The sequence below is a fragment of the Gobius niger genome, assembly GCF_951799975.1.
Source record: "Gobius niger genome assembly, chromosome: 6".
In the NCBI taxonomy this organism is placed as follows: Eukaryota; Metazoa; Chordata; class Actinopteri; order Gobiiformes; family Gobiidae; genus Gobius; species Gobius niger.
Window position 1 is genome coordinate 14,584,864 of NC_136857.1, and position 288,358 is coordinate 14,873,221.

The following is a 288,358-nucleotide window of genomic DNA, read 5'->3' on the forward strand; positions in this document are numbered from 1 at the left end:
ATCTGCATCGGTCCTTAATGCTCTCAGGTTTTACCATTGATGAGGTTAAATGGTATTTGCGCTAATACTGAATGAGTTTATTTTACGTGTGACTGATGCGTTTTGGTCGCTATTTGCTTTGATGCAATGAACTTTTTTTTTCCTTCTCCCCTACAATTCTGAGTGTGATTTGGGACAATTTTGACAACTATTTTAGTTTCACCTCAAGTTTTGTTTTGTGAAGTTTTATATTGAATCATGGAGAGTACTCCTGTTGGAAGAGGGAGGGGGCTTCCAGTCTACACCTCTAAGCCTTTAGCTAGTATAGGCAGAGGTGCTCTTTTATTTTATCCAGAAGCATCCACACCAAAGCTGAGCTATGGTTTAAAACAACCTGGCAATGTTTCTTCTGTGAACCCAAACTGTAATGTGCGCCCTGATGCACAGGGAAATGAGGGTGTAAATGAACAACTGCTATCTGATATAGCATCACACATTGGGCTTTCAATTGGTGAGAGTATTGCATCCTGCATTGAGTCACGTCTGAGCACTGCGCCTAGTGCAGTTGGGGCATCGTTAAATGACCCTTCCCTATTGAATGTCATTGTGCGCCAGGACGTTAAAGAGCCTGTGAGTTTTAAAGGGGATGGTAATGACACATGTTCTGTTCAGGAGTGGGAGGTTATGATGCTGTCATATATGAAGAAAAGGGGCATCCCTGTGTCAGATCAAGCTGATGAGGTGCTGTTGAAGCTCACGGGGAGGGCGCGTGAAGTGGTTAAAGTGGGCATACGTTGTAAGCGTGTGTTGACCCTGACTGACGGCCCAGAGCCCATTTTTGAGATGTTAAAGCAGCACTTCAGTGACACACTGACCTCTAGTTTACCACTAGCTGACTTTTATGCGACAAAACCCCACTCTGGTGAACAGCCCCTTGACTACTGGCTAAGACTAAACAGAGCCCTAGAGGTGACTGAGGACTCTTTGAAAAGACAAAGCAAAACTTTTGACTATCTATCACGTGATTTGGCTGCCATGTTCATTCAGAACTGTCCTGATACTGAACTGTCACTCATTTTCAAGTGCAGACCACTGCAAGAATGGACTGTTGCTGATATTCATGACAAGTTGGTTGAGCACTGCAGAGACCATAAGCAGGCATCTAAGCAGAAAATAAACACTGTCTTGTGTTCGCAGCGCCAGGAGGTTGCTGCTCCTGCCCAGAGTGTGAATCCCAGTAATGCAAAACCATCACAAGCTGCTGTTGTGTCGCCGCCGTCTGCACAGCAGGCAGAGGGTTCACCTGACCGCCTGGACAGAGTACTTGCCCTGCTCGAACGTGTACTTGCTCAACAATCACAGCAGCCCAGATATGTCAGTAAGTACAATGCACGCGGCCAGCCCTCCAAAGTCAAGCCCCTAGCGCCCTGTGCCGTGTGCAGTGATAATGGCCACACTACTCAGTATCACTGCAGGTCCGAACGTCTGTGCTTCACCTGTTTTGCACCTGACCACACGCGCGCGGAGTGCCCAAATGCTGTCAGTAAGCCCGGTGTTGTTAAGTCCACAGCGCAGCAACAGGAAAACTAGCTGGCCTGCATGTGGGAGGGGCAAGTGTTAGGCCTAAAAATGATTCCCCTAATGTTAATGTGAGTGATGAAGAGGAGTTTATCTATCAAAGTATTTGCCAAGAAAGAGAAATGGGACGCACACCTGTAGTTCAAAATGTTCAGAGACTTCAGCAGCATGATCAACTATTCTATGAGAATGTAACACTGAGCGGGAAAGTAAAAGTCTCTGCTTTACTAGACAGTGGTTCGATGGCCTGTACTCTAAGTGCTAGTCTAGTCCCCCAGTTGCTGCAGCAAGGTGTTATAGACCCCACCCTTGGTGAAACGGACGCTGTACTAATTGGGTGTGGCGGGTCCAGAACTCTACCGGTGGGTGTGTGTGATCTCACAATGGAAATGTATGGCTGCAGTGTAATTGTCCCGACTCTTGTTGTCAATGGCCAGAGCGAAGATCTGATTGTTGGCAGTAACCTGTTACGGTACGTGATCAGTAGACTGAAAAGGGATTCCCAGAGCCAATGCCCTTCAGTGCTCACCTGCGGGAGTGATGCAGAACGGAGTCTGTTGAGTTTAATGGCAGGAGTGGAAACTGAGGATGTCTCGGATGTGATCGGAACTCTCAAACTCAGGAAAGCTGTCACTCTGGAGCCTATGACAGAGCACCTAGTGTGGGCAAAGCTGCAGTACGTGGACAAACAGTTGGCTGGTAGTGAAGTTATTGTTGAACCAACAAGTGCTAAATCCAGTCCGAGAACAGTCATAGTCGGTAGAGCTGTTGCACTTTTAAGAGCTGATGGCTGGCTGCCTCTCAAAGTAATAAACCCGTCCCACAAATATGTCACTCTCAAACGTAATGCTAAGATAGCTGACGTCTCTTTGTGTGAATCAGTGGAGAAGTTTGGTGCTCAGTCTGTTCAGCAACAGGTACAGGTTCAAAGTGCTAGATCAAATGTGCCCAGTCTTGTTTCTGATACCTCCACTTTACCGGACTGTCCCCAATTTAAGTCGCCGTGTCCTGACTCTAGTTCTCTCCAGTCTAAGTTAAGTGAGCTGGGTCTGTCAGACATTGATGTTGAGTCATGTCAAGTTTCCCCTGAGTACAAAGCTAAGCTTGCTGAGCTCATTGTGGAGTACGAGTCAATTTTCTCCAGAGACAAACTAGACTGTGGCAAGGCTACTGGTTATCTGCACCGTATCAGAGTCCTAGATGAAAAGCCTTTTCGGCTCCCATGCAGGCGCATACCACCAACGCAGTATGAAAAACTAAGACAGGCCTTGGATGAAATGGAGGAGCGTGAGATTATAAGAAAGTCCAGCAGTGAATTCGCGTCACCCCTCGTGCTAGTCTCAAAGAGATCAGGAGACTTGAGAATATGCAATGATTTCCGCTGGCTCAATGCGCGCACAGTAAAGGATGCGCATCCGCTCCCTCACCCCGCCGACGCCCTAGCTGCTCTAGGTGGTAATGCTTTCTTCTCAACTATGGACTTGACCTCAGGATACTACAATGTGGAAGTGCATGAGGAGGACAAGAAATATACAGCTTTTTCATCACCATTCGGATTGTACGAGTACAATAGGATGCCGCAGGGCCTTTGCAATAGTCCGGCAACGTTCATGAGGATGATGTTAAGCATCTTTGGCGACCAGAACTTTATGAGTCTTTTATGCTATCTGGATGATGTTTTAGTGTTCGCCCCAAATGAAGATCTGGCCCTCGAACGTTTGCAAATGGTGTTTGATAGGCTCCAGTGCCACAACCTTAAACTCGCACCAAAGAAATGCAACTTCCTGCGACGCTCAGTTAAGTTCCTTGGTCATATCATTAGTGCCAATGGTATCCAGTCTGACCATGATAAAGTTGCTGCCATAACCTCCTTAAAAGAGTCAGACCTTATGGAGGATGGCACTTCAGTCCCCTCACAGCGTAAAGTCCGCTCCTTTCTCGGTATGGTTGTATATTACCAGCAGTTTATTGAGAATTGTTCAGCCATAGCCAAGCCGCTGTTCCGACTCACGTCAGGGTCCAAAGGTCCACGTGGAGCTGGTAGAAAACGCCACCAGACTCGTAAAAAGTTAAGAACTGACGACTGGACTGATGAATGTAAGCTGGCTTTTCACAAACTGAAACAGGCCTTATTAGACCAAGTCGTTCTGGCCCATCCGAACTTTAACGACCACTTTTTGCTCTCAGTTGACGCCTCCACAGATGGTTTAGGTGCTGTCTTGTCGCAAGTTCCTCCTGGTGGCACAACAGCAAGGCCAATTGCATTCGCAAGTAAATCCCTCACTTACGCCCAGTCAAAGTATCCTGCGCACAGATTAGAGTTTTTTGCATTAAAGTGGGCAGTGTGCGATAAATTCCACCACTGGCTGAGAGGTCATAAGTTTACCGTGTGGACGGACAATAATCCATTGACATACATTTTGTCCAAAGCTCGTCTAGATGCGTGTGAGCAGCGGTGGATTGCTAAACTTGCGCCTTTCCAGTTCGATATAAAATACATCCCTGGTCCCCGGAATGTAGTAGCTGACGCCTTAAGCAGAGAGCCGTTCGTACAGTCCAGTGCATCCCACCGTTTAACAAGGGTACCGTATAATGAGTTACTTGCTGAGGCTGCTGCTGTTGGTGCTAATGGCGTTCAAGATGCTTTTCGGTGGTCTGCTAACCCACCTGACATGACATCCGAGTGTGGCCAACCTGTTGTTCAAGGTGTGGCAGTTGCTAGGTCTGGCTCGTTATCATCGCTAGAGGTCGCTGCTGTGCTTAATGAACTTAAAAGCCGCGATTCAGACTTGTGCCCACACGCGTTGCTCCTGCCCCAGTTCACGCAGTCAGTCCTGTTGCCACAAATTGACTCTCAGGTTCTCTCCCACAATGAATTAAAGGACAAACAGAGAAATGATACAGATCTGAGCAAAGTCATTTTCTATGTGGAAAGAGGAAGGAGACCATCAAGGAGGGAACGTGCAAAGGAATCTGCTGGTGCAAACAAAATATTGCGGGACTGGGAGAAACTAACTATGAGAGATGGAGTACTATACCGTGTGACAAAGGATCCAGTCAATAAAAGAAAAACATACCTGTTTGTTGTCCCCCTCTCATTACGCCACAAAGTGCTAAAAGGTGTTCATGATGAGGCTGGCCACCAGGGGCAGCAAAGGACTTTGTACTTAACAAGACAGAGGTTTCACTGGCTAGGGCTCTCTCGGGACGTTATGGACTATGTTAAACACTGCAGGCGCTGTGTAGTAAGCAAAACCCCTGAGCCTGAAGCCAGAGCGCCTTTAGAAAATATTAGAACCTCTGAGCCTCTTGAACTTGTCAGTATTGATTTCTGGACAGCTGAAGATTCTGCTAATAGGTCCCTTGATGTGCTTGTTGCAACAGACCATTTCACTAAAATGGCGCACGCCTTCTTGTGTCCTAACCAGTCAGCCAAAGCAGTCGCCCATCAGCTGTGGAACAACTACTTCAGTGTCTATGGATTTCCAAAACGTTTGCATTCTGATCAGGGAGCCAATTTCGAGAGTGCTCTGATAGCGGAATTGCTACATGTTGCAGGCGTGCAAAAATCGCACACTACTCCCTATCATCCAATGGGTAACGGCTCGTGTGAAAGGATGAACCGTACTATTGGCAACATGATTCGAGCACTTCCACCAAGAGCAAAACATCGTTGGCCCCAAGCTCTAAAATCACTGACGTTTGCATTAGGGATGGTCCGATATGAAAATTTTCTGCCGATACCGATATCCGATATTTGCCTCACTGGTGTGGCCGATATCCGATATTTGCCGATATTTATTTCAACGTTAAAAATCAATAGAAAGGCTTACTCAAATGTGGTAAAGTTTGTAAATTGTTCCATTATTGGAATGTCTTATGCTTATGCCTGGGACACATCTCACACACCAGGATGAAACAATCCTTTTTATTAGAAAAATATTAAAAAGACCAATTGCAATGCTGGAGTGAAATGTCATTTTGTTTTTGGCTAAATATTTACTCAGACCTACTTATTATTATACTTTCACCCATGTCCTCTATTAATGGGAAACACTGACACTGGGAATATGCTAGGCTACTATTTATTGCATTTTTTATTAAAATATGTAGCCTACCATGTTATTTAAGCTACATGTTTTAACTTTAAACAAATCTGATAAAGGACACATTGCTCTGTATGAAGCTTTGGAGTTGGAAATATCATAATGTCACTTTAACAGCACCTTATATGAACTTATGAGGCCAGACTGAATATTTAGAGTTGGTTTAGAGCTGGCAAAAAGCAAACAGTAGATTTACAAGATTAGCATGAGCTTTGAACTGCACCGTTTTCAATGATAAATGCGCGAACGATCGCAAATGCGTCTAATTAAATATGCGCGAAAATGCGACATGACATAACGCCTCGTTTTCACAGGTCATTAACATGACAGAAGTGGGCAGAGTAAACATGAATACAGACATTATCATTACTGTAGTTAGATGACAGAAAGGTCATGTTTACGTGTCGTAGCCTTTAGCCTGTTAGCAGCTATGCTAGCGCTAACAAACAAAGTTATAAATCTGGCGTCAGGACGGAGAAACTTTTGCAAAACTCACCTCAGATGTAGCGACAAATAATCCATCAGAAAATGATTCCTGTTAATCCTGACTCAGAATCATGTCCATGGAGGCAGTTTTAGTCCAGTTTGTTGCAGCAGTAACTTGTGGCTCTGCATCTCTGTGGTGTCCAAGTGTCCGCTCCAGTTTGTTTAAACTTAGTAAAAACATACTTTCTTTTGGAGACGTGTGAATTTATGCTGGAGGTTCTTTATTTTTAGGAGCCACTGTTTATTTGAGATATTTTGAATAAATTGTTGCCCCAGTCAGGTCAGTGCAGCCCGTCTACACTGCTGCTGCTTTCAGGTGCGCTATGACATTACGGTGTAGTAAATAATTCAAAGAAGAAAAAAAAAATCGGCCGATATTTTCCCATATCGGACCGATACCGATATGGGAAAAAAGGACAAATATCGGCCGATAATATCGGCGGCACCGATATATCGGCCATCCCTAGTTTGCATACAACTGTACAATACACGAGACAACTGGCTATGCCCCATTCCTGCTCATGTTTGGGAGAGTTCCGCGCCTGCCAGTGGACGTTATGTTTGGCTCTGTGCTCAAGGATCCGGAGGTTGTGGACTATGACTGCTATGTTGAATCCTTGCGTCAAAACATGAGAGAGGCTATGGCAGTAGCACAGTCCACAGCAACAAAACAACTTCAGCGCCACACTGAACTGTACAATAAGAAAGTGCGCGGTGCTCCTGTTGAAGTGGATGATCGTGTGTTATTGGCCAACAAAGGTGAACGTGGCAAAAGAAAGCTCGCTGATCGCTGGGAGAATGAAATCTATGTGGTGGTGGAGAAAAATGATGAGAGCCACACATTTAAGATTCAAAACCCAACAAATGGACAGATGAAAGTCGTACATCGCAATCTGATAATGCCAGTGAACTTTTTGCCCTTACCTGAAACCGAACTAAATAACCAAGAGGAACAAATATTGTCCCCCGTGTCGAGTACAGTGGACCTCAGTAGGTCTACAGTCACTGATGCATCCTCAGAATCGGCAGAGTTTAGAACCAGAGCATGGGTGTCGGAGTTGCCATCAAATACGGGCAGTGTGACAAATGTGGAGGATGCTGTCCCGGACAATGTCCCTTTGAATGAGCCAGAGAGTGGTTCTGTGGACTCTAGCCTCGCACAAACCCCTGTCCCACACCCTAAGCCAGAGACTACTGTGAACCCTGACTCTGACATGCCTATCGTCCCCACTGTGACTTCAGTTATCGCAGTAACTGACCATAGATCTAGAGCTGGACGTTTACTGAGACCAGTGACTCGACTTATTCAGATGATGCACCAAAAATCTGTTTCAGTCCTGTAAATTTTTTTACGGACTTCAGTACCCATTTCTTTGGGGAGAGTTTTGCAACATTTTGGTGATGTTGTCATTTTGAGTTTGTACTGTTTGTTGTACAAGCGTGATTTTTGTTTTATGTACTTTGAGGTGTACCTGCAGTTACATTTACAGAATATGTAAGTGGGCATATTCTATTTACCCTATGTGTGTAGATGGGTTTTGGCCATTCCGGTCTCGCACTGATCCCTCGGGGATAGTTTTTCGCTGGGTTTTGTAGCTGTGTCAGGTGCTCGACATAACCTCGCTAGTACGGTTGGGAACTAGAGTGCTTTATATGTTCCCTGTACACATAAGTATGGATTTTACACGCTGTTTGTTTTTTTGTTTTTTTGTACCCTGTGCAGTGCTGGTCTATTTTGTTTTTTTGTTATGGGTCAAGTGGAATTCAGCAGAGGGGAATGTAACAGATAATTATTGTATTCCACTTGATACTGGTGTTAATCGTGGGGCAGCGCCCTCTAGTGGCGGCAAACTCTATAAATAGTGGGGACGGCGTGAGCCCGGCACCATTCTGTCAATGCGCAGCCGAGGTAAGGTCACGGTTGTTGGGGTGTCTGTTTAAGTTTTATTTCTACATTTAATTATCATTTGTATAAATGTCGTATGATTGTAGAATTATTAAGGACATGTTTTAGTTATATAATTTCTACATTTTTATTTGATTACTTGTTAAACCACCACTAACGGTTTCTAACGTGTACCCCCCCCCACTAGCTGCTATGAGTGTTGGTGTTCCAGGTTCAAGGCTGACCAGCCGTTTTTGTCTGTTGCACAGGTACATTTATTAATTTTTACATTTATTGTATTTATTTTGACCATTCTGTCAATGCGCAGCCGAGCTGCTATGAGTGTTGGTGTTCCAGGTTCAAGGCTGACCAGCCGTTTTTGTCTGTTGCACAGATAAAGAACCCTTGTAAAACAACCCCGTCTCCTGACCGTTACTAAATAACACAACGCAGAGTCATCCACGTTACACTGGTATTAATCAGGGGCATATTTATGTTGCTTTTCTAAGAAAAATAGAATACGTGTGAAATAACAGCAGACATTCTCCCACATCAGGGCTGTACAATTTTGGAAAAAATAAGTGAAATAAGTTTTTTTCCTGTATTGCATTTAGATTTGCATTTATAGTTTAAATTCAATAGAGGGTATGCAGATGATAACGTTCTGCAGTGAGTGGCAACATTTGTTTGAGTGGCACTACTCAAGTAAGTTTAAAAGTGTTATTATTATACATTTGGAATAATTTGGAATGATGATGCACATTTTAAACATGAAATAAATTATCTCAATTTATATTCAAGCTCTTTTCCACTTACACAAAGCGTGTTACATCAAGGAACCACTGCCCGATTCACACTCTCATTCATACAGCAGTGTATGCAGACAAGGTCAGCAACAGAATCCATCAGCAGGAGCCAGCATTTAACCAACGACCTTCCAGTTATAAGACAACCTGCTCTACCCTCTGAGCCATGGCCACCTGCCGAACTGCTAAACTCATGCATTTCAGGACAAATTCATAGAGGTCAAAAATCACATGGTTAATAGGTTTTAAACATAACATTTAAACATTTAGAGTTCGGCACGGTGGTGCAGCGGTTTGTGCTCGTGCCTCACAGCAAGAAGGTCCCGGGTTCATTTCCCACCCGGACAGGGCCTTTCTGTGTGGAGTTTGCATGTTCTCCCCTCTAAAAATATGCACAATAGGTGAGGTCTTGTCATAAAAATGACAAGACCTCACCTAAGAGACAAGACCTAAGAGACAATATATGTGATAATGTACTGGAAAATAATGGCAGATTTTGTTATTTGCTAATTACAACCATTCAGAGAATGATTTCTATAAGATTGTACAATTGTACAGCCCAAAGGTATTACTAAAATCGTAGGAGACAATGCTAAAAATTAGTTATAGTGGAACCGGCTTATGCACATCTGACTGCTCATGTTTTGCAGCCATATCCAATTATCCATCCATCTTCTTCCGCTTTATCCGGGGCCGGGTCGCGGGGGCAGCAGTCTCAGCAGAGATGCCCAGACTTCCCGATCCACACACACTTCCTCCAGCTGTTCTGGGGGGACCCCGAGGCGACACCAGGCCAGCTCGGAGACAAAGTCCCACCAGCATGTCCTGGGCCTTCCACAAGGCCTTGTCCCACTAGGACATGCCACGGTACACATATCCAATTACTGTATGGAAAATAACATACTGCAGGCCTCAAAATGTTGTTAATAACTGATCAAACAACTTACATCACCACACTCATTGCACAATTGCTGCATCAAGTCAAGGGTTTGTTGCTTTGACTCCTTTGATCATGTTACACATTACCTATTTTCCAACAGCACTAGCATTTACAGTCATGATTTTGAGCTCAAAGGTTATGACCTTATTTGACCATTCAGTTAAACAGATAAAATATACTCTTACGCTGCATTTGAGGCTTTTTAGCAAGTAAGAAAAACTATTTAAACGCATATTTTGGAAGACATGAGACTTACTTGTGGACATCATTGACAAACAAATGTTACTTTCACCTGTGTAATATGCAGAGTCCCCCTAATCTCTCATTACCCTCAGTTAGTATATACTACCCTATGTACAACAGCGTTCCCATTGTATCTGTGATGCTTCTAATTGTCCACAGGGTGGCAGCATTGCTCACAAATAATATTTGAGTTATTCTATCTGTTGGCTACTGGGGTGGTGGAGGGGAGTTTCTGACAAAAAAAACGTTTGCTATATATAGCCATTATCCAAAGCCAAATGAATATTGGAATAGGTATTGTGGAATATTCTGTGCTCTTTTTCTGTCTCTCTCAGCAAATTAAGAGTAAAATGTTTTTTTTTCATTAATATGCAACAATGGTTTGCAATCTCTATGACAGCCTTTACAATTAATATTTTACTTTCACCCCCGTCAACCCCAAACTGCTTAAGTGGATCCACTTTTGGCACTTTGAGGTGGTCACCACAAAAAACACTCACATTGTCTATATTTTTGAGAGTGCGGTTAACAACGAGTTTCTTCTGGACATCATCCTGCTCTCAGTCTGGGCTCGTCCAAGGACCCGCATCAGTCGAGTCCTGAGGATGACAAAGACAAAATGCTGCATCTGTGAAAGCTGAGATGAGATGGCATCATTGCTCCCTCTGACACACAGCCAGCACTGAGACACAATATGGGAGACGCTGCTACTGTGTAACTCCCAAATTTGACACAGATTGTAGCCTTTGTTGCAGGGTATCCTATAGTTGGGAGCTTAAAGCAAAAGACTAAGTTGTTACTTAGAATTGCACGAAGTGAGGAGGCTAAATTGCTCTACACTCACAACTTCTAAGTTCCTTTTGGGGATTTAATTAGCTGCAGAAACAAGGTCTATGCAAATGGTATAGCTTATGACTAAAATAGGCTACGCTAAATAAAAACATAGAATAAAATATTTAATAATGAGGGGAAGTTGCAACAAATCTGGCAGTGAGTGTATTCAGTAGCCTACTTTCCTTATATTAACGGGACCAGCCGCGATTGGAGAATATATAGACTATGACATATAGACTCTCGATTGTAAATCCACGGTCAAACTCACAAATGCATCCGCATGCTCTTCTTCAAATCCAAAATAGCCGACCGCCATGAGTCCGCAGAGACCCCGGAGCGACAGACAAGGCTGAAAAGTGCAAGTCCTGCATAATTTATCGCAAAAGCTGTAATCCACGCCATGTGTCCGCGCGCATGGCTTTGCGTGCACTCATTGATCAAGCGGTGCGTCTGAAAACAGCACATTTTCACTGTGCACTTCGCTCCACTTCTCCCAGTCGGAGTCCACGTGGTTTGCAATTGAGAAAACTGTTTGGATGAGGCGCGAAGATTCGTCTCCAGCTGATAGGCTACATTTTGATCCAACTCGAGGCTATTTTTATCCTAGTTTGGCTCCGGCGACCAAAATTTCAGGAAGCCACGGATGTCCCTGACCAATTCCAGCGCCCTCCTGCTCAACGAGGTGGGTCCGTCCGCAGGTTTCGTTTGCTTTCTCTGGTGGTCGAGGTACTGTATGTACTGTCCTCATCGCATGCCCCATAGACATAGTGGGATTGATTGGCATGTTTCATTGTGAACAAGTGAAAGTGAAAATAGTGAAACAGTGATCTATGCTTGAAAGGACAAAGCCGAGATAGTTGAACATCCTGATTTTGTTATTGAATGGACCGAGCGGACACATATGTAAAGAGCTTTTTATGCTGCCGAGTGTGTCTTAAATACTATATCCAGATGGCACCTTTATAGATACAAATAGTCAACGCGGCATCTCCTCCTTGTCTTTCTGTTTACATCAAACTTCAAACTGGGCTTAACACATGCTGTACTTTCGTGTCTCACTCAACTCATCACAGCTCAGCTCTCATGAGGGAAAGATTCGGCATCAGTCAGGTGCCATCTCGCCCCACTCACAAATCAAAACGCACCATCCCCAAAGCCTTAAAATAGCCTCATCCATAATGCACCAGCGGCAGCAGCAGCAGCAGCACAGCCCAGAGCAGTGCCTCGCGTGGGACAAACTGACAGACAGATGCTCTCAATGCTTGGGTGCCGCGTCCTAAAAAGTCGCTCTTTCCATTTTTATAGCTTAAGTTTGAAGTCACCATTCTTTCATTCATGTTTTATTCAACTCCATAGTTTAAACGGAATTCAAACAGCAGCATTTTTTTTTATGTCTCGGTTCTCTTCTTTGCTGCACCATTTCCTGCTGCCTCAGATATGAATAATGTATCCAAAGTTTGATGGGGATTTTTCTGAGCAGTCACAATCCTGGTTACTTACACTCTGTGATGGCATAGAGTAAATTCATTGTCTGTGTTCACTAGTTGTTTCTTTATGTGGTTTGCCCTCGAGTTGCATCCCAACACTTAGAGTTCTGAAGCTTGCCCAATTAATACTAAATTTGTGATTGTTTTCTAGGTGCTGTTGCTTTGTCATACACACATACAGATGGTAAACATGGTGTTGTAGCCTATTGTATGTAATGGTGTATTGGTTCTCAACATTTCAAAAGAAAAAAATGAACCGCTTATATTACAGTTATTAACCCCATAATCTCACTTTCTGTAGTCTCTCTGGAGGTAATACAAGTGTTGATGGGATGATTGGGGGGTCTTTCATCTCTCCCTGGTGTCTCTGGCCAGAAAACCACAATTTCAACTTTCCTGCCTCCGAGTCAGAGGCTCATTACACACTAATAGAATCACGAAGAGGAAGCTAACGGGCAAGGGGTCGGCCCATTAGTCCCATTAGTCCGACATCGACTCCAAAATTGTCCCATTGAGTAGGGGTGCCATTAGTCCGACATCTCTTTTGTAAGAAAGGGACCCACTGGTCCGAAGTCCCCTTGGTCCCACCATAAACAGCGGAGATGTTCTCGGAGTTTAGGGTTAGCATTAATTAACTGTTTAAATGTATTAATAATGATCATAAAATTGATTATTTTAACGGTAAATCAGTTCATATTATTTATTTCTTAACTTTGTAATTTAAATTAATGTCATGTGAAATAGCTGTTCTCTTCAGCGGACTTGGAGCGTGTGTGTGGTAAACCGTGCACATCCCTGTTGTTTACGGTTAGCTAACTGTGGGCTAGTGCCACTGGCTACAGTATTTATAGCCAAGTTTGAGTGAAAAAAATGTATCTCCATTGTTTAATTGGATGTACAATATCCCTCTCTCTCTTTGTCTTTTCTGTCAGCGTAGTATTTACTCTCACGGACACTTAATGAGTAAAAAACCACAACATGCTACGACTCCTGCAGTGGCGCTTATGGCTCATGTGTTACTTGGTTCTGTTTATAAAAAAATGGTAAAATGAAAATCTAAAAATCTTGGACATTAGTGCCTGCCCCATCTTGAAAATGATAGATGTCATGTCATATGAAACACGTCAAAATCCAGTAAAAGCTTGTTGCTGTTCTGAAGCCAAGGCATGAACATCCATCACAGTGAGAAATGATTGTAATATCAATACAGGGTGTGGTGATTTGATGATAAATATCGAATGGTAAGGTTACAATCTGCTGTTTGGGGGAGATTGTTGTTTCGTGATTCTGTGTGTTTTTTATGTGTAATGCAGTTCTGTGCACCATATCATACTCTGAGTGAGAGACAGGGGGATTCAACCAATCACAGGGAAGTGTGAACGTTCAGAAGCAGCGGACGGATTTAGAAACCGCTTAACGAAAGACACTGTTCAGGAGTTGTGATCTATCTTAGCCCCTAAGAAAACGGTGATTAGAATGTTGTGGGATATCTAACCTGTAATTGTCCTTATGAGGAAATGTTTCAAGCTTAAACCAGTGACTCAAATAAAAAAAAAACAGTCTGCCATGTACATATTGTTTTGTAGTTTTTGTTCATGTTATACCAGTTTCATGTAAAATATGCACTCTATCAAAACCAGTGAGACAAAGACACCCCGAAGGCTTTTCATTCTTGGTATACAATTTCCTCGGCTATATTTATACTAGAAATATCTCCTGATCATAATGTAACTATTGACATTGTGTCTTGCAAGATTCCTGTAGAAACCTAATCTCCCATTCCGCAGGACGGGGTGGCGATGAGGAGGAGAAGGAGGAGGAGAGTATATAGATGCGCCGAGCTGAGAGAGCCTCTGTGACGTCGCTGGGCTTGTGTTCGGGGAGAGGTGGAGGAAGGAGCGGAGGGTGGGGGCGAAGGGAGAGAGGGGGTATAGAAAGAAGACTGCCTATAAGCACGCTACACTTCACTTTAGTGTTACCCCACAGAGGGCACACCATGAGCGACTAGAAGAAGGCACGAGCCACTGCCTTACCTCCAACTGAGTAAGTACACTGCAGCATCTTCCGCACCTCAAAGCTTAACATCGCAAGGCACATTTAACGCCATCGATCAATCTTCACTCATCAATACTTTCTTGCCGTTTTTTAAGAAGTTTACAGACTGGCTCAAAGTGAGAGCCTCAGACGCTGTCACTGCTTTATCCCTGCTGTCATTTGAAATCTCTAAATCAATCCAATGTTTTTGATGCAGCTGTGATGTACTTGCTGCTTGTGTATTGTCGGAGGGGGGGAAGAGGCAGTGCATTTGGGACCGCTAGGCTTCCTGTGCAGGGTCAATTAAATACTGCATGAGACAGAGCACTAAAAGCCTGTCCCGTGAGGAGCCGAGTGCTTTGTGTGAGTGCCTTTCCTTTACGTGTGTGTTGGAGCGTCAGCGAGCAGTGGCTTGATTAAATCTGATGAACCAGCAATGTGTAGAAAAACCAACGATCCCGGTTCTAGGTTCCTTATTATCAGCCTCAACGTCCATAAGTGCCACAGTGGGGAAAAGATGTGCTTCTGGTAAAATATTGCAGTTCATTTGATCGCTTTTTTATCATTATGTAAAGTGTCATTGTGCTGAGGGGTATGGCAAAAATTCTTAGACCCTTGATTTTGTCATGCATGTGTACTTACTAGCTTTATTTTGCTTTTAAGAGGTAATTATCAGCTTCTGGTTGGTTAAATCCAGGTGTCAGTCACTCACATCTGTCTCAGAGGACGACCCACTAGGAAGAGTGTGTTGGAAAAAGTATACAGCTGTGATTGCCAAACTTTTCACACCGTGTATCGTCTCATAAAATACCTAATTTGACCTTGTAATACCACCAGGCCTAGATCAGAATCAAAATATCAAGTCTGACGGGTTTAAAAGAGGCCTAAATTGGACTAACTGTGTCATGTCTAAACCAGAAAAACCCTTTATGTAAATGCATTACTTATTACTGTAAAAATGCGTAAAGTCTAAAAGTGCATAGAAAGAAGCCCGAGTAATAATGATAGCAACACATTTTAAAAGGAAACACATTAAAAGTCTAATACACAAACATTAAAGAACAATAAAAAAGACAATGCAAAGTTCAGGCAAATTAGGTATCCAGGCAAACATAATGTCGATATAAACGTCTGCAGCAGGTGGTGACGAGCTGTGTGGGTGTCCCATGTCCTTAGACCAGTGGAGTTTGGAGTTTGCATTATTCTCCCGTGTCGAGGTTTCCTCTGGGTACTCCGGTTTCCCCTCAGATTTAACGTGTTGTACATAAGACATTAGTTTGTGCAAGCTCTCTGTAGTACAGGAATTTCTGTCATAGAAAAGAGATTGCAATACGTTAGGAGTGGTTTGATTTACCCCGCCTTTATTCTAAAAACCTACTCTCAAGTAATTCAAAAATATTCCTTATTGTTTGGTGAGTCATTAGAGAGGCAGTACTGGCCCTGCTTCCCTGGACCTGATTACTGCTTGTTAATTGTCTATTGACCTGCCCTGGGCCGTGTCTCGGATTCATTAGCATAACTGTCTAACCCCTCCCACTTCAGGTTTATGTCCCGCCTACTGCCAAAACTAAGATCATTAGTGCTGCTGACGAAGCTTCCCGAATGAGAAACAAAATGTCCAGCATGTAAACTACAGAGAACAGATGACTTAAAGAAACTATACCTGATTTTTTTTTAATACAAACAATAACAGTCACTCAATTAAAACGTTAGTTGTGGTATAAACTCATTCCTAAGTAAGTGTATGTTCATGAAATGTATACAAATGCTTTATATAAGATGAACAGTGTCTTTCTTTTCCACAAATGTCCTGGTTTGCAATATACTGAAGGACTAAAGGAGGACAATTTTCTTTTTTCTTTCCCCTAAAAGAAAAAAAGAATCAGGAAGTGCCTTTAAGAACCTCTCTCTACATCTGACAAGATTAGATAGATTAGTTTAGATGAAAGGGGGCAGTGCAATTTCATAGAACACATGACCAAGCATTGTTAAAAAAAAAAAGAATTCAAATACATGTCCTTGATTTAAAAAAGTACATGTTCAAAAAGTGACAGTACAAATACATATTTACACGACATTAGCTTTACATTTAACGGCAAGCCAGCCTACACGCGAGCCATTGTAAGGCTTGCATATAGGCCAGCATTACATATTGATAAGTCTGACATTTTCTCTGTTTTTCTTGAGCAACTACCTCCATATTCAGAACACCAAATGAGGCCTTATTCAAACCCAGAGCCCAAATCAGGTCAGCCTGGTAGAAAAAGAAAACATCCCGTTTACAGTTCGTGCTGCGCCGCGTGTTAGCGCTGGTACACAGTTTATGTGGGTTAGCAGCTCCGACACTTCCCGCACTTTGAAGCAGTTTAGTCAAGTCAGGTTTGACAGTTCTCCGGGGAAATAAAGGCCGGAGTGTGCTCACTGCAGTCAGCAAGGCCGAGTCCATTGCATGGGTCAAAAAATGAAGATTGTTTCAATTACTGGGCATTGCGAAACTACTGTTATTCTGGGTTGACTCTTTTATTGTGTTGTGTCTACCTTTTCTATTTATTATCAGACGTTACAACTGAGTGTGGGTTACATTGTGGCATAGTGATTAACTCAATAGAAAACCATTAACAATCAGCAAGAACAAATAAACTTAACATTTCTAGAGTGGGGAAAGTGTAAGAGCAACATATATTTTACATGGTTATTTTGCACTCAAAGTCCCCTGATAACCTCTCACATGCCATTTCTGTACATATAGCAATTAAACACTTTGCTGTATGTTTATATTGGCTAGTATAGCTTTGAGAGCTATCTTATTCTTTTGAGGGTTCACACCTCATTGCAATTTGTGAAATGCACCTGTCACTCAGAGCGTGCAAGAGGTGACCAAAAGGAGGAATGGGTGGAGTAGATAGATACCATTAAACAATATAACGATCTCTCCAAATTGGCAAATCGTCACAAAGTCGGTTCACGATTCACATTTAAATGCCACAAAGGCCCACTCCGGTTACAATAAAAACTCTTCTTCAAAGTTATTGTCTTTGACAAGAAAAGATGGATAATGTTTCAGAAAGCCTATTTATAAACAGTGAGGTCTGACAGAAGGTTATTATAGGCAGCAGGAGACACAGTATCCTGAGGTCATTTGATGGGGAGGAGGGTGGTGCTGCCCCGTACAGGATACAGAGGATACAGAGGATGGAGTTTATCTGCGTGCATGGCGCTCTGATCGATCCACCCGGCTGCTCTGGTTGCACTGTCAGGAGTCTGTAGGTCCACATGTAACTCAACTGCAGCTCGCCGCACAGAGAGCAGCCAGGGAGGCCTGTTGTAGAGATTTTTTACCTCGGAAGTCCACCATTTTAGAGGATACAGGCAAACGCGCAATCTTTGCAGTTTTGACAACACAATCGCAAGCTCTACACTCAAGAACATATGCTCACGTTGGTGACCCAAACAATCCTGAATGGAAGATTCAAGACCGGTAAAACAATCTCTATTGTTGCTCATTACTGGGTGGGTTTTCTGGCACTAATTGTTAGTTGGTGCTGTCTAAATATATCTCAGTACTATTTTTTAAACTGGTTTATATGATTTCCTTCTTTGTTTTAATGGATGCGGTTGAGTGCAGGCATTCACAAATAGACACAAATTTTACTGAATGCATTTTGCCCCAAATATGCAATGCAAGCTGTTTCTACTGCAGCTGGACAACCCATAGCAGCTAAATATAGCAAACAAAAACCTTGATACAGTGAGTAAATATAGATAAAACAGCACTGATTGACAATAGAAAGATTCACAAAGTCTGAGTGTGGGATTTAAAAAAACAAAAACACTCCTAACTTTAAAGGAGCTGCAGACGGAGGCCCAGTGTCCCTCAGATGTGCCTCAGTGCATACGGCACAGACAGGCTCACAACCTGCTCCTCTCTCACTGTAGGGAATTCATCAGAAGTCAGTGAACTTTGACAATCTCCTCTTGCCTCTCTCTCTCTACACTGCACCCGCGGCCGGTCAGGGAGGTGTGAGAGCAGAGCTATATTTAGACCAAAAAAAGTCCTAGGTGTATTTGTTCTTGAAAATTCTCTTTCACACTCGTCCAGCTTCACAATAAAAAAAGGGCAATAACTAAGCCAGCGCATATTGCATTACAGAACAGCAAGGAAGAAATGTATGGAGTTAGGTTATAGCACGTACAAAGGCAGCAGATATGAGCTCTCTTCTAAACAAAACCATTAAACTTGCATATTATGATGATCTACTCAACTCTTTTCTTGATATTTATAATAGCCATCATTAATGTATTGATAACCTTTCAACAGAATCAGAAATACAATATAAATGGCTAACATGCTAAAACATTGTTCAGTACACTTTTACCTTGGTTCATTTCCTCTCATTCGGTCATTGTGTGCAATTGCCATGTTTGCAATAGTCGTCTGGACTGGGTTGTTCATAGGGCTGTCCTAATAATAACTTTATCGACTTATCGTTCATTGAATGACAGATAAACAATACATTTTTAGGCTCAATATTTATCGTCTGTACATTTTTTTTTTTTACCCAAAGTAATTTCTTATGTTTATTGTGGGATATTTTCAGATAAAACACTTTTCGAACAGAGCCTAAGCTTTAGAGTGGCATTTCTGTGGCATTAAAAGGTCCTCACTAATATGGTTTCCTGCCTCATTATATCAAACTTTAGATTTTGTTATCGTGGCAGGCCTAGTTGTTCATGCGTGAAGCTTTTTAAGCTCTGACTTTTCTTCAGTCTCTCTACCTGTTATGTACAGAGGAGTTAGACATGCCATTCACTCTTCCCGTTTGTTTAATCTGCACCTCATTTTGGATCAGTAATTGGCCTATTGTCCTGACCTGGGGTGTTGTTGGGTCACCTAAGGCTCATTAGCATGACTGGCCATGGTGTGGTTGGAGAATGCTGCTATAGATTGAAGGATGGATGATCCTATCATTATTTTACTGCACACTGTGTTTCTAAGCTTGTTTTTTGAAAGTCCAGCAGATGTAGCCCCAAGTCATTTTTACAAAAACCTCCACTGAAGTGCACTTAATCCTGTGGCAGTCAAAGTTGAATAAGGTTGACCGAGAGTGTGCGTTATAATGGAGGGCAGTGCAGGGTCTTGATGCCCCGGAGCAGTGTGCTGAGAGAGTGAGTGTGGACAGGGGCAGGCTAGCTCTTACTGTACAGTTATATCCACAGTCTGATTAAGACTTCTGTTCTGATGGACTGGGACTGCTGCTGCTGACTCACTGTGCTTCTCTGCAGGACACCACAGCTGACTGGAAGAGGGGCATGGTCCATAATGTGCAGTGGATACATTTGCAGCTGATTTTTGAATTAAAACGTACAAATAATTTAAAGACTCGTATTGAGTTTTATTAAGCAGCTTTGCAGAAGATTGTTGCCAGCTGCTGCTACAACAAAATTTGAAACTATAGCATTTCGAACACACAAGTGGCATAAATGTTTTCCAACACCACTCAAGTATTATATCATATCACAGTCCATATTGTTCCTCCAAACACCCAACAATGAGTTGTTGCTGCCACAGAATTGACTGTTGATAAAAAAAAAAGGCCCACACTACCAATAGAGACCTTAGTTACCGTTCCTTTAAAACTCCTAGTACTGTTGCTATAAGAATTGTATTATTTTCTCAACCGTCCTTTACCTGACCCCTCTTATGCATCCTTATGGTTCACTGTCCCTCAGTCTGTAATTGGAACTGGAATAACATTCCCTTACTCCACTGTTTACTTGTTGTTATTACCACTAAGCATTAGGATTACATAACAGCAGACTCTTTGTTTTATCTTATTTAGATGTGTCTTAGTGAAGATTTTAAAGGTAGTGTTTCCACAGGCAGGCCCTATCCAGCCTAGTGCCTGGTCAACCCTGTTTGGCGGGCGTCTCCACTGCCCAGGCCAAGACTAACCCGGGCTGACCAGGCATAGGTTTTGGGACCTACCTCGGGCTGTGGCCAAAGTGCACTGAACCGAGATTAATGTGACATGAACAGACTGCTGGCCTCTGATTGGTAAACAAGAAAGAGAACCGCCCTCACTAAAACATGCAGGTCGTACGGATTTAATATTTCACAACGTCATACCACTGTTAGAGAAGAAGGTGATTTTGCCAATGATAGCATTTAGCCGCTATTAGCATAACTTAAGCTAGTATTAGCATAGCATTAGTTTAGTTTATTGAATTTATTTTCACAGGGACCTTGTCCAGGAGCATTAACCAGCATTTAAAAAGATGCTTTGTACCAGACTTTAGCTCTTGGAGCTCATTTCAATCTGCAGTCCCCTAGACAGATAATTACAGAACACTGAACAAAACGAATAAAACAATACAGTTCATATTATTTACAGACAGTGCTATTATACATTGCATAAAAAGTACATTTCATCATCGGGAAAACTTGTTCCTCTATACCCACCCACTACCTTTCTAAGTTTAGTTCTGGTTGTTTTGTGTTTGTTATCTTTAAAAAAAAATCTCATCCCCCTACATGTCCTAATGTGTAGAATGAGCCCAGACCAATTCACTACAACTGCCTCTAAAATCCTGCACTGTCACTCAAAAGGTTGTTACTTCAGGTCCGAAGTGCCGTCATGCACAAGCATAAGACCCGAAGTGGCAGTAGTGAGCGTAAAATGACCAACTTTAATCTAGTCTCTTTAATGCTGACATTTATGAGATCCCAGAAAATCCAGGCAAAAATCATTTAAAGCTTTTGCATAGTTTTAGTGCAGTTGGAAGTTTGCTCCACTCTGAGATTGTTAAAGCAAAATACCGATTGCCCTAGTATTGACTGCTGACCTTGTTGTTCTGACCATCTGATAGAAGTTCATTGGACAAATCTTTTCAGTGGTGGAGGGGCCACATTATTAATAATCTTGAATAGTAACGTAAGATTGACTGACCTAATTATATATTCAAAGTTGAGCATTATATGTTTGGTTAATATTTGACAGTGATGATACTGTTGTGATTTCCTGTCTAGAATCCTCAGTGCTTGCAACATGATACACCATAGAGTGAGTGAGGTAATATAGCATTTAAGTAGGCTTTGGCTCCTTGTATTGTCAATTAATTTCTTATAGATTTAAATGCCAACAGTTTATATTTTATTGTGTGACATACCATGTTGATGTGTTTCTTAAAGCTTAGTCTAGGATCAAAATGATGCTATGGTATCTAAACTCATTAACATTTTGATTTTTACTGTAAACAACAGTTTTTTTGGTTTTGCTGAGAAAAACTTTGTGTCCATTTTATCACATTCAGTGTCAGATGGGAAAGATTCAAACATATAGCAATTTTGTCCATTGCCATTGATAGTTGGGTTGCCACTTGTTCATGGTCCTTCCTTCCCATCTGTGTAGATAGTGGTGTCGTCAGTATACATTTGGACATCAACATCATCACACATGGATCGGAGGTCATTTAAAACTGAACAACGTGGCCGCAAGATCGATCCCTGTGGTACTCCTTTTGTGAACGCTCTCAGTTGGTTCCCCGGCTCTGCCATACTATTCCCTGTCCATTCCACGCAGGGAAGTGAGTCTGGGAACAGAGCAATTGGAGCAGTTTGAACGGGTGGGCCTAACCCGCACAGATTGTCAGTGAAATAAACCAGCAATCAGCAGACGTGACGACAGTTGTAGTCCAATTCAGAAAACATGAACTCAATATATAAACGACGAGAGCACGAAGGCAAAATCCTTGACTACTTCATCCATGATTAGTTTTGGCCAACTTCTGCATGTGTCACTGTTGATTGAACTACAACATACTGATAAACACTAATCACGGCTCTCAAAACACAACAACTGCGGGCTTTGTGTGTAGTGGGAAAACCTGTACTGCGTAGAGTACGTGACAAAGCAAGTACTTAGACTAACGCATGCGGGATACAAGCGTGTTATGTGGAACCGTAGCTTTAGTGGTTGTAAAAGGGCACTATCACTACAATTTACCTTCAAGGCCCTATACCTGATTTGAAAGAGTAACAAAGAAAGAGAAAACCACTAAATTAGTATGTTAGTTGTAGTGTAAACTCATTTCTAACTTTTCTAACATATTTTTAATATCCTGATTCTTCACAGGGACGAGTTTATAGGTACATTTCACAACTTGCAGGTTCACTTTACAGGGTCATTGCCACAGAAAGGCTACAAAACTATCCTGAGAGTTCATAAAATTGATACAAATGCTTAGTTATTCGATGGACTGTATTTTTCCCACAAATGTCTGAGTTTACAACATACTAAAGAAGGACAAAATAAAATGTGTTTCACTTGTGGGAAGAAAAAAAAAAAAAAATCAGGTATAGTGCCTTTAAGCTGCATATGAGAACAGGACACACAAGCACAGATTTCACTGTGGACATGGCTTTTTTCTTTTGAAAGCGAGACCCTCCGGAGTTCTGGCCCTGAGCCTTATCTACTGAAGGCTGCACGAGCACTAATTAAGACGTGGTTGGGGACAGGTGTTGAGATTGTGGTGAAGCAGAAGTCCCTTTATGTTCATTTCCAAATTGGTTCAAGCCATATCTGGTGTGTGTAGGCGTCATTCTATCATTATGCCCAATAAATAAAATTCAAAGACAATTTATTTTATGAAAGACATTTTCATCATTGAAAAATACCTCATAAATATACAAACAAACATGTGCCTTTGCTGTGAGCGGCTCAGCTCTCCTAAGATATGACTGTAACTTTATCGGGAGTGGGTACGTCTCCAGCTCGTCTCCATGGAGATGTGACTAAAGTCAGCAGAATATGAGATTCAAACAGGTTCGGTCCTCATCTAAATCCATACTTTGATTGCCCACAGCAAAAATAGTATTTTCTTTGTCGAGCTGGTCATTGGGGACATGTTTTGTACTGATGACATTAGTCCAAAATGTTACGCAGTGTGCCTTTAATGACCTTATATCTGGGAACACAGATAGGTCATGTTTATTAAATAGTTTCTAAATTTTGCCAACTTATTCAAAGCCTGTATCATAGTGAGTCTTAAATGTTGTCAACTGGACGGGGTTGATTGAGTTGTGTACCATGGATAATTCCTGGATGACTGAGAGCCTTCATTAAAAGTCTGCATTGAGTGAAAAACCGCGGGGTAAATGAGGGGGTATCTCGCCATGTTGTTAACAGAGTTGTTTGCTCTTACATCGCTATATCACCGGTGTTGGGATGTGATGACATGTTTGAAATCCTGCTTTAAAACTGAATCGACAGCACACTGTTACGGGCGTGTACACAGGCCACACAGCAGTCAGGGCCGGGGCATCAATTTTGTATAGGAAATGGCTGTTGGAGCACGCAGCAACGTCAGCCGTGGAGCACTTAGCATCTCTCCCGTTCACCCCCTTGTAACCACAGTGGGCTGACGGGAGGAGGATGGTCCGCGTTTCTCCGAGCAAAGGGAGAGGGAGGGGGTGAGCAGGCTGCATAACAATGTCAGCCTCGGATTCGAGCGCTACGGGACTGATCTGCAACAAGGTATACGCTCCCGATCACATTTTTGTCTTTGCATGCGTGTGTCCATAGTGTAGTGTGCTCTCCCCCCCCCTCCCCTCGACGTGGAAGTCCCATCCTCTTGCACTTTGCGCGTCTCTCCACTTCGCAGCATCTCACCCTGTGGCTTTACAGACATAGGCTATACACTACTGTCGCCGGATTCAACTTTGGGGGGGGGCTGGTTCTGAACTTACCTCTGATTGGGTCCTGTTGACTTGTAGCAGCATTTAATGTCTTAACAGTGTTAGGCTACTTGTGCAGAAATATGGTAGTAGGCTATCATTTCAGCTTTTGGGTTCAGCATTGATTTAGATTTAGTTGCATTTTTAGCATTTTTTTTTTTTTGGTCTTTTTTTTTTTTTGAGACATTACCTGTCATGGCAATCTTGTTATCTAACTTGTGCGCGTGGCTTGGAACTGTACCGTCCAATTGTTTACATCGCTATAATGCTGCCCTCTTCTGTTAGCCCTCCACTGCTGCAACACCGGGCTTTTATCTCACGTTACACTTAATGGGGACTGACAGTATGGCATTATGTGGATAACTTCCTCTGTTTTATTTTCATGTTCTGCCTGTCACAAAGGCATTCACAACTCTCTGCATGATGTTTGTATTTATGCAGGCATGAGATTTACGAAGCAGCGTATTTGTAGGCTGAATGAATGAATAAAAATGCAAATGATAGAAATGCATATTCGACTCTCTGTCTAGATCTGCCAGTGATTGCATGCCTAGCAAAGGCACCATCTCCAAATTCACTTTTTCAAATACTGAAAAAGCTGTTGGCGTTCACATACTACTTATCAGTGTATGGTGCTGTACTTTTCTTCCTGATTTGTACAGAATACACATAAGAGTCAATGCTTTGTAGCTACGTTAAGATAGGACAACAAGAACACAAGGCACAGTGTATCAAGTAAGATTTAAAAAGTTGTTGGTTTACACTCAACTTGAGCTGGAAGCGCTATTTTTTTTGCTCAATTTTTCACAGTTGCTCCATTTACTGTAGATTGCACCTCATAATCCTATTCAACATTAGCACAGTCAATGCAGCGTTTCCGTATGAGAATGAGGCTTTTACACTGAAGCCTGTGTAATTATCCACTGAGAAGTTTCATTTCAGCCCACACTGGCCTCTCCAAATATTACAATGTGTATGGCAGACCAGTTTCCTCCATCTGCAGCACCAAAGGGCTCTGTGCTCCAGTGCTTTAATTAGACTTTGTTTCTTCGGGAGGAGACTTCTCACACTGTGTTTCACCTCCATTGCTTTGATATTCAAATGATATCAACAGACTCGGCATGTGGCTCATAATATTTGGGGGAAAGAGTGTGAAAATGGGATCTGGAGTGCAGGGACAGCAGGTGGGGACAGGTAGAGCAGATGACACTGCAGTGGGATATATTTAGAGCTTGTGGGTGTCCTGTCGCTTTGAGACGTCTCCATTGCACCTCTATGGGACTGCAGCCTCAGACAGACATGCTGCTATAAGTGTGGATTTATGGTGTTTACATGGAGAGGTCTGTGTATGCTCTCAGTCGTACAGGAGTTGGTTATGATGGTTCTTGAGTCATTGTCTGTACTCCGTAGTTACAGTGTAGGACGCTTCGCCCCTCGCACCAAAAGGCTTTCTCAGCGACACTAAATCTTTTAGCTCACAGGCAGACTACATATAGACCACTGGGAGAGCTTAGCTTGTCCTAGTCCCACCCCTCTCTGTTCATAGGCTACTCTCAACCTGTTTGTAAACAACCTTTCAATCTCAGTGACCCTACCCTCACCTGAGTTTCAGTCTGAGTGACAAGCAGAAGTTCACATGGAGGTTTCAGTTTGTAGGTTTGTGTTGATATGCTTCTTTGTCATTCAAGAGCTTTGAAATAAAAATAATTTCCTTCTATTTATGTGGAAATCCAATTTATTATTATTGTACAGTCCCAAGTCTAGATATGGAAAGATTTTTGCCACATAATTAAGGTTTTTTTAAAAAAGACTGTTCCACTCTATAAAGGTGTACATTGCCTTAAAGAGGTAACGTAGGGTAAAGTTATTTGATACTTTATTTCGTTACTGAAAGTTCACACTTCACTATGACTGGTTAGAATGACCTGTCACTCACTCAGTGCATTTCAGAGACTAACCAATAGAAGTGGGGTGTGTCTGAGTTTCTAAGTATAGATTAAACAGATGCACTGAATCACAATATGACGATTATTGTTGTACCTTCCAATACAATATTTGCAGCTGAAATGTGGTATAGAGTGGCATGTTTTAAACAGTGATGTTTGTGACAATAGGTGAACCAGCTTGTGCAGTTATATTGTTAATCATAAGCTTCATGTGCTCTCTTCCCTCCATGCTCCAGGGTTCAGCCGATTCCTGTAGTCGTCCTTCGGATTCAGACCTGTCCCTGGAGGAGGACAAGGAGGCGTCTCGGCGCGAAGCCGAGCGCCAGGCTCAGCTGCAGCTCGAGAGAGCCAAGGTGAGTCCAGAGTCATACTCACAGAGGTCAGTGACGATCACTCAGGAGAAATAACCCCTCAAAATAGGAAATATTTGGCTGATAGCATATACCAAAATACCGGTGGTCATACCGCCTTTGTGTGGTCATACCGCCTTTGCTCTGTCCAATCCCGTCAGACCTTGGAAGCTAAGCAGGGAAGGGCCTGGTCGGTACTTGGATGGGAGACCGTTTGGTAACACCAGGAAGCCTAGCGAATGTAGTCAGTGAGTGAGTGGTTGGTGGTGGTTGGAGGGGCCGATGGCGCAGACTGGTTGCCTCGCTTCTGTCAGTCTACCCCAGGGCAGCTGTGGCTACAATAGTAGCTTACCACCACCAAGTATGGAATGAATGAATAATGCAATGTAAAGCGTCTTTGAGTGTCCAGAAAAACGCTATATAAAACCGATGCATTATTATTATTATTAAAATACAGTTGTCTTTATCAGCACAGCTTGAATAAGGCAGGTGTGAGTCTGTCAGGTGTAGTGTTTACCGCATGTTGTACTCTCTGTGTTCAGTACAAACCTGTAGCGTTTGCTGTAAAAACAAATGTGAGTTACTGTGGTGCCACTGACGAGGAGTGTCCTGTCCAAGGAGCCGCTGTGAACTTTGATGCCAAAGAATTTCTGCACATAAAAGAGGTGAGGGCCACTGAAGCTCCCGATTTTTGCCTTAAAAGGACTTATTAAAAGTAATTATTGCACATATATTTTATCTTTTTGTTTTTCCACTTTAGAAGTTTAACAACGACTGGTGGATCGGTCGACTAGTGAAAGAAGGCGCAGACATCACATTCATCCCCAGTCCTGTCAGATTAGAGGCCCGAAGGTGAGGCTCATCCAAAGTCCATACGAGCGATCGCTGTTATTATTTACTTCCGCAATTTTCGCCGGATGTTTTGGTGAATGGTAGGCAACAGCTGACGCATACAGGCCTCTAACTCGGTTTTATAAAATTATAGATATGTTACAGCGCAAGCAGTGCCCTGTTTATGGACATTGTTTTTGCTGATTATAGGATTTTAATAAAATGTTTATCAAATATGAAAATGTAAAATTCACGGCCAACAGATGTGACGACATCGCGATCGCTCGTATTGCCTGACTGTAATCTGGTGATTGGACACACATTGTTTTAACTCAATCATTTGTTTCCATTATATGTTGTTATTGATAGTTTTTCTGCACCGTCGTACTCGTTTTTTTTCTGACTGCCGGGTTTGTGTTGCAGAAAAAACGCGTCCACAGGCTGGAGGTCCACGCCGCCCTCATCTGCAGGTGAGTCCCTGCCTGTGCTCCTCCCCTCACTCTATATGCATGAAGCAATCTGCATATACTTTCTATTGCATACTCAGGATGATCATTTCTTTGAGACTGACTCAACTTTCTTCACTTATGTCTATTTTGTTGTTTAAAAAGCAAAACAGAAGCAAAAACAGGTATGTGTGTCTAGGCAATGATTTGAATATTTATTCCTATATATGGTGCGACAATGCTAATAAAACTGTAAAAGTAATCTACTACTTACCTACATATATCTAAACATTATTTCACCAATTTAAAGTCTACAATCTTGTAAACTAAACACTTCTATGGAGGGTTTTAATTTCAGAAATGTTTCTGGTTCCGTTTACTTTATAAATCCACATTGGCAAAAAAAAACCATCATGAACTCAACGTGCATTGTCAAATATAAAACAAACAAATATAGGACAAAAGTTTGAAAACAAAAATGCACAGATGCACAAACAAAACAAGGCAAGAAACAATGAAACACTGTGGAAAAGTAGTGATAAAAAGAACAAGATAATTTAACGCGCTTTGTTATTATTCAAACTATTTTCTATTGAATGTTATATGGTTTGAATTGGTACATAACTTAATATTTAGTTTCTGTTATGGCCCATAAATTGAACTTTGAATGTTTTATTCCATTTACCAAACGGTTCTGCACCTCATTAGCCTTATGTCTGTGTCTTGTGCAGACTGAGCAGGTCCCTCCTTATGATGTGGTCCCATCCATGCGGCCGGTCGTGCTGGTGGGGCCTTCACTTAAAGGTTATGAGGTGAGTGCAATTACATAAATTACATTTAACTTACAGAACGAGGACTCCAGCTTGATCTGCTCTACATTGGTATCGGCTTGCTCACTTCGATCTAAAGGGAATCTCACAGGCCTCCATTATTCCATTAACACTGATACTAAACACCACAGCTACATCCTTATGAAATTATAGCACACAAAACACAAATCTCCCACCACTGTGAGGTCTTGGGAAAGCAGCAAAGGAGTTACTCTGCAGATACTATTGGTGGATCATGTATTTTATTTGAGGAAATTCTAATATGGACCAGTTTTATGGTATATTCTTCACAAAGCTTGAGCCTAAACTGCCTTTTTGTGTAAAATTCTTGATGTGCTGTATGCATGGTCAATCATCTGACATAATAATAATAATTGCTCATATAGACACTGTGTGGCTCTAAGTCAAATAGAGCTGAACAGAAGTATGTTTGCTGCACTGAGTCTCCTCTGTGGCTGTGAGGGCCGTGTGCCAAGCCGCTTGTTTTTGTCCGCCTCTAAAATATTAATGAATACTCTGGTGATGTGCTGCGCTTTGGAGATGCTCTTCCTCTTTCTGTCCTTCCTCTATTGTTTCTCACATTGCACATTGCTGTTTGACATTGAGCTTAACAGAAATTATGGACTTCAGTTTAGAAAATGGTGGATACATGTTACTATTTTTCTGCAGTTCAAGTCATTTAAATGATTGTATAATTTTCCACTAACTCCTGTATATCTTCGCCCCCATATGTTAATGTTTTGTGTGTTCTGTTCTATTGTGAAAGTGAACACCGATCATTTAGTTTAAGTTATTTGCTATTTTGTATGGTTCAAGAAACAATGTCCAAAATTGATCTTGATGGTGACCAATACTAAATGTAGTATCTTAGATTATCAGCTGAACAGATGCTTCAACACTCTTCCTCTGAATGGCACACAAAGAGCAGTTTCTCCCCTCCGCTTACACACGAGTAGAGAAGAGGAATCGAGTATCAAGCCATGTGAAAATTATATTTGAAAAATCAAATAAACTCCTGTTGTTTTATCATTGTGTCCTAGGTAACGGACATGATGCAGAAAGCCCTGTTTGACTTCCTGAAGCACAGATTTGATGGCAGGTTTGTTTTATTTGAATATACTTATGTCTTGCATGAGGTGCGTAAATTGTGATCAGGCATTTTCTCCCTCCTGTCATATTTTGCACTGGATGGGGCGATTGTTATATATTTTAGACGAGTTCATCATCTTGGTAAAGTTTGTCAGGATAATGTGGCTGGTCTTGTGTATATAGGATAACTATCACACGGGTGACTGCCGATCTGTCGCTAGCAAAACGCTCAGTGCTCAACAAGAAGACCATCATGGAAAGATCCAACGCACGTTCTACTCTGGGTGAGGGACAAAATTTTCTCTTTTTTTTTTGTGGAGCTAAATAAAGATGAATGCCTTCCGAGAATAGGCACTGTTTTATGTTTCTCTCACTGTGTTATTTCCTCGCAGCAGAAGTTCAGAGTGAAATTGAAAGGATTTTCGAGTTGGCTAAGACACTGCAGCTTGTCGTCCTAGATGCAGACACCATCAACCATCCCGCACAGCTTCTCAAGACCTCCCTGGCACCAATCATCGTCTATGTCAAAGTGTCCTCACCCAAGGTAACGTGTGAATTGCACTGAAGGCTATATAGATGGAACAATCAAATCAGATCTTTTGAACATCCCTGCATTTTTAATTCAAAAACATGCCTGAAGTAACATTTGCCCTTTAGCTGAAAGTGAAAGCTTGTTTTCATTGTTTTATATATAATGTGCCATGTACTACTTCCTGCAGAGGTCGCCCAAGACCATCTCGACCAGTCCAGTCTCTCTCTCTCTCTCTCTCTCTCTCTCTCTCTCCTTACTGTCTTACATAGACAACATTTCACATTTTAAAATGTAAAATGTCAATGCTGAAGTACCCAAAAGAACGTCTTTAAAGTTATGGGTGATATCTAATCTTTAGCATAAACATATTAAACGGAATTTTTAACAACAACAACTGAATGAACACAAGAAACCGCAAAACAGAAAAGCAGGCCACACGACTGAAAGCTTTCTATTCCAAAAATGATTTGGCAGGAAAACAACAAGATTGTATTTTAAATGTGTCCCTCTGTGTTTAGCAAGTATTTTCAACATCTCTTAGAAATGAACAATCTCTGATAAGGGCATCCCGTCACGACTGTGGGCACTTTGTGAATTGGAGTTAGCACTTTCTCTTCATCACTTTCAGTCATATGGAGTGTCACAATTTCAACTAAGTCACAAACTCCTTTGCAACTTAACAAGCTGTTATTGAGCCACAATGTATTTGTCTTTTACACAAGCAGGGCACAAGGGGAAGCATGTAAGATGTTATAAGGCGCATTGAGTTGCCTTGTGTATGAAATGCGCGGTATAAATAAATATGCCTTGCCTAATGTCATTTAAAGTGTTTTTTTTTTTTTTTTCTTGAATGAACACTGGATCTTCATTATCTATAGCAACTAATAGGGAATAATTACTGTTTTGGATAGAACTTACAAAAACACACGTTGTCACACATGTCATTAATTGTTTTTTAATGTTGCTTATCTAAATCACTTCATAACAATTTGGGCTGTCGATGTCCCACAGTTCATGCTCTTTAGTCAAAGGTCTGTTTTTTATTAGGTCCATAGTTTTTATTGAGGGCGCAACACAAGAGACGATCAGCAAATCATCTGAGCAGAAACTCGGACGAATGAGGACAGAAATGTTGAATTTAGTTTAGTTTATTTTGAGCAATTTGACATTCTTTTTTACATTTACAGTCTTCAAAATTCATATAGTGTGGATGCTCAAAATGGAGTAGGCTGATGCAATAAGCTTATAAGTGCCTACCCCATATTCAATTCCATATATATTTACATAACATAATAAATGATAAGGTCGAGGTTACATTCACTTTAGATACAAGCAAGTCCTTCCTGAGCTAAACATACAGATTTTTACCGATTCAATCATCAGTTTCAAGCGTCAAAATTTGTCATGAAGAGTATTTAAATGCATAACACAGCAGCTTGATACATTTGTTACAGATATTTGTAGCATGAACCAAAAGAAACATGTGTTCCACCAAGCACTTGTTTTTAATGATATAATACCATGGGAGCTATAGCATGAAAAAGATCATCCTCACATATAATATTTGTAAATATTTATATGAATCTTCTGAGTCCTTTAAAGTTCCATGATACACTTTTTGTCCTAAGGCAGACTGGCCAGACACTAAAGGTCATTGCATGGAAATTCACTAATTAAAGTTGATATATGGGACACATCCTGTACACAGTATGCTTTCACCTTACTTTTAGCCTAAGTCTAAGAAGTATAAGTACTGTTGTATGCTCACAAAATACATCTGCCTTGTCAGGTTCTTCAGAGATTGATCAAATCTCGAGGGAAGTCTCAGAGCAAACATCTAAATGTCCAGATGATGGCAGGAGACAAACTGGCCCAGTGTCCACCGGTACGATCCTCTACTTTTGACCAAAAAATATAGTTTCTCTGGTAACTACACCTACCCATTCATTTGCCAGGACATGTTTGATGTGATCCTGGATGAGAACCAGTTGGAGGATGCTTGTGAACACCTGGCTGAATACTTAGATGCATATTGGAGAGCCACACACCTGCCCTCTGCTGTCCCACCCGTGAATAACCCTGTAGTGGACCAAAGTGTCATCACCCCGCCCTCGGCTAACTCCAGCCAACAGGTAAAACCGACTGTTAGTCATTATGTTGTGTGTGTGTTTTCCCCCACACCAGGGGTCTCCAGCCTGCAGTTCAGGGGCTCCATCTCTTTCCAAGTAGCTCCTCTGGGGCTTTCTACATTTCTAATCAAGCTTGATGAGTGAAATCTGATTACTCTATGGGGAAAAAACTCTTCTTTTTCAGTTCATATTTTTTAGTTCAAAACTCTTATTATTATTTTTCACTTTATATTTCAGTTCAAAAGTCTTTTTATTTTGCTGTTCATTTTTCACTTCATATTTTTCCGTTCAAAACTCTTACTATTATTTTTCACTTTATATTTCAGTTCAAAACTGTTTTTATTTTTCAGTTCATATTTCAGTTCATATTTTTCAGTTCAAAACTCTTCTTTTTATTTTTCAGTTCATATTTTTTACGTGTTTTCTTGTCTCCAAATGACAGAGTTATGAACAGGTGGAACACTCAGGTTGGCGATCCCTGAAATAAAACATTATCGCTACATAAATAAGACTGCCCTGCATATTTCTTTGTCTAAAATTGTTTTATTACATGTCAGCTTCTCTCCGAGCAGTATTCTGAGACTCAAGAGTTGATAGAATGAGCTGCACTACAGACCAAGGTAACATGGTGTTTCCGTCCTTCCTCTTTTGTAAAGCCAGTTCCTTGTTTTTGTCATGATTTATGCTGCCCAAGCAGGAGACGCCAAAGCTGTTGGCTGGAGTCTGACAGGAGGTCTACGCGCACGGGGTCCAGTGTGCCACAAGGGGGCAGCAGCACGCCTTCATCTCTCCTGCCAGGACACACAGGAGAGAGACAGCCTGATGACAGTGTGCTGTAGTGGTAGGACACAGCCAACAGGAGGTGCTGCCCCGCGACCTTCTCTTCCCTGCTCCCACCAGACGACTCAGGGCCAGTATCTACAACTGCAGGGATTCAGGCAGAGCAGTCAACCCCACCACCTCCTATACGGGACATCCCAACGGGTCATAACACTGAGTGAGCTCCTGTGTGATTGGATACAAATAGACTGGCATTAGCGATCTTCCCCGTAGCTTCAAATTGATTACATATTCTAAAAACCTGTCGCCAAAGAGTGCTGTAAGTCTTCCATCGTCAACTTGAACCAAATGCTTCCTAAAGGCGCAATTGTATCAGATTGTGCCCTTCTGTATGTTTTATTATTTCCTTGGTTTTTGTTTAGTTGTTTAGCTGCAAACAATATTATTTATACCTATGGGTTTACACTTAAGCTGATCACATATCCGGCGCAGTAATGCAAAGCAATGCATGACAAGCACAGATTGCACATCGACATTTACTCTATATGCATCTTGGTCACAGCTGTGAATGCAGGCTACACTGGTATCTTTTATGCTAACATAAAATTTAAACATAAATTTGACCAGTCAAAAAGAGATCTTTCCCAGGGTAATTCACTGAAAACAGTGATCAAGCGACCTCTTTTGGCAAATCTCGACATTAATGCGGGGTACATAGTCTACATACTGTATTTATTAACATGCCTCCAAATAAGTATTAACTCTTTTTATGATATTGGCTTTTTTTTATTTAATTTTTTGCAACATATCAGCGTTAACAAATCATGCTTACCTTTATCAACAAGCATTTGCAGCAGCAGACTCTCCTTATCAGTGTAAATAACCAGTGCATGGCATTATAACCACAGTTGATCCGAAGGGCCTCAGGAGCTTCCTCACATGAGCCGTTCACTCTGCAGACTCACAGTGTGACCTACATACATTATATATGCATACTCAAGCTGTACATATGTATAATCAGCAGGTACTGTTGGTTTAAGACTCTATTTATTATCTTTATTTATGAGCACAGATGCTGTAAGTTCTGTTTTCTACTCACAATCCTATATCCTCGGCTACTTTAAAGCTGTTCGCAGATATCAATAACCCTGTTTATTTCTGAAGGAACATGCTGAAGTAACCTACTAAACACAGAGTACAGTATGTTCTAGGGTGCACTCATCCTAGTATAGGTCAAATACTGAAACATGTACAAAAATAAACTGTCCTCTTGACATTAGAAGCACAATTTTGTACAACTCTAATCTCCAATTCCTTCTCACTCGCCTAAATTCTTCATGCAATACAAAGTCTAGCATTACCAGACACTAGCTGAGACTATCAGTGTATCCCCTCACTTCTGAAGGGTATGAATGATTGCACTAATATCATTTCTGCTATATGAGGCAATAAATGCACCAAGTGTTATGCCGTTGTGTAGCCACCTCTGATACTGAACAACCATCTGGTCGAAAGAAGATGTCAGTGTTTCCAAAAGTCTATTATTTTAATGTCATAAACAGGGTGCATCTGTTTTCAGTGCCACACTGGACAAAAGGGGGTGAATAAAGAAACAATGTTTAAGTAGTGTCTTTGTGTATGGTGATTTTATTAAAGCCTATATACTTCCAGCAGAGGGCAGCATTGACTGTCATAGAAACACATAGACAAGGCATAGGGCCATGTAGACAGAAACGCATACTGAGAAAGATGGTTAAGGCACTTACCTTGCCTCGAAATTCACTACAACTTTTTTTTAAAAGCCTATATTTCACAAAACTATTTTTTTTTCAGAGCTTACTCATTGATAGCCAGCTCTAAGGTACCGACACATATATTGTAGCTGAAATCTGTATTTCGGCTCCTCTGACTATACCTGTATTATATGTCACTCTTCACTACGGCACCCTCATGTGTTGTTTTTGTGCCTGTGTGTGGATTGTGGCGTCCCGACAGAGAGAGGCGCGAGGGCTGGAGGTGTCATTGGCCTCACACACACCTCATACTGGGAGGTGTCACTATTTGTTTTAGATGATTATTCAGAGCCACCTGTTTTTCTGTCCCAACAGCTCCCTGTGGGATTTACACCACTGACATCATGTGCATCTGGGCATTTCTTATTTTCAAGAACGGATGCACGGCATGTAAGCTACAGTAAGACAACCATATTAGAGTCTGTGGTTGCAGCCGGTAGATCAGAAGGTTGGGATTTGAAATCCCGGCTCCTGCAGGTGCACACTGTGTGTCCTTGGGCAAGACACTTCACTCACCTTGCTCCCAGTGTCTGCATACATTAGTGTATGTTCCTTGATGTAAAGTTGAGACCATTTTTACCATTTACCAAACCACTGCGATTTCTAGTCAAAGAAAAAGTTGGTCATTCATTTTATATAACCTTCTAGATACTGTAACACACAAAGAAACAAAAAACATGTTTTGAGATTTCACTTCACATAGCCCATATGCAATACATGATTTTAGAGTCACATCCAGCTCCGATGGTTCTTTGGTTTTCAAAGAAGTACTGGTTTATCCCTGGTTCCATCCACCAATTTACCACAAACCTGCAATTACAGTTAGTTGTGGCTCTTTTGGGAAGAGTTTGCTCGTTGGATCATAAAGGTCCCGATCATATGGTGCTTGGATCATCCGGTTGAAAGAGGAACATGTCAACCTGTGCCTATATTTGTCTTATTTTCTTGAGTTATTCCATTATATTATAGTGGGGCGACAGTGGCGCAGATGGTAGAGCGGGCTGTCTCATAGTCGGAAGATAGATGTGCATTGCCGTTGTGTCCTTGGGCAAGACACTTCACCCACCTTGCCTCCAGTGTCTGCGCACATTGGTGTTTGAATGAGAGTGTGAATAGGTGACTAGTTCCTTTCCTCTAAAGCGCTTTGGGCAGGTAGAAGGTAGAAGGTAGAAAAGCGCTATATAATTCACTTGTTTGTGTGGGCTTGGGGCATGTAGCTGTGAACGGATGCAGATGGATACATTAACATTAACTCCTCATATATATTTAGAGTAAGATCTATTCAACATAATTTACTTTGGTGATTCAGTCTGGCATTTGCACCACACAAACCATCTGACCAAAATGACAAAGACCTTTCATTACGGGGGAAGAGAAATGTAAAACATGCAGTTTATCAGTTTTACAACAGTGCCCATAAACAGTAAACTATGAGACGAGGAGGCACTAGTGTGTGGGACATCTCAGTGTCTTACAGTACACGGTCGTAAAACTGAGACAGGCCCCAGTGGGAGGGAAGGGGCCATGACTGATATGTCCCGTTTGAGGAGATGGGCCAAATTGCTTTGACCCACTGGGATGAAGCTGCCGGGACACTAATTGGCAACACTAAGTAAATTAGACTGCGGAGTCGCCAGACACAGAGGAACGATGCCTAATGGACTTTTATCTTTTAATACTGGGTTCTTTGCTTAACAGTGACATGTCATTTCCCCACTGTAACAGCCTACGGGGTGTGAAAAGGTTTGTCCACTGCAGGCTTGACCCGGGACAGACCCTCCAAAAGAAACAGGCGACATTCACAGCATGCCTTCCAAATGTCAACATGAGATACACAAACCACACTGGCCTTTGATCAGAGAGCATTTAGAGAGGCATTACTGTCTTATCTGTCGGCGTGAGCAGGGCCAGGAAGAGACGTGACGAGGGCAGTCATGTTGAAATGAATCTTATCAATAGAAAAAGAGGTTGAGTTAAAAATAATAATAATAATAAGTGTGATATGATGTAGATCCAAAGGAATTAACTACAGACACTACAGGCAAAACTCATTTTGGGCCAAATTGGTCTCTGAACATACAAGCTTTCCCCTGGAAACAAAAAAGGTACCTAATCTTCAATAATATGTTTAAATATTGCACTGATTCAATGTTCCCCCATAGATTTACATGGGAAAACATAATTTCAAGGGCCTTTTTCTCAAAATGCATTTTCCTCTCACTGTGGTGAGAGTTTTTCAGAGGGATTTTTTAATATCTGATTCTTAGGATGATTTATTGAGTTTTGACTGTCAAAAATAAGACAACATTTTTACAGATGTTTTCACTAAAAAGAACAGGTTATTTTAAAACTAAGCACGAAATCCAAAATTCCCTCCGAAAAAGTCTTGGTAACTCATTTATCAACAAAATAAAACCATAGATTTGAATGTAGCTCAATCCGTTATTCAGATTTTGTCGCTGAAAAGAAGGGAAATTTGAGGCATTGTTAGGCATCAATGCAATGTATTTTTTCCCCTCACATTTATGCCTGTAATGAACAGCAAAAGTTTCAAACTGATATCTGTACATTAAAAATGTTTCCCTATTCACCTGCAGTGTCTCGCCTTAAAACAATGACCTGACAAATAGATAAATGAAGGCAGCACTTTGGCCGAGTAGAGCCGTTGCCTCACAGTGAGATGTTTTCTATGTGGGGTGTTCATGTTCTTTCTGTGTCTGGGTGGGTTTTACTCCAGGTGCTCCGTTTCCTGTAATCAACCTAAAACATGCACAATAGGTTCTCCTCATCAAAAACCTAGCACAAGGTGGGTCCAGCTCTTTACAGGGTTTGGATGGGTCAATTTGCAAAGAAGAAGTAAACTCGGACCTTATGACATGGTATTGTTTTCGGGAGTTTTTAAGCTAAAATGTTTTGATGGAGCAACATTTATTCATTAATTTATGCCATTAATCCCCTCTAAAGCAAACATTAAGATTGAAATATCCTGTGTTTTTTAACGATGCAGAGAAAAGCCTGTCCTTCTTGCTCTGTGAGATTGATTGTGTGTTGTGAGATTAGAGTAAACTCATTAGCCCACAGTGGAGTGGTCTATCAGGCCCATTGTTCTGGGCATTGGAGGTATGCCATTGATCCAGACCCAGTCAATCTAATCAAATAATCTGAAAACCACTAACGACAGACCACCAGCCAAATACATGCCACATCTCCGAGAACATGGTGTCATTGTCAGGTAACCCAGACAGATGATTTTTATTCATTTTAAATCTGAAGTCAACAGATTCTTCAATGATTGACAGAAAACTTGGTCGATATGGGCACATTGGTGTAGTTGATATAAATCGCTGATATCAATTGCTTTTTTGCTTAAGGTACATTTGAAGTTGGTCACTTTTAAACATAAACTTAAATAAACGTTTAATCTAGTACTTTTGCATATGACACATTTTTGCTTAAACATATTAACACAATTATATTTAGGATTTTGCCACAGATTGAACGCAGCTTTCTTTAGTTTGGCCATTTTTGTGATGTTTATAGTTTCACTTTCTTATTGAATGGACACTGACAGGAAGTGACATAGATGAAGGTAAACGATTTTAAATTGTTGCCGTGCCGACCATGTTAAGTCAATGGGAAATGAGTCAAACTGCTATTGAATTTTACCTTTATCCATGTCACTTTCTCTCAGCAGCTTGAAAATTCTAAATAAAAATAACTTTTCTGCACAATATTCCTCAATAAAATTTCTGCTTCACTGAAATAAAATAATAATTAAGCAACTGATGGACTTGCAGCTGTTATCCTTCTAAATAAGAACATATTTACAAAAGCATTCAAACCTGTATATGCACTTTAAGTAAAGTCGATTTCCAAAATGCCACCACTGTTGCTACATTGTAATATTTTGGCCAACATGATTGAGGAAACTGTCCTAAATTTAATATTTTCTGTCAGAACAATTAATGTTAGAACATTTTCCTATAATGCAGCGGTTTGAACCTTTTTTGTTTCGCGTCCCCCTTGAGTCTATCACAGGGGTGTCAAACATACGCCCCGCGGGCCGCATGATTTAATCCGGCCCTGCCCTGTAGAGCATAAATTCCAGAGTAAGTCTCTAGCCCATTCCTGTGCGGAGTTATGAATTTTTAAAGAATAACCAGAATGCTCATTCTAGCCACTAGGGGGCATTAAAAAAAAAAAAGGATAGAGTTCCACACGTGTCCAGCAGAGGGCACTGACATAATAAGAGCTCAGGATATGAACAACACATTATAAAGCCATGTGGTAAATGGACAGTCTGCGCCAGGGCGGCTGTGGCTTCAATAACAGTTTACCACCACCAAGTGAATGAATAATGACTACTGCACTTTGAGGAACTTGGGACACAGGCTTGTAAAGTGCAGTACAAGTGTAAGCCGTTGTCATTAATGAAGCTACAGTCAAGTTGGGGCTTTGATCAAATCACAGCTTATTATCATTCATTTATTGGAAACATTTTCTCTATTATATGTGGCCCGCGACACGCTGTGGGAGCTGAATTTCGGCCCGCGACCCAAAATGAGTTTGACACCCCTGGTCTATCATTTCTACTCAAAGTAGTATCCCAAGAGGTGCCGCCGGTTACATAGAAAATTATCCGCTAAAATCTGATTTGTTGTGCATTTATTTAAAATAAAGCAAAAACATTCTGAAATTCAAACCTTTTATCATTGAAATAATATTTATTTTAAAATATTATTGAAATAATGCTCAATTTCACCTTTTGTCCTAATGTACATTTTTAAATTCGTTATTTGCTTGTATGTCAGTCACTGTTTAGCTACAGGGCTGTTACCTAATCAGGCAGTCGGCTACTTTGAAGATAGACTATTTCTTGCAGCCTAGTAGCAATAAACCTTCTGCTTTACTTTTCAACGTGAGTCATCTTATTCGAAAAGGGCACTTGCTTTATATTTCAATCCAGATTTGTGCCACTGTCTGTCACTTTCCTGTGTGCAGCAGCAGCAGCAGCAGCAGCAGCGGCGGCGCAGTGTTTTGGCTCTGTGGGGACACAACACGGTGCAGTAATGTGATGTTATAAAGCCTGGGGAACGGCGCGCTCCCATTGGCTGCCGGGCCCCTGTATAAAGCGCCGCAGTGGCAAATTCAATCAGTTCAACTGCGGCTTCTGCGTGGGCAAGCGGCGCACACACTCACGGGGACGCACACGCTCTGCACTGGAAACAATCCGCGGATCTTTGGTGCGTTTTCCCCCCTTGACATTACACTGCACCTGCGTTGGACTCTGTACTCGCCGAAATGAAGGAAAGGAGGAGTACGCAGCCGCTCGTGGTGAGATGTAAACTGGTGCTGGTTGGAGACGTTCAATGCGGGAAAACTGCGATGTTGCAAGTCCTCGCCAAAGACTGTTATCCGGAGGTATGTGGATACACATGGGCAGTATGACACGCGGGAAAACACTTGCACGTGCACTGCGCCGTTTATATCGATGCTTTAGCCTCGCGAAATGGTGAAAATTGCCTGTAAACGCGTGTTGCGTTTGTTGCAGATGAGACACTTTCCTGCGCATTTTCCCCCATCAAGTCACCTCCGCCAAACCTGTGATAAAACACGCTTTATAGAAAATGGTTATTGCATTCACAGTTTTTTTTTTTTAAATATAGGCTGTACAGGTTTAGTGGACACTGCGTGCAATGCGTAAAGCTTCATATATTAGTAGGACACGCTGTTCCTGTCATTTCAATGAGCTGATGGCCGCACGTTTTCGATCCCCCCGCTAATTCAGCCGGACAAATGTGAAATCGCTGAATTCGAGGAGCATGTGACTGACACGGTCCCACTAACAGCATGTCGCTTAATTGCCCCCCCCCCCAGACGTACGTGCCCACGGTGTTCGAGAACTACACAGCCTGTCTGGAGCTGGAGGAGCAGCGCGTGGAGCTCAGCCTCTGGGACACCTCAGGTAAACGACCCCAGGCTACTTTCCCTTTTTACGCCTTGTTGTGCCTTCATTCTTTGTGTGTCTCGGTCGTCTATTGTCTGCGTGTGCCATTGAGGTGAAGAAGACGCGTCTGCCCGAGTTTGTGTTACAGGCCAGAGGTGGTCAATGAACTCTGAGAATTTACTCAGTCTGTCCTACCTGTCTTTTTGTTCGGAACTTATTACTTTTAGTTGTATGGCCTACATTTCTTTTTACTCTCATGTTTTTGTTGGGGCTGTAGTTGTGGTTTCAATCACCTTACTGTGATTGAAACAAACCTTGAACATTTAGATAGAATCCAGTAAATAACACTGCTATGGGTGCCTAATGACGCTACTGCAAATCATGATTTTAAAGCCAGATATATAACAGAAAGTCTTCCCCTCTTTTGTTTCCCAAATCGAGTTTGTGATCAAATGTTATAGATGAATAATGACATAGAACCAGCAAACACAGACAAACGTGAGCTCAAAAACATTCAAAAGTAGACTAATAGTAAATGAATAGACTACGTTTAAACACTTCAAAATCTCCATTGGTTTATTTTTGTGGAAAGCCAGAAATGTAGCGTCTTGGTGACACTACCCTGAGCTCTATTCTCACTTTAACAAATTTTTCCCCATGGCTTCTTTGAATATAGGTAGAGATACTTGAATCCTAATGCAGACTTTTGTTTACAATACTCTGCATGCACCTGTTGAGCCGCAATCGACCCTGTTTCAAATCTCTAAATCCTTTTCATTACTAGATGTTTTTCCTCTGCCTCAGTTTCATATCCATACGAGTAGACACAGTGGAAAGTAGGTTGAGAGACTGTGATTCTTTCTGCCTGGCTTGTCCTTCTTGTGCATCATATGTTCATTTACACTCTAAGCTTTAAAAAACAGGGTCAATGTGTCAGTGCAGATCTCCCATGGGCTGTGGTGTTAAGCGAGATGACCTGGATCTTTGCATCACCTGTTAGATTCTCTCTCACTCTCCCTCCCTCCTGTCTGCACTCTCTGGGTCACAGTTTCCCTCGCACGTTTTGCGCATCAAATCCTTTACATAACAGCTCCAATTGTGTCAAACGCCGCCGCATGTGTTTACCGTATTACTCGTTTATTCGTGCCCCCTCATTATCTGCCAGGCAGGAAGAGGAAAGTGTAATTCCCCAGTCGGGCCAAATAAATCCTTTTCCTTTTAATCCCACGCTTTGGACCTCATGCGGGAGTATAGGCCCTGGCGGGAGTATTGGGCCGGGATCCCGAGGTTTTTCTGGAGCAGACAGACATGAGGCTGGTCACCAAAGTTTGGTGACCTGCATTCCCCCCCATATGCTCACACCAGGACGGCACCATGCCGCAGATTAGGTCTTTCAATCAGACTGCTCCAGCCCCCGCCTGTGCGCCCCACTGACCCAACAAGTCTGAGATGGCAGATTTCACTTTTTTCCCCTTTATACTCTTGGCTCGTGTCATTTGGCACATGCTCTCCTTTGTTTTTCTAGACCAGCACAATAGCAACAGATAGCTCTAGGCCAATATGCATATGTTTCTCCTCCAAACATGGAACAAAAGGTACAGCTGATGTCAAACCAATTGCTCTGTTGACAGTCAACTCCAATACGACTAGTGTTGTTACTGTATATTTTAGTTGTTAATATAAACATGCTAGAAAGGTTTAGGGAAATATAAAAGCTCTGATAACGTGAAGTAATGAGATACCAAACAAGATGGTTATAGTTGTTTCAGCTTCCTGACAGCCATGGTGGATGAAGCTTTCCTTCATTCAGTAGTGATGTTTTTAACCTAAATCTGTAGATTTAGGTTTAGGTTAAGGTTGCGGTTTGAGGTTTAGGTTACCACCTGGGGAACCTTGTTTTAGTTAGTTTCTAAATAAACACGATCTAATTGCAACTGCAATGCTTGTCAGAAAAATCACAATTGGATATTTTCTCCAAAATCGTTGGACAAACCAACAACAGCGTAGTTCTGTTTATAGTCAACACATCATCTGCATACAGCACTGTTTATAGCTACAGAAATAATATTACAATTCACTCGCCTTCACTTTGATTTAAAACTCTCTCTCTTTTGTTGTGATGAGAAATGCTCTCTCCTCGCCCTCCTCCCCCTCGCTGACAGCAGGCCATAGGCCACCGATGACGTCGTACAGTTTCATCACTGTAATTTTGTTTAATTGCGCGGAGTAGCACTACTGGGCTGGCGGTGCGTCCCAGGATCTGAGCGGGGGCCTCTCATTATCCGAACTCCCCCTGAATTGATCCTCTGACCTCATCACTGGACGGGCGCTCCTTCCTCCCCCGGCCCACCTCGGATTTATACAAACTCAAATCGATGGGTCGGTTTTAATCAGCCTGAGCCAGTCGCATTCGGGGGAGGAGGACCGGGGAAGCCCTGCAAGCAGCTCATAAAAACAGAATAATGTATTTTGCTATAGTGTTAGCGGGTGATTTATATGGGCTTCAATGGCCTCGCTCGACACCTCTTTGAGTTTAATGTATATTTAGTATGTCTCTTTATTTAAGGAGGTTGATCATGATTGAGGGAGCGTTCAATTTAGAAAGATCAATGAATGAATTAAGTACTTTACAGTTTTACTTTTGGTTATTTTAGGTACCACACAAAAATAAACATTGCTGCTTTAAATGAACCTCAAACAAATAAGTGAAAAATAAATGATAAATAATGTGATTTTTGGTTAACATGCCAAATTTTGGTGGGTTTTGCAGTCCCAAACTTCAGAAATGAAAACTACAAACGACAGACTGTACTAGCATGAGCAGATTAATTAGATTTTGTAGGCTGAGTGATCTAATATGGGATTTAATAGGGCTGGCCAGACAATTTGACAAAACACGTAATCCCTTTTTCCTCACTTTGATCAAATTAGAATTAAATACTAAATAGATCATTACAAAAAAAAAAGAAGTATGTTTTACCAATATGGTTAATGTGTTCCCTACAGTTACATTTAACAGAAAATCGTTTCCATTTTATTCTTGTTACTGATTAAATGCGGGTCTATCAATTCAAATGAATCACTATACAATCATTAAATAATGAATTGCACAGCTCCAGTATTTCACATCCCAGTGCGATGAGGGAAAAAAAAGAAAGGGTAGTTCACTTAATACGCAAACCACATTTTCTCTGAACCGGGCCCAAGCTTCAGTGAGTTCTTCAAAAGGCATCCTCTTCTCTCTCTCCACAGGGGGCCTGTCTTCTGACTCTGACCGGCTCTGGCATGTGAACGCCACGCTCTGACGCAATAAGCCGCGTTGTTCTTGAGGCCTTTATCCTCAGCAGTTCCAATAGCCCCCCAATAGCATCCAGACAAAGGCGTTACAAATTGTTGTCATTGTATTGATAGGTATTCCCCTTTGCGATCCTTACATTGCTACTATCATGGAAAAGCATCTGTGTGTCGGTCTCAGTCTGGTCAGAATGTGCTACACTTCATAAACGCTGTAATGTTGACTAGAGAGAGAGGTCTTCAAACACAACACAGTGCTGATAGCAAAGGAAAACAATGCAGGACCAATCAGAAACAGACATAACAATAAAAATAATCATTATAACACTAAATTAAAGCCGCGCGCGGCGATAAAGGCCCTTGCGACCGCCCCGCTCGCTCTCGCCCCTTGCGAAATATCTTTCTCAGCACGCCACAGGAGGAGAGAGGTTATTTCAGGTCATGTCGCCCTCACATGTTTTCTACATGGTCCCCAGTGTTTGCCTCAATTGTTTCCCTACTATCTCCCCATTTCTTTCTCTTTAGTTTTGCATATTGTGAAAGCGTTCTTTTTCATGAGGGTGGGACCATAGTTTTCCAATTCATGTTCTTCCGAGTAGGTGCCGAGTTAAAAAAAAAAAAAAAAAAAAAAAGAGGCAAGGTCAGAATTGATCCAGCAGTCCCATGGTTGGGAGCCCAACGCTCTATCTATGATGCTACACAGGTATAGGACATGTGACAGCCGAACTGACAAATATCTTATGAAATGCCCTACGGTCATGTGTTTTAGGCTCGGATGATGTGTGCAGCAGCCCATCTAAAAGGAGAAAGCAATAGAAAAGTGTCAACGCTGTGTTTGGACTAGCAACTGCCTTCACCTGAGACGAACACGCTATCACTGAGAGATAAAATTCCAGACAAACATGGGCCTGATGAGAGCGAGACTTCTCTAAATTCCCAGGCCGAAATTAGGTTACAGCACCCCACTGGAGAAGAGGGGTCATTTCCTCGTTTCTAGTGAGGGTGGGACCATAGGCGGTGATTCATGTTCTTCCCAGTAAGTGCCAAGTCCAAAAAGTGTCAATTTTGGAATCGATCCAGTCATCGTATGGATGGTAACCCAGCTCTCTACCAATGGAGCTACACAGGCTGTGAAAAACACAGCTGATTTTACATTAATCTTCTGAAAGACCGCACTGGTGTAGAAAACAGAGCTACAGTTTGGGCAATAGTATATTGAATCATTTTGTAATTAGGGTAAATTCCCCTGGCCGCCCAAAGATTTGTTGAGAGTGTGCTCAAGCCCCAAAGCACCCTCGATATACAGTATGAAGCACTATTTTGGTGAGTCCCATATAGTACGAGGAACACACAGAGAGACGGACAGGAAACAGCCTAACTGAACTTCCTGGAATTGTACTGTCCAGAAAAAGCTGAATTTGGAGGCAAAAAAATCCAAATTAAAACATCTTTTGGTGACAGAGGGGTAGTATAAATACGTATGAGTCTAAACTGTGGCTTTTGTGAATAAAGGGGGAAATTTGGGAAATTGACGAATTTCAGGAGAAACTCTGACAGAGTGCAACATGCTGCCAGGCAAAGAACTCTGGCTATTTTCAGGGAGGATGGGCGGGCCACTTACAAGCCAATTTAAAGGCAATTTAAAGGCATCGTTGGCGATAGCGGCTGCGTTTGCTCACCATTAGGTCCAGGTCGAGAATGTGCACGTGCGCCGGATTGGGTCCGTTCCAATCCAACAAAGTCTGTGAAAGATATGAGGCTTTGAAATTTGCTGAAAATGGTCTCTCAGTTGCGGCCTTGTCATGACCACGCCCAATAATTTAAAAAAGATTGAAATGATGATTTTGAAAGCCACATGGGTTTGGGACATGTTGGCAAAAATTGGAGGCTTTCCTTGGAGGCTTTCCATTGAAAACTCTGGGATCAGGGGCCAGAAGTTCAAGAGGTACGATTTTGAAGGTTTGAGGTTCGGGGCAAGATGGCCGCCTTCCTGTAGCATTTAGGGTGGGGTCATAGTATAATTTTTTACATGTCCTGATGTGGTCTATGTCCCTGGCCAGTGTCACTTTTGTACAATGATTTTTTTTGCGACCGGTCTTCCATTGACCCAATGTAAACTTCCTGTTTGAGGGGGCGCCACAGAGCCAGGTTTTATTATTTTCTCTCGCCAACCCCGCCCAAAATTTGAGCTTGCGGAGCACTAAGTTTTGACCCCTGTTGCCTGCATATCGCTTCACGTTTGCTACGTGAATTCTTGCGTTTTCGTCCCCCGTTAACGATATTAATTAGTCCCTCACGGGACACTGCGTGTCCGTTGCTCGGGCCTAAATATATCCACCCCTTGTAATGAAATCTGTTTAACCCATATTGTAAAAGACCACTGAGTGCACTGTTCATATAATTTTTTTTTTTTTTAAGTGAGGCTAGTTGCGCTTCCTTTACAGTAAAGCTCCCTGGCAGTTGTAAACTTCATCTCTACAAAGAAGTGGGATTTAAGAAATATGCGATAGGAATGAGTTTGGACTGCGACCAACAGTTGAAACTTTACCTTCATTTGTTTGGAAATAAAAATCCAGGTAGAGGGATTTTAATGGTGCCAAAACACCATTGTGGCTAGAAGATAATGATACAGTGCCCTTTGACCATAACTGTTTCTAGTGGCAGATACTACACATAACGCTGCATTGCTAGTGTCATCCCATGCTGTCCCCGTTTTCACTTTGCTGTGGGCATCACACCATCCAGACTCAACCCTCCCTCAGCCTCCGGACCTTCGAGATGCTTTTATAGCGTTTCTCTGTTCATCTGCCTTTCGCTGCTACTCTTATGCATCAGATACCCCATCTGTTGTAAAGACGAGGCGTAATGTCGAGAAAGAGGAGGTGAAGCTCGCATGTTTAGGCCATACAGTATTTGCTGCATGTGCATTGATCTTTGCAGGGGAAGCGATGGGGGATCTTGTGCGGTCGCAGGCTGCAGGAAGGATTAATGGCACGGGAGCTTCTTTGTGGTCCCTTCAGAGGGTGAACACTGCTCTGCCATCTCCCTGCTATTGGCGTTTCCCTGCTGTTTCATCCACTTAATAACTTGGTTAGAGTGTCAGGAGAGCACGGCTAAACCTCTTTTTACACATGGGTGGTATGATTTACAGCAGCCATGTCAGAGTTAAGGCTCAAGGCATGTTAACCAAGGCATTGTAGCAAACAAGAGTAGAGACTATAGACAGACAGACAGACAGACAGACAGACAGACAGACAGACAGATAGCAACCAAGTCCAGTCTAGGATATTCTAAAACCTGTGATGCATCCACAAGTCCTTAGATCTAATATAACTAATTTCATTTTCCATTACAGTTACCACATAATCTACCCACTTTCTCCAAAGGCTTTTAGCCAATTTGCTATGTGTACTACTATAATTCTAAGAGGAGCCCTGCTACAATTAATACCACCATTATTTATTCTGATTTAATCAAAGCCATTACTCACTCACAGAGTAATTACAACTTTGTTTGCTCTCATTACGATTCCCATTCATCAGCATTTCCCTCTGAAATGGAGACCATTACATGTACCACTATTCCTGCTTTAAACATTTAAACATGCAAGCTCTACTAATGAATCACCGTGTCTAGAAGGTCAAAGTCATTTCTCTTTAGCCTTGACAAGATGTTAAAAAACACTTCGGACACATCTCCCGTCCCTGTTTTCTTCCTGGCAGGACAACTCATCTGTCAGCTTTAATTGCACTGTCTCCTGGACATCCTGCACAGCACTCCTATTGATCGCTGCATTTAGATCAGCGGCCGTTTAATGCGCCCTCACACCCAGGGCAGGGCGAGATAACCCTCGGGAGATGGGGGAGATTTAGGACGCGTCTTTGGCTCTGCACAGACACAACATGCCACAACAGAACGGCTAATTGTTCCTATTTCAATGAAGGCTGATGGCCTCAGACCCTGCTTTTGTTTGGTGGCTCAAGGTGTAACTGTTGATAAGGGACAAGCAGTACTTTGCATTTAGGGGGTTAACGATTACTCTGTTTACGAGGAGTGTTTGCTAGTTGTAAGCTAAACTTTGAGTAAAAAGCATCTAAAGTAGTGTGGTCATTCAACCGATTTTGCAAACAAGTGTGCTCCTTTCTCGCTGACACCTATGCTGACTTATCTGGCCTTGGTTTTCCACCTATCTCACTATGGCCTGCATTGTTTAATCCCAGAGTGCGAAGTGCTTTTTAATAGTTAGGTCTACAGGCAATTCTGTGGTAAGAACAGTGCCTGGTTTGGAGTTTGAAGAAGTGCATAATTTCATTGGTGCTTGAGTGGAAAGTATTCTTATTTTGTTTAAGCTCAGGTTCAAGGAGGTTATACAGTATGTTGCTATATCATCAACAAATAAATATGCTCTCAATGATTAGCCGGACACTGACAACACTATTTTATAGTAATTTATTTTTATAAAGCAGTTGGAAAGGGACTTAATGCGAATGTAAAAGAAATAACGTTTGGCTTCCTGTAGTTAATACAAAAAGTCTCCATGGAGACGTTATGGCAAAGTCCCGCCCCCAGCAAAATCAGGTGTGAGGAGAGGTCCCTGCACGTAGTGAAGATGTTTTGTGAAATATGTTAAGTTATATTTGTGCTAGTATCTCATGACAGTTGATGTGGTGTAAGATGAAATGTTAAGCAGTATGGCTTTAAAACGTCTATCCTGGTATTAGTAAATGTTATTTGTTTTTAATGTGAATAGAATTCAGATGAATCAACAGAAGGTGATTGTCTCATAGTGCCCAACCCAAATGTAGTTGCACAAATAATCTTTGGTCGTGTCCAGTTTGTGACCCCTTGATAAAGCCAGTATCCATAACATTTAAAATCAACATGGTGTTTATAACCTCAACCTTCTATTGAGCGTATTATTGCCACATCCTTGCCCTATTGTTTGCTGTAGCCACCGCTCTGTTTATTAGTTGAAAGAACCCAGTGGAATGTGAGAGCAGCTTGTCATTATTCCGCTCACAGCACCCGGCAGCTGGCAAAATTTGGTTTTACCCTTTGATAATGTGCAAAAGCATTAAGTATTCATGAAGTTGATCTATATGCACACGGCCATGTTGCAGGCTACTGTTTGATTCGCTCCTCTTTTTTTTTTGCCCTGATACCTTGTTGTTGTTCCTTTGCTGTAAATCAATTAACTTGGCGTTGTGTAATAGCTAATTAGTCACCGCTTTTGTTATCTGTTGCTCTAAAAGGGTACACATTTGGGGATTCGCAAACATGCTAATCCCATTGAGCGGCTTCCTCTGTTGCGGGAGATAGCAGAGTGTTGCGCACCCCTGGCAAAACCCAAACTTTAAATCTTGTTATAAGTGAGGTTTTTGTTTGGTGAGGGTCCTTATCAGGGCGCAGAGCTGAGGGATGTCCCCAGCGGTGTGTGGGTGGGTGGGCAGTGGCTGGTGTGCGCTGATTGATAGGCATTTAAGTCTTTATGGAGCCAGCGGTGGGTGGAATGCATGATGTTGTCGTCAGTGGATTCCAAGGCTGTTGCTGTGGTAACAGAGAGTGGAGGTATGGCATGGCGCGCCTCTGGATCTTTTCTTTTTAGGAGAGGGGGGATGGCATGCACACACTCGCAGCACCACTCGATTTGACGACCCCACCCCTTACCAGCAACAGTATAGATATTTTTCTGCTTTTATAAAGTGTAGCTAAAATAGAAATGCTTCCTCAAAATACTGTTTTAGCTGCTCATAAGGCAACAGTAATTATCAATACCTTTTTCCACCTCTTTCTTGCACAGTTAAAATTAGATCCCATGCTCTTCTGTGGTTCTAGTCGTTGTTTGATTAAGAGCAGAGGAACCTGAAGTCCAAAGGGCTTCTTGCTGAATCGGTGCACATCACCAGAGATTATCCATTTTTTTTCAAGTTCAATAATTCTACACAATTCTAACCTCAACAACTGACATTGTATTGTGACAATTGTGACATTGTATTGTGACAATAAAATACATACATTAAGGTTTTAAGCATAAATAAAGGTGTGGGGCGCGGTTTAAAAATACACTCAGTCAAAGATGTCACGGCACTGACCACCGATCTGTGGCCCTTCACTCCGGGTGTGCTTCAATATGCTGCCTTTAACACCTCTGATTAAGAGCCTATTCTATTTCGTTATATATTAGTTTATTGGTCATGGATTTGTCATATTTACGGCCCGTTTCAGACAAAGTTTTGACCTGGTAGTCCTCAACTATTAGTGGTGGGAACCTCTGGGTACCTCACGATTTGATATGATATGCGATACATGGCTTACGATAATCTCACGATTTGTCTCACATTTTATCCATCGTGTATATTTGTGCTTTGTACCCCTTTTTCTTAAAAAAAAAAAAAAAAAGAAATGAATAACTGATCCCTTACTTATTCTATTGATCTGTCAGTGACATCAATTATATAAACTATCATTGAGTCATTAAAAGTAATTTTGGCGTCAATGTTAATATTTGCGTGACAGTGTTTGGTCAAAGTGCTGCCCTCTACTGTTCTGACTGAATTCTTGATCAATATTGGCCTATTGACTGTGAAATCAGTAGAGCCTTGCTACCTCATTAACATGCATGAAGTCATTTATTAACATGCGTTAATAACATGCGTTATCATTAACGTCATCAAAAGTATCGATATTGGAATAAAAAGCATCGTCCCACAAAATATCGCAATATATCGAAAAATGTATATATTGTCACACATCAACTATAGACCTTTTTTAGTATTTACATAAAAGGTTTCTTTGACCCATGGGTTTTGGGGATGGAGAGAGGAGAGAGACATTCAGCAAACTGTCAGAGCTGGAACCTGAACCCCACGCAAGTGTCCCATATGTACAGAAGCTTTAACCACTAGACTATCAGCTGCACATTTGTAAACCTGTTGTTCTTTCAAACGTGGTACTTGGTGTACAGTTTTTGTGAGCTCACATAATTCTTGTTACAATAAACCGTTCCCTATCGTTCAGCGGTGTAAGAACATTTCCATCTAGAATTCTGAGCATGTTTTTTTTTTACTACTCCAAGGAAAGATCAATAAGGATTTGAAGGAGCGCTTGTCATCTTTTCCTTTAGCCAATGGGAGGAGCCGGTAAAGGAGCAGCTCCAGGTACAGGGAAGAGGGTCTCAGCAGGGAAAAGCTGATCTGATAGCCCCTAATCCCAGCCGCTGGATTCACTGCATGCTCTGCTCCGCCACAGTCGGTTCATCAAACACTCATTCATCTCTGTGAAATTAGACTTGGTTTAAAACATTGTTTTGATTGTGAGCCAAAAGTGATATCTTACATTGCAAGCAATTCAGTGACAAGGGAAATTATTTAAACTAGCCTTTAACAGTCGATTCAAAAGTTTACAGCTTTCTTAGTGATGCAAAGATCCCTTAGGGGCCCCTCAATAATTTACATTTACTGTATTTAAATAGGCAGTGTACAGCTTAAAATTACATATACAATAAGAGATATTAATGACTGTTGGTTAAATTATGATTATGAATTCCCAGAGTTGGTGCACAGGTCAATAACAGGTCAATAACAGGCTGTCTGTCACGCTTTACTCCTAGCTAGACAGTTAGGATTGTTATTGTGAGTCTTACCATAGATTGCTTTGTTTTGCAGGTTCTCCTTACTATGACAATGTGAGGCCCCTCTGTTATAGTGATTCGGATGCAGTGCTGTTGTGTTTTGACATCGGTCGCCCGGACACTGTGGATGGAAGTCTCAAAAAGGTAACTCATCTTCAAATCCAAATTATGCATCGCTAAAAGCAAAGGATCTCTTGGTCACATAGATTAACCAAAACAACTCATTGGTTTCACAGCTTTCTAGAAGTATAACCAGTATAACCCATTAACAAATGTGTGACTGAAAAAAGACACCTCTTTATCCTATAGTGAAGAGGAAAAGAAATGTACCTTACTTTATGTTTGTAGACATGTAACTACACACAGTTTTTGTTTGGCAGTAATTACTGAGATGATAAAAAACAGGTCAAAACAAATGCACTTTGGCCGTTTTAAAAGGCCTCTGCTTTGCTTTAGGTTGAATGTTTTGATGTCATGAACTCCCATGTTTTTGTTTGTGCAGTGGAAGACTGAGATCCTGGACTTCTGCCCGAGCACACGGATCCTTCTAATTGGCTGCAAGACTGACCTTCGCACGGACGTCTGCACTCTGATGGAACTATCTAACCAGAAACAGACACCTCTCACCTATGAGCAGGTGAGACTCTGAACATAGGACTTATAAGGAAGTTCATTTTTCACAATGATCTATTTGTGGAAGACGGGACAGCACATAATCAACATGAGACATTCAAAGTCCACATGTAAATATGTAAATATGTAAATACCTTTCAGGTAGATTGAGATCGATCTTTTCTTGTAGAGAATAACTTTAATAATAACTTTGAGAAATAAGCTTTGGAGAGTGATGCGTATAAAATGACTTGTACGTTTGCTTTTGTCCTATAGGGTGCTGCTATGGCCAAACAGTTGGGTTGCGAGGCTTACCTGGAGTGCTCCGCCTTTACCTCAGAGAAGAGCATCCACAGTGTCTTCCGGACGGCCGCATTGGCCTGCATCAACAAACTCCAGGCCGTCGCAAAGCCCAGCCCCACGCGCCGCCTCTCCAAAAGACTGCTGCACCTGCCCAGCAAGTCCGACCTGCTCTCCTCCACCTTCAAGAAGGAGAAGACCAAGAGCTGCTCCGTCATGTGAGTGGATGCCATCTCTGGTTTCCGACAGGTCTCTTCTCCCAGCCCTTGCCTCTTTTGGTCTTGGGGAAGGGGGGGTGGGCACGATTTATCAGGACATCCTGCTGAATCCTTCCCCTAACCCCCCCAGTAAACCTAAATGCCGCATCAGAAGAGGTGGACACTGCGCTGTCCACTTGCTCCTGAACTTTCAAATGCACATCTGTCTATTTCCACTTGCTGTTTGAAGAAAATGTTTTATTCAAGGTTCCTGACATGAGCCGTCATTTGTTGCCAGTAAAAGAAAGACACCACAATATATACAATACTACATCATTTGTTGAGTTTGTCCAAAATTGGAAATGTGCAACGCTATCGATGTATAAAAAAAAAAAACCTCTCAATTAATTCAGTCAGTATTTACTATTAAGCTAAATCCAGCATGACCCCATCAGGAGCTAGCGAACGTCCTCCCTCCTCGACTGAAACAAGTAGCAGTGCAAACAGAGGGGGAAAACAGTTTATATCGGTGGTCCTAAGAACAGTGAGACGATGAGGAGGGATGGCTGCGATACAGGCTGCAGGTACAGAGATGGCCTGGTGGCGGCGCTCTGGACAGCTCCTCCCGTTTTAAGGCGGACAAATAAGAGCAAACCAAATCAAAAGGGAAGTTTATTCGGGCTTCCAGAATTGCTGTGGCTTGAAAGTACATGATGAAGGAGAACATTTATAAGACCTAAAAGCCTTGCCGTGGCTTATATCAGTCACTGTGCGCGAAACGCTTGGATCTGGCTGCTAATGCAACTCTCCGTAGGTTTAGATTATCATTTGGATTTGTAGCATTGTTTGAGCTGTTCTTTGACGGTATGCAGTTTTTGAAAATGCCTTTCATATCACAATTCCACAATCTTTGGATTTATATGTGCCTGTGAGTTTTCTCATTTGTAAAATATAATTCAATGTAGCACTCCCAATGACTTCCAAGACTTGTGTGTTTTTTTCCTTAAAATCCTGATATCCAATAAGCAGCACTTCACTGTATAGGGCACCAATAGCTATGGAGCAAAGCAGGGCCCTGATCAGTGCTTAAATCATCAGCCCCATGGTTGGGTTGACCGTAAAGCAGCGATGATTTAAGCACGTGTGAAACAAGGGCGACCCGTGTGGCAATAAAATGCAGCTTTGTGATTACTGTGATATGCTACAAAGCTCCATAGACCATCTCCTGCTGTACAAAAAGGCTGTTGATATTTGTGTGCTATCAACAAAATAACAAACCGGAGATCAGGATGACAAACCCCACAAGATGCGGTCAGTGTTTGGTAGACAAAGTGCTTTAAAAACATTTTGCATTGGGAAACTGCATAATGCAAAAGTCTAACCATTGTGAAAGGGCTTAGAAGTACTGGGGGTTTGTAGTTTGAATCAAATGCACAGGCTGGCCCTGTCCAAAGAATGCTATTATTTTTACTTAATGATTTTTTGATTTCAGTCTTTCAAAGCATGTTGTGAGCCTTCATGTTGTTTTTGAGGAAGTGTCTATGAAGCCGTGGACAGCTGCAAAATGGTGATTTGCACATAAACCTTTAGTTCACGGTCGCACCAAAATTTGCAGCATCGCCTAGCAACGATTAAGCCAGGAAGCAGCGTGGACCGAGACAGAGACGGGGAGGATCAGTGGCACAGATCCCCACATCCAGACAGTAACAACGTCTACCAACACACGTCATCAGCCTCATGAGAATCAAATGGGCTGCATAATAGTGACATTCTGTTATGTTGATATTTAAAGCCCCGACATAGCATTTCACACAAGAAACTGAATAAAAAAGCATTTATTTCATTATGGGTTATTGGTGAAAAATACCTCAAAAACACACGTCTTCATGTGAGGGGGCTCGCCTCTTGTTTATTTGCTTGGTGCGGGACATCACCAGCTAATCTCCATGGAGGTGGTGCCACTTTGCTTTCACTTCAGGTTAAAAGAACATGATGATAACCAAAATGGTTTATTTCAATAACCAAGAGTTTTGTTTCTTAATTTGTTTAACAAAAAAAAAAAGTTTAGTCTTTTCCACCTACAGTATATTTGAATTGAGGTCATGTTTCATTCAATTGGCTGGAACTCTATTAAGTCTATTTTCTTGCACTGCATATTTTATGGAATTCTGATACACTAAACACTAAAACAGCAATCTGCACGATATTTTGCAGCCCTAATATCTATTTTACTTTTCATTGACGTGTCCCGGTGCAGGAATGAGGTGGCTCATAGACCTGTTCTCAATCTTTGTGTTCTGGTCAGTGTGTGGTATTGGTGCAGTCCAACTCCTAAAGCATGTCCTATTGAAGTTGTTTGATTGTACATATCTTCTGTCTTCTGTTTTATAATCATTGTAAGGCACACACAAGGTGTCCGAGGAACTGTTGATGTAAATGTGAATATTTATTTAGTCGCTCTTTTTTGTTGTCATGTACATTGATTTGAAATCTATTTTGTAAATTGAGGCTTTTCGTTTTGGTTTCTTGCTGTGTTAATAAAGCTCGCCTTGTTTGGCATCATTTGTTTCCGTTTGGGTCATTTATGTAGAATTTACTTCAGTAACATGTTAAAGCTGGAGTACCTAACTTTTTGTTGTTGTAGAGTACATTTATTTTTGTCGCCTAAGAGTATATTGTAAACACAGACCAGATAACAAATAACAGACCTTGGTCCTATATCTTCACCTAAATGCTCATGGAGCGATGGAAGATAAAAGAATAATCTAAATTGGTGCCTTTTATTTCACTTCACTTTTCCACTGCTCGAAGCTGTACATGGATGTGACACTTATAATAAATTAATTTCCTTGAGCTAGTTTGGACAAAAAACATAAAATTCTAAATTTGAACAGTAAAAATTAGGTACCCCAGCTTTAGTAGTTAATCAACAACACAAAAGAAGTGGCGGTGGAATCATTAGTCAAACAATTAAACAGGAATTTAGTGTTTTGAGCAGCACAATAACCTTGTGCAGTGGTTCCTTAGTACCAACTCGTAAAATATATGACCTTTTATCACCAAGCTCAATGGTCTCAGTGGTCTCGACTAAAACAGGCCCAAAGTGCTTTACAGCAAGGATCCACTCACCCGTTCACTCTCATTCATATTTCAGGGTTAACCCAGGGGCCCATGGGTAGGTTAAGTTGGCCCTGCCCTAGGATGTAAAGCGACGACCCTCCAAGTAAAATGCAGTGTAACTATGAGATAAGTCTTTCAAGCTGAAATTATGGTAAAAAACAACTGTGTTTTCAGTACCTACATTTTGAGACATTTTTCCTGGGAAAGGCTCGCGATGGAACCCACTTTCCTCCAGTTTCATCTCATCAACACTCAATAACAATCTTCAATAGCCTCAACCAATCTCCACACATGTGCTGCTGTTTCTGCCAAGGAAATGTCTGTAAACCTGTCGATTATAAAGTCCCTTGACAATTATTGAGATAGACCAAAGTACAGTAATTCATTTGAGTGATATCTTAACAAATATGAGATTTGACCATTTCCATTGATTGAAAAGCCTTTTGTCGTAATAAAAGCTCAAAGTCGTGAAAAGTCGCTCTCTTCTTCAGAAAACCATATCCAGTTATGTATCTCCTCACTCATTTCCATATGAAGTGTGTCCCTTATCTCCTCCACTCCATTGGCGGTAATAATTCCCGTAACAGGCCCGGTGTCGCCGAGTGCACGCGGAGCTCGCCTCATTAGGGACCGAACAAATTTGAATCGTGATGGATGGGGGATTACTGTCATCTCGTATCTCTTCTTTAGCGCTGAACGGAGATGAGAGCAGCTGATGAGGAGCGCGTCTGGATAATCCTCCGAAACCTCAGAGACCAGAGTGTGTCGCATGTAATTAAGACACAGTTAACAGCGGCACGATCGGGAAACTCCGGGTTCAGCTAAAGGGGAGCAAGATCCCTAATTGAGACTGCTGTAAAACAAACCAACGCGTGGGGAAGACCAAAAAGTGGAGACTGACACATTAGGTTTTCTAGACTTCCTGGGTTCGATTCCCTATCTCTATGGGGGGCTTTTTTGTGCATGTTGCCACAAAGTCAGAACTTAAGGAACCCCGCCTATATATAGGGACTGGACAAGAAGAACTGAAGCTCCAACAAGGACTGGACGTTCTGCGATGTTTGCCCCCGCGTCTGCCGAGGGACTCCCATCGGCCCTGGGTCTTTAATGTTTGTGCAGTCCTTTGAGGAAACTCTCATTGTGATATTGAGCCAAACCAAACCATAGATTGATTGATTGATTGATTGATTGATTGATTGATTGATTGATTGATTGATTGATTGATTGATTGATTGAAGTCTTTAAAAAGCTACATTTCAAACGGGAGTGACAGTTGCTAAAGTTCAGTTTGACGCCAGTTTTTCTCCCCTTAGTCTCAGTGACACATCTGAAGACGCTTCTCTCCTCTGTGTTCAAACGGAGCACATCTGGAGCCACATCTGCAGAGGTGTGTGGGACTGGCTCAATGCCCAAGAGACAAAGTAGAGACACCAGTCGCTCCTCGGCTCCACGGTGTCCAGTGAGGCTCGTATGTACAGTATAGGCCAGGGATTCAGGCAGTCAATATTACGCTTTGAAGGCAATAATGAGATTTTGTCCTGAGCATCTTGTTGATCCGAAGAGGCCGAGGGGGGACCTTTCTTGCCATTTTATTTGTTTATTTTAGAATTGAAAGCACAAAGACAGTAGGGTGATATTCAACGTCTCACCACCCGCCTTAACCGAGTGCATTTTCTCCGGTTCCAAAACTAAAAGCTTCTCGATTGGAGCTTACAGTCCATAGCCCAGTGTAAATGGACCTATTTCCCTGCATTGTTGTCACTTTTTTTTGATGTTTCCATTGGTTATTTGGTCACATTTTGTTGCTTTTTTGTGGCTTTACTGTTACATTTTCATCACATTTGTCTCATCACTTTTTTGTCACTTTTTGTTGCTCTTTTCTGGCTTTTCTGTTGCCTTTTCGTCACGATTTTGTCTATTTTTTCGTCCAATTTTTCTTGCTGTTGTTTGTCCTCATTTCCTTCTCGATTTGTTGCTATTTTGATGCTTTTTTTCAAGAAGGTTTTAGATTTGGGTAAAGCTGAACTGGAGAAAATGTGCTCGGTTCAGGTGGGGGTTAATAAGGGGTTAAAGCAGTGAATTTAAAGTTGCAGTGAACAGTAAAACAAAAGCAAATATGTCTAATAAGGGCAACATCCTTACAGTTTTACAGTTCCAAACACCGCTGAGCCAACTCTAGCTTAGGGGGTCATTTACCAAGCATTTGCAAAAGCTTATAGTCATTTGCCCAATATCTTATTCACGCAGCACTCTCTCCTTTACATCTCAGATTTGTAGCCATAGTGTAAAACATGTAATTTCAAATGTCAAATGTGGAGCAACTTGCCCACAAAAGCTATATTCTATTTTCCAGCTTGCACTATTTTGCACTTGCATGCCTCAATAAATGATGTAATGGAGACTCATTATAGACTCGGCTTATGATGAGTAGATTTGTCTTTTCGTGAGAATGTTTCACAATCGTCTTAGCACCGACTATTTAAAGATAGTAAATTAGGACTCCTTATTATGTTGAATTGATCAGGATAGTGTATGTTCATATTCATGCACCACAGCACTGTAGCCACACACTCTCATTCATACACAAACACTGGAAACAAGGGGGGAGAATTGTTTGCTCAAGGACACGACAATTGCCCTGGCCAGAGATTGAACAAGCAATCGGAATAAGCTCCTGCCACAATTTCCAATACCAATAAGTGGCCTATACACAATAGAAGCAGCGCACACTGTATTTTATGGTACTGTATTAATGAGCAAGAGCTTGTTCAGTACAAGAGCCTGTGAGTAAATCCGGGGCTCTCTTGTAAGTCAGCCCTCTCATGTTTGTAGCAGCTGGTGGTTGGGAAGAACACGGGGTTGTTGGTGACTTTGACTCACCCAGATGCACCTCTGGGTGTCAACACAGCGAAATGGGCCACATAAACGCAGCTAGTCCCACCAAATGAGGCCAACATCTGGAGCAGCTGCACAGACCCGACTTTCTCACTTAGCTGAGCATTCGCCCCGCAGGCCCCAGAGAAGTGGTGCAGTTCAGGGGGTTGCCAGGGTCGACCTTGGCTTTTTGTTGAGGCACTACCACAAACTGTGGTCTTTAAAAGGCTCTTTGTCTCCTACTCAAACAGCGGATCACTCTGACCCAGGTCTGTGGTGTTGCCATAAACAAAAGGGCATTTGAGCCACACAACGCCAATTAAGCTGCTGGCTTTAAAACACAGATTATGGATAAAAAATAAAAAAAACAATAGATAAAACATATTGATGGAGGCACTGGTGAAGATTTGTTTCTACTGGAGTGCTGAGTTATGTACTTTCTATACAGAGCACACACGGCTTAGATGCATTCTCATGACCTTTCTCCACATTGATCAAAACTATGTGAGGCAAAGCAGTACAAGAAGTACACAGTGCAACAAAACAACTTCGTTTAGTTCTGGGATAAATGCTCAGTCCCAAAGCCACAAAGCACTTGTACAACAAAAATCACATAGTTCCTACTGACTCAGGTTTGTATCTATATGCAAAAGGAAGAAAAAGATGATCTATTTGAGTGAAGTGCCTGTTGCCAAAACCGAATATGTGCAAAAACAAATCAAGTCATATTAGAAAATGATGTGTAAGTAATGAGAACAACAGAAGAGATCTTGTGGGTGCAGACTGATCTGACAGGGTCTGTGCTGGGCAGCCCCTGAGTGCCGTTATGTAACATTAACATCACTGGGTCCTCCTCCTGTCATCAAACATGCCAGTATAGCTATGACTTTTCACTTTATCCTGTCTGTCCATGTCTGTGTTTCTGAACAGCAGCAACATTGTTTAAAAAGTGATATGTGCATGTTTGTAGGTGAATCTGTGTTAATATGTGTAGGTGTGAGCTTGACTCGTCACTGCTCTGTGCTTTCTTCACAAACACAGAAACAGACACACAGCTCCTCTGCCGCAGTGCAGGGAACTGCCACTACACCAAGATGATCTCCCTCTTTTTCAACCCAACACTGAAGTTTAAAAAAAAGAAAATACAGAAAGGATGTCATGTCTATTTTTGTATTGGGGTTTGTATTCCAGCGGCATACAATAATGTGTATACAAAGAATCACAATCAAAGTGTGCCATGGTTCAAAGGCTACTCCAAGAGCCTCCACCTTCCATGAATTATTAGACAAAGTCCTCATATCTCTCCATTTATTGCCAATGTTACCACATTGAAGTCTCGGAGACACGGCAGGGCAAGGAAAAAAAAATCTTTTTTTTCTTTTTTCCCAATCTTGATGTCTTTGGGTAGTTTTCACTCTCAAAGTGTGCTCTTTCAAGTAGAAACCAAGAAGAAGCCAAATCTACCCTTCAATAAGGTGTTTTAGTATTTCACTCAATCAACTTTCCTCCATAGAAGTGTTATACCTGGCCTGATTACTGAGATTTTAATTAAAATATATATATATATATGTATAAAAATGCACCTAGTTCACTCAACGACTGAATTTTAAAACGTGGCTCTGTTTACTTTAAAATGTCCCTCAAAATGTTTACCATTTTTGTCATTTTATTCTATAAAAAGCCTTGTGTCCACATACGAATATACAAAAGAAAACTTGTTAAAACTCTTTTCTTACATTTATGTCGGTAATCTATAAAGTTTTATTCACCAGTGTCTCTCCTTCACAAGCGTGTCAAGGCACACAGGTTTCGACCATCCCTTCACCTTCCATGTATAATTGGACAAAAGACATGATATTATAAAACAGATTTATCTTCTCAAAACTGTTCAACTATAGACCCATGTTGTGAACTAAACCAGCCCGCAGGACGTCCCCCACGCCTCCCCCTGACCCTTGACCGCTCACCTCCCTCCTGTGGATAGACCTACTGCAGGCCACGCTCTCTCTTGACCTTGTGTTTCCCGGCAGCTCCTTCCAATGCAATTTGCAATTGTTTAATGTTTGGCTGTGGTCACACGACTGAAGAGCAGATGTCCATTTGAACGTGGGACGGCCATTGTGTGGGACGTGAGGATACGCTCGAATTCTCAGAGCACAATAGATCATATGGCGTTGAGACGGCCTAAAGCAGAGGTGCCAAAACTCTTTTGCATGCAGAGCTACATACCAGAAATATGACTCTTAAATCAATGTGTATTCTGGTGTATTTAACTTTGTTTATGCTCCAATCTTTACTTTTAAAGTATTTCTGTCCATATGACTCTGACCAAAACCATTTATTTACACTGTGTGCTCAAAAAGCTGAAAATGAGATCAGCTGACCACCAGAACATCCTGAGTATTAGACATGATTTTGTTCCATTTTTAGCTATATTTGATTTAATATCTTTTTAAGTCTGGTTTTGATGGGGGGGAAAAGCAGAAAAAAATTTGTTTTTGTTAAAATTGACAGAAACTGCAGTGTTGCAATGGTTTTCTGCAAAACAATATCACAATAGTATTGTTATTGCAATATTCAGGACAGTTATAATGTTACGTTTATTTTTCACATTCTGCAGCTCCTCCACAGTTATCTCTTACACACAAAACCCTTAAACACACATCAGCAAAGCTTGATATTAGTGCTTCTGCTCTTTCTAACTGCCTGTATTGTCAGTGCCACAGATGTTCCCTTCGCATTATGCACTAATTCCCCACATGCACATGCCCAGTGTCTTTATATGGCATCACGGGCAACAACACAGAGATGAGCGGCTGGCCATAATACAACAAACAGCACTATCAGAGCATGAACTGTAGATTTGTGCCACATAGCCCAAAATAAAACGTGAGGATCTGGTGGCACTCTTTCAGCTGCAGCAGTGGACAAACAGTGGAGTCTGGTGTCCTTCATGCTCCTATGATGATTAAAACACACCATCAGGTCAGAGCAACAGACTGAGAACAACAGGGATAATTGCTACATAATTACAAACTGGTTCAATGCCAGCAATTTGTGTTTTTTTTTTTACTCAGTTGTACCCGTTTTCAGTAGCACCTGTTTTGTGCAGGCTGCAGATAAAAGATAAAATAGATCTTTTTAAGTATTCAAGGATTAACTATTAAAAAATAGAGTACATATAGGATTTGCTCATTCGTTTACTCATACTAATACACTGACCAAAAAAAAACTCTTTCTACTAATATTTCACCGCCTTTATAAGCCTCTGCAATGTCAAAAGGCCCAGTGTTCATTTTTCATCGAGATCTTGAATTGATGATGGGAGAGTGTGACCACTGCGCAAAGCCTTTTCCAGCAGATCCAAGATTCTCAATGGGGTTAAGACCCAATCCATATGTGAAAATGGTGTCTCCTGCTCCCTGAATCATTCTTTCACAGACACACACATAACTTCCATAATCATTCAGGACATGTGTTCCCAATGACATCACGCACAGTTCTGGCGGCCATTTTGAATATCGTATATAAGTAACATAATGCAGTACTACAACCTGTAACAATAACTCTACTCAGGATGAAAATGAAAGACAACTGATTGACCAAGGCTAGATGTTCGGAGTGTGGTTCAGGGCTTTATCTTGGAGAGGTCGAAGCTGAGCTGTTGAAGCTCAATGCTAACGGGTAGCATGCTAATGTCTTAAACACTGACTCACTGGTTTCTTCACATAAACGTGCATCTCTGAGGCTGTTATCTTCTTGAGCGATGATTACGAGTAAATAGACATGTCACTGTCAATAAGTTCTTTTATATCCCGAGTAGAGATATTGTTACATGTTGTAGTACTGCATAATTCTACTTCGGTGTTCAAAATGGCCGCCATAACAACAAAAGTCACATGACTGAAAGGCATGTATAGGTAGTCAGCTAATCTCACTCTTTGGGTACATAAACTAGAACTGACCAACTGCAGCAACCCCAGATCCATTTGTCACAATCAGCAAACTCATGCATTACTCTTCATTGTCTCCATGTGCTCCTTCCCTTCAGGTCCAGTGACAGCAGAGTGAGCAGCAGTGGGGGAGGACAGGGCGCACAATGGGGCGGCTGCACTCCTATAAAAGGGAGTCATGGCTACGGGACAGAGCATGAAGCACTGGTAATGGGGCATGTGAGAGGTGCGAGCCCGGGATGGTCTTCGATTACAGGGCGACCCTCTTCCTGGAGCACACAGTCACAGCTACTGATGGGGGGGATGCAGAGAGGTGGGATTTTTTGTCAAGTGAGGGGGCATTAAACAATGCATTCATTTTTTTTTTTTATTCTTAAAGTGAATCCATAATCTCGGTAACATCCACCACGGCAATCAAAGAGGTAAGAGGTTCTAAAGCACAAAGTTTTATCACTCCACCAACTCCGCTGTTATTGTTTTTGTCCCCGATTTTCACAGGGTGTTTTGGTGATTGGTGGGCAAACAGCTGATTTTTCTGAGCTTGAAGAGCCGTTTATTTAAATCACAGATCTTTTACAGTGCAGATCTTTCTACAGAAGCAACCCCTAACCCTAACCCCTAACCCCTAACCCAACACTCTGTTTATGAGTATTATTATCTATTTAATACATTTGTGCCTCAGACGTGATGACCCTAACCCTAATTGCTCTTTTCCTGTTGTTGGCAGCTGAAATGTTTAGGGATCATTAATCTCTTATGTAGAATAGGCAAAGAAGCATCTTTGTACACGTCATTATCCATTACTCTAAATACTACATCTGCGTGTGTCTTGTTATAAAGTTGGATGTGGCAATAATAGAGATGTGCAGTTAAGACGGGGGTGGCCTGACAATGATTGTTGGTGACAGGGGAACTGTTAAAGCTTTGAAAACACTCACATCGAGGGATGTTCTGGTTTGTACGGATTCAAAAGGGGAACTGAAGCATGGAGCCAGTGCAGATTACATAAGCGCAGCATTAGCATTGAAGAGGACACAGGCTGGCGGCGCCTTGAAAAAGAAAACAGAAGAAACAAGTGCCAAGATACAGCCAGCATCAAACACACACTCAGGTGTCAGTAGCACCCAATATGACAAAACTTTATTTTGGACAGCAGCAAGTATCCTCACGCAGTCGTCATGGCAACAGCAGATGTGTGAGCTTTTTTCCTTATGATAAAAGACATTTTAAATGCATGAATATTTGAAGAAGCCTTAGGAGCAGCATGCCTTCACTATGAGGATATGTCTGTCTCTTTTCAGCTGCGGTGTGTGACTCTGACAGACAAGTCTTCCAGCCATGCACTAACGTAAGAACACACAGGTGACAGGTGTCTGAAGAGGACTGGGCTGAATGTGTTTGTATAGGCTATAAAATAAAGTGGTTCAATGATTGTTGTCCATAACAGGTAGCAGGCTGATTGTTGATGAAAGGAGAACTGTAAAAGCTTCGGAATGATCCAGCCCGCACCTGTAATTTCCGTGTCGACAAAGCCTTTGTGGTGAAGGTGAAACATCCACTACTCTAAACAAACAGTGCAGATGTTGACTTAAACCTCCTAGGAGACACTGTATGCTCTGGAACGTCCATGCTTGATAATGATGATGAGCATTCACTTATATTTTTTGTTTTCCAATAACTAGTGAGTGCCGAAATATGGAGAAATGAACCAAAATGGATCAAGAAATAAGGGTTGGAACAATTTCATATCACTCAAGAATCAACAATATTTTTTCCAGTTGCACCATGAGTCCTTTCATCCTCATCATTTCCTCCTCCACTTTGTTCTTTTTTTTATACAGTGTAGTTCTGCTTCAGGTAAATCTTTTCCAAGCAAATAAGCTCTTTTGTCCCCAGATGCCAACTATAAGGCACTGGCTATATTATAAGAAACTTATAGCCCATATAATTGTAGCCAATAAGTTTCAATGTTATGGAGATAAAGTCAGGGAGGACAGAGGACAAAGTACAACACCAAAGACAGAATTTCTTGGAAAGATTCTAAAAAGAAATAGCCGGATTTGTTTGTGGTTCAGTCGACGACAAAGAATGGTTGCACCCCTCTGCTGCTGTAATGAGCTGCAAAGATAAATATGGATACCTCTGGTGCTGACTGGGCTGTTGCTGCAGCTGCTGGTCTCCTCTGGGGCTGTGACGTCACAATGACAACACACTACAGGTGAAGCAGGTGCTTGCTCCACGGCACACTCTGACTCTCGTCTCATTAAGTCATAGATGTGCTGATATGACCTCGTCTTCATTATTCTCACTGCACACTATTGACTTTTAACTGATGTACACAATACCTGCAAACACTCACTCACTGTAAAGTGCTATCATAATGAAAAAGACAGCTTCTTATCGCATGCGTTTAAACCTTATTTTATGCCACAGTCACACATTAACATCTAACACTTATAAATATTTTGCAACATTCATTGTCTCGTCTAGCGAAAAGTCAAGATTATTTCAGCAAAAATACCCCATCTCTCCCAGTTGTTGCGTGGCTGGCCTGAAAAGACAGACTTGGTGTTACTTGTGAAATGATGAGGGTCACGTGTTGCCATGACAGCCAGCTTTAATTGCTTGAAGCATTAGACAAACATCTACTATCCACAGTCACATCTAAACAGACATACAGACAGCATGAAGAGGAGAGGGCTTGCTTTAATGTCCCCATCATTAAATATGCTCACACCAGTTTGACAAGAGCCTGGTTAAAATAATATAATGGGATGAAATGTATTTGGTCTTTAGTAGATGAAGAAATGACAAACAAACCATTTATTTATTTAAGATGGGACAGTGCATATTAACATGAGTCCTTTAAGGAATAGGCCATACTTCCATACTGAGATGTTCTGAGCTTAGACGAGTTGATGCTTGGTGCGTGCGCTCAGTCACGCAAACAGACCAAAGACGTTGCTAGCATTTAGCCTCTCCAAGTATATTTCAATTGTTCCAAACTGGGGTGAAGTTTGAAGTGACCAAGCTCTTCCATGTTTTCCCTATTTAAATACAGTTACGTGAAAAGCTACACGATCCAAGTTTAAAGTTAAGCATGTCGACTTTCTTATCTAAAAAGGAACTATATTATAAGGCGTATTAACACTGCAGCACTTTGATGTCTGCGCAGTAAAGTCAAAGTGGCCACAATTCCCATTAACATAATTGATTTAACACAGATATGTAAAAAAAACAAAAACACACACACACAACATTGCATAAATGTATACATACATAAATATGCTATGGTGTCAAACTGAGTCTTATAAATGCATTAGAATGCCCTCACATTATGCATTTATTGGCACTGTGTGGCTGAAGTTAATGCTGATCACCCTATCCTGCAATTGCAATCAACAGCCCCTTTTTTGAGTCTTGCTAAAAGGCAGAAACTAAGAAAAAAAATGTATAACCAACTGAAGATACAGTTTTTACAGTTACAGTGTTGTTCTTTTCCTCAAAGTAAAAGCTCAACAGCTGCTTGTGTCTCAATCTGGCAAACCAAACCTGAGCCCAACTGTCCCTGATTCTGCTCTTGTGTCCTCGCTTCAAACTTGCTGTGTAAATCTGTCAGGGCTTCTAAGAAAATCGTAGCCAATGCTGCATGTGCTAAATCAGGTCGACAAAACACGACTATAACGGAGAGGCAATGAATCACAGAGGAACACAATGTGCCCATGTTCGAGCCTCCACAAATGTGTGCATGTGCCCACTGGAGTGTATGTACAGGAGGCAATCACACAGACAAAAGACACCCACATTCACACACACTCTGCTGTTCTTATAAGTAAACACGCCTCAGGCACAGAGGAGAAGAGCTGTGGACTGACACACTGAGGCACTGTGGAGACAAATGCTTACGCTGGTGATAATATCATACTTCACATTTACCTACGAGAGGATCTGCATTTACTGGTGAAAAAAATACCTAAATTCCAGCTCATCTCTACAGATATGTTGCTGCTTTGCTTTGACTGGAAGCCAAACAATGGATTTAAATCCCTTTTTCAAGTGCTTTATTTAAATAACCACCGGCATGTTCATTTATACATGCTTCCGGGTACATGACATAGAAACATATAACCAAGAATGTTCTGCATTGTACCTTTAAATATCTGTTTAAAAAAAATAATAATAATAATAATAATAATTATATATATATATATATATATATATATATATATATATATATATATATATACTATTATTACTATTATTATTATGATTATGATTATTGTTATTGTTATTATTATTATTATTATTATTATTATTATTATTATTATTAAAGAAGCAAATATAGACAAATCAGGTACAGTGTAAAGATCTCACTAAGGGACTGCACATCTTATAAAATAAATAAAAAGAACATATGAACATGGGGCATGTTATAAATGGCTTTCACAAATTAAGAAAATGGAGCAAAAGGGCAATTATTTTATTAGATTGTCTATAAAAGAAGCCATTTTTGGTGTTAATCAGTAATAAAGAGTTTTAATATAGTTTCAGCTCATTCCTTTAATGAGTAATGTTAGGTTTGGTCTTGAATAAAACACCATTTATGAATGTAATATTTACTTAACAAAATTATATTGTTAATGCCAAAATCATTGTGGTATTGTGAAAAATACCAAATCTTATATCATTAATTGTTAGATTGATAATCTGAATTCCTTTGGAGATAATCCATTCACATGCAGAGTTGTATTTATTGCCATTGTTTGAGGTTTACAAACTAGGAACTTTTCTCGGAACACAAAAAACATATAACACAGAATTTAGATAAAAATAAGCTATGACAACTTTAAAACTATAAGGGCATGCATTGTTGAAGATCCAGCCAAAATCATTGTACAACTTCATGTCTGTAAACAAGTGATGCCATAAGATAAAGATAAAGACAGATATGCAGAAAAGAGGAGTGACTGATAGGCATTAAGAGTATCTCATAAACGCCTGTTTGCACATTATTCACCTCACACTGGATTCTGTCCTAAGATTGGGGATGGGGCATTAAATGCAGTCATCTTTACTTTTTCAGGATAATGTGTACCCAACGTATACTTATTTGTTTGTCTCGAGACTCTTAAATTTGGGAAGAATGGGGGAAGTGATATTCATATTAAAAACAAAAAGTGTGTGGAAATGCTTTGATGGTATACAGCAGTCTGGGGGGCACATCCTCATTAAAGTGACAGGAGATGAGAGGCAAGCCCCAGGTACTGGCAGGTACGGTGTGTGCGTTTGTCAAGTCGTGTGGGGACTCAAAAAATTAAAGGGAACCTACATGTATTGTATGAATTTTAAGAAACCGAAAAATATACATAATAGGTTAAAACCTCAGTCCTGACCTCAGCACTGAACGATGGGTCGAATACAGAGGACAACCATGAGCAGGTTCCAGGGCTTTCCAACATCAACATGTCTAGAGAGTAGGTTAAATCTGGTTAAGGTTATATTCTCAATAAAATGCGTGCCCATTAGACACATAAATATAACCAGTGTGTTTATGAGAGAGAGACACCACAGACAAAGACAGAGAGAGAAAGAGCGATATGGGGTGGCAGTCAGAAGAGGGAGGCGGATGGCAGGGGATGTTCCAGGGCTGTTACTGTCACACTGTAATTAACAAGCACAGAGGGGGCCAAAGAACACCCACTCTGCCACTGTCACATAATGATTTAGCGATCATCTCTAGCACTGGAAAACCCCACACATTGGGACTGAGAGGGTTTCCTGGTAGTCCTAACTCAGAAACAAAGTAGTATTTTCTTCATTTTGAGTATGAGTGAAGAAAATGGAGCATTTTAATCATACCACGCTTGATCCACATGTAGACCTTTTTGCCATAGCTCATATCACCATATCAGCATGCTGCTGTCCATTTACTGTCTTTTCAATCCAGTCTCAATAACATAGCAGAAATTGGAACACTATTAAAAGGAACAGGCCTTTTATTATCCTCACAGGCCTGTTCCTATAACAGGCCTATTGCCTTAACAGGCCTATTAAGCAAGAACATATCCTGAGATATGTTCTTATCTGAGCTTGGACGAGTTAATGCGTACCTGTCTGGTCGTTGCGCATGCCCTCAGTCACGCAAAACGACCAAAGATGTTGCTAGCATTTGAAAAGTAAAAGACCTCCATGAATTTGATGTATCAATATTAAACACCACAGTTACCATTAATATACATTAATAACAGCAACACCCATTAATTAGTTTATTCTTTCAGTACAGTCAAAAGGAAATGGAAAATAATTAAATAATTTAAGTAACATCAATTAGTGATTGTATGAAATAAAGTATAAAACAAAAGTGCAAAAGAGACAGATGGGTTGAGTTTTGTGCAGGCAGCAGATGCCCTGAGCCTGCAGGCTTTAACACTGCCCTGAGCGATACACCACAGAGATAAAGAGAGGCTGAGCTGACCAGAGCTAGTATAGGAAAATAGGTTAAGCATATATTGCTTATGCCATCAGTTTGTAACACACTGGACATCAATAAGTGGAAATACATGCTATTTTGTGTCACATCTTATTGCATGTTTTCCTTATGCTACTAAGGTTAACTGGGAGCTATGCAATGTCTACGTATCTCTCATCTTCCAAAAACATGGAGTTGGGTGAGTTTGAATTTCCCAGTAATGGATAAATGAGAGAAAATGCTTGTCTACTGTATTTGTAAAGAGGTTAGTGTGGCACACACCACACAGACAAGTCAGGAATCACCTGGTGAGCGACATCAAGCATCATTGAAAAGGTCTTGATATAATCATATAATCATTATTAGCGTTTGATAAACCAGTCTTAGGGAGGATGTGCAGTGTTCCGCTAAAGCTGCCTAATACCATAGAAACACATGAGTCATCGTCATGTGGGGCAGATGCGGCGCTCTCTCTGACTTTTGGCTGCTGGGTTTGGGAGGCGCTGCGGGGCTGAGACAGTGATGATGCTGCTACTGCATCCAGAGCAGCAAACGGCACTGCACTGATGCCCCCTGGTGGAACTTAAAGGGAAACATTACATAAAATATACTGTGTATGGACTTGAGTAAAAGTATGATTTAGATGCAAAAACAAAACTTAGCACTGATCCATGATTAGACTGAAGGAGCCTATACTAAACACACAGCCAAATGCCTTATGGGAATGTTTATTATCAGACATACATTTGCAAACAGATGTGGCCCCTGAGTCCGTAGTGCAGTTCATGTGACAAATGCCCTGACATCTGTATTGTAAGCCCTTCAGAAGAACCCTGAAAACCTGGAGTGCAAAAATGGAAATAAAACTTTCTGAAATGCTACATTGGACCTTGAACAACAAAGTCTTCCACATCACCCTCAAACCACAGGCTGAGCAGTAGCAGTAATACAGTAAGCCTACAGTAAAAAGCTTTTTTGTGAGCATGATTTGCTGTTCAGCCATCATCAGTAATTCCTTTTAGCCGAAGCTCTTCTTGAACTCTGGACAGGTAACCTGGATCAGGATAGCCAAAACTGAAACAGACAAAAAGGTGAGGTGACTTCGGCTTGAATTAATAAACAATACAGCTACAGTTCTATGATAGATAAACATTAATAAGAAAAAAAACAACTCAACATGCTATGACACCTGCAGTAGCGCTTATGGCTAGCCTGGTAAACCACACCCAGTTCTTTTCTGTGTGAAAGAAGATGGGTCTGGACATACATGGTAAACAAGTGACTGATAGGCGGCTGAGGCCTAGTTGAACCAATCACGACCGGCACAGAGAATTGACAAGGTTACGTCACTTGCTGCGCCACTATGTTGTACTTCAACCAACAGTGACATGTGCAGAAGTTACAAGCCAAAACTAATGATGGATAAAGTTGTCAAGGATTTTTCTACCGGAATTCTCGTTATAGTTTATATTCAGTTCACATTTTGTGAATTGAACTACAGCCAATTGCTGATTGGTTTATTTCACACATTAGGCCCGCCCGTTCAAACTGCTCCAGTTGCTGTGTGCCCAGACTAACTTCCCTGTGTGTACTGGACAGGAAATAGTATGGCAGAGCCAGGCATGAGTTACTTAGTTCTGCTTTAACTAAATATTGTATTCATATTTGACCACTGTTCTTTATTTGGTTTGCAAGATTGTTTTAACAATAGTTTGTGTAGGATGTGGTTCCCAAACTGTGGTATGGGTACCCCCAGGGGTACACTGAATGACCCAGGAGCCAAGCATAAAGCAATAGTTTAGGGGAGGGAAAATATTTTTTTGACACTTGAGCACAACAATATCGGAATGATATGACTAAAAAGCCCATTGTATGTGAACTTAAAGGTGACGTTTTTGTAATTATTATTAAAATAATTGTATTGCTGTCTGTACATAAGCAATAATAAAGAAATATTATCAGATGCAAAATCTGAAGCGCCTGCTTGAGTTAATTTCATAGGTTGCGTGTGACATCATCATATTGAACCTATACTAAATTGTAATTGAATTGTATACTAAATATACTAAACGCTACATAAGTTGAGACCATTTACCATTAAACTGAGGTGGCGGACAGCTAACTAAGAATTGTATGAACTGTGGTAACTGTCAAAATGCAGAGGTTTTGACCTTGTTTATGGCCAATATCTTAGAAATAACTGGGCCTATCCACATGAAACAAAAACTGGCACAATGTTCAATGTCTTCCCTGTTAGCACATAGTAACTAACTTGTGATTATATTTTTTTTATAATGGGAGCCAAAAGTGATGGCACTATTCCAAACCATGTGCTTCAGCCAAATTATTATTATGGCTGGTTTGGGGACCTAATCCCTAACAACTAATGACCAGGTTAAATATTTCTAGACATTTTGTTTGAGATTTCATTCAACAGTGAATCTCCCATTAAGTTTTTTTTTTTTCCAGGTGTGTTAGAGTAGAGATAATGTGGCTGGCCACCCAATGATTGCAAATAGATAATCCACTAGTTTAACTTTTTTAACATTTCCTTACCATTCGGGTCCTCCTTTCATGCTCGTTTTATGATGGATGTCATTCCAGGTGATGACGTTGCGGAGTCCAGTGGTGGCCGACTGCCCAATGGTGAAGGTAAGTCTTTGCTCAAAGGCTTTCTTGAGCAGTTTTAGGACTTTTTCCCCCTCCGCGCAGTCTGGCAGGTAAGCAGTACGAGCTGTGCCTCTGTATGGTTTATCAGGATTAGGGTGCTCAGGCTGAATGTAACAATGAACAATTAACACTAGGCAGGCACATTAATGCATAATAACAATGACTATGAACAATTGTTTTAGCAATTTTCAGGAAGATGTTGAGTTCATGACATGATGGTTAAGGGGAAGGGCAAATTTGGTATCTGAAAAGGCCTGTGTCAGTGGTTCTCAAGCTGTGACACGTGTACCACTGGCAGCACTTTAGCTTCTTCAGGTGGTAATCAGTGCCATCTGCCGTTTCATACTTTAGTAATGTATTTTAGTTTTTTTTCTGGTTGAGACATACACCCAGACTATTAAAATATCTATTACCAAGTCTTCATTTAAAGGCTTGTGTTTTACATTTGCAGTCCTGGGTGCATACCATGCTTCTAGGGCAGTGGTTCTCAACCTGGGGGTCGGGACCCCCAAGGGGGTCGCAAGACAAGTTGGGGGGGTCCCCAGAATCTGTAGATTCTGACAAAAAAATGACCAAAAAAATGACAAAAAATTGACAAAAATGTGATAAAAAATGGACGGAAAAATGACAAAAAATTGACAAAAAATTGACAAAAATGTGACAAAAACTGATAAAAAAAATGACAAAAAAATTGACAAAAAAGTTACAAAAAATGATAGAAAAAAATGTGACGACGTGAGGAAAAAGATCCTCTCGGTTCAGGCGGGAGTTACGAGTTTACAGAATTACGTAGACTAATGTGCCTATTTCTCACGGTGTGACCAGGGCGGGGGTTCACGAGACCCTTTAACTGTTATAATGGGGGTCGCGTCTCCAAAAGGTTGAGAACCACTGTTCTAGGGGACAACAAAGATGTATTATTTGGGCCCATGATAGGCTACGAGGTAAATAAACAACAGCCCCCTCTAGCGGACACTCTGCAAGCACGCAGTTTATGAGAAGTCCAAAAATCTGCTTTGTCATTTCACCGAGCTGTTAAAAAGTGATCAAACTGTCTGTGTGAAGTCTTACCCCTTGTAATCCTGAGGGGAACACGTAATCGATAACGATAGAGCCGCAGTGCTCATAGCCAGAGACAGACTGCCAGCTGCGGGTCACTGACATGGTGCCTTCCGGCTGGGTCCCGGTATATACCCCGTGGAAAGTGTTGCATATGGGACAGGCGGGCTTCAACCTGAACACAGAGTCGATGCACTCTGAGCAGAAGGAGTGGCTGCATTTCAAAGTCTTCTGATGTTTGATCCGGTCCAAACAAATAGGACAGTCTTCAGTATTTCCCATTGTTTCAGATGTTAAAAGTGAGTCCGGATATGCTGAACACTGGGCAGGCGTGTTATTATCGAAAGCAGATGACGTTCACGAGGAAAGTACCGCTTCGTTTTCATTGGCTGAGCGCGCTGTAGTGATTGGCCGGTAAAACCTTACTGTCTGTAGGCCTGTTTCTGCTCATTTATAACAGTTCAACCTCTTAACCGAGCACATTTTCTCCAGTTCGGCTTTGCCCAAATCTAAAAGCTCCTCGACTGGAGCTTAGAGCCTATTTTTCCCCCCTTTATTTATTTAAAGGGACAATGCATATTAATGATCATATACATGTAAATATCCCAGAATTAGCCAATGACTACTTTCCATCTGTAGTCCCTGACATCTGTAGTCCCTGACATCTGTAGTCCCTGACATCTGTAGTCCCTGACATCTGTAGTCCCTGACATCTGTAGTCCCTGACATCTGTAGTCCCAGACAAGAAAAAAACAAAGACCAGTGTACAACGTTAAAGACAAAAGACCATCACACAATTAAACTTGAGACATAAAACATAAGGATAATGGTCAGTGCGTGGTCACATGTCTGATTCCCTTTAAGTCTAGTTTTAAAGGAATTCACCATTTTCCATACTGAGATATGTTCTTATGTACCCGTCTGGTCTGTGCATGAGCCCGTGGAAGAGTGTGGTCGCTTCTAACCTCACCCCGTTTCGAGCTATAGGAATAGGAATACATTGGGAGTTGCCAATGCCAAAAACATCTTTGGTCTGCTTGTGTGAGTGAGCGCATGCACAAAGACAGGTACAAATCAACTCGTCTAAGCTCAGGTAAGAACATATCTCAGTGTGGAAAAACGTTGAACTATTCCTTTAAATACTATGAATTAAACAGGCCATTGTAACGCCTCATGTGAAAGGCCTACAAAACAAATCTAAACTGATCTAAACTTTCCTTGTTTTCATCATTTTCTTCTCGATTTAGACACTTTTTTCAAGAAGCTTATACATTTTGAGCAGAAATGAGCAGAAACGGTCTGTAGGCCAATGGCTGGGTTTGGCATTGACACACATCTAAAAAAAGGCCTAATAATACAACATAGCAGAATGACCAGCCTGTTAAACGTGGGTTGATATGCCAAAAAAAAAATAAATAAATAAATCTGTCATTCACTCAGAGAAGAAAATGACTGGAGAGGAGACTGAACAAAAGATATGTGGTGAAAAGGGTCAATTGGACTTGACTCGAGTGGAACTTTGCTTTCAGAGGTCAGTTGTGTCAAGGACTTGAGAGCGAAACAAATCCTTGAAGTCCAGGTTCTCTGGCCTGTACTGCAAGTCGAGTCACGAGCCACATGCCCCTCATACACTCACAAGTGAAGGCGATTTGTGTAGTGCTTTTTCACATGACACAAGTCCTGGTCGAGTAACAAGTCCGACAGTTTGATGTTCAGATCAAGTCATAAAGGTTCTGGAAATGAGTGACACTATGCACTTTGTAAACTCTGGGTGATACAACTGTAAAGCAATAGACCCTTTTACTGCGTACATCATCAGTGACATCAGCTGGAGGCAGGAAGTGATCAAGAGAAATAAGATTAAACTAAAACTAGCGATTTTAAGTGTAAAACTAATACTAAAAAATGTGGTACTGTTGTGGCTTAAGGTGCAGGAACAAGAGGAATGGCATTCGAGATGATAAAATAAGGTTTATCTGATATTTCCAACAAGTTAGACATTTGTTTATCGTTACTATGACAACAGCTACCTTCCCGCCTCCAGCTGGGCCTGGAATGTTTACAAACAATTAAAAAGGTGCTACCATGAGCTATTTGTGGGTAATAAATGGAGTGGATGTTTTTTTTATAATTTGAAACGTAACTTTTTATTCAAGTATTAAAATGTAAAGCACATTGTTTTATATCAACAAAGTACGAAATAAAACAATTGGAAAAGAAATTCTCAACTTCTCCTCCACAATCCTTTTCAACATTTTATTTAAACATCTGGCTCCTTTTTCTTCTTCATGTAATTAATGCATAGAAATGTTTGCCTGGTAACTTAAGCTACTAACATAAGTATGTCCAAATGTTTTGCTTCTTGGTCCCATAACTTAATACCGAGGGTGTTTAATAAAACTAATTGATGACTTTTAAAAATGAGATATCAGGTAAACATTTAGCAAAGCGCTGGTCACACGTAGCTTCTTCTTACAGTTGGACTTTGGACGATGGCATTTGTGAAGATCAGGGAAGCTTCTGAATGTTGAAACCAGGGAACTAAATCTCCTTTAAACAAACGCTGAAACAAATACTTCTTACTGTTAATGCCATGCTCAATTTTGTTTTACCAAAATAATTATAGCAAAGGCACAACCAATTATCTCAAGTCAGATTAAATATCTACTTATATAAACAATTTACAAAGTTTTTAGTGACTCTTTCCCAATTGACCAGGGAGCATACATTTTTAAAGAGCATTTGTGCCTTAGATTTGGTATCACCGGAGGAGTATATGCCCTTTATCATTTGACATCTTCATGAATCTAGATATTTGATTAGTACAATACTGAGAACCAATAGTCTCACCTCCCAAGCCAACCAAACGAAACAAAAGAGAGTATAACAATGGCATAAAGATACCAAAGACAGCCTGTACACGTGACAAAAATGTGCTGCAAAAATCAGTAGACAGTCTCGGTTTTAGAATTTTAAATTATATATATTAGAAAACTAATATTTTCAAGAAACTGACATCAACGTGTTGTTAATAAGCTTGTAGCTCATCACTACACAAACCAGCACTCTTCCACACGGCAGAGGCAAATCCAGATCCACGTTGTATCCTAACAAAGTGCCTGTGAGTGCCTTGGATAATGGCAAAACTTAACAATAATCAAAATCCTAACAAAGAAAAAGTAACTAAACAAATCAATCAAAAGCCACACTGCGTTACGCTTCACCCAATAGACTAAAACTGGTTGAATTTGGAAAATCAAAACAAAAAAACTCCAAAAGCAAATCCACACTGTGAGCGGGGCAGCGTCACTTCCATTAGCACCTCTGTGGTTGCCAAAACAGAGGTTTGAATACATTGGGTTCTCCTCTAATCACTTCACTTTGATAACTTGCTGCAAAGATAAAATGGCTGGCATGTCAGTTGAGCAATAGGGGCATTATTGGTTTTGGGTTTGTTTACCTTTCAGTGTTGTACAACCGTTTAGGTGCACTTGCAATAAAGAACCATATAACCTGGAAAGTTCCGCAGCGTGGCTTTTAAAGACTCTAAAGCAGGGATGCTCAACTTTTTTGGGCTGCGAGCTACTTTCAACAAAACCATAGCCCAGAAACAAACAATGGATTTCTATTTTAGACGTGTACAATAGATAGAAAAAAAAAATGAAAAATCTTTATAGAAACATATACTATTAAATTTAAAAAATAATATTACATTTGATAAATGTTGTATTAATTTGTAAGAGATGGCCAATATTTGCAAAATAGAATCTATTTGGGAAGGCAGGTACTGGTAGATCACAATCTGCTGGTTGAGCACACCTGCTCTAAAGGATGATTCCTAAATCTGTATATGAAATGAAAATAGCCACAAAATAACAAACAATACTAACAATGTACCTTACATCAGCATGGTGAGCCTCATCAGTCATCTCTTCCATTTCAAAACAATGAGGTTGCTATTATACAAGAATGCTCTGCACTCCAAGTATTGTCTTCAACGTTTAGCAACAGCTGCTGATATGAACAAAGAAAAAGCGAATGTAGTGGGTTTGATGCAGCATTAGATGTGGTCCTCTAAGTGGTGGGCAGAGGCTGTGGGCTGTGGTGATGCTCAGAGCAAGGACAGTAAAACGTCACAAAGTCCTGGAAGAGTCACTGAGAGGCTGTCAGTCTGCAGTGATGCCCTTCTCTCTGAGCTCTTCCATCACTCGAACAAGGTAAGTGGGGTCCGGGTAGCCAAAACTGTCAACACAAATCAGATTTAATGATTTATTTAAGCACTTTCAACAACAAACTATGTATGGCTGTATGCTCCAACAAAATGATGTCGCTATTTAAATAAATATGAGAATAAAGCATTGATTGTTTTTTTTTTATTAACAGTTTTTCTTGTATTGCCTTTTTAAAATTGACAAGACATTAAATGGATACACACAACAACGACAACAAAAATTCACACAAACAATTCAGTGTCAATTTGACCTCAAATGGTCATAATAAACACTGCACAGAACAGACACAATAAAGCATTGATTGATTGAGAAGGCCATTTCAGCAATGAGAGACAAGGACATCAACTGTCTTTTCCAAACGAGGAATACATTTAGACTGGCAACTGGGATGTAGAATTTGTGACTATGACATCAAAACCCCCATGAATAGGCTGCGTTCACGTAACATCACAACATTCTGAAGAGCCTAGAGTTTAAAATTAGGGATACTGGAATACCAATGATACCGAAACTGGAAGAATACGATATCGAGTATCATCTACAAATGTTCAATACTTGTTTTGGATCTCACCGCTTTAAAAACGCAACAATCACTAAGTAAATCTTGTGTATGTTATTTTGAAGGGCAGAGAATCCAATGGCCGAGTTAGTATTAACCTCTGCAAACGTAATTTTAATCACTGTGCAAAATGCAACGGCTGGCAACAGTTAATGGAAGCTAGGGACGACTAATCGATCATAGGCGACAACTATTTTATTAATCGATTAATCGTTTTCTCATTCACACAGACTCAAATAGAGCAACAATGACATGAAAACGTAGTATTTTTGATGAAAATCTACTTTGTTATTAAAGTTTGTTTCATAAATATCTGTCTGTCTCATCCAATCAGAAGCAGGATTAGCGCCAAGAGCCTCCAACAAACATTTACTTTAAGTTTACTCCATTAACACATTCTCAAGTGGCGACACTTTAGCGCTATGTGATAAAAGAAATTCACAGCTATGCGATTAAATCGCAAAAATAATTGATAGATTAATCGTATACAAAATAACTGTTGCAGCCCTTGTGGAAGCAAGCTAACGTCAACTGTCAGCTGCGACAGAAACAATGATAGAAATACCTAAAGTAATACAATTAAATCAGCCACAGCTGGAGTGGCCAAGTGTTTGTATTTTAGTTTATGAAATAATGATCTCACATATTTGTAGTGATCCGATCACTTTATGTGAATGTTTATAGCCTATTAAAGGGATATTTCAGGATCCTAGTTATCCAGAGTGTTGCTGGTACCTGGAGATATTTTTTTTTGTAATTCATGCAGTTCTTATGTTGAAGAGTTTCGTGGCGCTAGGCTAATGCAAGGCTAGCGCATTTCTATGATGTCAGCTAGCCTGAACTAAAAACAGTCTGACACACTCCACAGTGCACCTGAGGCAAATCACTTATAACGCCAGACTAACCATATAAATGTCTGTGTCGATAGAATAATTTTTGGAATATAACAGACCTGGCATCACATGAATGATCACATTTTGAGGGACTATTTTCTAGCAGATCACTCCTGCTGCATAGCTTATACAAACACGAAGCAGATGCTGCTCAAATATAAGGTATTTTAAATGCAAAATGGCTAAAATTATATATTATTATTATAACTAAATATCGATATATCACCCAGCCCTAGCCTGCACTCGTCTCCACTGTGCGATAGTGCAAAGAAAAATCGTAGCTTCGAGTCGGTCCCACTCATGCCTGGCCTCTGTTGCTTGTGAGTCTGGCGGCGGTGCAGTGAGATATAATATAAATATAGATACATACAGTATATAAAAAACATTAATGCAATTTATAAACTAAACCATACAAGGCCAGCTACTTATGTAGTACCGTTGAGGAATAAGACGTTACATACCAGCGAGGCCCTCCCCATATTGAGGTTTTGTGGTGAATGTCATTCCACGTGATGACATTTTGCATGCCCGTGGTCATGGAGGTACCGATGGTGAAGATAAGGCGCTGTTCAAAGGCCCGCCGCAGCAACCCCAGAACGCGATTCCCTTCAGGGCTGTCAGGGAGGTAGGCCACACGGTCGGTTCCTGGATATCGAACACCTGGGTTTGGATGCTCTGGCTGAGAAAAAGAAAAACAACTGTGAAGTCAAGGGTTGCGTTTGTTTACTTCAACTTTCAAAGAGGAGAAAGAGGGATTCTGTTTGTTCTCATTCTAAAAGGTCAGTCTCCATTTGAAGTTTCTGACTCAGCCCAAAACAGATGCAACATCACTTTTGTTGTGTGAAGAAACTCCAATTCTGATTATTTCCTCATTGCTGACCTTTGTGGTCTATTTGAACAAAAATCATTACATGTTTCAAAAAGCTTTTGAATTGAGAGACAAATCATAAATGGCAGCAAAAGTTTGTATACAAACTGTACTCACTGCCTGAAGTCCAGGAGGGAAGCTGTAGATGATGCAGATACACCCAAAACCTTCATGCCCAGGAAGCTCGATATCAGGGTCTCGTTCTACAATCATAGTACCATTCGCTGGCTGGTTACCAATTAACTGTCCATACACAAGTCGACACACAGGACAGGCTTTCTTCACTTTAAAGGCCTGCTCCAGGCATGTGCGGCAGAAAGAGTGGCCGCACCGCTCCAGGATGGTCCGGTCTACAATGTCCCCCATGCAGATCGAACAAGTGCTGTTGTCCTCTGTCTCGCTGTGGGATGACATATTAGGGTCCATGTCTTTTCTTTGAGATAATTCGAGAAACATGGCACAAGCCTCTTCATCGGCAGGCTTCCTGAAGCGCTGCTGCTGCCTCTGGGAGCGGCGCGGCTGAGGTGGTGGAGGGGGCAGTAAGCTCCCCTCTCCACCATTTGGCTCCAGAACTCCAACACAAGGCAGCAGAGTCCTTTTTCTCTTGGGTCCCCCCTCCAGTTTGCTCATTTCTTTTCGGGCACAGCGGCATAAGTCAATGAATGCTTTTCGTGTCTCGCTGGAGATGGGTTCATCCATCACCCCAGCACCAGAGCTCCTGAAACCTTCCACGGGCTGCAGCCTCACGGCGCAGCAGCCCCCCCTCTCTCCTCGCCTAATGATGCCAGCTCTCATCCCCTGCTTGTGCTGGAAGTCAATGAGCCAGGGGCGCCCCGCTGCAGCCAGGTAATCCCACACTGCCTGTGAAACCAGCACCTCGTCACTGCCCTGGCCTGCGCGCACACTCATCTCATCAGATGAAACTGCACAGAAGCACAAACAAAAGTGTTCAGTAAACACTAGATTAGGTAGGCTGCAGTTGTGAATGAGACAAATACAAATAGTGCGTGCCTTTAGTGATATATATACACACACACAGAATATTCATAATATATATACACACACACAACACAATGTTTATGCCAAGTGTTTACCTTGTGATCCCATAAATTCCTTCAATGGCGAATGAAGCGTCCTGTTGAACAGAAAAAGAGAGAAAAGCTGATCAGGAGCTGTTGAGTAAACACTAAAACCGCCAGTTCCGTGTTGACGGGAGTCGATGGGTGTGTTTCTTTTTTTTATCTTTCTGATAAAAGCAGTTTATATGCCTCACCCTATATCGTAGCTCGTCGCTACCTATCAGGGAGGTTTATGGAGAGATTAGAGATCACCCATCAGAAAAGGAGGCCCGCACTCGCTGCTGCAGTTTATCCGCGGAGCATATCTTTAGTAGTCAAGGCATGTTATCGAAATGTATCCCATCTCATAATCTCCATTTCGGCCCAAATTTCCATCAACCCTTCCGCGATGCAGACAAACGCCACACAGACCAGACAAACAGCAGCCGCTCGTTCCCGCCTCGCTTGTGTTTGCTTTCGTAGCTTACGTTGAGTTTAGGCGTAGCACAAAGCGTTTTGACTTTCATATCAGACGGCTACAGCACAAGCTCTGATACCGTTTCAGCTTGCTAGTGTTTGCTCTGATATCTTCAGTGACATCCTGCCTTCCTCCGTCATTAGGCTACAGAGCCTTCTCGGTGTTTTAAAGAGAAGGGGATTGGGGAACACAGAAATGTGACCAGGAAGTTCGTCACTGCACTGTGAATCATACTCATGAAATGTTACAAAAAAAGAATGTATTAACTATATTAGCTCACGGATTATATTTCAGCTGTGATTAACGTATAACTTGCCCGGTGTTTTTTTTTTGTTTTTTTGTTTTTTAAAATCAGATTCCGCACAACTAGGCGAGTGTTGTTTAGCAAATAATATTTTCATTTTGGTGAAAAAAAATAAACATGTACAAAGTTTTTTGTTGTTGTTTTGTTGTTTTAAACAAATATGATTTCCGCTTGTAATTCACTAATCAGCAATAATAAAACTAACCTGATGTTTTCAGTTATAGATACATTACATCCCTACCGAAACTTACCTTCACAGTAGTCGAATCAAAACATGTTGAAACACTTGTTTGGTTAGGTTTTGGTATTATTATAGATCTACCAAGAAACAGTTGGAATGTCACGTGCCTCAAGGCGGAAGTCGCGCGATACTTGAGCAGGATATTGCTGTTAACTGTTTACGTTTCAATGAACGTAACGTTAGTTGCCGGGTGAACCTATAACAGGATTTAGTTTTCTGGCTAAAACGTGACCCAATCGAGATCACTTATAAACACTATAAAAATGTAAGTGTTTGGTTTCTTTTCTTATTTATTGTGGCAAGTGCATGGCCCAAAGTACGCTCTAGAGTAGGACAATCGGCTACCACTAGCTCACTGACAGCACACGCGTTAGCACCAGCATTTCCTCAATGCAGCGTGTTTCTCACATCCATAGACATTTTAGCGCTATCTGATATAAGCAATTATTCTGTATTATTTCATCAAACAATCTATTTGATATGCGTCACATATTTATACTTTTATTTCGCCTGCGCTCCACTGGCCAATGCTTTATCATTAGCTAAGAAGCTAATGTCAGCCACAGGTTAATGTTAGCAAAGAAAAAGCGTGGTGTCATCATTAGCCAGGCAGATTACACTGCAGCCACTGTGGGGTTACACATGTGGTACACATTACTGAAAGCCAAAGGAAAACATGCCTAAAATGCATGCTGTAATTAAAGTCGGTTAAGTGCTGAAGGAAACAATCGTTTTTGAAATGTGAAGTGAAGTCAATGCTGCTTTTCCAAAATCCCGTAAAATAAACAGAAAATGAATAAGGAAGCGTTGTCCAGATTCTTCTTAATTGTACACAAAAGTGTATGTAATGCACCTTTAATATTTGGAATACGATTATTGATATACTTTGCTGCAAACAAATCAATTCGTTTTGATCACGAAGGAGTGGTTTGATGTTTTTAATTACACTAAAATTATTGTTATCTTCAAAAACACTAAAGAAAGAATGACAAGCCCAGGTTGGGTGTTTCTGTTCACAGGTATCCTGCACCAGCCAAATGGTACGACAGACGGGATGCTGTTTTTGTAGAGTTCTGTGTAGAGGACAGCCGAGATGTCAAAGTTATCTTTGATAAAACGAAGCTTGATTTCAGGTGACTTTTCATGGTCTGTTATTGAAATTAACTCTGGATCAAGAATTGTTTTGACTTTTTCTCTGTCACAGCTGCATTAGTGGAACAGATAATGTCAAACACCATAACGAAGTGGAGCTTTTTGGTGAAATAGATCCAAAGGTATGTTTGCATTATTTAGTTTTTATTGTTGGGCTGGGATGATCCACTTCTGGTCCGATACTATCATGATACTCAGGGGCTGATCCAATAACGTATTGTCAGTAAGTAATTATGCAAAGTAATTTGTTTATCTTGAAATGTATTAAAAGAAAACAGTCATGTGTCCAAAGTTCATAAACCAAATGACAATTATTGAAGTGTTAAGTTTGAAAAGTGCGTCAATACAAAATGTAACAAAGTGCTGTGTATCTGTAACTGGAAAATAAAGGAGTGCATGATAAAAATGCCTTAAACATAAGTATTGTGATACTTGATAAAGTATCGATACTTGGTGCTGCAGCAATAAGTATTGCGATCCGATCCAATATTTTGTCCCAGCCCTATTTTATTACGATGTTTCCCATTACTTATTTATTTATTTGCAGGAATCTAAGCAAAAACGCACCGACAGGTCTGTTTTGTGTTGTGTACGAAAGGCAGAACCAGGTAAAACATGGGTGCGACTAACCAAAGCCAAAGCAAAGGTAATTCACTTTGATTGTATCAACAAAAATGGCAACCAAAATTACTCATGTATTAGGGTGAATGCTGAAGTGAGATCATATCCAGAATGTCAAAAATTAACAATAACACTGAAAAAAAGTACAATTTCTGGTGATCTGGGAAGTGTAAAAGCACCCTTTGTAACACCTTCTCTCGTAGTGCAACTGGTTAAGCGTGGATTTCAACAATTGGAAAGACTGGGAAAACGATTCTGATGAAGATTTGTCAGGGTTTGACAAATTCTCAGAGGTAAGCAAGCACTTTGCAAAAGAAATTACTTGAAGTGCTACAATGCTGATGAGTGAAACATTTTTTCAGATCATGAAAAACATGGGTGGGGACGACTTGGACATTGATGAGGTAAAAAAAATGCCTCGAAATGGTTTAGGTGTTTTTTTGTTTTTGTTTAAAAAGTACCAAAACTTGACTTTTGATATGTATGTTGCAGCATGAGTCTGGAGACAGCGATGATGACCGTACGTATCTGCATAATCCCAATACTTGTAGTATTGAATAGAATACTGTTGTGGAGATAATAATTTTGTCAGGGTATAACAAACACGTGCATAAAGACATACGAGTCAATGTGAATAATAGTTGTTTCTTTTTTTCAGAAATGCCTGACCTTGAGTAGAAAAATTCAGATGTAGTACGTAAATCACTCGAATTGAAGAGACTTAGACATGAGTCGGCAACTTCTCCAGAGAAGATCTCTTCAGTTTTCAAGAGAATCTCTTGAAGGGAGTCACTGTTGATACAGACTGCACTGAGACTCCTATGACGTACAGTGCTGTGCTTTGCTGTTCTGTTCTGCATGAACAACTCTGTTCAAATGTTAATGTTTATTGACTTAAATGACTGTAATGGGACGTGCTGATGTCTTACACCTGTTTTTGCGATGTCAAGACTATGTATTGTGATTCCTTATGAAGAAAACAAACTCCAAAAACCTATTTTCCAAAACCACCTTTTTTTAAAAAGACAGTTTTTCCCTTTCAATGTTTGTATTGTAGATTGCACTTTGTGTTAATTTAAAAATAATTTTCTGTTATTTTACCACAGTTTCAGTGAAATAAAATTTACTTGTGCATCGTACACATTGTGTTAAAAGAGAAAAATCCAATTTTGCTTGTAAAAGTGAGGGTCAGTACGTTCACTGCATATTGTAGCAGGTACAGTTTTTCTTCCAAAGGCTGTCAGAGTAAGGACCTAAATCCTTGTGCTTCAAATTATCTCCAGTGCGGTTTACAAATGTTTGTTGATCAAAACCACTTGAATTGCTTTGCCATGTCTTATGTTTAAACTTGTGTTGCATATAAGCCTGATGCTGTGGGAGTATTTGTAATAAACTCTCAGACTATTGAATTAATACTGGCCAAGCATGATGGACAAATATGCGAAATGTATGAAATCGCAAATCGATTGAAATCGTATGAAAAGAAAAAATATCCGAAGTGCAGGATTCTTTTCGTGTGGTCATTAAGTGTTTTGTATTTCTCGGTGTCCACCTTTAGGTGGTGCTGTTGCACATGTATCGCTTCAAACTTGTGTTCGCTTACCACAGGTGGGCAAAGTGTGGCTCTTGTGCCGGTTCCGGCCCTTGACTGGCTTTCCACAATTTATATAATATATATATTTTTGCCATTTTCCATGCTTAAATACGTAGCAGTGTATCAGGCACCATGACCATCCCCTGGCAGAGTGGGCTCGAATATCATATTTTTAATTTTTTCATTGTATTTACTTCATTCAAAGGTGATAACAGAACTGCTAAGTTTATCCAGTTTGAATGAAAAGGAGCAGAGAGAAAAGCAGTGATATCTGCCCCTTTATTAACTAACTACAATCACTTTGCATGGTTTCTGTTTTTCTACAATGGAAGAAAATTTAGCAGAATTCAAGAGTTCAAGTTATCATTGGTGCGGCCCTTTGACTCAGTTCATGTTTCTCATGTGGCCCCTTGTAAAAAACCCACCCCTGGCTTAGACCTGTTTGTAAATGGAAGAGGCTTGAAAGAATCTGCCACAATTTGTGCTATCAGGAAAGGCATCCATATATTTTAAATAGACAAATACATTATTCTTTTAAACTAAATGAACCGTTCCTCCCCTTATGGAGGATGATTGTGTGTGTCAGCAATCTTGACTCTGAGGATAGCAAAACACTAGGCAAGCACGTTTTGGACAGCCACCTCACACAGACTGGCTTAGGTCTACAAAAGACGCGTTTCCAGGGATTAAACAACTCTTCCAATAAATAAACTAATAATAATAGCCTAACAACAAAAACAACAATAATAATAATCATAATAATAATAATAATTATTATTATTATTATAGTAATTGCTGTCATACAGTAATTTGCATCACCCACAGTACTGTAAATTGATAGTTGTGCAGTTATGTGCTAAATGCAAAAACAAATGTTTATGGAATACCAAAAGGGTCCCATTGTTGCCTGTCTAGCCAGTGGTAACTATTTCAACAGTGTTGGCCAAAGCAACCAGATGACAGAAACTAGCAGAACCAATGGCATTCATGTGAATAGAGAAACAGTGAACTCATCACAATCTATTGAGACAGTGCTGGCCGCCCCCTGAGCTGCCCCGGTCAGCATCACACTCTTCCAACAGAACTGGTGGGTTTTTATGGCTTTATCCAGACTGAGCCCTCAAAACACACACAGGACACACAATGCAAATGTCTGTCTAATCATTTAGGCTGCCAGGGGCTACTGCAGCAGAGAAGCAAAGCACAATTTACTGTCCATGAACCTGATCACTCAACACAACAGTTGATTATCTTAGTTCAATAATAAGTAGCTGGTCAATTGCTAAGCTGTAAACAAAGCAGAACTTACACCTTCTGTTTGTGCAATGTAAGGTGCTGCCCACTGCTGCCCCAGAGTTGTTCTATTTTCAGATTAGAGGTCACTGACATTTCTCAAGGGGATTACATTAATACGGTTATGAATGAGATTGTGATAATTTTCCAGCGTTAGCTCTTAAGTATAGCGCATCACCTTATGTGTTTTCATCTGGCTTCTTTTACATCGCATTTATTTTTGTTCCATGATGTAGCAGATCAGTGGGATGAAAGTGGGAGGGCAGTTCATCATTTTGTTTGGACATGCAGTATTGTGTGTGACCCCTCCCCTGGATTTAGGGGGTAGTTGGCAGTTATAAAAAGGCCTCAGGTCTCTCCCTTCTCTGGTATAGAGACCAAATGACAGTGAGGCATGGTCAATGCTGTCTATCTGTGTTATTTTACTGATCAGATGAGGCGTGGCACTTTGTGCCTAGAAGAGTGAACAAAGCTCCAAGGAGTACCATTTGGCAGAATAGTCTTCAGTTTCAGATTTAACTGATGTTTTCAGCTTGAGCTAGAAAGTCTAACTGACAGCATCTTGTTGTCATTTTTTTTTTTTTTTTTTTGATTTAGCAGTCGTGTATTTTTGTGCTACTTATTTTTAAGTGTTTTTCATTTAATTTTTTCTGCCAACATGTGGGAGTTCAGGTCTATGTCTTTCTGGAGGGCAGTTTTTGCAGAGTTTTATGGCACCATGTTCTTTGTTTTCTTTGGCCTGGGAGCTGCCCTGCGCTGGACCACTGGGCCTATCAATGTTTTACATGTCGCCTTCTGCTTCGGTTTGGCAGCTGCCACTCTGATTCAGTCCATTGGCCACATCAGTGGTGGACACATCAACCCTGCTGTCACCTTTGCCTATCTGATCGCCTCTCAGATGTCCCTTTTCAGAGCTTTCTTTTACATTTTCGCCCAGTGTCTGGGAGCCCTGGCTGGTGCTGCTGTTCTCTATGGGGTCACTCCCACCAACATGAGGGGAAACCTGGCTCTCAACACGGTAATAACACTCACAGCATGCACAGTATTAAAATGTGTTGTTTTTTTGTGTCTGCTTATGGCCTTATCCTTTACCCATGGTTCCTGCAGCTGCAGCCAGGGATCAGTCTGGGCATGGCCACCACTATGGAGATCTTCCTCACAGTGCAGCTGGTCATCTGCATCTTTGCTGTGACCGATGAAAGGCGCAACGGACGCTTGGGCTCTGCAGCTCTGGCCATTGGCTTCTCTGTGCTCATGGGCCATCTTCTTGGGGTAAGAGTACAAAACTAAAACTTAAATGACTATCTTCTAGGTCAATATAATTCAAATCTTTTGTTATACTATAGATGTACTACACTGGAGCTGGCATGAACCCAGCAAGATCATTTGCCCCCGCAGTTCTGATTAGAAACTTTGTGAATCATTGGGTGAGTAATTCCTCACAGGTACTGGACTTGCATAATTTTTCTTGTTTGTTTTTTATTAGAAATGTATAGCCTTACACTACGTATTTGATCTACATGATGAGAAAAGCAAATGTCTTTTATAATTAGCAAAGCACAGCACTTTACTGTGCGTTTGGCTTTGGCAGGTGTACTGGGTGGGACCAATGATTGGAGGTGCCATAGGAGCTCTGCTGTATGACTTCATGTTATTCCCTCGTGTGCGTGGGCTGTCTGAGAGGCTGGCCACACTGAAGGGGATCAGGCCTCCAGAGGCTGAGGGACAGTCAGAAACCAGAGGAGAGCCCATCGAGCTCAAGACCCAGGCCCTATAAAGTACAACACACGTGTATTCAAAACCTGCATCAAGTACAATGTATATTGCCTCCACTCCAAATGTCTCACACAGACAGTCTGTAACCCTAACCAAGACCACACAGGGGCAGGGATTCACACTTGTGGCCCTATGCCCCTCTCCTCCAACCTCAAATACCCCAAGTCAGGAATATGTAGTCCTTAGACAAAGACTTGACCAGTCAAGGGCTTCTTGTGTGATTTTTTATTTTATGTTTTTCTTCACATTTTGTATTCCGAGTGAAGCTATGGTAGAGCAGCAGATTTATGCATGATGTTTTTGATCAAGGTTGACTTAAAACTTGTTGTTTCATGAGCTTAGGTAAATTATATGTGCTTTAAACACTTTTTTGGTAAACTTTTGTTGCGTTTGTGTGATAAGAATGTGTATGTTTTGTCACTTTTGTGTGTGTGCGTGTGTGTGTGTACTATATTTATTATAATATTACCAATACTATTACTTCAGTCTAATACTGCAAGGGTTAAGTTCCTCTTTTACTGTTTCTGCTTGTATCAAAACATTATTTGGTTGCATGGTTTCATCTCCTTTGAATATCAAATTTGGCCCTTATATATTAAGAATACATACAACATAAATCCTACTCTTTCTCAATTTAAACTACGTAATACTATTGAATTTTGTATTATTCAGTTTCTTTTATGGTCAGTTTTGCCGACTTGTTTACTGTTTGATTCAGCGCTTCTCCACCAAGTTTTGCTCTTAGTGTAGCACTTGCAAATTTACAAAGCATTTAGAAAAAAATGTAAAGGCGTGGACTACAGTGTGCCTTTTTTCAGTGTGTCTTCACATTTTATTGAATTGTTGTGTGATAATATGTGAATGTGTGGCTCACAGTAACAAACGTCTTGTTTGTCTGAGCTCAGAAATCTTCATTGTTGAAGAGTAAGAAGGTGAATCAACAATTTCCTCTTTTTGTTTACATGACCCTTAGTTTACCCCTGTTGCTCAGCAGGATGCTCTCTCTGCTCCTCATTTTAGTGTGAATTGTTTGGCAGTGGTTGAGTTGATTTAATGCAATGTTGAAATGTGTGTTTAAGACTTTGTGATGTACAGTGTAAAATTTATTTTTTATTGAACTGACATTGGATTGATACCTTGTGTACCTCTGATTACAGATGAAGGTGCCAAACTTCACCTTCACAACAATGTATTATTTTTTATATGTAAAGAAAACAATAGGTTTCTAACCCCTTTTTCTGTCTGTCTTATTTATTATTTTTTAAATTCATTTTTAGAAGACTACCATACTACAATTGCTTAAAATATATTAATACTGTGTAACAAATTGAAGGAGGTGTTTTATTCATATTCTGAATGTAAAAGTAAGCTCTCTCAGCACAGAAATAAAAGGCAGAAAAGCCAGTTTAAAAGAAAACCATGTATGCAACACCGATATGCATAAGATCAAATGCCTCTTCAGGTCCCCAATAACAGGATACTTGACAGAAAAATACACCTTAAACAAGAAAAGGAGAAGAACATTTTTTTCACAGCTTCATACGCCTCCAGCACAAGGAAAATAGAGAGAATACTGTAACAATATACATAACACAGAAATAACTTCTTTATGATTTATAAAAATATATACATGCACAAGGCCAGCAACTCAATATAACCTAAAGCGGTCTGTTATTGTGTCAGAGTAATACTTAACAAAGTCTGGTTAAAATATTAGTTAGCTAGCATTTTAGGACCAGCTACTTTAATGCAATTCTATCTACAGAGTTTGTCCTTGATAACTATCTTTGTTGAGACGGAGTTCCTTTTCACTGCGGGGGGACAATTTCTCATTGTCGAATCAATTCAGAATCGAAATCGAAATCTCCCAAGTCCATATTGGGACTTTCTGATCTGAAGAAGAAACACACATAGGCAAATTCATGAGAGTACACAATAGCACAATAGAATTATAGCCCATCCCCTTCATCCTGAACACTTACAATTCAAATTCAAAAATTCAGAGTAAGTGATTTATTACTCAGTTATCGTTTTAAAGGGGACATACCATTCAATGTTATTATAATGTTCACATAAGCAAATAAAATTGAGCTTGCTGAAACCAAGTGGAAAAGCAAGAGGTCCAAGGACCAACGCATTTCGACAAATGTCTTCATCACCTGTATTTCTACTACACTTTCAAAGGAAAACTTACCCTCAAATCCACTTTTTTTTTTGCTGATAAACTGTATAAATGAATGTCAAATAGTGTTGTCTACATATCGTGGTCATATTTTTTGCAAATTAGTACAAGGAAGTAAAAAGATCAACTTTATGCCTGAAAATGTCAGTGTGGTGCCTCTACAGGCGATATGTCTGTACTGCATTTGATTTTTGAATTTGGCGTCATTGTTGGAGGAGGCATACAATCTGATGTCACTGGGAAATCTAATGTCACCTGCCCTGCAGCACAAACACTCCAATGAAACGCTCCCTTTCATGCTTTAGAGCTGACTGACGCCTCACCTCTATGCATTTTTCAATGTTATAACGTTATTCACCTGGAGTACCATTTCCCTTCATTCCAAGTTTGAGCCATCTTGTTTTGTTTAGTAGTGTCTTCCTCTGCTACTGAAGCACTCCGATCTGCTGCGCAATAGATAGAATATGCAAGTGTCCTCGGCATTTCCAAAGCCCATGACAGGGCTGGACTGGCAATCGGGAGAATCAGGAGTTTTCCCGGTGGGCCGACGTACTTTTCGGCCGGTTGGGCCAGTCAGATCGAGATAAGGCCCGTTTTGCACTTACACCGGCCCACAATTAACGGGAAAAGCCATTAGAATCTCTATCATTACATAGGTGCAATTACAAAGCTCCTCCAATGGAGGGATGTGATGCTTTTTATACCCTTCTGGTGGCACGCTTTCTTGAGTTATGGTTCCCAGATAATCTCGCATAATGAGCAATGGGCCTCTGGGACATAACACTCATGCCCCTCACATTGCGAACATAAGAGGAAATAGTTTATTGCAGTGGTTCTCAACCTGGGGGTCGGGACCCCTATAGGGGTCGCGAGACAAATTTGGGGGGTCGCCAGATCATTTAGATAAAATATACATATTCCCATTAGCATATAATCTAATGTTTTATTGCAGCATGTGTTTTCTATTGTACCAGAGTGCCATTATTTGTTCGTAGTTTCATGAATTTTATTTCAGCCATTTGTTTTTTTTCTTATGAGTATGTAGGCTAATGTTCCCATTTCTCACGGTGTGACCCGGGTGGGGGGTCACGAACCCCTTTACCTGTTATAATGGGGGTCGCGGCTCCAAAAGGTTGAGAACCCCCCTCCAGGACCCACAGAACCTTAGACCTCTATTTTTTATACATTTTAGACAAATGTTTGCAAAGAAGTGCATGCTGGGAGTTGTCAGGTGACTCGTCGTCAGTGTGCGCAGTTCGGAAATCTTCTAGTTTCCATTGAAAGGATTTACATACAGTGTTTGGCCTTTTTGGGACTTCTATTTTCTCTACACACCTCTCTAACTCTGTGGTGAGTTTTACCAGTGGGATCATTTGGTTGGTTTTGAGAAGTTTATTTATTTATTTGTAATTGTGAGGAACTTCATTAACGGAACGCACATTTTAAGATTGTTAGGTAATTTTACAAAAGTTACTTCAAGTTCTAAACAACAAGATTAAAGTGTTGAGCGCTATGAGGTGCTAGCTTGAATTCGGCAGAAACAAAATGCAACTATTGTCCTCGATTCGTAGCTTATACTGCTTCAGTTCAAGCCAAGGACTTATTGTTTTACTCATCACCTCGACTATTGCACTGAATATGACTGTTTTTTTTTATTTTTTAGAGGGTCGGTCTTGACCCAAAAGTCCTGGGCCGATTTTTTCTGCCAGTCCAGCCCTGGCCCATGACCATGAAGCTCTGAACCGTTATTCATCCAAATGGTGTTTATCACAGAGCCTTTGATTGGTCAGCATGCCAGTGGCTATCATGGCTTGCATTGTGTGTTTGCCATGGCTAATTCCCCTGCTGCACTACAAGCAACACACAAGATACCTAAAAGAGCAGCCCAGCCCTTATTCAACAGTTCAAGTGTCTTTTCCACACACACACATTCATTTAAAGCAGTATTAACTAACTTGTTTACATTAATAAATCCTTTTCGAGCCAAATTTGAGTGAAAAAAAATATCTCCATTGTTTAATCGGATGTACAAATTCCCTCTCTCCCCTTGTCTTTTCTGTCAGCGTAGTATTTACTCTCACGGAAGAGTAAAACAAAACCGCAACGACACCTGCAGTGGCGCTTATGGCCTCTAGGGGCATGAGTTACTTAGTACGGCTTTAAATTATGTCATGTGAAATATCATTTCTGAGGGTCCCAAAAGCAGGTTTATAAGCCACTATAATGCATGATATGCCCACTTTAAAAAGAATGACCTAAGTGTTCTTTTGCTTAAGTCTTGATTCTCTTGAAATTACTATATGTGCATGTACAGTAATGTCTGGATTGATTACAAATACAGTTGAAACTTACATGTCAAATGGAACTTGTTGTTGATTATCCAGAAATGTGTCCCTGCAAAATAAAGAGGGATTCATTTATTCTTTTGTGAGGGATGTGGTACCATGAGATCATCAAACTGATCACTGCTATGAGAGATCAGTGTAATCATCATCATCATATAGGACTGTCAGCTGAGGTAATATTTTGTTTCACCCATTCACATAGACATCTGACATTTACTTCTTTTGTTTTGGTGTGTCATATTGTCATATTGCATCACTAAATATATGTCCGGTCAGTAGCAGATAGAGGTTAGATTTTAGACCCGAGCCCGAGCCCGGCCCGAGCCCGACCCGACATTCGGGCCGGGCCGGGCCGAGATTTCCCGCATGAGAGTCGGGCTCGGGTCGGGTCGGGCTCTAGTTATTTTAAAAAAAAATGTTTTATTAATGTCATTATAATCTCTAATAAAAATCTATGCAATAGGCGGAGTCTATTGGATACAAAATGTGGCAATACGCAATATAAAATCGAGGAGTCCGGGAGGGAGGTGGTGCAGGTGCGGGGGGCGGGCGCACGTGCTGCTGTGTTGTCACGTTTAAGCAGCATGGTCAGGCTGTGATACCGGCGCCACACAGAGAACATCACTCTTCAGTCTTTCTCTCAGGACAGCGTTTCATTAACAGTGGATAAATAAGCAGTTTGGTCCCTGTTACTGCGTAAAAAGTAGCTTTTGTAGAGCGCGATGTTTATGAAACATGAAGGAGGAGGAGAGAGAGACGGAAAAGAGGAGACAAGACACACTGAGCTGCTCCGCGCCGCGTACGTCTCTGCCCACTCAGGTATGTGCGCTACTGCTGCGTGCACGTATGCCGTGCGCGTAGCCGCGTACCTCGCAAACATGGTGCTGCTGTGCAGATGCACCTATCTGAGCCTTAAATAAATAATTATTTACGTCGGGTTTGTTTCGGGTTCGGGCTGACAATTCACGTTAATTGCTCGGGCTGGGTCGGGTCGGGCTTTATAACCGCGGGCTCGGGTCGGGTCGGGCTTGATTTTTTGGGCCCGATCTAATCTCTAGTAGCAGAGTGTTAAGTAGAGAAATGTTTACTGAAAATAATGTGAACAATGGTTATCTCACATGTATGTATAAAAGTTTCTTACAGGAAGGGGTCGGGATACTGGCCAGGATACTGTGGAATGGAGACTGGAGAGTGGGCCGATGCAGAGTCACCACTATAAACACACAAATGCATGCCTTTACAATGACAACACTTCTAGTTTATTTAGTCTGGACAATATTGATTCCTCATTAGCGAAAGGGCAGCACATGGACTTACACAGGGTAGGTGTCCGGACTGTGAAGAGTTTGAGCTGATTGCATGGTTTGGTCAGGTGGTCCATTCCTGTTCACGATACACACTGCATTACTCATACAAGAAAGTTATTGAAGACAGTTTAATAGTTAAGTCCTACATTTCTGGAGCCTGTGCCACAGTGACCAACTTGAAGGGGAGGTATCCAGAACCAGCCGACTTTGCAGGTCCTGCTTTGAATCAATATTTATTTAAGTTCGTTGGCAATTAAAACATTGACATTATACTATTGTTAAAGGAATAGGCCAACGTGTTTACATACTGAGATATGTGCTTACCTTAGCTTAGACGAGTTGATGCGTAATTGTCTGGTCTTTGTGCGTTCAGCCTCTCCGAGCAGAGATATAGTTCCAAACTGTGGTGAAGTTAGAAGCTACCAAGCTGTTCCACGTTTTGCCAATTTAAATACAGTTACGTGAAAAGTTTTGTCCGCTTAGAAATTCGACATGTTTAATTTTGTGAAACTAGACTTGGATTGTGTAAAGGCTCACGTGGAACAGCTTGGTCGCTTCTAACTTCACCCCAGTTTGGAGTTATACCTATGCTGGGAGAGGCTAATGCTAATAAACATTTGCCTGACTGAGTGCACGCTAAAAGACCAGACAGTTACGCATCAACGCATAAGCTCAGGTAAGAGCATATCTCTGTATGTAAAAACAGTGGCCTATTCCTTTAAGTCTCAAGGGGGACATTACCAATGTAGTACTTTTCAAAAACGCTTTTTGGGATGTTGGGATACAGATAAATCAAGTAGGAGATGTCATGGATGCGGTTGCCGAGGCCACTGATCTCCAGGTCTTTTTTGCTGAAAGGCATTATATTTTGTACTTTTGCAACCCCATCTGGAGAAAAAAGGAATAAATGAAGAATGCAGTTATGCAGCCTTTTCTATCAATCCAACATGCACTGTATTTGTCAATTAGTTAATTATTTTAAAGTAACAAATTACTCATAACAGTTGTCGTCTAAAAGCTTGTGAGCAGTAAAACTATGCACTCTTTGTATGACATAAGGGATGCAAACCAATGCAAATGATATTCCATCACTACAAATATAAATAAGCACTATAAATTCCCAAAACACACAGTGAAAATAATTGAATTAATAAAATATACTCACTTTCAGACACAGCGACATATGCAATCGTGATGGCGCCGATCTCAGAGTCGCTGAAGCGCAGGAGGAAGGTCCCGCCTGGTCTGTCTTTGAGGATCACATGCAAGTGCTGTTTCCCGATAAAGCCAAAAATCAACCTGCCCAAACAACAGATCTATTAATAACATAGAGCGCATTATTAAAGACACCAAACGGCAGCGGTCACCTGTCGCTCCAGTAACAATGAAGGTACTTTTTGGTGAGCTCCATGACTCCCTCGAACCACTGCCAGAAAGTGAACGGTCGTCCGGGCAGTGTCTCCTAAATGAAGATGGGCAAATATACGGTCATTCAAGTGTCATTGTTTTTTTGTTTTTTTATTTAGGTGAAAACAACAACAACAAAACCTGTTTGAGTGAAGATTTATTAATTAATTTAAAAGCTGTTGACCCTATTCTGAAATTCAGGCAATTTTTCAAAATGTAAACAAAATCCCAATCTCAACCGGATAAATCTTTTTTAATTGTCAGGTCTACAGCTTCCTGTGACAGTAAAAACACCTGGGTCAGAGTTTTGAGGAAATATTCATTCTAAGCATTCATTTGTTTGAGTTTTTATAAAAAAGTATATCTCCAGAAAATGGTTTGATCACTGTGTGGAGCATTAGCTGAACCTTTATTGACCAACTTTCTTTCCCTTTTTATTGCATCTATGATGTCAGTTCAGTCTTGTGCCAAAACGTTTTAAATTGCTTTTAGCTTTATGTATAAATATGTTTTGTGTCTATAATGGAATAATATTTTTGCAGTCAATGTGAGGGTGTTACTTGAGAAATAAGCTTGTAAAGCCAATTAAGATGAATTCTTATGTATATTTATATCTATCTGTATGTTGTACCTTGTTGAACTGGGACCAGGACACAAACATGTTGCTGAAGTCACAGGTGTCATGTTTGTCAAAGATCTTTTGGGCCAGAAACAGCAGGTTGTAGTCGTTCAGTTTGTGCCGAGTGTTCACCTCAGATGTGAACTTTATATTCAAAGTGTTGCACATCTGTCTCCACGGCACTCTCTCTGGGACCACAAATGGCATTCTGTCCTAAAGAACAAGGAGTGATAAAAAAGTACATTTAAAGACATTTATTATGGCGAGCAAATATCACTGAGAAGTGAAACTACTGTCGCCACAGCGGATCTGCCCCTCCGGTCTCCAACAACCACTCACTCATACCATATTAACACAGGCAGTGGGTTAATGTGACAGTTCCTTCCTTTCTTCCTCCTTTGTCAAGTGCTCCGAGGGGCAACACACTGGGCCAGATCTTGTACTGGCGCACAGAGGGGCGCAGGCTCTTGTTATTTTCTGAGTGGCGGAGCTATGTGCTTTGCGCCTTCGCCACTTGTGAGAGGACATCACAAGAGGAGTTGACTGCTGTGATGGGAGCACTGACATTCATTTCCTCGTTTACATCGTGCTGCCTAGTGTTCTTGCTTAAGCATGATAGGCTCTCACAGGTCAAACTAAAAACTTTATTTACCCCATCGTGAGCTAAACAATGTTCATGTCATGCTGGCCCGTCCTCACACCTGCGCAAGTAAACTAAGCAGCACGGCCTGATGACATCATCACACAGCACTGTTTGTTTTTATGTTAGACAAAAGCATGAGCCATGGCACGTGAAAAGCGAACGGAAAATAATCCCAGTGGCCTGAAATAACGCAAGTCTGCTTTGCAAAAAAAAAAAAAGGCCAAAAAATAAATAAATAAAAAACGTAAAAAAAGTAAAAATTTGAAAAACAAAACAAAAATTCGAATCGATTTCGATTTTGCGATTATGCTAATTTTGTAATCGTTTACTGTTGTAATCGAAATCGAATTTAGATTAATTGCACACTCCCTCACAACCACTCTCCCGACCACGGAGTCGCTCTGGTTGGAGGATAAAGCGCGTCTCCACCCCAGTACTTCTCCCCTAAATGCGCTAAGTCTGAGTGGCAAGATCACAAAGCGCGCTCCTCCTTAGTGCAAAACGTTGCGCTTTAGTCTGCGTTTTGACACACAAGATACTAATTAAATTGTTACATCTAAACAAAATGTTCTACAATTATTGTTAGTGTAGTTTCGAGAGTGTTTTTATTAAGCAACCGCAATTTCTGCTGTCACTGAGGCTCCGCTGTCACCCAACATGGTTTTGTACTTACTGGTTCTGCAAACGCACAGTCCCAGATGATCGTAGCCATAGCATTGATGTCTTGACTGCCGTGAACGATAACAACTATTGGCACCGAGATCACCTGTGAATGTAAATACAGTCAAGTGTTACCTGGTGTTACACCATTGTGTTCATTGTAGACAATAAAAAGGCCTGACATGTATACTGTAGGGGTAGTCGCAGCCGGTGACGTGGATCTCCCCAGAGAACAGCAGGGCGAACTTCTCCTCTGTCACGCACTCAGAGCCCTTCCGCTCCGCTCGCTTGATCTTTTTGATGGACTGTTGAATCACATTCAAAGTCAGAGTCATGCTTTTACCATTATCATTTGATTGTAGGAAATACCATGTTCCTGAAGGCGGATGATGTGGATTTTGTGGCTGTATTGTGTTCCAGGATGGCTGTGTTGTTCATCAGCTCTCCAACATTATCACTGATCAATCAAGCAAAACAAAGCAATCAGAAAAATCTTAATTTATATTTTTTCATTCCTGCCATCAGGACTGATGACGTTGCTCCACTGATACTACTCAGTATAATATACACGAGTGGGACAAAAAAATCCTATGATAGGATTAGCTTTTGAACTTGAAATATTTTGGCTACTCTACTCACTGTCAATATTAAACCATGTAACTATTAACAAGATAAGCCCTTTTCTACTCAATCTGTATCCAACATGCAGCGAAAAGGACACTATGGTAGCTGCTGATGAAACCTCTGTGGCTTAAAAGCAAAACCTCCTCAACATAAAACAACCCAGTACAGATGACGCGTTAAGAGCCTTTGTCTATGACAGAAAACTCCTGTACGATTGAGAGCTTACACAAGCATCACACATGTCAACACTGCTCATCTATGAGTCTGATAAAATAGTTGGCAGTTGCCATAAAATCAACAGCTCCAAAGGTCCAAAAGCCATGTGCCTGAAACCCATGAATATCAGAATAGCTGTGACTCACTTGGGTAGACCTCCTTGGCCGAGCGCGCGCGCCTGCTGTTCATTGATGATCTGCACCTTTAATAAGGCAGGTTTTCCCGGCGCTATTTTATCTCCAAACAGGTAACGCACAGACGCAGAGAATTTCGACTGCGTTTTGATGACCTGCGGTGGCTGCTTTTCAACAACCAGAGAGCTGCAACAAACAAGCACCAATTTGTGAATAACAAGTTTCTTAAAATGTCCTCTTAAAGATGACTGAAATGTTACCTCTGAACCAGAACTGTGATCAGAGCTGTAAGTTTCTCCTTTAGGCCCAAATTTGTTGGGTCTCCAACCAAAAACACCTCCTGTCGCAGCTTGGCATTCATCTCCAACAACTGCTCAAACCTACACAGCAAGACAATAATAAAAATAATAATAATAATAGTGCCAACAAGATCAAATAACACTGCTGAGAAAACAAAGGTTCTGCTCAAATTCCAATATAATGGCAGCTAGAGTGCAACGCTACAAGTACAAGCCCTAGCATGGCCAATTTGCCAAACATGCTGAGAGAGTTATGTGGATAAAGAACTCACATACTCTTGGCTGTGGAGTGCAGGACTCAAAAGTGAAACTGAGAGCTTAATTATAGCTGCACAGGTCCAAGCTTTAAATACCCGATACCACCAGAAGAAAGTGATGGGCATGTAGGTCAGCAGCACATGTCGCATGTGTGGAGAGGCAGAACAGAACATCAGTCATATAGTTTCTGGCTGCAAAATTTTGGCTCCAAAAGAGTATCAGACACAGACAGACACAACAAGGTTGGAACCTACCTCCATTGGGCACTATGCCAAAGAATGATTGCAGGGACAAGTGAGAAGTGATATGAACACAAAACCGTGGTGGTTGCAGTGGTGATTGTGTGCTTATGTGTGCTTATGTGGACATGACCATCCCTACAGTCCTATCACGGAAAATTGGCCAGACATTGTGCCATGACAAGAACAATAAAATGTGCTATTTGATTGATGTGGCTATCCCAGATGACAAAAACATCTTAAAGAAAGAAGCGGAGAAAATCACAAAGTAGAGAGTTCCGCTTCCCCGATGGCCCTGTGTACCAAACTGTTCCTCAGTCGACTGCAACTGAACTATTGCACAGATATAAGCACTTACTACTACTAATGTATTATTTTATTATTTTATAATCTGTAAATGTGGATGCAGCTGTGGGAAAATGAAACAGATTTTTGAAACGTTTTCCAGATTGCCCGGCTTGTTAACTGTTCTTTAATCTATATTTTTGTGGATTTTGTAATTTTGTAGATTTTGAGGAATCCACAAGTTTTGAAATAGATCTTTAGGATAGATCCTAATGGTCACATGAACAAATTTGTTTCACCAGACTCCATATATAATATAGGCTGTTAGAATATTGTGGTGTCACCTGAAACCCAGCACATCAGTTCGTTAAATAAACTGTTTCCTATTTCTTAAAAAGACATAAGCAGCTCCAGACCCAGCCTGAAAGGGGTGTAGGTTGTCGTCGAAGGGGTGTCCAATGGCGGCTTTGTGCTGCTCGTAGTTCCAGATCTTGAGTTTGGAGAGGAGGTCAACTTGGTAGTGCTCCAGTCGCTCGACACACTCCTGCAGCAGATGCACTCTAGTCTGCCCAAACACATTGACAAAAACATACATCTGAAGTTTTTAATTGGAAAGAATGACAAAGTTGAACTAGACCTTTGAAGCACGGATTATTATACTTCTTTCAGGTCAGGTCTTTTCAGGACAAACATTAACTTTAAGATCACATTGTGTTCGAAAATGTCATGTTTATCTAAAATGACTCATTAAAAGTTCCACATGGTCTCTTTTTCAATTCAATTCTTCTGTCTTTGCTCCCCAGTATGTCATCAAACGCGCTAATACCGGAGGGTGCTGCATCACGTGGCTTCGTAGTTGCACAGCTCCAGTGGATGTTTTTGTCTTTTGGACCTCTGCAGAGGAGGGCTGATCTTGGCGCTCATGGCGGAAAGCTGCCTGGTTATATACAGCAACGAACTAACATATTCAATTGTCTGGTTTTGGAACTTACAACTGCCATCGAGTGCAGATTGTACTCCTTCTGTTGGATACAAATGCGAAGGTTTTTCTGGGGATCTTCATTCAAAGGATCCAGGCCGTTCTGCATCACAGACCCTAGTCCACAATAACAATAATTAAAATCACATTAGTAATTTAAATTATCTTTATGTTTCATAGATACACTTATAAATAACGAAGTTGAGGCAACAATACTCTTAATTACTCGTTCACAATACTGTTTTGGCTCCTCTAACCACCTGTTTAAAGCACTATAACTCAACTTCAGAGAGAAAGTGTACCTTGTGGCACCATCGCTTCGAACTTTTCTCTGTCCAAATTGAGTTCTTCCTGCAAGACATGAATTTTCTGTCGGATGTCTTGGATCTCCAGGACTTTGTTGACAAGTTGGTCCATGGTTATGTTCGGAGCCGTGGGCTTCGCCTGGTACTGAGAACATGATATCTGAGGGTACTGAACACATCGAAAGAGAAATTATTCACAGTGACTTTGTTTATTGAACTACGTTTAAATATCCCAAAGCTTACATTGCTGAGCAGAAACTGTTCTTTCCTGAGGATGTCTCTCACCAATACTGCAAACTCCAGGGGCTGTGGCTGGAAATATGCCTATACAAAAGCAATGGTATACTTTATTGTCCCTCAATGGTGAAATTTGTCTTGTCACATAATGATTCAATTTAAAACAATTCAAACTCATGATGAACCACATATCAGATGGAAAAAGCCCCATAGCTGACAGTGTCTTAAAGAGGGGGTATTATGCAAAATTGACTTTTTCAAGCTTTACATCATTTTATTGTGTCAATCCCTCATTAAAAACATGCCTGAAGTGTTGCCTTGGCACATTCACATATTTTTGAGTAATCTGTAAAAACTCTGACGGCAGCCATTTTAGGGATAGGTTTGCCTGAGTCCTCCTAGGAACGCCCCCACCTCCTGGAGACGCCTCCGAGCTTTCGTCACCAGCCAAGCTTTCGTCACCAGCCGAGTAACCAAACACTGCTCCTCAGCAGAACCCCCTCCCCACTGATGCCACAGACAGCGTGTGGAGGGGGCGTGTCGGAAAGGGTCAGAGGTTCTTATAGAGACAGAGGCCTATTTCAAGACATTCACTACAGCCATTTTGAGAGAGCAATTTTATACAAGGCAGTTATTTTAATTTACTGCATTTACAGACCAACAGAAGGTTTCATCATCATTGTAGTGTGTTATAGACTGGTGCTATGTGATTGAAAAAAGCATAATACCCCCTCTTTAATCCAGTCTATTGGCAACACAGCAATGAGTAGTTTGACTGGGAAATTTGCATGAATTCCACAAGTGGTTGCTCATCCTTTTCCAGGTCAAGAGCAACCAGACAACACGTTTTTCCAACCCTATACTAGGACTGAATGGTGAGATTAGGCGGATTAACCAATCAAAGAAACGCATGGTCCTTAAAACATGTGGTGTTTTACTGTGTGCAAGACCATGAAACTTAACAGCCAAACTACTATTTTAATTACAGGCGAGAGCAGTAATATAAAGTTTGGTTTGACTGATACGTAATTTGAGCGTCTTCCGCATTTGAGTGCCACAGGGAAATGATCAGGTTATGCTGGAAAGGCTGGCTGGGCAAATGTGAGTGAGTCTTATAGGGCTCAAAGTCTAATCAAATGTGGCAAAAACCATGACCTTGCCACCAATTTAGTATCAAGCTTGTTTGGAGACCATTGGGAAAACTGTAGGGGCACCATGTATTCTTTTGTATTGATCAGTGAAATACAAACCAGAGTTTTGCTGATCTGCAGGAGCTTAAGCTTGTCCACAATGCTGCTGTTCTGCTCCGAGGTGATTTGCAGCAGCTTTATCACTTGGTCCAACAGGTGTTTGGCTCGGGCTTCCAGCTCCAATTTACTGGGCTCAAAGTCCTCCCTGTAAGTCAAAGGATGTACACATATAGACTATGAGTCATTGTCCATAAATACTGTATATGATCTGTCAATACAGTGTTCCCACCAGATTTGCTGCTCAATCCAATCCGCAAGAAAGTGTCGGACATCGATGGGGAATTTGGCGGGATACAAGTCATTGACCATGTCATGGGACAGATACTGGAACAGCTGGGTCACCTGGGACCACTGCGCCATGGTCACTCACGATACGCAGAGCTGAAAAACAATCATGGTTTTCTATCAAATGTACGTATTTATTTACATTGACAACGCATTTACAAATATGCATACACATATATTATTGTACAAATACTTGATGCAGGATTATAGCCATTATTTTCATGATCTGTCCCCTGCCGGGTCCAGCCCAGCTCTCCACCACTCACTCAGCAAACAATTATTCATTAAAAGCATACAGTGTGTCTGTGTACACACTGCCGTACGCGCACTCTTACTCTCACCTTTTTCCCCACAGCCGCCCACACTCCGCTTCCCAAACCCACATATTCCCAAGCATCAAACCCTATCCACCCTCACAGGGCTGACAAATTTCTAATTTAAGTGTCAAAATCTTGTCTGGAATATTATATTATATTAGATTGGATTCTATTTTTTTCAACTAATCAAATCGAAAATGCTAAGAAATATAACAAAAATGGTGCTCAGGAAAATGTAAATGGTCTCATTTTATACAATGCTTTTCCACCGAGATCCACCGAGATCTGATGGGATCAGGCAGAGCAAAGGCAAGCTAAGCAGGGAAGGGCCTGGTGGGAAGTTGGATGAGAGTCCGTTTGGGAACACCAGGAATCCTGGGTGAATATAGTGAGTGAGTGGTTGGTGGTGATCACAGGGGCGATGGCACAGACTGGTTGTCTCGCTTCTGTCAGTCTACCTCAGGGCAGCTGTAGCTACCACCAAAGAGCATGGCGTGTAAAGCGCAATACAGCAATAAGCCATTATTATTATTAATTATTATTGTTATTATTATTATTATTATTATTATTATTATTATTATTATTATTATTATTATTATTATTATTATTATTATTATTATTATTATCATCTCAGCATTTGAGCTGGTTCGTTCACCAGGGGCCAACCAGGTCCCTCAGGTTTGGCTCAGGTCTTCAGCCAAGGACTCTTTGAAGTATGCGGGCAGTCTATTATTATTATTATTATTATTATTATTATTATTATTAGTGTTATTGTTATTGTTATTATTATTATTATTATTATTATTATTATTATTATTATTATTATTATTAATGTTATTACCTACATTTGGCACTCAAAGTGCTTTATATCAGGGAGCCACGCACCCATTCACACGCTCAATCATACACAAATGTAAACAGACACTGGAGGCAAAGTGGGTCTTGTCCAAGAACACAACAGCGTGGAGCTGTGGGAGCCAGGGTTTCGAATGGACACTGTGTTTGGAATCCAAGCAAACTGGTATACTCAACTAAACCCCTTTTAGTTCACAGCCCAATGTTTGGGAACAAAATACACGGGTTAATAGCCTCTGCCAAAGCAAACTGTGTTTGTTTAGTTTGACCTTAATGCCCTACAGTGGATGCACACAACTGCTACAGGTCAAACTTAGAAAAAGATTTGATCACCGTATATGCAGTTTATGCCATATTATTAGTTTAGGCATCCCTTTCTAGATGCTCATTGCTCACCAAATTTGACAGTACACCTGGGAATGCAATAATAACTCAGTTATTTCCACACCAGGGAAAAGTTTGTGCAGGCAGCCAGTGGTTACATAACAGAAGGGAGAGTTTAGAGAAGATTGTAAATGAGCCAAACACTGTTTATAACTAGAGAACCATTTGAATCAAGTGACTGTATGACTGGAGCATTTAGGTACAGCACACCGTGAAACCGGCCTAAATCAGTTACAGTGGCATCCTGTCAGTGTTATCTCTGCCTCACATCTGCCTAGAGACATTGAACAAGTTTCCCCACTGTTGAATCATTCTCCTGCTTGGCCCGTGCAAGTACAAGCACATGAAATCACGATAGTAATGTGGTGAAATAATTTGTGTATATTCTATCACATTGTGTTGCTTGTGCATGTTTTTCCAAAGAAAATACCTGGCACAAACTTGTATGGGCAAAAGAATTGTCAGCAACTACAGACTAAAGGCGTGTTAACGCCCTGGATACAACTCACTTCATTCTGTTTTTATTTGTATCTTTTTGATTTATTGGTCTATTTGTTGGGACAATGTATAATAATGAACACACATGGGTCTCATGCATGTAAACACACCACACGGCCAGGTGCTATAGCGAGTGCAAGCTTTTTGTGGGCATGTTGCATATAATTGACCATTTCTAAAATGCGTGTATTACACTACTAGGGCCAAGTCTGAGATATGGGACACTGGTGCGTTAGTAAATAAATGTGCAGAAGAGATGGCTGAATATCCATTTTTGCACGTGCTGCTTGTTTTGGGCAAACACTTGGTAAATGACCCCCAAAGTAACTGGAAATGGAAACATGGCAAGAAGATCCGCTTAAATCAGGATTTTACTAGTTTATTTTCATTTCAGTATTGTTTTGGTCCAGATTAAGTGGTTTTATACTCTTTCTTCTTTACAATTACATTTTAAAAAAAGTAACTGTTTATGATTTTTAAAGTAGATAGAATAGAACTCACTGTGTTGAGATGGTTTGTTAAAATAATTATCGCAACACTTAAAACATATATTGCTTTTATTAAATGATAATAATCGTAATGATATGAGGAGCACAACGTCCGCGCAGTAACTCCTAAAGGTTATTGACGGAAGTGAGCGGGGGAAGTCTTTGCTCCTCGTATCATTACGCCTCACAATATAGTACCCCTTTTTATCTGCTTATAAAATCGACATGTTACATTTCTGTGTAAATATACTTCGCTTGAAAACACTTCACGTAACTTTATTTAAATAGGGAACACGTGGAAGAGCTTGGTAGCTTCTATCGTGAGCTTTTTTGGAGCTATATGACATGTGGGAGAGGCTGCGCACGTGCTCCGTTTGCGTGACAGAGCGCACGGACAAAGACCAGACGGGTATATATTAACTCGTCTAAGGTTAGGTAAGAACATATCTCAGTATGTAAAAACGGTGGCCTATTCCTTTAAACCCGTCTGAGTGATATCTCGCCCCCATCTCGTCTGAAGTGCGCAGATAGGAGATGCACTACTTTCCAGTCTGCATCAGGAGACAACAACATTGTAAACCATGTCACATATCATAATTTGTGGTCTTTGTTTATCGTGTCTTAACATCCTTTGATTAACACTCCCATGGCATTTAACCCTTTAGATGCCAGATTTTTGAACATACATTTTGTTACATGTAATGTAAAAAATAAATAAAAAATGTACAAAGTGGATTAAGTTGTGATACACTGATAAACCCCTATTGGAGTTCTGGAGGAAACAGGCTATTTGTAATTTTGGCAACTTTGGCACATAAAGGGTTAAAACCAGATTGCATAAAAAGCACAATGGTGTTTGTTACATAAGCACTGCTTGAACCACAATAATGTCTTCAGTACTTCCTCTTGTTTCATCTTACTTGGGCTAACTGCACATGATGATATAGAAAGGTGATTATGCAAACGTGCACAGTTCATATGAAAGCATTAAAAGGTAAATGTGTAAAAATAAAAATGTAGACGCATGATGATCCTGATCTCACAAGATAGAATAAAGAACCCAACCTGTGTTTGGCAAGCAAAACTGCATCAATAACATAATCATTCATACCTCATGGTTTAACTTAACAGTTAATAAACATGAACATGCCAGCAATAGCAGCCAGTCAGCCATGTACCAAACCTAATGCTGGGCTATCTGTGGTCAAAGCAAAGCTGCAGTATCTTCATGTATACAAACAGGTGGTGTCCCGCAAAGTTACAAGTCCTGAGGAGAGGTGAGTCAATTTACAAAAAATATTTTTTTCACCAGTGAAAATAATAATTTGTGTATATTATTCTATTTTGTGTATACTGAGTATACTGTGGGGGAAAGAGAACTAAAAATATCCAGAGGACATAGGGACAGCCCATTAAACCAATCATGCATTTTATTCCCGGTATCACTTTATTTGGAAACACTTTATTTTACACTACCCTTGATACATTGTACGTAACTAAATTTAGCGTAATGTAATGTGCTCTGTAACAACTTGTAATAACTTGTACCGATGGGTTAGATACACAATGGAATAATATGTATTAGTAGTTTGTAGGTACATAATGTAATACGACATAATTCTAACTCTAACCCTAACCTTAAGCCCGAACCCTAAGGCCCTTGTGTCCTATTACATTATGTACCTACAAAGTACTAATACAAGTTATTCCATTGTGTACGTACTGCATAGGTACAGGTTAATGCAGATTGTTACAGAGCACATTACATTGTATTAAATCTAGTTAGGTACAATGTAACAAAGTGTAGTGTAAAATAAAGTGATAGCTCACCCTAACCTAAACCTTAAGCCCCAACCCTAAGGGCCTTGTGTCCTATTACATTATGTACCTCCAAAGTACAAACACATATTATTCCATTCTGTATGTAGTGCATAGGTACACGTTATTACAGATTGTTACAGAGCACATTACATTGCACTAAATTTAGTTCGGTACAATGTATCGCTGGCTTAAAGGGGCTAGATGCAAGTTTGCCATTTTACTCACTACTGCCATCTCAGGTCTTACGTGTAACTGCACCTTCTATATTAAGCTTGTGCATGACGGCACTTCGGACCCGAATTAACACCTTTTTGAGTGACAGTTCATGATTTTAGAGGCATTTGTGGTGGACAGGTCTGGGCTCATTCTACACATTAGGACATGGCTGGAACATGTAGGGGGAGGAAAATATATTATTTTAACATTTTTAAACTCTGTATAGTCCCTTTAAGGTTAGAGTTAGAGTTGGAATTATATCTTATTACATTATGTACCTACAAACTACAAATACATATTATTCCATTGTGTATCTAACCCATAGGTACAGCTTACTACACATTGTTACAAAGCCTATTACATTGTACTACATTTAGTTAGGCACAATGTATAGTGTAAAATTAAGTGTTGCCTTATTTCGTTTCTCTGTCGAAAGTAAAACTCTTTAGTGCCACAAAACCTCTAACTGAAAAGATGAAGTTTACAGTGCACAGTTTAGTAGGTAATAGTGGCTCACTTCATTTCACTTCATTCTGGAACTTTGGTATGTCACATGTACCACTGGTGATACTTCTACTGGTGGTCCTCAAGGTCATTTTAGGCTCATGACATTTTAGTTTTTATTCATTTTTAATCAGTGATGTTTTCATTTAAAGGGACTATAGACAGAATTTAAAAATGTTAAAATTATGTATTTTCCACCCCTCAGCAACGTCCTAATGTGCAGAATGAGCCCAGACCTATTCACCACAACTGCAGCTAAAATCCTGCACGTTACTCAAAAAGTTGGTATTTCGGGCTGAGCTATCTCCAAAAGTAAGTCTCTAGTACGGACAGAGTTATGAATTTTTAAAGAAGAATCCTAAAAAAAAAAGGAGAATTCTAAAAAGAAAAAATAATTCCACACATGCCCAGCAGAGGGCACTGACATAATAAGACATCAGGATATAAACAACATATTAAAGCCATGTGGTAAATGGTCAGTCTTTGCCTGGCTCTGCCATATTCTCTGTCCATTCCATGCAGGTAAGTTAGTCTGGCAAAGGAGCAATAGGAGCAGTTTGAACGGGCGGGCCTAACGCGCACAGATTGTCAGTGAAATAAACCAATCAGCAATTAGCGGACGTAATCCAATTCAGAAAATATGCACAGAAAATAAACTGAGGAGAGCGGGGAGGCAATAAGTGTAAGTTGTTATTTATTAGGTCACAGTCATTTATAATATATGGGGGGCTGAATTTCGGGCCCGATCCAAAACGAGTCGACACCCCTGGCGTAATACCTGAGGTGGCAGTGGCGAGTGAAAAAAGAGACAACTTCCACCTAGTCCCTTTAAGCTTTAGTTTGCATTTAAAGGGGCTAGATGAAAGTTAGCCATTTTATACTCACTACTTTTATAGGCAGCTGTGATAAACATGTCTGGGCTCATTCTACACATTAGGACATTGTTGAAATATGTAGGGAGAGGAACAAACTTAATTTTAACATTTTTAAACTCTGTATAGTCCCTTTAAGTCACGTGTTTTTCAAATAGGCCATGGTTAACACAACACATATCTGTCTAACTTTATTTCGTATTTTTTCTATGGTATTTTTTGTGCACGCTTATAAGTAGCTGCCTTACAACTTTGACTTAGCATTGTCTAACCAAGCTTAAGCTATAGGCTTTCACACAAATGTTGTGGGTTATTCCTATCAGATAAGATCACAACACAATTGTATATGGCGATTTATAATGACAAAATGTGAATCGTGCAGACCATATTATGCATGCAATCCTCTTTGATAACATACTCTTCTGTACAGGCCAACATATTCACAAGACTTACTACTGCAGCTGCCAAAACACATTAAGGAATAGGCAAGTAGATTAAACAATGGGCACTCCCAGTACTTGGCACTAACCTAATGAAACTAATTTCCAAAGAACAACTTATTTACAAACTTTCCACTTTAAATATAGGGTACTCATGAAACGTTAGAGAGAGTAAAAAGGTTGAATATTAGGCGAGTATCACGGGCAAGTAGCAACGTTGCGTTAGAGTATACAGGCCGCTCGAAGCCTGCAGTATACTGTTTGTTTTGTTTGTAAATTGTATCCAAGTCTGGATCAGACAAGATCGGATACATACAGCTGGCATCAAAGAAAACACTTGTGCCTTTCATTGCTGCCCGCTGTACCAGTATAACAATTACAAAGCACGTTTACTCACCAATTATTCAGATTCAAAAGATATGCAGTTCTATTTCTCCAAATATGGCTGGTGCGCAGTTTCACTCAATTAGGCCATTTCCGTGTCCCATGTTTCAGTTCTCCCGAAGGTGTATGGTCTTGGGGTGATGCAGGGTCAATCAAGGCACGGGGGAAAGTTTGTCTGACCACACAGCGGATTTTGTGTGACCACTGACAACTTTCCTCCTGTTCTCTTCTTTCTTGACACTTCCCTGTTACGCGCGACGAGTCAGGGGCGCGCGCTTGATTTCCTGTTCAAGTTCACGCAACACCCGTGACAAGCAAAAAGCGACCAGCCTGAAAGGAAGCACTGGAGATGAATCCAGGGTAGTACGACACAGTAACTGGGCAAGTTTACGAGACCCAAACCGAAACTGTTAAAGTGTACAATATGCGCAGACTTCCCCAGAAGAGTGGGCGGAGTGACGTCGAGTCATTTCACCGCACGAGGAAAACTTCCAGTAATCTGTGAGCTGACATCCGATCCTGCAGTCTCGAGAATGGGCACTCAGGAGCACTAATGCAGACCACACGAGTTATGTCACTAGAACCGCTAAGTGCTCTGAATAATACACTTTGGGTTTAGCAATCAGCGTACATCTAAACAGGCTGTCAGTTGGCATGCACTTTGTCCAGCAGGGGGCGCGCACGTTCCTTCTATTGTCGTGGGAATATGGCAACAGAAGTCAAGCGGAAATTGCAAAAGTGAAAATGGTGTCCTAATTAAATCAGGAATATGCATTATTTGATTGGTAAGAGCATACCGCCAAGTAGCCTATAGAGGGTATGCCAGTGGTGTCACAGCAATGCAACGTGGCAAGAGAATTCTCAACATTAGGTTGTGTTCATGTGACGTCACAACATTCTAAACAACTGAACAATTGAAAGAATAACATTGCAGACAGAGGTGGGGAGAAGATTTAGACATTTTATTGAGTTACTGAATACTGAATAATTGCCTTTAAATGTATTGTGTATCGTATTCAGCGCTTTGAGAAACTTGGTAATACAGGTGTAAAGCGCAATGCAAGTGTAAGGCATTATTATGGTGTATAATTACAAAAATGAAGACTACAATTGTTAGAACAACTATTATTAACTCACTTACCATTAATGAGGAACTCAAAAACTCTCTTGGCAGATGGAGCAGCAGATACAGCATCATGTGACACATGTGCAGTGTTTGTGTGAACTGTGCCATAAAGCGTTTTAAATCTTTATTTTATTTTAGGAGGAAAAACAGGTCAATATTAAAAGTTCTTTCTTAATGATGTTGTGCAATATGGAGCTCAAATGTAATGATTGATACTGCTGCATTCCCTTGATATTTGGAAAACAACTGTTTTCTACAAAACAGTTACTCAAAATGAGTAGCCTACTCTAAATACATATTCTAAGTACATGTTACTCCCCAATACTGATTGCAGATATAACCACTCAATTAATTTTCTTATGACATCACACACATAATAAGACAGTACAAAACATGGCCTCGCTGTGACAGCAGGGTTGATTGTCCAGGAGCCAGAGTTTCAGAACATTAGCGTGATATTAGTCTTTTGTATTTCTTTCAAAAACTGTATCTCTACCATGTATTGCAGGGGTGTCCAAACGTTTTTCATGGGGGGCTGCATACTGAAGTGTACACAGGGTGAAGGGCCATAGATCGGTGATTAGTGCCGCAAAACCTTTGACTAGCAGAGGTTTAAATTGCGCCCCACACCTTTATTTCTGCTCAAAACCTTCATGCCAGCTCTGTCTCACAGTAAAAGGTTAGTTGTTTGGCTAGAATTGTGTAGAATTATTACATTTCAAATAAAAAGGACTATCTCTGATGATGTGTTCCGATTCAGCAAGAAGGCAGAGGGCCACCAAAAATTGGTCTGGGGGCCGCATTTGGCCCCCGGGCCGCACTTTGGACACCCCTGGGTTAGAACATACATCCAAGTATAGAGGGTATGCCAGTGGTGTCACAGCAATGCAACGTGGCAAGAGAAATCTGAACATTAGGTTGTGTTCATGTGACGTCACAACATTCTAAACAACAGAACAATTGAAAGAATAACATTGCAGACAGAGGTGGGGAGAAGATTTAGACATTTTATTGAGTTACTGAATACTGAATAATTGCCTTAAAATGTGTTGTGTATCGTATTCAGCGCTTTGAGAAACTTGGTAATACAGGCGTGTAAAGCGCAATGCAAGTGTAAGGCATTATTATGGTGTATAATTACAAAAATGAAGACCACAATTGTTAGAACAACTATTATTAACTCACTTACCATTAATGAGGAACTCAAAAACTCTCTTGGCAGATGGAGCAGCAGATACAGCATCATATGACACATGTGCAGTGTTTGTGTGAACTGTGCCATAAAGCGTTTTAAATCTTTATTTTAGGAGGAAAAACAGGTCAATATTAAAAGTTCTTTCTTAATGATGTTGTGCAATATGGAGCTCAAATGTAATAATTGATACTGCTGCATTCCCTTGATATTTGGAAAACAACTGTTTTCTACACAACAGTTACTCAAAATGAGTACTCTAAATACATATTCTAAGTACATGTTACTCCCCAATACTGATTGCAGATATAACCACTCAATTAATTTTCTTATGACATCACACACATAATAAGACAGTACAAAACATGGCCTCGCTGTGACAGCAGGGTTGATTGTCCAGGAGCCAGAGTTTCAGAACATTAGTGTGATATTAGTCTTTTGAAAAGACTTTCAGCCAGAAGATGAATATGGCACAAATAATGATCAGATTTTATATATTTTCTGTGTGTGTATTTCTTTCAAAAACTGTATCTCTACCATGTATTGGCACCTGGCCTCCACTTGACATTATGACATCATCACATTATAGAACGTGAACGTAATGCTCACAATGCCAAGAGGCTTTTATTTGTTTTTTGTTGTGTTTTTTTATGAGAGGGGTTGAGTGCAAACCCTCTATAATGCAGTAATTAAAAAGTAGCCTATATTGGCAGCAATTACATTATAATTAGATTGCAGTAAGATTAAGCTATTAAATTGCTCAATCTTATAAAAGCTATTGTGGGCAATTGTTGATAATGGAAAAGAATCGTTTAAGAATACGTTCTTTTTAAATGTGTATTTTGAAACTTTTCATACGGAGAGGAAAAACATCGCGGCGGCCTCTAAAATGCTCCAGGAGTCATTGTTTTGTAGGTTTTCAGGTGAGAGAGTCTGTCAGCAGGGAAAACGTACCAGAAACTTTGAAATAATTGATCCTAGAGCTTCATAGAGGCCACTGGAAAGTAAAGGCACCATAATCACCCATGCAGCCGCATTACTGAAAGGTCAAACACGCATTAAAAAACGTAAACGCTTTCCAACTGCTACGTATTTGTTTTTCACCTGTGGTATGTTCCTGTCTTTTGTGTCAGTGCCGCTGGTGACCTCATGGGGGCGTCCTGCACCTTCTCCCCACTGCGCGGTCTTCAGGAGAGGTGGTCTGTTTGACATTACATCCCAGCAGAGAAACGTGAGACAATGCAGATACCACCAATAGCATGTGCCAAACCCCACGGAGTGAACAAGGCCAAACTTAAACCATTCAGTCACACAGTTATTACCTCAAGCCATTTTTTTTACTGCATTTGTCATTTATTTATTTTCTAGATATTTTAGGGTCGTTAATGTGAAAAACAGATTTAATTGGGACATTCCAGGCGTCACTTTTAATTTCCAGCCAGGTTTGAGGGACCCTTCCTACACAAACAATGCAGCCGGTGAGGATTTGTGCAGAGGAGTGTTCCCTCTGAATCCACAGCAGTTCTGTGTTACCGAATTATTCAGAGGCTCACATGTGTTTTAGCTTTGGCCTCTGTGAGATCAATATTTTATGCGTGTTTTTTGAAGTTCTGACTTTCTCAAACTCAGGTCCAGACAGAGTTGTATTTTAGGATGTTTTTTTGCCTCTTGACACAATCCAGCTCATAGGTTATCTAAATCGTAGACAAAGGTTCTTTGTCGTCATCTATACAATTGTTACAGTCCTGATACATTTCATTTCACGATGCTTCATCTGCAACTACCTATCATTTGGCAGCGGATTGGACTTATAATGTTCCAATAGGGCAGGGTTTACCTTGATCTTATTCCACCGATTTTTATTTTAAAATAGCTACCCTCGACTTAGCCTCTGTTGATTAGTGTGTATTGTGTCAAATAAAAATGGTGGGGAATAGTAACAAGGCAAACCCCCTCCCTCCAGTATGTAAGTCCAGCTGCTGCTGAAAGATTGTTCAATTGGTGCTAAAAACAAGATATTTGGTAGCAATATTCCATAAATGTTACTTAACAATCTTGAATCATTGGCAAAAGTAATTTAAAGGCAATGTCTGTAAAATTTAAATTTGTGGCAATTTTTATTTCTTACAAATTTCACATCTTTATTACCAACCGAACAATTTCTGCCAGACAAAAGAAGATCAGTTTTTTTTTTCCATGCAATCTTTTTTGTCTTCAATAAAACACATATTATGAAAGTATATGAATATGAAGATATTTTTACCTAAAAACATGTATGCCAGACAGCATTCTCACCCCGCCTATAGGTGATTTTGTGTCATTATTTTCAGATTTGACCACTAAGTGCATTGTTAGAGGAACAGGCCGCCGTTTTTCCGTACCGTACCTGAGCTTAGACGAGTTGATGGGTACCTGTCTGGTCTTTGTGCGTGCCCATGGAAGAGTGTGGTAGCTTCCACCTTCACCCCCGTTTGGAGCTATAGGAATACATTGGGAGAAGCACGCACAAAGACCAGACAGTTACGTATCAACTCATCTAAGCTCAGGCAAGAACATTATCTCAGTATGGAAAAAACGTTGGCCTGTTCCTTTAAGTCACATTGGTAACTCATCCAACTCAAGATCAAAGCACCTGTTGGGAAAGTCATCTGACCTCATGAAGGATCTGTATCATCACTTACTGTAGTCTCGGACGTGCTGCCCATAGACATAGTCTTCGCTTCCGGGGGCCAATATCTATTCATCTTGACCGGCATTTGACTCTGTAGTGAACACGACACAACTCATCCGTCAAAAACACACCCAAGATTAAACCGTTCTCCAGAGTTTGAACACGCAGGCGCCTCTTCACACTTTGCTAATGCCATTGCCACAACATGTGCACTTCTGTCATCATCTCTCGGGGTCCTCTTAGGTAAAGTGCTCTTAGTGCGGGCTCTGCTGCACATCTGGAACCAATACAGCTGTGCGGCCGATCTGTGGGAGCGGGGCTGGGAGGTTGCGGGCCGGTGCGGAGGGGGTCGTGGAGGGGTGGCGGAGGGGGGGGGGGGGGTCTCGTTTGCCGCTCTGGCCCTGGGGGTGCGTGTGTCCCTGACTTCAAAATAGACTTGATTGCTAACAGCTGGCAGTCCTAACTCACTTGTGTCAGAGCGCTCCTCTCATGTCAGCCCTGTCAGTATCAAGGCCCGGGCAGCTCCAGGTATGAGCCGCCCAGAGCCTGCACAATCACATTCAAACGATGACCTTTGCAAAACCAAGGTCCTTACCATAAATATATTCAACTTTTTGTCAAGCGCGGGGGGCGAACATGCGTGCTGAGGATAAACAGTGGAGCATGTGGACTTTTGAAGGTGATGGTCACCGGAGTGTGGAGTTGCTACTGTGTCGTCGAAATAAGTGGTTCTCAAACTGTGGCTGCTCAAACCACACTGAGAGACATTATATTCATTTATGCTTTAGTGATGCGCTTATGTCTTTTTTAATTGAATTGATTTTTATTTTTTTTTATTTTTAACTTTTTGTTTATTGACAAGTCACAACAAGCCACAACAAAGGTCTCTGATTTTTTTGTTTTTTTTCCCCTCCTCCCCAACAAAACAAAACCAAAAAAATTATTATAAAAAATAAATAAAAATAAATAACAATAATAATAATTAAAAAAAAAAGAAAAAAGAAAAAAAAGAAATGCGGTCCTATATACAACATCATGAGAACCCATCTCCACCACCCAACAATAGCCCTCCATCTGAAATGGGACCCAAAATCAGTCCGGCACACAATGGCACCAGGGCTGCACAATACATACACAAAAACAGATAAAAAAATAAAAAAATAAATTAAAAATAAAGAAAGAAAAAGATACAGCATTGTATCGCAACACGAAGTGACCACAGCACCACATCGCCACATCATCAAAGTCCCCATCAGACACAGATCGACAAAATGATGTGATGCGCTTATGTTAGGAATCTTTGAGATCTCTGAGATATACACATTTTACTAACAAAGGCTTAAACAAAACACATGTTAACTTGAAAATGTGCAAAAGTTCAGCTTCGTGATTCCTTATTTGCTTCCTTGTTTCGTTCCTGGTTTTATGTACCTATATATATTTTGTTGAAAAACATTTACCCTCTTAACTGCTCTTAACTGAGCTCATTTTCTCCAGTTCAGTTTTACCCAAATCTAAAAGCTTCTCGACAGGAGTTTACAGACTATAGATCCATGTAATGCCTCATTTGGAAGACCCACAAAACTGATCTATTTTCCCCCGCATTGCTGCCACGTTGTCATCACGTTTCCATCACATTTTTGTCATGTTTTGTCGCTCTTTTGTGGCCTTTTTTGTTTGAGGCCTTTTTTTTTCCTTCACTTTTTTATATTGTGTCATTGTTGCTTTTCCGGCACATTTTTGTCTCTCTTTTTCCGCTTCTTTTTTTTTTTTTACCATTGGTATAACCTTAACTTGTTCATCAAAATAAGTCCCATACTTTCTCGTTAGGTGCCAGACACACATCACATGAAGTTACAGCATAAATAGTAAGGTAATTGATTGGTCACAGTATTATTAACCGTAATTATGATGAGCTAGATTAGATTGTGAGCTCTGGGGAAAGTGTGTGCCTCTATCTACGGCCTCGGTGTGAGTAAATAGGACAGCAGCCTCATTAGCATCTTTTATTATCCAATTACAAACAGGGCTCGGCTAATTACCTCCAATCAGCAGGATAGGGAAAAATGATGGACTTCCTGTAGGATGAGAATCACTCAGGACACAGAGGACAAAGGGGCAGATGGGGATAGGTCCCATAACTGCTCATTTGGTCTATAGTGCATTGAAGGGTGTTAGGTTCACATTTGTTACTTAGGCAGACACAAACGTATGACCAAGACCTATGACGTTGCACTGTGGTTCTCCAAATGTCACAAATACCAGTTACCATGGCTTTTAGAGCAGTACATGATCTAAATCAGGTCTAAACAGGGTCTGAACTAAAGATGGACCAAGTGTTGGATAGAACTAAACCATGACTAAAGGAGCTCTAAATGTGTTGTGTGCAGCTAAAATCTGAGCAATCTTCCCAACAATATGAGACAGGCCTTAACTTTGACAATGTTTAAATGCAGACAGAAAATAATTATATTTAAAGCCACTATACCTGATTGGTTTTTCTAGTAGTGGAACAAAGTTAGTTTTGCCCTCCTTTTGTATTTTGCAAACTCAGACATCTGTGGGGAAAAAAACATGTCCATCTAATTATAAAAAGCATTTGTATTTATTTCATGAAGTCTAATGCTTTTTTTTTTTTTTTGCAAGTTGTGAAAAGTGCCTGTAAACTCGTCCCCCAATTTTACACCATTTTGCAGAAATACAGCATTGACTTATAGAGTAAGAGTATAATGAAGTGGATCATACATAAAGAAAAAGATTTTAATTGTTGCTTTGGCCACTGTCCCGTCTCCACGCGGCCCCTCCTCGGTGTGCACAAGGTTACTCTGTATTGTTATTGAGTTTGTGACAGAGCGATAGTGTAGAAATCATTTGGAAACAGCTGCAGGAGCGATTATCCTTCGTCAGAGGATGAAGGGCGGCCACGGCACAAGGTTGTGTTTGTGGCTCTATGCATCATTATTAGACAATTAATTAGTCTGTCATCAGCGGCAGAAAAGTCTCCCCACTCTGCAGGGACCCAAACGCAGATGTTTCAGACTCCGATTTGACAACACAATCCATAATTTTCAACTTTTATTATTATTTATTTCAGCACTATTAATAAGTTCCTTGATTGCTATTATTTCTGCCATAGCATTCAAGTCAGTGGTCCTGAAGAAAGCAGCTTTTTTAAAAGTAGTTATCAGCTAAACCAAGACCTACAAATTTCCTCTTCTGAAACACTGAAAAGGCACCAAGAGCCCCCCACACCTGCAGCACAGTGGAGGCGTCACAAGAGGCGCTACAGAAAACAAGGAAGGGACAACGAGGAGGTATCCGGGCGAGACTCACAGCTAAGCCACACCTGCCTTCTATTGTTCTGGCTAATGGACGTTCACTGGAGAACAAAACAGATTGACTGCTGAGCTCTTCCCAGAAGATGGGGAAAGAAAGCTGTGAAGCGGAGGGAGCTGTGCAGGAGGAAGGAGGAGGAGCTGACCAGTGCAGGACACCACGCTCTGAAACAGGGACAAACCCAGGAGGCAATGCACCGTTTCAGAGGAGCAGAGGAGACTGAAGGCAGCCAGGTTTCCTCTGGGTGCTACGGTTTCCTCTATATCCAAAAACATGCTGCTCAGGTTGACCCACAAAGACAGCGCAGCTCAGTCTCAGCAGCTCAGGACTAACACCTGAACACTATTTCGTTGTACGCTTGTACAATGACAAATAAAGCACATGCTTACTTACAAAACATGAATGTTTCTTTTTGCTGACAAAAATTAAACAAAGACTAGATCCTTTTTAATTCACAGCCTAGTTATGGGAATGAGATAGAAACAGTATAGACTAAGGATAACGAGCAATAATGCATAGAAGCCTTGTTTACATATTATTAGCACAAACAAAATGTTTCCTGGTAATTTACAGTCTTAATACCTGGTTAGTGAAAGGTTTACCATAAAATGTGTCATCTGTGCATTTGCTGAAAGGTCTGTGAATGATACAACCACACAATGTGTTACTGTTGGTTACACATTTGGATTTACTAAATATGTTTAATATAGTAAGCTGTCTTCCAAAAAAAAGCAAAAACTAAAAGTAAGTATTTCACTTGATCTCGACACACAAAATACACACACATAATGAAAAAAAAACTTTATTATGAAGGACTTGGTAAAAATGAATGAAGTTTTAATATTCCAGTTTCGATTTATTAGGATTGAAATCAATATACCTGATTATTTGCGCTCTCCATGGTTTTCTAAAAATATGTTTTCAAAATTAGCATCGATTTGCATACGGCTGCTCAGATTGACTGTCTGCTTGTTGGCTTTAAGTGTTTTGAGAGATGTGAGGAGCAGCCAGGAATAGTGCGGGCCACTGGGACAGTGTGTTGTTTACAGACAGTGACAGGGATGGAGGACCTCTGAGCCCTGAGCTGCAGGCCCAAGCCTCTGGGGCACGCTGCGGAGGCTGCAATGTCCACAGAAAACGCGGTGGACACATGCGGCACACTGGGAGACTGGACCAATCAGACTGTTACTGTTTCAGAGCAAAACTTATATAACCGTGCATGCAGTATATAGTTTTATCATCCACTGTTAGGTCTCAGTGGGATAGATTTGCCACTATGATGGAGATCTAATTGTTTTCCAATAATTGTAAAGGTTCCATAGAGCAATATGAGACAAGATATCTACATGATATTCTGAACAGCATTTGGTCTGTACAATAGTGAACATGGACAAGAATAAGGAGTTTTCCGTGGTAAGCTTCTGATTGCTCTCTGTACGGATCCATTTACATAATACAGTGTACAGTATAACCTGGTAGTAAAATACTGAATAGCATCATTGTCGCTTTCTTATAATGTACTGTAAGTTTGTTGTAAGTTGTGTTTCATTTCATTCAATTCTATTTGAGTTTACCTGCTTATTTTGAATACCACAAATCATTTGTCCCCACCTGCACATACAGTCGTGCTGAAAAGTTTACATACTTTAGCAAAGTTTTTGATTTGTTGGCTATTTTTCAAAGAATATGAAAGATGACAAAAAAGTCACTCATAGTTAGTGGTTGTGAAGCCATTAATGGTGAAACAACTGAGTTTGCTATTTTTAAATCATAATGAAAGAAGAAAGTACCAAAATGACCCTGATCAAAAGTTCACATACCTCAGTCTTTAATACTGTGTATTGCCGCCTTTAGCATCAATGACAGATGGAGTCTTTTGTGGTAGTTGTGGATGAGGTTCTTTATTTTTTCTGATGGTAAAGCGGCCCATTCTTTTTGGCAAAATGCCTCCAGTTCCGGTAAATTACTCGGCTGTTTTGCATGAACTGCACGTTTGAGCTCTCCCCACAGTGGTTCAATGATATTGAGGTCAGGAGACTGAGATGGCCACTAACAGGACCTTCACTTTATTCTGCTGGAGACTGTGGCCTGAGCGAAACCCCTCCATATTTCACAGTAGGTATGGTTCACTTTTTTGTTGTCAACAAGGCCAATGACGATCTATGATGAAAAGTGCATTACAGGAACTGGAGGCTTTTTGCCAAGAATGGGCCGCTTTACCATCAGAAAAAATAAAGAACCTTCTCCACAACTCCCACAAAAGACTCCAAGCTGTCATTGATGCTAAAGGGGTCAATACACAGAACTGGGGTGTGTTAACTTTTGATCAGGGTCATTTCGGCCTTCCTTTTTTTCATTATAGTATAAAAATAGCAAACTCAGTTGTTTCACCATAAATGGCTTCACAACCACTAACTATGAGTAAAAAAAACATTCTGACAGGGTATGTAAACTTTCGAGCACGACTGTAACATGAGGTGTTGCATAAAGTTAGTTTTAATTATGTTTTTCAGTAAATGGCTTGATTTTGAGAGTATTTTAGCTTAATTTTGAATACAACACACTGTTAAATACTGTATAGTATCAATTTAGTTGGCCACTTTGTAATAATATTGGCAAAATCCTCAATGTAGGGGGTACTCGAGTGTAAATCCACGACTCAAGGGGTACGCGAGGCAAAAAAGGTTGGAAACCACTGGCATAAAGCATTTGACATCTGTGCATATGTTCGCTAGTGGGTCTGTCACACTTGAAGATGGTCCCTTCCAAAATGTGTCATTATCCCGCTCCTGCAGTTACAGATGAAGCACACGTGAGTGCTGCTGACTCCACAAAGCCCAGAGTGTGATTTCAGTCTCCTATGTTTATATACGTTCAAACGATTCAGCAATCACTTTAAGCAGCGGCACTGACCTCAGCGCTGGGGTCAAAACAAAGGGAGTAACACAGTAACAGAACACGCAGGAGCAGGCGCAGTGCAATACTGACAAATTCTGTTTAATATTGTTGATAATCTTTTTCTTAAAATACAGTCTTTTCTGAGGTAGACCAATACAGTTCAAGAACATTATCATTTTCAAAAGAGACATCAAAAAAGACATGAAATAAATACTTTCATGTACAATATGCCGCAAAATGAGGTAGAAATGGTTACAGAAAATGTACAAGAACCGAAAACCGCAACAACAGATTAAAACATGTAAAAATAAAAACCTGTTTTGTTGGACAAGCTGGACACATTACAGTTAATAGTAGGGCTGCACAATATATCGCCAATTGCTACTGTTACAGGACAAGTTCAAAATGTGCAAAAGCTCAGTTTTAATCCAGATTCTTCATTGTTGCCTTGTTTTGATCCTGTTTTCCAGTCAACACAATTATGTTTTTTATGTAATATATGTGGTGTCGAAAGGGTTTAGTAAAACATATTAGAATATTGTTGTCACTGAATATCTTTTTTTCAAGCCGTGCAGCCCTAGTTAATGATAAAAGTCTATAGCTGTGGAGGTGGATTAAGGGTGAGTAATAGTGATATCCAGAGCTCTAAGGCAGAGGCTGTGGTGTAAGTGCGTTGTTTTGCGTTGCTCAGACAGTGATCAGTGTGCACAGCAGGGTTCCCTCTGATTGATCAGGCTGTATGGCATGACTGAAGCCACCAGCTGGAGAGGGGAGCTGTGCTGTGATATAGGGTTGCCGGACATCAATCAGGCCACTTCCACTCCCCAAGAGTGGGTCCAGGCGGGAGGTAGGAGGGGGGCAGGGTGGACGCAGCAGCGCCACATGGCCACTGGGGCTCATGACCAGGGGGCAATCCAATCTAATGAGAGTGCATTGGGGAGAGAAAAGGGGAGAAAGAGTGATGGGGACGGGGCAGAAGGAAATATTACGTCAGTGTGTGTATACGAGTGGTCCATAGCAACAGTCAAATATAGTGAGCAGCTTTTTCCACCGTGTTAAAGAGGATGCAGAGGCCTTTCTCTGGATTGTCTACATGAGGGAACCCCTTATGTCCGTGAACAGTTTTGACTTTGGGATTCACTAAATACTTCAGACCATGTGTTGCTGTCTGTTCTTGAATGGTATTGTGCTCAGATCTTGAGTTTGGGTCCATGGATGATTGTTTTATATTTACAGCAGACATGCATATACAGGACATGTAAACATGAGAGGTAAAGCAGTTTGTCCAACAAAAGGAGGAATATTTTATGTTTTCTACATTTTTAGACAATCATCACTCCACCATAAACTACGCTGAAAATAAAGAATAAGGAAACAGAAAGAAAGATATTTATATATTCATATATAATAATACATGGATTTATGGCATCAAATATCCTTTGAAATACCTGAAGTACATTCAATGTTACTCTTTGTAGCATATTCAAGTTTCTCTGCCGAGGTAAAGCCCAGCTGCAGTGGGTATGACAAGAGACAGGCTTCTTCATCTTGCTCCTCTCTACTAAGACCCTAAGATTACTTACATTCTTTATTTCATATTTCTGAGGTAAAGAAATTCTTCCTGAGCATTTCAAACAAGACTACACACTAGAAACAAAAGGTACATGAACAGGCTGAGCGGATGGGGGTGCACTGTTGTATGAGCGAGAATCTCAGGACTCTGCAACGATGAGGAATGTGACACATGGATTGAAAGAATCACATGGTGAAGGGTAGATATTGTACATATTACTGTACACCAGTGCGAGGGGTTCTGGTCCAGTGAAGGGCAGACACTTCTCAACTTGTTTTGGTGAAATGCTGTAAAGATTTGATTTTGGATTAGGACCGGATTTTATATGAGCACTAGAGCAGCAGCGTATTTGGTTAAATTTGTTTTGGTCAAAACAGTAATTTACTGCAGATTTGCTGAAGCCCTTCAAACTGCATTATATTTCAAAGCCCAATGACTGAATATGAGAATAATACAGAGCTGAACTGACAATAAATAGGATCCTGAGAGTCGCAGTCAAAGGGAGGATTTCCTGAACCCTGATTATCCATAATCTTGGACCACGTCACCTAGCAACATATTATTGATTTTGCCCTGGACCAAGGCTAATCAGGATCTTAATCTCCTTCTGATTTTCCCATAGGCCAAACAATTAATACATTATCCCACGCATCCAGGCCTATTTGTCTTTCTTGTCTTTGGGGAAAAATATTGCAGATATTTTCAAAGCAAATTAAAGTAGCACACCGTGGCATGCTAAAGCCAGCAAACTGCTCCTCTTTCTTATCGCTGTCACCGGCTCTTTTTGGCTGCATAATGAGAAATTACAAAAACACATTTCAAAGGCTTGCATTATCTGGGTCATGGAGCAGTCCGAACAGAGCCTGGCTGCTCTCAGTGGCTGTACATCTTGCTCCACTCTAAACATGTGTCCAGTTCTTTAGTGGTGCTGTGTGGGCGCACTTTACAGAAGGCATTCTCAAAGTCTGTGAAGGCAGGTGGCTTAGTGGCCGCGGGGATCCCATGGAGGTTTCCTGATGGGGAGGCGGAGGACAGGGCCTGCTGACTGAGCTGGATCAGCTCCCACACAGAGAAGCCCTCTGTGCGCTGCAGGACAGCGCTCATCTCTCTGTCACTCAGCCCACAGCTCTGAGGGCCCAGCGCCTGCAACAGAACCTGCCTCCTCATGCTCCCGTCTGGCAGACCCACGTGATACCGCTTAGCAAAGCTCCGGTGCACCGAGTCCTGCAGGAGGTCGGGCCGCCCAGTGGCACACACCAGGATGACCAAGCCGCTGGAGCCCAGCTGGGCCTTCTCCAGAGCGGACATCAGTGTCTGCCTCAGGCCCTCCTCTTCCAGGGCTTCCACATGACTCAGCAGCACCACCGAGGGCTGTCGCGCCCCTGCCACCTGCAGCAAGGCGCTCAGGATGTGCTCAGCCTCAGCTTTCCCTTTGGCAGCCAGCATGACTCCACTGACACAGTAAAAGGAGGCACCCAACTGTGAGGCCAGCGAGCGAGTCAGTGTGGTTTTGCCCCCTCCGCGGGGACCAAACAACAGGACGGTTCTGGGCGGCCTCCCCACAGGACTCGGCCTCAGCACAGGCCATAGCAGGTCCTCCTCCAGAGCAGACTTGACATGGGTCAGTCCCACCAGCTCGGTCCAGCCCAGCGCTGGGGAGCAGTCCAGTAACTCCCCATTGACCAGGTCCAACAGCCGTAGGTCCGGGCTCTTCAGGGCGTCTGTGCGTTTATGGGACGGGGGACGGTGCTGGGAGTAACTTTGTTCAGAGGCTCCATTCTCTCCAGTGAGCCCCGCTGGAGGGCTGTAGTTCCCGGCCCCGTACTGTGGGGAGACCAGGGGCTGTGAGGAGGGCTTACTGGGTTTGAAGCTTTGAGTGTCCGTGCTGCTTGCACCGCTAAAGCCGTTTCCTCTGCACTCAGTTTTATCATAAGGCGAGCCGTACTTTCTGAACCGAGAGCCATCTGCATTCTCTTCATCCTCCAGACCCATTTCAAAGGCCTTCCTTTTTAATGTGCCGCCAGACTCAGATGGCAGGTTGGTGCTCTGGTAGCTGTAACTGACTCCAACCACTGCAGGTCTGGTGGGGACCGGGGTGGGGGCGGGTAGACTAGAGGGCAGGTAGGTTGCAGAAGGGTGACTATAGCTGGATGTCAGGCCTGGTTGGGACGGGTATGTGCCAGGGGTGTAGCTGTAGCCAGGTGTGGGGGGGCTGTAGCTGGGCACCAGTGTAGGGGTGGACTGCAGAGTGTGGAGCGAGGCGGGGGGAAGCGCTGCGTTGGGCTGGGGGCAGTAGCCTGACGAGAGATAGGTGCCATTGTAGCTGGAGGGGTACTCACTGGAGCAGGAGCTGCTGCCGCTATAGCCAGAATCTGAGAGGTTACTGTTAACTACAGACACAGTGCTGGCCCCCGGGGGCCCCGCAGCTGTGGTTTTAGAGCCTGGCAGACTATCGTGTCCCCCAGAAGCCACTATGGAATACGGGGCATCAGTGCTGTGTGTGAGTGTCCAGGGCTCGAGTTCAGTTTTCTGGCCATTGAGTCCAAAAGCGCCTGGCTCTGGGTATGTGCCCACAGGAGGCCGGTCATAGGGCGAGTCCAACACGCCAGAGTACTTCTCAGCATAGCGCTTCAACATGTTGGAAGCGGTTAGGGCAGATATGTCATCGTTGGCCCAAGCGTAGCTGTAGGAGCCGCGGTTGCGGCTCGAGTACAAATCCGACTTGTGTGCCGGCGATGAGGTGGTGGACGACACGTCCAAGTGCTGCTCCGGCCACTGGGTCAGGGGCTGGGCATGCTCTGGGGTCCAGTGCATCTTCAATAGGCCTGGAATGGGGACATGAGGGACATTAGTAAACGTTATCACGTTAAAGTAATTTCTAACTTGACATGATATGTACTAAACAGTGGCTCAGTTTTATAACTCACTGGTTGCATTGTGTGATTTGTTAAGTTTACAAGCATTACATCAAATACACAAAGTTACAGAGAACTTATATGGTCTGATCTGGTTTGTCTTGTTTTGTGGCTTATGCTTCTCAAGAGAGTTTTTAGATCCCACACATCACGTCCTGCAGCATCTGCAGCTCTCCCAGAAGAGCTATTGTTATCTCCCTTTTGCATGCTGCTATGAATGCCTGCTCTCTCCGCCCTGCACCCCCAGCTACCACCCACCCAGCAGTCAGCGTACACCAGAGCTCCAAAGAGCGGCCGCCGGCTGGACAGTGGTGTGGAGAGAGTAGGAGAGAAAGAGGGGGTTGGGTTTGGGACTGCAGCATAGTGTGCTATTCATCAGCACAGTCTCCCATGGAACATTGGGAAAGTGGAATGTGAGTTTGTGCGGCTGACTTCAGCACTGGTCCGGTCTGATCGATCACGGCTGCTACGCAGTGAGCAACCACCGAGCTAACACAAAAAAAATACACTGACAACACAAAATGGTGTAGCTTAATTATCACTTTTAATGTCAGCTACATAATATTTGATTTGATCTCACTTTGAGGATTCAGAACAGCTGCTTACTCTTTTCCTTTGTGCATTGTAAAGTTACCCTAAATCTACTTCCTATTTACCTCATGGGGACCAGCGCTACTTCTGCTGAGGCATTAGCTTAACATTCCACACATAGCTTGGCATTATTGAACTGTCATGATTCAGCCCGAGGTGAGCGCTACTTAAGCTGGAAAACAGAGAGGTAAAGGAGAAATAAAGCCAAAGCTGTGATTACTGGTCTGCTTTCCCTTCAGTGTGGACTCCTCAACATTCATTATTCATAAGCGCCTGCCTGTGTGCATGCGTGGAGCTGTGCCTTATTGCCATTTATATCAAATCTCAATATCCACTGCTACGGCTCACTCCTAAACTTTGGCCTCTGTCTTTTCCCTCCTCTCTTGTCAACCCTCCGTGTGTGTTTTCAGATTATGCCGGTTATTTATTCAGTCAGATGAGATTCAGTCAGACCAGATGGCCACTGGATTATCATGTCCTTCATATTCAAATCCACTGCCTTAAGTTCCCAATGGCCAAACTAGTTCAAGTGCTGCCATATAAGCCCCCTACACAGTTTGGAGAAAAAAAATAGAGTAATTGCATTTTTTTCCACGAAGTCTCGAGATGGCAATTTGAATTGTAATTTATGTTTTGCAATCGAGAGATTCAGCTAAGTTCAACTTCCCTACCACACTCCCATCATCACTGCACAAGACACACTGGACGACACAGAAACATTGGTCAGTCCACACCCGAATGAAATGACCACTTTTTTTTTTTTATTCTGGTCGGACTTTGCAGAGGTCTTTGTCTGAGAGCTGCAAGTAAGAAACCGTATATGTCCTGCAGGCCCTTCCCATCTGCGAGCCCGGCCAGTTTGTGAGCAGCAGCAAGCAGCCCCAATAATGGGCCCAGTGTGTGACAGAGATGGATGAGAGCCCAAGGGAGCTCATAAAACCTGCAGCGGGGAGGGGAGGGGAGGGGGTGAGGCGGTGTTGGGCAGGGGGGGCGAGTGGACAGCAGGCTTCGTCCCCTTCAAGTGGGCTGGAGCGGACATTAGAGGACTCAGCCAGGCGGGCTAACTGCTGTCCACTCCATCATCGGAGTAGCACCGATACAGAATGGGTCCCTAACTAACCCCCCCCCCCCCAGAACCACACCCCTTCGACTCATGTACAGACCAGCTGGACTTGAAAAAACAACCCACTGTCAGTGTGCAAAAGGTCAAATTAAAAGTGGATTTAAGGGACAGTTTGGCTGTTTTGCTTTGTGTCTTACAAGAGGCACCACAAGAGTTATTACAAAGGCTACAGTAAATAGTTGTCATTGTATATCACGTTTGGAAAAGCAGTAAGGATGGACGGCACTGGCCTGAAGTCATGTAGGGTCACAGAGCAAAACAACAAACAAAACTGTTAGAAGACTCAATTCTTTGCCATATGCATCCTTGCTCTTGTGAACGTCGCCCAAAGTTTATCGCGTACCGGCAGCGTGTTTGCAACATACTGAACTGCCTTTACAATCCATTTTAAGGGCATAGAAGGAGGTTAGGTGATAGGGGCTGAGTGGCAGGCCATCACTCAAGCGCACTGGACACAGCGGGGAGGCAAGGCAGCAGCAATTAGACCCTGCCTTCCACTGCTGGACTCTGCAGCACAAGGCCTCCACAATAAACTGAGCAAAAGCCTTAATCTACGGATGTGCTTAAATCAGAGCCATCATCTAGATTAATTCACTGGGGCCCAGGAAGAAAGCTAAGATTAGACACAGGAAATCAGGACAATGTGGTCAAGCTCAGGCTAGTGGAGCAAAGAGCAGCTCATTCAGTCTTGTGTAGTTTTACTGAAAACAAAAGCTACTAAATTGTAGGAGCCACAGTTCAATCCTTATCTGACAATGTTACCGGTACTGGTACGTGGTATATTACCGTATTTTCCAGACTATAAATTGCATTATTTATCATAGTTTGGCTGGGGGGGGGGGTGACTTATACTCAGGTGCGACTTATATATCAAAATATATAATTTCACGTTTGTTATTTTCAGCCGCTAGAGGGCGGTCTAGGCTTGTGTACCAGTATCTGCTGCTCCTGTTCCACTGGGGAAAAAAAGAGAGAAAAAACACAGTAATCAAGTAGCAGAAAGAAAGTTTGGAGTGAGCGACTTGTGAGGGACTTGCGAAAAACTAAGGTTACTCTTACTCTTCGCAGGCTGAAAGCTAGATGGCCACAGCTAGAGGAACGAGTTCGCAAATGGGTGCTTGAACAATGTGCTTGAGAGAGAGGCTTGTCAGTGGTGCACCTATGCCTCCATGCCCAGGTAGCCGCTAAGGCTGGTGCGACTTATACTCCGGAGTGACTTATAGTCTGGAAAATACAGTAGATATTATAGAGTAAAGAAAGTAATAACTTTGAATCAATGAATAGCTTGACACTGATGCACCTGTGTTCTACGTGCATATAATTATAATATTAAGCATACGCACGGAATCAAACGCTAAATTAGAATATTGTGGATCGTGTAGAAAACATGCCTTATAAATAAGCATTAGAGTTGCACAATTTTGGAAATACAATTAATTGCAACTTTTCTGGGATCAGGATTATTGATTTGATTGTGGCTGTTTTGTGGTTTATGTATTAAAGTCAAGAGACCGAGATCTAAACTACAGGGTTAGCAGGTTTTATGCATAAGACACTGAGGAGACAGGATTTTGTTGTTTGCAAAGAATTTTGGACTGCCTTAAGAATTGTAGTGATTGTGTAATTGCATCCATTTATGTAGCAATTTTGATGAACTTAACTAAAACGGTTCCAATTATATAACATTTTTGTCATTGCTCGGATGCAGAGTGAACATCTCAAACCAAACCTCAAGTGAAAATGCCCTGTTTGGACTGGGTTGAATGCGTTTGCAAGTGCTTGTGTTGACCAATCGTCTTAGTGTTTGCCGCAGTGGGCCTGATAAGATCCTTACGTGTAAAACGCCACAGGCCCACACTCACTGTGGGAGAAAACTCCAAACCCCAGGAGAGACAGATGTTCGTGCGCTGACCGCCTTACTGTCTGCGCCGCCATTGTGGTCCGCGGCCGGCCAGCAGACGCGCGCACTCCTCGGACAATCCAGTTGGCCCAGAGACAAAGCCCGAAGGATCCTATTGTCAAGGGCCTGTCTAATTATGGAAATCTTATTAATCTATTCAGCGGCGCTCCACTGACAGCTTTTGTGTCAGCCAGGGATTTATTGAGGGACCTGTGTGAGCTGCATCCTATTGAGGGAGTTTGTGATGAAGACAGTGTCCCGGGCTCTCAAACCGAATTCACTTTGAGGAGGCACTAAAATGACAATGGGACCCCTATTGCTCTTGGGAAGCGCCGGGCTCATTTTCTGATTTTGTTTCTGCCAATAAAAGTAATAAAACGTTGGCCCTTTATTTCCGCGCTCGCTCACTCAGTTTGAATTTCATGTCGACTCACTTGAAACTCAAGACGCCTCTGGTCCGTAAAGGCTGTAGTACTCGAGCGCGTGTTGTGGTTTCCTATAAAAGGGGTATCATTGGTCAGGTTAAACGTTATCCTGGCAGGAAGCCCGGAGACTCCAGTGGCTCCGGTGGCGGTTCACTGCTCCCTGGAGGATGCTTCTCCCCTTTCTCCCTCTTCCCGGCACTTTTGTTTTTTTGTTTCCCCCTGCCCCGAGGAACAGATCGGACACGGATGCAACAAGCCTTCTGGGACAGTGCGCTGTTAAAACCGTGCTGATTGTGAGGAGGTCGCTTGTAAACAAGAGCAGTGGATCAATCCAATCAGGGCGCTATTCAGGAGCTCCGACCCCCACCTTCATCCACGAGAATAAACTACCAACACCTCCACTCCATCATGCACTTCTATACATCACATGCTCTTAAAACCCACTTTAATATAGCCCTTCAAATCCTGTCACCTCTTGTCCAAGGGAAACAACCAGTTTCTCTGGCGTCTAATTCGTTCGAGAATGCCGCGGCTCCAGTTGTTGTGGCAGTTTTGCACAGGCACCGCTTTGCAGAATAAAAGCTTCTAAGGTTGCTCTCAAATCAGAATCAGCATAGCTATATTGATCCCCAGCGGACAAACAAAATCTCAACCAAGAAAGAAGGAAAAATTGTGTTAGAATGATGAAACAGCTTTGCATTTTATAAACATCCAAGCACAGAAACTCAATAACTCTACCAAAGACACGGTGGCTTTAGGCGTAAGGGCATACGCTATATTTGTGCTGATAAAACACAAAGTTGATGCTCCAGTGACTGCGAGGGCTGTTCTGCATTCAGCCAACACAAGCTGATCAATGAGTTATTGGATGGGCATAAATATGTAGAGCGAATTATCTTGTTTAGCGGCACCATACTTTTTTCCAAACATGTACCGACTCCAAAGCCTCCGTTGTACGAGGCAAAGCAAAACCTATGAACTTGTGTTATTTATAAGTTTGTTATCTTGATTTGTCATCTCGTCCTGGAGCCGCTGAAGTCCTCTGTTCTCAAGTTCACTGTGATTTATGGCTCTAATATCAGGCAGGACGTTCTCACTAGGCCTGCGCTGCATACTACCTGGGCTGTCATAAAAACACCAATCCAGGGGCCGGCTACATTTCACCCAGTGGCAGGTGGAGACACTGGAAAATTGTGTGTGGAGCCGCTCTCTCACTTTGGTGTGAAATACACATTATGTGAGGCCCAGCACACGGCGTACAGACACACACAGCGGTGTATGCTGGGTACACACTGCAGAGAACATTTGTGGTGCTTGGATCATGTTTAAATAGTGCCTCACGATGACGGACACAGAATTAGCATCCATCGCGGAATCATATCTTTAATATTTTTAAATCTTATAGTTACAAATGTAATGATAAGTAATATTCTCCCTTTATCACGGCAAGATTGATGTCTTAATGCTTAAAGCGGTACTAAATAATTCATGCCCCTAGAGGCCATAAGCGCCACTGCAGGTGTCGTACCATGTTGCATTTTTTTACTCATTAATTGTCCATGAGAGTAAATACTACGCTGACAGAAAAGACAAAGGGAGAGAGGGACATTGTACATCCAATTACACAATGGAGATATTTTATTTCACTCAAACTTGGCTGTAAATACTGTTTAAGTGGCGCTAGCCCACAATTAGCTTTGCCCGTTTGCTTGTTAGCTTCCTTGCAAGACACCGGGGGAGATGAAAAACCCCCCAGTCATCCCATTAACACTTGTATTACGCAAGTTACTTAGTTCTGCTTTAATATCTCCATGTATTTGCTATCTTTTTTACTTCAATCAGTGATGTACAATAATATCCTAAACTTCTTTTCTGAATGTAAAGCATTGCTGTTTTAAATATAATTGGACCTAGATCCTTCTGTCAATCTTGTATTGCACTATTACAATGTTACAATACCAACGGGATTGCAGTTAAATTAATGATGGCAAATATTATATACATATTGAAGGAAGTAAATCTCCCAAACTGAACATCTGAATAAGCAGATGAGTGAGATACTGTGGAGCCCATCACAACTCACTGGCTCTGCATAATTAGGCACTGTCAGATAATATTATTATAAATCTATGCATTAGTCACAGAGCTGCCATCAATCAACACATACAAAATGGCACACTCCCGGTGGCTCCGTCCAAGCTCATCTGCTGCCTCTTTCATGGCCCAAAAAAGATGTAATAACAGAAGAGTGCGGGAGTTTTCACACCTGCTGCCCGGAGCACCAGCAGACGCAGCGCTTTTCAAACAGGACGGTCCCAGAGGAAGGGGCCTGTCCGGCAGTGGCAGTGAGAGATGTCCTCTGGGTGGCTCTGAATCTGTTTTTGTGGACAGAGCGGGCTGCGCTCCTCCATGCATCAGACTGACAGCTTGACTTACTATTTTTTTGTTTGGTTCCCCCTTTGGGACTGTTTCGGTCCCACTGTCACCGAAGCTTTTGTCACTGTTTGCAGCGAATACACTTTTACTAGAGCCAAAGGACATTATGACAACAGCACACTGAATCACACTGGCCTATATGTATAACTTCTCTGTTGACAAAACCAATTCAACAAATGGCCAACATTAAACACGCCATTAGTGTGTAATTTTGTGGAGTGTTGTTGTGCTGCAGTGGCCAAACTACTTGATGAAGGCATTTGTTAAACATTGATTAATTGGCAAACACGTTTAGAATTGCTAATTATAGTGCAGCAAAAGCAACTCCTGTCTGAGCTTATAGTTCACAGCCTTTTTTCTCTCCACTCTCCAAAACTAGAAAGCCCGAGGAATAATTGCTGGATGCGTCACTTCATGCTCGTAATTTTAGAAACATCCCCCCCTCATCCCTGCCCCCCCTTCTACCGAACGTCCACAAATGGCAGAAGCCCGTTTTCTACCCCCTCCTGCCGAGAAAAACAGGGTCCCTATTTTCTGTGACTGCAGGCTGGCTTTAGGTCATTGTGTCCACTAATATATCAAAGAACAGCTGTCCTAAGGCTCTGTGATGACCAATCACCCTTTCCATCTGCCTCCCTCGCCCAATCTTTGCTCTATCTCACTCCTTCAGCCCGTCTCTACCGGGCAATCACTGCAGCAGCCTCGCTCCCAATGAGCATGTTGCACAGCCCTTTCATTTCCAAATCCTGGCCCTTTGAGATTAGTCTGTAAGCAAATGGGAGCTCTGGGAACTGTTGTTTTCTGTAAGTGTACACACAAATTACAGAAAACTCAATATATTCACACCAGCACTTTCTCTTTATGAGCAGTATACAACTAATGGCATAACGATTAAACTAAGTTATTTCTTAAGTGTGCTTGTTCACTAATTAGCTGTGAAAGACATTGTAGCTCATTGTGTGAAATGTGCTGTCTCAGGAATCCAGTGAAGTGTTGCAATCCAAATGAGGCTCACCTCTTGCTTCTTAATTGGGCCCTTAATGTTTAGTGAGATGTCCTTAATGAGCTGATGGGCCCTGGCAGACAGAGCGGGGGCCAGTGCACTCTCATGGCCTTGTGTCCCTAACCTCCTCTGCTGTGGACACACACCTTTACTCGCTGGGGGCTAATTAGGGCCCATTCACACCCTCCACTAATGATGTGCTTTTATTCACATACACTTAAACGGCTGGGTGTTTACTCTAGAGCCTCACTGGCCCCTCAAAGCACCACTCATAACACTCGTCCTACAATGGGGAAATGCCTGTGCAGCCCTCCAACCTGCTTCTTCGGGGGCTCGCGTGAAGCAGCGTCTTCTTCTTTCTTTTCAGACTGCTCCATGACTTGGACGAGTCATTCACAAAGCCACTCGTACACAACACAAAAACAGAGGTAGAGAGGGAGCGGAGGCAGCTCGGGGTCAGTCAGAGGAGAGCTATAAAATCTGACAGACCTGTACTGTGTGTGTGCGTGTTGTAAAAGAAAAGGTATCGCTGAAACAGCGGGGCCCCTGCAACAAGAGTTAGGGCACTCCTGGGTTGGCGGCCTGGGACTGATTTAAGAGTGTGTTTGAAGTGCAGATTACAGATTCTTTGCACCAAATCCCTCCAGGAGTATCCATGGCCCCTGGAATCTCTCTCAGGTTACTCCTCCGCTCCAGCCACTGCTTGCCCCAGCTTGAAGCCCTCTGGACCGGCCGGACATGAGCACTGGCCGGCACTGAGGCTGGACCCACCAGCAAAAAAAACATGACTCAGAAACAATGCAGACGGAAACCAATCTAAACCATGTGTCATATTGCACACATTCCCATAGACCTGTTCCGTGCAGCACCACGAATGCCAAAAGCAGGAGTCAGAAGTCGCCCTGGGAAGTGGAAATTTCCACAAAGAGAATTTCAACATAGACATGAGAGTCTTCGCATGTCCTGCATATATGCAAAGTGCCTCACCGTAAAATTGGTGCTGTGTAAAATGATGAGTACGTCTTAAAGAGGGAGATAGTGAGCCGCACACGGGTGTTTGTGTGTCACTGGGCTGAGAGCAAACAGCAGAGCAGCTCACACTGTTGTGTGCAGCCACATACAGGACCACACTAGAACACTATGGCACTTCACTGGAGCAATGGAAACAATCTGCTGAACAGAGCGTGTCTGTGCACACTGGACACAGCACATGAGAACCTGCATTGTCCCTCGGCCTCAAAATCATAAAAGCTATTCTCACACAAAGACCAGTATATAGTGCTCTGAAGTTCTCTTGACAGAGGAGCAGTGGACGCTCTGAAAGCATGCTAACCATTTCACCAGAAGTTTGTGACATTCTTGTATGCAGTCCACTACAGCCGAGGGAGTGTCCTGGCTGTGGGCTCCCAGGCCACAGGGCACTGATGGGACAACCAGACCAACAGCCTCAGCAAAACACCAACCACCCAGGACCTGACAGTCGTTAAGGTATTACTAAGGTAAAACCAAGGCTAAGATACACAGCTCAGACAATTTGAAAACATATTATCAAGCCCATATACTTTGGCTGAGGGAATATGTTCACTATGGTTAAAATCCTTGTCGGGTGCTATTGTTATTTTCATTGTGAGCTCTTAAAGTGGCTTTGCCTTTCACCGAGTCACTAACAACACATTTTTCTGCTGCTCATTTAGATTAGAACACAAATCATATAAAGCGGCTGTCACAATGGACGTCTTTTGCAAAAGCAAAGGGATAACTCTTGTCCAAACATGTACAATCACTGTTTCATTTTTATGACACAGCGCTGTCCTCAGATCCCGTACATCTGCTCAGCGTCTTAAAGATAACATTGGCTCTTTCAAAGACTATAATGACCCATACCAGAAACAAATGCCGTCATGACTTTCAACACCTACAGGCGGCACATTCACATACCCACACTTCGGACCGGCTTGAAATCTGCCATTCATATTTTGCACATTAACAAAGCCATAACCAAAGCAGACCCAAGTCTCCAATCAGTAATACTCTTTAAATGAAGCGTTGTGTCCGACTCCTCTCTTTTCATGTAACTGTCATGCCGATAAAGCCCCTTTGAGGTGGGAAAAAGGAGCTCTTGAAGCAGAAGCCCCATGCTGGCCACTAAACAATGCTGTTTTGGAGAAGCCCGAGCGCTGCACTCGAATGCAGCCCTGTGGGAGGGGGAGCCAGGACTGGACACGTCAGTTATTAGGTCAGCACGGGAGGGGAGAGAGGCGCTAAGGGAGGGCGGCATGTGCGGTAGTGTCTCTTTTGACCGTGTTGGTAAAATGACACTGGCAAAATGACTGGCTTTTTGCTGCTTAAACCAACAGCACCACAGTCTCCCCACGTCCGCCTTCCTCTCCGACTGTCTGCCTTTCGCCCCGTGATGAAACATTCAAGCAGGGCCAGGGCACGGGTTTAGCGTTTCCGCAGCGCGTCAGGGAAACACAACTCATTTACTTGGCCATTTTAGAAGTTCATATGTAATTTTTTGGAACACATGAAAACTTTATTACAGATTTTATTTTTATTACTTGCTGCTGTTGAAATTATAGTTTTGTTAGACTGTGTTTTAGCTGCTTGTGTTTGGACTTTTCTCCAATATTGACAATGTCTACCAATCAGTGTATGTTTTAGGCAGCAAAACCAACTGCGACCTATTTTTAGAACGTATTGATTTAGCCAAAGTCCAACTAAACCTCATGTATTGTTGGTTGAAAGATTCAGAGCTACAGTGCAGTACTTACTATAGGGGACAATGGGACTCAGCATTCTGTGTAGCTGGCCTCAGTTAGGAGGAATGCCGTCGTGTGAATGCCAGCTCAGGTTTGTGTGCGTCCAGCTGTGGTCCATCACTGGCCGGCTCTTCCACTGACGACAAACGCCCTGAAGACAAAAAGAGCCCAAAGCTGTTACAGGCGGCCGCACAATGTCCACAAAAAAACACTCAAATGTCAACTAACGGTCTCGCGCTCGGAGCCCAATCCACGCTGCGTCTGATAGAGTTACGGCCCAACCTGAGAAGCCTAGATCAGTGTGGCCAGAACATGCACAGAAAGGAGAAGAAGAAGAAGAAGAAGAAGAAGAGAGTTGGGGCAAATGACACACGCACACACACACACACACACACACACACACACAGAAGGGTATTCATTATGGGGCAAAGCATTAAGCTGATTGTGCGGCAGTGTCCAGCCACTAAAGAGGGCTTTCTAAATTTGCCTGACAAAAAGGGACTCGGCGCATACCACTACTCTGTGCGCTGGGGCAATAAAGAGCGCATTCTTAGGAGACCAAACAGCTGCACAAGCCAAAATGCAAAAAATAGATGGAACGAGTGGAGGCAATAAGTTGGAGACGTCCTTTTAGAGATGTGCCCTCACTTTGATCTTCGAGATGAGATACAAATATAAACAGCCACTCCTGTGTCTTATGTAAAATATAGATCATTATTTTATTCATTTTTAACTTGAAAACTTACTTTTTAAAAACATAAATCATAAAAAACTTAAGACTATTGTTTTTTTTTGTTTAGGACAAATGGGTATTGTTCACATCAATAAAATCATATGTAAATAAGTGAAGTTTTGGAACTCACAAAAAGCGATTGCATGAAACCTGCAAAAAAAACGTATTAATATAGAAAGTAGCACAAGCTTTATTGAAACAAAACAAACACATAAATCTAAGGAACATCCACATCGAAGACACAATCTAAAATCATTGAAGAAAGACATAAAAGCTATAAAAATGTCAATAAAATTAGAAGAAGATGAAAAGATTGTCCAAAGAGTGGCTCCTGTTGACAACATTAAGACTATTATATAACAAGAGGCGCCTCACTCACGGAATACTGTATCGCCCGTTTCCAATCACTCATGTGCCGCTCATCTGGAGGAGCAATTACGCAACACCCATAACCCCTGCATGTTCAGGACGTCCCGGCTCTTCTCCCACTGACAGCCAACTTTTAACACTCGCCGGCCCACCCCGCCCCCCATCTCAAGTCGCACCTGAAACATCTCCGAAAACCGCAACTTCTCAAACCAAAACAAACACAGATCCGTCCGAGCACGAGGCTCTGCGCAGCAATAATACTAACTTCCATACATGCAGTGACAGAGCGTGAAGACCGAGGGGGATGTGCGCTTACCTATTCATGCCTCCCTGCCCTCCATCAGATCGCAAAGCGCGTGGATAATCCCCGGAGTGGAGCCGTGGGCTGTGTGCGCACGGCTAGGCTTTTTTACACATATGGGACATGCACAAGTGGACTCTGCCAGCCCCCTCTCTGTTCTGCCTCTCTCTGGCCAGTGACAACAGAGCCAGCAAGCAAGCACTCAGTGAGCTCACCCCTCCCCCACGCCACTCCCCTCCCACTGGCCCCCACCCCTCCTCTCTCTCTCTCTCTCTCTCTCTTTAGGCGAAAAGTAAGTAAGCAGAAAGGCAGAATGAGGGGTGGGCAACATCAGCCAGTTGAGGAGATTGGACAGTGTGGTGCGGGTGCGAAGGAGGGACATGGGTGCAATGGCTAAGAAACGTAAGGGTGAAGATCAAAAATTTGGATGACGCTCCCTTCTGCAAACAAAAACTGCCCATTAATATTGCCTTGAGCATAGTTTGTTGTATGATGCATTGGCCTGGCAATCCGCAGGTCTCTGAACATTCTTATGTGTTTGAATGCAGTCCAGCCAGTGGCCAAACAACGCATTGAGGAAGGAGATTGATAAGAAACTCCAGAGGCATCTTCTGCTGCGGCTCATATTGTACAAACCAGCCGGAGCAGTGACAGCGCTAAGTTACGTGTCAACTATGCATCTGATTAAATAGGAAAGTTACACCTAATGAAACACTGTCTCGTAATATTGGCCTAGTATTTCGTTGGTGACGCACGTTTCTCGTCACTGACCGTGTGGGAGCATGGATGTGCTGGTCAGGTGCTGCTCTAGTTTCCACGCACAGCTGTCAGCCTGCTTTAGCCGGACACTGAGGGCCACATCATCTGTTCCTGGTACGCCGAGCCCATGCCCCTGTCAAACGTCCCGTAGAGCTGCCCCACAAGATCCACCAACCACGCAGCGATCTCCACCCGGCTGAGGAAAGTGTCTGGAAATAGAAAGGGCATTGTGATCATATGTTTGGAGTCCGGAGCATCCCATGCGCTGCATCATGTGACAGGATTACCCAAAGTGTTGGTTGCACTGACAGCCCGGGGCTCACTGATATGAATCATGCTCAGGGCAGCTCAAAGGCTAAGATGACATGTACATTCACTTTCACCTCTAAAGGAATCAAGTCGAACACATATCTATTTTAAAAGGTAAAACCAACAAACAACATTAAAAAATCTTGCCACATAAAGTGCACCAAAATCCGTTCTACCTGACAACTTCTGAAGCGTCTGAATCCACCAAAAGAAAACAGAGACTAAAAAATTTCTGAAACACGTTGTCCTTTGTAAGACATGTAGGCCGAGCTATTTTCGGGGATGCCCCAGTGGTCAGTGACATGGCTTAAATTGGAATGTAGGGCAATAAAGCCATTGGAGGAAAAAGTGCGACTCATTAGAGTGGTTACAAAACTTACAGAGCGGCGAGTCCCAGTCCAGGAGCACAATTAGACTCTTAATGTTTGGCCTCATATGTGATCCTCCATAGATTTGCTAATGATGTCTCTGTGGGGGGTTAGCTCAGGGTATGGTTGAGTAGGGATGTTGAAAGCAGACAACTCTGGCGCACTCTCTATCACTCTATTGCCTTATTAGTGCTGAGGCAGCAGTGTGTGGACATGGGCAGCATGCTGAGCCCAGCACTACTGGAGCACAAAGAGTTTAGGGCCTCAGGACACGAAACAAGCCAAAAAGTGGAGAAAACAGAAAGAAAGAGCCAGTTTGATAGGTTGCAGCATGTACACAGCATGTTCACAGAGAGCAGCAGAGTTGGCCTGTCTCATGAGTGAGTCTGACAGGTGTGCTGCTCGAACACACATTAAGATATTTGTGCATGTTTGACAGCCTGAGCTCCCCTGAGCTCTCACACTTGTTCCAGTAGAGCTGGGTTTCTGTGCGGTGCAGAGGTGCCTGTGCAGGAGGTTAATGGAGAGATATGAGCGATGACAAAAGCACCGTGGCAGGCTGAAAATGCGTCCTGAATGGACCAAGGCTACAGGTCAACACGCCTGTGTTTGACCTGGGACAGCAGGACACGTCAACTCAACACCTACATCCAGCAGGTTGTTCGCTCAGTGACCAATGGGTCAGCTAGTTTTATTGAGCCAAACTGATGAATCAGGATAATATTTAATTTGATTAAATGAGATCTGCATTCAGTGCAGCACCAGAGGGCGATTAGCTAAGCAAAAGAGCACATTTGGTCAATGTTCATGGAGGCTGAGCTTGAGCTGAATGATTCATCTGAAGATATTAGGTCAAATACATTTACAACCTTGCATTTATGGTGTATTTAGAAGAGAGTCGAGGCAGTAGCATCTTTAGTACCACAACAGAAATGTGCATTGCAGTTCATAGAAACTTTTCAATTGTACATTTACAATGAATGTTCGGTTTTCAACTTAAGTTTTTGTAACTATGTAAAGATCATTATTATCTTTACATAGTTACATGTCAAGAAAATAATAAGCTTTATTAAGTATTGTTTTATGCCATACTTTCAATGTAGAGCATGGAATAAAGCAAAGTAGTTTAGATGAAACACCACTTTTGTGGATGATATCATTGGCACACAGACTGCAGCACTTATGCTTTTTAAAAATTCATAAACACAACATTTCTCTGACATTGCATAGGCCTCAAAGAATGAGGCTGTGAAAAGTTAAAAGGACAGAGTGGACAAAAGGTTCGGCCTCAGGAGACTAATTGTTTCCAGGAGTGTTTTGAACCAAAGCATTACAAAAGGAACTCACAGATCTGAACTCAGAGCCAAGAGGCACATGGACAAATTTTGCACATAATGTTTTCTAAACACACATTACAAGCCATTTCCTGCTATTTTCTTGAGTGACACAGAATCATCATTGGTCGAAGTACAAGAGGAAACAACACTCCAGAAATACTTTTTTAGTCACCACAAATGTGTCAATGAGAGAATGTGAGTGGTGATAATCAGTTCCAGATTTAACAAAAAGGCAAAGAGGCACTTTGTTTTAAGAATACAGCTCAGCTAGACTAGAGTGGGATTGGACTGATACCCAAATCTTACACAGTGTTGCGATGATCTAAGCTGAGCAATGGACGAAGATTGCTTTAGGTCTATAAGAATAAACGTATTACAAATTTAATAGATTGTATATAATTGACTTTCTGGGACTGCATTTGGATGTAAACTAAGTGAAATGATTCAATTTCTTTCTAAAGTCCCTCCCTTTTCTGATGTCATCATACTGTATAATCAGAGTCTGGCAGCATTACACGTGGACCAACGAGGTGAGCTTTCCTGTGCACAGGGGACGAGGGGGGTCTTTCAGGTCCAAACAGGATGGAAGTGACTAACAATACCATAACACATTATAGACCAAAAGGACACAAAGAAACTAATTTAATGTAGTATCTGCAACACATCACGGTTTAAAAGTTCATGACAATCATAGTTTTTAGTTTGTCTCTGACTTTTACCATAAATTCAGTAGATTTTGTTTTTCCTTTATCCAAGCTCAAGAGGTTTAAAACTGCGGTTAAATGGTGCCACTCACTATATAATAAATATTTAATCATAGTATTTTGCATAAAGGCTTGTAGTAACTCGATTAAGTGAAGGTGTGAGTGCTGGGGTGAGATTAGGGCATCTATGGAAACCCCATGCACAGTTGTCCCGAACAGGGCTCAGTGAGGGGTGGAGGAAGGGTGGAAGCGTGCTGCCGGAAAGGGGGGTGGGCGGTCACTGGGATTATTAGAGGGAGGTTCAGCTGTTTATTATTCCAATTCTATCTCTAACAGCTGAAAATTGGGGAATTAGACGGCCGCCCCGCGCAGCCCCGGGGATCAGTGTGAGGAGGTTAAACCCTGTGGCACGGCTTCACGCACCGCCAGCGCTCACAGAGATGTCCTGACGCAGCAGAAACCCCCGGGAGGTCACTCACAAAACTCAACAGACACATCACATTTACCGCTCGCCTCTGATGAGACACTCGCGGACTTCACAGCTCAGTTCGGGGGATAACTTCACACTCCGGACACTGCTGCTCGAAGCTTTGAGAGTCACGTTAGATGGGCACGTGATCACCTCCTACAGAAGAAACTGACAAGATGATTATTTTATTGAGAAAAATGTTGTTTCCCTCTCATGATTTTTCCACTTGCAAAATGTGGTGGGAACAAGGACGTGTTCACTCACCCCTATTTGTTCCTATGTTATTATGTTGTCTGATGCTGAATGTTTAGGTTTAATTAAATAAACCTACTTCTTATTAAAAACAATCTATGCTCAGGCTTTTTAAGAGGCTGTACATTTCTGCAACATGAGCAGTGACTGAAATCAATACAGGCCCATTGTTAAACTGAATGTTTATAAAGACCTCATGAGATGGACCTGATATTGTTGTTGTGTAGGGTCCGGACACATGCAAATATCAAATAGTTTTTCTTTTTACCTATTTCTTCAAAATCTTTAAAGGGACTAGATGCAAGTTAGTCATTGTTATGCTCACTACAGCCACCTCAGGTCTAACGTGTAACTGCAGCTTCCATATTAAGCCTGTGCATGACGGCACTTCGGACCCGAATTAACACCTTTTTGAGTGACAGTGCAGGATTTTAGAGGCAGTTGTGGTGAACAGGTCTGAGCTCATTCGACACATCAGGACATTGCTGGAACATGTAGCAGGAGGAACATATTTAATTTTAACATTTTTAAACTCTGCATAATCCCTTTAACTATATTTTTTTGCCAAAGGAAGAAAAAAAAAATCACAGCAGGTTTGAGAAATGTCCGAAACCCCATGTAAACTACCTGCAGATAAGAAAAGTAAAGATCTGCAGCCGATTGAGAAAGCACAAGCGTCGAGCACATTAAACTGTTGTGACGACAAAACAATGTCTATGTCCAGCATAGACATTGAGAGGGTGACCAGCACTAAGCTCCTGGGTGTGCACATCACAGAGAAGCTCTCCTGGACCATGCACACTACATCACTGGTCAAGAAAAGTAATCAGCGTCTCTACTTTCTCCGCAAGTTGAGAAGAGTTAGAGTCCCAGCCTCCGTTATGTCCAACTTCTACAAGGGGACGATAGAGAGCATCCTGACCAGCTCCATCACGGCGTCAGCACTGCCTCCTGCCGAAGGAGCCTCCAGCGCATCATGAGAGCAGCGGAGAAGATCTGTGGAGCCCCTCTCCCCTCTATTAAGGAGATGAACTCGACCCGACTCACCCAGTCTCTTCAAGGTTATGCCTTCAGGGAGGAGACGGCAGAATCTACAGGTCCGTTCCAGTCCACTGAGGAACAGTTTCGTACACAGGGCCATGGGGAAGCTGAACTCTCTGCCCTCCCTCCCACCCCTCTTCCCCCTTGATCTTTTGAATCTCTTGAATCTTGAATGTAATTAAGTAGGGACCTAATTCAGTCATATCTTAATACATCAGTAATGAGCCACATTAGCTATGTTATTCAAGTGTCTGATAAGAGCCTGTATTTCTCTCAGTGCAGAAATTGCATTTTGCAACGACAACAAAAAAGGAGCATTCGAATAAATCAGCAAAAATATCTAATCAGGGAAATTTAATAATATGTAAATAAAGCTACTGTATGTACATTATTAAAAGCAATACACCTGTTTTTTTTTTTTCTAGTAATGTAACAAAACGGCGTGCCTCTAATTGTAAAGCATTTGGAACAATTTAATGAAGTTGCAGGCTAGTTTTGTAGTACTTCTGTGACATTTACCCTGAAAAGTGACCCTGCAAGTTGAGAAATGTGGCTGTAAACTCATCCATGTACAGAACTGGGATGCTACAAATATGTTAGGAAAGTTAGGGATGAGTTTGGACCACAGCTAACTTTTTTAATTTTCCAATGTTTGTTATAAAAAAATAATAATTTTGTCATACTTAGGTTAAGGCAGATTTTTGTTCCAGTGCAGTCCAGATGTAGTCCTTGTTTTGTCCAGTGTCCAGGAATCTAAGCATTACTCCCATGTATCTTCATCTGTCTACAAAAAACCCTTAGAAAATGTATTTGGGCCATTCCCTCCTTGTGTGACCAAAACAGTGAAGAGGCAGCAGAACAATCTCCTGATACATGTGGAAACACACTGGTCCCGTACCCCTGTGTTTGTCCCCTGGTTGACTTTCTGTGGCACATAATTGTTGCCATGAGTGTGTGTGTGCGGTCAGAGGGTCCCGTCACGTCCGCGCATGTTGTTAATCTGGACCAGGACATGTGACACTGGGAACTGAGAAACATGAACGTTCAGCACCATGTGGGTATGCCGTCTGGAGACAGCAGCCTGGACACATAGAGGTCAGACACGGAGAGCTTAAGTAGGCTGCTAATTACAATAGGTATTATTATTAGGCGAGTCATTAGCGAATAGGGGAGGTGTGATACGAACAGGCTGCATCACAGTTGACGCAAGTAGTTCTTTATGATTATCTAACAAAGTACTATGGGCATGAATGCAAAGCACAGTGTCAATGTATGGTTCTTGCACTGGTTAAAGATGCCAAGGACAAACTGACTGAGGGTGCATTAAAGTTTCAAAAGGCTGCAACTAGAGATTCGCGCCATTAAAATATATTGTGAGGCCACAAACACTGAGGGTGCAAACATTCCCCTGTTGATCCGGGCCTGCCAAGGAGCTGTAACACTAGCAATAAAGCGGTAATGGGAATTGGCACTATTAACAGCAGTAGTAGAAAAGGCAGTAGTCATAACATAACAGCAGAAAAAACAAATACAATAGTAGTAGTAGTAGTAGTAGTAGTAGTAGTAGTAGTAGTAGTAGTAGTAGTAGTAGTAGCAGGAGTAGTAATAGTGGTAGAAGTAGTAGCAGTTGGTGAGTACTTTTGCCAACCAAAAATTAATGTTCTCTAGTAACAACTAAATACGGTTTAGTTTCCTTGCCTATGGGAAATGGTTCTTCCTCAAAATGACTGGACTATAAATGTAAACAGTTTTCAAAATGACTAAAAAACATGTCTCTTAATAGAGTAAAAGTACAAATGCCGTCTTTTAGTCCAATTGAAGTTCTTATGTAGAGCGTTCAACCTCACACTCAGCAAATATGAAGTTGAAAAATGATAACTTCATGCAAAGCAGGGCACTGCTTACAGAGGCAGGTTGTTACTTGATGCTCCGAGTGACATTCATTTGCAAAATGCTTACTTAATGAAGACAATTTCCTTAAATAATGTAATGCATTTATGCACAGTGAACAGGTCAGCTGCAAATGACAAGTATTTATAATTTCAAATATCACATGTTTGAAGAGTTCAAGAACAGACTGCTGCAGTTCAGCTTATAGTGTTTTAGCAAACTCAGCAAATCAAGCTTTATGAGTCACACTACAAATGCCCCGCCCGAGTAATATATTGGTTTCGTATCAGTATTGTGGCGTTGGTATTATAATACCTTAAATGCAGTTAACTAAAACCATGTCTATAATCTATAAAAACTATCTAAAAACCTCCACCGGTATCACTTGTATGTGAGCACCACCGTGGCTCAGTGAATAAAAAGTCACTCAATTGTGAGTCAATCACCAGCGACTATCAATGTTGTTGTGGAAGAGAGGACCTCAGGAGCATTGACTGGAAATTGATCTCATGTTTGAAAATACGACTCATAACAAAGGCAAAGGAACGATCAATTTGTTATCTGCATGCAAAGCAAGAACCCGGAAGTTCATGAGAAACGCTGAAATAAGAAGATACTGTATGTTGTTTTCACACATGGTACAATCCATCCATCCATCCATTTTCTTCCGCTTTATCCGGGGCTGGGTCGCGGGGGCAGCAGTCTCAGCAGAGATGCCCAAACTTCCCGATCCACACACACCTCCTCCAGCTGTTCTGGGGGACCCCGAGGCGACACCAGGCCAGCTCGGAGACATAGTCCCACCACCGTGTCCTGGGCCTTCCACGAGGCCTTGTCCCACTAGGACATGCCTGGAACACCTCCCGCGGGAGGCGGCCAGGAGGCATCCGGAACAGATGCCCGAGCCACCTCAGCTGGCTCCTTTCGACGTGAAGGAGCAGCGACTCTACTCCGAGCTCCTCCCGGGTAACTGAGCTCCTCACCCGATCTCGAAGGGTGCGCCCAGCAACCCTGCGAAGGAAACTCCTTTCGGCCGCTTGTATTCGCGATCTTGTCCTTTGGTACAATCCAATCCAATCCAAAGATGCAACTTTTTTTTAAATTTTGCTCGTTTACTGGAATTCATGTCATAATGCTCTTGCAGTAAAACCAATTTGAAATACCCATTACATAACATTTCATTCAAAAAGATTATACAAGATATTTAAAATAGAAACAATGTGCTAAAATAAGTCCTGTGATATGGATTTTGCATCACCACAAAGTGCAACAACAATAATTGGGTGATATATTGTGCAGCTGAACTAAACTAAACTACAATTGGTCCCTCTCATGTTGCATGGCTGAGTCAAGAAGACCTTGATGCATGTTATGATAAACGCTGTATTGCAAAAGCAAGATAATCAATACTAATATTTGTCCTGTCCAGTCTTGTATAACATAACCCATGAGCTGAGGAGTGGGGTGTAGCGTTGCTCCCAGTGAGCTCAGAAAGGGAATTAGTTTCCCCTTACATGATTGTCACAGACTCCAATAGTTCTTGTTGGTCCATTGGTCCCTCTATTTTCCCCTCTATCAACAGAGATTGGTGGGGAGCTAATGGCCATTCTCCGCTCTTTATTAAAGCTTTTGGCCGGGGTTGAACTCGTGCCCAGCGTCGAAGGAGGCAGAGCCAACCGCGCAGTCCACCTCTCTCCGGGGAGTCCATTCTCAAATGTCCATCCCGCCGCAGAGGACCTGGACAAAGCGGGAGGCCGGTGAAAGCAGCCTGTTGTCCACCTAATCCCAGCTATGGCCCTGTCGCCGTTGACAACGCGGAGCTGAACAATGGTCTCTTTCAGGAGTTGCTTTCTTCACTAACACACTGACAGAGCAACAATAGAAGAAGACACGTAAGGAATGGAAAACCTTGTCCGTAATCACGCACGCACTTTCTTTACAAATTATACAGGGATGAAGGCAGCATCTGTAAATGACTGACTTCAATAAATAAGAGCAAGGGAATGTGCAGTCAGGGAGAAATGGGAAAGTGCTCCTATATTTCCAGCGATGATTGCAATAAACAGAGGATAGGCAGGGTGGAATGAGCTTCACCGTGTGTGTGCTGGTATAAAATGATTTTGCTTCTTTCAGATCAGCTTTTCTCACCTTGCTCTTTCCCATCGCATTGAGCGCATTTGCTGACCAACAGAAAAGGAAGATGAATGCTTCCATTTGAGATGCCAAGGCCTTCTTCTCTCATCTTCTTCGATCCGGATTTCACATTAAACTTGTAATAGCATACGACCTGCGAGGCACAATTCCCATTCAGCCGGGCCATGTTATATGAATGAGTTTTGGTGAAATTCCAATATTTATGCACATACATTCACGTTCGCCACTTTTCCCATCATTGCATCTACTTTTGTGCAAAAAGGAGGAGCAGCTGTCATTCGAAACATCAAATTACATCCCGGATTACGCACATGAAATGGTACCGGCAGCCGCATCGCACACCCCAGACAGCGTTTAGCCCGTAATGAGCGTGTACCGGCAGCGCTTTGGCCGGCGGGCTGACCAGTCACTCCTACAGTTGCTGGAAGGTCATCTGTCAGAGGCTGAACTAGGCAGTGGCAGTTTGGCTTATACCCAGCCGGTCCAGAGAGCGGAGAGGGGCGTCTCTGAAGGACACTTTCCCTCCTCTCCATACCCTAATTCAATCGCTCTGACAGGCTCGCGCTGTCCCAGTGTCTGCAGCCCAGTAATCTCTGGGTAATTGAGTTCCCAATCAGGCATCCATCAATAATGCATCTGAATCCATGAGGGAGCAGACAGCCTTTTTCAACCAGCCACATGCTAACATTATGAGACTGGAGTCCAGACCAGGGACCAGGGACCACGACACCTTCAGGACATTCGGGAATCGAGAAGTTTTTACAGAATAAGCACTGACTTTATACCCCCAAACTGAGCAGTGGGAGATATTTTCATCCCTGATCATTTTAATGTGACCTACTTTTTGCATAATATTTAATCACATAATTATAAGGATGACCTTTCTGCCACCAATATTCTAAAATATGTTAATCATTCCCTTTATTAACACAAAACGTAGAGGTCAGAAAGGCTTGAGAATTGCATTATTAAATATTTGGGGAGTTAGTTGAGCAGCAGTGACTGTGGGTTGCAATGATACAGTATAATGTACTTGTACTGTACATAATACTAGTAAAACCATTGGGGCGACGAAGGCGCAGAGATTAGAGCGGGTCGTCTTGTGACCGGAGGATTGGGGGTTCAAATGCCACAGGTGCACACTGTTGGTGTGTTCTTGGGCAAGACACTTCACCCAGTGTCTGTGTACACTGGTGTATGAATGAGAGTGTGATGGGTGACTGGTTCCTTGATGTAAAGTGCTTTGAGTGCCTAAAGCAGGTAGAAAGGCGCTATATAAATGTGATCATTTTATCATTTACAATCAGGTAAATGTAGGACAGGTCATTATTAAAAAATATAGTCAAGCACAGTGGTTTTCAAACTGTGGTACGGGTGCCTGTGCCTCTGATGGCACATGGCTCATCTGCAGTTTAGTTGTTGATTAATTTATATCTTATTTATGTCCACTATTAGGTTGGTTCTTGTCCTTATCTTGTATTCATGCTTTACTCCTATTGTTGACCTGGGTTAGCCCTGCTTTAGATCTGGACACATTTTTTTTCACCACTTATTATATCTGTTCGTGCTGTATAGTGTCAATACTGTCTAGAGATCAGGTGGTTCACTCCAAAACAGAGAGATCATTTTTGGCTTAAAGTATAAGGATATAGGATATAAGGATATAAAACATATAAAAATAGCTTTTGGATTTTTACAGATCTACAGTGAGCGGTGCATGCTCCCTGCAAGTCACTCTTCTCTATCAAAAGTTGAAAAGCTCAGACTTGTTTCTTTTCACTAACTGCCCGGTACCTCCTGAGATGCACCAGGATGATTCAGCCTGAGCTTAAAGATCTGCCCACATATATTCCTGCATTGCTGCCACATGCCAAGCTATCAATTAGTGACTGAGACCATGGTCCTCCAAGGTTAAACTGTACAGCTGTCTGAATGATTTTCAATTATACAGTCAGGAAGCCGCCGACAGCTCCATGGCTTATGCCTCCCACTCCTGCCTCACAGGGTCATTCATAATACCCCAAGCCTACCTCAGATAATTGTCTAGCACCATCTTTGCCTTTCTATTTGCTGAACGGTGTTATTTCCTTTTTCAATTTCCGATTCAGAGAACACCTGCTATTCATTCCTGACGGCGGTTAGCTGGAAAAACTGAGACTGATGGAGACGTCTTACAATTGTACGTACACGCAATAAGAAAAACGGCTGCTATTATTTTCTGACAGGCTAAAGTGAAAGGAAACTCAATGGCCACGCGCCTTGGCTACCTCCCCGGATCGGCGCGGCTGTGTTGTGCTGTCCCTTTACCCTTGGGTCTGCCAGATTAATGGCTCATTAAAGTTCCCATTACATTATATTAGCGTGTTCGGCGAGCGCGCAGTGCTCACTCCCGCACAAATAAATCACCTCATGAAAATATGAATTAATCACAATAAGAGACTGTACATAATCTGTTAGCTGTTAAAGACTATGACAAAGGTTTACACTGAGCGCTGCAAATTACTGTCGCTCAGGGAGGTGCGGACCATAATCGCTCAGAGCCTATTGATGATACTGGCTCGTTTAAGGCTGTGATGGAGACCGTTATTTTGTGAAACTGTGAAACATACAAGGTCAGTTATAATCATGGAGGGGGTGAGAGAGGTCACAAGGATTGCTGTTCATTACAGTGTTTCGACTCGACTAAAGTAAAAAATTGTTTTTATTAAAATAACTCTTCAGCAGCCCCTTATTAGAGAACAACAGGCCCGGTTAGAAGTTAGAACCAAGAGGCCGTACTTCCGTGGACCCACTGTTAGAGAATTAACAATAGTGTTCGAGAGGATAGATGAAAAATAGGCAGCAGTCTGGATGTCTTATACAGGAGAAGTTTATTTACCATCGGTTCGAGACCCGAACCGATGGTAAATTGAGGCGCATTGAGTTGCCTTGTGTACGAAATGCGCGGTATAAATAAAGTTGCCTTGCCTTGCCTTGCCCGAAGACATGAACTCGAGACATTGCGCTAGCCCTACCATTCAAGTCTGTCTATGCTTCCACAGAAAAGGGATAAATACCTGCTCAGAGCATCATACTGATACGCAAGAGTCTGAGCACCACAGTCAAGGCTATGACAGAGATAGTACGACTGTACAGCCTGACCCAGTATGATAAATCGCGATTTAATGCTACCCTCTAGCAATGTGATTTGGGCAGTTCCAACAGCTGCCCCACGACCCGGCAACGGAAAAGTGGAAGAAAATGGATGTATGGATGGATAAAATAACTCTCAGTGATATTTATCTATACAAATCTAGAACATTATTTACATTAAGTTGAATTCAAATCAATGATTAAGTGAGTGTGAAGTTGATAAAAATCACACCTGAAACTACCAGGTCTTAACTATAGTCTTACTGTTTGTATTGCCCCTGCTTCTCCTGGCTGTACCACCACTACTGATGAACTACTACTGTGGCCTGAGGTCAAAATATAGTGAAACTTCAATGGAGTAAAAAAAAAGAAAAAAAAGATTCATCAATAATTAATCCCATGAATGTTTTTAATTTATTTTACTGTATTAACCTCTATCTATTAGGAAACCACACTTTCCACCAGTGATGGAAAGTGTGATCAGAAAAAGGCCGTTTGCTGCAGCTTGGAAACACGTCCATAGGTGTGGCGTGTTCCCAGCTGGAGGTTAATTTAATTGGAGCCCGCTCCATTTTGAGGCTGCTGTCAGGCGCAGCTCTGCAGTGTGACATTGTGAGGAAGAGGTAATTACATTTTGGCCCAGTCCGGCGACTCAGCGTCTCTTCAGGGGTGCAGCCAGTGCCCTCCTCCTGCAGCCCACAGCCACCAGAGGAATGTCCAGCAGCAAACTGCCCCGCTTCAATCAGGAAACACTGCACACACGAATACGGCTCCTGCACGGGCTTTGTTAGTTTTGTGTAATAGTTCAAAACCACTTCAGCCTGTGGGTTTTTGTGGAATGAACTGACAGACTCAAATAGTTATGTAACTGTTAATTACAAAACCATGTTGTATAGTTATGCATAGTTTGTTTGAATTATTAGGTAGGTAGGTAATAACATTTTCTTTACATTATTACATAATTATAAATGTGTACAAAGAGATATTGGAAAACATATATAATGAAATGCAGGGTTCCAGACTTTTTACTATAGTGACCCCCAAAAAATGCAGATTAAAACGGTCGAATCAGAATTGAAGTACAAATTATAAACTCATTTAACCTGTAAAAAAAAAACCTCCAAGAGTGGATCCCTATAGATTAACCCAAATCTTTGTTAACCCAAATCTCAAGTCATCAATTCCAGTCCAAGAACAGATAAAACATAGTGCAACAAACAAAAGCCTAGCGTCTGTGCAAGTTTGCATTCACACAAGTAGAAGAAACATTCAGTAATGCAAAAACAATAATCTTTAGTGGCCACAGTTTTGGCAGTAAAAGACAGTAAGAGCCCTGACCACACCACTTTAGATTTACAGCCAGAAGACGCTCGGGGTTCATGTGTGGCCATGTTGTACTTGTCCATTGTGTACTATTGATCAGTCCATGGTGAAACTTGTGACTAAAGCTTAGACCTATCCCAGCAGAATAAATCACAGTATTGACCCTGCGCTTATCAATAAAGGTAATGACAAACATCTGGCTCCACCTTTAATGGAATCGACAGAGTCTTACTGGCAGAGGCCCAGCATTGGCCACACATAGATTGGCTTGATCTTTCCAGTGGGAACCAACTCTTAGTATGCAAATGCGAAGTGAGAATGCAATCACCATCTAAAGGCAGGACGCACTGCTATCGAATTAGGAGCTGAAAATCTCCATAAACTGCAAAGGCGAAGAGGAGAGGCGCCGCTGACAATAAGGCCGTTTGGAGCGACTTAGATTTATTCTGTCAAGGAGCTCTGCCACAGTGTATCCGTGTCAATGCAGGAATATGTGAAGAGATCAAATCAATGGGCAGTCCGCTGAGAGCCAGAGGTGCTGAGCTGGACTTTTGGAGAGCCCTGCAAAGACAGCACTCTACCCCCGGCCAATGCGAGAGATCCTGTTCCCAGGTTCAAGGGGCGTCAATGACAATTTTACATCTGCACATGAGATTACGTGTAAAGATAACATTAATGGTTGTTTTGTACAAATAAAGAGGCCCGTCAATGTAAATTTATGGTAATCATGAGTGACAAGAAAGCATTGTAGATTCAAGGTTGCTGCTCACTGGTCAAAAGCACCTTTTTCATTTTAGTGAAAAGTCGGGGTGCAAGATTAGATTATTCAGATAAAATACTGTCCCTATGAACAACTAAAAAAACCTCCCCGAGTGTTGTTCAATATAAAACCTTCTAATCCAGTAGTTCAGACAAAAGTTCTTCAGTTCTTCAGCGCCAAATCCTCTTTACTTGGCAGCAGGCTGAGCATAAATTTTAGAGATATTTATTCCATTGAGACGTTTTCAAAAAAGCTCTATTACAGTGGTTCTTATAGGAACGCTACATAACATTCAACAATATACAAAACATGCTCCTAATGATCAACTCCACATATCTTTTTGCTGTGGTTAATCAAAGAATGGATTTGGATGAGGACCTAATTGTATCCAAATATTTGTCTGTCTATAGTCAACATCTCCATGGAGACGAGCTGGAGAAGTCCCCGCCCCCCAGTGGAGTTACAGTCAGGTCTGAGGAGAGGTGAGCCGCACACAGCACATATTTGTTCGATAACATTCAGTTATTTATTTATGCTTCAGAAATCCATATTAGTTAGTAGGGACAAGAGAGCATACCTGTAGTTTAGACCTCTAGAAACATATTCTGAAATGTACTCTTGTACTAGCTTCACAGTTCATGTCTCTGTCAGAAAATAGAAATCAGAATCAGAATAGGTTTATTGCCATTGTCAGTGACCAGGTTCACAAAGTAGGAATTTTCTTCGGTGCAAACGTGCAACATGAAACATAAACCCTGGTCCAAACAAATACATTGCAAAGTATAAAAACTTTAAAACTATAAACATAAAAATAAGTGTTTTCTGAAACTGTTACGTGGCGCACTTTTGAGCCCTGACCCACCAGTTTAGACTCACTGCTCTAGCCCCAATAGTGAGTCTGTTCAGCAAGTTTGTCTGCGTCACTTCTCTGACCTAAACGCCTAAGCCAGGACTTGTAGGGGGAACGTGCTGCAGCAAATGTGTACCTAATAATGTGGCCGCCGGCTGCACAATCCACAGCTTTTCGCGAGAGAGCGACAGCCTTATTCATTGAAAACACCACGTTGTCCTTCAACCTTGGTATTGATGGGAATAAACAGGAAGCTGCAGCCGATGCGTGTGCGCTCGCCGTTCTCACATCTCACTCGAGGGAGAGAAATCAGCGGATGTGGGCACTCCTAAAATTCATCATATTTAAGACACTGGCTCATAACAGGAGGCGATACCCTGAAGCCCAGTTAGCGTCGGCCACTACAGCCGGCCATCAAATTGAACAAGCTCAGTGGACTAATAGTGAATGACACAGACTGCGATTTATTGACAGTATTGGATTCCTAAAGGCACTGAACACCAAGCTATTATGGAAGACTATAGGCACCTTAATTCAATTGTCTATTCATTTGTCAAATGGCTATGCATTATGTTATTTTAGTATACATTTTGTAATTGTATTTGGCAATATTCTATTCCAAAAGTCCTAATGGCAATTCAATATGTAAAGTGTCAGTGCAATGTCTTCATATATTTCAAAATACAAGATTTTGAAATGAATAGCATAATTGCCATGGGATTTTGGCCTCTTTATTCATTGTTCTATTCATTCTTAAAATGGCATTTAGTTTGGAGTTGCATTTGGCAAAGTGGAATGTTATATCCTATTTTGACATGTAATTTTCTATTCCAAAAGTTCTAATGGCAATTCACTATGTAAAGTGCCGATGCAATGTCTTTATATATGGCAAAATACAAGATTTTGAAATGAATAGCATATTGCCATGGGATTTTGGCCTCTTTATTCATTTTACAATGCAATTGAGAATTATGCATTTGACATTCTACAATGTGTAATGCAATTTACATTTGATAGTGTATTATGTATTTTTAGTTGACTTTTGACAATTATGCATTTTGTTATGCAATTTACATTTGATAATGTATTATGTATTTTTAGTTGACTTTTGAGAATTATGCATTTGACATAAAAGAATACGTGGTGAAACAGCACCATCTTGTGGTTACAGCATTGCGGAATACAAAACGTCTCACGCGCAGAAAGTCTCTTTATTCAATTTCCAATGCAATCCGCTCCTGGCCAATCAGAGAAGAGCTCGCCTCAGCAGCGCACGCAGCTCAGGCAGCGCAGCAGCCGTGAACCACAGCCAGGCAGGCTCAGGCTATGGTGACTTCTTGTTGGTGGAAATAATTGCAGTCATGGCAGATTTGATGCAACTGATCAGACTTCATGAAGATTCAGAGCTAATCCAACGTTTTGGTAAGCATTTGTCTTGTGGGTGAAAAAAATAAAGCTAGTCAGACTGCTAACTGGGTGCTAATGCTAAGCTATCCTGTAGCCTCGATTCGAGTGTTTATGACCATGGTTCCCAGTGTATGCGCGTTGTGCCATCACAAGCACGGCGTCGGCCTGCGCTCACACCAATGGTCCTTATCAGTCCTGGGTCTGTCCTGTTTACACCCAGTTTTTACCAGATTCAGTGTGATAGATATAACTATGTCCTTTGGTTTTGTTTTGCACAACACCCAGGTGCACAAGTTCTCAAAAATAGTCAAGGAGCAACGAGTCTAGAGGTTTTAGAGTTAGCCTATGTTATTAAAAGTAATAAAGCCGTACAGGCATGAGACACTGATTCAATTAATATAGGGAGAACATTGCATGAATAAATATCCATAGACACTTTGTTTGCTGCAGCATTCTGTCACGTTTTGATGGGTGTTATTATGTCAGGCAGTGCCAAAAAATCACTAAAAATTCATGAAAATGGTGAAATGAGCTGTTTTGGATTTGACTGTTTATTTTTGCACAGATTGGTCCTTTACCCTATGTGGCAGACAAGTCTCAAAGGTATGATGGGTCCACATGATGAAGGTATTGATGTTCTGGACTGGACTGGCCTGCCCCAGACTTAAATCCAATAGAGCACATCTGGGACATCATGTCTCGGTCCATCCATCAACGCCACGTCACACCACAGACTGTCCAGGAGCTGACTGATGCTCTAATCCAGGTCTGGGAGGAGATCCCTCAGGAGGACATCCGTGGTCTCATCAGGAGCATGCCCAGGCGTTGTAGGGAGTGCATTCAGGCACGTGGAGGCCACACACACGACTGAGGATGATACAGACTCGTTTGGAGGAATTTCTACAGAATCTGGATCAACCAGTGACCTGAGTTGTCACTTTGATTTTGACTATAATTTTGGATCCAGACCTCCAGGGGCTGAGAATTTGATTTCCATTTATCATTCTTATGTTATTTTGTTCTCAACACATTGCCCTACACTATGAATAAAGATTTTCATCCGATAAATCGAATTGATTGACATCTAGGATGTGTTTTTTGAGTGTGCCCTAAGTTTTTGTGAGCAGTGTATATATATATTTTTATAGTAAAAAAAAAAAAAAGAATCTATTTTAACTAATTAACTGATTGCAAACATGCAAACAATTTGCGAGTCATATTTTTAATTTTTAGGTAACATCTACTACACTAAATAATGGCCAAGAAAGGCAAATATTTGTTTAAAAAAAAATAGACATTCAAACAAATGTAGCCTACTCTTACATGGAATTTGTAACTAGATTCTGTAGTTTTCTACAATGATTGTAATAAAAAGACACCTTTTTTCACTATACAAGTAACAATTAGACAATACAAGTTTAATTACAATGTTTTTTTTTCTTGCAATGGGCATCTGAAAATTAGTTACACAATATATAAAGTAGGCGCAAGATGTAAAAATCGCTTCCACAATGTCTTTCAGCTTTAGCGTGATCCCTCTGTCTATCATGTGAACAACAACATGAACCGTCACAATGCTTTTGCCTAAAAGCGTTTAGACCCATGTTGCATTGTCTTTTTTAACACTGGAAACCGCCACACTGGAAGGAGGGCATCTGGTCCTGGAGTTTGGGCTGTGAAAGGATGGATGGCTGTGGACCCATCATACCTTTGAGACTTGTCTGCCACATAGGGTGAAGGACCAATCTGCAAAAATAAACAGTCAAATCCAAAACAGCTCATTTCACCATTTTCATGAATTTTTAGTGATTTTTTGGCACTGCCTGACATAATAACACCCATCAAAACGTGACAGAATGCTGCAGCAAACAAAGTGTCTATGGATATTTATTCATGCAATGTTCTCCCTATATTAATTGAATCAGTGTCTCATGCCTGTACGGCTTTATTACTTTTAATAACATAGGCTAACTCTAAAACCTCTAGACTCGTTGCTCCTTGACTATTTTTGAGAACTTGTGCACCTGGGTGTTGTGCAAAACAAAACCAAAGGACATAGTTATATCTATCACACTGAATCTGGTAAAAACTGGGTGTAAACAGGACAGACCCAGGACTGATAAGGACCATTGGTGTGAGCGCAGGCCGACGCCGTGCTTGTGATGGCACAACGCGCATACACTGGGAACCATGGTCATAAACACTCGAATCGAGGCTACAGGATAGCTTAGCATTAGCACCCAGTTAGCAGTCTGACTAGCTTTATTTTTTTCACCCACAAGACAAATGCTTACCAAAACGTTGGATTAGCTCTGAATCTTCATGAAGTCTGATCAGTTGCATCAAATCTGCCATGACTGCAATTATTTCCACCAACAAGAAGTCACCATAGCCTGAGCCTGCCTGGCTGTGGTTCACGGCTGCTGCGCTGCCTGAGCTGCGTGCGCTGCTGAGGCGAGCTCTTCTCTGATTGGCCAGGAGCGGATTGCATTGGAAATTGAATAAAGAGACTTTCTGCGCGTGAGACGTTTTGTATTCCGCAATGCTGTAACCACAAGATGGTGCTGTTTCACCACGTATTCTTTTATGTCAAATGCATAATTCTCAAAAGTCAACTAAAAATACATAATACATTATCAAATGTAAATTGCATAACAAAATGCATAATTGTCAAAAGTCAACTAAAAATACATAATACACTATCAAATGTAAATTGCATTACACATTGTAGAATGTCAAATGCATAATTCTCAATTGCATTGTAAAATGAATAAAGAGGCCAAAATCCCATGGCAATATGCTATTCATTTCAAAATCTTGTATTTTGCCATATATAAAGACATTGCATCGGCACTTTACATAGTGAATTGCCATTAGAACTTTTGGAATAGAAAATTACATGTCAAAATAGGATATAACATTCCACTTTGCCAAATGCAACTCCAAACTAAATGCCATTTTAAGAATGAATAGAACAATGAATAAAGAGGCCAAAATCCCATGGCAATTATGCTATTCATTTCAAAATCTTGTATTTTGAAATATATGAAGACATTGCACTGACACTTTACATATTGAATTGCCATTAGAACTTTTGGAATAGAATATTGCCAAATACAATTACAAAATGTATACTAAAATAACATAATGCATAGCCATTTGACAAATGAATAGACAATTGAATTAAGGTGCCAATAGTCTTCCATAAGCTATTACCGCTCTCTATCAGATGCAATTTAAAATAACACAATAACACAATCGGCTCCAATCAAAACGCAGCCGCTGACATTTTCCTATACGGGCAAATTGACGGCGATAATCTCACGCGTAAACGGAATCATTCAATATAAACAAGTGATGCAAATGATGGAAATTAAATCATATTATTATAACTTTTTTTTTTAAAACACAGAAAAACAAAAGTCTTGCTTTAATGAGATGACAGCGAGTGAAACTGAGTCATGAAAATTGAGTCGACATTGTGATTTGTTTTAGGCTTCCTGCTCACTCGGGCGATGGGTTAGTCACAGGGGCTTAGTGACCTATAAAGAAGGGATGTACTACACACCGGACAAAGGAGGAAAAACATAAAAGAACAATCTAATTATGGGAGACTACAGGCCCCAGGATCATAAGACACAAACATATATAAAATGAAAGTTAACTGCTTCTGTTAAAGAGAGCCTTATATAGATCGAAATCATTGTTCCATATTACGTGGTTGTGAGGACAAATACTGACGATTTTTCACTATCACTTTTTCCATTATCTGACACAGGAATGAAATGGACCACCACCGTGTCACCAATTCATGTTCCTTTGTTTTATTCACGGATATTTTGTGGTTGACTCTTCTGAACGTATTTTCCCAAACTACAGGGTCAAAAAGGCACATACAAATAATAAGTACGGCTGTGCAATTAATCGAAATTATTAATTAATTAATCGATTATGATTTTGATTATTACACTAAACGATTACAATGTAGAGCTCAACAGTCAACTATTAAGAGTTTAACATCACAACACCGGCTAATCAGCGATGAGCTAACTCACGGACATGAAACATACGAGGTAAAATTGGAGATTTGTCTAAAACGTTAAAAAACTGCAAAATTATAGAAATAATTTTGTCGTATTTTGTTGTATTGTTGGTTTCTTTCTTGTAAAATACCTGCACAAGTGCCGGTAGTTAGCACATAGCTGATTAGCCGGCGACGTGCCATAAAACTCTTAATAATTGACTTTTTGAAAAGTTAATGTTAAAAATACATGGGATCTTTTGTGACAGACCCCGACACGTGACTGGGGTGGGACTGTGGAGCTCTATTGCCATTAAAGAAAAAAAAAACATTTTTTAAATTTTATTTAATTTTTTTAATTATTTTTTAAATTTATTTTTTGCAAAGCAGACTTGCATTATTTCATGGGATTATTTTCCCTTTGCATTTCACGTGCCATGGCTCATGCTTTTGCCTGACATAAAAACAAACAGCGCTGTGTGATGATTATCAGGCCGCGCTGCTCAGTTTACTTGTGCAGGTGTGAGGGCTGGCCAGCAGGGGGCAGGTGTGAAACAGAGACCTCTCCTCAATCGAGGCATACTTGAAATCATTTGTACTTTCATGACTGTTCAGAAAACAGAAAATATTCAGCATAGTTTTTTGATAAATAAAATAGAGGGGTTTTTTTTAAAGTCAACAAATAATCGTTATATAATAATATATATTAATCAGGATTTCAATCATGACTAAAATAATCATGATTATAATTTTTTCAATAATCGAGTAACCCTAATAATAAGAGTAGTTCATCTTTATACATATAGCTATTTTCGGTTCTAAAAACAGCTTTCTGTCTTCTGGTTTCATATGCAGTGAGATCACACCATACACAGGCTATACTTCAGCGTTCATGCTCCAGCAGTCGCATATCTGTGCAAACTGCAAATACAGCGAAGGCCTTCTTTCACCCCCCCCCCCTTCTTTTTATGGGAAGGCGAGGTGGCCCTATTCCTCGACAATCCTGTTACTGCCGGGATTCGTTCTGGCGGCCCAATAAAAGATTAGTCCTGGAGGAGAAAGAATGGACTTGATTAGCTAGACAGCAATTTAATGGGATTGTCAGAGGCCCTACAATAAATCAGCTTTTGTGATTAAATGGGATCTCCAGTAAAAGTTGTATGTCTCCAAATCAATAACTATTGAATGTTTCTGCCTTTTGTTCGAGTGTGAGGTGGGAGCGGGGGGGGGGGGGGGGGGGGGGTTAAGCAACAGAAACAAAACCAAAATTTCCGGTGGACTAATGACCGTGCAGCCTGCTCTGAGAAAGCGCTTACAACACGTTCAGCTGGGAGGATGGCGAGCCACTCTCAGCCTGGGGACCAGAGAGAGAAAGATTTGTATTTAGAGGAAACATGAGGGAATAGTCAGGGCATTAAGTAAGAGCAAATGGACTTAAGCAGAAGCGGATGTGAGGCCATAATTGGACTGCTACAGTAAAAGGCTTGTCTGTAATGGCTAAGCACTGGCTCAGATGTGTACAGCCACTTCAGCTCATGGCCCTGTGAGATCGAACACTGGGCAGGAGAGTCCAGCTCTGTCTATTACAGGAGATAAAGGAGTGAAGAGTCTCCAGCATTCAGCCTGTGACCTGCACCATCACGGAGAGCTGCCCTGGTCAATCAGAGCTCACGAACCTGACTCCACAATACATATTAACTACCAAAACTCAAACATCATCACTCCTCGGTAATTGAAAATATCACAGGCCAGTGGTGTTTTCGTTTTGAAATAGATGTGGGATTAGGCTATGCAGTCAGGTATCATAAGGTTAAAGGATTATTGATTACTGATGTTGAAGGTAGACTTTTGCAGAAACTCAAAAAGGAACAAATGCATCATCGTGCATCTACATCAGAGAATTGTGGTGGACTGCTCAGGTGTAAAATGTATTTTACATTAAAGAAAATATATTTTCCCTCAAAGTGCTTGATATCAAACTCACACATTAGCCTCAATGGGTTTCCATCAACATAACAGTGGCTTCAGAACATCACTAAAAGTGGAATAAGTTACATCAGCAACATTAGCAAACCTGCACATGGCAGATCAGCTGTGATCTAATACAGTGGGACTTTCCTGGTTCAATAAAGGTCAAATAAATAATAAACAACAGTCTCTGCTTATAACTTTGTCAGTCCTCATGTACCGATGAATGTTGCCCTGGTCATTTCACCCCTTTGCCTTGGTCAGATCTTGATCTAGTACTGATGTGAAAGACACAACATGACTAACCCTCAGTAATTAACCCATTCCCATCTCTCTTGTTCTGTGCTGTGGTTGAAGTCTGGTAACCAGCTGCAGTGCAGTGGCCCCTGGGCTGTATCTCAGGTCCACTTCACACATCACATCACATCAGAGCGTTCCAGGTCCTACCAGGCCGCTCTACATTCCTGCTGCTTTGATACTGGGGGGGCTCCCCTGTGTCTGTCCATCATCATCTCCTGCACCTCCAAAGGCTGCTCTAATCCCTCACACACCCACACCCACACACACTCAAGCATCCTGGGCGGCTGTCCTCCCCCAGCTCACAGGATTTCTCCAGCTCTGGACAATGTTTCATTTCTTCACAGACCACATCCTTGATAGCTTAATGGCCCCTGCAAAGAGGACAACATACACGGACTGAACAGCATTTAAGGCCCTGTCCTGCATTTCACAAGCATCACTGCAACCATCTCTATTCATGATAAGAAATGTGTTTCTTGGTTAGTGACTCAATCAGGCCCAACAAACAAAACAAAAAACATGAGAACACACTGGAAATGTTTCTATGGTAACAGTTATTTGACAATATCTATCTTTAATGTACAGGTATTAACCAACACTACACATTTTCATAAATCCTTTCTAGAATTTATGTCCAATAAAGCAACTGACAGAAGTTGTTTGTCCAATCATGCAACATTTATTCACATAATGCATTTTACTCCCATGAGGCCCTTTTTGCTACATGATAAGAATATAGCAATAACATGGTAACTGGGGGAAATGTCTAATAATGCATTTTTGCAGCCCTATATTTTATATATAAAAATACTAACCTTATTTTCTGGTAATTGGCAGCCATTATATTGGGTTAGGGATCAATAATTTTTCCATGAAATATAGTGTGTGTGTGTGGCCTGTTAATAATTATTAATCAATTAATTTCCAGACTTAACCCATGCTAAGTGTTGTGACGTAAAGTGCTGCTCTGCTTTATCAGACAAGAGTAGAAAAAGGCTACACCGTATACATACCGGAAGTTGGTCACACTGCTCTGGGTTGCCACATGCTGCGAAACCCGCCCAAAACTATCTGAAAAACTGGCAAAAACGGCTTGGGTTTTCAATTTACTTCCGATCCACTGTGCTCCTCCAATGATGCGAAACCACCCCATTTTCCCTCTCTCTCTCTGAAAGAGCATTGATCGCCTTGGATTTGAGATGTTGTCTTGAGAAATGGTGAAATAACCTAAATTTAGCCTCTTTTTACATGGAAAACAGCACGGCCAAAACCTGTGGACAGCTTTTTGTTACCCACGAGAAAAGCTTAAAAAGGCTCCTAATTCTATTCTTGTATTACCGCAGATCTGGCAACCCTGGCGCTGCTGCACACATACCGCAGACGCTCTTTCAGTGTCCCGGACCCCAAAGTTTGCTAAATGTCTCACTTCTCACTCTAACCCTGTGCTGTCCAGACCAATAAAACCTGCAGGGCCAGCACATCTTTAAAGAAAAAGGCACTATATACTTGGATTTGTCTTGTCACATTAAACATCTTGAAAATCTCTCTGGTCACACCACAGGTAAACCATCACAATCGCCTGTGCATGATGATAATGAGCAGGTTGGTCTGGATGTACCTTTCTCAGGCTGCTGCTCTTAACACCGCTGAGGCGCACAAGGAGCCTGTAGCCTTGAGCATTGTCTTGAAAGAAAAAGAAGAAAAAAAATTCACACAATAATGCCGTGCACACAGGGCTACACGCGTCCTCCCCGTTCACCGCCGCAGCTCTGCTCTTTGTCAAACCATTTCTCTATCATTCCTTTTTCGAGGTCTCATTCTGTCCTCTGAAGAACATTACACACTGCGCGCACACTTGTCAATCCACATGATGGTCAAACTACTCCGCTTTTGAAACAAGGAAATGCTAAATATCGCCAGGGCTTGTGCATTTGCGGCAGGCTTTTACCAACGTAAAAACACACAATTTGAAAGCATCAAAAGACACAATAATTATCTATTGATTTCTGCCCAGGTCTTTGATAAATACAAATAACTCCATCCCATGTACCTCACTTATGTTCTGCAGTTCTGGATGCCCTTTGGTACTGACGGTTCAGATGTCGCTCCACACAGTTTTTATAATGGCTCAATAGTAAATGCAGTTTTTAGAAGATGTGCTTTAGAGGTTAAAGGTGGTGCAGCGTATCTACAGGCGAGCACAGCCTCAAACAACAACTATTAGAGATCTGTTAAAGTTTCCTGAAACAAAAACAGTACAAAAATGCGGATATTGCATCCCCAATACAATATTAGCTCAACGACCTGCTTAGACTATTTATAATAATTTGATTTATTCATTTATTTTATTCTATATTCATTTTGCTGAGACCATGGTATATGTTTTGTTTAATATAAATATTATATAAATAAAGGTCATATAAAATGAAACAAATATTGCATCCATTTTCACAGCAAAACAAAAACATAAAACAAAAACTTTAAATTATATTAAATACACTTAAAGTATAAGTGATTTAAGTGTGACATTGTGTATAATAATGAATACATATTTTTTGTTTTAAATAACTCTTTTACTTATAACCCTTTCATCATTCTTTTATCTTTTCTTATGTTCTCTCTGAAATGATCCTATACACATATTTTGATATTTTTATGTCACATTGTATTGCCTTTGATTGTTCTGTTTAAATAATAAAAGAAAATAATCCTGTGATAAAGAGCAAAAATGAAAACAATGAAGCCAGCAGTGAAAATCCGATCATTTTTTCCCCATAGAAAAGTCAAACAGTCGGATAGTCTTATAAAGGCATGACGGAGACTGATCAGTTATGTGGATGGAAAAAAGTTCAAAACATAAAGATGAATATGGTGAAATACTTTAAGGAGTTTTTTGCTTGATCTGTTTTGGTTAAATCGCTAGTTGAAATTGTATTTAGTAACTGATAAACTTTCCCTCCATCGACTTTCAACCACTTTTAATAAACCTACAGAGGAACTGTTCATGTTGAAAAATAAAAGACAAATGACATGGTTGTCTTTGTGAAATAACAGTAGCTGAAGCTTACAGCCAGCTGCTGACCTTCAGATGCCATTTGAGGGACAACTCCATGAAGTCATTTTTACAACCTCGCCCCCCTCACTCTCTCTCTCTCTCTCTGCGTGTAATAGCATGGCCTATAGTCATTTCAGCAGAGGGGCATTTTATGACGACCATAGCTGTGATTGTAGACCTGTCCAGCGGCAGCATGGCCAGCCACACAAGCTGACCCTGAAGCACACCACCGGTCGAGGCATGTCACTGCTGTGGCCTATTTGGACAGATTATGGCAGGAGAGGTGCGTGCGTGGGTTAATCTCAGGTGTTGTGAGCAGGTTTTAATATAGATGGTCGGCAAGGATGCGATACGGAATAATTGCTCCTGGGGTTGTCACAGATGGGGCTGGTTGATCTGTTAACAGTGGCCACACCAAGGACATTTTTAGCACTGTGATCGCCTTATCTCACCCTCACAATGTCAATCTGCTGCAGCCCGGCGCAAGTCCAACTTCACGGAGTATATTTTCGCTGGTACATTCTCGGTTGGCCCGCGTGATGTCCTTGCAGCGGCGCACAAATGTAAAATGGCTGCGGTGAAAGTCAAAGGCTGTTGAGCGCACACACAATATGAAATGGCTTCGCTTTCACTGAAAGAAATCACTCTTAAGTCACTGTGATAGAGCGTGCAGCAGTTTCAAAACACAACTGACTGAAATCGCTATGGTTACAATTATAAAGGAAGTATTATGTTCTCTATTACAAGATAATTTAGCTATTTCCATATTAATACTGCATTGAGAAAATAGTAAAAATGTTTCCTTGAAATTTACTACAGGTTGCGGTAGTGACTAATTATGAAACCATGAAATAAATTAGGTGTGTATGCTGTTTCTAAGTAATTACCATAAAAGCCATGTTATTACACTAACATACTTTTACTGTGCTGTAAAATGAAGTGTTAACAAATCAAACTGCCTGGAACATTGGACCAACCACACATTAAATAAAACTGTATGAAGAGTTAACCTCTTGCTTTTTGAATGACAAAAGCAGCAGCCGACTTGCAGGCGCAGTCAGAAACAAAAAGAAAAAGTGAGAGTGAGGGGTGCGCCAGCCCCTGTCCCGGGAGCCGCCATAACGGGCCGCCTGGAGGGCCTTTCCATCAGACGGACAGCTCTGAGAGGCGTGAGCCACACATTGGGCTCTGCTGCTGGATACAGACAGACAGCATTCAGACGCTTCCTTCACGTCCATCCAAATCTGCTGTTCCCCATCCTGAGAGAGCGCGCCTCCTGACAGCTCCTCTTAAATATTTATGCTGACAGAGAGAAGAGAAGAATGTTATCTCCGACTGGACTTATCCCCTATCAACACTGCCCTGACTCAGGCATTCACTTCCCACATCTCATCCTGCTGCTTTTACGGCCTGAGACTGACACCAGTGGAGTCCAGTGCGTCTGTTTATCTGTGGCTGTTGGCTGTGCATTTATGTTAAAACTAACCAAAATATAGATAAACACATACACTGACGCTCAAAGGTTTTACATACCCTGGCAGAATTTTTGATTTTTTGACTATTTTTCAAAGAATATGAAAGATAACACACACACAAAAAATCACTCAGTTAGTGGTTGTGAAGCCATTTATGGTCAAACAACTGAGTTTACTATTATTAAATCAGAATGAAAAAAGAAAGTACCAAAATGACCCTGATCAAAAGTTTTACACACCCCAGTTTTTAATACGGTGTATTGCCCCCTTTAGCATTGTGGATGAGGTTCTTTATATTTTCTGATGGTAAATCGGCCCATTCTTCTTGGCAAAAAGCCTCTAGTTCCTATAAGTTCCTCGGCTATTTTGCATGAACTGCACGTTTGAGCCCTCCCCACAGTGGTTCAATGATGTTGAGGTCAGGAGACTGAGATGGCACTAACGGGACCTTCACTTTATTCTGCTGCAAACTGTGGCCTGAGCGAAATCCCTCCATATTTCACAGTAGGTATGGTGCTCTTTTTTGTTGTCAACAAGGCCAATGACGATCTACGATGAAATTCTGCCAGGGTATGTAAATCTTTGAGCACATCTGTAAATGTCTCAAGTAACTAACTATATGAAAGCAATCCCGTACTCTACATTGAGAAACCAATAACACCCACAGATAAAATGGAAAACAGTTATCTCTTTAAAATGGACCAGATCTCCCCTCTTTTAGCTCTCTTCAAGTACCCGCTCTACAGAAGCATTCCAACAGCATTAAGCATAGGAGAATGCAGAAAGGGAATAGGTATTTGCACTAGTAAAAGACTGGGGAGATAAGATAAACACAAAAGCATGTGGCTACTTTGACTGTCTGCAGTAAATATTCATATACAACTTTCTAATTAAATGACTGTAAACGTGTCACACCAGAATCTTGACAGCAGTAAATTAAAAAACACTCGGTTCCTCCACACACTGACCCGCACCCTTTCACTTTATTTATGTGGCCCATCCCGATCACAGATGGGCCGGTGTTACAGTGTGCTAGACCCCTGAGACCTGTGGGCCAGTGCTGTACACAGATGCCACAGCTCTTGTGATGCACATCCCATTAAAGAAGGGTGGACAGTTTCCCCAATCAACAGATCACCTTTTCAAACGTGCCTTTGTTCCCAGGCCTCAGCAGCTGGCAGCAATTAGCTGGCAGGAGAGCACACAACAGTCCGAGCGGCCAGTCAGTCCATTATGGAGCTGGAGGAGTGAAGGATTGCACTCCCCAGTGCTGGAGGCTGTGAATTAAATGTGTGATAGATGTGGGAAGTGTGACTCTAAAAACCCTTGCACATAAGTTGGCAGCTTTTGTGCAGGAGAGGAGTGCCACACATGTTGGTAGATCTGAATGGTGCCATGTGGGACACCGAGTTGCCAGCTGGTTTGTTGAGTTGGCAAAGTAAAGAAGAGGCGTTTATCCTGCACAGCCAAGTTTCCCCTTGAAAAGTCTTGTTGCTGACAGCAATAATAAATTGCAATCCGGCCAATCAATTACAGGCCAGCTTGAACCCTTTAAGTCCTTAAGAATGAGAAGCTGGAAAAAATCAATTTGCAATTTACATCAGGCTGATGAGTGTTGAAAACACTGAGAAAGAGATAGCTTTAAGGAAGTATAATTACATCCCAGGCAGTACAGGCCCCAGGTCCACACAATGTCCAGCGGTTTACAATCAATGGAGCTGTGGACAACTCACTCCAGTCACTCACCCAGACATAGAGCTCACGCGCTGCAGGTAACGTTGAGGAAGTGATTTGTGTCGCATCATTGGGCAGTAAGTGTGTGGGGGACAAGCTCTCAGTGCCAAACTTCCTGACAACGTGGCTCTGAGGGAAAGACAAAGGAAGAGGAGGAAAGAGACACCACCAAACGTAAAGACTATATTGAGGTAGTTGAGTGCCAGGGGCTAATGTTGTTGTTGATGCTAATAGTGTCATATGTCTTGAAATCAGATCTGGACTTTAAAGAAGGATGAGGCATGTTTTGACTCACACAAAAACACAAAGACAAATATAATGCAGTTGACACATAAAGAAAAAGCCCAGCCAGAGGTAACGCTAAACAGAAGCACTGAGAGGTGGCTGAATGGTGTGAGTCCAACTATGTTTTGTTTTCCTGCTGGAGACGGAGGCAGAAAAAGGAGTCGGCTCGAAGGGTTAAACGTTGGCAAAAAGCGAAATGGGACAAAAGCCCCATTGTAACGGCCAAAAGTGTCCCCGGAAAGGAGGGGACAGAGAAGAAAGCCACCACTGGCTGGTCCCCCAGTCCCATTGAAGGCAAAGGGGAGTGCAGCCACGCATGACAGATGTCCCCAGCCATTGTTTCCCAGCAGCCTCCTCTCTGCCTCCCGCTCGGTTCCAAATTCCTCTGTACGGGCACGGCTTGTGAGTGTCCCAGCACCAGGTCCCGTGAGCGACAGGCGAAAGTCTGTGTCTCAGCCTGAAGTGTGGGAGTATGGACTGCAGGTGGGGAGGTACTTCTCAGGACCAGCTCTGAGCTGGTGCACAGGCTGTTCACACATGTGTAATGTGGCAGAGCGCTAGTGTTTACTGAGAGCCAAGAGCCACAGTTAGACATGGACACAATAATTAAATCTATTGACACAACACTGTTATGGAGATAACAACATAAAATCTGACATTCAACTTAAAAATCAATGGGAGTAAAATCAATGACATCTGTAATAATCTGAAGAGTTCACTAAAGCAGCACCATTGACTCTGGCCCAGGGCACTAACATGCAAAGCAATTACAAAAATGTTAAGTGAAGCGCAGGTAAAAGCCTCTCGCAACATAAAGAGTGTAGGTAAGCTGTTTTTACAAAGCACTGACGTTTTGCATTCCTATTCAGCGGCTCACCATGTGGCGGCCCTATAGAGGCAGCTTGTCGAGCTGTCACTCAATGCAACACTGTGCCAGTGGGAAAGGCGCGCCACAATGGCTCTGTCTGGTTAATAGGTAAGAGAAAAAGCATACATTTCCCTATGTTTTTACCTCACTGTTTCTACTCTCCATTCTATTGCTCCCAAATACTTTGCACCGAATGTCCGACACCATCAGAGACCCCACCCCCACCTCCTTGCTCACATCAGAGACACATGGCCACATTCCTGTGTAAAAGCAAGAGTAAGATCTCTTAACAGACGGGGAAATCTGTTTGAAAGCTATGAATGTTTACCAGGTGTTTACCAGTGAAATAAAACAATGCACCTGTGTGGACTGTGGGAGACATGAAGGTCTTTACAAAGGTTGAAGTAGCAGTACACAGTTGTAGGGTTGAATGTACGGCATACCGTTTTTAGGCCTGAGCGTCATCAGGGCTGGTGAAGGAGCACACTGACGCCAAAGTGTGCTGAGAGCACAAAACAAGTGTTCAGCGCTTGCCTCCCCTAAAACATACACTCACGCACTCCTCTCGTGGTGGCCGTTTTGTGCACGTACACAGAGAAAAATGAACAATGTAAATGGACATAGCCATAAAGGTGCTGCCCAATTGCCAGCGAAGCACTCATCCATGCATTCCTCTCGTCATACGTGTCCCCTGCACATACATATGTAATGCAAAAATTAACATTATTTACAGGGCCCATAAAAGTCAATGGCCGACTCTGAGCCCTGGGTCACTGACAGGCACGAAAACTGAGCACGAAGCAGCATGGCCCAAAAAACACTTTTGCACTTTGCCAGGTACCGAGGGCACCTTAGTGATCCCTATAAAAAGAATAACTTTGATCATTGGCCATAATATTGCATTCCAAAATTCCACAACCAAGACCATCGGTTACATTAAACAAATTATAAGAAAAGTTGTAAGTGCAGCAAGGACTTCTCCAGGATATAGAGTATTTATTTGTGTTAAAGATCTCCTTCAACCTGGTAGCCTTGTCCTTCGATGCAGAGATGCAGAGGAATAGGCCATCTGGCATGGTCCATTGCTGGGATGAGGTTTTCTTAGCCAGCAGAGCCCAAAGTCAAATGAATACATGTAAACATTTAGCCCCCTGTGCACTGTGCTGTGATCCTGTGCATGAGCTTAGGTGACCCCAGTCAGCATCAATCAGGCCCAACACAATGGGATGAGGCGCACATGGGGAAAACCAGGGTCAACCACACATTTAATAACAGCACGGATGGCATTGTGGTGCTCTCTGCGGGTAAGCTGGGCACCTGCCCCTCTCCAGCCATAGCTACAAATGTGGAACCCTCAACGCATGGGCTTTAGAGATGAGTGGATAATCTACTTGTGCGGATTTAGGACAAATCTGCCATTTCTGCTCTCCAAATCAAATCACAATAGGATACATATAGGGCTTATGCACTGATATGATGGTTTCATATTCCCTGTAGGAGACTAGTTCACATAAAAGAGGACTTTTATAAGGATTTAGGGGAATAAAACTGCTGTGAAAAATGCTTTTGGAGCCGGCAAAGTGCATCAATATAACCGACAGAAAAAAAACTGTTTTGACAGCTGTGTGGACGCATTAGCCTATTTCTCTGCTTTCTGAGATAAGAACTATCAGCAGAGTAGAAATCGCTGGAGCTGGTCACGCCTCTTTGCTGTAACCATGTCGTTAGGCTGTCATCCACAGGTTTGAGCCTGTCACCACAATGAACACATGAACCAACCCACTGAGCTAATGACACTAACGTAAGGTCTGCCTCTGCCTGTCCGACTGTCAGCAGGAACAACAAGGTGTCAGAGCATCTTTAAACACACATAATAACAGGCACCCTTTACATGTGCGAAAGCATCACCTAGAACAATGGTTCCCCCTACTCTTTTTTGAATATTTTTGAGTATAAAACAGCATACAATTTATGAAATCCATTCAAATACATAAAACAAACTGTTCAAAAACATATTAATTTGATATCAAAATGTTGTTCTGCCCTAAAGTAGGGCACTAACTTTATACAATGGGGGTCCCGAATTATTTATGTCTATTTTTGGGATGTCAGCCAAAAAAGTTTGGGAACCCTGTCTTAGATGACATAATAATTGTATCTACAGTATTTTGTACATTTGTATTCATGATTCACAGGTCTTATAATGCCTGCCACAAAAACTATTTTAACCTTATTAAATTTTTCATGTCGTGTGTAACACTGGGGGGCAAGTTTAGGCCACATTGATAATGAAAAGATAAATCGAGGTGTTGTGTTTTAACAGATGCGATGTGGGAGAAGAGTAACGCACATCACAGTGAGTCAACGTACTTTCCTGCCATTGTGGTCCAGGCCGAGCGTCTATGCCCTGAGAGCGCTCGTTGAAGCACAGGGCCAGGCAAGAATGAACCTTTTCAACAGGCTGCCTCCAGATGCTTATGAAAACAGTCCTTCAGGCTACAGCAGGGAGTAGAAGAGGGGAGCGAACAGGAAAGACTGATAGGAATCTGATAGCCTATCATTAGCAGACAAAATAAATGGAGGTAAAATCTCAGGTTATGGAAATGCCCGCAGTGGTGATGTTTAAGGGTGATGTCCTATTGTTGTGTCTCTTGAGGTGTTTCAATGACATGTCACAGTGTGCTTCACAAGAGGAGGTATTTGTTTAAAAGTAATCATCTGATGTATTGGATCTATTCCCATCCACTGACAACTCCAAGGTGGGACAAATCTGGTAAGTGCACAGCGTGGGAGTTTCAACATAAACTAATCTGTCCTTACCTTATAGCTCTTTAGTATATAAAAGCAGCTTCTGAAAGAAGTAAACAGAAACATGAAAAGTTCTGATTTATAAGCCCTTTTATACAACAATGAATAAAAAATGTTAAGACTTCAAGTGAAACAAAACTCACTAAAAAGATCTGTTGCATCAAAAAGTGTATCTTCTCCATCTCCAGCAGTCCATGCTGCAAAGGACTGCCCTGTGTCCGAGGGAAAGGAGTGGATCAATGCAATATTAATGTATCAATCAGCAGCGAGTTATCAAGAGGCAACAGAGAAAACAGGAATGCAGTCCCTGTAAACATGACCTTCGGCTATACAGCCGAGAACTCACCTCCTCTCTTCTCCGAGTCATATATATCGAATATAGACTCAAACATTTATGTGCTTCTCCCCAAGGATAATGCCTGTAGAAAATGAAGGGAACACATTCTCAAACAGGTGTGGGTGTTTTCTCTGCTTTTCCTATGAGCACAACATAAACCAGATGTTTTATATCAAGTAATCATATATTTTGCATGGCCTGAAAAGACAAATTTCCAAACACTAAGGCTACCAGACTATATAATATTGCTTCCTTTTCTTGTTCAACCTCAATTTACAGTTTTTCTTTGACACATTTCTCTGTACAAACAGCATTTGTAAAACAGCTCACACAAATTTCTAAACTAGAGCAGCAAAATGCACTTTTGACATAAAAATATTTTATATATATATATATATATATATATATTTTTTTTTTTTTATTTTTTTTTTAAAGAGTGGTGCGCACTGAATGGGTGCTGCTGCCGGATGCTCTCTCTCTCATCGAATGCAATTTCTCCATCTGTGAGATCAATAAAGTACCATCTTATCTTATCTTATATATATATATATATATATATATATATATATATATATATTATCTTATATATATATATATATATATATATATATATATATATATATATATATATATATATATATATATATATATATATATATATATATATATGTTCAGTCATTCATCTGACACATCTGGTCAAAACTCTAAGTCCTGCTCTTTGCATGCTGGTTTATCACAGTCTGGGTTTGGACTCACACTGACAAATTAGTCACTATACATTTTAACAAATTGACAGAACTTTTACTACGAATACTGTTGTACTGGTGCATTTGTGTATTGCCTTTTGAGCAACATCAAGTTCTGTTGACCATCACTGATGAACTGTTCTGACATCTTTACCACTAGATGACTCTGCAATGCAGTTTTGAGATGATTATTACTACGATGATTTTTGTTACATAGAATAGTAAGACACAAATGTAATTGTGAATATAGCTATTTTAGCTGATAGAGCATTTTCTTGTGTGTGTCTTTTCTTTATCTTCTCTGAACAGTCTTTACTGTGCCCTCAATCAAGAGCCCTTCTTTGATCCATGTGTGAAAACAATAAAACAGGAGTAAGTTTTTGTCATTAGGTCTTGAGAGCCCACAGACTTTACATTCTTTTATAGAGTTTGCATTTCTATATTGAACGAGACCATGTATAGGCCTATACTTTGACCGAGTATGGGCCAAAGTCAATACCACTGGACATGTTTGCATGTCCAGTGAACACTGGTTTCACTGAGCCTGAGTGAGTTGTTCTGAGAAAGAGCCTGAACAGATGACAATGTTCCAAATGTTTTGACAATTGAGTCAATGTTTGATAAATGTTTTAAACAAAAAGAAATGTGGACCTGAAAGTGAGTAAGTGAGGAAAAACTGATGAACAGGTTTTAGTGCAGTAGTCTGCTGACCCCTTGTGGACTGGTAGAAAGAGGACATTATAGTGCTTATTTCAACCCCTCTTCATAGTATTGAATAGTCAGATTTTTTTTTTTTTAATCATTGCCATAATACAAATGAACAGCATACACGTATGATGATATATTTTCTAAATGCCAAACAAGTTAATGCTTGTCATTAGACTTATTAGGGAAAAGTACAATAATTATTTTGTTTGCTGTTATGTTTGTTTCTGTTTGATCATCATCTCTCTAGTCTGAATGATGTTAATATGGCGACTTTACTTCAATGCTAATTTTACTTGAGCAAAGACACAACCAGCTATGAAATACTAATATATACATTCTAATAAGTACAACTTCATCTTTCAATAAAAATGGCAGCATAAGCACGTGTTTGCCTGTCATTGAGCCTGATATCTTACCGAGTGTGATCATGTCTGAGAGAGCGGCGCTGACGCACGACGCCGCAGATCTCTCACGTTTTCACCCTGAGGTCTTTATTTTTGGGTTGAACACAAAGTCATGGTTCAAGTTCAGCCAGACTTTGGGTTACCTGATGATGACGCTCACATCCACATGTATGAGTAGAGGAGGGTAGTACGGCTGCAGATCCACCGTGGTAGTGCGCCCTCTGCTGGTACAGCGCCTCTAGAGCGTCAACGCGAGTCATATTTAATTTTTTTAATTTCTTATGAATACATTTGGAAACGTAGACGCTTCTGATGATTGATAAAGACAACTTCGAACGACATAAAAATTGCTTGTTGTTTTTTATTCACCTTATTCCGCCCCGCCCACTTTTGCCACTTTTGCTCTGTCTCGGCACTTCCGTTGTACAGACACTTCCGGTCGAGCGCAAAGATCCACTGTTTTTTACTCATTTATCGTCCCTGTGTCTGTGAGTAATTTGCTACGCTCACAGAAAAGACAAAGGGAGAGAGGGGTATTGTACACAACCCAATTACACAATGGAGATATTTTTTTCACTCAAACTTGGCTGTAAATACTGCTCAAGTGGCGCTTACCCGCGGTTAGCTTTGCCCGTTAGCCTGTTAGCATCTTCTTCGTGATTCCATTAGTGTGTATTGCACCTCAGACCCGGTGCAGGGAAAGTTGCAAGGGTGGTTTTCTGGCCAGACACATTAGGGCAGTGGTTCTCAACCTTTTGGAGCCGCGACCCCCATTATAACAGGTAAAGGGGTTCGTGACCCCCCACCCGGGTCACACCGTGAGAAATGGGAACATTAGCCTACATACTCATAAGAAAAAAAACAAATGGCTGAAATAAAATTCATGAAACTACGAACAAATAATGGCACTCTGGTACAATAGAAAACACATGCTGCAATAAAACATTAGATTATATGCTAATGGGAATATGTATATTTTATCTAAATGATCTGGCGACCCCTATAGGGGTCCCGACCCCCAGGTTGAGAACCACTGCACTAGAGGGAGATGAAAGACCCCCAATCATCCCATTAACACTTATATTACCCCCAGAGGGACAACGAAAAGGATTTATTAAGGTAAACAAGTTAAAAATTACATGAAAATGTAGTATTTTTGATCAAAACCTACTTTTTTTTTTTATAGCAAGTGTACAGTATGTAGTACACTTTGTACATTGTAAATTACACATGAATATCTGTTTGTGTCTCATCCAATCAGAATTAGCACCAAGAGCCTCCAACAAACATGTACTTTACGTTTACTCCATCAACACGTCCTCAAGCGGATCCACTTTAGCGTTATGTGATAAAAAAATGGAAAAAATAAAATTTTCCTACACCATTCATAGCCAAGTGACTAATCGATTAATCGTAAAAATAGTCGATAGATTAATCGATTACAAAATAATCGTTAGTTGCAGCCCTAGTTAAGTAAGTAATGATTTATAGATATTTGTTGTAAAGTCCCTACTTCTTTGATCTCAGCAACTAATCAGAGTCTAGTATCCTCCCGCGTTGAGATGAGCTTTTCCTTGAACCGGCCTATCAGGTCCAATCAGGAGGAGTGGGAGGAGCCTGATCATTTACTTTTTCTGTTCCTACTCCCCTCATTTTGCAAAGGGCTTTCTGGTTAAAGAGGGGAGGGATTTGATTGTTTACTTTCACATTTCACTCTATCTCCCCTCACTCTATTACAGACTATCACTTTAAATTGATTACATTCAAACACAGGTTTTTTAATTGAACCCTTTGTAGTTACAGGAAGTGCTTACAGAAAAGAGAAGAAGAATAGCTTTTGGCACTTTGCTAATGATGCACCTGTTGTCAAATCCATGTAAAAGTGTTTTATTTATTTATTTACAAGCAGTTTCCTCTGATTGCAGAAGAACATACCCCACACCTGCTGCTGTGTGAGTAACAGAGAGGGCTCGACCACTGACCACTGACCACTGACCTGAGAGTCCGATCAGCTCTGGGCCCCACCACTGTAATGAGCATGGGGCCAGGCACTGGAGCAGCTGACCCAGGGACACTATGGGACACCTGCCGCCTTATTTAAGTGACAGCTACCGTCCTGCACCATGTTAGATCATTCCAGAGAAACAGAGGTTGTTTTCTGCTGCTTAACATACTGTATCATGTTCAACAAGCTATAGAACTACTATAGGACATTCAGACCAGGAGTGGATACACCGGGAAGTTTTTCAAGGTAACTTTCTGATTTTGACAATATCTTCAGGACAGAAAAGCACAATTTAACTGTTGCTTTCCTTGTGTTGTAGGGTTGAAGATGAACCTGGTCATTTGGTGCATGTTGTTATTTCTGTGTGAAAACAGTAAAGAAATGGTTTTAGATCACAGCGTGGCAGCGCGGTATGTCTGTCTCTATCATTACTTGTACTTGCTATGCTCACAGTTTGACCTTATTTTGTTCACTGTAATGTGTCTATTTCATATTATTTATTTATTTCAAATGGTGCTATTCACATTTCAATAGGTTATGCTGATTTTTACAAGACAAAAACATGGTATAGCCTCACAGAAAATGTTACCATTTTCTTATTGTTCACAAAATCAAAAGTATGATCAAACTCAACTGGCAAAGGCGGTTAGTGAAATAGATATAGTCAAGAGAGAAGTGTTTTGCCAAGATGTCTAATGTTGACTTATACAATGATATAGAATGTTGTTAAGAATAATGTTTCTATGAAGGTGGCGCTTGTACGGCATAGGAAAAGGACACCATTTTATTCCAAACCACAAAAGACATTCAGACGGAACATATACCAACGACTTTGCAAATAACCAAGACACAATTAGGGCGAAAGACTTCGTGAAGTGGCTCACCAACATCAAAAGAGAAAGGTCAGATAAACATTCAGTTACATTGCACAGTTGTATCTGATCTTTATTATAAATGTTTTCCTTTTTTTTTTTTATTACTTTTTGTTTTCAGATTTCACGAAGACTTGCATGAGTTTGCTGGAGTATAAGTTCCTTTTTAACGGCCATTACCATATCCTCATCAGCTTCTGTTTGGTAATGCTCTTATATTATATTTTGTACATAATTTTTTTGTATTTTGTCTATTCACTGACAAACAAACTACAATTCAAATAAAAAATGTTTACAGAGCTTATTTTGGCATCTTTGTTCTAGTTTGTGAATAAATGGTTGTAAATGTCTTTTGTATATGGTTTTGTAAATGTTTAATTCAAGTTGAAGCATTTGTGATATTAGACAGCCCATGTGTATTTTAAGCCAATAGATCAAGCTTTTCTGTCTGGGCTAACTGTTATATTAAAGGTGGCCAGAGGAGGGCGTGGCTGTTCTTCAACAAGCAGCGACTCAATTTCATAGTTAAGCAGTATTAACAAAATACTTTGAGTTGCTGTGGCCTATGTTTTTACATAACATGGGCGATTAAACACACAGTGGATGCCTTTGTTTACACGGATATTTCTGACTCGTTCTTCAGAAGAGCATGGTATTGCGGTGAACATACACCTGTTCACTGCAATAGCGCACACAAGAGCTGAGTCTCGGGCTGCCTTTTCACTGATTCTCCCGGGAGGAAGTGAGAGTAGACTGAAGAGGAGGGGGTGGCAGGCGAGGGGAAACACCAACAGTGCACAAACATAAGCCACACAGGGGTAGATATGAAATCAGATAGAAGGAAACCCCTCTACTAGGCTTTATATGCCAAGGACTGCGTGTATAGGAATGCACTACCATTCATCCTTTAACCTAGAGCAAAACATAATGGAAGGATACTGTGTACTATAGTTCTGAGGTGTGACCGATTGGCTGCTAAAAGTGGAGTGATCTAATGGATATATTTAGCTGTCCAGGTCTACTAGTCATGTGGTACAGTGTGCGAAGAGGAGGGGAGGGGCACATCGGGAAAAGCGGTAGAGGGGAGTGTAGGTGTGGCTGCATGTGAATTAGGTCGAGGCTCATCGTGCACTTAACCGTTTTTTAAGGCTGCTCCAATCCAGCCGACACCGTCCGCCGCTTGGATAGCTCCACCCAGGAGCCTTGGAGCTGGACGCGGCCGCAGGACTGTCAGCACCAAGGACAGCTCCTCGTGCACAAGAAAGACACGGTTTCTTTTCGGCGTCGTTTTCCCAGTCATGAACCGCCCAAGCCGGTAATCTGGACATAAAGTATGTATTGGAGACAGTGTTGGGCCAAACTCAAACTGGGAGTGTGCTGCTGACTCAGCCTCGACTGCTGCATTAATTTATCTGCACTGCAGTGCTTCACCACCCCCTTCCCCGCGCCTCCTCCGTCCCTCCCCCTCGGTCTTCTCCACCTCACCGCACTTCACAGTCATCCCGGAGCACCGCACGGAGACACTGAAGGGACAGCTTTAGGAAGGCCATTATTCAATACGGATCGAACAGTGACACATGGAGTATCACAGGGCCGAAACAGACAGCGAGAAATAAAAATAGCTAACTGAGTAGAGGTGATATTTGCAGATGGAGCAAGACCACATGATGTTAAATATGTGATGTGTGAAAGCAGGAAAGAAGTGACAGCTTTGGAGAGGCAAATTCAACTTTCTTCGCTTTTTATAGGGGGCTTTCCTTCCCCCCTGGACCTAAACCAAAATAGCATCATTGTCTTGTATCCCACACTCTTCTTTGTGGTTAAGGGGTAATGACTGTGGGACTACTGTAGCTTTTGTGATGGACGGCAGAGCAACTAACAAGAGGGCTTTAGTCCATCATCTCGTGAGAGGCTGTTAACACAAGCTCTTAAGAAATTCAATACAATCATTACTTGTTTTGTGTATCCACTTTCTCCTTAAGTGTCACCACACACAAAAAAACCCTGCATGAAGGTTCATTACCTGTTAAGCTTGTCAGTTTCTACTAGCCTTAAAACTGTAGGGGTTCGTTTATTTAAAACATTTCAAAGCATTGACACAGGTACTAACTGGAAGGCTGCTTTATTTGTAATAAAAAGATTCGTGCTCAAATGAAGACAATCTTTCATATATTCTTACCAAGTCCAAGTGGTTGTGCAACACACCTCATATTGTATTGTATATCATCTTTTTTTTATCACGGTGTCAAATGATATCAACAGCTTGAAAAGCACTTTTCAAAATTTTCAGCAGAATGAAAACAGAAATGCTTATAATAAACCATGCTAAAAAGAACACATCCTATAATCAAAATTTGTTACAAAAATAAACTTCAGATGGAAACATAAATACAGAGGAAACAAACAATCGAAAGGCAAGCTGCTTTTTCACAAGCCAAGTGGGTGGCACATATAGCACTAAAACAGGACATTTTGAGTAAGCTATTTTCTGGTAACATCACACACTGCAGAATATTAAGATGAAGTGGGGTGTCTGGATGATCTCCGGCAGTTTCTCTGACTCCCTGAATTATGTTGTGCTCAACCTAAACCCCACCCTCCTTAGTTTGGGAACACTGGAAGTTTGTTTTTCTTGAATTTTTTATATATATATAATATATTTTTCAGTGTGGAATTGACATCCAATTTTGCAGAAAAAGCAGAAAAAGGCACATGCCACTGAGTGTTACATTGGAAACAAATCATTCAACAGAAGAGTTGTGAGGATGAGAAGCAGGTACATGACTCTATGCATGTGATAATGGCACTAAGTGTCCGGGGGGCAGTGGTCAGCCACTGCTCTTGTACTCAGTGAAGTGAGAGATCAGACAGTACGTGACAAATGTGCTGGTAACATCCTTTCTTTATGAACAGGCTACAGTCCATGGCAAGCAGCTGCAGAAACATTGCATATGAGTGTTCCTGGAAACCACCAGTTTTAGACATCCACTGAATGTGTTGCACATAAATCAAATGTGACCAACAGTGTTCTTCTGTTTTATGTATATACATATAGACATATATGTATACATGTATATATCTTTTGTATTATATATCTATATCATTCATTTTCCGTCAACAAAGTGAAAAGTGTCTCAAAAAATCCAAAAGGTAACAAATGTGACAAAGGGCATAGCTGGAAGCCATTCTATATTATTGTTATCATTTTTTTTGATTATTAGTAGTAACATTTTTAAAATTCCATATTTACAAAAAACACAACAAAGCATGCCTGTAAAATAAAATATGATACAGTATTTATAGTTTCTCTCAAAAAGTTCATTCTTTTCCAGCGATTGTGCCATTTACATCATAGCCTGCACTGTACAAATACTATGTTTTGTGTTTTCTTTTTTGTCTTTTTCATTTTTCATTTTTATGATTTCAAGTGTCGATGTATCATTCTACAACGTTACATCCAAGATGAACATGAGTAAGTCGGTTCTCACTCCAGTGGTTTTCATTGGGAATGTATTTGGTTTCAGTGTGCAGCAGCCATACTGATTCGGAGACCTCATATTGTAAACAAACTTTAAATATCTTTACAAACAGGGGGTTCTGGTACAGGCAGTGTTAAACACACCAAATGGCATAGGTGGTGTGACGATGGATGCTGGTCAAGAGTCCCAGCTATCCATTATTGTAGGACCATCACTCCTGTAGAAAAGAAATGGCAGGAACATCTGGAGGCAGTGTGTCTCTCCCACAGACAAGCCTCAGTTGAATGAAACACCCACAGAACTTATTTACACAGCTGCATCAACATGAGGCCTGCTGATGGTTTAATCTCGGCAGATTTTAGCTTTTCAACCTGCATTTCTGGCTAACTGTATTGACGCGGGTGACAGTATCGGATAGCCTACAGTATGTGAGATATGGTGTAAGCCTGGGTCCATCACCACACAGTGTTTAAGAGGTCCCACAAAAGCACAATGATACACTGACAGACATGGGACTTTCAGCATCCTGACCCAGAACTGCGGTTCTAATGGCAGTCAGTCTGAAACCCTGAAGGGAGAGCTCTACTAGTTTATTGGTCCACAACATTTGACTGTTTATTACTACCCACCCACCTCCCTGAATGACCTGGCTATCTATTAAGTCCATTTCTCCTGCAGTCAAACCACTAGCCCTTCATAACTATCCACTGTACGTACACACGAGGCACGACAAGGTTTGTCCTTGTGATAATTCTCCGTTCACTCAACTGTTTCAAATAACCGCTGTCTCTCTCGCTTATCACAACACCTTTTCTGAGAATGATTGCATCACAAGAAAATCAGAGAAGGACTCTGAGTATTTTATGTCTAAAGCTGGCAACTCAAATTGTCCACGAGCATGAGCGAACACACCACTCACTTGGAAGTTTGGAGGATAAATGAAAATTGAAATAACTTTGTAAAAATAAACAGTATGAGTTAGTGAAAATGACTTTGTTCACTTGCACTAAAGCTAAAACAAAATAACACCCCACATGTGCCTCTTGTACAGAGCGCACGGCAGAAAAGGGGATTCTGTTTGACACTTGTGGACACCAGACGTTGACTGGCGCCATGCAGGGATCCTTGGCCTGAACAATTATCTCCCAATGTTGGACAGGATGAACGTAAACAAAGAAGAGTCAAGCCCCAGATTTGGGTCAGAAATGGTCTCCAAATCTGTGCATCCTCAACATGAGGATTTGCATCTGCCCACATACATATGCCCCCTTCCTTTCTTTTTTACATATTGACATTCAGAGCAGCAAAAACATCGCAACTTGTGTTGCTCAATGGCAGACCGGGACTTAGTCTCTCAATGCTTACATCATTCATCTGTAACAATAATAAAACACTGAATTAAAATCCATTAGCTTTAGAGCAAAACGCATAGGTGGAAACATCAAGTACCATTTACCAAAAATCTATATATCAATAACCAGAATCTTTATACTACCATTACATCTTAACATTTTCCCACGGGACAGCCTCAAACATAAAGTCAAGCCACTGCTGTGGCCAGAAAATCAGTGTCTTATGGACTATGATTACATGCATGATCCTGACCAAAACATGCCTTCATGCAAGTCATTTCTATGCATTGAACGAGCACAATAATTATTATTTATTTGAAACTCGGTCTGAGCAAGTCTCCTTCAGCCCAAGTCAACACAATGACAAATGTCCCCTACCTGGTCAGTGTGAAAGCCCATATAGAAAATACCTTCTTCAATGTCAGTATAACAATGATGATGAAAGGACTAGTGAGATGGGCTTAATGTGATCTTTTTTTGCTGCTCAAACAATGTAAAGATGTAAATATACTCAGCACAACCAAATAAAAAATCTTTGTCTATGGTTCTGGGTTTCCCCGTTCCTTGCTAGATTTCTTTCCTAACTAATCTTTCCTTACTAATCTTGGTTGATTATTGTTATTCTTCTCCGTGATGATGGTAAACTGTGTTGAAACCCTCTTGAAGACTGCATGACAGTTCTTTGAGGATCTTTATGATCTGGTCCCGTAGCAACATCGCTATGCTGCGGGTGTCCACACTCGGTGGTGGCAGGATTTGCAGTTTCTTCAATCAATAAACAGAGAATACGGTGCCTTGGCAGTTGGTCCCCGAAGAAATGTGTGTCATTGGCCAGCACACAGCACACTGTGAGTTACGGTTTCTGTTTTCATTACATGGTCTTTAGGCAGTAAAGTTCCTCAGTACACTGATTGGGTTTGGTTCAGCTGTCTATGACATATGAAACCACTGCCTCAGTTGCATTTGAGTCTGTAAACAATTTTTGTCCGTATTGTTGTTATTACGTCCAAATAATGACTTTCTTCTAATTGGGTTTTAGGCGCTCAGAGTCTTATCTCTCTGTGTTTTAGAAGTCTTTGAACCCTAACATTTAGATTCCCATTCGTCTTTTTGGTTTTTGTCCTTCTCTCGGTTGTCATCCTGTTTCTCTTTATCGGGTTTGGTCACACTGTCATAAGAGGGAAGAGAGGCAGTAGACGGTGTGCTCTCTTTCTTCTCTTGGTTTCCACCATTTTCAAGCTTGCTAGAAAAGTGACGCTTGAAGATGATGCCACGCCTGATGAGATGGGCTCGGTAAGCGTTCTGGATAATTCTGGCAGAGACATCTTCCTGTTTGCGGCGCAGGGTGGTGGTGATGGGTTCGTACGATACTTTGGAGGGGTTGGCTGCCACAAAGCGCTCCTCCATCTGCTGCCTCAGCATGTCCAACTCACCACTGTCACCCAACACACGCTTTGTAAAAGCAAACAGGATATCCAGGCAGTGAATGCGGTCGCCACTGACCATCGGCATGTCCATGGCAATTAGTTCTATAGTGTTCGGCTTTGGCACACGGAGTGGGTGCTCCAGTGCGTCAGCAAAGTCAGGTAACTTGGCAAAAGTAATAAACTGAGAGGCTGTTGGATCAAATTTCTCCCAAATCTCATAAAATGTCTCAAAGTCGTCCTCGCTGAGTGGATCAGCACTTTCCTCTGTTGCCACACTGAAGTTCTCCAGAATGATGGCAATGTACATATTGACCACAATAAGGAAAGAAATTATAATGTACATGACGAAAAAGAAAATCCCCACCGATGGGTTTCCACAGTCACCTTTAACAGATGTGCCCGGGTTCTCCAAGTTAGGGTCACAGTCCGGCGGGTAGTTGAGGATAGGCAGCAACAAACCATCCCAACCAGCAGATGTGGTAATCATGAACAAGATGATCATACTGTTGCCAAAGGTTTCAAAGTTGTACAGGTCGTCTATACCTGCTCCATGTTTAACGTAGCCAAAGTTAGACATGCCGAAAATGGAGAAGATGAACATGACCAGGAAGAGCAGCAGACCGATGTTGAACAGAGCGGGCAGTGACATCATCAAAGCGAAGAGGAGAGTCCGAATGCCCTTTGCACCTTTGATGAGACGCAGAATCCGGCCAATACGAGCTAAACGGATGACCCTGAACAGGGTTGGAGACACAAAGTACTTCTCAATGAGGTCTGCCAAAAACATACCTGTGACGCGAAAGAAAAGAAAGTCAACGTTTTCCTCATCAAACTAACATAAAGTCATTGAATAATTGTATTTAACACCTACCAACGATAGAAAGGATGACCACCACCACATCAAAAACATTCCAGCCATTAGTAAAGTAATAATGACGAAGAGCAAAGAGTTTGAGTAAGAACTCTGTTGTGAAGACTACAATGAAGATGAAGTTGACCCAATACAGGACCATCTCAGTTTCATCCGACTGATCGTCTGTTTCCACCATCATGGTCACCATGTTGAGGCAAATGAGGATCATGATGGAGATGTCAAAGACCTGCTGCGTCACAAAGTCAAACACCATTCCCTGGATCTTGTTCTGTAAAGAGACAAGAGGATGTCTTTAATAATGAATGTATCAAAAATCAAACAAACACAGGGTGACAGTAGCGCGCATTTTTATTGTGTCCTTGGGCAAGACACTTCACCCACCTTGCCTCCAGTGTCTGCGTACACTGGTGTATGAATGAGAGTGTGACTCTCTGAATCCTTGCTGAAAAGCGCTTCTACCATTTACCATTCACTCACCTGTGGTCGTGGAATTGGTTTTTGAGGTTTTTTGGAACCCAGTTTTTTCATGGCATTATAATACTTCTTCTGTTCCTCTGTCATGAAGATGTCCTGACCTCCAAAGTAAAGGGACAAAACAAGATTTGGTGATAATCTGGTCTGAGGCACGATCAAATATGGAGATATTTTGAGATAGAAACAGTCTTATCTTTTTCTTTTGTTGGTTGAAGTTGTCAATGATCACACCAATGAATAGGTTCAATGTGAAGAAGGATCCAAAAATGATGAAAATTACAAAGTAGATGTACATATAAATGTTCACTTCATAGTCTGGCTGCTCTTCCACCTTAAAGAAATGAGGCATGGCATTACTGCGAGATAAAGACATGAACAAAAAGAATAGTAAAGACATAAAAAATACATACGCCTCTAGAATCAATGGCCGCATACATAATGTCCATCCATCCTTTAAAAGTTGCCTTTAAAAAGAAGATTTATGTTAAAAACACTCGATCAAGTCAAAAGTAATGGAAAAATAGAATACTCAAACTAAAATCAACACCTTTCCAGCATGTGGTACAGCTTGTGCACAGATACAAAGAAATAGACATGGAGACACACAGAAAACACAAATGAATGACGCATATACCACAGTGAACTCTAAATGGACGAAATTAAGGCAAATCGGGGAAATATTTATCATGCACCATACAAAACGCGGACAGGCAGATGACAGCAGCTTAAAGCTCACCACTTGTAGAAGGGCTAGGTATCCGGCTCCCACATTGTCAAAGTTGATCTTGACATTTTTCCACCTGACCTCAGTGTGATTATTATTCCTCAAATCCATGCATTGAGTCCTGTTGTTGACCTCGTCAACAGGGAAGTACTCCTCTGAAGTTTCATTGAAACAGTAGTAGTACTTTCCAGCAAAAAGATTGACTCCCATGATACTGAAAATCAGCCAAAAGATGAGGCAAACCAGCAACACATTCATAATGGAAGGGATGGCACCCACCAAGGCGTTGACTACCACCTAGACCAAACCAGGAAAGAGAAAACAAAACTATATGAAAACCAACAAACATGACAATGATTTAACGCCCTAATTCACAACATAGTGCTATGGCACACACACTTTAATCAGTTATCTAGACAATAAAAGTGATTCTTGTGCACAAAATGCACTTCAGTCTTTCTTTCTTGCTTTGCCTACTAAAAGAGCAGCAGCCTTGTATGTGTACAGTGCAGTTTGGGAAATTAATGAGGAGCATTTTGTTCCATTCTAATTAGTGGAGCATTGATGTGACTGAAGATGCTCTTTGATCTGACGAGGCATCAGGTGTGAACTGCTAATGTTGATCTCCAGGTAACACATTAAAAAACAACAACTAACACCTAACATTTTTACACTTACATACTGTAGATGCTCTGTGTCTCTCCTTAGAGTAGCATACTGTAACTATTTTCCGAAAAATAATAACCTTTGTTTAGATTCTGTTTGTTCTATGTCATACAATATTAGCAAGAAACAATCATTTGGATATTATTTTGTTAATGTATCTTTTATACAAATAGATTACGCGCTGGCCTTTATTTGTTTGCATCAAAGTCTAAATATTGTTTACCATAGCACCATGAAGTGTATAATTTTAGTGATATTTAGCGCTGCGACACATTTAAGAACAATAGCAGTAAAAATGTTTAAATTGCTTCCCCGCCCACAAAACTAAGCATTTTTCAGGATCCCATCTGATCTCCCAGTTTCCCCTTATTTAGATGCAGTACTCATAAGCTCAGCTCACTACCAGTGTTAGGCAGGCCGACCAGCAGCTCGCAGGCACACAGCTGAGCATGCATGTCTTTTGCAGACTCTTTTGTGAAACCATATTCCCTCCTCATTAAAGACAGACAGGAGCTGAAGAGCAGGACTCTCTTAGCAAGTACACAGCCTTCGGTCACAGATCAACTTCAGAGCAAAAACACAATCTGCACATTGCAATGGTGCAATTCAAATTTAAATGGAATCGAAGCAGCGGCTGTTTTACTCACTAAGAGTACTCTTCGCTCTATGTGGGGTTAAATTGAACCACTTCTGATTAATTCAATTCATATTATTAGAGAAATAGGACATGCTATGTGGAAAGCATTCTCTAGAAGAGGGAAAATGGCCTTCAAAAATGCAAAATGTGCATCGGCAGTTAAACTACATGCGTGTTACATGGCATTGTGCAATCTCAAGAACCGCTCAAATCAATAAATAAATAAACAGAGTAATGAGTGGAAATGGAGATAATGTCTGAGGAGATAATTGATGTGTCAATTTGCTTTCTTGTACAAATATAAAAATGTTGAAGAATGTTTGAGGTTCCTAGTCATAAGAAATAAGTGTATTCATTGTACAATGAACAATGAAAACAACATTCTGTACAATGAAATAAGCAAAAAGAATGAAATATCTAAAGGGCCCAGTGTCTAGTTGAGATCCGTGGTTGAGAGTAGCCTATAGCTTTAGAATCATCTGGAAAAACTAAATGTTTCTGCCCAGTTTCAAAATCTCTGTCATCTCTCCATCAAACTCTGTTTGTTTATGTATTGCTTTGACCATAATTTTATCTATTCAGTTGAAACAAAATAAACTTAGAAATTGACAGAAACATTAAAGTAAAACTAATACAGCAGGATTAAATCACTCTATCCCTTTGGCAAGACTGGGCCACTCGTACCTACCCAACAGAGTGAGGGTAGCTTTGATGCTTTACTAAAGCCCCCAAAAACAGACTGTTGTTTAGCATTTCCAAACCCAAAATGACATGGTTCCATCTATAATATTGATCACTGAATCATCATCCATAATGCCTATCCAGGGCCTAAAATCATTGATGTCTGCTCCATGCACTGGCATCACTTTTAGTCACTGGATAACTGGATATGAATGTGGTTTCAATATGAAGGCCTCAATTCCAATTGGGATGTCAATTTTGGAGCTACATATATACGAGAGTATTGTGCTTGAAAACTCTTGTATGTTTCTATGGGCCACCACATAGTTTGAGTGGGCAGTTGTTGCCTCCCATTTTCACTTCCTGTGGGAGTGGAAGGCAACCAGCAGTGCCTTCTGTATGTTCTATGTGCCATGACATGACAGCTAATGTCTTGTGACAAATGGCAGCTTTCATATTTGCTAAGCTTCCGCCTGCAAAAGAAAACCAAAGAAACCATTACTATTGATCGATTAGTTGTCTTTAAAGGCTAGAGTTAACTTGCCATTAAAAGCTGCCAGCATCTCTGCTGGTCAATCAATGGCAGAAGCTTGACAAATATTTTTCTCCCAAAGCCAAACACTGTGGTTTCTGTCTGAGTCCTTGATGCAGAGAGATCCTGGACAAGCAGGAGAGGAGTGACCCTCTGGTGGCCCATCCTAGCCGAACCAGGCTGATGTGAAGGGAGCAGTGGAAGGATACGGGTGAAGAGGAGGGGTATAGGAAGGTGGGCGAGTGCTGCTGCACATGTGGGCTGATTGGGGGGGGGGGGGGGGGGGGGGGGGGGGGGTGAAGAAAAGCTCAAACTAGAGGACAAGGCAGACAGGCCAAGAGCAGAGGGACAGATAGGAATTCACAAGTTTGCAAGGAAAGAGAGAAAGACAGAAGGGACTACTACAGCGACAACAACCAGGTGCAACCTAACACTACTGCCAGTCACAGAGATGACCAATCAAATGTCTGCATGAAGAGAGGTCTGAAGCACAATAGAGTTTTATTAGTAAGTCTAAAGAGAGTTCTCTGAGGGGTTGTAAGTTAGTCTGTGACTGGCAAGACTGGTGTTTGGCGCTGCCTGGTTCCTGCTGGTTGTTCTTGATGCCAAATGCATTGACGGATGGGTGTGAATTGGGAAGAGGGTTATGGGAGCAAGAGGCAGGTGAAGGGGAGGGATTCTCATTTGAAAGCAGTGGTTGACAATCAGCTAATTGTTGAATTGAATGTTCAATGGGATGGCATGTAAGTTCGGTTAGCCTCGACCAATTTTACACTGATTTTGGCCAATCAAGAAGAAGAAAATAGAATGATCAGGATTGTTTTAGTGTCGCTTTTGTGATGAGGCAGCTTTGCGTAAAGATTGTTTTATTCTTTTGGATATGTTGCTTAAGATACAAGTACATGTTTTAATTATGAATACCCAATGTTCAATTTGTCAGAGGTAGTTGAACTTTACTCAGTCCCCAGCTGCATCATGACTTATTGGTTTGCTCTAACGGAGGCATGGTACAGGATTGCGCATGGAAAAGTGACTTCTTGGCTTTCATTTGGTTGTTTAGAAAAAATATCCCAATAGTTTGGGATTTTTTTGTCCTTGGGTTGTTCTAGATCAGTTCTAGCATGCTTTAAACTGTTGAATGGGCATGCGGAAGGATCAGCTGCTTAGCTTTGGATCTTACCCTCATCCCTTCAAAACGTGACAAGGCTCTGAGGGGTCTCAAGGCCCTTAGTGTCCTGAGAGATTTAATGGGCCCTAGATCGGAGTAGCCCAGCGCATTAGCTACAAGGCTGACTATAGACACCTACACAAAAACAGAGAAGCAAAAGAGGTTCCAGACTGTTAGAAGTGAGGTTCACTAGGGAAGAGACGGCCCTGGCATAGGCGGAGAGTTGTTGTCATACACACATAAATCTATGCATGTATATACATGTATAATATTGCATTTATACATGTATATACACAGAGACAAGGTAAATGTTTAGTATAGGTTTTATGTGTGTAGTCATTTTAGTTGCAGGGATTTTATTGTTATTTTGAGAAGTTGACGAGACGTGAAAGTCCTTTGTACCTGTAAAGAAACGGGTGGTTGAGAGAGAGAGGAGACATAGAGTATAAGTTAGGCAGAGGGCTACATGATTTAGTAAAGATACAAGCGGAAGGGTTGGGAAAGCTAGAGGACTAGGAGTTGAGGGAAAAGGGAAGTGGTTACCCTGTAGTTGATAAAAAACCCAACAGACTTGAGAGCCTTACCCTTGCCCCTCTAACATTGTCTCTCCATGTCGCTCTCGGGCTGATTCATAAAATCCCATAATATTTAAGACAGACAAACTAATGGAACCTAAGAGAAAGAATACAGGTAAACATGTACAAATCTGTCATTGAGCCAAAATCTTATACATCCAGTCACACTTCACACAGCATTAGCATCAAATAGGGGAGTTACAGTCACATAAACCACACACGACAGGGACGAAGGTTAGGGGCAGACCAATTATGGTTAATAATAATAGCACTGGATGGCACTGAAAGGACAAAATTACATGTTGTACGGTCAACTTACAGCCAGTTACCAAGGATTAACACACAACGTCAAAGAAACTGGCATGGGCCCAATCATAATCATCAATAGCTGTAACTTGGGCCGATTTAGACAAAACATTGAAAATCAGATCATTAGGGATGCTTTTAGAATGAAGGAGGCTTTGGCCAAATGCCTTTTCTAAAATGTATGGAGTCGGTTTAATCTGTCAGTAGTAGGTTTCGGATTTTTAGTGGTGCTTATTTCACATTGGACGGTTTGCCAGTTGCTTACAAATAAGGAAGATTAACAGTAAACACATGTAAAGGCATCTGAAACCAGCCATTGACACCAATCAGTCAAACTCACCGCAAAAAGGACACAACAATCAAAGCTTAAATTCACGGAGGGAGGATTAACCAAGCAAAATCTTCGTTTTGACAGTAACTACTGGTGGAGATCCTTGTGTATATCATAGACAATAGAATCCATCACAGTGACTATAGCACTTCATGAATATAATGTCCCACATTTTGGGCAATTAAAAAGAAAAGTCCCATGTCCACATTAGAGTGCCAGCACTAATGTGGGAGGAACGTAGTCAAATAAAGATTTTGCCTGGATCTACACTACAGTTTGGGGTTATTGTCACCTTCAGCCTGACCCCATGACGTGCCCTTTGTGGCCCCAGCTGAGAAAGCTGTGCTGTAGTGGCCTGAGCGCTGTAACGTCCTTCTCATAGCTCTGCAAGGCAAGGCCAATGACATCTGATGCTGTGGTCCCATGATGACGACAGCACAAACAAAAGCCAAATGAAACAAACGAAAAAAAAAAAAAAAGGAAGAAATAGAAAAATGAAATAATCTGAGTGGAAAAGAAAGATGAGTGAGGAATGACACCTGTCACAAACTCAAGCAGCTAAATTATACCACATTTTCCACAAACTGTAACTCAAACAAATGCAAAGAAAATCTTTAACGAGAGAAAATAAACAAAAAGGGATGAGGAGTAACACAGGCTGGTCGAATGATGGTGCCCCCCTTTCAGAGTCAATCACAGCACATGACATAGAGGCCACAGCACAAGCTAAACTCATCACCAACGTGTTTTCAAAGGGGCGTTTGTGAAGACCAAACTTACCGCCAACCGCCTGTCACCACCATCATTACATCTCAGCACAATCTCAACACATTTCTGGGTTAGACTTCAAAAGGTGTCGGAGGAGGACACAGGAAAGGAGGATGGAGAGAAGAGGGATGTTCACAGCTTAGGAAATGTGTTGCTTCCAATGCAACAAATCTACAGGGAGGGAGTCTAAAGGCGAGGTTTAGTACAACTAGAAATGCAAATGTTGTTCAAGGGGTCGTAAGTAGAAGTTTGAGTTAAACTAGTGTAATAATATAACAAACAACAAAATATTACTCCTTTCAGTGCAAATGAAAGTTAAGCTAAAATACGCCAATATACATTTAGTCTTAAACTAATGAAAGAGGCACATTCTACGAGCAACCTCAGACATTGATAGAGGAGTCCGTTCATAGATATTGGCGGTAGACACTGCGGAGAGGTGGTTAAATCAAGCAGAAAGTCAGAAGCCCAGAACATCCAAATTCTTCTCAAAAGCAAGAGCCAGTAATACTTATAGGCCCCAATAATGTCAATATAACATTATTATTGTATAACATAAATGTCCAACACTTTTATGCTATAAAATGTCATTTCATTTGTGTTTAAAATCTACAATAATGACAGAAAGTATGTTCTCAGCTCTGGTCTTTCGTGCTTTCAGGCAGAAACTAGGAGTAGAATAGAACAATGAGAAAGGACAAAGGCACATATCAAACATTTCAGGGCAAAGAGACGAGAACAACTGCATTTGCTCTTAGTATGACTTGAATATGATTTGAGGATGATGGACCTGCTTAATTAGTTAATATCTTAAAATATTGGCCGTTTTGTGTATCTATTTTCAGTTTATAACATATTCAAGCATCCTAGAGGAGTACAATTCTGAGGCAGGATTAAGAAAAACTGCTGCTTGATGGATCCAAAATGTGACAGAGGAACAGACATTGTAGTCTTGCAAAACGCAGTCCATTGTCCAAATGTAAAACTGCTTTCGAGAGCAAAATGTCACATTACTGACCTCATCATGGAGCAGAAACTCTCTGAACTTTTTCAGCTCTACGACATCCAACAGAAATCCTTTGTGTATTTATTGTTATTGTTTGTTATTTGTGTCCACCTTAATGTGGCGTTGACAAATTATATATCTGGATTTATCAAGAACACACACGCATCTAGACTGTGTGTGTTGTATCAGAAAAGTTGCTGTTGGGTTGTGGTATTGCTCATGACTTAACAAAAATCCTAATTTTACATTAAAAAAACATCAATATCCATAAAACACAAATAATATATAGAAAACAAAAATCAGACTTACATCGACAATGAAGAAGTCAAGCCAACACCAGGCATTGGTGAAATACTTCACAAAACCATAGGCCACCCATTTGAGTAACATCTCCAGGATGAAGATGTAGGTGAAAACCTTGTCTGCGAACTCCAGAATGGTTCTAACGGTCTTTCTCTGTTCAATGTACACATCCTCAAAGGCCTGTGGAAGACCATACGACAGCCATAAATGCATAGAAAAATACACTTAATAATAAAATAGCTCATAGTAGTCATAGCTGATCTTGAAGGTGCATTATGCAACTTTTGATGCAGAGAAAAAGTTGATATTTGACCTTGTAGTGACCCAGCGGCTGCATGAATGGTCAGTATGGCGGCTTTACTTTCCATTATGGTCGTCTCTACAATGCTCCAGGATCACTTGTTTTGTAGGTTTTCTGGTGAGCGGTGAAAACCCTCCAAACAATTTATCCAGGAGCGTCCTAGAGACCACTGTGAGGAAAGTTATTGCCATGCTGACCACTCATTCAGCTGCTGGGTAAAATGCACACAAATATCAACTTGTTTATTCCATATAAAAAGTAACAATTATTTGCATAATAGCACATTCTGTTCAACATAACGGCAAGATTAATGTAAATGTGGTGCAGCCTTTATTTTAGACAGTTACAGTTTGTTTGAAAAACCTGCCATTTCCCCCCAAAGAATTCAAACTAATGCTAAGTTCAAGGGTTTCTCACCAGGGCACCACTACTGAGAAGGATCATGAAGATGATGAGGGTCTCAAACCAGTTGTGCTCTACGATCAAATAGCAGGTCTTCCTCAGGAACCACCAAATCTTTCCCCAGCCCATGGTGATGCTGACATCGCAGCACTTGTACTTGGCCACACATGCTGCAGACACAACAGGGAAAATTCATTATTTGAACTCAAGGGAGGCCTTTATTGGCTTTCATATGCTACACTGTGATAGTGTCATACATCAAGATCGGAGGCAACATTTTTCCCTATTGATTACAAAAGAAAGTCACTGGAATAGAACCAGCAGCCTCACCGTCGGTCCAACAAGCCTCAGGCTCCAGGTACTCCTCTACAGTCTCCACCACAACCACTTCCTCCACGTCCGGCTTGATGTCAATGGTGCTGCCCTCTGACGAGCTGGTGTCATCGAGCTGCAGTGACAAAGATGAAGTATTGTTTACAGCAGAGACATGTGCTGGTGTTTGGATCACATTTCTGCGCTCTTTAAAACTGGCAAGAGCAAGACCATCGATATATCCTGGAGATGGACAGTGTTTAACGCACAGTGGGAGAAATCGTTTGTAGCTTGTGCTTGGAGTGCTTACTCTAATGTGCGATGCGATTGTTTGTAGCACAAGCATGAGCCGACCCCTTTTTTCTCTAAGCGACTCCCTCAGGCTACCGACACAAGCACTGGCGAACCTTTGTTTGTACGCAAGATTCTTGAGCAACGCTGTTGTTGCATTATATTCTTTATGATTGGATTAATATTAATAGGTATAGATCTTATAAGAGACAGACAGTGAAAAGGACTAAAAACTCATGGAATCCAATGTTTCTTTCAAAGGAGGATTCTTTTATTTTGCGTCGAAATCAGTATTGAGTATTGAGATTAAACCTTCTGAAATAGACTTTGAAATGTTAAAATTCACTGAGGTTTTCCATCTGACAGAGAGTTACATATCTTTACTGATACAGCCCTAATACGAGAACAATGTGTTGCCCTATCTCTCTCTCTTGCCTATTAATTGCAGAAACAAAGCTGGATTGGATTTACCATGTAATTTCCAGTACCATGGATGTGATATTGTGTAGAACAAATTAAATGTAAAGTATTGTTGGGGAAAACAAGCTCCTCTAAAGAGCTTAGAAGGGGAAAATAAAGGTTTTCCTGAACTGAATGGATGTGACAGCAGCAGCAACCACCCGCCCCGAGAGTCTCCTCAATGCTGAAACTACAAGCATCTGCAGATATCCATTCATACTGTCTGTCTGTCTGTCTGTCTGTCTGTCTGTCTGTCTGTCTGTCTGTCTGTCTGTCTGTCTGTCTGTCTTGGTACATGACTCAATTGGCTAATGGAGGCCTAATCGTGTCTGGACATAGAAGAGTACAAAGAAGCCACACCCAGGCTTTTACAGTTCAGGAAAACTGCACTGCACCACAACAAGCTGGAGGTATATTTTCAATTTGAAACTAAGAAAGCAATTCTTTACTTTACTTTTACTACATTTCATTACATAATACTGAATATTTCATTTAATCGTCTCCTATCTATTTGATTATAGATAATGATTCTAGTGGTGAAAAATAACCATAACAACTTGCATCCTCAAATCAAAAATTTGATCACTAATATACATTTTATATGGTGTGGAGGGCTGCAGATCGGTGGTCAGTGCAGTGGAAATTTCAACTGAATGCGTCCCAAAAGTGTCACTCATTAATGTACATTTTATAAGTTTGTACTAGTAGTTTTAATTTCTGGTATGCTAATTGACTCTGTGCATAACTTTCCAATCATAACAACGCCCCCCAAGAAGTGACTTCCTGTTTTGATCTAGCACGCCAAAATAAAAGCACACAGTTTGTCTCATTGATAAGTTCAGCAGGTACTTGCTACATTACAAGATTATAATTAAAAAACACGCATTTTAAGTGTTTTTGTCTGTTAATAGTTAGGCTAAAAGAAAGTTGAACTAATGAATATGATAGTGCTTTAATTTTGGCGTGCTGGATCGAAACAGGAAGTCACTTATTTGGCGGCGTTGTTATGATTGGAAAGTTATGCACAAAGTCAATTCAGCACGAAGCCTGAGGGCCACCCAAATTGGTCTTAGGGCTGTTTTTGGCCACACTTTGGGCACCCCTCACACAAATTTAGACAACATTGTAGTTCAGGACCAACCTCTTTGCTGTTTTCGATGTCTGACTCGCTGCTGAAGTCCTCTGTGTTGAGATTCTCAAAGTCCGACTCCCCCACCGCGATGGGCACACAGACCGTCAGGTTGGGGTTGTGGATGAACGACATATGGGCATCGTCCAGAACATATTTGCCAACACTGCTGCCAATGCCACTGGTCGTCCCGTTACCGTTTTTGGTGTAGTCAAGGTCGCGATTAATGTCCACTCCCGTGTGGTTAGCAATGCAGTTCACTTTGTTTCCATACATGTCCTCCAGTGGCTTTTGCTCATCCTCCATCAGTGGTTTTCTTAATAAACTGGCCATCACTATTCGCATCTTTGCTTTAAACCAGGCAATTCCCTTCTTGATACGCATGACAGAAATCTGCAGGTTGTTTGGTTCCCCATCATCATCTGTGGCCGCCAAGTTGTCAGCACTGAATGAGCTCAGCAGCAAAGCAAGAAACAGGTTCAACACCTAGAGACAGAACACACAGTATTCATTTATCTTGCACACATGTGAATGATGGGTAGAATGGGTATTTTAATGTCACTTACCACTAAATTTCCAATGACCATGACCATCATAAAGACAATGAGGCACATAGCCTGTCCAGCGACCTCCATGCAGTCCCACATGGTCTCAATCCACTCTCCACACAAAACTCGGAAGACAATCAGAAAGGAATGGAAGAAGTCGTTCATGTGCCAGCGAGGCAGCTCACAGTCCTTAGCAATCTTACACACGCAGTCTTTGTAGCTTTTGCCAAACAGCTGCATGCCGACCACAGCAAAGATGAAGACAATAATGGCAAGCACCAAGGTCAGGTTTCCCAAGGCTCCCACTGAGTTGCCGATAATTTTGATCAGCATGTTTAGGGTGGGCCATGACTTAGCCAGCTTGAACACTCTCAGCTAAACAAGAGGAAAAATAGACAAATAATAGTGTTATACATTTCTAACAACACATAAGCAGTTTTTTTCCCACCCCTTCACTGTCCTGTCTGCCCAGCACCCTAAAGATGGGTCTCTAGGACAGGGTATGGCAAGGTAACGCGGAGTCTGATGCTGCACACAGGCAGGTGGAGTTAAAGCTGATGTATCATTTCATTTATTGGGTTGGGATACTTAGCTCTATTCTGTTTTAAAAATGTTATTGTAGTAACTAAAGTAGAGGGGTGTAACTTGTTACGCTATTAACTTTAGCAAACAGCTTAGTTTTTAGATACATAACTTATTACTTACATTAAAAGGGCAATGAACAGCTAAACAAATTCCAAAATTCAGTGTACAATGTCTTTAGCAGAAAAGAAGATTTACCAAACGGAATGAGCGCAGCACTGAGAGACCCTCAACGTCTGCCAGAGCCAGTTCCACTAAACTCAGCGTCACGATGAAACCATCAAAGCAGTTCCAAGCCTCTTGGAAGTAGTAATATGGATCCATGGCCACCAGCTTGAAGAGCATCTCCCCAGCAAAGATCCCCGTGAACACCTGGAACACAAGACACCCGACAGTAATAGTTCAGCTGAGAAAAGTATCCTAATTATTTATTAAGATTCTTTTTTAGAACAAATAGAATTAAGTTTATATTATATTATGTAGTATATGCTTTTGTAATGTCTAAAAAGAACAGAAATAAGATGACTGCCTACCTATAAATTGTGGTTGTGATATAATGGGCATTTCCAGATGATATGATGTATATCACTGTTAAGCACTGAGGTACAGGAATTGAAGTTTGATGCGATGTAGTAGTATTTTTCACTAGCATAGAAACAGCAGTTGAACTAATCCACCCTAAACAATAAATTACCTTAGATCCAATGACATTTTTGTTTCAGTTTTCCTAAAATACTACAGGGAGAATGGCCAGGTTGAGCTATTCGAGCACCATTTCAGTGCTCTCATCGATCAAGCTCCATGAAATATAAATGTAGGCCTCCCACCAGTCAGCCAGCCAGTAGAGGCTGGTCTCTCTGAAGCAAGCTGCACCTTTACTCATCCAGAAGAGAAAAACATGCAACGATGAAAAAGACAGGAAACAATGACAAGTGCATGGACACAGGGAAACAACACAGAGAAGATGAATGAATAATGCGCTTTCTACTTTAGAACCGAGTTGACAGTTGTTCCCAAAATATCTTCAAACGTCACCTATGAAGTTCTTGAGTCATTTTCTTTGTTTAATTAGAAGAGATTACATTATACTTAGCGCACGTACTAAAGGTTCTAAAGCAACGTAAGAGAGAATAAGAACCAAACTAACCAGCAAAGACAGGAATAACAGGTCAAAATGTAGTAATTTCATGACAATATGGAAACAACTATAAAATAACACGCCGCTCACCAGATTTCCCACAGACAGCATATCCTCAAACTCCGTGGTCATCGGGTAGTGCTCCATGGCCATGAAGAGGGTGTTGAGAACAATACAAATAGTAATGGCTAAATCCACAAAGGGGTCCATCACTATAAGGTTCATTATCTCCTTCATCTTGATCCAGTGGGGGGAGCATTCCCAGATCAGGAAAGTGTTAGAAAACTTATACCAGCAAGGGGGACACTTGCGCTGAGACTCCTCCAATTCTGAAGACATAGCGCGAATCAGTTGTTAATGTCAACCATAATTGCGTGCAAAAAGAAATATGCATGCAATGGTATTAAAGTAATTTAATGCATTGTATGTATCTGGTACTTGTTGGATATGCAAAGCAAATAAGCAGGAAATTCATGTCAAACTTGTCAACCAATGATAGCAGCCCTACTTAAAGAACAGTAATGAGAGAGAGCAGGTTAAAAAGCTGGGTTAAATGGCAGTACCCTCCACTAGTGTGTTGGTAATGACGCTCATGACACTGTTGGCCCGCTCTTTCCGCCCAAAGGAGGTATTGAGCTGGTCCACAGACACCATCAGGGAGCCCGACAGCTTCTTCTTCACCTCAACCTCAGTAGTCGGCTGTCAGGAGGAGAGGAAGAATCAAGCACCCATGGAGACGACATGAACACCATCCCACAGCACCACCGGTGGTCGGCAGAGGGAAGTGCACAACAGCATTGGCAGGAAAAAAGTTGTTGAGGATCAGATTGTTGATCATTAGGAGCGGGGCATTTTTTCACTAATTTCTATCTCAATGCTGGTTTCAAGGAAGATGTGTGTATGCTGTAAATGCATGCAGGTTTCAGCCAAAGTGGGAGCAGTGGTCTAGAGCTACTGGACCTAATTGTGTTGCATGTAATTAGCTCATCCAGGTTAAATAAGAAATGAGACTTTGTGCAAGGAGAGCTGTTTTGCTTGAATGCATTTTCAGTCCTGTCATGCAATAATGGAGGCTTTGCTGCCATTGCAATATAATTATTAGGTCAAACAACTTAATCGAATACCTCCCAATTCCGGCCATTTAGACATGTATTAAAATCAAAATACTTAATCTTCCTAATTTGAAACCATACAATTTATATTGCAACAATAGAGTCAAGAGCATTGTAAAGATCATATGAGGCAGGTAATTCAGATTCATTCATTTGTCATGCACAAGCATGCTCCAAGTCAAAGAGAAGGAGAGGAAATTACAAACAATGTAGTTAAAGATCTACTGTCTACTACCACAGGTTATCATGCTTGATATAATTTAGGAGCTAAATCTACCATGCTAACTACAAAAAGGACAGACTAGCTTACTAATGTTGACCAGGGAGAGTTTGAGAAACAGAGAAAGGTAGACAGACAAGGACAGCAGCCCTCCTTTCTTTGCTAAGAGAAGTCAATAAGGCCTGATCACATGGTGTCAGCTATATGTTGTGTTGTCTGTTTGCGGATTTTAGCTGTGTTTTCTGTAAACATATACAGTATGTATGAGCTGATCCCCTCTGTTTCCTCTGCCTCCTACTGTAGATCTACCCACTCAGGCTAGCAGAGGATCGGGCGCCTGGAGGAGGAAAACATCAACACACTGGACCAGGTTAACTTCAGATGTATGATGTTTCAAAACAGACATTGAAATATATTTCTAACACTCACTCATGTCTTGAAAACTAGATCTAACAGGTGCCGTTATATTTTCTACCTTGTGAAGAATATGTTTTAGAAACAGTATCAACCATATACATGAATCAAAAAACATAATGATAATAATGGAAGTCACTGATAGACACAGTTTATGACTAAAATATCTAATGGGGTTGACTTTAGATATTTCTTCTGAAATGTATTTCTATCTCCATCCTTTGCCTATTGTTGGAGGGCAGCATACACTGCAAGGGCTGGGGGGGGGATGCGCGAGCGCTTAGCCAAGAGATACATACGAAACTTGCAAGATGACAGAGTAGAAGATAGAATCAGAAAGAGAGGTACGGACGGTAGGGGGCCATGCCTAGATAGGTCTACTCATTGACTTCCTTACACTGTCATCAGAATCTGCCTTATCTATTTTCACCTCAGGCAGAAGGCGTCCACCGTGCCCGGGGCCGATGAGCGACACCACGCCGTTGCAATCCACCGTGCTGTTCCTCTTGCCGTGAAAGCCAGTGTAGCTGTTCCGCCTGTAGGGGCTGAACAGGGAGCCTCGGCGCTCCTCGCACTCCTCCACCGTGCTGTGCTCATCATCGGCAAACTCATTCTCCGAGCCCACGTCCTTACCGCGGCCCTTAAAACTGAAGATGCTGCTCTTGCTGTTGTGTCGGGACAGGAAAGGGGAGCCCGGGATGCTGAGGAGTGACTATAAGGGAGATGGAGAAGAGAGCTGTCATTCATTTGGATTTCTTTCTTTGTGTGTGTGTCGGTGTGTCGGTGTGTGTGTGTGTGTGTGTGTGTGTGTGTGTGTGTGTGTGTGTGTGTGTGTGTGTGTGTGTGTGTGTGTGTGTGTGTGTGTGTGTGTGTGTGTGTGTGTGTGTGCGTGTGTGTGTGTGTGCGTGCGTGTGCGTGTGTGCATGTGTGCGTGTGTGTGTGTGTGTGTGTGTGTGGTGCATGTGTGTGTTTATCACATCTGGAGGTCAGAAGCAACAAAACCAGATGGGGTGGGGTGTGGGAAATTACGTACGACCAACAGTGTTTTCCCTAAGGAAGCATTTTCTGTTACAGTGGCCATGTGATCTGAAATATGAGGGAACACTCATAATGGGGTCAGTGATGTCCTTTGTTGTCAAGGTCACACTGGCAGGACAGGGATTCATGCGAGTGCAGCTTTTGCACCAACAAGAGCATGAGTCACGAGAGAAGCCATCTGAGCGGCTGCTAGTATTGATCCAAGTGGTGTTTTAGCCACACACAACAAATAAATCACATTTCTGACCACATCTACGGCAAATATATGTAGAAAGTTAAGATGGTAACAGAGGCCAGTATGCTAAAATAAGGTAGGAGTAAAGTAAAACTTAAACAAAATAGGTATTTCACCACTGCGGCATCTAAGACTAGATGCAAAATAGTTGGTGGGAGCTATATTTCCCATGATACTGTGTTGCATCAAGACAATTGTGTTTCATCAGACTGTGTCTTCTTGGCCTTACTTGGTTCATTATGGAAGACTTTCGTCCAAGGCGATTATCTGGAAACCGGAAGCGACTCCTTTTGCTGCCGTCATCGGACTCTGATTTGACAAACTTCTCACTGTCACCTTTCTCCTTCTCCTGCTCTTTCTGCCGCCACTTCTTCTTACGATTGCGGCGCTCTTTGGCACTCTTGGAGCTAAGTTTTGACATCTCAGAAGAACTGCATGATAAATGCCCCCCTCCATCATCTTCTACTGCATCCTCTGAAACCGTGCCCGCAGAGGTTGCCATAGCAGCAGCCTGGAAAAAGCAGAAATTCAGTCAATGATGTAACAGCGGAGGATTCTTTAAAAGTGTGTATAGATGACTTACTTGGGCGTCTTCCTGTTGTTTTTTGAGCTGCTCCAACATAGCTTTAAATTCTTCTTCTTTTCGCGTGGCCTCTTCCATTGTAGCCTGGTTCTGCTCCTCATATGCCATAGCTACTACAGCCAAGATGAGGTTGACCAAATAGAAGGAGCCCACAAAGATGACCAGCACGAAGAAGATCATGTATGTCTTTCCTGCAGCCCTCAGGGTCTGTGGAGATAAAGATAGCGCAAACAGGGACACAGAGTGACTGAAATCTGAAACATCACCATTAACAGTATGTCAAGCTCAGCTTCCCCTCGCGTTACAATGACTCATCAGAAATACAAGGCGTCAGCCATAAAGCCCAGACTGGGCATTTTTAGTTCAAAACGTCTACTCATCAAAATACTATTTGCTTCCATTCATCACTCGGTTGGAGAACAGCACTCAAACATACACTTTGACAACGAAATGTCCCTCATGGTTCAATAACTTTAACTCTTAATCTTTTTTATAGTTTATAGTGAAGTATTTTTTAGGCCGTCCTTCTGTGGACCCACCACCTGCAGGAGGAGCCATAAGGGGCTGGTGCAATGTGATTTGGGCTCCAACAGCTGCCCCCACGACCCGACAACGGACAAGTGGAACAGCATTGTGGTTTTGGGCTTTAACTTTGGACAATATTTGAAGAAAGAGAAGAAAAATTGCACATGGAGACCATGAGGTGCCAAACACAGACACGTTTTACTTTCTCTTTTAACTAGCAGCCATTTACTGACATTTCAGCACTAAAAGAGCACATTTTCTTAGTGAAATACTGTAACACTGACAGGTTTCACAGGCCTCTGCCTAATCATAGTTTCCAACGCTTGTCAGCAGTTTAGTGATTATATCTTCTTGCATCTCTACTACGTACAGGTGCACATGTACAGTATGTGGTAGATACAGAGGTGAATAATGACACATGGCACATCGTCTCATTTGCCAGTCACCGATCAGATTGGTACACCTTATTCTTTTGTTTTTGTGGCACATACGTATGTGTTGCATGCACTGACATACCAGCATGTAGAGATTTTCCCAGAAGTCCTGTGTCATGAGTCGGAAAAGGGCAAGGAAAGCCCAGCCAAAACTGTCAAAGCTGGTGTAACCGTAGTTTGGATTCCTCCCAGCTTTCATGCACATGAATCCCTCTGGGCAGCGGCTGAGGGCGTAAAGAAAAGGAGCAGTCAGGCACCCGGCCCAGTGTGACTCAGCACAAGCTTCTAATCAAATATGAAAATCACAACAGGCCTCACTGGAGTCAGAACAATCAACTCACCCAGAGTCAGAGCTGTTTCCACAGAGAAGGGCATCGAGCTGACCAGGTAGGAAGTAGAAATTGGCTAAAAATTAAAAGACATCGAGTTGGTAGCCTTTTATTAGACATACATGTGTGTATTACTGTTTATGTTTTTAGTGATGATATGCCACTATTGTACCAGCTTTATTGCAAGACTATTTTAGGCTGTAAAGTGTAAGTTTGATTAGATTTTAAAATAATATATTGTAAATATGGACATGATAGTGTAGTCATACACTGCATCAATAAAACCATCTAGAGCTTTTTCTCTGCATTTAAAAACAATCTCAAATGGCTTCAACGTACACAGTGCCAAAGTGACATACTGTTCTTTTTCACTCACAGCATAGGGGCTGAGTCATGGCCCTCGCTGCTGCCAGCGAACCAAAACCAGGACTTACTGTCGTTGTTGATGTACTCGTCCCAGTCGAAGCCCTTGCTGCCGTTGGCCAGGTAGGTCTCTGTGATGTTGATGGGCCAGATCACACACTTTTGGCGGAGGTTGCCCATGAAGAGCTGCAGGCCTATGAGAGCGAACACGCTGAGGCAGAACACAGTGAGGATCATCACATCGGAGAGCTTCTTCACAGACTGGATCAGGGCGCCCACAATGGTCTTCAGTCCTGAGGTGAGCACGCACACGTACACAGACCACACAAGTCATGCACGGAACATCCATACATATGATACATGCCTCTTATTAGTATTCATTTTGGCAAGAATTATTTTATAATTTTGATGTAAATAAAAATATCTAGAATTCTTAATATATTTCAATTAATACCTTCATGTAAAAGTTTAAATACAATTTACCATAAAGAACCAATTAAAATTGATAATTTCATGAATTTTGTCTCAATTAAATTGAAATAAAAGAGGAAAAAACAGTAGTAATACATACAGTACATACATATATAACATATCTATAAACAAAACAAACAGGAAATATTTAGGAGCCATCCCACACATTTCCTTTATACCCATTAGTAAAATTTGGTGAATTATATTTGTACTAGTAAATGTACAAATGTACAATGAATGTGTATAAAGGGAAACAGGGAGAAGGCTGCAGAAAAGTGAGAGGAAGTCTATAAGGAGGAGAGCACAGCAGCACAAAGAGGGCCATGAGAGGGACAAAGGCACAGGCAGGGGCTGGAAAACACATGCAGTCATTTAAACTCCAAGGCTGAACGGGACCAATTCAATGTCAGCGCCGCAAGAGCAAAGCACTGACTCCCCAAAACGTGACCCTGCAGTCTGTCTCATCCACATGTTCACACAACAGCTTTACCTTCAGACCAGGCTTCCTCTGGCAGCACTTACACCATCCAGTCGGAGCTCACATGGAGGCGGCATGACCACACCCTGCACCTGACTCCCTTTAGCTAGAGCATTCCCTTAAAGGTGCATTTGGAACTTGACCATAAAAGGTCAAATATGCACTAATATCACGTTTTTTCACATAAAATGTCCCACAATGCACAACTGTGTTGATATTCCATATTGTCTATAACATGTACGAGTTTACTGACCAGGAAACCACTGCCTTCATGGGCTGATGCCAAATATGCTACAAAGCTGTGGTTCTCAACTGGGGATCAGGGCCCAAAAGTGGGTCGCATACATAGGGAAATATCAATATCTATCTACTGAAATAGTGTAGAAACACTAAATGATTGAGTTTTGATCATATTCATAACTTTAAAAATACAGTATTTTTAATACAATTTTTGTTTTTTAGGTTGGTCGTGGCTTTCCGATGTAATCGTGGGCCCTGAAGCCAAACCAGTTGAGAACCACTGCCATCTATGTGTTCAACATTACTAATATTTTTTATAAACTGTGTAATACGTTTAGGTTTGTGTTCTGAACATATCTGTAACTAAAGTCCAATTAATTATAGTACAACTAAATCTGTAAATGTATTTCTCAAAATACTTCCCATCTTGGATGAGTTTAGCCTCTTTTCTCTCACTCCATTCGATGTTATTTATCTGTGGTCTGATAAACCCCGCAGAGTTTGACCAAGCTTTGAGCTTTGAGTGATACATTTCCCATCAATATGTAAGTAATATGTCAGTAAGTCACACAATCACTACATCAGCTCCAGAATCTGGAGTATTCTTTCCTGTGTGTTGTATTTCATTCAAGTCTTAACAAAATTAATCAATTAAAAAAGAAAGAGAGAAAGAAAGAAAGAAAGAAAGAAAGAAAGAAAGAAAGAAAGAAAGAAAGAAAGAAAGAAAGAAAGAAAGAAAGAAAGAAAGAAAGAAAGAAAGAAAGAAAGAAAGAGAGAAAGAGGGCAAATCAAACTTTCAATGCCATTTGACAGCCAAGCTCTTGCTATAAGGCTAGTATTGTAAAAGCAAGTGACTCAAAAGCATCATGCAGCATAAGAAATATGTTCACAAGCTAGGCTTGGCAGTCTTCATACATAAGTAAAGGGTGTTTTCTGTTCAAGAGGGCTGTGAGCTATGTCATTTCTTAGTATATAGTCTGGATTGGTTTTCTTTACTATAAAATCATATACATTTGTGCAACAACTACTAAACGGCAACTCGGTATGTGTTGCAGATTTTTGACAAAGTGGGGTTAAAGAAGAAGTAAATGCTTTCACTTTCAAGATAAGGTTTAATTTTTCTAGCATTCAAGGTGATACTGTATATACACTGTAGTCAGTGTTTTCAGTTACATGGCAGAACCAAATACTCTGAATTTTCTTGCTATTTTTAGAAGCAACTAGGGTTTTACTCTTTAGGGCTTAGATTTAGTTTTAGGTTTCTGCCATTTCATAAAATTAAAGCTAAGCATAATTTAAGATGAGACATAGCTCAATTCTCCGTTAACTGCTGTGAACCAACATAATACTGAACTCTTCATTGTGATATAGAGGATAGGAGGACAATGGCTAATTCTGTAAGCTAGGAGCGTGTTCAAGTTATCTCTGGAGGGAAACATAGCTGCCTTAGAGACGGGCCTCATAATGAGAGTGCTACTGGGGCAGAAGAGACACTTTGGATTGCCCTAGAGGAGACTGCAAAGCCTATCAAAAATGTATTAGTACCATTTTTGATAATTTTGGAGGAAAAATAAATCAAAAAATGGTTATCTCCAATTTTTTAATTGTTGAGAAAATCATAATCGCAATCATAACGAGTAGTGAGTAGAAAAGAAAGGATGAGAGGATCAGCCTTAGTGTTTAAACTGAGTCTCACCTGGAATGACAGAGATTGTTTTGAGTGCTCGGAGAACTCTGAAGGTTCTCAGCGCAGATACATTGCCCAGGTCCACAAACTCTGTTATATATCTGAAATAGGGGAAGGATCACACACAGAACAAACACGATGACAAAACCACACACGTCAAGAGCACAACACCAGCACCACCACCACCGAACCAGGAGAAGACGACGCCACTCACAGAGCCTGTCCACTGAGGAGAAGGGTGGAAGGAAATAAGGAAAGAGAGACAAGACACAGAGCTAACACCGACCCGCCCCGACCGTCCCACCGCCCCATCCTGTCTTACCTGGAATTACAGAAATAGTTTTCAATGCCCTCAACACCCTGAACGTGCGCAGAGCTGAGACATTGCCTAGGTTTACAAACTCTGTTATATACCTGCAGGATCAGACCAAAGTTACAACAGCGGGTTATTTACATGGAAATGTACAGTCGCACCAAACGCCTGAACAACACACAGTGGTATATTTGTCATATAATGATCATAGTGCCATGGTTTCATGACTCCATTCAATATGTCTTATCAGCAGTGTTGGGGGTAACGTAGGCGCATTGAGTTGCCTTGTGTACGAAATGCGCTGTATAAATAAAGTTGCCTTGCCTTTCCTATTACAGAAGTAACGAGTTACAAGTGCATTTAAATGGTTTGAACTCCTCACAAATGAAATGCAGCACTAAAGTTGGACACTGGTGAAAAAGATCTGCACTTGTGTGTAGATAATGCAGTACTAAGTAACTCATGCCCCTAGAGGCCATAAGTGCCACTCAGGTGTCTCATTGTCCGAGTAAATACTACACTGACAGAAAAGACAAAGGGAGAGAGGAATATTGTATATCCAATTACACAATGGAGATCATTTTTTTCACTCAAACTTGACTGTAAATACTGTTTAAGTGACGCTAGCCCGCAGTTAGCTTTCCCGTTAGCCTGTTAGCTTCTTCCTGGTGATTCTATTAGTGTGTATTGGGGCTTCCGACCCGGTGGCAGTGAAGTTGCAATTGTGGTTTTCTGGCCAGAGACACCAGGGGGAGATGAAAGACCCCCCAATCATCCCATTAACACTTGTAATACCCCGAAAAAGATTTATTAAGCTAGACAAGTTACTTAGTACTGCTTTAATGTCATCAAAACAAAACACAACAGAATGGGGGAAGGCGAAGGAAAAGGAAATCTTTGACTGCACTTTTGCTCTGTGGCATTATTATTATTCTCAGTTTGTGTTTTGCCAAAAGTAACTTAGAAGTACCTCAAAGTAGTGTAACTCAGCTACATTTTTGAAACAGTAATATGTAATATGAAAATATTACATTTTTAAAACTGTTACTTCTAAATGCTACTGTTATAAAGTAACTTGCCCAACACTGCTTATCAAAAGGAAACAAAAACATATGTATCTAATTGAAATCAATTGAAATCGCTCTCTAAGGCAGAGCAATGGATCACAATCGAATCGAAATCTCAGTATGAACAGTCTCAGATGGCAAATCTGACACACACACACACAAATCACAATAACAACAAAACAAAAGACTGATTTCGTTTTTTCTTAGCTAAAGGGACAAGCAAATAAACAAAATTCAGTACTTTTATGAAATTGCGCAGGCCTAAGCACACAATGTGGTAGTCAAGTTGTATTGTTTAGATATCACAGAAGATTAAACTTCATGTGAACTAAAGGAATTGTTTTTGGTTCACAGCCAGAGAAAGTGTACCAGCTGCAATGCATTAGCTTCTAAACTGCGGCGCTTGTCCAAACCTATAACAGTAACAGTCCCATCAAGTCAATGTCTTTCACATTTTGAGCCTCTTTGGACGTCCATGGAGGTGTTGAAAGACTTTTTACACGGCTCTGACTCGCCTTAGACTGAATGTTTGGCCTTGAGTTAGATGTGGTGAACCCAGCACACCAAGAGAGAGAAATGTATGTATGAGAGATCTGATGAAGCAAATGAGTGAGGATTTGTCGGGAGGCCGCAGAATGCCACATGGAAACCTTCAGATCCCAACGGAAGAGACCACCGGAAACATTTCAAGTAAACAGAAGCACGGCAGATGGTTATTAGACAGAGAGAGACAGCGGCAAGTGAAAGAACAAACTCTATGAACCATAACAGACAGACGGTTTCCCCCAGCTGCTGCTAAAAACAAACATTTGGAAACACACATCTTCACATCCTAAAACGGTTCATGGTGAAAAATAAATAAAGAGATACTTACGCCATAGAAATGACCATGAAGTCCAGCCAGTTCCATGGATCTCTGAGGAATGTAAACCCATCTATACAGAATCCTCGTGCTGTGATTTTTACAAGAGACTCAAATGTATAAATTCCTGTGAAGGTGTACCTGAAGTGCACAGAGAATTAGTCATTAAACCTGCCACCAAAAAGAAAACAATTAAAAGAAGGTTGTACTTACTCTACTTGTTTGGACCACTCGGGAGGATCACTAAAGGTCATGAATATACAGTTGGTCAAAATTGTACACATAATGATCATGCTGAAAAGAGTGGACAGGTTAAGGAAAATGGTTGTTGATTTTGGTTGTTACTGTAATATCTATCTTTTTTTGTGTGGTCACTTTCATAACAACAATGAATGGCTGAAGGGTTAAAACCACAGCTGACTGCACTTAAAAAAAAAGTGTTTTTTGTGTCCCCCACTGGCATGAAATATTCAGCTGTTGCATATTTAGCAGAAACACAATCCGAAAGACTAAAAGGCTGTATACAGAAATGCAGCTGCTAGACGTCACTGACCACCAGGGAGCTTAATGGTCAAAGTAACATGGAGATCGTGTAGAGCATAACAATCAGGGCTCAAGTGTCGGTGAACAAAAAGGAAAAGTGTAATTCTATTCCATATCAAGTTATATCAAGTTATCCACTCACTCGTGCCCTATAGTTACTGATGCATAGAGGTGGCGTGTGGTTTACACTTTCCTCCTTTGTACCAGATTTGTTGAGTCCTGGAACACCAGTGTGAACAGTAGACAGACCTGTGTCCTGAGATAGGCTGGAATAGGCTATTCTTTGACAACAATAGGCTTTAAGGGGGAGCTAACCTGGTTTACTGTCAAAGATGACTCATCATTTCTATTCTTACCATCCTTGTTTTAACAGCAGCAACACATTGTGTACTATTACTTGTGACCTTTTTTCAATTCTTCATATTGTTAGCCATGTTAGAATGCACTTCTTTACATTCTTCACATTATAACAACATGGGCAAGAACAGCATTATGGCATCATGAATAATACACATTAAGAAGAAACATTTCATCAGAGATGAGAAGCTCATCTGAAAGGATATGAATGTATCAAAATTTTAATAGCGAATCGCCTAATCGGATTAAAAGGACTTATGAAGTACAAGGCAGATGTGGCACTAAAACGGAAGATTGTCTTCCCTCTATTTAGCACTATAAATGTCTGCGGAAAAGCAAAACAGAAAAAGCACATTAGTGAGCACACAAACAACAAGATATAATACAAATGTTAAGTGTAAGTGCATGAATCTTTAATAAGACAAATGAGTGCAAACAATAACATGTTAGTGTAACTCATTGCCGCCAATTGTGTGCGTGTGTGTGCGTGTGTGCGTGTGTGTGCGTGTGTGTGTGTGTGTGCGTGTGTGTGTGTGTGTCCTGTCCATTGGAAAAGCCCTGTGTACTGCTGAGACTGCACACATTAGTCGACCTGTCATGGCTTTGGTGGTTTCTGAGAGAAGGAAACAGGACTGGTGAGGCTTTCTGCGGATAACCTCATAATTGTTTAAATAAAACATGGCAATTTGCATGAAAGTTTAATGGCACACTGTGCATTTTCACCAGTGATATGGAGCTGTGTGCTTTTAACAAGCCATCCCTCACTACATTAAGGCCTGCAGAGAACAAGCTCAGCGCTGACGGCTGGAGACAGTGGAGTCAGAGGGGTGGGAGAGACGTACAGTAAAACTCCTCTCGGTAATGCCACAGGATGTAGCACAGCCAAAAGCGATGAGCTGATGCACTGATGTTAACATAAACGTTTCAGAGGATTGCCCATCACCCTCTCAAAAAAAACACATTTCCCTGATGATACAGTTTCTATCATTTTTTGCCTTTGAAGAACAAAGCACTACATTCAATCACCATAGGCTAATTTTCTTCCCTCATCTGGAGTAGGGGTCAGTGCCTGAGCAAGGGCCGCCTTAGGACTCAAATCTGGCTGGTAGTTTCAGTCACTGCAGAGGAGGATATGGAAATGCCCCGGTTATTAATGACATTTGGCTTAATACTATGGGCAGAGCCTATAGATACAAGTCCACATAGTATCATGACCAGCCAACAAAATACATCCTAGCATAGTTGCAACATGTACAGTCAGGATGAATATTATTACACACTCATATAGTATGTAGTGAGTCTTTTCTGTAACGCATGACTAAACTGCTGCAAAGCTACTGAAAATTTCATAATATCGAGCCGAGGAGAAAACGGAGGAGAGCGAGTGAAGGAGGCAGGCAGCGACTGTAGCAGCCAGTGGAGCAGCAGGCTGAGGAGCGGCAGAGGAAGAGGAGCGAGGGGGATGGGCATGAACCATAGAGCTCCAGTCGACAGGGGTGACAGCATCTGCCCCCTGTAAGGCCCAATTCAGGGGGCCTCCTGTCAGCCTTTGTGGCGAGTGCTAAATGGACCACAGTTTATGACACTTTGGGCCTGAAAGCACCCAAATGAATACACAGATGCTCAGCTGAAGCTAAAAGCTAGGAGCTAACCTCTTAAAAAAAAAAAAGGCAAATCATTTAAAGTTCTGCCTGTGCATCCTACTTCTCTCTATAATATTAAGTTTTATTCTTTAAGGCATGTTAATGTGAAGCCACCAGCTATTTGCATACATCCCTCCCAGCTTTGTCCTCAACCCTCCTCCTCCTCCTCCTCCTCCTCTCCCTCCAGTCTCCTTGAAAGCCACCTGGCGTCAGTCTTATACAGTAATGGCAGTTTTGACGTGGCCCAGCACAGCATGGCCCGCACCAGCAGCTTATGCAAAAGGCGAGTGCTGTGTCATCGCCCAGCCCGCCCCGACACCATCTGAAAGAGGCTGGCATCTGAAGATTTGTGATCGAGTCAATGAACAGCCCTCCTCTCTACCCCCCCTCCCCAGCGACAGAGCGATGGACCTGGCCCAGCCCCTTCCCAGTGACAAAGACATACAGAGCAATGTTCCCCCATCAAGGTCACCACCTGATCTGACGTCACGGCCGCTTAGCCTGCCAGGACAGAAGCTGCGCCTTTCTCTTCGGCATAAGAATGGGCCTAAACTGAAGGCCATAATTAGATTTGCAGGAAACAGAAAGATGATGGGGCTGCCAGTAAAGAAATAAATAAAAAGAGAGAGAGAGAGAGAGAGGAGCAACGGCCTCATGAAAGTTAAGATGTGTAAATGTATAGCTAATCATAAATGAGCTGTTAGAAGAATAGTCCCACGTTTTGCCTCGTGTTTAGATGCCTTTGTTTTCTTTCTCAAAACTGTGCTTCCTCCTTGTGCAGTGGACTCGTGTTGCATAACCAGCAGCGTGCACGGTGTAAAGAGGAGCCATAGGACTGACAGGCAGAGCACACCTGCATACAAAGGTGTATTATGTTTTATCGGAAAAACTCCCCCCATTGCGAACATACAACAACCTGGACACCACATTAGATCATACTGTATGGGATTGTGAGAGCTTGATTTACTCAAGTCAGTCAAGCAAAGTGCGACTAATCTGTGATTCAGAGAGATCCCTGATTTGAAATGCAAGGTGGTTACATAAACATAATCATAAAAATAGACAACCAAAGATGTTTCCATGGCAAAAAAAAGTTTAGCGGAGTTGCTCATGTGAAACAGTCCAAGCAAGCTGTTGATTAGTCACTGCATTTAATAGCACTATTTTCCCGTCTTTCTTCAAAATGGCCTCAGTTGTGTTGAAACTTTTTTTTTTTTTGCACTGTCACTTCACCCTCCATCAGCGTCTGCAAGTCATGGCTGCTGTTTCAATTATGATTTCAGCCCCAATTAAAAATACAGGAATGCGATGGCTGTATTCTGTATTCGGGCTCTTTGTTCTGCGTTTAGTTTGACAGGTACACAGGGCACCACTCAAGGTCACCAATAGCCATGACATCGAGCATCAGATCCCCAGTGGGACTCACAACACTTTCCCTCCTTTGTGTCTGCCCTGCTACACATTACCTTTTCAACAATTAGCGAAGTCTGTCATGTGGAACAGTGGTCTTTGCACAGTTACTGCCTCTGACCTTTTCCCCAAAGCCCCATGAGCACAATCAGAGATACAGTGGTAGCAATCTGCTCGGTACGAACTCGAGTGCCCAAGTTATGTAAAAGCAATTACAATCTACAGCCTATCATGATATAAAAACTTTACTCTTAGAAATGTGTGATATTAATTTTTGGCAAATTTCCCACCCCAAGAGATCGTGTTGGGATTAACGGAAATGCTACGTCAACTTTTTACACATAATACTGATAATTAAATGTAAAACAATGTTACTGCTTCATTACAGCAAATAAACATTGTAAAGTGAATTATATGTAGAACATTGTTTTGATCTAATTAACAGGGTTTTGTGAGTTTTGTGTGCGTGTTTTGAATGTACAGTTCAGTGTAAATGTCTTCTCATTCCGTTATGTTTTGTACATTTTAACTGTGTTGTAAGCCCATCTAGGGACAAGTGCTGCAAAATAGCTTCTGCTATAAGCACTATGATACATACATCGGACTTGTGTTACAGTTTGTCTAGGTTTTTGTATCTGTCCCTGACAAATAAACCAAATAAATAAACAAATAAAAAGTTGACATTAAGTCTTCTTAGAGTGACCACATGCAGCACACGAGAATCATGGCCGAAAGTGTGTCACTAAATCAGAATGATTAGCTCCCAATACAATGTGACTCACTTGTGATGTCATCAACTGCTCACCATTGCTTTTATAACATTATCCTGTTATCTAAGCGCTGGGCTGCATGTTGAAAAAAAAAAAACTGTACTATTTAGTAATTTGTCCATTAACCAATGTCTAAGGCAAAAACAAAGTTCAGTTTTCTTCTTTCAGTAACCACTCAAAGCGATAGCAATTCATTTTGGTGCTTTGTAAATGGGTACCTTTTGAGTCGGGTATGGCTGAATGAATATATATATATATATATATATGCGACTTTGAGGAAACGGCACTGGATATTTGATAATCTAACTCAAACTTAACATGTTGTGTGTGGAACAGCTCCCAGCTAACTCACTTTCTGAGAATTCACGTAGAATGGGTCGAGATCCTCCAGTGGTACCGCCACCATTCCTTTCGGGATGTCCCCATAGATGTAGGGCAGGCTCTTGCCAGCCTCCAGGTCGCCGTTGGGCTTGGGCTTGTTCTCGTCGTCATCATCGCGGTAACTGCTGTCCTGCTTGGGTGGCTTTTTCTTTTTCTCCTCTTCGATGCGCTGTTCGAGGACCGCCAAAGATTCCCTATTGAAATACTTGAAACTATTGGGTCCTGGCGGTGCAAGAAGGGGTAAAGCCATGTTTTCATCCTGCAGCTACTTGGGCTTTAGGTGTGTACCATCCACAGTAGCCAGCTCTATGGAAAAGAGGAACTCAGTTAGTTCTCAACAAGAGCACTAGTAATATATCTTTTAATGATGTGGAAATGGCATTGCATGTTTACACAAAAAAAACTATGGTAAAACATTCTAAATATTCCCATAACCGGATGTATGAGAACAATGGGCATGTCTGAATACAGTCTTTCTTGAGAGATGTTCCTTTCATAATTATTGGAATTCCGCCCAGAGATGGAATCACAGATCTCCCTCTCTGCTTTTAGAAACAAGGACATTTTAACAACCAATGGAAATGCTTTACTAATTCATTATTTTAATTCCCTGTGTAAAACCTCCTCCAGCACCAAGGCCAACGTTGTAAATAAGAATGGGTTCTTGCCTGATGAAATAAAGGAATAATATTTGGTAATTCTTAACATTTTTCAATACACACAGCCTACAGGCAAGAATGAGCAACTTCTAAACAATTATTATTTATTTTGTTCATTGCCATGGCAGCAACGCTTTGGTGTTTATTTCGATACTTACATGTTACTGATGTATCTTAAGTTCAATAATCATGCAGTCCCACAATGTAAAATGATAAATCTCACATACATTATTCACATCAAACTACTTTGTAAGAAGAGCATCACTCACAGGTTACATTCAATCAAAATACTTTCTCGAACATTCTTTGACGGTGTAGAATACAAACCAGTAGAGGAATGATTCAGGCCTACACATTGAGGTCAGCAGATCTTATAAACAATATCGCAATGTGGCTATATCCTGTACACCTATGTCCCGGTACAAGACAGCGACTTAAGGCACCCACTCAGACATATCTGCATCGTTCAGGGTCCTGTCACTTCACTTGCATAACACAATACAGCCCAATTAAAAATGCTCGCCTTGTCATGTTGAAATCACACTGGAAACATCCCGCTTTGTGACCCTGTCTTATGAAAACGTCAACAAAACTGCGAAGAAAAACAGGCAGCCTATGAGCCAAGACGTCTGTTTTAAAATGGACCCCGGAACCTCGAAGCCACTGCCTTCTGCTGCTCTGCTGGCGCTGTCCGCTTCAGCACCGCGCGAGCGCGCATGAACAGCCGTGCGCACGCCCATACACACGCGCACGGAGAGGTTGCACACGGGAGGGTTCACTGAAGGAAAAAAACGCTGTGTAGAGAAGCGTTTTGGCCTAGGCGCCTGCAGGCGGCCACTTTACCCTCCATTTCTCCAGTCAGTGTTATTAAGTAATGATGACAACACTCGCCCCGTTGCGTCTCTTGTCTCGAGTGTCACGTTGCTTACATTCTGTCTGGTGTCAATCGCAGTCAAATGCTCAGGACTCAAATCATTGAAATATAGGCAACGTGTCGAGGGTGTATTATAACATTTCGCCCGACATAACTGAAGGCTTTCTATGGGTGCTGCGCAAAGAAACGGCCTGCTACAACCAAATAGTCCAAAGCAAACTGCTGCAGTGGGTGGTTTGCACTGAGTGGAGAATGTCACGCGGAGCTAAACGCTTGTAATAACCACAGGCATAAGGTATAGGCTTTTGCCAAGACAATAACCTAGCAAGTTACTGATGGCCTCATTTCAGAATCTAAGGTGTCTGTATATTTTAGTGGCTTTGCGCTTTTGCGCGTCGCCTTGAAGGATCTGCACCACACCCGTGAAGCCATGACTGCTAAATCAATATGAGCTATATCAGAGTACTGTAGCCTTCCTCCGGATGCTAGACAGCGGCTAAAGACATGACAAAACATATCGCATATCCTCAGCCTTGAATGTTTCCGAATGTTGGCGTGTTAAACAAACGCAACGGGAGGCGATTTCGAAGCTATAGATGAGAATAACCAGGTAATGAACTGGAAACACCAAACCTCCAGCCAAAATCTATTGCTGCCTCTATTGCAGTTTTCACTGCCCCAGGGAGTTAAACAAAAGAAACTCAACACTATGTGTGAAGATATAGCGTTTGGATTTGTATTCGTGTTACTTCTACCAGGAGCAAAGAGACGGCGCCCTACCTGAAACCCATAGCCAACGCTTCCACTCGCGATGTCGAGATCAAATGCGACAAACAGGCTTCAATGTTTGATTTAAAAGATGACAGATAGACAATAGTCCATCTATGAATAAACAAGAATACGTTCTGCAACCCCAGACAGACGCTCCATCCATTCAGCTCCAAAAAGAGATGCGAGGCTGTGCATGCGCCTCTGCGACATTTACGCAAGGATACAGACACCGACAAGATGACTTCTCTCCAAGCAAATGTGTCCCGCAATGTCTGAGCCTTTAAAATGAGAATACTCACTCTGCAAGCGTTACAAAGAATCCTGGAAGACTAGGCAGGACTGCAGATGTGGGAAAGATCGAGGAGAAACTGCGGTTGTCGCCATATTGTTGCTGCTATCTTCCCCCTCAGTGCGAGCAGTTTCCCTGCATAATTGATGACTCTCAGCAGAATGTAAGGGAGTGTCGGCGAGTGCGTTTCGTCAAATCCTAAAGGTCATTTAGGCCTGCCGCCTGTAAAAGCCCCTAGTGAACGCCTCTTGACCAAAAAGGGGGGCTTCGAGGTGGAGACTGCGTGAGAAACGCAGCGCACGGGTTCGTGTGCGTTGGCAAAATGTGTGGAGAGTTTAGTGCCGAAATGTATCCGGCTGTGAGGCTGTGGTTTTGGCATTGGTGAAGGCCCACTCAGAATGCTAAGCCTATATATTACACACCATGCAAGCAACCATTATGTGAAACAATCCATTCTATTTAGGCAAAATGAAGTCTCCATATCAAAGTCCTAAATGCCACTACACTTAATGCTGACAGTTTAATTTCCACAATTGCTCCTTCATCTAATTACCTTTCCTCATCACTATAGCACCAATTAATATGGAAATAAGCCCCTAATGTGCCCACCTGTCCCCTGCCCGTGCCTTTTATTCCTATGTAATGTGTGGGAATCAATCCAACTGGACAAAAGAATCGGCTCAATTGAATCAACATGACAAACGTCTTTTAGTCTTCTGTTCAATTTTTACGCACGCCACGCAGACCTGTACGTCATCCCTCGAGCGAAGTGAGTGTGTTGTTATTTGATTGTTGATAAACGCATTATAGCTTACACATTTGTGAGATGAAGTGGTTTATGCTGCTTGTTGTGTTTTTGGTGCCGAAGGTTCTATCATTAGATCGGGTGTCCAACCAGACAGGAGGTGAGGAATGTTAAACACATTTACGTTTGCAGTTGGGATATTGACTTTATGAGACTGCCAAACGGCAAACGCCTCTCCTCATGACATCGTCCCTCCACCCTGTTGTCATGGTGATGCGTAAAAGTTCGTCCCAGCAAACAACCGTACACTTTGCGCTACTTTTGTTTCATTCACTTCGATGGTGATGTTTGGCTCATGGTTTGAGAGATAAAACTAGATTGTGCGACAAATCTTAGTTTTTATCTGAAGTTGCTGTAGCATGTTTCTAAACGCGCTCACGCAAACCATGTTCCCGTCAAAGTAAGGGTGAGCGATCAACAAAACTAGAGGCCTATATCCAGAATTTCTTGTAGCCTAGGCCTACATCACGATTCAATTTTAGGATATTAGGCCCTTTCAGCTAACTACTGCCATCTTCATCTGAGACCAAAACACTTCCCTGTGATTGGTTCAATCAGTGTGGCTGTAATTCAGATCATGACTAAGGCCGGTCACTGGACAAGGCAAGTTGGGAAAAGTGTCTCTATTATATTTTTTAAAAGAAATTAAAAACTGTCTCTATATTTGCATAGATGTGCATTAAAAGCCAGCAGTGAAGGTGCATTAAGAGATACTATTAAATTCAGGAAAATCCACTGTTACCATGGAGATTCGCCATGTTTGTGGCTGTTATATAAACTAGACATAGACTAGCATTTGCTAAAACAGTATAAAAACTGGACAAAAAAGCCGTAGAACAAGTCCGAAGCTGCTGAGTCACTACTGGTAAATACATCAACACACTGTGGTGTCCAAATGTTTTAATGTGAACAATAACTCCAGTATATTACCTTTTAAAATCTCCATTAGTCTATTATTGCTGCTTATCCCATGATTCTTAGCGATATGACATCACAGTCCTGAACTCTATTAGCCTACAGCACCTGTAATTGAGAACCTGCCAAAGGACAAAGTGGAAACAAAGTCTGTTTTGTTTTTAATTTCCTTTTAATCATTTTAAACAGTTTACTGAATTGTTATAGTTATTATATTATCTTTTGTGCTTGATATAACTTGAACTTTCATTCTGTTCTAGGTTGTGGGTTGCGCTTTCTGGTTGGCCCTCCAGGAGGTTCCCGGATTGTGGGGGGCCAGGATGCTGTGGAAGGGGCCTGGCCTTGGCAGGTCAGTCTCCAGCTCTACAGCAGCCACTTCTGTGGCGGCACCATCCTCAGCCCTCGGTGGGTGCTGTCCGCCTCCCATTGCTTCATCAGATTTCTGTGAGTGAGATACACACCAGTTTCTGTTTCTGTATGTCCATGTTTTGTTTTGTTTTGTTTTGTTTTGTTTTGTTTTGTTTTGTTTTGTTTTGTTTTGTTTTGTTTTGTTTTGTTTTGTTTTGTTTTGTTTTGTTTTGTTTTGTTTTGTTTTGTTTTGTTTTGTTTTGTTTTGTTTTGTTTTGTTTTGTTTTGTTTTGTTTTGTTTTGTTTTGTTTTGTTTTGTTTTGTTTTGTTTTGTTTTGTTTTGTTTTCTTTTCTTTTCTTTTCTTTTCTTTTCTTTTCTTTTCTTTTCTTTTCTTTTCTTTTCTTTTCTTTTCTTTTCTTTTCTTTTCTTTTCTTTTCTTTTTTCTTTTCTTTTGTTTCCCTTTAGGCTGCTCTAATGGTGTAATATTCAATGTGGTCTCTTTGACTTGTGCATTCCTGACACTTCTTTCTTCACACCGCCCCATATTCCCAGTGTTTCTCAAACTGTGGTACTATGTGTTCCACTGGTGGTACTAGAGCTTCTTCAGGTGGAACTCAGGGTCATATGCAATTTAAATCATTTTATTTATGCTTTAGTAATGGATTTAAGTGAGGTGTTTCTTGTCCTGTATTTACATCCAGTTTAGTCCAATTTTTTTTCAAGATTTAATCCTGGTCTAAGACTTCTTGGTGTGAAAACTCTATGCTGTGCAATTGTTGATGCCTAAACGATGCTACCTTGTCCATTCAGACAGCTCAGCAGAAAGCATTTCCGGGTGGTGGCAGGACTAACCGTGTTGTCTCAGCCCGGAGATCATGCACAGATTCGCTCCATCACAGGCATCAGGTTACACCACAGCTACGATGCCTCCTCCTCAGACAACGATGTCACTCTCCTGCGCATGGACTCTCCCTTTGAGTTTAATGAGTACGTCCAACCCATCTGCATTCCTTCCAATGAATCTGAAGAGGACAGCCAAAACTTCAGCTATTGTTTCATCTCAGGATGGGGCACCACCTCTTTTGGAGGTTAGTTAATTTGTCTGTTTTGTTGGTTTAGATGGCCACAGAAAATGTTAGATTGTTTATTGCTATATTTATTTATTTATTCCTAAAAATGAATCATATTTTTGCATCAGGTGCCAAAAAAAAATGGGGTTGCGCGCAAGGTGGTTTTAGGCAGTGAGTTTAAATGTATTTATTCTAATCAAGTCCGGTCCAAAGGTGAATCTGAATTTGTTTGCCTAACTAAAAAAAGCTGGGTAAACTTTTCAGCAAAATCTAAATACAACTGTTTAAGCAAAATTGTGTCTAATGTGTCATATGCACTGAACCAACTAAATTCACATCCAAGGCCCATCCAATATAAAAAGGCACTTTTTTTTTGGAAGCAGTGGGGAATGACACTTCCATTGAAGCACATTGTTGGTCCATTGACTCTTGGCAGGTTCGGCATCGGACAAATTGCAGGAGGCCGAGGTGGGGCTGATTGACAGAGGGACATGTAACCTGGAAGACTGGTACAACAATCTGATCACTGAAAACATGATATGTGCTGGTCTGGAGGCTGGCGGAGTCGACTCATGTCAGGTTAGGGATCCCATTTCACAACAGAGGACAGTTTAAGTTAGGATGCCCATGAAACGCTTGTTTGTTTGTGTCTCTGTGATGCAGGGTGACAGCGGGGGACCTCTTCAGTGCTACAGTGATGCGCGCGAGAGGTTCTATCAGCTGGGAGTCACCAGTTTTGGTGCTGGGTGTGGACTTCCACTCAAGCCTGGGGTATATGCACGGGCCAGCAGGTACTCAGAGTGGATAAATGAGACGCAGCTGAGGTGGTCTGGAGGCTCAAAGTCCAGTATGAGTCTGGGGTTAGTCCTCAGCTGTGCTCTATTGCTGCTGGCAGTGTGACAAAAAGATGACTAATTTGAACTTTAGCCATATGGTGGAGTCACACCAATATCCTCTGAAATAAATAGTTTCATGAAGTCAGTATCGTCCTTCATGCAGTACTGTTTTGTACACACAATACTCACAACACCTGATTGCTGGTAATATGCTGTACATCATATCTGTTATAGGCTAGGATTTCTTTTTTTACATGTCTAGCCTTGAACACATTTTATAATAGACAGTTGGCTATATATATATATATATATATATATATATATATATATATATATATATATATATATATATATATATTAGAATACAGTAATGATGTCACAGTGCACCAATCACACTTCAGGAAGGGAGATTCTAAAATACTGGAGGTTGCCATGGAGATTCACTCATGAAGTTTACTGTCTGCAACTTTTGTTTTATCCTAAATAAAATTAGAAAATGATCGGTTGATGCAAATAAATAATTAGTACAAGTGACTAGAAAAAAACAAAAAATTTTTACACTGGAGAAACATGTAAAAACATTTTTGGTTGCTCCATCTGCAGAAATGAGCAGTATCCTTCAAAGCAGTCTGAATTTTTAGAATTGCCAATCTCCTGTGAATTACATTAAATATTTATGTTTACCTCTACACTCTCATGCACAGACTTGGGCTTCACGGATCATATAATAAAAACAAAGGCAAATGACGTTAGTTAAAAAATGCCCTGTGAGTTGAGCCTGGTCCAAACTCATGTGATGTCATATACAAAAATAATACCCAGCTCTTTTCACAGTTTAAGCGACACCTGGTGGCCAAAGGCAGACTATAAAAAGACCCAGGAGACTCTGACAAAGCATCTTTTATTTGACATGAAACACATCCAAATGACAGTGACAGTGTCAAGTAAGACATGTTTTTCGCACCAGTTCAGCGTCTTTGCTGCAGGTTGACTAATGCATAGTGATCAGATAGTCCTTGGTTTGAGGTATACATTGCCTGCCCCTTGAGCTTTGTATGGAAAAACCCAATTCTCATTACCTCACGTTGTGTACATTGACAATTTGTGCTTAAAACAATATTGTAGCTTTAAATGCACACAGTCCTTTGCAACTTGACGACTGAAATGGTTACTTAAGAAAAATAGTGCACTGTAGAGCGTTAAGTCATGAAAATGGGGGAAAAAGACCTTAACATATGACATTGGACAACCGCTTTCCCTTATAAAGAATAGCACCAATGTCTATAGAAAAAGCCTTAAGGCCAATATGAAATTATAAAACTTTATTTATAGTTGGAGTGAAACAGTAGCAACAAAGCATCATTACATGGCAGCTGAAGAAAAAAGCTTCACTTTGTTATGTGTTGAACAGTTTGTCCAAATTTGAAAAAGAAATACTGGCTTAAAATCACCAGCAACGGTCACAAAATGAAAAGTGGTTTATTAATAGTTGTTTTAATTATAACAGAGCAGTTTAACGGAAAAAAATAATAATTAAAAAGTTTATAAAATATATTAACTTCAAATTTTGGATGGAAAGACATAAAATACAGTGGAGGCGACATGTAAAAACAAAATAACGTAAAAACGGTGGTTTAAAATCTGGGGACAAGCCTTTCACCAGAGAACATTTAAAACCATGGATGGGAAAGTGCACATCGCTCCGGCCAAGACATTGTGAAACCTTTTTTCTTGTAATGAGTTTACATTAAAACAACAATGTAAAATAAATGCTGTCAAGTATGAAACCGTCAGTCAAGTTTATCATAAACACTTTTCCATGTACACATTTAACACCAATGATACAGTTTTTGACCTCTAAGATACAGTATACAGTCAACACCCTTTATTCATCATTAGGCCGCTCTAAGCTTTTTAAAAAGGACTTTTTCTGCTATTTTATGACATAAGCGGCTCCTGATTGTGGTTTGTTTTCAAATGCATGTTATTCTCTTCAGTGATACAGACATTCAACAGGATTCAAAATGGCGATAATGAAATGGACAAAGGCAATAAAACAAAAGACGCCCCCTGTGCTCCATTTTTAAAAACATAACCGATATGAAGAAGCTGGCTTTGTATAGTTTGACTAATGTTTTGTATAGTTTGACTAATGTTTCAGCCAGATATGCAAGAGTGGTGAAGCTCCACAGGTTTAGTAAGGCAAAAGTCTGTGGAATTTCCTTTTTTTTTCTCTCTCTAAATGATCATAACATATTGAACAGTCCTTATTCCTACATGTCACAAAGGCGCAGCATAAAGGCACTATTCTGCCTTTTTGGTGATCTACTTGTGATGCTAACACAGAAAAAGCACAGACTGGAAAAGCTAGTGGCTCACGTCTCCTTAAGGATATGATTTGTTAAACTTACAACTAAACTTGTTCCAGGGCTTTTTTTTGAACATTTTTAGCTGAAAATGATGAATGTTGAAGTAGGAACTACCATTTAGCATAGCAAAGCTTAGCACTAGCACTAACAATCAAGCCTTTTAAGATGGTTTTGATTTCTTAATATTACTTTTGTTTACCTGTTCTGGCCCATCATTTGACCAAGGCTGTGTCTGAACTATTGGACCCTAACTTTAGATATTCACGTGGAAGATCCAGCAGTGCTACTTCTGTTCTAGGCTACTGTTCTAGGCATTAAATAACCTTGTGCACATAGACAAAAGTTGGCATCTTTGTTTTGTCTTTTTCAGACACAGCCTTTAATTGCACTCTTGTTAGTACATACACCTAAACAACATCACTTACAGCTTCTCATTTAGAGGCTGTTCATTTTGAGAAATGTATTAGCACCATTACAATCATACAAGCTATCTATCGGATCAACTCACACTCACACGAAAAAAAAAAGAGAAATCTGCCTGTTAAAGCTCAACGTTTGTTTTTCTTCATGTGGTATGGGACCGTCTCTATGGGACGCATCCGGTTCATAGCGAGACAAAGCCACAGAGCACCTGCTTTGGGAAGGCTAGAGCGCCAGGCCGGTGATAATACTGACTGGACTGATACTGGCTGATGGGGTGAAGGGGTGTGTCCGTGTCAGGTAGACGGGGGAGATATGGACTTAGAGGTGCAGAGACTTTTTAAAGTGCAGAGGAATAGGTCTGGTCCTCTCAGTAGATCCAGTGGGACGTCTTGCCATTGTGGAGCAAAGGATGGAGGAAACAAACAGGTGCGTGGTTTGGCTCAAAACCAAGGAATGAAATAAAACTTTTCTAAGATGCATAAAAATGTCTTGAATAAAATTGTGAATTAGAGCAGTGAGAGAGATGAGGATTCAGACGGGTGAAGACATGTTTCCTTTCATCTGACAGTTGTAACTGCCAACATGAGAGAAAGCCCCTCCCATCCCAAATCACCTGGACTGCAGAGGAGCAGGTGGAAGAAACAGTTTCAAGAGGGAAGCACTCTCTTACTGCACCACTCTCATCTCCAGATGTGGTGTGTGCTCAGAGCCTGGCTCAGGTTTATGCGTCTCTCATCGAGGGATGTTCACATGTTGTAGGCCACGTAGATGGGGTCCAGTTGGTCTGCCAGGAACGAGTCCCGCAGGTGCATCCGCTGCTTCTCGCCCCTGGAGTTGATGGGGATCACCCCTGGGTCCACGATGACCACCACACCCACAATCAGGTGGTGCTCCTCTAAAACCACATTGGTGACAAGTGGTACCAAGTCCAAGGCCTCCTGCTCTGACCCGCTCAGCTCTGCCACCACCACCAGCAGGTTGGTCCAGGTAAACACAGCACTGAGGGCAAGGACAATATTTAGAACCATCTACACAGGGCACCTATTACAGTGCCAAATAATATCCAGAGACAAGATTTTCCTCCACATTGGTCCCCTAGCTCAAGCCTCATTACTCACCTCTCTGCAATGCTGCGATGTGCTCGAGACACTGACGTTTCAATGTCTATGGGGTGGTAACGCAACCCTCTCAGCTCCAACGTTTCATCAAGGGAGCCCACAACAAACAAGGCATCATGACGATCTGTAACAAAAGCATTACATCAGGTTACTGCAGCGACAAGTGATTTCAATGTTAACCTATCCTAAAGTGGAATATATTGAAACCAAACCAACAGATTTTTTTGTAATACATTAAAAAATGTAAATACTATGATCTCACCTCCACTTGCATCTAAAAGCTCAGTCCTCTTAATGAAGCCCAAGTACCCTGTCCTGGCCCACACAGTTTGTGGATCCCCAAAGCTGAGTTTGGTGTTGAAGTGGTCAGCCTGGAGGTTCTCCTCACCGTAAATGGTGTAGTAACCACTGGCACAATGAGGACTGTTCACCCAGATCTGAACAAAGGCACAAACCAAGCACAATTCATTTGCATATCTAGTCAACATGAGAGGTTCATGAAGTATTGATACACTGCAGTTTATTCCTAGGCAATGGTGTTCAAATTGTTTTTTTGCTCTGATTAAATCTATACACAGACCTTTCTGCATCATGACAAAGAAAACGTTTTTTTTGTTGGTGAATTCCATAAAAGGTCATGCTCCATGTTTGCAATGAATATACGGTATGCAACTTGTTTATAACTAAAATTAACCAGGTATAAACCAGTCCAGCATTTTGGATTCTGCTTCGAATGAAAACAATGCATGTCCCAAACCTCCCTGTGTGTGCTGATCCCATCAGATTTGGGAAGCTAAGCTGAGTTGGGCCGGGGTAGAACCTGGATGGGAGACCTTGAGGGAGTAATACCAGGTAGCTAGTGTGCATGAGTGGTTGATGGTGGTAGGAGGGTCTTTTGGTGTGTGCAACCGTGCTTCTGTCAGTCCATCCCAAAGGCAGTTTACGAAGTATAGAGTAAATAAAAAATTGTCCCATGTGAAGTGCTATGGGTCATTTGAGTCATTTGAAATGCACTACACAAACAAAGTTCCATTTCCATGTAAGGCTCATCAGTGTAGAATTCTTACAAGGTAAATTAATTAATTTAGTATCAGAGTGGTACAAAATAGAGATAAACTAAAATGGTATAACCCCCCCCCCCCCCCCAAATCAACCAAAATAGCAATAGATTAGTGTCCCAAGCATAAAATTGAACCCAATGTAGTAGTTTTGTATTTGACCAACCTCTCCAAGATGCGAGTCTCCCAGAGGGCCTCTGGTCTCTGGATTTACAATGATAACCCTGACTCCCGGTAGGATCTGAAATAAAAGACAGAGCACAGCTTCAGCCTCAGGCACATAGCCCTGAATATTACCTCTCCTTGTGTGTGGTCAGCTCTGCCATCACACAAATGAGCCTGGAGTCAATAATCAATACGCACTGTGCCTGACTCCATGAGAGGAAGACTCTGGGGCGCCCCTCGCTCTACCAGCCTCACCCTGAAGGACACACACACACAACACAGATCACGGTGTTTTAATATGTACGACCCGGCGCCATCTTGGTAAGGTCATGTGACGTGCGCAGAGGCCTTACCTGTCGTGTCGCAGGGACTTCATATCTACATAAACCGTGGAGGGGTCAGGTCCAGCAGTGCCCTGAGCAGAACAAGAGCAACATCACCATTATTCATCCCAATGTGAAATCTAGCAGACTGTCAATATAGTAATTAAGTGGCAGTAAAAGCATTTATTGAATTTCCTCATCGGATTTCCAATGAAGCATATTTTTACACACGTTCCTGACCTGTAAGCAGATGGCCAGGTTGACTCTGGATCCAAAGGCAGTGCTAACGGCCCGGGATGACAGGCCCAGGTCTTTGAAGAGTTTTGAGAAAGACATGGTGAGACCCAAACGAGGCCGCTCCTCTGCAATCACTACACAGCTCCGGACACAGGACAGGTTCACTCCTCGGGCCTTGAGGTAAAGCACGTACAGTCACATTAGGCAATTGGCTTGTGGGATTATACACATTTGGATGCACATTTAGGGAAGGGTAATTATTGTTTTGTGTTTTGCATGTAGGCAAAGTTTGATTATTACAATTAAATAAAGAATAAGTAAGGGAATTGTGCTTATACAAATAGAAGGAACATTTTAAAATATGTACATGTATATAGAAACAAGGAGAGACATTGTACAAAACACTCAACGGTCAAATTACAATTGTATAGTACACAGTGTTTTGCCTATTAGAGGTTCAAGTTCACAAATTCCTTTCTTTAACATTTCACATTGCCAAGCTTCTTAGACAGACAAAGGCAGAACAAATGTGCTTCAACACAATGAGCAGCTCACTGGTTAGTTTTTACCTTTAGTATCTCGGTCTGTGTGCCCAGTCCTTTAGTGCAGAGCTCCATGACGGAGTACGAGCAGAAAGTGTCTCTGATCTTGTACTGACTCAGAGTGCTCAGCCACAGAGGCAGTGAACTCTCCAGCTCCAGAGGAGGGATAAGGATGGACTGGTGACCTGAGTAAACGCTGCGATCACATGGCAGTATTACTATACAATTCCTTCAAATTAGACCACACATAATGTATCATGCTTGTGCGCATTACCTGGAGAGGCACCACAAAACAAAGCCCAGGCCGCAGTACGGGTCGAGGCAGATGGCTATTTGGCGAGAAGAGTAGAGCTCACACTGCAGCTTAATAGAGCGGCACAGAGTACTGACCGCCGCATGGGACATCTGTCAAAACAAGGCCCAAAATATCTTCACCCATTCACACACGCACAACATGGCTGTGCTTCAGTGGCTGGACACATGGACAATTCAAGTGATGGCTTTGATGTTACCTTGACCCCGGTAAGCATTCCTGTGGTGGACACGCTGAAGTCCAGGTAAGCCAGCATCTCGGCTGTGGGCGGTTTGTAGATGCTCGGAGGCCGCTTCCTGGGAAGATCATCTGAAAGCAAATACACATTTTGTTAAGGGTTCACAATATATATATCGAAAGAACTCTGAGGACCCCTTGTGGTGTGAAAAATTCTCAACAGTGTCATTATTTGTAAAAGATAAACCCTCCTTCCTTGTAACTTTAGTGTCATTTTGTACAGACCTGTATCGATGATTGTGGGCCACGTCTTTACGTTGACACTGGCGGCTGCTTCCCTCGACCTGAGGATTCTCATGAGAGGCTGCGTGGTGAGGATGCACGCGGCTTTGCTCACCTGAAAAACCAGACAGAAAGACACTTAATTTTACAGTGCATACTTGAGATTAAAGATGCAGATATATTGTGTAGTGAGCTCACGTCAATGATCATGCGGACAGTGGGGAGTGTAGCAGCCAGGTTTTGTGGATGGGGCGGTCTGACGGTCACAGGGATCACCCCCGCATACAGACACCCATAAAAGGCAGCAATCAGGTCAATACCTGCAGTTACAGAGAGACAAGAGGAGCCAATGAAGAAGGTTTAGGGTTTATAAAGTAAGCACATTATTAAAGCCAAACCTTTAGCATATCTGAATGTGGCCATCAAAGTATTAAGTAGAGTAACATGTACCTGGCGGATATAGCAGCACCACATTGTCCCCCGTGTTAAGGCCTCCTCTCTCCAGTAAAGTGGCTGTGATCTTCTCTGCACGTTTGTGAAGCTGGGCACATGTGGCTGTGCATACTGCCACCCCCTACACGACCACAAACATAGATTAGTATTTTCTAAGTGGAGGACAGTGATAAAACATCCGAGCGAATCATATGAGTAGTACCTTTGCATTGAGGAGCACATACAGGACATGGTCCGGGTCGGCTTGTGCTCTCCACTGCAGTGCTTCAGATAAGAACTGGTGCTGCAAACAAGAGACAAAATGTTACAACATGAACACTGAACAGGGATCAAATTACATAAAAGGGTATGTAATAATATATAATAATAGTATAATATGACGTGCGTATATACTGTGAATGTATAGTTAGTAAATCTGACACCAGTTTGAAAGGTAAAGCCACTCTGAGACTTGTTGACCTCTGGCTCAGAGCACAGTGTTGTGAGCGCAGCGTCGTGCTGAGAGCATCTGCACCTGGCATGAGGCAAATTGGAGCCACTGTCAAAAACTAACAAGAGCCAGACCTTTTAAAGACTTAAGAGTCTGTCTGACTCACCGGGGCTTTTAGGAAAGTTCACTTTTAAACTTTGTACATTTAAATGGAAACAATCAAGACAATACAACTGTAACTCTGGGGTTTACATTAAAATCTTTACCCAACTTTCATTTTTATAACAACAGTAAAAAACAATTGATTTTTAATTACATTCAGACACTGGTTTGTAATTTTACTGTCTCAAGGCCACTTGTCCAACGACTGCTTTGTTTATGTTGGGTGTAGTACTAACCATTGTGAGATGATGGTTAGCAGAGATTTATGGTTATAAATGAGTTGTACAAAGTATTAAAATGTATCACAGTTACATAGTTATTATATAATATAGGCTATATTAATTATAACACTCAAATAATAAAAATTCTCAGTGCAATTTAGATTATATGAAAAAGAACATTTTAACACCACTCGGGATATGTAGTTTACTTTGCAGTATCGATATTGTGATTATTGTACAAACATGGACAGCACAGAAACCACAGTCGTCTCCGGGATCCAGACACTTAAAGAAAACATTTATAAATTAAATACCATGAACAAAAGCACAGTGCAGCGTTGTGTCCAGTCTTTCTCTCAAACGCTCAGCAGCCTCATTCTGCTCAGAGCACTCACAAGCTCATGCCACACGAGGGAGCAGCACAGAGAAACCAGCCAGAGGAGGGCACACAATGTAGAAGTCTATAATTCACATTTTGGAACTGCAAAGCAGCACTATAGCACCTACAATTTATTGTTGTATAATTCTGTGAATAATAGTCTCTGTTTCATCAAATGTTATTTACACTTTCAATAAGAATTTAAATCTACTTTTATAATATCATAGTGCTGCTCTTCATAAAACATAGAAGACAGAAGAGAAGCCAGAGAAGCGGAGACTGCGGCCAGAGCCTTACCATCATCATGGGCCACATACTGAGCTACCAGCCCAAATCAAGAAAAGTAAGGCAGGATAGAACAGGATAGAAGATTATCACCAATTTAAACAGAGTAAACATTGTTCAACATTTACAGATGTAACAACATAAGTCTGTTCTTAATAAGTATAGAAACATTGAAGCAGAAAGGCAGTAACTCACCTTTCGTATTAAATCCTGGTCGTCCAGTGCACCCAACTCTCGACCCGTGGCCTGAGCTATCCTTTTTCCTGCCACTAAGTTTCCCACAAGCATCGAAGCAGGACCAACATCCACTGCACAAAAATGGATCCACTGTAAGCAGGTTGTGACAAGAGACTGATATTCTGACAGAAAGTTCTGTTTGCACCTGGTTGTTTCTGCCGCGGCTTGGGCAGGTTGGTCACACACGTATGTGGGCACATGAGGATGTTACATGGGTGTAAATTCCCCTCCAGAAAGTTCTGCTTGGTGTCACAGATGTGGATGCCTCCGAGGGGAGTCTTTGGCAGAGTGTTGGCTGGGACAAGTGCAAGGCAATACAGGCCCACCTGATGGATGCTGTCGATGGCCTGAGGAGGAAAATAGAACAGTTCATGATGTTATCGAATGTCTCTAGTTGTACTAAAAAATTTCATCAAAGGTGCTTTACCTGTAACACTCGACTCATCCACTGGAAGCTGTCCTCTTCGCTGGCGTCAGGTCTCTGCTCTGCCACCACAACTATCCTTTCATCATAAAACACTGTCACCGAGAACACTGCAATCCTGGAAACAAATACACATTGTTAAGGTAATGAATGGATGAACTTTGAGATCAATATTTAGGATACAAGCACTCACCTTCCCCTGTAAACTGTTTTAACTGGCTCCACAGCAAGTGCAGTGGCCACCAGGTCGTCTGCATTGTGCCGTCTCTTGCTCACAGACAGAAGCCCCTCTGTCTTTCCCACAACAAACACCAGACTTCCCTGAAACATACAAAACCAACCTGTAAGATCACTTTCATTTAGGCTACACAAACACCTCCATTAGCATTCCTTACTGGTCCAACAAATCCGAGTAGACCAGTGCGACTGAAGGGAACCTCTCCAATAGGAGTTCCAGCCTGGTTTACAGGGATCACCTGTGAGCAAAGAAGCCAAAGCATTAGACATTAGACCAAGATTTATTTCGTGAAATCTACACTATGCACAGGACAAATGTATGTTGAGCCATTGAACAACAAATCCAGTTTTCCGCACAAACCTCAAAAGTGTTCTTGGTGACCCCAGGCAGACCGTAGTACATGGTTCCACCTGCTCGAGAATTTATCACAATCTCTCCAATTTCATCTGTTTTGCACAACTGCGGAGGGCCATCAGGCTTCACGATGCACATCAGAGCTAAAGACACACAAGTATGATCAGAGACATCAGGTCAGAAACTATTTAATCAGTTAATGTCGGCACCAACCTCCCGGCATAATGTGGCCCACGTCCTGCACTGTGAGAGCAGAGTTTTTGTCCTCTGTGTTGACTCTGATGACGCTGTGACTGAGCCCTCCCATCGACAGGATAGCCCGTGCCGGAAGAGGAGCCCCTCGCGCTCCAGGCCTGGGATGAAGCAGTTTTATTTGAGGTTGCAATCTAAAAGAACTACTTAAATGACACATGATATTATATGAAGTAGTACCTGCGGATGGCGACAGTGAGCGCCTCGGGGGACGTGGCACATGGACAGATGACTTCAGGCTTCAGGCCATGGGATTGAAACACATTCAAAAAGGCATCACACGACGACACAGACCCTGATAACGGATTAGACAAAGAAAACAAAGGTAAATAGATTGCAATACATTATTATCTAAAGTGACACGAGGCCTGACTCACAAGGATTGGCTCCATCAGCTACGATCAGCATCCGTATGGAGGACAAATTAGTGTCTTTTTGGTCCTTATGAGCCATCATGGCCCAATGAAGGTCCCGGCACTTCACCAAGGCCACGCGTGCTACAACAGGTGAACAAGCTACTGTTAGAGAAACAGAAACAAGGCATTTATTCAAAGGTAATGTGGTTCTGAACCTTTGTGAATATGGACCCTTTGCACCCAGGACATGGGACAGGCCTTCATAACTGCATATGGCACTGTGATGGTGTGGATTCGGTTCATGACGCTCTGAAAAACATAGATGTTGTTGTAATGTCTGTTGAAGTACATAAAATGTTTGCTTGTCTTACAGTTAAGACACCGTGCCACAAGCCCATATCTTTCTTGCAGTCCAACACATTGACGAGCGTCTCTCCTGAAACAAATCCAAAGCAAAAAATAATGTTATTTTTATTTATGGCTTAACATTCACTAGTTTAAATGCTTTCTGATAATTGAGTCTGACCTTCACAGTAATTGCATGCTTGGCTGAGTGCTTGACAGTGTGTCAACATGGCAATCTTTGACACAGCAACTCCCATGACGGTCCCCTCCTTCGTTGCTTTGTACTGGTGCAAATAGTATTCAGTTAAACACTTCGCATTAACCAAACAACTAAGCTAACAGTGTGGGATGGAGAAGTTGTGTACCTCGATGTAGGCAGTGTCTGTGTTGGCGGTCGGGATGTGAGGCTGCCAGTCCTTCGATGGTTTGGTTAAGTACTTTGTATCCGTCACCACCCATTTCATCCTGGGCCATCCTGAATTTAAAAAATGTACAAAACATTATAAGGCATGCCAATTTCTATAGGCATATGCTTCCCAAAGACCCGAGATGAGAACTATACCCACCAAACCGCCCACATACAAGCTCTCAAAGATGTGGCTGCACTGACCTTTGAATTGGATGATCTCTCCATTCTGTGTCTTGGGGAGTCCTTTGAGACAAACTTCACTGGTCAGAGCCAGACTCACACCACAGCTGCCCAACAGGAAGCCAATCTGCAGACTGCCCGCATCCTACAGCGACAGACAACAGGTCGGGAGGCATTAAACACAGCAACAGCCTAGATATTTGAATGGTTGCAGGGAGCAAATCAAGGCAATTATTTATGCAGTACAATGTCAGATGCAAACAATAAAATATGAAGTTGAGATTGTGATTAAGAAAAAGTGTAACACAGCAGTTTAGACCTCCAGAAACATGATTCCACTGCAATTAACAGTATTGCAGATATTTCATTTCATTTCGACCTTTGTTGGACATTTGTTGGGGCCCGTCTTCAGTTAAATCTGTGTTGTAATGCTGTTTTTGTGGACTCTGACACAAAGAGAAATTCACCTGTCTGGATAGTGGCACCTCTATTGGCACAGGGATGACCTCCGCTAAAAGGCAGCCATAGAAAGCCACCCAGAACATGCCAGGGTCACTATTTGGGTAAACCAACGCCACCTGGTGGAAGCAAGCATGTTGTTAATTAAAGTGCAATATGTTGAAGAACAATATACAGACTCGTTCTTTCTTACTCGATCTCCAGGCTGCAGCACAGGCTCTGCTTTTGTTCCCAGTTTGTTCAGCAGTGTGTACGCCAGCTTCAGACTGCGACTCCATAGTTTGCCTAGAGTAAGTTACAGTTTATGATTCTCAGTATTTGACAAAAAGAATAACAGAGACCATGTAAAGTCTGTTACCGTATGTGAGCGTGTACAGAGGTTTGCCTGTGATGTCGAGGGCGGTGAGGGCAGGACTCTTTGCCTGTGTGGCGCCCCATCGGGCCAGAGCAGCCTGTAGAGCAGGGGGCCAGTTACTGACCACTCCCAAAGGCTCCCCCTTCACCGGGATGATCTGACGCCCCTCGGGTTTGGGGGTGTTGGGGTCAGGTTGTGGGACTACAGATGAATGAGGAGAAGAAACTAAGAGGTTATAGTTACTGCATTCATAATGATCTGATGATACATTTCTGTCAGTTCAATAGATAGTTTGAAGTAATACAATATTGTAAATACAATTTACACGTATCTAAGTGAAGGTACATTCATTTCATAGAGAGGATTTATGTGGTCGTTATCTTTACCAATGTAAATGTACTATCTATATTGTACACAAAAGAGATTTTACGATATTCTAGTATTTTCCTTAAAGGAACAGGCCACCGTTTTTCCATACTGAGATTTATTCTTAACTGAGCTTAGACGAGTTGATGCGTACCTGTCTGGTCTTTGTGCGTACGCTCAGTCACACAAAAAGACCACCTTAGTAGTACTTCAACGTCTGCACAGTAATATCTTCATTTCACTGCGCAGACGTCGAAGTACTCCTAGGTGTTATTACGCCTTGCAATATAGAACCCCTTTTTATCCGCTTAGAAAATCGTCATGTTTATTTTTGTGTGACTATTTGGATCGTGTAACTACTCACGTAACTGAAGAAGAGCTTGGTCGCTTCTAACTTCACCCCTGTTTGGCCCCATAGAGAAGAGGGGGAGAGGCTAAATGCTAACAACATCTTTGGCTACAAAGACCTAACAGTTACGTATCAACTCGTCTAAGCTCAGGTAAGAACATATCTCAGTGTGGAAAAATGATGGCCTGTTCCTTTAAGTTTGATTTATTGTTTTTCTTGAGTCAACCAAACGGCATATAAAATGTATTCTGACAAATAAATGATGAGTCAAATTATGTTTATGTCACCTTCTACTATTTCCTCTGAATCGTCAAGAAAGAATTCGCTGAGCGGAGGTCGTTTGGGTCGTTTGAGTGTGTTGAGAAGCTGCTGGATCTTAGTGGACACCCTGCTATTGACTGGCACACCTAGACAAACCATACAAAACACACAGTTAGGCACATGCAGGCATATAAATAAACTGGTACATGTTGCTCGGCCCATTCACACGCATGCAGATCTAAAGACTACTACATCGCACACAGACACAAGCAGGATCAGCAGAGGAAGGATTTGAAACGGGAAATTTGTGCTGGAGAGAGACACAAGAGGGGACAATCTTCAAGTAAACCACAAAAGGATAACTACTAATTCTACCACAACACAAGAAACGCCAACAGGTAGACAGACGTCAGGTTGGAAGTAAACAGGCTGATTTCGGCTTCTTCAGCATCCCTCCCCATAACCCCAGACACAATTATATTACCTGGTCCTTTTCCTTTTTTTAAATCAAACACGCACGGATTAATGGACCCAAAAGAAAGAAGACAAAACATTGGTCATTAGCAGTGAAATGAGGATGGATGTGCACTGGATGGACATGAGCAGCAGGTAAATCATCAAAATCAAATCAGCCCATGGACTAACACCACAGTACTGTAACAAAATACATCGGTAAGCTCTAATACACGGCCATGCAAATGTGGGATGTGAAGCAGGACACAGCCGCCCCTTTCCACACGCCATGAATGCACCGTTATATCAGACTGGAACTACCAAAGACAGTGATTAAAGCTGCGTCTACCATCAGCGGTGTCCAACATGCTACAGCGACTCTGCCCCCGGCTCATGCCCCGGACGGCAGGGGTCAGGTCCACTCGGGACCCCCTCTCCTGGGGAGTGGAGGACGTCACATCTGGAGGGACACTGTTCTCTGGACAAACAAAAGAAGTCAATGAACCATTGTTTCTATATGATGCTTTTGTGCTAAATGAGGTTTATCAAGATCCTTTGAATTACCAATGTTTACCAATGACCAAATAAAGTGGAAATTAATCAATAATATACTTGAATTTACTTATGAAAGCAAATTAAACATTTGACTCTCACAGTAACAAGGAAAGAATCTTCTGCCTTTTTATTCTTCAACTAGTTCATCAAAACTCTAAATGATACATATTTTAATCAACAGGAACAAAGGCCATTCGTTTGGTCTGTCGATACTCTCACATAAGGGTTTTGTTAGAAAGTTAGTGGTGTTACCTATTCTTGTGTGAGCCAGTACGTCTGCGAGCAAAGAAGCGGCGGGCTGGGGCTGTGGTTGGGGCTGGCTCTTGGGCTCTCCATGGGAGAGGGTGGATGAAGCGGAGGACGATGTGGAGGAGCTTTGGACGGAGCGATTGATCCAGTAATCCGGACTCTGCAGACTCTGGACCAGAGCTGCGCTCAGAGCAGCCTTTCTTCGCAGAGAGCCCTCATCCTCAGACGCTGACGACGTGTCTGAGAAAGAGCAGTGTTAAAGGTCACTGATGTCAAACTTAACCTAAAGAAAAGAGTGGCTCCGAGGTCAGGCCTGTAAAAAGACTATACCAATCCAGACTAGATCAGGTCTAAATAGAACTAAATTGTAGTCGTTTTTATCATGGGTTATCAAAATAAGACAAAACTAGGCAAAAATGATAACCATAATGACCAATTACTTAAAACTCAAACTGAAAAGCCTGAGTACCATCTGAGAAACATTATAGGTCAACGGTTCTCAAGCTTTTAAAAACATGTACCACCTAAGAAGAAAATCTATAGCAAAACTAAACCAGGCCTAAAACTGGTCTTAAATACGGTAAAGGCAGTTCTACATAATAGTACAGTAGTACTGAACAGAGTATTATCAGGGGAGCCTGGGTAATAGTTTGATAACGTTTTATCGGCTATAAACATGGCCAGTGCTGTATGAGTGATGATGAGCGTTACCGGGAGGAGTGCAGTTGTCCATGGGAGACTGGACAAAGGCAGAGCGTCTTTTGGTCGGCATGGGCAGAGCCATCTTCTCCTCTTTGTGCTTGGCCAGCGCGGCCTGTACTGCCTCTGTGTGGATGTCTGTGTGGACAAAGACAGCACAAACGCACGCTAAGTCAGAGAGGTCTAAAGTTAACACCCTTTACATCACCAACAGGTAAAATACAATATACAATATACTACTGAGAAGCGCAACGTGGAGCAAAGCCACTCTTCCATCTGACTAAGATCAATATTGACAAACATTAGCCTGAACAAAAAAAGCATTGAAACATTTCCGAATTTAGTTCCATGTCCTTGTCCTGTTTTATTATTTTTTTCCAAGTCTTGTTCTTCTTCTTCTTGCAATATTCTGTTCTTCTTCTTAATGCAATATGCAAGACAGTTATTGACAATCACATGTTTTTCTTATATTGTACAGTCCAAGAAAAATAAACAGAAGACTGTACAAGGAAAACAGAAACAGATCAAAACTATCCTTAAACAGAAAAGCGTATATTAAAAACATAATGTAGTGCAAGTCCTGCCTGCAACTGAATATTATGACTTAATCAGATAAACAACACAGTATATTCGCCCTGCTTCAGTGAGGGGTCTGTACCTGATCGGTAGCGCTCGTCCCGGGCTCCTCCGCTGCGATGTGCTCGATGGTGTTTGGCGGCAGAGGAGGGGCCCGGGGCCTCGGGGCTGGGGTCTCCACTGCGTGCCGGAGACAACTGCACATCTGGGAGAGACAGCTCTGCAGCTACAACAACAGAGTCAAGAGAAACATGTACCGTCCATATCATGAATAAACAAAACCGGCATTGTAAAATCTCGTGCTTTACATAAAGCGTTAACAGAAACGGGCCGCATCAATATTAAATGATAGTGCTCTAAATTTAGCCCCAAAGTCCCAAAGCATCAAGTGAAATAAGGACATGTTCTTGACTGATACAATTTATATATCCACACACTCGAGAGACACTGTGCTACATTTGTATAGTATTTTAAATAAAATGTCTGGCAGAGGAGGAGGGGAAGAGTCTCCCAATGGAAAAACTGAAATAACACATTGTTATGTAGGTCTTAACATGGAGCCTTTTACATTCACTGCTGTAACAGTGTCCATTAACACAGATCTACACTAATGAGAAATGCTCCATATAATTATAACATTAATGATTTAATTTTCACAGTATTTTCATTGGAGTTGGGGTTGATTGGGTTCCTCCCTATAAGGAGATGCCCTTGAGGAGTGATTTTTATGAGGAAACATCACACCCTTCTGTTACGCAGCTGATCAGACTTAAACTGGACATTTGCTCATTGACAGAGAGTGGTTTGTGTTATTCAGGTGGCGCTGCTCCTCTGATCACAGTTTCAGATTCAGCTTAAGACGGATAACAAACCACACCACGGTGTCCTTCACCAATGGGACACACTTGGACTACAACTACTGCTACCACAAAATCTGGTTTTCTTTAATTGATTAGAGACCTAAAGTTCATTTTATAGTTTTATGTACTTTTACACGTGAATAAATCTACCAAATTTGTACAAACTGTCTTGGTTGATTGTGGATCCCTCTTCCATGTTGTTGCGTTCCTTACACTGACCACTAGATGGTGCCATTACACCAGCTGTGAGCGTTCACATCAACCCAAGCCCCAATTTCCACAAAGTTCAGCTGGCTTAGTCTCTCCTTTATTCCTGACATTTCCAAATATCCCCCCTGCTCCATATGACTGCGCAAAGTCTGGGGGAGCGTTTTAATTGCAACATAACTCTAACTATGTCATGACTAATGCGTGTGTCAATGTGATTCGGGATTGCACAACAGAGGAGCTGAGAGGGTGAGTCAGGAGAAGAGCTGGGTGGGAGCGGCGGCAGAACTGGTCTTACTTGGCAGCTGTGGGATGTAGAAGGCGAGCAGCTTGGCCCTCTTCTTCTCATAGCCTTTCTGCGTGATGTCACCTGGGAGAGAGAAGAACGACACCACACTGTCAATGTTTGCGGCAATCAGGAGCGAAAGTTCGAAAGTAAACCGCTTCTGCACCTACAACAGCCTACTGCTACTTCTGGTGCTATTACTTGTACTACTACTGCATAAGGTTTACCAAAAATCAATAAATACATTCAATTATATTTAAAGGCAAATAAAACAATAATCAAATTTTAAGAAAAAGTACTTTTGTTAACCTTAACCTCAACCTCACTAGGACCTCTACAACTTCAACTGCTACTACTCATAACATCTACTTTGGCTGCTGTTTATGTTTATTCGGATCCTCCTTCGCGTCAGCAGAAACTCCCCTCAGCTTCTTTCTGGGGTCATTTTCCAACATACACATTACAAAGAATCATAATCGAAGCCAATATCCATTTTCAACAACAAACAAGTATTCCAGAAAACTGCAGAACAATTAACACTTAAGGATATTATGATGAGATGAGATAATCCTTTATTGATCTCACAATGGAGAAATTCACTTGTTACATTTGGCACCATTCAGGGCGAGCAAAATAGACAGGAAATGTGATTTGAGTTTCTTCTTAAAGCTATAATGCATTGATGGAAACAGAACTCAATGTGTCATGTAAATTAGCAATGTGCAAAAGAGTTGGTTGCATTATTCATTCTGATTTCATTGGCTGTAAAGTCATTTTCATGCACCTTGTTTTATGGTGATCTAACAAAGTTTATTTTGCCAGAGACCGACATGCTGAACAGTCAAACTCCAGGCTTTAGTTAATTCATCTGCAGCATAATCCTCTTTGAACTAATGAAGTGAACATGTTGAGGGCTCAAACCTATTACAACAAGCCGAAAAGATAATGCCATTGTTTTTGCCAGGTTTATAAACATTTAGTGAGCTTAAACCCTCGAACAGCCCTCAAAATATGAACACAGAGATAATCTCTCGACAGGCAGCGAACAATGGGCCAAAAGCTGTATCTTATTCGGGATAGAAAGCAGAGCACATGAGGCAATTTCACATGGGACGAACGCTGAAGTGTATCTCCCCAAAAGTCGGGAGCAGCACCGCCCCTTCCTCCCGGGCCTCCCTCTGGCAGGAGTCCCACTGAAGGCAGAGTTTGTCGAGACAAAGTCCACTTAAACCGGGACCCCACCACCCCAATGTATAAACACGGCTGTTTACACTAAGTAAATTTAGATTAGCTTCAACATAATGACTATTGCAGATGGAACTCAGAACTGGAACAAGGTTTGAGGTCAAATTAACTGAGGTTTTAAAGGTTTTTGTGTTGAAACTGGTCAGATATTATAATTTTTCAGAATAAAAGGCTATTGACGCACTGGCAAAAAATAAACAAAAACGTAAAATGAAGGAATAAGATGTTGCTAATACATGAAATATAGAGTAAGTAAGCAAAACTTTGACAGAGGAGCTTTTATGGAGTTACTAGTATAACCTGTTACTTATTGAAGAGGTTTTGTTGTTGCGTTTGTCAATCTTAGCATAAAATATCTGGATTTTATAAAACTGTAATGTAGCTAAAAATATTAACTATTGCAATAAGGCTGAATGATATGGACGAAATTTCATATCTCGATGTTCATGCCAGATATCTCGATATCGATACGATACGATATTGACCTTTATTTATTTAACCAGGATAGTCCCACTGAGATTAAGAATCTCTTTTTCAGGGGAGTCCTGGCCCCAGAGTGGGAATCTATTGTACATGTTTTTTAGCGGTAGGGGAAACCGGAGTACCCGGAGGAAACCTACGCAGACACGGGGAGAACATGCAAACTCCACACAGAAAGGCCCCGTCCAGGTGGGAATCGAACCCGGGACCTTCTAGCTGTGAGGCGTGAGCGCTAACCGCTGCGCCACCGTGCCGCCCTAAATATATAACTATGGGTTAAGTGAAAACCAAGCATTTTTCAGAAAAATAAAAGCATAATACAAAAGAGTGTAGCTTTATTGATGAAAATTGACATTGTTTATGTCTTGCTTTTTTTATTTCAATATCTTGAATGTTTATAGCTCGGTATCAATACGATAACGATATATTTTGCGATATTGATATCTTGAATGTTCATATCTTGATATTGATGCGATAATGATATATCTTTCAGCCCTATATTGCAGCAATAATATCATTGTGCAATAAACCATTTCAACACAGTACATTCCATAAGTGTCAACAAGACACTGAATAAGGAACAAAACAAGGCTGCAATATAATCAAAATTTGCAAAATCATGACCGTTTTGTTTTATGCTGTTATATCTCAGTCAAATGGAAGACCTCAGTGATTTTGCAATATATTGGAGTTTCTTGCAAATTGTTTGATGCAGTCACCTAATATTTTATGCAATAACTTGGCAATACAACGTCTATGCCAATACTATAAGCTGAATACTATATCACACAACAAACGTAATTTGACCTTGTCTCTGACCACATGCTTGAACATCTTACACTGACAAAGGCAACAGCCAAATTAAATAATGTGGAGTCCGGTGTTTGCCTTAGAAACATCAGCAGCTCCATAGCAACAATCACCCCTCTCCTTCCAACGTGATAACACTGGGAGCTGTGTCAAGTGCAAATGACCAACAGGACTCTGGACAGACTCAGGGCCGTGACACCTCCCCTACACCTCTACGGCCTGTGTCACAATATGCCTATGATGGAGCGACGGGGGGAGGAAGTGCGAGCAGAAGCAAGATTCACCAACAACAGATGAAGAAGAATGGGTCAGAGGTCAAAGATGAAGGGCCAAGTGTAACACAGGCTCCGTCAACACTGAAAGGTTTCTAGTTTAGGACAACACTACAGTATAACCGAGAGACTGTATTTAGTCTCTATGAGGTCTTATGAAGAATGAAACCTTCTAACACTGTAGTTTAGACTGCTCACAAATGAGTTGAAAATAGGCACCTTTATAACATACGCCACAAACTGCCTTTCCTTTTTACAAAATCGCAGCAACATTATATGCATCAGGTGTAGCGTGATATTTTGCTTCTCTCAATTTCCATACATTTTTGTTTTCTTAGCTGCTCATGTTGTAAAGTCCAGGGAAGGGTGGTGAATTCAAAATGAAATTACATATTCGAATGAGTCATTTTCCAGGTGCTGACGGTGTTAAAACTGTGGAAGCGCTCGTCTGTAAAAAAGACCCGCGTCAGAGAGAAAGCAGCTTCTCTTCTTGACTCTGGAGACAGTGGAGGAGCTTGTTTTTTATCCGCTGAGAGCATGAAGCTTTCTCAAAAACATAGTGAAATCATGGGAAGTGCACAAGAGGGAGGGCACGGAGACCCTGCCAACAAAACCAAGTGGCTTTAGAGAGAGATGAGCGTGTGATTGGTGCTTTGTTATTCTGTTTAAAAAAAAGGAGGCAGGGGGGAGGGCTCCAGGCTTCACGCAGGGACTCATAGAGAAACTCCCGACACGTCAAAGAAATGTGCTCTCTATTTTGCATGCCTTCATAAGGTCTTAAGGGGGAAGAGTACAGCGGTCAGCAGTAAATTGATCTCTGGGCTATGGACATGTATTGTTGTTGAGACAGGGGGCCAGACGTTGGAGCCACATGTAAAATAGTTTGGTTTGTGTGGGGAGTGCATTATCTTCAAACACTACAGCTGACGTTTTCAATCAATGGGTTTCAGTCACATGAGGTTTTCCAAAATATTCCAAATAAGAGTGGGTGGGAAAAAACTATGTGTTATAAGTGTCATAAAGCCTTTGATTCGATAACAATTCATGTAGCACTTAGCATCGTTGGCCTCATCCGGTAGTGAGAGCCGTCAGCTGCTTCTCAGAGTTCACACTTCGTTGTAATTGGTTAAAGCAGAACTAAGTAACTCATGCCCCTAGAGGCCATAAGTGGCACTGCAGGTGTCGCAGCATGTTGCGTTTTTTTACTCATTAATTGTTCGTGAGAGTAAATACTACGCTGACAGAATTTTTGCCACTACTGTTTAAGTGGCGCTAGCCCGCAGTTAGCTTTGCCCATTAGCCTGTTAGCTTCTTCTTCGTGATTCCATAAGTGTGTATTGTGCCTCCGACCCAGCGCAGGGGAGGTGCAATTGTGGTTTTCTGGCCAGAGACACAAGGGGAAGATGAAAGACCCCCCAATTATCCCATTAACACTTGTATTGCCCCCAAAGGGACTAAACAAAGGATTTATTAAGGTAAACAAGTTACTTAGTTCTGCTTTAAATCCCCTTGTCAATTAACTCAGAGCATGACAGGGTCGGCCAATAGGAGCAGTGCGAGGGGAAGAGAGTCTATATTTGTTCCAGTTTGTGTTTCTTCATTACGCGGCAGTAGAGCGGGTCAGGGGTTCAGTTCCAGCTCTCGGAGGTGCACACTTTTGTTGCATCCTAGGGCAAGACACTTCGCCCACCTTGCCTCCAGTGTCTGCGTACATAAGTGCATGAATGAGTGTGAGAATGGGTGAGCGTTGTGTAAGTTGAAACTATTTACCATAAAGATAACACTCCGATAAGCCTCTTCAAAGACATAATCTACCATAGAAAACTTATGTTCCATCCAATAACATGCACTACCAGTCACTGCACACCCTATAAGCAAAAGTAAAGGTTAACCACACACATGTTTAGCCTTATATATATATTAGCACTTTTGAAAATAGCACTGCAAAGTCAAGAATGAAAACTGCATGAACTGTGTACATGAAGCCGTAAACTGGTGACTCAAGACCCAAAAGTGGGTCACTGGGTCACCTGGCTTCAATAACACATGGCTTCTGTAGTGCAAGTCCAAACTAACCGCTAAAGTCAAAGGAGTAGACGAATAAAACAGTAGCTTGACATCGGCCGCATGAACTCCCTGTAACTGGGTTTAACTGTTGATAGTTTGAGGTTTTGAAATTGAAGTGAGCATTGCATTAGAGAAAAACAGGCTCTGCAGAAAGTGGGTCACACAATACACAAAAAAATGCTTCCCACAATTGGACTCTGAAGTGGCCCTAAATCTGTTTTCTCACTGCCCCCCCCCCCCCCCCCATCTGCAAACATTGAGAGCTTGTGCCGTTGCCACTGTCTCCCGTCTGTCTGTCTACTCTAATGGTATCAATAAGTCCCATACAGTGCACTCTTAACTGTCCCTGTAAGAGGAACAGAGGAGTTCTTGTTTTGGGCCTGGTACCGTTAAGAGTGACCACAACGGCCACAGGAAAAAATGTGCATGTTTTGAAGAGCAAGAATGCGGCGTTTTGAATGGGAGCAAATATACACGGGGTTTGCCTGAGAGTGCTTTGTGAGGTCAGGGGACAGGATATGAGCGCGACCCCACCCTTTCTCTGTGTGCGCTGCCAAAACCCAAGCATGTCCCAGTCTCAGAGAGAAGAGGGGCGGGACTAGACAGAGGTACGGGTAGAGATAGAGGGGGAGAAGCGAGAGAGAAGTGAGTGTGTTATAAATGTGAAAAAAAAAAAAAAAATTACAACCAAAGGATATACAAAAGGGAAGGAGGAATGTGCCCGATTCGAGGAGGTCCCGCTGAAGTGAAGGAGCCAACTGGCCGAGGGGTGCGAGCTCGGGGCCAAGCGTGTCCCAGAGGTGCAAAGGGGAGGCGTCCCGTTTGTGGACACAGCTGGTGCAGGTTTAAATACTGTACAAATACACGGAGTCGTGGAGGCTGTCAGGCAGAGGCTGAGATGTGTGTCAGTGTGTCAGTCGACGCTGCTGACCGCCCAAAACATGTCAGTGATACAGCGGGGAGAGAGGAAACTCGGCTCAAGTAGTTAATCTAAGTAAGTTTATATAGAGGTGGGCAATATACTGTCTACAAGATAATAACGAAATGCAAAATCAAAACTGAGTGCACCGTCAAGGACAAGAAAAGAGCTGGTCTAATAAATACAATGTCTGCGCTTTCGTTTAAAGTTTAAAGGGACTAGATGAAGTTGTCATTGCTTTACTCGCCACTGCCACCTCAGGTCTTACGCGTCACTGCAGTCTCCATGTTACGCTCTTGACAATGGAGATAGTTTTTGAGTGACAGCGCATGCGTTTAGTGGCAGTTGTGGTGAATTCTACATTAGGACATTGCTGGAGCATGTAGGGGCTGGAAAATGCAGGATTTCACATTTTTTTTATAGTCTAGTCCCTTTAAAGTTTGAGCAACACATGAGCCTAAACTTAGTTTTATCTGCACATTTATGACAGACTGCAAAGATATAACATGATTATAGATCTTATTTTGTCAATATCCTCCAGCAGTTAATTGGCATAACAACGAAATGCTTGAATAAATGGCCCAAACGAAGATTGACCAAGCATTTTGACATTTAGAGGATAACAATTTACATGCTCTTAAAATGAAATCTTCAGACAAATGATATTATTCATGCAACACATTTGGAGACATTTCATAGTGATAATAATAATGCAATAGTCGTATAAAGCGCTTTTCCAGATGCTCAAAGTTGCTTTACAATTTTGTGCATTATTCATTCACTCCATACTCAGCTGCCTCGGGGTAGACTGACAGAAGCGAGACAACCTGTCTGCGCCATCGGCCCCTCCGACCAACACCAACCACTCACTCACTACATTCAACCAGGCTTCCTGGTGTTCCCAAACAAGTACCAACCAGGCCCTTCCCTGCTTAGCCTCCGAGATCTGACGGGATCGGGCAGAGCAAAGGCAGCATCACCATAACGCAGCAATCTTAGATCTCCAGTGTCATTGACTTCACACTATTCCCCTTAAAGCTATAGCCCCCACAAGCATATAACTGGGGGTGATCTAATGGTTTGTGAGGGCAGGAAACAAGTGGGGCAAAGGAGGTGAACTCCAGAATCGCCTCTTTTCATGGTTCGAAAAGGAAAAAAAAAAATCTGTTAGTGCAGCTTTAAAGGGACTAAACAGAGTTTGTTAAAATTATGTATTTTCCTCCCCCTACATGTTCCAGCTATGTCCTAAAGTGTAGAATGAGCTCAGACCTATTCGCCACAACTGCCTCTAAAATCCTGCACTGTCACTCAAAGAGGTGTTCATTCGGTCCGAAGTGCCCTCATGCACGATCTTAATATAGAAGCTGCAGTTACGCACAAGGCCTGAGATGGCAGTAGTGAGTATAAAATGGCAAACTTGCATCTACACTGTAAATTAAATGACCATGTGTGTAAACTCTATAGCGGCTGTCGACCCTGACTAGGGCTGGGTACCGTTCGTTTTTTTTCCGATACCACTACTTTATTGATACCTGCTTTTCGGTACCGGTGCCTTAACGGTACTTTTTTCGATGCCTATGTTATTTTAATTGAGTTAAAATAATGTGTATAAAAAGAATCGTTCAGGAGAAGTAACAGCACAGCGGCACAAACACGGCACATCAGTAAACAGGCCGCAGCAACGTCACCTGTAACTTAATTTTTTGAGCAGAATTCCCACTAAAGCAGTGATAAAAAGAGAGAAAGGACATCATTACCTTCTGCGCTGAAGGGACAGATCAGATCCACATCAGGCACCGTTTTCTTTGAGCTAAACTTTTCTAAAGACATTGCGCTGTTAGACAGTGAAAGCGCATACGTCAAAGATCTGTTACATAGTGAGAGCGCCCTCACCTTTTCCAGAAACAATCTTTGATCCCAAATGCTCCGGTGCAGCCATTTGGTGCAGCTGGAGTTGTAAACAACAGCGCGTAACTTCAGGCTCTGCGGGGCTAAAGCTAAAGGTATAAAGCCAATGGGTTTCTCGTTGTCATACCGGGTTGTCACTACCGTGTTGTGACTGCTTTTCTCTTTGTCTAAGAGCTCTAGTTTCTTATTCAGTCCTGGCTTAGTCCTGGTTTTTAACCAGTTTACTGTAAGTCCTGGTTTAGTCCTGGCTCAGACCGCGGCTCTGCCATCTCTGATAATGACTGAAGTGTTAAGTTAGCTTTGCTTGCTTCTGCATTTGCGCTGAAGCTGCTTATGTGTTCAGGCTTTTTTAGACTCAACGCGGATCATTTATTGACGTTTGGAGAGAAAAAGTACCGAAAATTAGCACAGAAAAAAACGGTAACGGTACCCAGCCCTAACCATGACTGGTCAAAGTGTCGGCAGATGAGCGTCATGTGAAGAGTCCACACAGCCACGGAAACAAATCTCATGTATTTACATTTAAAAGGAGCTTTGGTTAAAATACAGACATTAATCTCCGCAACTGCACTGACATTTTTAATCTGATGATGATCTGTGTTCGTTTTGGTTTTAAGGGAAGTGCCTCGAGCCCTTCAGAAATAGTATCATTATTATTATTAAGTGTCTAAAATCACTGAAGCGTGTAACGAATCTGTCTGCAGCAAATGATAAGTCTCTTGGTCTTAATGTAGCAGATTTCTGGATAGGGAAATGGAAATAAGAAAAGCAGAGGCTGATTTTTTTTAGGAAATGGTGCGGTCATAAAGATAATCTGAATAAGACGTGTTTAAAACTGCTTCATGTTGCACACAAAACGTGCACCTGTTTCCTGCTTGCGGCTTATTTAAATCAGATTTATCAACGCAAGCTTTGATAAGAAATACAGATCGTGTAGCACTGTGGAAATTGTGCTCTGCTGCCACAAGATGGTGGTTTGAAAACCTCATTGTGTTTTGAACGAGGGCAAATGACTTCACAGAGACAAAACGCTGACACCGAAAATGACCTGTAAAGATGGTTCTCAAACCCCAGACACGGGTTAGTTCTTCCTGATTCTAGCGTCACGCTGTTTTCCAAAGTCTAACAATGACTCTCTCACTTCACCGCAGTGTTTACAGGAAGCATTGTGTCATAAACTGATACTTAATATATAATTACATGTCCTTGTAACCCACTTTTTGGTCAAAGCTCATTCGGGACTAGCATGAAAGTGTAAGTTGGTGTAAGACATGAGAAGAAAAAATATTTTTCCCCCTCCAAATTGCTCTTTTGAGATTTGAGAATAATATTATCTGTCTGTCAGTATTGCATAGTGTGAACTGAGTGACAACAATAACGTGATACATTTACTCAAACATCTTATTTGTTCTTTGTTTAATCAGGAAAGTCTCACTTTACATTGAAGAAACTGTACTTACAAGAGTAGTTATTAGGGCTGGAATTACTGGTATTGAAAAAATTTAAGTAGCAGGTACCGAAAGAAAAAATAACATATCCTGAAATCCCAGTTTTAATGCTGTTGGTCCAGGGACAGCATTAAAGGGAGTGACTTGGTTGTTTCAGCTCAAATAAATAATTTTTTCAATATTTTTTCCCCCAACATTTACCCCATTTCCCCCAATTTTGTACACATTTTTTCCCTATTTTTCCCCCCAATTTTCCCTTGTTTTCCCAATTTTTTCCTACTCATTTTTGCTCATTTTTTATTACTAATACTGTCCCTTTTTCCACCATTTTGCCCATTTATTCCCCTATTTTGGCCCAATTTTTTTGTCACAAGATGAACCCGATATTGTAAATTTGCAGATCTCCCTCCCATTCACTATTTTCTGGTTCTATATGACAAATATTTTAGTCGGTATCGGAAAAATGAAATATCTTTACTCTAAAGTTACTTGTGCCACTGTGAGTACATTTTAAAGTTACATTTGTCGACCTAACATATATGTAGTTTGTTTTTGTGCCCCTTTTTCTTCAGGAATATACGGCATTAATACATTTTTATGGTCTTTTCTTTGGAAATATTAGGATTTTCATTCATTCAACTCATGTCACACCTGAAACACAAATCTCAAACAGTTACTCCGTACTCAAGTAACATTTTTACTTGTACTTGAGTAAGGTTATTTCAAAGTAACGTGAGTAAATATTTTGGCTACTTTGACTTCAGTGACTTTAGCATAGATTTAAAGTTTTACTGCCTGTTGTTCGTAAAGTACCTCTAAACCCCAAAGTGAAGGCCTCTCTAAGGGCGAGGTCAGGTGGTGTTAATAAAGATGGCGACCTATACCTGATGCCGAAGTGAACCGAAGCACGCGGCTCTCACAAACACAGGAACAATCAGATTAGGAGCATAAGTGCATTAAAGTGCATGTGTGTGTGTGTAGTGAACTAACTGGCTTTAAAGCATCAGCTGATCCCGACGCAGAGGATTAACCACAGCTGAACCTGCATCCCCCAAAGGGACTCTTTTCACTTTTGACACAATTACCGACTGTACAACGCCTGTACTGCCATCGGACGTGGTGTGTGCGTTCCCCGGGTACAGGCCGAGCTGAAGATTAGCCACACATCTGAACTGGAAGTGACATCAATGCGGAAGCAGGGCAACTTCCTCTTTCCACATATAGTTCCACTTCCTCCTCCTAATACGCAGTCATGATGTTTACATGTGATCCGTTTCACACATTTCGACTGACGGCAGAGAGTCAAAGTAAAAAATACAATACCTGATATCTTTTCCGAGTACTAGTGGCACCATTTATGTTGTTCTTCTCCAATATACAGACGGCAGTTGAGGGGGAAAACAAAAAATCTAAACTTTCTCCAATTATTCAAAAACTACTGTAACAAATGCTGAATTATAAATATAGTTTTGTGCTAAATAAAGATACAAAGACATGGGGAGGAGCAAAGTGGTTCAACAGCCCATAATTACATGAATAACGGAGAATGCTAACATGATGCTTCACGTTAGCATGCATTCCCCAGAAAAATGCCGTCTGTATCTATACTGTAAACTCGCATATTAGTGGAAAAAATACTGTGTGCCTCATGAAAGCATTTGTATAAACTTTACAAACTTACATGCTAGTTTTTCAAGCATTTCTGTTACGGTGACCTAGTATACTGTACGTCTTCAATTGTTTAATAAATAGAAAGGGCCAATAAACTTGAAGGATGGGAAGTAAACGGTAAATCTCAAGTTATGTAGCGCTTTTTTACCGTCATTAGGCCCAAAGAGCTTTACAGCATGGAACCAGTCACCCATCCACACTCATTCACCCATGTACGCAGACACTAGAGGCAAGGTGGGTGAAGTGTCTTGCCCAAGGACACGACGGTGTACACCTTCAGGAGCTGGGATTCGAACCCCCGACCTTCGGGATCATGAGACGACCCGTTTAAATCCCTCTTTTTTTCATTAAACAGGGCTTTTCAGCATCTACTTATTGTTCATACATTATTCCAAGCTTTATTAATAATTTTGTCCTTCCTTGAAAATATTCATGGGGTTAATATTTTACTGAACTGCTTTTATGCACTGTCTGTTCATTACCTGGAGTGCACAGACCTTAACCGAGGCTCTCACAGAGATGTTAAGGCAAACAAACAAATCTTACTGGATAAAATCTGAGCTGCAAAACTACTGTACTTCACTTGTGGCACAAAAAGCTGAGGAAAGTTACAAACAAGATCGATGGCAGTCACAGCATTTGTTCATCACAAAGAGACCCCTGTTTTTGAGGAGCTCACTGTAGAAATGTAACATGCGCCTTGTTTTAACCATTACTTTCACAACACGCACTTGCTCTCCGGTCTCTCTGCTCTGGTCTGCGTGAAGAGAAGCTAACAGAGTGAGAATGAACTGCACGACCACAACATAAAACACCGCCATAGAAAGCAATGGTGTGTATATTTATATGTAAATACACAGTCTAACACAGAGGCAGCGCGCGAGGCGGAACTCAACGTCACCCACGGGAACTTATTTATAGAGACATGAAGCCCAAACACAAAAACAACACACCGCACTTGGCAGGAAATCCAAATGAGTGAGTGTGCCACCAAAGGCCGCAGCGTGGCACCTGGTCATTAGATAAAATGCATGCTTGGCGCTCATTTAAACCCCAGAATAGGATCGCACTTTTTTTTTTCGTACACCTCCAGCGTATCTAAAAACGGCACAGAACAGCCCCATTGTCGACCACATGCACCAAAGGTTTAGATCTGGTCTGGTGCACTCAGAGAGACCCATATTTTATCCAAAAGGAGGTCTCAGGAGTCCTAAAGGGGGAGCCTAAAGGGGGCTGTCAAGAACATGGACAGGACAGTGTAAAAAATCTGCTTCCCCGCTGAGAAAAGCAGCGGGGCAGTGTCATTGTAGAGGTACAGACACGGGAGATAATAATATTGGCCTTATTTTAGATTCTCATTAAAAACAGAACAGTTGCTCAGCTTTTGGTGCTCATGGTCAACATTTATGTTAAAACATCAACAGCACCAGCAGCTTTTGTAGCTTTTTTGTTTCTTTTTTGTGAGTGTCCCCCCCAATCTTTGTGTTATACTCCGTGTAAACCCCAAACCTGTGTGGAGGTGATTCTTTAGAAACATTCAAACTTTGTTTTGCTTTATTTAAATATCTAATGATCCAAGATTAATACAAAATAGTTTACTGTTTTTTAATCTAAAATAACTCCACGTACCATCAGCTAAGACCTTGCGTCGTGTTATGATTAGCTCACGATGAAAAATTTGAAGTTCGATGTATTGAGGCAAGAAAATACTGCGATAAACAATATAATTAACTTCAACTAGAGATGCACCGATCCAGCTTTTTACCTACCGATACTGGGTTTTGAGTATTTACTGACACCGCTTTCTTAAAAGTGTCTTTCTCTGAGTGAAAAATTTAACTGATTCCTTTCTCCATCAAAAAAGTCATATTTTATTGTCATGATATTACAGATCAATTATCAGTTATATCTATTGATACTTGAAACTCTTAGCGAAACATTTAACAATGATGACTTTTCTATATCCTTGGGTATATGACAGGCTTTAGGTTACATTAAACCGCTCACATGAAGTGATCTGATCATTATATATATATTTGTATAAAATACAAACACTTGGCTTCAGCAGTGGTCGATTTTATTTTATTAGGCAACTTTAGGTATTTCTATGTTAGTTTGTCCCAGCTTTGATTAGTTTTTGTTAGCATGATGTTGATTGAATTCTCCAGGTTCTTAGCTTTACAATGATATGCAGCATTGCCCATATTCACTTAGATTTAGGGGTAAAAGTTATGTTTTTAAGACGTTAAGAGCCTAAACTCATATCGGTTCAGTATCAGATATTTGTAGCCGTTACCTGATATCGTATTCTTTTCAGTATCAGCTCCGATATCCGATGCCAGTATCGTATCAGCTGCTTCCCTAACTCTAACGATACTAAATACTATCAACTCTTAGCATTAAAATTAGAGCAAAAGTTTGCATGTTCTCCCCATGTCTGCGTAGGTTTCCTCCGGGTACTTCGGTTTCCCCTACCACTTTTTTCCAAGAAAAAATTAGGCAAAATGGCAATAAATGGACGATAAATATCAAGCCCGATGGGTCGACCTAGTAATTATTGTGACAGCCATAGTTATGATAAATTACTGAGGTTAAGTTGGTCTCTTAGGGCAGATGAAATATAAAACACCACTTCTATCTCATTCTCACAGCGACGCCAAAGCAGTATTGTACTTTTACTGCACAGAAGTCTTATAGAAAATGAACATTTCTCAGACCAACCTGCATTCTCTTCCCATTCAGGGCTAACTGAGGACACAGTGAGCAAATCCAGGTCTGCTCGGCCTTCTGGGGGGGGACGTCAGGTCGACATTCATTTAGCACTGTGAAATATAGGTCTCCACTCCCCCTAGATAAAGGTCTGCATTTAGTTTCATAACTTTCACGTTTCACAAGTGCATGAACAAAGAGCACATAAACAACCTGACAGGCTTTCACTTAATCGCTTGATCAAATCAGACTCGTTTCCTGCACTGGACAAAACACTCCCAGTCAATTGTGCTGTCACTAATAAGATCTAAGGTTGAGCTGCAGGAGCCAATACCACTCCATTCCGATGGCCCGCAATAGCAATCTCACTAAATGGTCAGCGTCCTGAAAATGTCCTTATGCTAAAGAAATAAGGCTGATGTTCGTCCAAGAGTCTTAAGTGCAGACATTCAATTTGAAAACAGTGGGAGCGGTGCCCGACATCCGCCACTTACTGCTATTGCATTGTACTGATACTGGCAGCGACCGTGTTGAGCCAGCTGCTTTGGACAGTTCAGTCTGACCTAAAGCTCCATCACTTAAATCTATTCGTTCAGTTGACAACTACAATTCTGCAAATCACTGGAATAATAATATCCAAGTTTGGGGGACATGCTAAATCGACTTTTTTCTCTCTCTAAACTGACCGTGTTATAACGCTCCCTCATCGAGAACCCACCTGAAGTAGTTTTGAGTATTTCTGTTTGCTTTGGTTGTTTCCTCTTCTACACCAGGATTGCTCTAATCGGTATCATATGGATTTTGTTACGTAAAAGATAGAATCTGCTTTGTGTTTATCGTGGTGCCATTGATCTATAGCGTCATTAGCTGAAATGGAGGCTTGTATATGTTTTTGGTGTGTCGTTTTTCTACTCCAGCCCAACTTTGACCCAAATCAACACAAAGGCCTTGGTGAAAAAGTCGCCTTTCCATACGCAGAAACGACATGCACAATATTCATGTACAATATTCATGTACAATACTGAAGTGTCCACAACTATGGCTATGTCCACTTTAAACTGTTTCTAAAACTAGGCTTAAAAGATATTCGTTGACAAATCACAAACTTAAAAAACAGTTTCACACAGGTCATATCTCTGAATCACCAGGTAACATAACATTTTGAAACAAGTGACAAAGGCGGGATGATCTTGAATGACTATAAAGGCAGGAAGCTCGAGGGTAAACAGACGACTCAGTGCTGAGTCAGACGTGTGACGTGGAGGCGCAGGTTAATGGAGTTTCTGTAGTTTGTGTTTCAGCCTCAGGCACCGTCACACTCATCATGAGCTACATAGAGACGTGAGGTGTTCCATGAAGATGGAAATTATTTCGTCAGACGCCGTCTTTTCAGTGACTGTAATTATCAACTCCGAAGACGGCACTAAAGAAAGTGACTTGGTTCTAACAGCTCAATTAAATGAGCAAAAAAATGTAAAGAAATGGTACTTATTTCCAATTTTTGTTATGTTTTTTGGTTATAGATGACAAATATTTTCTTAACATTAGAAAAATTCAGGCTCAACAAAAATAAGTTATTTAAATTTTTAACTAAGCTTTAGTAATTTAAGTGCACTCATCTGTTTCTCATCTGTTGATTCTCTCAAGAGCAAAAACAAACTAAGTCACTTATCTGCACATTTCTGACACTGAAGTTAATGTATTTTTGATTGAAAACAACATATTTTTGTGAAATTAAGCCAAATATTAAATGTTAAACTTTGAACAATGTCATATTTTATTAGTTGAGATAAAAAAAAAAGGCATAATCATCTAGATATTTATCAAATCGTTCCACTGCCGCACAAACAGTACCTGCTATAGTTTAGATTCAACATTTGTTTCTCAGAGATTTACGGAGTCAACATCTCGTATAACATTTAAGTGCACACGTTTTAACAAAAGCAACACATTCAAATGAATTCCTTGAGAATTTGCCTTGACCAAAGGCGGTGATATATTGAGGCCCTTCTCAACATTAATAACCTTAATGATATCTGCAGTGCGCTCCCTTTAATACCGTTTAATGTGGTTTGATTCAGTCTGATAGCGACTGGCAGCGGGCCACGCTCTCGGCGCACTCACCGAGACACTCGAGCCGTAATTATGAACATTAGCTACACCTCTGCTCCTCTCAATGTGACACCGTGAAAAACATCCAAGGCTCCCGGAAAGCATGGGCAATTTATCCATGCATCCATTTATTTTCTGGACAATTTAAACGATTCTACTTTCATTTATTCATGCAGATAATTCCTCCACAACCACAATAACCTGCCTTTCTGATTTATTAAGAAGAGAGGTATTCCCCTGAGGTCATGCGGATACACTCTGGCATGCAGTAAAGACAAGCATGTTGACATTTGTAAGCCTTTCCTTGTGTTTACTGTAGTCATCATTGTGCACCGCAGAAGACCTGTCAAGTCGTTTTCCCTCTCTGACCTCCTTCTGCAGTTAAAGATTGATAAAAGTGAGAGACTTATGTGCGCAGATACAGAGACGCGCTGGCTGCTTGACTGCATGGCCGACCGTTGTTTCGGGATTGCTGGGTAACAGGCTTTTCGCAGCGCGAGTGAAAGGGGGAGTGGTCTTTCACCGATTGTGAGGCCACGCAGTTGACCCGGAGTTCACAAAACCTCGTACATCACCTGACCTGTCATCTGTTCACGCCGCGTCACATTAAAATGCAGACGCGTGAAGGAAATGTACAAATGTGTGCAGACAAAGCCACAGAACGAACAAAATAATCAAACTGAGAAAGCATTGAACTGTTCAAATAACCTTTCAAGGTTGTACTACACTGTACTGCAGCCTGTACCTGCACTAGAGCTATACAATTAATCACAATCAACTCAAACTCGCAATTTCAGATGTCGCAAATTGTTTAAAACCTTTTAAGCCTGTAGGTCAGACCGCTACAAACATGTTCTTAAAAGCATGTGATTCTAGTATTAGTTTAGTAGTTCATATTTCCATCAAAACATTTCATTTTTCATTTCATTTATTTATTCATTTGAGCAGAAACGGATTTAAAGCATTTTTTCAGAAAAAAGAAAGCAAAACATTTGTGCTCAAAAGGAGAAGGAAGAAGTTCAAAGAAATTATAATAAACCTAGTCCTTTATGTCATTCAAGTAACATCACAAACTTTCAGCACAGACTCATGCGCTTATGTATTAATATAAATCGTTTATAAGCATATGGTACTTCAGACTTATACCAGGGCACATCTCCTTTCATATACACCGACACACTTCAATATCGCTTAGCCCTACTATACCAAATAGACCCATATGTACAAGCTCTGTGTAACCATATAGAAAACTATCTGCCTATAGTCATACACTAAAGATTGACAGGAAAAAAATGACATGTTTACATCCGTACAGTATACATACGTATATGTAATCCATGAGCATTTAACATGTGTTTTTGTCCATAGTCATGAAAAACGAGCTGACCTCACTTTAAGGTCACACAAAATGAAGTCAAAACGCACTAAACTTACCGTTCAATGATACATTAGGGCCTTAACTTTCTTTAAAATACTTCGACATCCAGGCAACAACACACAAAATCCTCTTGAACGAGTATATTTAAAAAGGGAATCACACATTTTATTGCCATCACTGTACAATTTTTTTTCCAAACTTAAAAAAGTTTAACTCCAAGATAACAGTTCATTAATCTTAGCAGAGAGAGACATTGAGCATTCTTTCAGAGGCAGGAGTCGAGCCCATGACGCTCCTGCTTGAACAGTGTCCCATGCACATGGCACATCTAACTAACCTAAACTAAACTAAACTAAACTAACTACACCTTGTACCATAACATAAATGCCCGTGTGTTCCACCTTTGGGCAATTTTTGATGATATTGAAAGAGAACTGACCTTTTATCAGAGGGTTTATGTCTCTTGAGTAAGTACATAAAAATGATAAACCGCCTCTTGGACAAATTTAGCTTTTGAACCTCACTTGTAGAGAAAAAGTAAACTTTACTGTCGTCATCTGAGCTTATCTACAGAAGAGACAGAGCTGGATGACTCAAACTGCTAATCACTAATGTCTGACAGGTTAAAGAGGGTATTAACCAGCTCGACGTCTTGTAAAATCAATATTAAGACCTTGTAAAAGACGCGGGAGGCTGTTGAAGCTCAGCCAGTGCTGCCGTGGCCCGACTCACACACGGGACGGTCCTGACCTCCTGCTGCCCACTGCTAACGCTTATTAAACCACCTGTCATCGCCTCCCAAAACTGTGGCTGAATGGGGCTGTGAGGGGCACCGCGAGGCAGAACGTGCCACAGAAACATGTATTCTGGCTGGGAATAAGGTTTGTCAGGGTCAAACCAAAGCTAAAGTAAAGAAGTGCAGTGTCAGCGTATTTGCTTCGCTTCACGTCCAGCAGCGAGGCGTGAGGTCTTAAAGCGGAGTGGAAAAAAAACAAAGGTCTTGAGAGGATTATGCAGAATGCCAAAGAATGAGCAGCATAAACCTATAAACTAACAGCACAGGGGGAGTTTGAGCTTTAACAATACAAAAGTAACTCTGTTGGGCAATAATGTGATGGTCCAAGACAGGTGTGAGAATAAACTGACTTTTAGCCTCAAAAGTCTTGACAATGTATGAAGAAGAAAAGGTTTACAGTATACTGCACTGGAGATGCACCGATCCAGCTTTTCTGCTACCGATACTGGGGTTTGAGTATCTGCTGATATCCGATATTTACTGATGAGACTCTTCTCTCTGCAGATCAATTATATCTATTGATAAACTCTTGGATAAACATTAAACAAGGATGACTTTTCTACACTAAATATCCTCACATGAAGTGATCTGATCATTAAAAATAAGTTAGTCAGTTATTTCTTAAACTAAGAAACACCTTCTTTAGGTATTTCTATCATAGTTTCGGACCCAGCCCTGATTAGTTTTCGTTAGCATTAGGATCCACCCGCTAGCTTTAGCATGCTATTGCTATTGCCAACATTTTGCGTGGCGATCAAAAATACATTTGCGGAGGTTAAAACAAACTTCTCCAGGTTCTTAGCTTTACAATGATACACAGAATATTCACTTAGATTTAGGCGGTAAAAGTTGTGTCTTAAGGGTGTTGAGAGCCAAAACTGGTATTGGTTCAGTATTGGATATTTGTAGTCAACGCCCAATATTGTAATTTTTTCCTGTATCAGATACTGGACGCGGCCGAAATGAGTTTCCTTCGCAGGGTGGCTGGGCGCACCCTTCGAGATCATGTGGGGAGCTAAGTTACCCGGGAGGAGCTTGGAGTAGAGTCGCTGCTCCTTCATGTCGAAAGGAGCCAGCTGAGGTGGCTAGGGCATCTGTTTCGGATGCCTCCTGATCACCTCCCGCGGGAGGTGCTCCAGGCATGTCCTATTGGGACAATTCCTTGTAGAAGGTCCAGGGCCCGCTGGTGGGACTATGTCTCTGAGCTGACCTGGTGTCGCCTCGGGATGGATGGATGGATGGATGGATGGATGGATGGATGGATGGATGGATGGATGGATGGATGGATGGATGGATGGATGGATGGATGGATGGATGGATGGATGGATGGATGGATGGATGGATGGATGGATGGATGGATGGATGGATGGATGGATGGATGGATGGATGGATGGATGGATGGATGGATGGATGGATGGATGGATGGATGGATGGATGGATGGATGGATGGATGGATGGATGGATGGATGGATGGATGGATGGATGGATGGATGGATGGATGGATGGATGGATGGATGGATGGATGGATGGATGGATGGATGGATGGATGGATGGATGGATGGATGGATGGATGGATGGATGGATGGATGGATGGATGGATGGATGGATGGATGGATGGATGGATGGATGGATGGATGGATGGATGGATGGATGGATGGATGGATGGATGGATGGATGGATGGATGGATGGATGGATGGATGGATGGATGGATGGATGGATGGATGGATGGATGGATGGATGGATGGATGGATGGATGGATGGATGGATGGATGGATGGATGGATGGATGGATGGATGGATGGATGGATGGATGGATGGATGGATGGATGGATGGATGGATGGATGGATGGATGGATGGATGGATGGATGGATGGATGGATGGATGGATGGATGGATGGATGGATGGATGGATGGATGGATGGATGGATGGATGGATGGATGGATGGATGGATGGATGGATGGATGGATGGATGGATGGATGGATGGATGGATGGATGGATGGATGGATGGATGGATGGATGGATGGATGGATGGATGGATGGATGGATGGATGGATGGATGGATGGATGGATGGATGGATGGATGGATGGATGGATGGATGGATGGATGGATGGATGGATGGATGGATGGATGGATGGATGGATGGATGGATGGATGGATGGATGGATGGATGGATGGATGGATGGATGGATGGATGGATGGATGGATGGATGGATGGATGGATGGATGGATGGATGGATGGATGGATGGATGGATGGATGGATGGATGGATGGATGGATGGATGGATGGATGGATGGATGGATGGATGGATGGATGGATGGATGGATGGATGGATGGATGGATGGATGGATGGATGGATGGATGGATGGATGGATGGATGGATGGATGGATGGATGGATGGATGGATGGATGGATGGATGGATGGATGGATGGATGGATGGATGGATGGATGGATGGATGGATGGATGGATGGATGGATGGATGGATGGATGGATGGATGGATGGATGGATGGATGGATGGATGGATGGATGGATGGATGGATGGATGGATGGATGGATGGATGGATGGATGGATGGATGGATGGATGGATGGATGGATGGATGGATGGATGGATGGATGGATGGATGGATGGATGGATGGATGGATGGATGGATGGATGGATGGATGGATGGATGGATGGATGGATGGATGGATGGATGGATGGATGGATGGATGGATGGATGGATGGATGGATGGATGGATGGATGGATGGATGGATGGATGGATGGATGGATGGATGGATGGATGGATGGATGGATGGATGGATGGATGGATGGATGGATGGATGGATGGATGGATGGATGGATGGATGGATGGATGGATGGATGGATGGATGGATGGATGGATGGATGGATGGATCTTTGCATCACTGCACCGTCCATGTATTGACTAAATAACAGCAGGACTTTGCAAAAACAACAAGAACAACAAGACCTGCTATCCCTGTAAAAATTGCCTGAATATACTTAAAATTATTCTCATTTCCTTTAAAAAAATAAATAAAACAACCCACAGATTACATACTGTATGATTAGCCTATATGAGCAAGATCAGTGACAGTACTGTCAGTATAAAACGCTTAGGTTGGAGCTACTGTGGCAAGAGCCGACCACCCCTCCTCTTAAGTAGGAAACAAATTCTCGCACAACCAAGCAAACGTCTGGTAAATGATACTTTATTTATTTATTTATTTTATCAATTTTGCTAACATACAACCAATGCCAAAATCATCAGAACACTTCACTCAAAACCAAATGTTCCATAAATATATCAAACTTCAACAAATACATCTTGATTTTGTGCTTGGTTGTCGTTGATGATGAATAAAACCTTTCCAGAACAAATGAAACTGAAGCGACCACTTCCTCTACATCCTCGAGTTCAACATCAGACTTCAATTACTGAGTTACATCTGTGAACACAATCGGCAGAAACATGTCCGATAATGTACGATTATTTGCATTTGGGTTTGGACATGCGAAGTCTTTGGAGGATATTGAAAAATTTTAATGAATAAAAGGCACACAATGACGGGTTCCTTATAAGTTCCTCCTTATCTGCGCAGCATATTCTGATTTTATTTGCCTTGAAATAAAGACTGTTCAGCATCATAAAAGAGTAAGATATTAGCATTACATTACAAAGAACCCTTCAATGCCTGTATCTGTACTTCCACATTGCGAGCCACAGTGAAATAGTAAAACATTATGTTTTACACAAGACAATATCAAGTTAAAATAGCCACTGTATCTTTTCTCTTTTACATGATATTGCAATTAATCCGTCATCATCAAAATAAACTTCTCCACAGCAATCGTTGAGCGAAACAGTAAAATGCTTCACGACATGAGGCACAAATGGTACAAATCAAACAACGTAAACAACCCATCGAGCCTCCTTCTTGGGAAATAACTCGAGCGATTACCAAAACATAAACGTTTTAATCGAGCACTGTGACCACAGAGCACTTGCACCAGAACAGGCCACACCCGCCCAGTGTGTTTTGATGCCCTCTGTCTCACCTCTTTCTCTGAGGAGTTCAATTAAAGGGAGCCACCATGACTACGACATTTCTACCAACCAAGTGGATCCTTTGGGAGTTTTTAAACGGCGACTTCTGCTCAATGAATATTCGCAAGAATCATCGCAGACACATGCTATAATAAGAACTCAGCAGGGAGCTATTTCAGGACGGGCCGAGTGCTGACTGAGGGGCAGAGAAAGTGCTTGACCTTTTGAAAACTTCATTGTGTGAATACAGCGGGGACCCTGAAGGCTGGTTTCCCATCAGCCCTTCCTGTGACGCAGGACTGGGCACTCGGATATAGAAATTGTAGCTACAGAGGGGAAAAAAAGCTACTTTTAACAAACACACTTTTATATCCGCACACTTTGTTCCCGCTTCACACAAAAGTCTCATTTTGATTACCACCTTTAACAAAATACTACATACACAAAATACAGACTGATCCTCCATGTTAAGAGATACATGGGGATACAGTCTGGTATTGCAAGATTTGAATTTCGCTGACTTCCGTGCCAGGATTTCCCATAACACACACCAGTGCTCCTCCCGTAACCAAAACAGTGAAGAGATCGCGACACAGCGATCTTTTACCAGTGCCCTTTCTTCTGTTTTAAATTAGCTGGACTTAAAGCCACAGCAAGAAGCTGCTCTGAGGGCTTTCACTGGAACATTTACTCGACTGCATGTCATGATTGTTTGTGGACTACAAACAATCATGGCGGACGTAAACACAAAGCGTAGGTTACTTTGTGTTTGATTGGTTCTCTCTCGTTCAACCTGCGATCGTTAGCCCTGCCTCGAGTCTGGGTCCTTATACGTATTTATAAATACATAAAGTCAGTCTGGCTTTATGCCAGGCGAAGATAGACCTGGCTCTGTGAAGCTAAAGCGACAAGAGCCAGTGGTGCGATGCTTTAGACAATTAGCGCACCTATAGCAACTTTCTGCATGGCTTCAACAGCAGCGCGTTTGCTCTGAAAAGGGCATGTTCCAACACTGCGCAGTATTTCACACACAATCCGTGGGCGCAAGAGTGACCCAAATGTCCCATGTTTACCACTGGTCTCTTAAACACAGGCTCCGCGCAGTCAGTGACGACTCCTCGGGACTTTGGAGAAGGTGGCCTCTGCTTTTGTGTCAAAGGGATGCTTGTTCTCCCCACTCCTTGGTCATGAAAGCGAATTGGTCTTGCCAGCCAGGTCTATTTATATGCACAAAGGCATTCTTCAGCATTAGTGCAGTCACATGGCTGTCGGCCCGGCGCGTATAGCCCGCTGATAGATTGGAAAGTCTCTTGCATTAGCGCTTGACAGCGACGAAGAGACAACATTCATGATGTCAGTAAAGCTGTTCAATATTAATGCAGGGAGAAATGGAGACAGGGATGGGAAACATTCAACTAAATAAGTCAAAGCAGAAGGCGGCTGAAAAGAGGTTCGATCTGTTTGCACTTTATTTTTGAAAGATTCATTACAACCACTCACAACAAACTGCATTTACGCTTTGTTTGTGTAGGATTTCTTCAAAACAAACTACAATTTGTATCCAGAGCCACAACCAAAGCAACTTTAAGATAACTATTTTCATTATTGCTACAGGATATAAAAGGTATGGACAAACTTTTTGAACCAATAGCAACATTGGGTTTTTATACTTGCCAGAGGTTCAATAGCACTTTGGGGGAACAAATACTAGAATCAAGAAATAGACTGTAATAGATTTAACTTTATGAAGTTAAGTGCAGTTTTATGGCCTTTAATGTTCAGTGAAAACAGTGATGTTTATCTGCCTTTTAAGCCAATGCACCAAAGTTAGTCTAATAATGTTTTTGCACAACTGAGCCGTGGCAAGGTGCTGCTTATGGATAATACTAATGAGTACATTTAAATACCAGATCAGGAAATTTGCCCAGTCATTGGAGGTACGTATATTTGATGGTCACTGTCCAAAATAAATGGAGGGGGCAGTAGCAGGAAGAGTCATAAAGCCTGATGAATGCAATAAGCAAATTTGCATGGATCCATGTGACCGGCGATTAGCTCACTCACTGTTCAGGTCATGGTGAGTAACTATGGCTTGATTAAAGTTGTCAACATAGCGATTTATCTAGCATAAAAAACACGAAGACCACACACGTTGAAGCGCGTTGGCTATGTCCTGTGTATAATAAGAATTTTTAAGCTTTACAGCTTGAGTGCCTCGGATTTTGTTTGTTTTTTTATGCTCGTTGTAAGACTGATCCTCGAAAAGCACCTGCTGGACATTTTTTGGACCCTTGTATGCACTTCTCCCATCCTCTGTCTGCTCAGGGCTATACATCTACTACTAGAAAGTACGAGAACAAATGTGGCCCAAGACTCCCAAATCTCCAGCTGCAGCACAATAAGAAAGTTACTGCTCCACTAAGAAACATTTCATTGTGGCCAAAACAAATGTACAAAATGTACTGTTTTTTTGTCTCTGCACCACAATATCTGATCTTTATCGGTGCTTTGTTTTGACATGCAGCTAAACAAACAGCTCAGGTCGAACGGGACAAACGCAACTTTTTATTGCTCATGGATTCATTCTTGCAAGTGCTGCTGCTGCTGAGCCAATTGTCATAAAACTGTGCAACTTCAAAGCAACAGACGAAGAAAAAAAAACAGGTATTTGATGCTAATCTACAAACCAACACAAGGACTAATAAAACAACACTTCAAAGCAACAGACGAAGAAAAAAAAACAGGTATTTGATGCTAATCTACAAACCAACACAAGGACTAATAAAACAACAAAATACCAGATAGAGGTTTTGTTTATAACTGTTATAAGTGTGGGGTTGTGCTCTCATTTGTCCAACTCTGAGCTCGCACTTTCTGTTCAAAAACAGGGGTTTGGTGTCAAACCCATCACACCACTCAAATGTGGAAGACTCTTCGTTCAATCATCTTATGTAATTCAGACCAAACACATCTGAAAGTTTCGATTTGATTTTGAATTGTTCTTCCTAAAATACTTCTTCACACTCACCTATAGCCTGGCAAGTCCAGAAAGATAACCCTCAGTGTTCTCTTCACTTGTTCTCTTGGATATGTCAATGTCAATGTAAACTTTACATAACACATTTGCAACAGCTCTACATGCCCAAAGACATTAGTCTGGTCACCCCGCCCGCATTCGCTTCTCGGGCCAAATTCAAACAGAACCGTGCAATCAGATTTGTTTATTTGCAGTGGCGTGTTCTTAGAGAGCAGCACCACTCTTGGGCTGAGTAAGACCGAGTACAACAATCCATGGATGGAGCACGGGAGAGCCGAGAGTTTGTTCCAAGCAGTGTTCAATTCAGTTTTGAATGAAACCTGTTACAACTTATGACGCATAATACCCCAACAATCACACACGTCTGAACATAGTGACTTAAGCTGCCTGTCAATCACTCTCATCAGAACGTGCAGAAATGGGACGAGGTCCCAGACTAACCGTCTTTGTAAAGAATAGGAAAGGTGTGTAGCCCTAACAGGGCCTGCGAGTCCAAACTGGGCCTGTGAGTCCCAGTCTAGCCCCATCCAGCACTTCCATTATTCAGTTTTCCAATAACAATGATCATGTCATTACAAATCATTTCATCATCATCACTTCCCGATAGTTTGCAGGTCTAACTTCCCATCTCAGTCCTGCTATTGACACAAAGTGGTTTAAGCTTTTGCGCTTGTGACTGAATCAACAGGATCAAATGTGTCACAGCCGAGTGGCCTTGGACTAAAGAACGATGTGGCACTGACTTCTTACAAAAAACACAGTGTGGGTTAGAGATTTGAGCTAAATCATGAATGACTCTGGACTGTACCATCGTCTGAAACATCACCAAATCACAGTTCATTGTTGACTGAGTCACAGTTTGTATCACAGTCGAGCAGTAAACAGCTCTGACTAAAACTGGTTCTCTCACTTTGCTGGTGCTTGGATGTGCCCTGGAGAAGAAGACACACCTAATAACACTGAGTCACAACACTGCGGCCTCAACTCATAAACACACTGTTTATTTGTTTAGCTAAGAGAGTTAGCACTTACAGCAAAGGGGAAAGAGGGTGGTTGGGTCACATAAGACCTTTCTTACCTTTACTGCCAGTGCCACGGCTTTCAACATTTTGCCAAGATACCGAGTATGCACAATCTCAAGAACAACAAGAAGATGCTTCCAAATCATGAGGCAAGAGAAAGTGTATAAGCCCCTGACCGTGCCCTGGTTTACACAAGCAGCCCATAAACTCCCAGCCCACTCGTATAACCTAAACATTATTTCACTAGCTTTAGCCAAAAAAATTTGGAAAGACAAAAAGTCCATGTTAAAATAGCTAATAATCATCACCAAATCCGACCTTTGAGAAAGCTGTAGGTCGAATGCTGCAGTACCACAGAGCGGCCTCTGAGCGGACAGGGCCTGATCTAAATACATCCATGAGTCCCACATATCCGCAGGGAGAGGACATTTAAATAGAACACGTGAATAATGCAGCCCCCTACAGGCCCGGAGGAGAGATAGCACCTCTCACCCAGTAACGCCATTGTGTGACATCTACAGACACTCACAGTCAGAGGAGACCTTTGCCAAAACTGTCAAACCATCTGCTTCGGCCTCAGGGTTTGGCTCGCTCTGGTCTGAAGATGACCTACTGAGAGCTGCTGCACCAACACACCACTCAAAGAAATAAATGCAATTCTTTTAACAACAGTTTTATAATATATGTGCCAATGGAAAATTCCTCCTCTCACTGACCCAGGAAGATGTGGATGATTTTACCCTTTTAAATGAAATTAAACAAGCCACCGAGGTTTATCAAAACATACAAAAAAGATCTGAGGCTCTCTCTAACTGCTTAAGATAAATCCTTTAATGGGAATTTGCCATGGCGTTTCGATCGCTCTTCTTCAGGGTATAGCTACCACTGAAGTCTAAAGTATATTTAATCTAGTTTACCTCTTTAATACATAGCATTTGATGATCATATTTCAGGTTTGCTTCCCAGGCTTTCTGTGTGGGGTTTCCTTCCTTCAGGTACTCCAATTTCCCATATCACTAAAAATAGGGTCTCTTCTGTGGCCATGACTCCCTTGAAAGCAAAATTCTGAATCCTTTCTTACTTTTTCCAGCTGAAAGTCCACTCCAGTGCAAATATTTTTCTCTTCACAGGCCACGAGGATGACAAGGTGCTAGCAGACCTGTGATTTACTTTCAGACTTGGTGACAATAGAAAGACAAATGAATCTGTGACAAAGATCCATATCCAAGCATTTATTTCCAGTCCAAGACCAAAGAGAAATGTTCTGCTCTTCAAAAAGACTGGTTCCTGCTTTTCATGTTACTGCAAAGTTGACTAAGAAAAAGGCTCAGTGTTCCTTTAACAATTGCATTAATCTCTGAGTAAACCAACTATTCACAGGCCAGAGATGTTTGTACAAGTAGTATCCCCTTTGCTTTGTGAGTCTGGTAGGGATTAACGATGCGCTCAATCCCCGATTCGATACAAAAAAGAATTAGCCATGTTTATTTTGTTTTAACATATTTTGTCCTTGTTACAAACTGTAACTGTCAGCTCAGTGAGAGAACTTTACAGAAAAAAATATAAGACATGAAAATGACCTAGTCAATTTGACTGTGTTTTTTTTTTTTTAAAGCTGCCCTCAGCTTTGTCTTTTTTAAACATTTCAGTCAGTGTTCACCTAATTCTGCCCCGCCCACTTTTGCCACTTTTTGCTTTGTCTCGGCACTTCCGTTGTCCTGACACTTCCGGTCGAGCGTGAAGCCCGTTCATTTAAATGGAGAACGAGGGAAAATGTTCGCCACTAAAATCTGATGTTTAGTAAGATTGATTTGTGTAAAATGTTCAAAGTTCATTTGCACCAACATGTCAATACTGCACCGTTTCTCTCTGCTTTGTTTTCGTGTAGTAACTGATTTTATGTGGACTTCTCCAGTCCCCTGTTAACTGATGAGAAAATGGGCGGGCACAATTCATGGCAGTTCCCACGCGAACCTCCGGAATAAGGTGAATAGGTGGTGTAGTGAACCCTGTTCTGCCCCTCCTCCCCTCACCCACACTCCCCACTCCTCCTGCACACGCTGCACTGATGGATTAAATGAAAATCTCATTACTATTGTGTGCAACACACATTTATCAGCATAAATAACATATTTAAAGACTATTTGCCAAACGGCAACATGTAAGTCTGTGTTTTTTGTTGTTTGTTCTTCTTGTCCTCTGTTGCATTTAGAACATTAATGCTTCATTTTGAACTAAACCCACAGCCCTCGAACGCCTCACAGCCTCCCGGTGCCTGCTTTGTCATCATTTGTAATCATTATGGAAAGACTGACAGCACCCTGTAGATGTTGGATTATTTGACAAACGGACCTTTTATGAGGATTTCAGCGGAATCAGAACAGGTCGGTCAGATGTTCGTCAGTTCACAATTTTTAGTAAACTTCTGTCATAATATGTTATAACTGTGTTAGTCGCTAACTGTTGCTGCTGCTTTGATCCCTTGTTTGTATGTGTTTACATGGAGGGGTAGGTGAGGGGTGCGTTTGGGTGAGGGGTGCGTTTGGGGAACACACTTCTCGATTTTAAGTTGATTTTCAATGAATTATTGCATCCCTAGAGTGAGGCCAGCTCTTCAATCACAAACTGTGTAAATGAATCAATAGAGTGAATAACAAAACAAGGGGCTTCAATGATACTGATCTTTAAAGGAGTATATTGATTTTTACAGTAAAATGTATGAGCGTACGAGTAGTAGAGCAGATGTGGGATTCAACAATATTTCTATGGAGAGTAAGTGCTTACAAAATGACTGAATTATTTAATAAACAACTTGTTGACCCGTTTGTAAATACCCCTCGTAGCATGGATGAAAAGATGGAAACTACTGCTTTAGTACTAAGACACATCTGACCTAATTCCCAAGCACCGATTACTAATTACTTCTTGAAGTACATTTCGCTGCATAATCAGAGCATCAGGAGACTTTTTTCCTCATTTTCCAGCTGAGACATCCATCTTTAAAATTCTACCCAACGACGCCACATGAGTTTGAGCAAGCAGCCGCCGCCATCACATGTTACAAATATCTCCTTCCTCAAAACTATACACCAAAACATCAGCTTCCTATCCCACTCATAAATAATGCATGGACAAAGGAAATGTGTTTCATAAAGCTTTCCCTGTTTTGCTCCGTCTAGAATAGTCTCTGGCGAGCTCGCATGAGGTGCAGCACAGAGATGCCAGAGGGATGGGAGGTTTCCTGAGCCCATTTTACCTGAGTATGTGAACAAACAGAACAGAGGTCATGAGCAGGGCAGCACAATATATCATGGCATGTAATGTTTTAGGGCGGACGGCGGTATCCAATGTCAACAAAATGTTTATTACAAAAATAATAGGAATGGTCTCTGTATTATTAGGGCATGGTACGTTTCCATTTTCTATTTTAACTACTAGTACTTCAACTGTACTTGGTTTACCTAACAATACCTGGATTACCCGGCACTAGAACAAAACTGTTTCAGTGCTTTTGCAACATTATTAATCATTGCCAAGAAGAAGAATGTTCATAAATATCGGCTCTTGCTGGGTTGCAGGTTCGAGAATGTGATAATGTCACCGGACCCAGCGGGGGGCAGGTGCCAGTTTTTCCTATTAACAGCATTACACTTTCACATGTCGTACCTAAAAATAAAAGTCAATGAGTCCATGATCTCCTTCTGTGGACCCACCACCTGCAGGAGGAGCCATAAGGGGCTGGTGCAATGTGATTTGGGCAGTTCCTATTGGATGGATGGAAGGATGGATGGATGGATGGATGGATGGATGGATGGAGTCCATGATCTCTCTGTACAAGACCAAACATTTCCTCAAAAACAAAATATTTTTTCCTCTATATAATATTATAGGCCTTTAGAATGCTGTGATGTCAACTGTAACCCAGCAATTTCTTCACAGCTGCCTTAAGCGATGTCTTTTTGAAATGTTTTCATCAGTAGGTGGCGTAGTGAACCCTGCTCTGCATCGCACATGCCCCTCACTCCCCTCCACACTGTTAAGACCACACGCTGCTCTGATTGCATTCAATGAGCGACGGAAATCTCATCAATCTTCATCCACATAAATAAGATATGTGCAAAGTAAATATTTTGAAATTGACATTTATTTGCTAAACTGCAACTTTTATGAAAGTCTGACACTTTTATAACATAATAATTCCATTTCGAACTAAGTTTACAGTGCAGTACTTTTTTCCCACAACCCTTGAACACCTCAGCCTCTCCTTCAGTGTTGCGCTGCTTTGTGAGGAAAAAAAAAGGAGGTAAAAGACCTGACAGCTCCTGTAGATATTGGATTAATAAACAAACAGCCATTTCATCAGGATTTCAGCTGCATCAGAGCAGGTCTGTCAGATGTTCAGTTCACCATCCTTTTGTAAACTTCTGTCATAATGCTAAACTGTTAGCCGCTAACTGTTGCTGCGTCTTCTGCTTCAAACATTTGCGATCTCTAGTTCACGTGTTTGTGTGTACATGGTGCGGAGGGGGGACATGTGGGGGTGAGGGCATGGATCTATTATAATAAACGGGTGAGGGAGGTGCAGGTGCAGCGCCGGTCTTCTTCTACAGTCTGCTAGTGTGGCGTACATGGTGGCGTACATGGTGGCGTACATGGTGGCGTATATGGTGGCGCTTATTGGTAATGCATCGGAGCCGGACCAGCAAAACAGGAGTAGCTTTAAAGGGGCTAGATGCAAGTTCGCTATTTTATACTCACTACTGCCACCTCAGGTTATATGTGTAACTGCACCTTCTATTTAAGCATGACGGCACTTTGGACCGAATTAACACCTTTTTGAGTGACAGTGCAGGATTTGAGAGGCAGTTGTGGTGAACAGGTCTGAGCTACACATTAGGACATGGCTGGAACATGTAGGGGGAGGAAAATACAGAATTTTAACATTTTTAAACTCTGTATAGTCCCTTTAAGCAAAAGCAAATATCATTTACCACCACTTTGAGCTGAGACGACGAAGTAACTTTCTTCAGAGCTGTACGGGACACACCAAACATAAAACTTAATGTCTTAATTTCTTTCCCTTTTTGTGCAGTACTAAAATACCTTTTAACTTTACCCTGCCCCAGTCTGTAGACGTTTCTGTACAAATCCCATGAATGCTTCTAAACCATTCAACCATGATAAAGTACATTAAAATTACTATACTATGGGTTATTATTAGCCTGAGTTTGAGGAAAGGGTGCTTTGATCTATCCTTCTATAATAGGTGCTTTCACACTTGTTGGTTTGAAGATTCTGTTCTCCTGTTAAGTTTGGTTATGAAGCACTGGCACATCAGGGTTCACTAAAAGGGGACCAAAAACTGCAGGAGTGTGACCCCACTAGGGGCAGTACAAATACAGGTGTTTCATCTCTTGCTTCATGTCTGATGAAGGGCTGATCTGACGCATGAAATGTCACTCTAGGCAAGGCAACTTTATTTATACTGCACATTTCATTCACAAGGCAACTCAATGTGCCTGACTTTAGTGGTGCAAGAATTATTAAAAGAAATTGGTAGCATCGAAACTGTGCAACTCTTTTACCCTTTTTTGTGAATACAGCCTAAGTAAAAGGGTTGAAACATAATATCAGATCGGATCACAGTACTGTATAACAAGTACCAAGTATCAAGTTTATCAAGTTCATCAAGTATCGCAATACTATCAATGCTTTCAATACTTGTATTTGGAGGCATTTTTTTGCAGTTACACAGCACTTCAATAAAATGGCATTTGGTTTATAAACTTTGGACACATGACTTCTTATCCATTTTAAGGAAAACATATTACTTATCATAATTACTTACTGTATCGCAAGTAATGATGAGTAATGATGAACCATACGACCACTGACAGTGAGTAAATAACGTTGCTCGGCCTTTTGGTCTTTCTGGGTAAATATGTGTGAGAATAATGCCCTGTGTGTGCATCAGTCTTGCTTTTATCGCTAAATGACTGTGTATTGTGTGGAATGGACAGGACACAAACACAGCAAATTACACAAGGACTGACCTAAGTGCCTGCTTTGAAAGAATTGGCTTTACAATAAAAACATCTCACACGTCAAGTACTTACACTGATATTTGAACAGCCTCTTGAAAAGTCCTATACATTTATCAATGGGGTAAACGCATTTCTGTAATGTCCAGTAACACTGTGGATAAAGACTGAAGTTTAAGTCTAAGCTCTTAGGCCCATCAGGATTGTGTATAAATTCCCGGGACGTCTGCACTAAAGACTCGTTAGAGTAGCACCGTGGACATGACCTTTTAGCCCCCATCCTAGCTAAAAGGGACAGGGGTGAGCTGCTCTTCTGCCCTGAAAACTCCACACGTCACCATCCGCCAGTCGGGCCCGTCAAACCCAAAAACCCCTCCCTCGTTTCCTTCAGAGGCACAAGAACACAAAGCGCTGGTTCAAATGAATGGCCTAAATGGCTGCAGTGGCCCAGACCGGCTCAAAGCTCCTCATTGTGTCCCCATGGTCACCGCGGGCTCGCACTACTCGACTGCGTTTGAGAGGCCATTTGGCAGGGCTCTGTTCTCATCCAAGCAACGCAACAACAAGCATCTCCACTGGTTTTGAGGAGCGGGTTGTTACCGACTTCAGGCCTTCGGGACAGAAGCAAAGAAGGTATAACACTGAAACTGCCCTTCTTAAAATCCCCAACAACCTCCTCCTCTCTGCTGACTCAGGCTCACTATCCATCCTCCTTCTGCTTGATCTCAGAGCAGCCTTCGACACCATCTCACACTCCATCCTCCTGGACAGACTTTCCTCCATCGACATCACAAGCCCTCCCCTCTCCTGGTTCCACTCCTACCAATCAGACCAGTTCCCCCAGTTCAAGTCTTTCACCTCACATCCCTCCCTCATCACTTCAGGTGTTCCTCGTTGTTCTGTCCTTGGCCCCATGCTGTTTTCAATTTATCTCCTCCCCTTGGTTACATTTTCAGACAGCACCCTCTCCTTTACTTCACATATCAACATCAGCTCCTCAGCCACTCCACTTTCACCTCAAAAACATCCACCGTCTCCGTCCTTCTATTACTCCTCACTCCACTGCCGTCCTTGTCCACAGTCTCTATCGACTATCGCAACTCTCTCCTGTTTTGTCTCCCTCGAAAAACTCTCCATAAACTCCAACTGGCTCAAAACTCAGCCACCCGCATCATCACACACACACACTCCTTGAACCGCATCACTCCAAATGGGCGTGGGCAACTCACTTTTGTGAATGAGCCCCACTCCTGGACTCCACCCATTGCGGGCTTCGTGATCGTATAGTGCATTATTTAAACACTTTTTTACCAATAATAAATAACAGTGACATTACATTTGTCTTATCAATAGATAAAATAGATGGGCTACAGATGCATGAACAGCAAACTTTAGCCCAAACTAATAAACATACAGCTGCAAAGCTCAAGCAAAAGATATTCTATGAACTTAAAGCAGCAGAGGAATTCAGTAAAATACAGGGATCTCTCTCCTCATGACTTACTGGGACAATGTTTGTATTTTATTTTTTGTTTAGAAGGTTATTTTGAACCCACTGCACCAAGGCAGGCACATAGCCCTAAACGTGCACTGCGACGAAGCCTCTTGGCATAGACACCAGGCTAGTAATGAAGTAATAATAAATGCTAGGGCTGGGACTGGCACTTTTGGTCCAATACGTATCACGATACTCAGGGGCCGATCCCATATATATATTGCGATACAGTAAGTATTTATGATAAGGGACTTGCATGTCTTGTATATCTTGTATGTCTCGTCTCTGTTTGTCTTATCTTTGTCTTGTCTTTAGTCTGGGGTTATCGTTCTGTGAAATGTTACGTGCTTTTTGCATTGTTTTGTTATTTTTGTTTTGTTTTATTCAATGTCTACTGTGACTGTGTCTGTGGTGAATGAATGAATAAAAAAAATAAAAATGAAAAAAAGTCATTATGATAAGTAATATGTCATGTATCGTAAAATTTTATAATAACGTCTAATAACTGCTTTAGGACCAGTTTTGAACCTTTAACCATTTTGAAGTTATCATATGCACGGAACTGATTTATTTATGTTTTTATTTATTTTTTATTTATTTTTTAATTTCTATTTTTTATTATTTTTGACAGACATTATACAAATCAATGACAGCACTATGAGCGTTCAAAACACAATATACTAATTTCACATTTACAAAGGCGTCCTTTAACTTAAAACATTTAGTCCACCATCAATGTCCTAACAAATATCAAAATTGGTCTCGCCCCCTTTTTTTTATATGTATATATATCTATATATATACAGAACAATAAACAAAACACAAACCCATAAACAAATAAAAATAAAACTTAACAAAAATTGGTAGCGTTACACAGGTGCACAAACCGTGAACCATCTCTCAAATAAAGTCTGATCTTAATGGTTTAATAAACCCCAACCATCCTTTCCATATTCTATCAAACGTTTCTGTTTCCAAATGCAAAGCGTATGTCAACTTCTCCATTACGTAAATATCATGCATCACATCATTTCTTTTCTTGGCACATCTGTTTTTATCCATTTTCTTGTAACACCCTTTTTTCCTGCTAATAACATAATATTTAACATTTTAAAGTTCTCATTTTTTTGATTTGACTCAATTTTACCCAAATAAAAAGTTTCAAAAGTAAAAGGAAGATTTGTCTTAAGCACTTTTTCCAAACAGTTTTTAAGCTCTGTCCAATAGTTTCTTATCAAAGGGCAACCCCAAAAAATGTGAACGTGATTTGCCACTGCCTCACCACACTGTCTCCAACAGCTTGTATCACGATATTTTGTCTGAGCTGGAGTCCTGAAAAATCTCACTACATTTACACTACGTTTTTCCAACCATGCTCTCTCCACCTTAAGGAAGGAATGGGATTTATACTGTCCCATTCCTCCTCTGTCAGATTAATATTGGCTTCAAATTCCCATTTCCTTTTAATATATTCAGTATTACGGAACTGATTTCTAATACGATCAATACACTATGGTAAATATATGATCACAACAATCTGTTCTCAGTGGTTTCATTCACAGTAGTCTAACACTGTACTTTTTAGAGGTCATAGTTCATGGTCATCAGGACGAGTATGTGGGGTCGGGCCACTCGAAGATTTAAATGAAACCACAACATGCCATCAGAGCATTTTCACCGTTTTCAAAGCATTCGGGTCAAGATTCAGCAAGACGTCAAAATCGGAGAGAGAGATATTGATCCAGTGTTTTTGGACTGTGTAGGAAGGCTGTCGAGTCCTTCTTTCTAACCAGTGATATGAATTGACCATTAGCCTTTTCGGCGCATCACGGTCATTCTTTTGAATGACACATGCGGCAGATTATGAGCAGTGGGGGCTCAGAGTGATTGGATTTGTCTCGTCGGCGTGAGGAATGTGGCCCAGGTGTCGTGAGCTGCCAGTGATGCGGCGCTGAATGGACACAGGGACGAGGCTGAGCAGCTGCCGTCTCTGAAGGGGGTGGGCTCCGGTTCAGGGCATAACCAACATTTGTGAGCACAGCAAATAGACACATCAGTCACATTTGTAAAAAAAGGGACTGCACCTGATGTGAACCAGGAGACCTTGAATGGACGTATGGGCCAAACGGCTGGATAAGCTGTAATAAAAAGGTCCGTACACACCTCTGTTATTTGAGCCCACAATGTAATCTGCCAATATGTGTCATGCAAACAACTTGCCCACTTTGCAAATGTCAGAGACGGTTTGAATTGCTTTGGTTTTGCATCTGTCAAGTCCCCGGCTTTCCAATGTGGCTTTAACACTGGTGCTTCTATTTCAATCCACTCTCATGCCAAGGCTGGAATAACATTTACATTCAACACCCAAAAGGAACCCATTTTCAGCAAAAGACATGTGAGATTTTGGCTTGTAAAGTTGACTTAACAAGCAGGCAGAATGTAGATCTATAATTACAGTAATGGTAGGTTTATTTTGCACTCATTCTGTTATCACTGAGACCAAACAGTGTGTTTTACAATGTTACCAACAGTCATTCATATCGCCTACACCTTCGTATAACAGCATAACAGATGGTGAGTCCTATTCCATCTCTCAATTAGTCACAAACGAGTCACTTAAGCAACAATGAACAAACCAATTCTCCACATTAACCTTAGAAGGCGTGTAAAAGTCATGATCCAAGTCTGAGCCAAGACCAAAACATGAAACAAATTCAAACATAGCATGGTCGGGATGACAGGAGAAGGGTCAAGCCTTGGTACCAAGACCATGCCCCCCTATGGCCATTGAGTCTGTCACACAACACAATGCAGTGAAGCAAGGGTTTAGACGTGATTTCTTAGTCAAGTGAAGGCATCTAGCACCGAAACGTGAGAATAAACCGGCATTTAAAGGAACAAAAGCCGATACACAAGCTAGAGGAAAAACAAAGACAAGGATGTGAGCCTGTGCAATGCTGCATGCACTGCTAACTCCTGTACCACATCCTGTGTTAGCAGAGAATAAGCTAGTGTCTCTCATTGTGGCGTGTGCTCTAGTTCATGTGCACAATGGGAAGTCAGAGAAATTAAAAGTATTGATTTAGTACGAGCCGGTGAGCCCAGACAACTCAGCTAGCTCAAGCATCTCCCTCCCTTCCCTTACCTTCAGATAGCTCCAGGTCCAACTCCGCCAATTGGTCCTTAACCTCTTTTGGCAGGGCGGACAAATCCACGCCGCGGTCCGCCATGGCTGAGCCGATAGACGCGACTCCCGTCCGGGTCAGAAGACGCGGGGCTGTTGATGAATTATGTGTGAAAACAAAAAATAAAAACGCCCTCCCTCAAGACACAAAACAGGCATCAGAGTGGGAGAGACAGTCCATCCGCACGGCTGGCCCCTCCGCCATAATGGGAAAACTCACAGAGCCGACGGTGTGGTCACGTGACTGCACTCACCTCTCCAGCAACAGCTCGACTGCAGCTCCCCCTGTCGGCGATGGAGCGGAAACACACCTCAGCTCAACAATGTAAACTCATATAAACGTAAATTAGAAACTTTGACAAGATGGTTCCATCCCCTGGATATAGCAAGCAAATATGTAGCGTATTATGGAAACAATACAACGGCTAACTGGCTTTCTATGATCCATTTTGCAGTCATAATTAAAGGTTTACTTGTTTGAAATAAAGGTTTACATTTTTATGTGGAAACTTTACTCTTAGCTATTATTATTGTTTTTATTACTATTACTATTATGCAGTATTATGTATACAAGTAGATAGCTCATTTGAGTTTGTTATTAGTTGTACTTTCTTCCATTTAACATAGGCTACCATCTTAAAAGAAATTAAAAAAAAAGTTTAATTCAATAATAAGATAACTTAATGAAAACCTTTCCATTAAAGTGCTTATGACAGGTTTTAATGCTTTTAAAAAATATGACTTATTTAGATGGATAACATCTGTTTAGCAATAACTATAATTTTATTTTTAGTGAAGAAGCAATTGATGAAGAAATGTTGGGCAGAAAAGTTATTTTTATTTAACTTTTAAGCTATTGACAGGAAGTAACATAGATAAAGGTAAATTTCCATAGCCTCCGTTCCCATTGACTAGATGGTTGCAAAGCAACAGTTTAAAAGCGAGGTGAACTGTTTAGCTATTAGCTTTATTAGCTTTAGTTACTAACTCTGTTTTAGCTAAAATTATGTCTAATGTGTCATATGCACTTGAAGACAGAGTTGATAAACTGTTAAACTGGCCAGGAGCCCCGGCAATGTCCTGGGCTGCCCCCTGGACTCTGTGGAGGAGGTGAGGGACAGGAGGGTAGCCAAGCTCACCTCTATCATGGACAACACCTTCCACCCACTGCACGGGACTGTAGAGGAGCTGAGCAGCTCCTTCAGTGACAGACCCTCAGTGCAAGGAGCGCTACCACAGGTCCTTCATCCCCAGCACTGTCAGACTGTACCACCCGACTGTAAAATAAATCATGGGCAAAAACCTCTGCATCAGCGTCCCCTGCACTATGACAGTAAACCTGCACCGCCAGTGTTGACTTTGATATTAGTATTTTTTATTTTATTTTTTCTTTTGTTTTATTTATATGTATATATACTTTTGCCGATTAAAGCCGTCTATTCATCGTATATAACATACCTCCAGTTACTATATACTATAACTGGATTGCACATTTCCTGCTTATTTTTGCACCCCCGAGTGTTTCTTGAAAGCTGACAACAGAATTTCTCCACTGTGAGATCAATAAAGTCTTATCTTATGCAACATTACCCATGAATCAGTCGGCACACAGAAGAAACACAAATATAACGTTTTATTATGTAGTTTGTTTAAAACTGCAGCACTGTAAATGTTCATATTAATCCACTTGGACATGCATCAAAAGTAAATATATTCATATAGTACAGATATGTACAAGGACATTTAAGTCGTCAGTCCATCAGGGAGTGTGAAAAAACACGCTACACAGAGCTGCACTTTTCTCTTTTCATAATATTCTAGTTCAAATATGCCAAAATGTAAGGACTGGCCAATTAAAATAAGTTAGACAGGGACAGTCTAAAAGCATCACTGTTAGATGTTAGAAAATACACCAAAAAGTGTTCCTTAGAGAAAACAAATTAACCATTCACAAGGGCTGTGTAGCAAACTGAAAACTCAGTGTCAAACAAGATAAGAAGGTGCCAGAGACACTTACATTTAATATGTCTCAAATGTTCATTTTATATCCTCTTTACGGGACAGCAGGCCAAATATAGCGCCAACTTCCAAATACGTACAACAAAAACATTGGGCTCACTACAGTTTGAAGGTTACTTTATAAAGTTAATAAGCAAATTCCCATTCGTGTATAGAGATCACATACAAGATACAGAGGTAAATACAGACAGACATGTATAAAGGATAGACCAAGCAAACATATTTCATTAGTGCATCATGACATGCCCTTTTTATGGACAGATGTTTATCACATTTACACAATTTACCAGACAAACAAGCAACAGCTGATGGGAATAAAACCGTAAAACCAATTTTTTTAATAACAGGAAGAATGTAAAATTGGTTGCAAGCAGGGCGTCTTTCTGGGTTTCTCCACCAGATGACAGAAGTGTTGTGTAGCTTGTATTTTAAGGCTCAACAGCCGTAGTAAAACAGATTACCCCAGGCACAAATGGACTTTTAAGGCAGTGCGATTTGACATTGTGCCATCACTCTAACCTCTGAATCACAACTTAAACAGTCACGTTTGCACTCCCTGCTTTCTTATATGCACAAGGCAGTCTCTGGAGGACTCGGGTGTATGGCTTTGGTAAGTGCAGACCAACGTGGGGTTTAACACAAATGGCCAGAATTTACAACATCATCCTTTAAAATGTAATAAACGTCAAATTGGGTCTTGGCCAATATGGGAAAAGATTTTTGAAAACATCTTAAATTAACCATTTTGAAGCCAAGAAAGTTCAGGAAAACAGCTAAAATTTAAACAAACAAAAACACAAATTTAAAGAAGTGTGTAAAGTTTCTATGTAAGGATGTGCCTAGCATAGCTGCACCTTTTTCATCATTGATAACCAACATACGAGAGGTTACATGCCATAAGCCTATTCTAAGGTGTTTAGTCAGAAAACTGCTATGTGCACATGCGGTGGATTGTGTTGAACAGATGTGGGGTAATAGTTTTAATTCTTATTGAGAAATCTATCTGGACATCATCATCTCTAAACAAAGGCACATAGGAAAGCCCCATTAATTGATTGCTTGGTGTTATTTGATCATAAATGTTATTAGTCCACACATATAACGTAGTAATGGCAGTATACTCAGAACAATGTAGTTCAGCGAAGAATCGTTTCAATAGAGGTTGAAGACAAAGGGTGAAGGGGACAAAATTAAAGGTTGGAGTCCAGCCCCTGTAGTCTATGGCAGAGTCAACAGGCGCTCTCTTAAAGTGTCAGTCCGTTACCAGAAGGCTGCTGCTGAGCGGGCCACAGTGGACCGAGCCCACATGGGATAGAGAGAGTAGGGGTCAGGGACCGGTTTTGAAGAGGTTTCATAGCAGTCCTCTGCTCTCCGTGTCCCGTGAGTAGAAACAGTGCTCATCATCTGGCAGCAGACTGGGACTGCGCAGCCATTATAATGTGAGAGGCTGCACTGTCACGCTGCTGCTGCCCCATTCCTGCTAACACTGACATGGCCATTGCCTCAGCCGCCGCTCTGGAGCTCAGGCCGTTGTGGGCTCCTGAGCTGGAGCTGTGGGAGCTGTGGGAGCTGTGGGAGCTGTGCTGGATCACCGGAGCAGGAGATCCCGTCTGCTCAGAGCTGTCCTTCAGGCTCTCCTCAGCTGCTACAACCAAGAAAAATACAAACTGAAAATATACAATAAATGCACATAAAGAGGTAATGGAATAAAACAAGTACCTAAATAGGCCGCTTTCTTTTGAAGTGTGGTCACAGGGCAGTCCTTGTGGGCGAGCAACAACTGCTTTAAATGAGCCACTTCATTCCTCAGCAGGGACACTTCATTCTGGAAAAGAAAAGGAAGAATTAAGCAAATAATACCCATGCATGTTGCTCTTTTCCAGTCCAGACATTTAAAAAAATTCACCTTGTATTCCCACACAGCCTCCGAGTCTGCAATACTTTCACAATTATGACAAAATGTGCGGAAAACATGTAATTGGCTTGATTTGGTTAATGTGTAGCTCAAATACAGAACTTCTATACCAATTTGTATACCTCATTTTCTTACTAAAAATAATAATAATAATAATAATCTTTTTAATTATGAGAAAATAAACTATGCTATGGCAAATTTCTTTGCATACTTAAACCTATTAATATATGTATTTATTTCTTTTGTAACCAAAAGTCAGTCTCTCATAATCTCTCCGTGCGGCCCTTCGTGCTGTGCTCAGAGACCAAGGCATGTCGCTCTTCTCTCGCACTTGACTTGTAAATAAAACTAAGTTATGAAAGGAGAGGCCAACAACGTATTTCGGATCGTTTTTGAGTAAAACATCTTTGTTTGTTTATTGGTTTATTTGGTAGGGACAGTGCATGTTAGCGAACACAACACCATCTGACCTAATTACTGTAAACTACTGACATGTGTTTCCCCCAAACATGTAAATGCGGCGTTTATAAGCTCCATAAACGCAGTTTTAAGCACAATTGTAATTCAAAATTGAGAAGATCTCCGTAAATATGACCAATCAACACAAAACAAAAGTGTTGTGATGCTGACCATCCACTCTGCAAGCTTAATGGACCCACATCTGTGTAAAGTCTTTGTGAAAATTAAAACAATGAGCAGATCTCTACATGAGGCTGGGGGGGACAACTTGGCCATCCTGAAATATTGTTGAGGACATGTCCCTATGGTCCCCAAGCAAACTTACGCCCATGATTTTCTGAGTTAGTTTGAAAACTACTTCGGTAAGACTTCAGAGCTGATGGCTCCTTGTACAGACAAACATTCTGCCCACTCACCGACAGAGACACGTTCAAAGAGCAGAGCTCCTCTGCTTTCTTCTCCAGAGAGTTGACCCACAGTTTGCGTTTCTGTCTGCAGCGCGATGCTGCTGCGCGGTTTCTCTCAAGGAAGCGCTGCCTTCGCTCGTCTGGGTCATCGTCAGCTGTCCGCCGCCGCCGCCCCCCAGTGGGCTGAGCGGGAGACACCTGAGGAAACAGAGCAGGGCACAGAGAGAAAGGGGCTTGAAGTGAGTGCGGGGGAGGGAATAAAAGGGTTGAGTCACAGTTTGGGAGAGTACCTGTGGTTGTGCTGGGGAGGGAGCGTCTGGATGCTGGACCAGCAGCTGGCTCTGCTCTGCCCTCTGAGGCACCATAGGACTGCTGCCCATGGCCATCACCCCAAAACTGTGTCCTGAAGGGCTCTGCTGGGACAGTGCAGCCTTCAGACGCTAAAAAAACAGAAGAAAAAAAAGTAAATACTGGCAAACAGTTATGTGCACCACAAGAAACAGAAGACAGACAGTTTTGGTTTCACAACACAGTAGAGGTGTTTGATATTGACAAAATATGAATATCTCCATTTTTTTTTTCTTTATCTCAATATCGATATTCAGACAAGATTTTGGCGTTTGTTCAAAGACGTGAGCAATCTTGCAAAGGAGGTCTTGGATTATTGCTTCAACCTGTGATGGGAACATTTACTGTAGAAGGAGCGACATACAGTAGACCAGGTAAGACCTTGTGGTTGTAATTCAATCAGGAGCGCTACGTAGCCTATCCTGTTGTTGCAGAAACTTTGTGATTTGTGTAGAAAAAGATAATACAGTCAAATGAACACCGGCTGTGTTAAATTTGCTAAATAGAATTCTTTAAAAGTTTACAGTGTGCATTATTTATTGTCTTTTTTATCTTGCATCAGCTCTGTTTGGAGGTTGATTTTACAATTTATGAAATTCTTGTTATTCCAATTTTGCATGTCATCCAAACAACAGTTTGGATATTATCGTGTAAATGATATATCGGCCACCCCACAGCCCACCAGACTTTTCCACTAAGAAAAAGGACACTAGCTGAAGTGAAGTTATTCCCACAATAACAAGGGTCCTTATTTATACAGTATCTTGCTTACGCCTTACGTAGTAACCTGTCTGCGTCATATGTGGGATTTTTAAAACTCCTACTTGGCTTTGGAACTTTGCTTATCTCCACGGCAGCTCTGACCGCAGCGTACACTCCACGCAAAGGCTGAAGTCGAGGGGGAAAAGCGACACACGCAGAGAGACAGATGAGGAAATGTTTGATTCAATTTCTGTCATTTTAAATCCTATACAGAAAATACCATGAAAGGAATATTCACACTTCCTAATTTGAGCAGGAAGTGAGCAGGAAGTGAGCAGGAAGTGGACAGGACGTTGAAGGATGTTTTGATTTACATATTTCATTGATTTCATTGGTTTTATAAATCCAGATGGGTGTGTGCTCTCGCCAAGCAAAGAATCTACCCAGGCTTTTAAAAATGAGACCCCAGATTGTTTCAGTGATCGTAAACCTAGAGCAAAAGTTAAAGCCTAATATGAATGTAATCAATCCCTTTTGTACAAAGTAAACTTTACAGCTTATGCAAGCTGTGCACAGCAGAAACACATGAAGTAGACTGTGGTAACACAATGAGGCTGGCTTTGCTTCCAGGTTTTATCAGAAATGCTGAAGCAGTCCCTCAGTGCTGCTTACAGCACTGTATCAGAGATTAAGTATGAATGTGTTGTCACTGTGTTAAGGGTTAAATAAACAGTAAGTTACTGCAATACAAAGTCATATGATAAGTGAAAATGTGAGCCGAAGGCTGGAGGGAGACATGGGAGACAAAAGAAAAAGATAAAGAGATAAAAAATATAGGACTAATCTGTGACTGACCATCTTTGCCTCAGAGTGGATGCTGTAGCCAGAGGGGGAGTTTGAGCCACTGCTGCTGCCCCCTAGAGGAGGCCCAGGAATCCCAGGAATGTTGGGCACCATACACATGGGCCGCGCAAGCTAAGAGGCAGAAGACAACAAAAGCCTTATGACAACTATACATCTTTGAGCAGCTGAACTGAAATTCATTATGTGAATGTCTTACATTAATAACAGAGGGAATAGGCACAGGTCCAGGCAGTACGGGCACAGCTTGGCCAGTGGGCAACATCATCATGGGGTAGTGGCTGGTGGGAGACCTACATAGAAAAACATGTAATTGTTTTATTAATACATCACAGTATTCTTTTTTTTCACTAGTCATATTTATTTCATTTTTCATTTCAAACCAACGGTCCTGAGAATTCGATAAGAAGCTGCTGGCCAACGTTAAACAGTGCTGCCATGATCCAGAGCTGGACACGGACAACATTCATTTCATCCATGGTTTAAAACACACAAACTGTCACACAAAGCTAAGCTGAGAAAACAGAGCTTAAACAATTCGGTTAGAATAATTTAGCCCATAGCTTATCACTGATGCTTTACATTGCATTATTAATTTACTCCAAACTCCACACCAACCCCACACACACACACACGCACAAACTTCGGCTTGTTCACAGACATAGTGAAAATAAAATTGGCGAGAAAATTATGTGACATTTTTTGTTCCAAATAAAACAAATAAACAGAAATTACATGCAGTCGAGACAATCTCCACCGTCACCGAGGCCCATCACGCACACGGATTTAAACTTTTCTCTCTCACCGACAGCTTGTTTACATCAGTCATTGGATTTACTTTACAAGGAAGATGATCCCACAGTACAAAGCATACAGAGGAGGCCAAGGAGGAGAGCGAGACAAATGGAGAAGGGTAGAGAAGAGAGGATGCTAATCTACGCAATGTTTCTGGAGGTGCAGGTAACAATAGTGCTGTCCAAAATATCGCGTTATTAAAGGGGGGGGTATTATGCAAAATCGACTTTTTCAAGCTTTACATCATGTTATTATGTCATTCCCTCATTAAAAACATGCCTGAAGTGTTGCCTTGGCACATTCACATATTTTTGAGTAATCTGTAAAAACTCTGATGGCAGCCATTTTAGGGATAGGTTTGCCTGAGTCCTCCTAGGAACGCCCCCACCTCCTGGAGACGCCTCCGACCTTTCGTCACCAGCCGAGTAACCAATCACTGCTCCTCAGCAGAACCCCCTCCCCACTGATGCCACAGACAGCGTGTGGAGGGGGCATGTCGGACAGGGTCAGAGGTTCTTAAAGAGACAGAGGCCTATTTCAAGACATTCACTACAGCCATTTTGAGAGAGCAATTTTATACAAGGCAGTTATTCTAATTTACTGCATTTACAGACCAACAGAAGGTTTCGTCATCATTGTAGTGTGATATAGACTGGTGCTGTGTGATTGAAAAAAGCATAATACCCCCTCTTTAACGAAAATCAATTTTAACAGCGTCAATTTTTTTATCACGCAATTAATTTGTCTCAATATTCCGACCTACAAAGCCGCGTATGAGCCCAATGTATGAGCCGCTCTGCTGCACCTCCGTGAACCTGGCCCCTCATCATGTTCAAATAATTTGTCAATCGTTTGTGTACAAATTTACATTTTAAGGGTGAGCGCGTCGTGGACGACGACGTGAGAGTTTACAGGAGAAATAGCACATTGGTTTGTTTTCCTTCTGCTCCATTGATGACAGCTTTGAAATCGCTTATGGACTCATCAGGAGAAGGGGGAGACACCTTCCCGAAGCTTTACTTTTACCACGTCATGGACAACTTTTTTTGTCAAATAAAACAAAAGTTTGAGCAGCCTTTACCTGACGCACTATTCAGGTTAAAGCGAGAACGAAGCTGTCGCCTCGTTTGGTTAGCTCTGTCTTTCTTCTTGCTACTGCATTATTTTCATCACATGTGCCTGTCACGTACAGTATGTGCCTGGGCAATGCTGTTGTTGTGCTCTTATTTGGAGCAGAAAGGCTCTTCTCTCTAAACTCGAGAAAACAAAACATGCTAATGATACGTTTACCCAATAAAACTGGACATTCAACAAAACATCGCCTACACTGAGCGGCATTTATGGATAAGAATGAACTTTATGTTCATTAAGGAAAAAATAAAATAAATGTGCTTTCTAACCCGACTTGCCCGCACCCCCGCATAAATTAAAATGTGCGCTTAATTTGCGATTAATCATGAGTTCATGACATTCATGCAATAAATCGCGATTAAATATTTTAATCACTGGACACACTCCTTAAAAAATAAGTTAAAACCTAGGAAATGTAAATAAGTCACTATATTGTAAATTAATCTAGAAAATAAGCTGCGAAACCTGCTATACATGTGAGCCTACATTATTACATGACGGATTTGGACGTGGACTTAATGTACTTGATGTGAGTGTCGACTTGACGTCAACTATCTTGACAAATAAGTCAAAAATCAGTAGTCGTTAATGCCCTACCTTAAGCCAAATATTGCTATGTGACCTTTCTGTATCCAAGGCTAATCTACAGACACTCACACTTTTTGTGTGTGTGTTTTTTCCATTTACAGGTCCGATGCACAGCCTGCGTGTAGGAATATCCGGCTCTGCTTACCCAAGAGTTCGATTCGAAGGCGGTGCCTGTGTGATGACGGAGGTGGGGGAGGGCATGGTGGGGTGCAGGGCGTCAAAACCTAGGTGCAGAGGTAGAGAACCAGGACGCACAATGGTCGGGGTGGGCGCTGAACTCCTGGGAGGTATGTCCTTGTGAGAAATCAGAGGTCACAAATTATTGTTAATACCCTTGTAATGTGAATTAATGGTTGAGTAACATCTTCAAGTTAAAGCATCTATTTAAGGTTGTGCTTGGAAACTTTTAAGTGTTGATGCAATGACTAAAAAGCCTTGAGCAATGACAGTGTTATACTAGTGTTACACTATTTGAAACTAAACTAAAACTAGCAAAAAAGGTATAAACTTACCTTAGGTTTAGCTCGCGACTCTCTCTGATTGTCTGGCTTTGGAGAGATGGACCGAGGGCTGCAGGACGGTGATGAGTCCACCTCCACAGGCAGCTCTTTCTTCACCTTTACATCTGACGCCGTCTGCAAAGTCATGTCCAACATACCAGAGTTAGAAGAAATAATAATATTTTTGTATTTTATTTCTATGTGACATTGTTGTGAAGCACTTTGGTTGACTATAGTTGTTTTAAATGTGCTATACAAATAAACTTGAATTGAACTGAAGTAAGTGTATAATATTTCATAGGGCAAGGTTTGCACAATATGAAGCATTGTCAAGTTAAAAAGGGAAGTGGGCATTATAACTTTTACACGCGAAATGACTACAACAATGCATAAACTGATTTTTGCAACCAGTACATGTGTGGGCATATACTGTATATATATACTGTTATGTCTGCTTATTTTTTTAGAAGGTTTGTCGTGGCATAGCTCCGCCCCAGTACAAACAGACTGCTGATGTAAAGCGACACCAATCTGTTTACTCAGGTTGATTTACAACAAACAACAAGACACAGCCCTGAATATTGTGGACAACATCAACCGAACTTACAGAGTTCTTGGCTTTCTTCTCATCTTCATCCTGCTCGAAGGAAGTGGCCAGCTCATTGAACAGCCCGACCTCCTCACAGTTCTTTAGGAAGCGGGTGGGCGTAGGCGTCTGGTCTGGCAAATGGGAAAGACGAGTCAGATGATGATGGCGACAACTGTTCAAAGTATACGTTTTTACACTTTCATCACACTTCTCATCGAATATAGAAGCTCATGTGTGCGTCTTCTGCTTTTCTGAGGATTGTGGTAAGGCCAATGACATGCCGTCTGTAAAAATACGCACCCGGACGAGGGAAGGAAAGATGGGGAGTAACAAACCTGCAATGATGACAGAGTCGGTACGGGCCGGTCCAAACTTTAGTGTCATCTCGTGTTTGTGTTTGTGCACAGCCAAATGGTCCTCATTTGTGAATCTCTGAAACAAAATCAATAGAAAAACATATTAAAGAGGCATTGTTTTTTTCCGCATGGCTGATTTTTTTTTGTTTTGTTTTGTTGCTCCACACGAAAAACAAAACTGGAACTGTGTGTTGCCTCATTCATACGTGTTTGAGAAATCCATTATATTTACTTTATATAAGAGTATAATTCATAGCCTGTCGATACGGAGCCGTGGTTCTTCTCTGAAGACTTTGTCTGAATTTTCAGCACTCCAATTGCCCCCACTTAACACAAGCCATGTCTTGCTTGTAACTAGCAGCTGTTGTTTGTAGCTTTGTTTGAAATGATTCACTTCTCTCCTACAGCATTAGTTTAGGCCTCACTTACATTAACCCATTTTTCACACAAATTTCTACTGCTGGGATAAAATATCACAATTGGACTTGGATCGTAATACTTTGTGCTACAATACCAAGGACCGATACTTAATCAAGTATCGCAATACTTTCAATACTAGTGTTTGGAGGTATTTTTTATTCACTCCATTGTTATCCAGTAACATTTACACAGCACTTTGAACTTTTTGTGTTAATGCACCTTCCAGTCTCAGCACTGACTTGGTTGATAAACTTTGGACACATGACTGTTTTATGAATGTTTTACACATTTTATGGTAAACATATTACTTATAATTACTTCGGATCGGCCTTTGAGTATCGTGATACGTATCGGATCGTGACAAAACTGGATCGTCCCAGCCCTACGAACTACTATTATTTTTCAGCCGTTACCGGATAAGACAGAACAGGGTGAAAAGGTGGAGGGTAAGAGAGTGGAGAGACATTCAGCAAATTGTCAGAGCTAGTGACAAAGCGATGTCATAACCCATATATCCTCTTGCAACTACCACTGATAATCTCCATGATATGTAAGCAGTCTTTCCTGTCCATTATGTGACAGAGAGCGGTGGTGTACAGTTCTCTTGTCTTAAAGGCTTTGTGTAGAGTCTGTAGACAGATCACAGCCCGAGGGCACCACCTCAAATTACTACGCATACATCATAATTACTACTGAGGGCTTGACACTGCTCAGCAGCACATGTAGAAACAAAAACAAGGAATGAAATTATTGGAGACAGTTTGACAACCACGAAGTTGATGGTGTAGGTAAGGTAATATCACAGAAGAACTTTACAAGGTCTCTTTGTATTACCGAATGTGCAATGTTTGAAATGAATGTCAAAGGAGGCCTGGAGGTAAATCAGGACAGAGAAACTTTGCGGTAATGGTGATGAATACTCCTTTGTAAATAATGTATCAGGCATAACAGTGTGACCACTGACAGGGGTGACGAAAGGAAAACCTCCTCATGCTACGTAGTCCTGATAGATTTGATAAATATTACGACAGAGGATATTTCTGCAAGAGCAGCAAGATTTATTTGCAAACGAATTGAAATTGCAACATTTTTTACTGCTTTTATTTCAGTTAATTTCCTGGCAATACAAGAAGCAAAAAGAATCACTATCCAAAAGTGTGTTTTATTTTTAGACAGTGGGGGCCACCATAGTCTGCTGTAGTTAAACCTCTACAAACATCATAAAACCCGGCAGGTTTAGAAACTCACATTTCTGTTTTCTCTCAAATATTAATACTCATGTACAATGCTTAAATGTGCTCAGAAATAACAATTTTGCCGATAAATTAACAAAAATACAGTATCAACAAAAAGACACTTTAATATAACTAACAGCATTTACTTTCTGTTTTTGACTTTATACCACACTGAGTGATGATTACTGATAATTAATCATCTCCCTGATTAAAATCCATTATTTCTTTGGAGAAGTGCAGAGTTGAATGAGTCAAAGTGGTAGGAGGAACATGCTGGCAGTGGCAGCAGCCTATTCACCATTCCTGCAGACTATTTTGGGGGTGCCTGCGTTGCTGTTGTGCGTTCTGTCGTGAGAGAGCGCAGTGGAAACAGTCAAGTGTCGGGGCGAGTATTTATAGCAGCGACAGGCAGCATCACCAATACAACTGCATGTCACATCTGTGCCTTTTCTTCTTCAAAGTTTGTGCACAGGAGTCTGGGCTGAGCGATTTGGGAAAAGTTTTAAAATTCTGAATGCGATTTTAGTTTTGTTCACATCAAGATTTTGAACACATCGAAGAGCATTAACCTTTGAGAAAACGGACATGAACTGCTAAACCTATGACACTATTTACGACAGTGCTACAGTTAATTTAGAACAATTGTAAGCAGCTTATTTGTTCATTAAATTGTGTCATATTAAGGTTTAAGAAAAAACAAGGCTAAAATGGAGCAAAAGGAAAATAATGACCTAAAATGAACTTCAAATGCATATTTTGAAACAGCATTTTTGTGTGTAGCCAAACCTCGCTGATAGAAAGACCTCAGTGATTTCACAGCATATTGAATTTGAGGTTTATAACAATATGGATATTTTGTCATTATTATTTGGCAATTGCAGCCTTACAATACAAGAATAAAATGCATCTCAGAACTTCCGTTTGTTGAAGTCTGAACAACAAGATTAGTTTTAAACATTATAAGATCAAAGGAAGACAGGATTTATTTTTATTGTTATTGCAGAGGACTTTATATAGCTTAAATAAGTGAAGTTTTGTGATTTGATCATTGCAACCATTCAAGTTACGATTCCGATACCTCCTGCAGCCTTGGAGGAAACTATCTCCAGCTAATCCCTGCGCACGGCGTACGGGCAGCAGGGATTATCCTGTCCCACCGTGAATCCTGGACATCTCGGCATGGGACAGTCCTGTTGCTGGCCGAGTGAAGGGGAATATCACACAGCTGCCAGAGTCTCACCACACTATGATCCCGGACATGTTTATACAACACTCGACACTCAAACATTGCCACTGACGGGGAGTTTGTCTGCTATCAACTGTCACTTGGTCCTGAAAAGCTCTCACTGCTCTCACTGTCAACAACATGTGCAAAAATGTCACAAACAACATACAGAGGATTTCGTCAGGAAAAAGGAAAGAAAGTAGATGTTCTGTACAGATCACTTAATATTCTGTCCCTACTTTGATCTAATAGAGTATAAATCCTGCAAAACATCTACCGGCATGTTCTGAAATATATGTTTCTTGTATTGTTTTGACAGTTTGCATCTCAGACTTTTCTCAAATGTTATTGCTCCAAGACATGTCTAATAAAAACAGCGGCAGCCACAGCAGAAGAATGGGAGACAACACCAAGACAAAAAGCTAACAATCTCGCTAACACTGCGGTCGAGACACTAAGATGTTGAAAAAGTTACAGTAGTTTGTTGGTGTCGATTGACGAGCTCAAGAAAGAATAAATCCTCACAAAACAGATCTACTACTCTGCCAGATGGTGATTTACCGTAAGTGGCTTGTTCTCCGGTGATTTATTTCAAGATCATGCGGCGGTTTAAGTGAGAGAATGAGATGCAGGAGCCGGGATGTGATCAGTAGAAAGTCAGTGAATCACAAATGTCTAAACCACATAAACACTTCTCTGTTTAAACTCGGGCAGGTCGTCCAGCTTCGTCTCGTGACACTAACCCTAACACAGCAGACGGGCCCTTCCTGTGGAGCCTTTATCACGTCTGATGTAACAATAATGTGGTCTGATTTCAGTCTGGTGCATGTTGCTGGCATGTGTTGTGCTCTCTACAGCTGTGGGCTGAGTCAGAGCGCTGCAGGCCCACGGCAGGTTCAAACAATCCCTGGCTCTGACTCGTCACATGGAGCGCAGTGACTCAGGCTCCAGGAGACAGACGCGTCTCCGGAGACAGTCACTGAGCGAGAGTGGAGCTGTTGCATAAAGCGTCAGCCACAACACGCCGCTGGTGGGGGGCGTGTTTTGGTTCACACACAGTGTTTTAACAGTGGGGCAGCGAGATTAACCACACAATAGAACTGCAATTTACATTTTTTGGATCAAAATTGAAACTGATTATAAAATCCCCTATAAAAATCTGTCTCAACCTGAGCCTACACCAATATAAAATGCAAACGTTAGTTTTTCCCTCTATAAACATGTTCTACGATGCATGCGATTCTTGTATTAGTTTAGCAGTTCATATTTTGGTCTTCTCTCAAATGCTCCAGGACATGTTTAAAATGCGCAAAGACTGAACAGGAATTTGATTCGGAAGCATAAACCTCAAATCCGACAGCAATAGTCAAGACTTGTACGTATTGTTCAGCTCCAGTTAATTCATTACAATTAGTTCAGTGAATTAATCAAAAATAGGCATAATGCATTTAGAGAGTTTTCCAACAACGGGGGAGTGGGGAGTATAGTGGTCCATAAATCAATATAGTCTAATTTCCTACCCATAGAAACGTGCCAGACAATACAATGGCAGAATCTCAGCTGATTTGTTTTAATAACATGAAACCACAGAAACTAGTTATCCTGAGTTATCCAACTCCAAACAAAAAGTTCTTCAAAAGAATATTATGGAACATCTGTGCAAAACAAAGGTCTCAACAGAAACACATGGCTGCATCGTACTCATTATTCATTCTACAATCATGTATATAGTGTAAACCATAACAGTCTTACCTGTGAACATGGGGGAAATTAATTCAAGTGTAATCAATGAGCTACATTTCCAGGTCAGTTAAAAGTATCTGTTGCAGCACTTGTTTGAGGCTGTAAAAAATAACCAGCGTATTGTATTCATAAGCACCTTTTCTTTTGTCGTGTATTTATTTCAAGTGTATCCTCTCACTTCCAGGCCATAAACTCCGTAGCAGTAACAATGGCAGAGATGAAAGGAGGCTTACCTGTCCACAGCCCGGAGCGGTGCACACAAAAGGTCGGTCGTCCCCCATTTTCGCAAAGAGCTTGCAATGTAACTGCGGGAGAGCAGAAGAGGAAAACATAGCTGCTGATTTGTTCCTTAACTCTGTGAATGAAGTGACAAATCCAGAAACGCACAAAAAAAAAAAAGAAGAAAAAAAGAAAACAGATGCTATGGGCTCACGGTGAGGAGCTCGAGCAGGAAGCCGGCTGGAATTTAAAAATAACCCAGAGCCAAGGAGGAAAACAGGCAGGGGCAGCGGGACCAAGTTTCCCTGGTGACACTTCCCTCACACAGGAGGCTTTTGGTCGGGCCAATGAGCGGCAGCTGACGGCAGGACCACAGCCTGTTTTACTTTACTCATAGTCCTGTGCCTGAGCCTCTCCGCTGCTGCTGCGTCTGTCTGTGTGTGTGATCCCCTCCTACTGCCAAGCCACTCCCTCTCCTCCTCACCTTTCGTGCACCTCCCAGCCCCTCACCCCCACCTACCCAGACCTCCCCTTTCTTTAGCAGTGCTCTGATTCAGCAGCAGCCTCTGGCACTTGTTGTACACCTTCTGGAGGAAATAATACCCACAGCTGGTCCAGCGAACATTAAAGACATGTTTTTGGGCCGGTGCAATAGGAATGACAAATGCCACAAGAGTTAACACTTAAAACCAGAGTCGTGTAAGGTCTCAGCTCTACTTTGGATTATTCATTCGCTCCACACTCGGGGATGGTAAGCTTTGATTGTAGCCACAGTTGCCAATCTGCGCCATCAGCCCCTCTGACCACCACCAACCAATCATTCACACAGGCAGTGGGTCAAGTGTTCAGTAAACAGCGACCGCTAGGATTAGACTACTGTTTATGCAGAGTAGTAGAGATGCACCAATCCGATACTGGAAAAAATACAATATCGGGTATCGGCTACAAATATCCGATACTGAACCGGTTTTGGCTCTCAACTCCTTTACCACCTAAATCTAAGTGAATATGGGCATGCTGGAGAACCTGGAGAATTCAAGCGCTGAGTTAGTTTTAACCTCCGCAAATGTATTTTTTGAGCGCTGTGCAAAATGTTGTGCTAGCAATAGCATGCTAAAGCTAGCGGGTGGATGCTAATGCTAACGAAAACTGATTAAGGCTGGGTCAGAAACTATGATAGAAATACATAAAGAAGCCTAATACAATAAAATAACCTAATTGTTTGCATTTTAGTTCAAGAAATTACTGATCTAACATATTTGTGATGATCTGATCACTTCATGTGAGTTGTTTATATTAATGTAACATACCCAAGGATAATAAGAGTACAAAAGTCGAGTGATATTTGTTCAATGTTCATCCATTAGTCTATCAGTAGATATAACTGATAATTGATCTGTAGCATCATGACAATAAAATATTACTTTATTGATCTTAAAATGGAGAAAAGAGTCAATTAAAGTTTTCACTCAGAGAAAGCCACTTTAAGAAAGCCTCTTGGTATCG

General features: G+C 41.6%; 12 protein-coding genes across 23 annotated transcripts; 5 read left to right on the top strand and 7 right to left on the bottom strand.

Moving 5' to 3' along the window:
- The first annotated feature begins 11,371 nt into the window (after nt 1-11,371).
- LOC306964256 (voltage-dependent L-type calcium channel subunit beta-3-like) lies at nt 11,372-34,657 on the top strand. 5 transcript variants are annotated; one of them, XM_079558240.1, is made up of 14 exons: nt 11,372-11,539; nt 26,294-26,410; nt 26,950-27,072; nt 27,168-27,259; nt 27,662-27,708; nt 27,850-27,869; nt 28,416-28,496; nt 29,555-29,613; nt 29,787-29,887; nt 29,996-30,147; nt 31,925-32,020; nt 32,091-32,267; nt 32,822-32,884; nt 32,962-34,657. In XM_079558240.1, exons 1-13 carry the CDS (start codon nt 11,501-11,503, stop codon nt 32,864-32,866), a joined length of 1,149 nt encoding a protein of 382 aa, XP_079414366.1. In that variant the 5' UTR covers nt 11,372-11,500; the 3' UTR covers nt 32,867-32,884; nt 32,962-34,657. The 5 variants fall into 5 exon arrangements, with proteins under 5 accessions (XP_079414366.1, XP_079414368.1, XP_079414365.1 ...); XM_079558242.1 differs by having other exon boundaries at nt 32,837-32,884; XM_079558239.1 differs by lacking the exon at nt 11,372-11,539 and adding an exon at nt 23,665-23,911 and having other exon boundaries at nt 29,999-30,147.
- A 5,306-nt stretch (nt 34,658-39,963) lies between these two features.
- rnd1b (Rho family GTPase 1b) lies at nt 39,964-54,805 on the top strand. Its single transcript, XM_079557683.1, has 5 exons — nt 39,964-40,258; nt 40,715-40,802; nt 51,743-51,852; nt 52,211-52,345; nt 52,597-54,805. The coding sequence occupies exons 1-5, from the start codon at nt 40,139-40,141 to the stop codon at nt 52,840-52,842; spliced, it is 699 nt and encodes a 232-aa protein (XP_079413809.1). The 5' UTR covers nt 39,964-40,138; the 3' UTR covers nt 52,843-54,805.
- Nucleotides 54,806-69,326: 14,521 nt separating this feature from the next.
- Nucleotides 69,327-73,288, bottom strand: LOC306964216 (putative E3 ubiquitin-protein ligase DTX3). The gene is made up of 3 exons (XM_079558182.1): nt 72,975-73,288; nt 71,790-72,007; nt 69,327-70,307 (listed from the first exon to the last, which is right to left on the bottom strand). The coding sequence occupies exons 1-3, from the start codon at nt 73,242-73,244 to the stop codon at nt 70,229-70,231; spliced, it is 567 nt and encodes a 188-aa protein (XP_079414308.1). The 5' UTR covers nt 73,245-73,288; the 3' UTR covers nt 69,327-70,228.
- Nucleotides 73,289-75,163: 1,875 nt separating this feature from the next.
- On the bottom strand, nt 75,164-81,228 carry dtx3 (deltex E3 ubiquitin ligase 3). 2 transcript variants are annotated; one of them, XM_079558181.1, is made up of 5 exons: nt 81,130-81,211; nt 80,609-80,649; nt 79,632-80,437; nt 79,108-79,325; nt 75,164-77,204 (listed from the first exon to the last, which is right to left on the bottom strand). In XM_079558181.1, exons 2-5 carry the CDS (start codon nt 80,619-80,621, stop codon nt 77,129-77,131), a joined length of 1,113 nt encoding a protein of 370 aa, XP_079414307.1. In that variant the 5' UTR covers nt 80,622-80,649; nt 81,130-81,211; the 3' UTR covers nt 75,164-77,128. The 2 variants fall into 2 exon arrangements, with proteins under 2 accessions (XP_079414307.1, XP_079414306.1); XM_079558180.1 differs by having other exon boundaries at nt 75,165-77,204; nt 80,788-81,228.
- Nucleotides 81,229-81,710: 482 nt separating this feature from the next.
- ptges3a (prostaglandin E synthase 3a (cytosolic)) lies at nt 81,711-84,764 on the top strand. The gene is made up of 8 exons (XM_079559175.1): nt 81,711-81,860; nt 82,615-82,728; nt 82,800-82,869; nt 83,295-83,393; nt 83,572-83,661; nt 83,731-83,772; nt 83,861-83,888; nt 84,027-84,764. Coding segments are annotated over exons 1-8 (465 nt in total). The 5' UTR covers nt 81,711-81,858; the 3' UTR covers nt 84,047-84,764.
- Nucleotides 84,765-86,913: 2,149 nt separating this feature from the next.
- mipa (major intrinsic protein of lens fiber a) lies at nt 86,914-88,032 on the top strand (the record flags this gene model as incomplete). The annotated part of the gene is made up of 4 exons (XM_079557819.1): nt 86,914-87,273; nt 87,363-87,527; nt 87,602-87,682; nt 87,847-88,032. The coding sequence occupies 4 exons, from the start codon at nt 86,914-86,916 to the stop codon at nt 88,030-88,032; spliced, it is 792 nt and encodes a 263-aa protein (XP_079413945.1).
- Nucleotides 88,033-89,721: 1,689 nt separating this feature from the next.
- On the bottom strand, nt 89,722-109,604 carry stat6 (signal transducer and activator of transcription 6, interleukin-4 induced). The gene is made up of 21 exons (XM_079559116.1): nt 109,098-109,604; nt 102,250-102,401; nt 102,021-102,165; nt 100,777-100,857; nt 100,531-100,702; nt 100,242-100,345; nt 99,666-99,814; nt 98,429-98,548; nt 98,181-98,354; nt 97,564-97,651; nt 97,377-97,499; nt 97,208-97,300; nt 95,904-96,104; nt 95,233-95,327; nt 95,031-95,164; nt 94,607-94,753; nt 94,012-94,081; nt 93,876-93,941; nt 93,700-93,771; nt 92,566-92,607; nt 89,722-89,924 (listed from the first exon to the last, which is right to left on the bottom strand). The coding sequence occupies exons 2-21, from the start codon at nt 102,378-102,380 to the stop codon at nt 89,861-89,863; spliced, it is 2,271 nt and encodes a 756-aa protein (XP_079415242.1). The 5' UTR covers nt 102,381-102,401; nt 109,098-109,604; the 3' UTR covers nt 89,722-89,860.
- An 11,182-nt stretch (nt 109,605-120,786) lies between these two features.
- Nucleotides 120,787-136,601, bottom strand: fignl2 (fidgetin like 2). The gene is made up of 3 exons (XM_079558540.1): nt 136,454-136,601; nt 135,048-135,186; nt 120,787-124,705 (listed from the first exon to the last, which is right to left on the bottom strand). Exons 2-3 carry the CDS (start codon nt 135,070-135,072, stop codon nt 122,754-122,756), a joined length of 1,977 nt encoding a protein of 658 aa, XP_079414666.1. The 5' UTR covers nt 135,073-135,186; nt 136,454-136,601; the 3' UTR covers nt 120,787-122,753.
- Nucleotides 136,602-179,365: 42,764 nt separating this feature from the next.
- Nucleotides 179,366-213,635, bottom strand: scn8aa (sodium channel, voltage gated, type VIII, alpha subunit a). 5 transcript variants are annotated; one of them, XM_079558169.1, is made up of 27 exons: nt 213,323-213,635; nt 210,691-211,025; nt 206,722-206,840; nt 205,829-205,918; nt 205,628-205,756; nt 203,383-203,474; nt 200,569-200,790; nt 200,147-200,210; nt 199,888-200,029; nt 198,847-199,053; nt 198,493-198,774; nt 197,388-197,702; nt 195,808-195,943; nt 195,335-195,573; nt 194,305-194,478; nt 193,543-193,899; nt 192,989-193,462; nt 191,116-191,233; nt 190,801-190,955; nt 190,089-190,262; nt 186,806-186,928; nt 183,122-183,406; nt 182,796-182,849; nt 182,579-182,716; nt 182,389-182,493; nt 181,909-182,179; nt 179,366-181,826 (listed from the first exon to the last, which is right to left on the bottom strand). In XM_079558169.1, the coding sequence occupies exons 2-27, from the start codon at nt 210,967-210,969 to the stop codon at nt 180,694-180,696; spliced, it is 5,877 nt and encodes a 1,958-aa protein (XP_079414295.1). In that variant the 5' UTR covers nt 210,970-211,025; nt 213,323-213,635; the 3' UTR covers nt 179,366-180,693. The 5 variants fall into 5 exon arrangements, with proteins under 5 accessions (XP_079414295.1, XP_079414296.1, XP_079414298.1 ...); XM_079558170.1 differs by lacking the exon at nt 203,383-203,474 and adding an exon at nt 203,696-203,787; XM_079558172.1 differs by having other exon boundaries at nt 197,421-197,702; nt 213,323-213,634.
- Nucleotides 213,636-214,694: 1,059 nt separating this feature from the next.
- Nucleotides 214,695-217,351, top strand: LOC306964397 (acrosin; the record flags this gene model as incomplete). The annotated part of the gene is made up of 5 exons (XM_079558390.1): nt 214,695-214,707; nt 215,293-215,476; nt 216,192-216,469; nt 216,888-217,030; nt 217,115-217,351. The coding sequence occupies 5 exons, from the start codon at nt 214,695-214,697 to the stop codon at nt 217,349-217,351; spliced, it is 855 nt and encodes a 284-aa protein (XP_079414516.1).
- Nucleotides 217,352-218,168: 817 nt separating this feature from the next.
- dip2ba (disco-interacting protein 2 homolog Ba) lies at nt 218,169-271,543 on the bottom strand. 2 transcript variants are annotated; one of them, XM_079558528.1, is made up of 39 exons: nt 271,302-271,543; nt 234,707-234,778; nt 233,424-233,567; nt 232,778-232,903; nt 232,070-232,306; nt 231,612-231,740; nt 230,836-230,955; nt 229,837-230,034; nt 229,672-229,763; nt 229,487-229,597; nt 229,041-229,164; nt 228,796-228,905; nt 228,612-228,714; nt 228,457-228,521; nt 228,301-228,394; nt 228,107-228,226; nt 227,910-228,024; nt 227,691-227,830; nt 227,484-227,620; nt 227,281-227,361; nt 227,079-227,206; nt 226,889-227,003; nt 226,607-226,808; nt 226,420-226,532; nt 226,237-226,260; nt 224,950-225,030; nt 224,745-224,868; nt 224,493-224,614; nt 224,298-224,409; nt 224,035-224,144; nt 223,797-223,927; nt 223,550-223,718; nt 222,984-223,154; nt 222,774-222,835; nt 222,619-222,676; nt 222,422-222,496; nt 221,460-221,634; nt 221,198-221,321; nt 218,169-221,078 (listed from the first exon to the last, which is right to left on the bottom strand). In XM_079558528.1, the coding sequence occupies exons 1-39, from the start codon at nt 271,384-271,386 to the stop codon at nt 220,826-220,828; spliced, it is 4,752 nt and encodes a 1,583-aa protein (XP_079414654.1). In that variant the 5' UTR covers nt 271,387-271,543; the 3' UTR covers nt 218,169-220,825. The 2 variants fall into 2 exon arrangements, with proteins under 2 accessions (XP_079414654.1, XP_079414655.1); XM_079558529.1 differs by lacking the exon at nt 226,237-226,260.
- Nucleotides 271,544-273,038: 1,495 nt separating this feature from the next.
- On the bottom strand, nt 273,039-286,962 carry atf7a (activating transcription factor 7a). Of its 2 annotated transcripts, none has more exons than XM_079558531.1 (11): nt 286,867-286,962; nt 281,990-282,086; nt 281,673-281,785; nt 281,078-281,200; nt 280,711-280,859; nt 278,251-278,344; nt 278,046-278,165; nt 276,431-276,580; nt 276,150-276,338; nt 275,079-275,184; nt 273,039-275,001 (listed from the first exon to the last, which is right to left on the bottom strand). In XM_079558531.1, exons 1-11 carry the CDS (start codon nt 286,912-286,914, stop codon nt 274,760-274,762), a joined length of 1,431 nt encoding a protein of 476 aa, XP_079414657.1. In that variant the 5' UTR covers nt 286,915-286,962; the 3' UTR covers nt 273,039-274,759. The 2 variants fall into 2 exon arrangements, with proteins under 2 accessions (XP_079414657.1, XP_079414656.1); XM_079558530.1 differs by having other exon boundaries at nt 273,039-275,004.
- Nucleotides 286,963-288,358: the final 1,396 nt, after the last annotated feature.

Bases quoted from the DNA above. Each gene is read 5' to 3' on its own strand.
- LOC306964256 (XM_079558238.1), top strand. From the start codon at position 23,867: ATGTCAGCCTCGGATTCGAGCGCTACGGGACTGATCTGCAACAAG. The intron at 27,073-27,167 runs GTGAGGGCCACT...TTTCCACTTTAG, and splicing joins AATTTCTGCACATAAAAGAG to AAGTTTAACAACGACTGGTG. The intron at 27,709-27,849 runs GTGAGTCCCTGC...TTGTTTAAAAAG, and splicing joins CACGCCGCCCTCATCTGCAG to CAAAACAGAAGCAAAAACAG.
- rnd1b (XM_079557683.1), top strand. From the start codon at position 40,139: ATGAAGGAAAGGAGGAGTACGCAGCCGCTCGTGGTGAGATGTAAACTG. The intron at 40,803-51,742 runs GTAAACGACCCC...TTTGTTTTGCAG, and splicing joins CAGCCTCTGGGACACCTCAG to GTTCTCCTTACTATGACAAT. The intron at 52,346-52,596 runs GTGAGACTCTGA...TTTGTCCTATAG, and splicing joins CACCTCTCACCTATGAGCAG to GGTGCTGCTATGGCCAAACA.
- LOC306964216 (XM_079558182.1), bottom strand. From the start codon at position 73,244: ATGGGAAATACTGAAGACTGTCCTATTTGTTTGGACCGGATCAAACAT. The intron at 72,008-72,974 runs GTAAGACTTCAC...TGTTACATTCAG, and splicing joins TCCCCTCAGGATTACAAGGG to CCTGAGCACCCTAATCCTGA. The intron at 70,308-71,789 runs GTAAGGAAATGT...TGTCTGTTTCAG, and splicing joins ATGAAAGGAGGACCCGAATG to TTTTGGCTATCCTGATCCAG.
- dtx3 (XM_079558181.1), bottom strand. The intron at 79,326-79,631 runs GTGAGTACAGTT...TCTTTTTCTCAG, and splicing joins TCCCTCCTGGACTTCAGGCA to CCAGAGCATCCAAACCCAGG. The intron at 77,205-79,107 runs GTATGTAACGTC...TTGTGTTGACAG, and splicing joins ATATGGGGAGGGCCTCGCTG to TTTTGGCTACCCGGACCCCA.
- ptges3a (XM_079559175.1), top strand. The intron at 82,729-82,799 runs GTGACTTTTCAT...TCTCTGTCACAG, and splicing joins AAAACGAAGCTTGATTTCAG to CTGCATTAGTGGAACAGATA. The intron at 83,773-83,860 runs GTAAAAAAAATG...TGTATGTTGCAG, and splicing joins ACGACTTGGACATTGATGAG to CATGAGTCTGGAGACAGCGA.
- stat6 (XM_079559116.1), bottom strand. From the start codon at position 102,380: ATGGCGCAGTGGTCCCAGGTGACCCAGCTGTTCCAGTATCTGTCCCAT. The intron at 98,355-98,428 runs GTAACATTTCAG...TGTTTGTTGCAG, and splicing joins ATCACAGTTCTGGTTCAGAG to CTCTCTGGTTGTTGAAAAGC. The intron at 94,754-95,030 runs GTGAGTATATTT...TTTTTTCTCCAG, and splicing joins ATATGTCGCTGTGTCTGAAA to ATGGGGTTGCAAAAGTACAA.
- fignl2 (XM_079558540.1), bottom strand. From the start codon at position 135,072: ATGCTGAGTCCCATTGTCCCCTATA. The intron at 124,706-135,047 runs GTAAGTACTGCA...TCCCCATTCCAG, and splicing joins GAGTCCCATTGTCCCCTATA to GCCTATTGAAGATGCACTGG.
- scn8aa (XM_079558169.1), bottom strand. From the start codon at position 210,969: ATGGCTTTACCCCTTCTTGCACCGCCAGGACCCAATAGTTTCAAGTAT. The intron at 191,234-192,988 runs GTTGGTCCTGAA...TTGTCACTGCAG, and splicing joins ACATCGAAAACAGCAAAGAG to CTCGATGACACCAGCTCGTC. The intron at 190,263-190,800 runs GTGAGAAACCCT...GGTCTTCCACAG, and splicing joins TTCTCAGTAGTGGTGCCCTG to GCCTTTGAGGATGTGTACAT.
- dip2ba (XM_079558528.1), bottom strand. From the start codon at position 271,386: ATGGCGGACCGCGGCGTGGATTTGTCCGCCCTGCCAAAAGAGGTTAAG. The intron at 229,764-229,836 runs GTAACAGACTTT...AACTTACTCTAG, and splicing joins TCTGTACACGCTCACATACG to GCAAACTATGGAGTCGCAGT. The intron at 227,831-227,909 runs GTACTACTTCAT...GCTTCATCCCAG, and splicing joins CTCACTGTCGCCATCCGCAG to GCCTGGAGCGCGAGGGGCTC.
- atf7a (XM_079558530.1), bottom strand. From the start codon at position 286,914: ATGGGGGACGACCGACCTTTTGTGTGCACCGCTCCGGGCTGTGGACAG. The intron at 280,860-281,077 runs GTAAGTTTATAC...ATTTCTCACAAG, and splicing joins AGTCGCGAGCTAAACCTAAG to GACATACCTCCCAGGAGTTC. The intron at 276,581-278,045 runs GTCAGTCACAGA...CTGTTTTTTTAG, and splicing joins TCCACTCTGAGGCAAAGATG to CGTCTGAAGGCTGCACTGTC.